The sequence below is a fragment of the Meleagris gallopavo genome, chromosome 2, assembly GCF_905368555.1.
Source record: "Meleagris gallopavo chromosome 2, MGAL_WU_HG_1.1, whole genome shotgun sequence".
Classification (NCBI taxonomy): domain Eukaryota; kingdom Metazoa; phylum Chordata; class Aves; order Galliformes; family Phasianidae; genus Meleagris; species Meleagris gallopavo.
Window position 1 is genome coordinate 102,261,004 of NC_139405.1, and position 263,753 is coordinate 102,524,756.

The window sequence follows — 263,753 nt, forward strand, 5'->3', positions numbered from 1 at the left end:
ACCTACAACATATTGTCTAAGAACAGGCTTTGGTACAGCTCTGGGTGTAGTTTAGATAATCTTTCATGTTATTCAGTAGTACATAAACCTATTTTTAATCCTTGATCTTCTTCTACTGATAATTTTTGGGTTGGAAGAGTGGTTCTGGCTATTTATCATTGAGTCATTCTTTCTTTCTGAAATATTTTCAGAAAAAGCATAGGATCAATTGAATCAATTATTATAACTAACTGAAAAAGAAAGGAATGACAAGTGATCTGCAGTGAGGCATATACGTATTGGGAAAGTTTATCTCAGGATGAAGTTTACTGCTAATAACAACAAGGAAACCAGTCTGAATGTCAACATGAAGCCTATTAGCACACCCTAGTCAGTATCACACAGCCACAGTCCTGGTGGAAGATTCTTCAAGCTGAGATAATATTTTTCTCCTAAAGTGGACTGTGCTTTGTTCGCATGACCTTGGACACATCCATAAAATCCCTACTTTAACAATATTTTAACCATATTGTGAGGGAAGATTGTGAAGTGCAGAGATATTATGATGATGGAAGTTGGATATTTTGTAAAATAATTGTTCTTTTGTTTGACTTTCAGTTTTTCTTCTCCACTAAATTATGCTACATTTATTCCTAGGGCATCACTTTGCTGAAGTCACTGGGAGTTTTGCTTGCATGGGCTCTAGATGACTATGTAGGATCTATGAGTGATGAGGGACTGTTTGGAAATTAGTTCTGAGATATTATGCTGACTATCATACAAACTCAAGGCTACATCTGACTCACTAGATTTGTGATTTATTTATTTGTTTATTTATTTGTCATAGTGCAATGCAATATTTACATTCAAGTCACAGCTCTTACTGTCACTCTGCTTTAAGTACATTGTATCACATTATGTTCTTTTGAGAAAATATTGTATGGTTGTTCAGATATTCAAGGTCTTAGTAATCAGCTACCTCAGTACAAACCATTAAAACATGTACTTTGTAGTGGAGGGATATGACATTGGTGAATTGTTTCCTTTTAAATCATTATCTGTCCATTACTGAGACAGTTTAATTATAGACTTATAAGGCTAAAAAATTGCTGAAGAACTGGAAAGAGTAACAGTCATAGTGAAGTGGATCTGAAACAAAATATTTGTGAGACGTATGAGGTCCAGAAAATATGCCTAACTGATCCTTGAGTTTCTCAACATTTTCTCAAAAAAGACAACTGTCAGCCTACCAACTACATTCTATAACCTGATGCTAGAAGGTTTAGCACACAGGGGATCGTCGTCTAGCCAGCTATGGGAAGCAGAAAACAGACTTCAGTCAGCCTCTATTCAATGCTGGTGAGATCCATCTGGAACTCTGGGAGACAAAGACATACTGGAGCAAATCCATCAAAGGACCACAACAATAAATAAAAGTTTAGAGCGTCTGGTAAAAAAGAGGAGGAAAAGAAAACAGACAAAGAAAGCTGGGACTCTTCAGCCTTGAGAAGACTCAAAGATGACCCTGTTGGTATGAAAAATACCAGAAGGCAGAGAAAAGGAAGTAAAGATGATGCAGAAAAGCTCAGTATTATCTACTGAAAGGACAAGAGGCTGTGTGCACAAACCAAACACAAGAAATTTTGTTTATGAATATGTAAAAATCTGACAGGCTTCCCAGAGAGGTTGTGGAGTTTCTATTCTTGAAGGTATTCAAACTTGATTGGCTACTGTCCTGGGTAGCCTGGTCTAGCTGAACCTGCTCTGAACAGAGAGCTTGGACTATGTGGTCTCCACAGATGCCTTCCAGCTCCAGTGATTCTGTAACTTTGTGATTATTAATGGCAAAGATTTATGCAGTATTGGTGTAGCAGCTTCCCAGTTGTGCCTGTGCTTCCTCTTCCTTCTCTCCTGTGTATGTCTATCTAATCACTACTTACAACATTAATAAAATCTACCAATAATCTAGCTAACAGCTTATAGAGCTTTGAGCTATGAATTCAGTTCCTATTTCTTAACAGATGTTAGGATTGATAGAAAAAAATTACTAGTACTTTTTTTGTTCAGCATAACAGGGATTTACCCAGTGACTGAAGTGGGATGTCCATTACCAGTGAGGAGAAAGTAATACTTCTATCCTTGCTTTCCCTGTCACAGAAGAACACCAATTTATGTCAATTGTGCTGGTGGCTTTTGTGATACAGATACCTGTCTATGCTATGCCAAAGAGATCAAGTCATTTTAATTAAATTTTCTCTAGGGGGAGCTTAGCAGAGCTGAATGTAATTACCCAACTAGGAATTTTGTAAGAACATCGAAATTAACATCCTCTGCTCTGGTTAAAACTACCGTTGGATGTTTAATGAAACAAAATTACTTCTATTTTAGGGACTTCTGTTTCACCTTTCATCTAAAACGTAGTACTTCATGCTTAGCTAAGAGTACTGATTTAGTAAAGAAAGTATTAACTAATGAACTACCAGCACCACTCCATTGATCTTTTTTGTTCCAATCCAGCACTTAAGAATCACAGAATCATGGAATCCTTAGAGTTGGAAAGGAACATTTAAAGGTCATCTAGTTCAATTCCCTGGCAATGAACAGGGACGTGCACAGATAGGTCAGGTTGCCCAGGGCATGATTCAACTTTACCTTGACATCTCCAGGGACATGGCATCAACCACATCTCTGGGCAACCTGTTTCAGTGCTTCACCACCCCCACCATAAAAAGCTTTTTCTTATATCCAGCCTAGATCTAACCTCTTTAAACTCGAAACCCTTCTTCTATAACCACAGACCCCACTAAAGAGTCTGCCCCCTTCTTTCCTGTAGCTCCCCTTTAGATACTGACAGGCCACTATCAGGTCACCTCACACCATTCTCTTCTCCAGGCTATACAGCCTCAGCTCTTTCAGCCTGTCCTTATCTTCTTGATTCATTCATGATAAGTGCTTCAAAGTAAAAGAGTCAAGCTTAATGAGATAAAGAAAGGAAGCTGAATTCCAACACAGTCAAAACAACTATAAGAGGTTCGTTTGTTCATTTGCTAGTTTTGGGAAAGCTGTGCTTCTTTAAAATCTTTTTGCTCCTCCCAGGAATTTTTTTCATACAAGTGGATGTGTTGCCAACTGAGTTGGCAGTTAGAATTTATGAAAGAAAATAAAATTTTTGCTTCCTCAATTGTAAAAGCCAGCATTTTTCAGTATATATTTGTCTATCTAGCTTGGGTTGCAGCAAAGGTTGCAACGTTACTAAAGAATATTATGTTTTTTTTCTGTATCTGCTGTTGTGAATATGAACCAAGCAAAGTACATGCCAGAGTAGTTTCATCTCCCACTGCCAATACAAGGTGTGCCTAGAGATCAGGAGAATGATGGACAATAGGAAGTTCAGCTGAGCAAAGGAGGAAAAAATGTTCATGTATATTAGGGAGGGAAAGAGGAGGAAGTTGAGCATCCTTTTTTTTCATTTGTTTATTCCAGAACTAGAAGTGAACTGTATTTAGGTTAAGGACAGGTCAAATGTTTCACATAACTGGAACAGAACCCCTTGTCAGCACTGTGTATGTAGAAGTAGGATAAGCTAATTATTGGCTTCACATGACACCCTGATTCTAAGAGACAATTCAAGAGTGTTGTTCAGAAAATTAAGTACTTTTCTGAAGACAGAGGTTGCACACTATCAAGAAACTCCAGATATAAGATAGGAAGACCTCCAGTTTTCTGCCCCTTCTCCTGCCTGTACAATATGAACATCCACAGGAGCATTCAGTATGATCCTTATTCTTGTTAATTTTTGTATGAGTCCTGATCTTTCCAGGGATCCAAAGATCCTCTACCATTAGCACATACTTTAAATGTTAAAGATAAATGCTTTACGGGAGTTCAACATTTTCAGTGTAATTGGGGAATAGATTTTAACCAATTTCTATTAATTCCTGTATCAACACTAGAAAAGGCAAATGAAAAATACACTTTTCAAATAATTCTTTTAAACTTAATTAGTTGTACCTGTACAGGCAAATATTGAAACTTTAATGAATTTTCTGACTCATTCCTCCTAGCTGCTAAGCAATTCAGAGCTAAGAGAGGAGAAAGATGTGGAAAATATGAGATACCATTTTTGAGCAATAGACTTACAAAATATGCCCACCAAAGATATTATCAATAAACAGAAGGTATTTTAATACTAACAAAACATTCAAAAGATGCAATTTATGTCACTGATGAGTAGCAGTACTCAATCTCTTTCTTCCTTCTCCAAGTTCTGTGCATATTGTCAATAGCTGAAGTCTTCGGTCCTTTATATTCAAATGAATGTCTCCCACCAAAATATTTATTCAAATAGGAACAGTAGTGATTTTCAGATTCTCACAGGCAGAGCGGAAACAGAAAGATAAATGACTTTCTCACATTACTTCAGTGTTACTGTTATCAGATATTGTGTGATGTTACCTCATTATCTCAGTACACAAATCCAAGCAATGCATAATTTCCAAACTAAAAGTAAAATAGCAAAACATTTCTCAAAATGTTTTCAGCATTTTTAGATTTAGATGAAGAGAAAAATTCACCTAGCCTTAGCTGATAAAAAAACCATTAGAATTCAGAACACATACATAGGTGAGAGGTACCTACGCAGACAAGCAGTCAAATTTTCTGTTGAAATGTGGTCCTTTTTGCGCAATGCAGGCCATGCAAAAGCAATAGATATTGAGTGTAAACAGCCAGAGAGGGATACTATTGCTGAGAGAGGAGTGGAATGGTATGCTCTACACTAATAAATATCTTCCTCCATGCTGGAAAATGCTAGTTTGCTAAAAGAAGACAAACACAGCAAAGCAAAGTTCCTCTTTACCTATTGCTTGCTCTCATAACCTAGACAAGCTTGGCATGTGCAATTAGGTTTTGTAAACTAGCACAAAAAGTGAAAGAACTCATATGCTGTAGAAATAAATCTATCCCAGTAAAACTTCCAAGCCCAAGATTTTTCTTCCCTTCAGCAAAGGAAATGTAGGTTCATACATTGAGAAGCTGAGGATGAAAAGGAGATAGAACAGTATAAAACTGAGAGATTTCTGAAGTAGAGAATGCTATATATATTTTTTTTTTCCTGCTGTAAGCAAAATAAATGAGATATGGGGAACATGAGAAAACATAAATAAAATGAGCAATTCTGTGATTTTTTTTTTCTGCACAAGTAGGTGCTTGATCTTCTAGACTTCTCAGGAATATACATAGTTAGGTCTTTGGTAGATGGTTGGGAAGGCTCAGTTATTTTGTATTTATACCTACATTTTTTGTTTCTACCAAGTTACTATTCCTAAAATCTGTAAGTCAGAGAAAGAAGTAAATGTCTTTGAAGACCCCAGAGGAAGAGCCTGTGTCCCTCAATTGGAATTAAAACTTAAACAAAATGTACATATAAGCCTACCAATATTCATCCTATAGATTTCTATCTTTTGTTGCTGTTATGCCCATTTGCTTTGTGTTTTTGTGTGTTTGTGTATGTATATTTATTTGCAGCTAAGATCCTAACCAGAAATATTAGATCAGAGATTATGTTTCAGCTTTCATGCTATCTCATGAAATTTGAGAGCTCCATTCCACAGTACCTCAGTCATGGGCAGTTCATGAGTAGCAGAGCCCAGCTCTTGGATGAACTTAACTGAAGCACACTGTTTGCAATACAGAAAACTGCACTCAAATACAGTACCTGCACTCAAAATAATCAAAACATAGAACACAAATCTATTCACATGCTTAGGATCTTTGTAAAAGTCTCACTCCAGAAGACAAAATTTTCTCCATCTAACTCCAGAAAAGGAAGATGAAAATGTGGAGAGATGTATTTACCAAATTCTCACCTCATAAATTAACTAGACACTACTGTTAAAGAAATTAGATTGTGAAAGACAAAACTGTTTTTCTTTTTTTGTCTCAAAGCTTGCTTTGTGAGGCCTTTCTGGTGATGAGATTCTAACTGACAACTACAAAATATCCAGGGGGCTGAGTGGTTGGTGTCACTGTGTTACAGTACCTCTGCTCATGATTGTGAAGGTAAGCAGAAGCTGACCAGCAACCTTTTTCAGGGGTGTGGCTTGAAGGAGCTGACCACTGCAAAAGGCAATAATGCTTGTGCATGGTAGTGAAGGTACCACTCCCTGCTGGCTAATCTGTTGGGCCAGGTATGTCACACAAACAGAGAGAAAAGAAGAAAAAAAACCAGAGAATTGGGGGATAAAAAGGCCCTCACTAAACTAAGGATTTTGGAGAAGAACTCCCAAAGAAACCCTTGACAGAGAATTCCCTGAGAGGAAAAACTTTTTGGAAGAACCCCCCCACCCCCGGGGCCTTCTTGCTGCAAAGCTTCCTGGCTTCCTTCCATTCTCTGCAATGACCAGACGAGTTCCTGAGAAGAATGGATGTGCTATGAACCTTGCTGGACCCACAATGGTGACTATCTCTCTCTTGCTTTCTATGAAGACTCCTTGCTTTTTATTTCCTATCTCTTTTCTTTCACCCAGCTTCCCTTCCCCATACCCTTAAGCAACTAGGATTTGTAATAAACTGGTCGGGCTAACATTTGACCCCTTGTGTCTTAATCTCGCCATCGGGTATACATATATTAAAAGAACCTCTTCTCCCTCCTATAAATTGGAACAGGACATTGGTATCCAAACTTGTCAGCCTCTGAAGCTAGATTAAATTATAAACATTTCACCCTCTGTTCTCCCATCAGGGACACAAGCACTGATACAGATAGCAAAGCATTACCCTAGAAAATGATGCTGATATGGCACTTGCATGGAGATTCAGAAGAATGCTGCTTTATGTTACATATATCAGTAGCTCTTGAACTCACTCCTAAACTTATGCTTCTATTTATAATCTATCTCTATCCTGATCCCTAATATATCTAGGGTTAAATGAATATAACACATTCACAGTGAAAACTTTTCTATTTTGCTTCAATAAGAACTGTCAAAAATGTTAAATGTTAAATGTCTTTTTTATTCTGAATTCTTTGAGGTTCTTTTAGCAGCACTTTTCTATTGTTTTGTTTTGTGTTTTTTTTTTTCCATAATCTAATACAGGTGTATCAGAAAAAATATAATCTTACTTTTTTTATGATTTTCCTGTCTCTCTTTCAAGAAAATAAAGTGCATTACACTCTAGATTTCTGCACTTGCAGTTTTTCTAGCATAACGAGATGGAGAAGATCAGACTAATTAGTGAAGTGGATTAGTTTAAGTGAATAACTTTAACCAAACCTCATCTCTCAAAACTTATTCATTAGTAGAGTCTAAGTTTGAAGCCTAATTTCCCGAATTCCTTCTGTAGATTTGTAAACAGGTAAGTACTTCTGGAAAGCTATTTCATACACTTAAGATGTGAAATACCTTTGTAAGCGCTCTCTAAATGCAGCCTAAGTGGCTAGCTTTTTCTTAGGTGACTAATGATGCATGGCCAATAATGCCTTTACTGTAATCTTCAGACATCCATCTGTTGCTTCCCTCCCACTTTTTTTTTTTTTTGCCTTTACTTGTTGCCATTGTTTTACAGCTATGCCAACTTCTAATCAGTAAAATAATTTTAAGTCTCAGTTCATGAGTACTTAGGCATCTAAACAGTATTACATTAGAAGAATTTTGCAATTCTCCCCGTAACATCACCTGCTCCCTCCCTCCCCTTCCCTCCCCTCCCCTCCCTCACCTCCTCTCCCCCTCCATGCCCCTCCCTCCCCTCCCCTCCCCTCCCCTCCCCCCCCTTTCCTCTCCTCTCCTCTCCTCTCCTCTCCTCTCCTCTCCTCTCCTCTCCTCTCCTCTCCTCTCCTCTCCTCTCCTCTCCTCTCCTCTCCTCTCCTCTCCTCTCCTCTCCTCTCCTCTCCTCTCCTCTCCTCTTCTCTTCTCTTCCTCATGAAGAACTCCATAAATCACAGAACATCAAATCCAGAATTTTAGAGAAAAGAACAACCAAACAATGAGAAGTATGTTTGTTAGTGCACAATTTATAATATATTAATTTTTAAAATATTTCAGCAAACATCCAGATACTGAAATAATTATGAATGACCTTTATTTCCCCTAGACACGCCTTCTCTAAACTATTGATCCTACTCAAGTAAGCTAAAAGTGTTTTACAAAATGGCCTCCCAGAATACATTGAATACTTTATATTGATCCTGTTGCGTGGGAAAATATCAAGAACAGTCTCTAAAATAATTTTGCAGTAGACTCCATAAGGACTGAGAATGCAATTAAGAAATCATGCATTCAAATTTGAAGATGTTAAAGATTTAAAAGAATCAAGATTTTTCAAAAGTAGATGATTTATCATGATTTGCACAGAAAATATGGTAGCTCATAATTAATTTTGATAAGGAGTAAAATTCTATGAAGGTTGGTTTTTTGAGTAATTTGACTTTTCTGAGGTTTCTGACATACAGAGCTCTGAAGTCTGTAATGAGGCAGGACCTAGGTCTAAAAAGCTATTGGCTCAAGTTTATTTATCTTCTTTCAAGTTCTGAAACTTCCATTTTTAACCTGATTCTTACTAAAATGAAACCTGTGGTATGTATGCCCCTTAGCTTTCAGTACTACTGAAAAGGATATCTATTGTATCAGACGGCAAAGAAGATCCAAATTCAAATATGTCTCAAACATTCTGTTTTACAAGTAACATTTAAAATGGTAATAGTTAATTCTTACATCTGACAGTCTTCATGGACTTTCGTTTTCCCCATAATCTCATACTTCAGAGTAATTCAATTTATCTTGTCTATTTTACTCAAACAACTGAAACAGATCTATGATAAATTAATGTGCTATAGATAATTTGGAATGCAGTGCAAGAATTCAATGCACACCAGCACTACTGTATTACCTAAGGATATAAGATTTTAATTTAAAAAGTTAAAGGTCCATAAATCACATTCTATCTACACTTGTCAATGTTTCTGACAACCTATTTTAACATCTAGAATTATTTCCTTCTTTATCACAGAAGAAAGATTTTAGTTTAACTCCACTTTACCCTAAAAAGTAAAGAGGAACTCTAAAGCAATCAGAAAAGAAAGAGAAGGAAGTTGAGGAAGAGAAGAGGAAAACAAAATACGGTCAAGGCACTCTTTGGTGAGATAGAAATGACTGATAAACAATAAGTGAGCAAGGAATGAGAGAAAAATCTTTCTGAAATATTTTGTATTAGCTTACATAGGGGAGTCTAAAACACATGAGAGACAGGACTGAGACTTCATGTGGGTCTGCAGAAGATAGCTGGTGGCATCCAGTGCATCCCTGAAAATCTAAGTTTTGGAAAGTTTTCTCTTTATTTCAAGGAGTAAACTGTTCACCGCAACAACTTCCAGGAGGATCTGCTCTGTGATCTTCCCAGGCAGAGAGGTGATGATCACTGGCCTATATTTCCCTGGGTCTTCCTCTCTTCTTTTCTTGAATATGGGAGTCACCAGTCACCATGGATTTTGCCTGACACAGAGAACATACATTATATCTACATTTATTCACTTTTTCACAGAATTTGTATGTTTACTAATTGTATATTTAATGGTCCTTTTTTTCAATGAAAGTAACATAACAAGTTAAAAGTTTTATGTTAAATCTAAAAACAAAGATAAAGGTGAACTACAAAAAAACCCACAGTATATATTTTAAAGCGTTAGAATTAAAATATGTTTTACAAATTAGTTCTATTACTTACATACATTATATATGTTATCTTATATGCAGCTTAAAACAATTACTTTTCACTCAACACATCCCAAGCAAGCAAAAGCTTGAACACCTATGCTATAAAGCCTCCTGCAAACATCATGTTGCCATGACTAACAGCAGCAGAATGTAACTAGTTCAGAGCTCTTTTGCAAATGTCTCCAATATATGATCGAGAAATATACAGTCTTGGTATAAATATAATCTAGCAAACTGCTACAAAGTATAGGAAAAAAATAGTTGAGGGAGTAGATTTTCAGATCAGGAAGCAAGAATTTTAGAGCTACTTAAGGCTAGAATCTGAGGAAGAGCAAAGGATGAAAGAAAAGCATTTCCACTACACTGTGTGATACTAACAGGAATTCCAGTCCTCAGTATATTTTTTATGTTGATTCACGAATCACTAAAATATACTGCTAATTAGTACCCAAATTTTAGCAAGCTTTCATGACAATGAGGGAAAATTTTCACAATGGTGTAATATTCCTGTCCTCTTCCTCTCTTATCACATCCTCTCTTTGCCACTTGCATGTCCACCCAGCCCAATACTAAGCCTTTTCCCAGGAGCACATATTAGATGTCAACCAGCCAGGGAATGCCTTTTTGTTTCAGGCCCAGCTGGAGGAATGTGCTTATTCCAGGCAGAAAGTATAAATTTATTTATTTTTTATACCATTTTGTTTCCATTTTGCATTAAACACTCCAACTGCAAGCTATTTTAAAGCCTACCATCTCCGAAAGCCAACCTTTCCTTCATAGCCTACCTGGGCTTATTTCTTGGCTTTGTCCCCAGCTTTGGGAATAATAAACAAAATGGCTACATGCTGCTCCTGCTCTATACTCCCACATTCCCCCACTTTGGTATCCTCTCATAAAGTAGCTTTTGCAGGCATGCCTTCCTTATACCACTTTCTTTTTTTTTCTGGGATTTTGGATATTAAAGAAATGTAAGCAAAGAGTAAAATGTCAGAAAATTAGAGGTTCTTCAGCACTGAGTGACTCCAAGCATGAATGTCTTCAAATGCAGTAAATGCTGGAAGCTAAGTAGCCAACTAACCAAAGATGCAAACACAATGAAATTAATATACCAAGACTGTAACAATACATATATCAAAATGAATGCCAAAGGCAATAACAATAACTAAATTAGTCATATTGTTAACCTATCATTTATATGAACTGCTGTTCATTATATTTTGTAAAGAATGTATAATTACAGCAAATGCATGATGGTAAGCACTTTTTCTTCCACAAAGGCTATCCTTTCTCTTGAATTATTTTCCACTGAATTCCTTTTATGATGTGATTTATCCCACCTTATTTCAGCTTTTTGAATCTGGGTAGCTAATTTTAAACAGATGAAGAGAAGGAAAGCTACTTTCAGCAAGTAGTATTTTTCCAGCAATTTATAGTTATGAATTGGTATTGATGCCATTATGCTGATAAAATTTCTTCAGAGATGCTGTATGAAATGAAATAAAGTTAATTTAATCTCACAAATATATAAATAAATAATTAAACTTTTCTACATTGCTACCTTTATTTTCTTTTTCTTTTTCTTTTTTTTTTTTTTTTTTCCCCTTTTGGGGTAAGGGGAAGAGGGTAAGAAAGTTGATTGTCTTACTGGAGTTGATGGTCTTCTTCCATGTATTTTTTTCTGAAGACGCTTATTATTTTCACTGAAGAGGACAAAAAGTTTGTTTCCTTTCTCAGGATCCAAGCCTATGTCCAAAGCAAAACTCTCCTTCATCAGCTCCTGTTTTAGAATGACAGAAAAATAATTGTCCCAAGGCATCTGACTTTTGTATAAAAAGAACCTCACTGATCTGCACTGGACACCTGACTTTTATATTGCTAACTTCAGCCCTACTGACTGAGATTCATAGTTGTCACCTCCAAGAAAGATTTCAGTTTAGCAAATGATCTGCATATTTCCTCTTGATATTATATATTTTTCCTCATCCTTAAGCAGAGAGTATTTTTTGTGAAGATTTGTCCTGTTAATTATTACAATTATTGTTCCCATCCTGACTCCCAGCATCGAGTTATAAAGTCAAATGCTCTACAGAATGGTTCACTGAGAAGGACTAAACACTCTCTTTTCATTTATTCAGTGTCAGTGAGCACCTTTTATCTATGCTATCACTGGTCAGAGATCATGTAGTTAAACATAAGTGACCTCATTCTCGGTGTAAAAGAAAACAGAGGTTAAATAAACACTCTCATCTTTGAACTGGCATCAGTGTTAGTTGTAGTCTATTACAAAAATAAATAAATAAATAAATAAATAAATAAATAAATAAATACAATAAATAAAAGTTATTGCTATGTAAAACATTTTGTAGTTATTTGATACCTAGTAATCTTAACCATTTTGGCAAAAAATGTTGCCTTCCTTTGCATTCCAGTACAATTACATGCATTTGAATTCCCCTAAACATTCTATGTCTTCACAGGCTAATTTATTCTTATGAACATCCCAGGGACGCTGAAGACATTTTCATGAACTTTGTTGACATAACTTGCTATCAACCCAGAGTATTAATGCAAATAGTTCCACCTGTTAGATATGCTAATAACATTTAATTTCAAAAGCACAATTAATATATGCAATGTTATTGTGGCTCTCTTTTGTAAGGCAGTAAATGCTAACCTGGGATTTATTAACTGCTGAAAGCAGTAGACATTCAATCAATATACTTCTGGCACGTGAATGTTTCAAGAGCATTATCAATCTTTTGGGTGAGATGTAAAACTTAAATCCTGAGCATCTGAGATAAGAAAAGATCCTGGGACAAGGTTTCATTGATTTTTGGTGGTTTGGGTTTTTTTCATTTCTTTTTTTGTTTGTTTGTTTCCATAACAGAGGGAATCAGCAAGGGAGCTGTATACATCAGTCACTCTTCGCATAGCAAAATACCACTGCCACATCAAAATACCATGGCCATATCTCTCAGGATCTTCCACTAGAATTAACAAGCTCCTGCCATTTAAAGTAGAGCAAGTCCTTTGTTAAGTGCAGCACTCTAGAAATTTAAAGTTATCTCTACTGGACAGTTATCAGGAAACATTTGGGTGTCCTGGCACTCCATCCACTGGAAGTCAATTGAACACTGTCACAGAGCTATCCAGATCAATCTATGCCCATGACAGGAGGGCAGTAGGCCCGTGGGCCCACTGGCCCCAGGAATGGAAAGGGAAAAAGGGAAGGGTAGGAAGATGGGAGATGGGCTCAAAAGAAAAACAGTGGCAACAATCTAAGGAGGAAAACTTATTTTACTAATTATGATATCAGAATACAAGATAACACAATATAATGCAATCTAATTGAAATTGAGACTAATAAATCAAATAAAATCGGAGAGAGAGAGTTTTCCAAAACCAAGCAAACCTGAAGGCACACGGCTTGGAAGCACACCCACACCCTCTGCTAGGCAGTGAGAGACAGCGAGATCCCATGACTTCCGTGACGTATCTTCCTCTGACCGTGAGAACCTCTGGGACATGTAGCTCTTCTTCTCTGCGCTCCACATGATGTGGAATAGCATTAGCAAAATTACAAAACCATGACAAACATAAACATTGGTTAGTAGATTATACTGTGTCAAGCCCAGTTTGGAAACCTGTGTTCTTCCAAAATTCCTGATGAGTATTAAACATCAAAAACTACAGGTTTTTCTCTTGAAAATTAAGACTAAGTAAAGTCTTGGGTTTTTTTGTTTGTTTGTTTTTGGGTTTTTTGTGTTTGTTTATTTGTTTTAATTAATAATTTTATTTGTGCAAAGCTAAACATTTCATCCAATAATATGGTTAAATCATTTCTGTTAGACATCTCTATCCCTGAGATAAATGGTATCATTGAAAATTTAAAAGCTCTGGTCTAGAGTAGTTGATGAGAATAACTCTCACACAATGCACTACAGCTAGAATATATCATATGTCCCACTCATAGCCCTATCAAATGCATATGTTTCACCTCGTGGAAGAGTTCAAAAGGGCACAACAGTATTTCATAGGTACCTGTGTTCTCCATGAGCATGTTTTACTGATCAGCTTTGAGTTCTTTTCTCTTTAAAAGGTAATTATCATTTTCAATTCCTTTGTCTATATAAAAGAAATTGTGAAAGGAAGCACACCTTTGATCTTCTGGCACAAGCTGGTGAAACTAGAATTCTTTTTCTTCATCAGCATAATGCCATCTGTCGCAGACAGAAAGGAGGAGATTAAAACTGAGGAAGAAGGAAGAGAAGAAAACCAACAGGAAAGATGTCCATTAATCCATGATAATGTCTATTCAAACTTCCATAATACTGGTGCAAAATATAGACTTCACAAACTAGTGTGTTCCTATAAAAAAAAGGAACTGCATCCATTTTTGTTGCCCTTAATAATACTGCATTCGATCCACATATACTTTTGAAGACTAAGAAGCTTTGAGGATATTGAAAAAAAATAAATAAATAAAATAAAAATCTAATAACTACACTGTCAACGTTTTACGGGCTGGTTCGATCCAGTTCCATGATTAGAAGGGCGGAGGGATCCGCGGATCTGCACCCCGGAAAAGGAAAATAGGGGACCCCGAAATAATTGAAAACAGCGGCAACAATCTGAGGTGAAACAAACTAATTTACTAAATATAGTATCAGCAGAATATAAGGAGAGAGAGAGAGTGTGTGTCTGGAAGGTGGATTGGCCTCACCAGAACGCTGAGATGAGAAGTGCAGTCCAGTTGAGCCGATGAAGAAGAGCAGGCAGAGAAACGCAGATGGAGAAGCACAGACGGAGAAGCGCAAGCGAAGAAGCGCAGGCAAAGAAGAGAACATCAGGTGACCATGCCGGGAGTTATATCTCCTTGCTGACCACAAAGTCCCCTGGGGAAATGTAGCTCTTCTTCTCCTCCGGACAGGCACCCGGAATTTGAGCATCAGCAGTCAAACCCCCAGTGCATTACATGATGTTATGATGTGGAATACTGATAACCAAAAATCATGAAACAATGACACTACACTTTTAAAAGCAGTGAACACTATGTTTTGTGTTTCTAGTATTTGATGGCATCATGTTGGTATGGAGGTACAAGCGTGATCCTGGCCAACATGAAGTCATTCGAGATTTGAAGCTTCAAAGCCTGCATATTCTCTGCAGACAGCTCTTTCCACCTGATTAAGGTGATAGTGCTAGGTGAAAAACACTCAGTGACTTTTCAAACATATATGTTCATATATTGCCAAGAAGCTTTCTAGCTCCTGTACGACTCCAGATAACAACACAAACAGAAAAAGAGGTAGAAAGAAAAAGCTAAACTGAAAAGATATTATAAAGTTGTACGAAATAGTAAGAATGGAAGGTCATACTGCAATAAACCTGTCAATACTGGATTAATCCCAAGAGTACCATTGCTGGTGTTACTTTGACACATTTCTGATCACTACACCGTTGCGTGTGAATGATTGAATGCTTAAGAATTCACTCTCTGAAAATCTTGAAGTTTCCTTTCCTTTTCTTCATGCTGTTATATCTAGATATGATTAAGGTTCTCTAAATGAGGTTTTGTTCGTAATTGGCTGTGATCTGTGCTTTAGAAAAGAGGTAGACAGTAGTGGAAAACACTGAGAGGAAAATAATCAATTATATTAGTGATTTATTATTTGATATTTGTCCTATGCTTGTGTTTATATCCTCTTTTCAGATTTTGCCACTTGAGTTTTTTCCAAGGACACAGCCCTTATTTAATTTTTTCTCCTTTAATTAGTTTTAAGCTGGCCTGCTTTACAGCCACAATGAGAAAAAAATGCAATTTTTTTCTTTTCCTTTTTTTTCCTGTTCTATGACACTCAAGACAAAATATCAAATCTCAGCACAGTCAGCTCAATGGGAGTTTTGCTATTTTTCTGTATCCAGATATCAACTGTTAGCAATGTGTTTCAGTTTTCTGCCTAGCACTCTGTATATTTGAGGTGAATTGCTCATTATATATACATATTATAATATTATAATATTATTCTGTGGACCTTTAGGAACAAACCCTTCAGGCTAAACCCAGGTACATATTTACTGCGTATTATTCAGTAGTTTTTAAGCCATAGGAAAAGTCGTAACCCTACCTAAGTTGCTGACATTCAGCATAGCTCATCTGTGTCTAATATATCTCTAAAATAACTTATTCCTGTAGCCTGACTCTTTCTCACACTCCTTTGTCACATTTTCTACCTATTTCATAAATATCTCAATAATGTTTATTATTTATTGTAGAAAAGTAAGAAAACACAGGCGTTACTAATTTCCATCTCACCTTTAGATGCATAAATGCCCTTAAAACTGTTCTAATTGATTTATGTCTGCTCAAAACTGAGAACTTCAAAAGGTTCCTTAATATTCATAGCCATGTGCACATCAATTGTTTTTAATGAAAAATCAGAGAAATGTGCTATGAGACACCTTAATACTTATTGTGGGCAGGATTTTATAAATATATATGTTCTACATCTGAGCTACTTGTCTGGGTATTCTTTAGTGTCAATAAAAAAAATTGCCTTTGGGGATCATGATTAAGCCCTCCTAAAGTTGATACCTGCTACGATTAAATGGATCATCTCTTAAAATATTTATCTTCCCATGAAATCTAAGAGAAGGCTGTAGCTGAAGACACCTGTGATGAAGATGTCAATATTACAAGAGGTGTTTCACAAACAACCTAAATGTGGGTTATGTGTGAACATGTGCATGTGTAGGTGCCTGTGTGTGATCTCATTATTTCAACTGAATGCTGGTGGGATGTAGACTCTATTTTCAATTCAGCTCTCCGGAATTACACATATATTCTTACACAACTTTAACTAATTAATTATTTCACATTCTTCCTGAAGAAGATGAAATAATAATCAAAAGTTCTGAGTGAGCTAATTCATACTACGTGCAAAATATTTTTAGATTTTGAACAGAAAGTTTAGAAGCTGTTCCAGCATCAACTTGTACTTTCCGTTTTCTGACTTCTGATTCAAGTGCCTCTGCCAAGCTCAGCATAGAAATAATTTTAAAAGCAACCAAACTTCCACTGAAGTGATTTAATCCTGGGCTTTAAGTAGTAACAATGTCTACAGAATGTGCTGTTTTGGATAAGGCTAAGTGTAAAGAGAGATGCATTAATGAAAGCAAAACAACTTTTCATCTTTGCTGTACAACAAAATATGCAGTAGACTTTCCTTTGTGTTTGATTATATACTTTTTGAGAAGATAAAGCCTTCTGGCAATACATCAAACCCTCCTGCTTCGTTTCAGTCTAACAACTCCAAACCAAGTACTTCTTTACAATTTCCCTCAACAGTGCTTTTTAGAATGTCCTTAGGTTTTCCTCCAGGCAATGGCAGCTACAGTATGTGCTGAAGGATTTGTCACTACAGATATTAATACACCATCAAATAGAAAAATTCTTTTTAACTCTGTGTCAAACGCAAAATTATCATCACTAATACAAGAACTTAACAGTGTTCTATTTTTTTCTAATCTAATGCATTTTCATTAATGTAGCTCTCATCAAACTTGAGGGAGACTGTAACAGAGAAACTGTGATGACCTTGGACTGATTCAGCATTGAGCATTTTCATTTGAATACATAATATTGTCTGGGAATACATATTCAAAAAAAATGATAATTTGAACTGTAGGAATAACTCTTCTCTTTTTTTCCTTTCTCTTTTTATACAATTATGTTGCCAGTCCTAACTGGTTTACTAATTCCTGAATTATGTCTGCCCATCTAAATCATGTTTTAACTGTGTGGATTTAGACAATAGTTAAAACACAAAGAATAATAACCAGAATTTCAATTACAGAACAGAAGATACTTCAGAATATTATGTCGTAACTACCCTTCTCTGTGTTCAGGTCTTCCAGTAACCTTACATAGATTAAACTTTTCTGAAATCAAGTATTTAATTAGGTTTCACATGAAGATCTCAAAATATTTGTAAAATAGAATGTAATTTTTCTTCCTCTTCCCTGCATGAAGGACAAATTAGAGGATCACAGAATCGCAGTACACTTAGGGTTGGAAGAGATTTTCCAAGGCCATCTGGCATAACCCCTGTTCAGCAAGGACACCTATAGCAATGTTCCCAACACCAAATCCAGGTGGTTTTTGTGTATCTCCAAGGAAGACACTTTACAAACCACTGTGGGCAATCTGTGCCAATGCTCTGTCACCTGCACAGCACAGAAGTGCTTCCTGATGGTCAGAGAGCACCTCCTGGGTTCCAGTTTGTGCCCATTGCTTCTTGTCCTGGCACTAGGCATTACTGAGCAGAGCCTGGTTCTGTTCTCTCCACACCTCCCTTCGGGATTTGGAGACACTGATGAAGTCCTTCTGAGCCCTTTCTTTTAGCTTTCTCAGCACTTTTCATAAAAGAGCTTCTCCAGACCCTCAAACCTCTTCCTCAGCCCTCCATTGGACTCCTTCCAGTATTCTGCATTTCTCACGTACCAGAGCATAGAACTGTACTCTATGTGGGGAGTCAATTTTGGGGGAAATTTGACTTTCTGGTGATACTTTGCCTACAATTTAGTCTTATTCACTTTTATATACTATCTGCTATAAAAGTTTTTTATATTTTATGTAATAAAGAGATTTAAGTGATTTGATCTTTTCTGTACTATGGACAAATCACAGATTGACCAACATCTGCCTGAACAAGAAAAAAAAAGTTTTTATATTACTGTGATCATTTTTTACCGTTGTTAATATTCATAACGTGAGCCTGATCTTGTCTCTGAAATGCAAAGTACTTTTGTTATTTTCATAAGGGAAACTGCTTGTATTCTGTCCTAACACTACATTCACAAGCAACCTGTAACAGCTAGGAAAATAAGTTTTCAGCTTTAACCCTGCTGGCTAAGAACAGAACAGGATCAGACTTTAAGATTCTGTATTCATTGTTAGAAGGCAGAATGTTCCCATCCTTATGAAACATCCACATCAGATGTCTATAAACCTCCAAAATCTTGTCCCTGTGCCAAGCCATGTAGTGTGTACCAAAAAGATGGCTATGTGCTGTGTGATGTCTGATACAACAGCATGGAAATTCTTACATCACATTTCTTCTAAAGACTTTGCTCCTCATCTCCAACACAATAGAGAAGACTAAATCTTAACAATGCTTATAAATATATAAAGAGTGGGAGTCAAGTCATGGAGCCAGACTCTTTTTATCAGTGCCTGGTGAAAGGCCAAGGGGCAGTAGGAAGAAAACAGAACATAGGAAATTCCATATGAACATGAGGAAGAATTTCTTTACTGTGAGGGTGACAGAGCACTGGAACAGGCTGCCTAGAGAAGATATAGATTCTCCTTCTCTGGAAATACTCAAAACTCGCCTGGATGCTTTCCAGTATAGCCTACTATAGGGAACCTGCTTTAGCAAGGTGTTGGACTGATGATTTCCAGAGGTCCCTTCTAATCCCAAATATTCTGTGATTCTTTCATTCTATGATTTCGGGCAAGCCATTTCATCTAATTCTCCAGAAGACAGAGATAATGGCAATGACATTCTTGTATAACAAACTCTGATGACTAAGAGCACAAAGCCTAGAACAAGAGGTTATCATTGTTATTAAACTTCATCAGAACTGAGCTATGAGGCCTTACTCAGACTGCTTAGTCTGAAAACTACCCTCTCTGAAATACCTTCTTAAACTTTATCCTGCACAGATAATCTTCACAGATTGTCTATTTGACAATGTATAGACACTGAGGGATGTGCTGGATGACCAACAGTATTGTCCATGGAACCTTGCTATAATTACACCTGAAAAATAATTTATTAGAAATCGGCCTTTTCTGGAACTAAGCAATTCCTTGAACATTTTACTTTTGGTTTCGAATGTATCATTTTAGTGAATTAGTTGGGAAGGTTAGAGTAAAATCCTCTTAAACTGCTTTAGAGTTCTGGAGAAGTGAATGTAGTACATTTTTTTCCCACCCTTTGAAATACGTTAAAAATACCAGATATCTCCAACACAGCTTCTGAGGAAAATAATGAAAAGGATCATTGTTAGAATTTTGTTAGTAAAAACTACGTAGATCTGTTTTGTATTACACTTATAAAGCAAAAAATGTGGTTATTGTTGCATAAGAGTTTAATACTACTTCCAGATATTTTTATACCAGATGTGATGAACATTCTTGTACTCAATCTGTATGAAAAGACTTAGACTCCAGTTAATATCCTGGACAGAAATCTTACAATTGAATTGGCCAGAGAACAAGAATATTTTCCTTAAAAGAACTTAAAATGATTTTTCTGTAATGTGTTTGAAGGAGCTCTATTGTGTTTGTTCTGAAAAAAATCGTCTTATTTTTCTGTATTTTTTTCCCTCTAAGGGTTTTTAAAAATGAAAAAAAAAATATTGAAAAGCTTATTCTAAATTGCTATTAAGCCAAAGCTCATTTTCCAAATTTATTTTATAAGATTAATGGTTAATAAAGTAAGGAATCCAAAAGTTTTATTTTCAAACAATGATCTTATTAGAAATAATTTTTACTGGAAAAATCTATTTTTACTGCAAAGGTTAGCACATGTTTCACTTTCATCAACCTGTATCACTCCTTCTTTTAATCTAAGGACTATGTATTTGGATGATTTGGATAAACACTTCAAAATTTGCACTGGATTTATGAAATATTGTCAATTCTATCTATAATTACAAACTTATTTTATGTTTCATTTATACAACAGCTTTAAGAAATAAAGAGGCATACTTACAAAATGTATTATTACTGACACAGCTGTTTACATGTGCAAGGTATGTAGTGATTTCTACATCTGAATAACTCTTTCAAGAATCAGTGCAAGTCCTGCTCATAAATTTTATGTATTGCTTAAATAAAGGAATGGAAAGGGAATAAAAGGAAAATACAATCTCCTTCTCACCATAAGTTACATTCTCTTATTTCCTTTGCTTTTCTTTAAGTAACAGTGCTACCACAGCAATCCACAAATGCACAGTTCTGCTAAGGGCACACACACTTCAATTTCACAGTTTCACTTGAACATATAAAATAACACTCTTCCATTTAATTCATGACAATCCTGACTCCCAGTCCCACAAAATCAGGAGCATAAAGAAATATAGATGAAGCTAAGATGTACAAATCAGCTAACCCAGCAAAACTCTCTTATCTTTTGGGAAGAAAGAAAGAAAGAAAGAAAGAAAAAAAAAAAAAAAAAAAAAAAAGCAGCAACACAAAGCCAAAATATTATTTGTTCTGTGTAAAAACTGGACAATTTCTTTGCAGCCATAATAGGTTTTTCTGTACTTGCAGTTGTTTTTCAACTTCAGTAAATACATCTTTTCCTGTTCCCATTAAGTAACGAATAATCTTGCAGTCACTGCACTGTAAGATACAACCTTACAGAAAGGGAAATAGGCCTGGTAGCATGTACATGGCATTTTGAAACTCTTTTCAGAATAATATACAGTTTGACTTAAGGGACAGAGATTTTGTCTAGGCTGGGCTTAAGGAACAGAATTTCATTACTTTGGCAACTGACTTGATTTCTCAGTGACTTCACAGATCAAATTTTATTAAGTTTATTTCTGCTTCCCCTTCTCACATTTTCTTTGTCTTATATATTTGTCCAGTCAAGTCTTATGGCCAGGGTCACCAACTAACTCTACATTTCCTCAGTATGGTTTTAATCTCAAATACTCTACAGATTATATATTTATCCTTGCAGTCAAATATTTTGTTGCATTTGGTCTTTCCGCAGCTATGCCTGAATGTTGAAAAGAAATACAACCCATAACTTCTTTAGATTAATTATCGTGTTCTTGTGCTTACTTAGTGCTAGAAAGGGTGAATACTTTATAAGTGCAAACACTTTGATCTAAGCGCACCTGTTCACTTGCTATAATATCTCATTTATGTCTCACGTAAGAATTTCCAGTTGTACCAAAACAGAGGTACTTGAGCAGGCTGCACAAGCAGCCTAGCGCCTAGAGAATTTACTCAAATTCCAGTGTGAAATATCCTGTCTTTTTAAATCTTACAATCTCTTTCTTCATAATGTCTACAAAGAGAATCAAACTAAAGGAGATTTATATTGGTTTAATGAGTGATTTTTTGGAAGGTACTCCAAAGAATAAGTGTTTAGATGTGATGGTAATGGGCAGCAGTTTTAAATCCTACTGCACGAGCATGAAGTTAGCAGAAATGTCAATATGAATGTCATGAAGCACAGTGCCACCAGTGTTCTCATTGAGGGAATGTAAAACGGAAATGAGTTTTTGAAAAAATGGTCATAAATAATAAAAAATGGTTGCCCTATAGCATTTTTTCATAAATTAACAAGGAGAATCTGAACATGGTATAAACTGCATTGAAGAAAACCTGTCCTGTCTTGAGGGATGGGAGTTTTGATCAGATTAGATCAAGTGTGTGAACAATTTTCAGGCGTGTAATTTATTTCCTGTTTTGAAAGAAATTTCTTAGCCTTGAAAGGTTTGTCAGGAACATTATCATGTTTTTAAGAGTGTTCAGGGATTTCAGCAGGAGGAAAGCAATACATTCCTAGCATATCGCTTCTAAACTATAATACCATATCATAAAATATTCAGGATCTTTGAGGGCTTATACTTATAGGAACCCATTCTCCTAGGACAGGGAACCAAATCTGCTGCATATAAAATAAAGCTATAGATAACCATGGTCATAACTGAGGGCAGAATCCATACTTCCTTGCATGATGTTCTTCTGGGGAACAAAAACTCAAGAAACTCTGCAGCATGTCAGCATTATTACTTGAATTTATGATCAAGTCACCACACTGCGGTGCAGCTTCCTTATATGCCATAAAAATATTTGTGGCACATCTACGGAGGACCTTTTTGAATCACAGAGGCCTTGATTCTGTCTATGAATACTACTACAGCAGTTGCTTCTCATTGCTTTGCTGAGAACTTTCAGGTAACTCTGTACTAGTCCCAGGTGCCTTCCCAGTCTATATCTGTTGCACACAATGCCTTAAATAATCTGCCTGCATTCTGCACAAAGAAGAATGTAAGCCTTGAAAGTCAGGTCACAGGCAACAAGGAAATCACTATGGGGAAAATAATTAACAAATATATATTTTTTTGATGCTCGGCAAACATGAACAATTACTCGTCAGTTCGGAGGCAAGGGACATCAGCCAGCTCTGTGCTAGACAATGACCAGATGCACAGCTTTGAGTGAATCACATTTGCTCTGTTTCCTTTTCTAGCTTTTCATTCATTGATTTTCGGTCAGTTCCAGCCTGCATAAATGAAATGCCAATCTGTGCTTTTTAAAAACATTTTAATGAATCATTTGTCCCCAGATGTGTTGAGGACAATATCTTTGTTGTTTTTTGTTGCTGAGCTGTTCCTAGACCCAAGTCTTGGGCTTTATTGCTTAGATAAGGACACCGATCCAGTGTCACTCATCACCCAACTGCACTGGGCTTTTTCCCCTGAGGTATCCAGTGAATTTGTGTTAAAGCAGGGAGACACAAATTAGAGTCATGAAGAATGTGCATTCTTGCACAAGAAGGCTTTGGTGTGAGTACATTTCAAATTTATTTATTAGCCAGGTGTATCTGAGTGGTAAGAGAAGGAGCTGGAGGCACTCAGTAGCTTCCAAATGATGAAGAGAACACCTCTCCATCTCTTCAAGGTACTTCCCTCATTTCACTGACTATATCAGGAAATCATTATTTTTTTTAATGCTTCTTCATATGCTTAAAATATAGATCACTCTTGGGTGACCAAGACTGGATACCATCACCATCAAGTCTTCATACTAAATGTTATTTCTCAGCATGAATCTGTACTAAACAAACAAAGAAATAAAGCAAGCTCCGATTTCATCAGTCCTGTAGCTGTTGCTGTAATACAAATAATCATAAATACAGGAGTAAGATTCTCAGAAAAGCCTGTGAAAATAGGTTTAACGTAGTAAAACTAAGGCAAATGTTGTCAAACAATGCAGATTTATAATCCTTGAGAAAAAAATGAATCATATTTTAGAATCATAGAATCATAGAATGGCCTGGATTGAAAAGGACCACAATGATCATCTAGTTTCAACCCCCTGCTATGTGCAGGGTCGCCAACCACCAGACCAGGCTGCCCAGAGCCACATCCAGCCTGGCCTTGAATGCCTCCAGGAATGGGGCATCCACAACCTCCTTGGGCAACCTGTTCCAGTGCATCACTATGTCTGTGTGAAAAAAAATGCTTCAGAATTAGGTAAGTAGAAGTGGTAGGAAAAAAAAAGAAGAAAAAAAAGAAAAAAGAAAAAAAGAAAGAAAAAAAAGTATAGATAAGAAAAACAGAGAATAAACAATTAATTTTACAGGATGACATTTGAAAATATGCAACTTTGCACACATTTCTCTCTGATAGATCCCTTCTATTGAAGAATATAAATCACAAATACCTTTTATATTAGTAAGTCAGCCAGAAATCTACCCCTTTATAACATAAATAGAAGAGTTAGACTAAATATTTTAAGGTATGGGCACATGGAAATGGAGATTTGTTTTGGAAGAAAATAGTAGACTGGCATATGGAGCAATGTACAGTGAAATATTTAACTACAGCATGCTATTTTTTTTTGAAAACACCATGTTAAATTGTAAAAGAAATAGAAAAAATTGACATAATTATTTATTGATAGTGTAAGAAACTCATTTGGAAGCCATCCACGTGCAAGAGAAGGTGGATGCACTGAAAAATGAGAAATGCTAATAATTCATAGTTAAATAGACAAGAAAGATAGGCATAAGAAGAAACCCAGAAATTCTGTAAGAAAGTTTATAGTTACTTTTTATCCCTGAGCTGGAAATTTTACAAGTTGTTTTGTACAGCTCTCTGCATCATATAAACATGACCATCTGGCAATGATAACCTGCTTTTCCTAAAAATCTCCATATTAGCTTAAGATGTAAGAGCACAAAATCTATTCATAACACAGCATCTCTTTACTATGAGAACGAAGCTATATACACATGTAGGTGCATGTACAGAGATAGACATCCATTACTATCGACCTTTTATATGTATATATGTTTGCTCTTATACAGGCATACTTATAAACAATTGTGTTATGTATCTTCCGAACCTTTAAAAAACTAATTCCTAGGGAGGGCACAAGGCTATCAGGAGAGATAAATAGGAAGTAAAATTGCACAAAGGAGACAGACGTCATTATTCCATTGATCTCACTGCCTGGGTCTGTCTTTCTATGCATTGCTAACTTCCTGGCAGGCTTTAGCCAGGTAGTGTAGGAAGTGCTAATGTGATCTGACTTGAGATCAATACTAACATGGTCTTAGATGTACTGTTTGTACTTGCCAGGTTACTAGTTTGGAGACAGTACTGGATTATGTTTTACAACTTTTTAGCACTTAACAAGCATTCTGGGCCTCTGAAACCAAACACAATTAAGTATCAGAATCCAGAGAATGGCTGGCGAACTTGATGATGGTGTGATAACACATGAACCTTTGACCTCTAGATGTGAGATGTGACCTCTAGACAGCTAAATTCTGCACATCTTTTTTTTTTTTTTTTTTTTTTTAACCCTTTATAGTCTTATGCAATCATGTAGGCTTGCCTTACCACCCTTATTGTAAAGAACTTCTTCCTTATATTCGAACTAAATCTCCCCTGACTTAGTTTGAGACCATTTCCTTTTGTCCCATCACAACAGACCCTGCTAAATGGTCTGTCCTCTTCCCTCTTACAGCCCATCTTTAGATATTAAAAGGCTGCTGTCAGGTCTCCTGGAGCCTTCTCCTCTCCACGCCGAAAAGCCTCAGCTCCCTCAGCCTGTCCTAGCCAGCTCAGGAAGACAACATGGGTTGGTATTGTGGTCATCTGTCATTCATGAGAACTATGGAAAAAGGCAGGTGTTCTGTCTCTAAAAGTCAACAGTTTCCTCAAAAAGTGCCAAATCCATCTGAAAAACAGAAGATTCTAAACCAGCATCCAATCATTTAGTGGCTTTAATATCCATTTACTGCAGAGATTAAGGAGTTACAGCTTCTATTACAGCTTCTATATACAGCTTCTACAGAATGTTATACAAACATCATGTTATGTTACAGTTTCAGTTAGTGTAGTTATATAGAGCCATTTAAACTCCCTGAAGCATTTCACATGTGAGATATAAACAAGTAGATTGCTCCAAAAGAAATACCTCCTGTTTACTTCCATGGAAACTACGACAGATACAAAGAGTACAATAACACTATTTGTCACAGCAGATTCTCAGCTAGAAAATGCTCTCTTTCAAAACAGTCACCACCATTAGCTATGCATTTTCACCAAAAAGGAGCACGAGCCTGCATGCCATGCTCATAAAAACTTGCACCAATGGAGGAGACCCAATGTTGCTGTTGTTGCTGCTGAGATGCACAACCTACCACTTCACTGTGCTCACATCCACTGCTTGGTCTCTGTCAACATTCAGAAAGTGTTGAATGTCAGTGGGTGCTATTTTTTCTGCATGGAGGTATTCAATTCCATGTCTTTGCTTCTTGCGCACTTCTATGTCATACATTACTTTCTCAGACTGTTCCTTTGCTGCCATCTGGCACACAGCAACAAAATGTAATGGGATAATGATGGTAATATTCAACATGTGCTGCCATACCAACATCCATGTCCGATGTTGTTGCATCATAATAAAACAGCAGGCATTACTTTTGGAGGAGCCCTCATATTATTTCATTTGCTAGCAAAATAAAGTGACCCATTCACCTGAATTACTTTTCTTACATCAAGTATGTTAATCTCAAAGACAAATTAAATAAAATAGCAGAGAAATTTATGGAAAAAAAGGACATCGAAAAGCATGATCCACAAAACATAAAGATAACTGTACCTTGCTTGTTTCCTTTGTTCTCCTTTGTATGGGAAAGATTAATCTCCAGGAAAAAAACTCCATCCAACTTCATGTTTTCTCTTTATGCATTTTTTTAATATGTATTTTTGAATCCTTTGATTTTTAAATTACTCCAGGTAGGACTATTTTATCAATTGAGACACTTGAGAAAATCTGACCTGGCCATTTTTCCTATTGATTTATCTGGAGAGTGAGTGTCTAAAGTGTGTTGACAGATCCTCCAGAGCCAGGTAGGTAATTTAGGATGCCTCCTTCCTAACTGAGATTCTGGTGAAATTTACCTTTGCAGTTGGCTTGAATAGATAGCTTTTGGGGGTGACAACCAGCAAAGAAGTCTTCATTGGCTATGCTGCTAGTAAAGTGGATATCAATTCACCGCCAAGGGACTTCTACCAAAGACAGAAACCTATTATATTCTGTGCTGTGACAAAAGACAGGGAATTTACTATCCAGAAAATGCAAAGAATTAGACTCACTAAAAGTACTATACAGACAAACAGACATGTGAAAGTTATTACCCACTGTTTGTTTGATACTACGTAATTACTTTTGCTTCCTCTGTTTCTTAGTCTGTTATGACTTTCTTCAATAAGTTTTTCCCTAATTCGTTCTTTTCTAAAGAGCTTGTTATTAGTGAGGTTAAGGAGTGAGCATGAAACATCAATGGTTCTGAGAGAATGTGGACTATCTGTACTGCTGTTTTTCTTCTAAATAAAGCAAAGAATGTGTTCAATTAAAAGAAGTCTGATTTTTTAATGTAAATAAGCAAACACTGTACATAATCCACATAGTTTCGGAGCTTGTGGATAACAAGTTTGCATAGCATAAGCAAGGCAGCTTTGTTTCTCTTTGGAGCTCAGGAAGGCGAAGGTCAGATAAATCAGAATATGGAACATTTGGTTCCTCATTGGCCTCCCTGGTGCTTTTTCCTCTCAGTGCATTTCATTTCTTGGCAAATGTCTGTGACGTATCAGTAAGTCATTTTAACACTTCTTCATGCCCTACTATTTCAGCTTTAAGATCATTAATAAAACAGCAGCTTGGAAAGGTGGCACAACAGGCATTCTAGTGTGCGAGCAGGTAGGGTGGCTGTCTGATTTTTCCCAGCTATTAGCATAGCCAGACCTCAACCTCATAAATAATCAGCACACAGTCTACAGAGAGTTTATTATGAAAAAAATATGCACAGTGTGCTTTTCTCTGACTGGATATGTGCTATTGAACCATCTATTAGAGCAACTTTACCCTGGAAATTCAGGCCTTATAATATTAAAGTTTTAAAATGAAACCCCCTCAGGCTAGCCCAGCATAAACAATTAGTTGCTCCCTGTTAAACTCCATATCCATAACAGTCCATTTTGAATGTTTCATAAGGTACACTAAGGGACATCATTAGTATGTGAATTTCTTTTACTAAGATCACAATGAGGGCTTTAGGAAGAGAACAGACATATCCAGGGAAGATTGGCAGACTGAACGTCACAAGCTGCTCGTGCTGAGTCGATTTAGAACCATGTGAAAGCATTTGAGCCATTTAACTCCATTTCTTTTGATCCTCAAATCTCTGCCTTCATATAATCTTATGAGTACAGTTTTCTAAACCCAATTTAATATCTTACCTTGATATTCCCTACTGGGTTGCTGGATTATTTCTTTAACTGTTTTGTCTTCTTTTACATTTCCTTTTTTAAACATTTTTTTTTATTATTATTATTCTAATATAAAAGTACTTGACATTTTTGCATTTTAACTTATCTTTTTCTGAAACGGTTCAGGGCCATCCACCATTCAATATTTTTCTTCATTTATCTTTATAGGGTAGTCTAATACAGCTTCTGATCAGCTTCATTGATTGCTGCATCCATGATGCTTTACTTGAAATAGCACGAAATTCACACCACCTCCTCATTGATTCCCTACACAGAATCCAACTCTGAAACTCAAAATCTAAGATTTTTTTTTCCTCCTTGTACACACAAAGAAATAATAAGAAATCTTTATGCACAAATAGACTCTGGATTTACTGAAATCGATAGCTGAAATTTTTACAATGCATTGGAAATAAGTTCTGGCAAGGGAAAAGCAAATTGAATTCTTGTTGCAATTAGACTGAATTAACATCACAGCAGAACAAATCATTTTGCTTTTGGTCTATCTTTGAGAAGCAAGGTTTGTATTGGAAACAGGAGAAGAATTCAAATATTAAAGGTTAACCAGTTTCCTAAATACACATCTTAAGTTGCAGAAGAAAAAGCAGCTAGTGATTTTTCAAAGAGCAGAACTACTCTGGAAGTAAAAACGATAGAATCATAGAATCATCATGGTTAGAGAAGACATTTAAGATCCCCAAGTCCAACCACTGACCCATCCCCATCATGTCCACTGACCACGTCTCTCAGTGCCACATCTCCACAGTTCTTGAACACCTTCAGAGACGATGATTCCCTCACCTCCCAGGGCAGCCTATCCCGGTGCAACACCACTCTTTCTTGGGGGTTGGACTCAGTGATATACTGAGGTCCTTTTCAATCCCTGCTATTCTGAGATTCTGAGAAGACGTTTTTCCTAATACACAACCTGAGCATCCCCTGGCACAATCTTACTCAGCATAGAATCAAGTAATTATCAAATCCATGTGTAATATTAGACTTCAATGTCAGAATCATATCACCAATTCAGACTGGCATGGCTCCACCCAAAGGATCCATTATTATTTATAGTACATTTTTCATAACAAGGGGAAATAACAAAGGGAACAAAGTAATTTCTTATCAGTAACTCTTCCTACTTTTTCAAAGAAATCAATGTATATGATGAAATCTGATGCAACTTAATAGTGCAACACATAGATGGAACTCTCCAATGAGGTACTGCAGAACAGAATGCAAAACACGGAGCCTCTATCAGATGTGTTTTTCTCTTGTGCCTATTCATCACTAACACCTATTTTAATGATTTGGGGTTTAACTGCACCATGAGCAGAACTGTAATAACAGTCTCAATAGTAATTTGCAGCCCTTTCTATTTTCAGCCTTTTCCTATTTAAGTTTTCTATGGACGCTCTTTTTTCAACGAAAGAGTGTCTTTATATGAATTTAGCTAAATTGGAAAGGAATCAACTTTAAGCTATATCAAAAATAGACCACTTAGACTGAAATAATAGTGTCAGCACATAGATTTAAACCAAAATAATGAAGAGTGTGAATAATAGCTGATATATTTATTTGGATTCCATTTCTTGTGCAGTGTTTTACAGCAGAAGCAGCAGATAAGGGTTATTTTTAAGATAACTACCCTGATTGAAGGAAGTAAAAAATAGAAAAGTTTTTTAAAAAATCCCTACGCTGCATTTTTTTTTACAGAGGGGCAGCTTAAATTTTTTCAGAGCCTGAACAGATCGCTGGATCAACATAGAAAATTGGCATTAGACAATAGAGGGCCTGAGGCTGTGAACTGGAAAAGGGAGGCTCCTTATGTGAAGCACCAGAGATGCAACACAAACTTACATGGAAGATATGAGGAATTTTTATAGACAATCTGTTTCTGTTAGGACCCCTTTACTCGTGTTGAAAAGTAACTGCAAAGTGTGTATATGTCCTAAGCTGTTCAATATTAAGAAAGAATTTAGTTTGATTATATTTGGGAAAATTGTTCTTCTGTTTGTACTTTGCCTCTGACTCTGATTTAATGAATCTGGGCCTGTGAAAACAGAAGCTTTTAGAACCGAACCTTGGTAAAACTAATGGAATAAAAGCTAAGATTGGGCATTAGTATGGCTATTGATCATGTTGGCTTTTATTTGCTCTCAATTTCAGGTAAGGATTACTTTTTGTTTTGTTTTGTTTAGCTTTGTTTTAATTTGAGAGCTCATTCAACTGTAGTTAGTGAGTGAATGCCTTTCAGGTTCTCTATTAATTATTTTCAATGTAGTAATTTCAAAAATAGCTTTGTGATCTAACCGTGTACTTTATAAATTATGCCACACAGCTCCCACATTATAGAAAATGTTGGGAACACCAGGATGCATATTTTTATTTCTCTGTGTGCATAGACAAATCCCACATTCTTCCCAAGGGAGTGCTTCAGCCAGGGCGATCACAATGTTAAATGAGGCCACAAATTCATAATTTATTACTCCAGCTTAAAGCTAATACTTCAGCATCCAGCATCAATATATGATCCTAGAAGTTAAAATTGTCTTTCAGTTGGTGAAGAGAAAGATTATGAAAAGCAGCTTTTTCTCTTTTACATTTATTACTTTGCCAAGTTTGATCATTATTTTCTTTTTAAGTTGAATGCTACTAACTGTAAAGTTAACAGACAGCATTGGTTTAAATCTCAACTAGTGCAGTATTGATAAAGTAAAGCTATCTGTAAACAGTGTTGCATTATTTATTTTACAAACATGAAAGTTGACACACAATGAACTGCTAGGATAAAATCCGCCTTTTAACTAATTGGCAGATGTCTGGTTCATTATTCTGAAAGTGATGTAAAATTGTTGGAATTTTTGTCCTCATTATTGATTATATTTCTTAAAAAAAAAAAAGTGTACTGAAGAGAAATTCTGGCATCATCCTTGCACTAAGAAAATTTTAATGTAGTATTAACATTTAAAATATTTTGCTGAAAATAAGTTAATTGAAGGTGAAGGAGAGCTGTAGAGAAAGATGGGAAACATTAGCTATAAGTAGCAGAAAATCAGCAGAGAGGCAGAATATAAAATAATACTCTATGACTTCCAAGATTTCTACTGCCCACTAATATGCATGAATGGCCTGAAACAGGGCACATGATAAAGAGCAGAATGTTCTCAGTGCTAAAATTCAAATTAAAGAGCACACTCGTGCTGAAGGTCTAAATGGCTTCAAGTCTTTCCAGCTCTAAAAGAAAAACTTTTTTTTTCGTAAGACCTATCCATGCAGAGATTTTTGCCTTTATTGTAAATTCAGAATAAGGAGAGGAGAAAAGTTAAAGCTGGAGGGGGAGGGGAGGGGGGGGAGAGGAGGGATGAAGAGATTATCTGCCAGTTGTAAAGTTAATAACTGCTTTCAAAAAAAGAGTTTCCTAACAACATATTTCCTTATAAGGCCAGGCAAAAACTACAGCTACTGAAGAGCAACACTTCATTGGGATATTGATAGGTGGTTGTAAGAAAAGAAAGAGGGATAATGAAGAAATTAAATCTACTTAAAAGCCAATATCAGGAAATGAAGGGATAAAATGCTTCCTTCAGGAACTGGAGCCTAAGACTGGAAGAAAGCACCTGGGTCATTGAAGAGAGTTTTGTGAAATCACATACATTCATTGCTTCATCCAACTTGGGACAGGCAATGGTTATAGCTCTAAATGAACTTATTTGTCTACGGTCTGCTGCCACAAGCAGAGAGATAGGTAACTGTAGTCAGTAATCTGAAATCATATACATCTTGGAGCCCAAAGATCCAAAAACATGCACTCCAAGCTCAATTCAAAACACTAAAACACATCTCAGCCCATTAGCAAAAAGATCATAGCAGTAAATAACAGAAAATCAGCAAAACAAAAGATAAGAAGAAGCAAGAGCATTGTTCAAATCCAATTCCTGCCCTAACCAATATCAGAAGAAACCCTTAGCTAAAACCCCAATACATCTTTGTAGTATTAGAATGAAACAAACAAACAAACAAACAAACAAACAAAAACAACAACACAAATCCAACTTGGTGACACAACCAAACAACTTGGTGACAAAGTTTTGGGAATCTGTTGTTCAGAGTATTTTAATAATGTCTGCAACAGAGAGAAGATTAGTGCTGATCATCATATATAATACAGTAAGGATATACATCCATATATATGTAAATATGTAGATCTATCTATCTATCTGCTTTATATATGTATATAGTAAACATATATAAAGGACAGTACATGATAAAGTAAATCAAATGATTTTTTTTTTCCTAGTTGTGGGGAAGCCATAGTATAATAAAGAGAGAAAAGGGAAAGAACAAGGTAAGCATTCAGCTTATCTGATATTTCTTTTTAAAGACCAAAACAGATGAGCATAAGTAAAACAGAAATAAATTTCCTGGAGAAAATTCCAGCATTCCAGTCCTTAAGGATTTGTGCTCATTTTTGCCCAAACAATGATGAAAGGTGAAATACAGAAATTCATAGCAAAATAAAATGTTCACTGTGAGGTATTTTATTTTGTGGTGAGACATTTGCTATGAGTCAGTTCAGGATCAAACATCATCACCTGTGACTCCGTGTAGCCCACTGGGAGCTGCGGTTCAAGAGTTTTTGCCTCATTTCTTGGATATGTTCCATTCAACCTTGTTCTGTTGTCAGCTAGGAGACAGTGGAGGTTTCCTAAATTGAAAAGAAACTTAGACCTGCCTGTCTGACTATGTGTTGTCTGTATCTCTATATATGACAGTTTTCAACTGTATCATTATGTTCTATCTAAATTAAAATGAGATGTCCACAAATGTGTTCCCACAAATGAGAGAAAACTATTTCAGTGATATCAGCTGAACAAGACTATCAGCCTTGCACTGCAATTTAATCTGTTTCATATTCTTAAACAATTTTTTTCTGAAGATATTTTACAATAATCACATTGTTGGACTCTTGTCACAGCTTAAACAATATTTCAGTTTTTCTGGCTTTTTTTTTTTTTTAATTGACAAAGTTTCAGTTATTTTTAAAATGCCATTAAATCCAACCAATGTTTTCTGAGTTGAGTTCATTCTCATTCTCAACTGCCCTTTCTTTATAAGATTGTCAATATTTTTAAAATGAAATCTGTCAATATATTTTTATTTATAATAAAAGCAGTTTCATTTTAAAATTAGTAAAACTTATCTGATATTTTTATTTTTTGACAGCTATGTTCACAAAAATAGTAATATGAATAGACAATTGATCACTTAATTCTTCAAAAGGCTAAGGAATGACAATAATATATGTCACCCAGTCACTTCCCATTTATTAATTTTAATGACAAAACCTCTGCAGAGGATGAAAAAGTGGAAACTTTTGATTAACTGTTAAACAAAGAGCTGCTAAAGGTCATTGTTTTCTAATAATTTCAACTCTCATTTTAATTTAAACCAATTTAACTGTTTTCTTACTGAAAACAGAAAATAGAACCTTTTTTTCAGGGCAATATCACAATAAAATCCTTAGAGACATACAAATAAACATTGTACTGGATCTGTTTGTGATGGAGTTAATTTTCTTCATAGAATGTCATATGGTGCCTTATTTTAAATAGGAGAGGAGAAGAGAGGAGAGGAGAGGAGAGGAGAGGAGAGGAGAGGAGAGGAGAGGAGAGGAGAGGAGAGGAGAGGAGAGGAGAGGAGAGGAGAGGAGAGGAGAGGAGAGGAGAGGAGAGGAGAGGAGAGGAGAGGAGAGGAGAGGAGAGGAGAGGAGAGGAAGGCAAATATATAAATAATAAGGACAATGTACAAATGCTTCTTGAACATAGACAGACATGAGGCACAAACCAGGCCTTCCAGGAAGCCTGTTCCAGTGCTTGATCATCACAGTAAAGAAATTTTTCTTGATGTCCAATCTGAACCTCCGACGTTTCTTATCATCCCCTAGAATTGTTCCCTGGGCAACACTGTCAGTGATTGCCTGCCAGCCAGATATAGCTCCATCCCTTGTGATCCTTTCAGCCCTATGGTTGAGATGGTTCATTACCTGGCACACTGTGTATCAACTTGTCCCAGAAAGACACTGTGAGGGATAGTATCAAAGGTCTTACTAAAGTCCAGAAAGGTTACATCCACCAACGTTCCTTCATTCACAGGATAGGCAACCTTATCATAGAAACAGGCTAGATTACTAAGTCAGGATTTCCCTTCCTTAACCCATGCTAACTATGCCTGATAATATCTTCCTTTCTCATTCTGCATTCCCAGAGTTGTTATGAAACATTACTTTCAATTTTTCCATTTTACATTGCCACTCTCTTCATGTGCTTAGATTTTCTTACATAATGATTATTTTTAGCAAACACACCTTTTATCTGTAAGAAGGTATGTCCAGAGAGGTGGTGAATGCCCCATCCATGGAGACATTCAAGATCAGTCTGGATGGCACTTCAATCAACGTGTTTGAACTGTAGGTGTCCCTGTACATTGCAAGAGAGTTGGACTAGATGACCTTTAAGGGTCTCTTCTAACTCAAATGATTCTATGATGGCGTGATCAGTTCTAACACAGAAATACTTGCAGAACCATCAGCTGCATGGAAGTATCCTGTATGCAGGCATCCATTATTTTACTCTCTAAATATAATATTAGACACTCAGTTTATCCTCCACATATCTGCATACATCCTCTAAGGTCTCACCATCTCTTATCCCTTATCTAATAACCAGCTGACAACTTCCACGTGTTCGAACTTTTATGAGCAAACAAATTTCATTTGCTAAAGAGCTAAAACATGCACATATAAAAACAACAAGACACATGCGCAGAAAAATACAACACTATATTTATTTGTCTGGCTTAAGGTATTTCACACGAACATCAGACATGGCATTTATTCAAGCTCCAGGGACGATGCTGACAAATTGGATCGCCAAGAGAGGCACTTAACTGGGATTTGGATTACTAAGATGAAATGTGGCCTTAGTGACAGCCCAGATTCCTACAATTCTTCAGAATTGTGTCAAAAAAGTAAAAAAAAAAAAAAAAAAAAAAAAAAAAAAAAAAGTAGATTAGATAGTTTTGTAAGCACATATGGAGACAGCTCCAGGACAGCATGAACAAACCTTTGCTTTAGGAGAGAATTTCTGCTTCAACTGGGACTTGACTTCACTGCAAATGTAACTCAAGTAAATATCCCTAAGGAACTTAGGAAAAAGAAGATTTTAGACTTAAAGCCTCATATTTCTTTACCATGATTTTAAAATGCCACATTCATCAAGCAGGGCACAGATTCTTGTTCAGTAATTTGGAAAGGGCAGTAATGCTTCATACAACCAATGCTGCTAATAAAATGCAGGGCATGGACATGTTTTTGTATCATTTTCACAATTCTGTATAGATGTGGTAGGTAAGACTTTATCTTCTATAAATATAAAATCAGATGTTAAATATTAAAGTTGTCAGCAGTTTTATGGCCTATTGTGGACAATTAAACTCTGATGCTGGTTTTTGTTCATTCAGTTTTCCTACCTTTATTTATTTGCATATGATAACACTGATTGATGACAACAAACCTGGATAAAAGGGCTCTAAGTGAAACTATGGTACTAAATTTGAATGTTTGCCCCTTTGTAAACAACATAGGCATTTGTTAATGGCATTAGGCTAAATCCCTTAGACTTAATCACAAACTGTTAGTGTGTTTCACGTGTTTTTCAGTGGGAAAAAAATGTTCTCTGCCATTTATTTATTTATTTATTTGTTGAAGGAAGGGGGAATGCCAGACTCACTTAAAATGGCTTTTTGTTATTTAAGTCAAAATAAATTCAAATACTTTGGGGGTTTTGCCATAACTGAATTTGGATGTGGTTTTTTTGTTTGTTTTTTTGTTTGTTTGATTTTATAGATCTGTTTTGTTTGTTTCTACTGGAGCTACCACAGGGACCTTGTGAGTCCTGTAATTTATATGCATCTCATCTCCATTCTCTTTTGTCTTTATTATTTCTATTTCTATTTCTTTTTTTTTTTTTTTTTTTTTTTTTAATGTATAGAAAAGTTCCCTTTCTGGTGCTTATAGACTGAAAAAAAGGAGTATTTCACTTCATTAGCATAGAATTCATGCTCACTCAGTTCAGACAAAATGTTTCATTTTGTCAACAATGGGTAACAAACATTTCATTATTAAATGTGTGTCTCGATATATAGGATGTCAGTGGCTGTTTTCTTGAAAAATAAACTTTTTTCCACAAATATCTCATGATATTGGAGAGAAGGAAGAACGGGTAACACACAGAAGTGAATGCGCTGTAAATTCAGGCCCACTCTTGCCTAGTAGCATGTTCATATAGCTCTGCCATCTGTTCTTGCATGAGGCGCTTTTGCATTGATATAATGACATCTATAAAGGTAATTGTTCTCCTATAACTACGTAATTTAAAAAAAAAAAAATCACACTATTAACCAATGTTGTTACGCTAATACAGAACCAATGACTGTTCATGGTCTACTGAAGCACAAGGCTAAATTTAGATGTGCTCTTTGGACACAGATGAGTCAAGATAAAATAACCTCACCTCCATCTTGTTCTTTCTGCTCTCCTACTTCCTCAGCAAAGACAAACATCTATCTGATCAGCTAGAAAAACTCCAGGAGCAGCTACTCCTCATCGAAATGTCAAAATCCCAGTGACACTGTGACATTAGTATCAACAGTGATTGCTGTTTTCTATCACTTTTACATAAACATGTTGAAAGCACAGTTTTTCTGGCAGGTCAAGAATGAGTGACAATGCATCTCTTACAGACAACAGTTAAAATATTTCCTGAAGGGATCTGTTTTATAGAAACTTCATTTTTGACTTTGCTCATACCTGGAAGGCTTTGACAAGAGTTTACTCTAGAAAATGTGTTCTTTTGTTTGGAATTTTTTTTCTCTTTTTTGTTGGTCTTTTCATTTTCTCTGAATGTTTGCTGCTCTTTTTCCTTATGTATTCTCTTTGACAGACTGCAGCTTGTTTTGGTTTGTGTTTTTTTTTTTTTTGGAGATTTTTTTTTATGCATTTTTTTAGTTTGTTTTCTTTCACCTTCCTATATTTTTCATCTCCCCATGCCTATAAGGAGAGAATGACCATAGTAAAGTTTGAGTCAAACATGCAACAGGTAAGGGAGTTCAGAATCATGTAAATCTTGCCTGCTCACCCATATTTTGAAGAGATGCTGAGGTAGTTGAAGCAGACACCTTCAGACGGAAATATTTTAAAAACATCCATTACTCAGATTGATAGATATGCCAAGTAGAAGACTGTGCAATGTTGATAAAATTATACTTTATATATATTTCTGTGATCTTAAATTCAGCTCACACTCTTTTGACACAATCTGACTTTTCAAAAATCAAAAATGTTCTTTACGTTTTTTTAACATCCAGTTCTTAAACATAGCTTCCTTTTGTAAATCTTTCTTTTCCTATGTCTTCTATGCCTTTGTAAGGATTTCATTAAAATAAATAAACATATATGCATCTTCAAAACAAAACAAAATGGAAAAAAAAAGCCATCTATTCATTTCCTTATTACAGCACTCAAGCTCTTTGTGGCACTGTGCCTAGTTTATATTACCAAGACTAGGTTTTTGCAAATGAAATTCTTTCAATTAGTGTTTCAGGAAGCAATTAAATTGTCTAAAATGTATTAATGAATACATTGAAATCTGGAAGAGTACTCTTTTTCTCATACTTCCATTATTAATGCACCATCTGTTTTGTTTTGTTCCCTCGCTAGTATACAGTTTCAGTAACCTTATGTCCACAGAAGACAGTATTCTCAAAAAGCAAAGCCAAGAAATTTAAGCTGATAATCAGTCTTAATTATACAGTATACATTCCAAATAATTTTACAGATACAATAATCAAGGATGATTTTTTTCCCACTCTTTTATTTAGATGTTCTATGCAGCAACAAAACTCTCTGAATAACTGTGGTTTTGATCTTTGCTTTCTTACAACAATAAAGACAATTAAATGTTTGGCTTCTGTATTAAGGTTATTGCTATAGCAGACAAAGAAGTTAACTTTTGTGAAAGGACAGGCAAAATAATGAGGAGTGGAGGCAGTAGAGCTTTCATTAGGAAACGAGTACATGCATCAGATGCATTTGGAGTATTATTTGTGTAGACTATTTGAAAGCTAATTGAGATAGTGCCATGTGCATCACCATCTGTAGTGAGCATCCATAAAACATCCGGAGGTGATATCTTAAAAAGACTTATGAAAAGTATTAATTTACTCAGGTTGCCAGATGTACTTCTTTCTGTGTTTTAAGGGAAGGGATCATCTAATTTGACCTTAACCCAATCTGAACCATCAAATCAGTTCCAAATGGGAGAGATGGATCACTCGTGGCTCTATTATGGGGTGAAACAAAGTGCAGAGTGAGATACAAAAAAAATATATCCCTGGAAAGTGAAGGAATATTCAAGTGGAGATGTGGGCATGATGATGATGGGTTGATGGCTGGACTAGATAATCTTAGGGATCTTTTCCAACTTTAATGATTCTACAACTCTATGCTATACTGGCTGTGGTTACAGAGAGGGACAGAGCAATTATGATTCCTTCATTACAGTATTGAATGGAAAATATTGAAGGCTCGGAAGCAACATTACTTTTTCCAGTCTGCAGCATCTCAACCTCCATCTCCATGTAGTTCTGGAGGTTCTTGAGTCGCATTTCCCTGCTCTATTAGGAGCACAAACATGCATAGAACTAGAAGCCTGCAAAATATGGTGAGAAATTTTTCTTTTACGATTAATTAGACTATGTTTATTCAATGTGGAATCTCCCTTATTATAAATTTACGTGAGCCTTGCAGGAGTTTCCACATGGAACATGAGGCATAGGATGATACCTCACTTTAAAAAAAACATGAAGGGGGCTGATGGTAAAAGACTTTGGGGATTGAGGTGAGGTTTCTCTGGAAGCAGCTAGATATTTATACATCTGGACAACTTCAGAGAACCAGCTTAAATGTACATTCAAGTCTTCATAAAAGTCAGGGGTGTTGTGCATCAGAAATGATTGGCAGTGAGTGCTATCACTTGTGCTGCACTGGCATATTTGGTTGTTTGGGTATGGAGTCAGCAGAGAAGCAGTGGGAGAAGGGTGAAGTTGTTTCTCATTTTCATGTGGTTAAGTTTTCTCTCAATTCCACATATGTAGTTTTAGTGCCTCTCTTACTAGATTTCTATGCAAGTAGAAATTAGTCCCATGGCTGTGTGACATAAGACAGGGAAATGGATTTTATATGGCAATAATTTTTTAGACATGTAACAGTTTACCATACTTTGCTGGTTAAAATGCCAGCTGAAAACAACCTCTCTTCCAAGGAATAAAGACAGCAAGATGTAGATTACATGTGAGTAGATAAAGGAATCAGCTATCAGTGTGAGGATTTCTTTTACATTGCAGATTTGTGAGTGAAACTACAGAGCACACATGTCCAACATCCTCATGCTCTACAAGCTGTCCTGTAGTGCCTACTATTTGATCATTTAAGAAATGATTATATTTTCTCCAGCTGATCTGCAGTTAAGTCCAAGTCCTCTGAGGAACTTATGCCCTGTTAATTGCATAGGAGTATGAAGAGAAAAAAAAAATTGCCTTTGTGTTCAATAAAAGGAGTCTCTTTATTACCAGAGCACGATGGGGAGATCTAGTATAAAGGAGATTTAGTCCTTAAATTTTAAACATTATATAAAAATTTAAATTAGTCTCTATTCTTCAGATTGTTGTCAGTATGGAAAGGTCAGACATGATGAATTGTTTGTTGCTGCTACAGATATAATGTACTGTACAGTTCTATTATTTGCTGTGGAAGAAAACATGATTTATTGGATAGTGTCAGAAAATATTTGCTTCAGGCCTGCAGTATATGAAAAATATAGCCTGTATTCAGCCATGATGCTTAAGGAAACTACTGTACAATACTCTGAGGCTAAAAAATGAGTTCTTTCCACTAGTTTAAAGCATTATTTAGTAATTCAGCAGGAATACTATGTCTTCAAAATAATATTTCTAGATACACATCAAATGCTCTAATTAATAAAAAATAAATCAAATAAACAAAATGTACTGAGTGACATTTCAAATGCTACTTCTGACCTTTACAGTTTCTTGAGGAGAAATTCTGTATGTTACAACTACAGTCATGTGAAGGAACCACCCTTAAGAAGGTAACAAAAAAAATGGTGGCTGTTAATAATAGAGACAAAAATGCATTTAGAACAGTGTTCTTATCTAAGTGTAGATATAATTTTTCTCTATTCCCAAATACAAATTAAAAAGCAGAGATAGGAAAAATATTTATAAATTGAAATAAATTAATTAACCTTTCCTGTAAATGTGCTGTTCCAGGAAATTGACTCTTTCTTGCAAATAAAAGTCACTGAAAATTTCATAACCTGTTCTGATCCTGAAGTTCATCATTTCATTTCATATTGCCAGGGTTTCAACAATGTCCAAACAGTGTTCTTTTTGAAAAGCAACATCTAAGTCCAGCCTGTATTATAGGACCTGTTGTGAGCAGTGGAATACGTGGCCATTTCAAAAATGGTTATTTTTTAATGAGATTCTTTCAAATAGGTTTCATTCTTCAGCTTATGCTGCCAAATTCATATTCGTGTATGAAAAAGAAGAATAAAGAGTTATAATTAGCTTTACATAGTTATTTTCAAAGAGTATCTGGTGCATCGTGTCTGCTCAACAGGAGGACCTCAAAGAGCATGGGGAGATGGTGTGAAAAGAAATATAAGGAACACAAGAAGCTGGGAAAACTTACACGTGCATGAACGCCCACCAAGAAAGGTGAAGAGAGATCTTTCCTAGAGAGTCTTTTGAGAATTATGACATCAAATTCTAAAGTACAAAAATGTGGCAAATTCATCTCAGCTGGTAGCTCTGTTAATGTCAGCAGAGTTACAGCAGGAATGAATTTGTTCCAATGAGAGCATCACAAGGAGTACACTACTGTTAGACTGCTACATTGGTTATTAACTCATTTTTCCTCTCAGTGCTAAAGAGTATAGCTAAGGCTTCACGGATCTATTTTTAAACTATGTAAAGTATTTGCCTCACAGATCAAAGCAATACGAAGCCAAACTTACCATAGTTCAGAGTGTTGGAAAATGGGCTAGACTAAAAGAAATGTCTTTGAAATATTCTATGGACACAGCATGAAACCTGGTTAAAGTTGTATAGCTTTCCATTTGAAAGGTCACGTTCAGAACTGGTCTGTAACTTTATGAGAGGGTTACTTTTCAAGCTGAAATTGTCCATAGTTAGTCTCAGTCAGGGACTTTTTCTTAAAACTGAGCATAGAAAGGGCAGTGATTTTAAAGTTTTCACTTCTGATTAATTGCCATTAGTGCACATTAGAGCAGAGCCCAAGCAGCTGGCATGTATCAGTATGATGAAGGTGAAAAACCTGGTTCAAGTAGATGAGAAATTTGTTTCCTTGAGGTGATTTCTGATTACACTTGGCATCGGATCTGGAGAAAGAGAGAATGGTGGCCAAATTTGTGAATCTTTTTTGTTTTTCAGAAGCTTTGTTTGGCATTCCAATTTCAGTCTCTCTTGTAGAGCCTCCTGAGCACTGGCATGTATACAGCACACAGAAAGAATAGTCTTGGGCTGGCTGGGGCAAAACAAGGTCCATCAATACTTTCTGTCTATTTTCAGGATCATGTATGCAAAATCTATGCATACAAAGGGGTCATTTTGGTTCTGCTTGGGTGGTACTGTATATCAAATATGCCAATTTTATTTAGAAACAGCCCCAGAGCTAACTGAGGAGCTAGCAGCTACCCTGATACCTGTTTGCCCTTAGCTCTGGAGAAGGCACATAGTAAAAAAGCACATCACTATGAGACTCACACAGATTGAACTAGATAATGAGACATCATTTGTTCAAAAGTTCATATATCCAAAACTAGAATGTAGGAAAATAACTATCTCCCTCATCAAATCCAATGAAGGATTTAATGGGAGTGTCTGTCTCTAGATTCTGTCCAAGCCTCCATCTTCACAGAGAACATCCTCCTTCCCTCCTAATCTTTCCCCTTCCGTAATGCTGTGAACAAAGCATGTATCTTTACTGTTCCCATGGCTGCCTTCTGGTTTTTCACATCACTTTTGCAATAGCTGGAAATACACGGGATTTGTATCCTTGCATGATGGCTCTGCCACTCAGACCACTCATCCATGGACATCTCCTTCATGACTTTACCCAGAATATAACCCATCCTAATCACCTTCCGGAACCCTCCTTCCTTCTCTACATAGTAAATGGAAACCCCCTAAAACAAAATCGCTTTTTTCCTTTTCCACTTATCTGTGTCCTGAATTACCTGAAAACAGAGCACTGGTTTTTGCTCCATTCATCAGAGAGGAAGAAGGGTTTCCTCATCAGATGGTTTCTTCCTCAGCATCACCCATTTCCTGGCACCTCTCAGACCTATTCCTCTCCTTGTTGTAGTCTTTTTGTATGCATTAAGATACAGCAGTAAACAAAGACTCAGCTTTGTCTGTTCAAATGCATTAATGACCAGCCAGTCAATACAACCTCATTCATTTATTAGAAACTGAGAAAAGCTTGTTACCTTTTGAGACTACTGCAGGTGGTGGGTTTGTTTGTTTTGTATATAAGAAGTTATCGATCAGAATATTTAGTCAAAAGTTAGAATGCTTATTGTGAACGTTTGCTGAGATTTGTGATTTTACTGGGCTAATCTAACAGAAAAATTATTAAAGTCAGGTCAATAATATGGATTGCTCCCTTAACATCTTGCTCCAAGAAATACAAATGAATTTATTTATATCCATTTGTAGTATAGATTTCTATATCCATTTCTAATATCCTAATGCCTATTCTTGCAGGAATTCAACTGATAGGTCTTTCCTTGTCATATTTGCTGTCATTAAATACGATAAATTATCTTGACATGCAATGCAATGTGTATATCCTATAAAACAGCTTAATAAAATCAGCATTTAAGTCTCTTTCAGAGCTTTAAAAACATTCAGAAAGCAAATCTATGGTAGGTTCTTGAATCAGGCTGGGAAATACACATTCATATTTCTCAGCAGTATATTCAGACACTTTTGTAATGTATCAAAAATGGATTTTCCTCCCCTATAACTTCCTAGTTTTCTATAGGATCATGGTTATCTATGTTAGACTTTCACACATGGTAAGTCATGAATTGCTTACATACCGTGTTTTGTTTCTGACTACAAAAAGGAATCCAGTGCTTCCTTTCCTAAAGTGCAATCATTTCTAACTAGCCTTGCTGCTTGCTTTTATATTACTGCTTAGTTATAAAACATTCCAAATGCATTAGGAAAACTTTGAAGGCTCATAAAATAAAAGATCATTTGCAGGGAGCACATATACAAAAGGTCACATCTGATACCTGCATACAATTGATGCTTTCCTGCCTACCAACAACCCCTCTTCTGAGCCATGGTGCTGAATTGATAAGCACACTTATCTTTCTCTGTGGTAAAAATGTGCTTTCCAGAATCAGTCAAGTACTACAAAAACTAGTGGGGTCTCCCCAGAGGCATGTCCTCATGTCTAGTTGTTCATATTTGTGTTTTTCAGCTGCCTCGCACAAGCATAACGTCCACATTCAAGCACATTCATCACTTCAGCATTAGGAGGCTTATCACTTGCTGACATAAGGTGATCCACTGACAGATGCTCTGGCATTTTCATCACCCTTGACACTATTTCCATTATATCTTGTATAGGTTCTCTGAAGGGAGATGACAAGCACATGTGGAGACAAATTCTTTGAAACACCAAGTAAGCCCTAGTCTTTCTTTTCAAAGAATATTGAATGTTTCTAGCTTATATGAAAAGGAGATCTGTTTTGTGAAGAATTATGGAGTTGGATTTTGTTTTTTTGGAAGTGGAGGAGATAGCAGTGGTAGTGAAACATCTTACCCGTGTAAGTCCAAAAATTAGAGTTGCTCTGGACTGTTTTAATTCTTCACCCTGTATTTATAACAGCTCACCAGCCTCAAAGAACCTTAAAAGAGACACACTGAATTTCACGCATGTATCTTGTTGTCATGTGATTGAACCAAGTAACACAGAGCTGAAGGATGGCATGTCCAAGATCCTACCTCCTATCAAAAAGCCCCTTTCAGTGATTCCATGGTATATTATATCACATCACTGATAAATGTACTTGCTGGTTCTTTGTCTCAGAGCGCTGGCAGCCATTCTGGAGTTGTCTTTAAGTGAAAATTCTGAAAAACAATACTGTAGCTTTAGAAAAGATACTGCTGCCAATCTACTTTGTAATAATCTTTCTTGTTCAAAGTTACCAAAAAAAAAAAAAAAAAAAAGAAAGGAAAGGAAAGAAAGGAAAGGAAATAAAATCCCACAAACTTGTTGTTTGTGCCTTTTTTGGTAACCTGAACAATTTACAGTATCCTTTTCTGTAGGGAGGGCATACAAAAACATATTTATTGCACTGTCTCTCTTAACCCAACCACAAGGCTTCAGGTTTAATATCTCAGCACTTCACAAGCCTCATGTTTACAGCAAATGTGAGGTAGTAAAATTGCACTTACGGATGGTTTTAGACGTGATTTTTTTTTTTTTTTTTTTTAAGTTGAAAGATTTCAGAAATTCTATGAAATTCTATTATATACATTAAAGAGTAGATATTTTTTTTCCTTTGTGCACAGGAGCAACAGTATTTATCTCCATAGAAATGATCACTGGAAATCAGAGTATAACACAACCCTATACACATTTTTCTGTGGTAGTCAATCTGCTCCTTGATTTTCCCACAATAACCATTTCTCATTCTACGCTGCTCTGAAAGGAAGGTTGTTTTTATGCTGGGCTTTGCTGTTGCCCCTCAGCATGAGGGTGCCTGGTGAATACAATCTTCAGGCAATATAGGATAGCAATGTCAACACCTGCGTGCTTGTCCAGTATATGAAAAAGTGCAGAGTGAAGAATGCTCATGAGCTGTGAGACAGGATAGCAGCTACCTGGATGGAAGTGAGAAATGTGCCTTTTCAAATTAGGTCAGAATCAAATGATTTGAAATGGTCCCCAGACTATTTTCACACTTGTAGGTGGTCACTGACAGTGTGTATGGGATGTCTGACAGCCTTTTAGTTCCGTTTGGGATACACATGAGCATTTTCTGCTGATATTGTTCCAAACTGTTGAATCTGGCAAAAAGAAAGTTCTGAGAGAAGACCTCAAAGGAAATACTTGTCTTTTTTACCTTAAAACAAACAAACAAAAAATCCTGTGGGTAAGCTTTTTTTACATGCACAATGTATGCAAAGGTATTTTAATCTATTTTTTTTGGCATGGGTTCATTGTTCATTCTCATTTGGACTTTGACTTTCTGAGTTTTCAGACTGTTACCATCCATTTTGAAAAACTGTGGAAATGAACACTGTTAGACAATTGATGAAGAGCATAACCAGCACTTGTGTATGCCCCTTCCCATCTCATTTCTCAAAGACTCCACAGGATAGGCAAGAGCCCAACTTCTGAAATTTAGATTTATCACCGAGATGCCTGATCAATAGATCTTTGATCTCAGTAGGACTCTCCCACTTGCAGCTGGACTAGGTGCAGATTTATTTAGAACAAAGCAGTCTGTGTGTGGCTGCTCCCAGATGACTTTCTGAGCACTGCACATTTGTAGAGCTAAGTTTACAGACTAGCTAGCTCAACAGTTTTTTTTTTTTCCTCCAAGACTATCTCATTGTATCAAGACACAAGATCAAGACAGTACAGATAGGCTGGATTACAAATTCTCCTCTACCTCTATTCCCTTAATTTCCTATTTTCTAGGCTAGCTGTACTTGTTCATTTGTTTGGCTCTGCATAGTCCTGCTCTAAGATTTGATTTGAACCAACAAAATACACATATTGAAAAGAATGTTCTGTAAGTAGGAATGATCACATAAACAAAATTCAGTAAATATTCCAGATAAAAATCTCTCTTTCTGATTATAACTCTCTGGTAGGCCTGAGAGGCATATATAAATTTTTAATATTCACAACAACAAAGAGCTTGTTCATGAATACCATTAACGCTGTTGCTCTCTGAATTTAGGAAAAAAGCAAATTCTAGTCTTTAGCGTAACCAAATTATACAAATCTAGTGAGCAGTGATATAAATAGCAGCAGTGATGTCTTCAAGCATCAACTGACATTTGCTAGACTTGACAAGTTCTAGTAATTGAACTTGAAGAACCTGTGGTTGACTTAGTGCTGTCTATGCCACTGTAAGCTACGATAGAAAGTAGCTTTGTGACTGTGATGAGGGGCAGGGGTGTCTAACACAAAAGAACTGAAATGGTTTTCATTAATTAATCTCAAATATCAGAGCAACAAAGACTTTAATCTTTGTTCTTTTTAAGGCCCATCTATTATTACTGGTTGTACTTCACATATTTCTCCAAATCTGTAGTGAAACGAAAAGACATAACTGGCTTTCTACTGATAGCAGTTTCTCTGCCCACTTACTGATAGCTGATGGGAACTGTTGGATCTCCAGTGCTTTATGGGACCTGAAAAGTTTACACAGCGCATGGATAGCTGCCCTGATGCTTGTTCATCCCTGGAGAACTTTTTCTGTAAACCTTTATAATTGTTTGCAAAGCCATAGTTTGAAGTATTTGCCACAAAGCAACATCTAAAGGACTCATTTGACTTTGTAATGTCTAATTTGTTCATGTTTTTATCAGAGGTAGCGAGGTTGACATGAGCACAGGGGCAGAATAAGACATAAATTAGGACAGTGACTTCTCATAATACTCCAAAATTTCGCTTACTCTTCCATTTTTTCTGACACATCACCCCTCCCAGATGCAATGAGAGTGAAGCACCAGTTATGTCTATCAGCAACAGTGTCTTAAAACCCTGTTAAATGTTCTCAGACAGGAAAGTTTTCAAGCTTTTAACTGCCAGAGCAGGGCAGGAAAGCTGTGTGACCTCCTTCTGTCTCCTCTGATACTAATTTCAGTCTGCTGATGATTGGCAAGCCACAAACCTGTTAGCAAGGTTTTTTTTTAGTTCTGGAATCTGAGACAGGGTTGTTTAATAGTGTTCAGATCTGAAAACAAAGTCCTTCAAAGTTCTGCGAGTGTTTAGCTTCAACATTCCTTTCAATCTTTTCCATCAGTGGACATTTTCAGAAACAGATGACACAACAGTGTTTCAAGAACAGTTAAGGGGTACTGAAGCCTGATTCTGAGCACAGGGCTGGAAGAGGTGATGTCTTCATATGTCTTCCACACTTTTTAGATTTGTGTTGGTAAGTGGACCTAAGGCATAAGGTTCTGGTGAAGATTCAAAATGTAATGATGCGTTGGGGTAAAGGTTAAGGAATAAATCAGGTCTTGTGTTCCCATCACATTGTGTAGAATCCTGCTAATGAATGGAAGCATTTAATCTAGGCCTGCTGGACCTAGATAAAACCTTTTTCTTCTTTTTTCATTCCCTAACCTATCAAATAAATAATCCTAAATGCTTCCTAGTATCTACATTTCTGTTCTCTCTAGTTCCTGGCCTGGTCTGAGCAGACAAAAATGATCTTTTTAGACGCTTGTCTCTGTATTAACATTTTCATGATGTGAAAGACTGAAAAAATATTATGATCAGACTCTCTCCCTGCTGTGGCTGCTGGCTGAAGAGGCTTATGTCCAATTTTCCATAGGACTCAAGAACGACATGTTCTCCAAGGGAATGCCACTACAATAGCATTCATAGGCCCACAGCTCAGGTTTTATATTCACAGAGTACAATACATGCTTAGAAATTTTTTCCCTTTTTGCATGGAGCCATTTAATAGGGCACTCAACACAGTTCTTCCTACATTCAGCAGCTGACATTTATCACAACGGTTTAAAAAGATGAACTGGAGACAGTAAGAGAGAGAAGAGAGAATTCCTCATAGATTTTACCGACTGGTTTTTAATTTTGTAGGGTGTCTGTGTGGAATGTCTGTCCACCATGCAAACAGATGCTTTAGAGGAATATAGTAATAAAAATCACTGTTAACATAATTCAGCTAAATCTCATTACTATGAGCGCTAAAAATAATGGTCTAACAAAAGACTAGATTACATTGATTTATGATTTGTCCTCACTTTACTAAACTCTCCTTTGAGAAAGCGCTCAGGCAGAGTTAAATTGCTTAAGTGTTTACCCAAAAGAAGAAACAACTGGAGGAGATAAAGTGGTTGTTTTCCTTCTGTACATTCTGTCTTTCTCTACTAAAGTTTTATAGTGATTATTCTAATTGGGACTGCTAACAGGAGAATGAAATGCCAGATGTTGTAGAGGGGGATAATGGAAAAGATTTTGTTAAAAAAGAAGTTTGTCAATTCATGCCTTTTGGAGGACAAATTATAATTTACCAAGAGAGTCTACAGTACAATGTTTGGCTGAACTAAAGATATAGAGAGATAACTGATTTTCTTTTTTCTTTTGCAATTCATTTTTAACTTGCAAAGGAGGGATGCAATAAACCTGTTGCTCAGCAAAACAAGACCTGCACTGGAGACACTGTGAGGAGTGAGCACTGAGCAGGATGTGCTGCCCATGTAGAGGGGAACATGCAAATACCTGTTCCCACACAGCTGGGGATATAATAGGAATGCCTGAGAGATAACAATGGCACCTTCCCTGTCATCACTGAGCAAAACCAGTTCAGGAAGCTCTCAACGAGTGTAAACATTTTCCTCATGTTTTCTTTTCCTTACTACTGAGACTGAGAATGCTGCATAACATCCCATAAAGCTTGTGAAGACATGATGAGTGTGGTAGTTTGTATTTCTTCCTGCTCTTTGTTTCCAAGGTGAGATGTTACCAAACTGGATGAACGGGGGCAGGGGTGTGAGGAGAGACAAGGAATAGCAGGAAGAGGGAAGAAGCAGTTTATACAGCAAATAAAAAGCCAAATAAAAGCTGTGCAGATGCAATAAATCTTCCAGTGGTATTACTCATGTTGCCAACATATCTGAGAGTAATACAGGGTTGCTGAGGGAAGAAGAGAAGTCCATTGGTTATATTTTCCACAATATCTCTTGGGAACAACTGGTCTGATACTGTGCCTCTTTCACTTATCTCTGTTGTGACAGCATTCTCAGTCTGAAAGCTGAAGACTAAAATGGTACAGACATCCCTACTGTGTCTAGTACAAAAAAAAAAAAAAAAAAAAAAACATGTTAAGTTATCAGATTCATGTATATCCTGAAGTTCTGGAAGTGAAATAAGTCCCTTCCCTGAGAATAGCTTTATTTTTGAAAACATGATACAGGACTCAGTGCAATTATCTGTGTATTAATCTTTGTATAGATATGACCATCCAAAACATCATTTAGAATATTTAGGATAAACCTGTACGTCATATATATTGAATTAAAATTTTATTTTGGTAATCAATCAATGGTGAGAATTGTGTAAGCTCCTCTAGAAAAAAAAAAGAGGTGAATGTCTCAGGACAACAGAATGTATATTTCCCTGCTATATTTCCATCTGAAATAATTAGCAGAATAATCTAATAGCATATCAGATGTTCTCGGATATTTGAAAGTCTACATGGGGTTAGCAGGTATAATGCACAATCTACAGTAAACATGTACCCTTCTGGAGACACTTAGACACACCATAGAACCATAGTCTTAGAATCACAAAATCGTTTGAGTTGGAAGGGACCCTTAAAGGAGACCTAGTTCAATCCCCCTGCAATGAACAGGGACACCTACAGCTAGATCAAGTGCTCCGAGCCTCATTCAGCCTGACCTTGGGTATCTCCAGGGATGGTGCACCCACCATATCTCTGGGCAGCATGTGCCAGTGCCTCACCACTCTGTATAAAAAAAACTTTTTCCTTATATCCCATCTAAATCTCCCTTGGATTTGTTTGAAACCATTTTCCTTTGTCCTATTCCAGCAGACCCTGCTAACAAGCCTGTCCTCTTCCTTCTTACAGCCCCCATTCAGATACTGGAAGGCTACTCTCAAGAGCTTTCTCTTTTCCAGGCTGAGCAGCCCCAGCACTCTCCTGTCCGCATAGGAGAGGTGTTCCATCCCTTGAATTATTTCTGTACGTGCTCCAACAGGTCCAATGTACTCCAACAGGTCCACAGGACATTGAAAATGATTGTAGGCAGCCATATATGTGCAAATAAATCCAATTTTTTTTGTTTTGTTTTAACTCATGTAAGGCAAAATAAATCACCTTTTGGGCTCCACTGACTATACTGACAAGGTGTTTGATTCTACTGTAGGCACTCATCTTCTTGGAGGTCCTAGGATACCCAACCTGATCCCCAGCTGCCTTTCATCTTATTTTAAATGTCTATGTGTGTTTAAAAATAACATGTGTGTAAAGAAATGAGACTTGATATCCATTGCTTTTGGAGCAGAGGAGGGTAATGTATTTTTATTAAATTTGGATTTGACTTTGTCAGTTCAGATGGAATTCAAATATTTGTCACACCCACAAAGGAGGATACCTCACTTCTAGCTTGCTCTATGAGTAAAATAAATGGCTGCCTTGCATCCTGTGTGAGGCAGAATCCTTCTTGTTATCTGATAGCATGGACACACAGGAAGAGGTTCTGGCTATCTGGACTACTGTCAGTTCAGCTAATAAATCTGATACAAAGCAAATGGTGGAGATTGAAGTATAGAAGTGCTTACAAATGCTGCTAGCCATGTCACAGTTTCCATTACAAAAATCCATTGCTACCAAGGATTTGAAAACATGCTTGTAACGATCCATTCTGCACAGCACAACTTAGCAAGTAAGTCTGAGAGAGACAGCAAATATTTTATTCATTTCCCTGTATTGAACTCAGAACAAGACATTTGATTTTCTTCTGACACAAGCTAGGCAAGAAGATGCAATATTTTCTTTTCTTTTTTTTTTTTTTTTTGGCAGATATTTTCAATTTAAAATTATGTATACTATTAGTTTTATTATTAATATTATCATTTATTTTTTAATGATCTGTGCAAATGTTTCAATTAGGAAATCTAATTCTCGTCACACCAAATGCCAGATAAAGACAGTGGTTGCCCTCCCCCAGAAGCTTATACATTCAGGTTCTATTCATGCAGACTTTCCACACAGACCAAATTATAGACATGGTTGGTGACAATGCCTATTATTAAAGATCCTCAACAGTTTCAATCTAAAAATTCTTCTTATTGTGGCTGAAAACTTTACCAGAATACAACAATGGTAAATGAAATGTTAAATTCATTTTAGCTGCTCTGGTTTAAATTCTTCCCAGGGAGTTTAAGCTAAGAGTAGGGGTGGATACCAAATATTCTGTGTACAAATAATGCTACTGACCTTTTTCCTTTTTTTTTTTTTTCTTTTTTCTCCAATGCTAATCTAGTGTTTTCCATTCAGCACTTATTCTTTTTTGCAGTGTCCATGGTATCAGAACTCCATCTTCTACAGTCTGAAAAGAAATCTACAGGTCAACAGTCAGCTTGGGGAACAAAATATATGTGTTCATTTCAGACTTACTGAAGCTTCCCCACAAATAACTCTGATGGCTCAGGGTACATTTGCAGGGAATGGGGGTGGAGTTCACTGAAATTACTGCAATTTTCCCTCTCAAGTCAGCCAGAGGAAATGGCTGCAGGGTCGCTGTCTCTTACAAGTCTTCAATGATTCTTCAGCTGCACAAACTAGAAAACACAAAGGACAGCAGCTGGACCACAGTAAAAGAGGAATAAGGCAGAGAGAGTAGACTGAGACAAAGACTCAGTCTGAGGAAACTATAATTCAAGGATTCAGCCTTGGAATAAGGGAGAAGGTTATAGGAACAGTGGAAAAAATATACAAGGGTAGATAATGTGATATAAAAGTAAAAAAGAGAAGAAAGAGAGATTGAAAGAGTAAGTGAAAGAGGGAAAGTAAAGCTGGCCAGACAGCATGACTAAGAAACCAGGATAGGTACAGGAGAGACAGGACTGGAGACTGCTGAGTTGGAGTTTTAAGGTAAATGTCATCCCCTCAGAAAGGTGACAAGGTACCATTGTGGAATCAATCACTCTAAAGTTAGAAATGCCAGAATTCAGGTTACTTGGGTGACAGAGAAAGATGCTAGTAAAAGCAAAATGTGTTTGAAAAGAAAATAATCATTCTTTTTTTGTTTTTATCATACAGAGCATCGAAAGTAATGCATTTCAGAAAATTATTTCAGGTTGCATTAGAATAGAATAGAATAGAATAGAATAGAATAGAATAGAATAGAATAGAATAGAATAGAATAGAATAGAATAGAATAGAAGTGGTGCCACTTCTTCCTCTATAGCAAGATCAAATAGTGTAGTTAACATTTTCAGAGTGCTCAGATTCTATAGAGATGTATGTGAAAAATAAATTAGAAAATTGATAATTCTGTTTTTAAAGAGCAGATTTGATGTTCCAAATTTATTTCATTGAATCCAGAACCTGAAAGCTTCTGAAAATATTGCTTGGAGCCTGATGGTATCTTTAGGAACCTAAATACCATGAAATTATCTGGCTAGATTTGAGCTTTCTTTGGTGGCATTGCTTAAACTCATGTTTGAGTTCTCAAATCAGATGATAGACATCAGCAGACATATCAAAGCAGGCAGTAGGAAATAAGACAAATAAGGGCATATGTGAAGATCCTAATGTGGCAATGCAAACTCACCCTCAGTGCCTTAGATAAGGAGGAGCTTTCAGTTTCTTCTGCTGCTGTGATGACAACCTCTGAGAAACCTAAAACAAAGTAAATACTTTAGAGATATGTAATATAGTTTGATACCAATATTGCTGAATAAGAAATTAACAGTCTGGGAACAAAGGCAAAGCCGCATATTTCATCCACTAATGGAGGTTCTTATTCTACACTCATTACCACAGCTGACTGACACAGAAAGGATTTCATCATCAATCAGTTGTTTGTGAATAATCTTCATCCTCGCTCCCCAGTTTGCTGAAGAATTACTTTGTTTGAAAGAAAAGAATTGGATTACTATTATTAATGAAAGAAAATTCATCTAAAAAAAATTGATGCCCCACTGTATTAGACATAAAGAACTCACATAAAGGCATTATCTTTCCACAGACTCTGAACTCCGTGACTTGGATAATGTGCAACAGATGACTAAACAAAGAAAAATGTACAAAAAGCAACAAGGATTTGAAGAAGGTTAAAAAATGCAGATGTGATTGTGTAGTATACAAATATCTGCTAACAACAAATACCTTCTAGAATTTTGCAATTTCCTAATAGATGCTTAATGTAGAGAGGGAGGAGGGGAATGATACAGTGAACATCCCAGTCAATCCTATTTGTCATTTTACATTGAAAAAAAAAAAGTTCATAAATTGATAATTCATTTCACACATTCTGGCGTAATTCATGTCTGATGCCAGATGGGATCAACTACAGTCTCTTCTCTGGCCTATCACCTGCCATCAGACTTTACCCATCTACTCATGCTCTGAGTTCAATAATGTCCTCTCAGCAAAAGCATTACTTCAGAAAAGATATATTGTCCTAATTTGAAGACTTCAAGACACATAGGCTTCACCAATTCCCTCAATAATTTTCCCAGTAGTTAACATTAAGGTTTATCTAATATCTAACCTGAAACTTTCAGTCCTTTGCTTCCAATTTTTTACCCATCTTCTGCTTTTCAGCTATTTTGAAATACTTGTTATTTTCCATCTATTGAAAATATTTCTATAAAATATTTCTCATCACAACAATTTTGTTCATCATTCTGATAAACTAAGTAGAAGAAAGATTTTCTTTCGCATTTTCTCTAATTCAGAAACAGTTATTTTGCAACTTCTTCCATTTTCAATATCCCTTTTGAACAAGAAGACATCTGGAAAAAGATTCCACTCCAATTTAAAATACCTACAGCTTGACTCACATTTGTAAATTGGATATTTACAACTGGAACTGTTTGTGATACCCACAGATATCTGAGACAGGATACACTTCTGTCAGAGGGCTTACAAAAATCCCATGACCTTTTCCACAGGATATTAGAGACTAGCAAGAAGCATCCCCTTGATAGGACAAAGCGAAATTGTTTCAAACTAAAAGTGGAGAAATGAGATTGGATATAAGGAAAAAGTTTTTTATAGTGATGGCGATGTGTCCCTGGAACAGATTGTCCAGAGAGGTGGTGGATGCCCCGTCCTTGGAGACGTTCAAGGTCACGTTGGATGAGCTCTGATCTGACACTGCAGGTGTCCCTGTTAATGGCAGGGGATTTGGACTAGATGACCTTTTTGAGTCCCTTCCAACTCAAACAATTCTATGATTCTATGATCCCAAATGGCAAGAGGCACTAGCCTTTGGGCAAATGAATCAAGATGTAAACTCCAGATTTAGTCACCTTAATTCATGTGTAGTTTAAACATACTATGTGTTTAAACTTTACAGTCAGTTAAAATCTGGTCAATGCTCTTGATGAGATAAATCACTCAGATTATTGACTGTATAGAACACAGTTTCTAATGAATAGCTTGTACACACAGTCTTTTATGGCTATTTGGTATCTTCATCGTTCTCCAGCTGCCATATCAAACAAGCATCAGTCTACTTAATCCTGTTATCAGCTTTGTGTGAAAGTTGTAGATGCTCTCAGACATCCAGTAGCCCTAGGAAAATATTTTTCATCAACAGATTGAGGCCTTTCCTTCTGAGTATGAAAACCAAGCTATAATCCAGTCTTGCTTACTTCTGTGCAGTCCTTGGACTGCTCCTTCTATACTCCAGAATTACTGATGCTCTTTGGGCTATAGCACTCCACTGAGTTGATCCCCAGTCTAATTGCTGGGGATCTTTAATTTCCTTCAGGACTACATCACTGTTTAACAATGAACAAAGTACTAGGTGAAATTTGCCCACATACTATGTTGGAGAAGAACTCACTCCCAGAGGAATAGAAAGGAGGAAAGAAGAATTTGCTTTTACCATAAGAAATTTTCTCCTCTGTGGTGGATCATATGCAGCTGACCTTGAAGAATGAATGTTCCTAAATCTGGCAATCACATTTACAGTCCCTGTAAAAGCCTCAGGGCTTTCTAGCATTGGAATCACCTGGAATTATCCCTGTACTTGACAGCACTTTGCTGTGTGCTGTTTAGGTTAAAGGGCAGTGTTGAACAGCAGCATGCTCTCTGACATTTGGAAGGCTGTTCACCTTCCACAGTATGCCTGTAACCCTCATTAATGTCAGTGGAAGGCAAGGATGCAAAACTGGACACATCAAAAAGGACTGCTGGGGCCAACCTTCAGAAGGAGGAGATATGAGAAGACAAGATTCACTCACACAGGCAGGAGGGACTTCAGGAGACAAATATTTGCTTATTTGCATGTTGATCTATTTTTCTGGAGCATAAGCCAGTAAAATGCCAGGCTAGTTTGATACCAAATACAACTGAGAATACCCAGCAGCTTGCAGAATTGAACCATTTGTGTTTTCTGAGTGTGTTTTTGCTACAAAAATATGACTGAAAATGTGAGCTTGTTTAGCTTGCTTGGCTTTTAGAAACCAATGAGTGTGGACAAAAATTGCAGTGCTTCTCTTATGTGCTAGGACCAACTTGCTGTTTAAACCTGGCAGATATTATTAAGCTTCTTCCATGACCCCAAATGCAAATATATACTTTACATACAGAAAACCAATGCTAGAAAGTGTTTAAAGAATACTGATATTCTAATCATGAAATGCTTAGTAGGGTTTTTGCCCCTTCAGTACATTCCAAAGTGTAAATGATTTAGCCTCTGTAGAATGACCCTTTATAAATCAAGCAGGCAAACATTTAAATCTCACACTTGTAGGTTCAGCAGACAGCTTCCTTTCTCTGCTGCTGTCAATGAGGCTGCTCCTGCTGTCACCACAGCAGCTGCTGCCATCACTATTTCTGCTTCTGCTGTTCTTGCTTTGACTATGCCCTGTGTTGCTGACTCTATGCCGTGTTCCTAACAGTGATAGATATGGCAACGAGATGATAGCAGCCACAAAAATACCTTCAGAAGGATCTCTGACAATGCAGGAGACAGAATCATGCAGCTCTCATCAGGACTGGGCTCCAGGAGGGGAGAGCAGGTCCTCTGGGTACATCTGACATTCTGGGTGATGAACTGAAAATCTGATTATTAAGAGCCACTGTGAGTTCCGTGTACGAAAAGAGTGAGACTTGTCCTGCCCTTTCAGAGGGTAAATAAGAGGAATTTATGATTCAAGCAATGCAACAGTTATCTTTTTATTAGTATATTCACATTTGGACTAGATGATCTTGGTGGTCTTTACCAATTTTAATGGTCTGTGATTCTAACAAGCATTTTCTATCTTCTATTTCAAAATATCTAACAGTTTATAATCAGATTAAGGTAGTCCCTGGCCAGATTAATGTGAAAATTTTATTGTGTTAATGCTGGGCAAAGAGTCCAGCTCACAATTGTTGTAATCAAACCTATGTGGTTACAGAAGTGGTAGCTAGATTGTTTCTCTGGCATGAAAGCTGAAGTAGAACAAGGTGTAGCCACAGGCAAACAAACAACAGACTATTGGAGTCAGCATATTTCCAGTCCTTCAGTCTTTCCTTTTCTTTTCTCTCTCTAAATTTTGTACAGCAGGAATTTGAGGATATTGGACTAAATTTCCTCCAGGATTTCCTGACATCTGGCAGCTTGGTTGGAGCATCAGCTCCAGGAATGTGCAAAATTCATGGCCTGTCTTGTGCATGCACACTGTAAATTTATGGAACATATGCAGGTAGGAAGCCTTTGACCTCTGATATAAGGTATTCTGCTCCTAATATTCAGCAAATCTGATGTGTTTAGAACATGTCAGATTTATAATATCTGCAAGATCATCAGTGCAGCGAATATGTAGTTGGCTCAGTGGATACTAAGAGCCCTCTGCATATTCCAAATATACACATATTTCTGCCTGGTAAATCCCATACAAAAATTTAACACTCTTTGATCAGGGCTTGTCAAATCATTTTCTAGTCACATTTTCCAGGACAAAGAATCCACAAATTCTCCCATTAACACTGTTCCCTTTTGCACTCCTAACTCAGCTTTTCAAAGTTGTTTCTGTAAGATTAAGGCAATTAAGACTGGGTACTGCATTGTCTAAAAGGGACTTGGAAGAAATCCTAATTCATACAAGTTAGGTGAGTTAATCAATAGCTAGGATTTTCCTTTCACAAGGAAATATGCAAAGCAGCACTGGTTTTCCATCTCAAATACAGTGAACTGAGCAGTTACGATAGACCTTTACTTGAATTAAGCTCCATGACCAAGCAGGATTGGCAGACTGTGTTCATCACTATGAGAAGGTACTGCTGGTATAGGAAGCCCAAAAGGCAAAAAAGAGTGGACACATCGTCTGTAGTCACAGGCTACAGAGACATTGGCATAAAGTGAAGCTTTAATTTCCTTCTTGTTTTCCCCTCTAAAATGTGTATGGATCCATTATCTCAACTGTGTTTAGAACCTAGGAAAGGCTACACATTATCATCCCAAGTCAGATTTGGCTGTCATGCTGTCTGACAGAATTTATTGCACTGGATTACTTCTGCTGCCTCCAGCTGGGTTTTACTGTGCAATGGGGTTGTATAGCACTAGGGTTACATCTGAAACAGAATATTTGGCACACCAACAGCCTTTTGCAGTGTCTGCAATTGTCTGTAGATCTGAGACCCACTAGCAAGAAGCTATTAGCACCTTTCAACAGAACAGTATTTCTACCTGTACAAAAAGAGGCCACATCAATTTATAGGCCTTCTACCACAATAAGAACCTCAATTGCTTGCAGATGTTATTCTTGACTGGGAATAATAGCCATTGAGTTAGCTGCAGAACATTAGAGATCTATTTAGCTGCTAGGAGGCCAATTTAGTAGCTCACAGATGGGTGTCCACAGCCATGTGAGATGCTGTAAGTGCTACTCACAGCTTCCATTTGTCACAGCAAAGGTCCTAAGGTTTCTACAAGTCCTGTGTGATACCTGCTAGCCCGATGTTAATGGCTGACATAGTGTAGGTCATTTCAAAAGACAGTGGATTCCTAAGTGTAGACAAAAGAGGCACATAAACATTTCCAAAATCATATGAGAAGATTTTAAACTTTATGTGTGAAAATTATCTATGTTCTTGATCTAAACACACAAACTGACTTATCTATTGCCATGTAGTACAATGTGGTCATACATAAACCTATGATAACGTTTGTCTGATTTCCTTCCATTTTTTCAAGGGTTTAGAAGTTTCTACTCCTACTTAAAATCCAACAGCCTCTGGACATAAACACCACCATGCACAGCCTTAAAGCTCTTTTTTGACAGAATTTACCCTCTACAGACTTAATGGAGCAGTATCTACATTCTCTGCAAGCTATCCCAGTATCTTGCAGCAGAGAAAATCAGAGTAACTTTCTGATCTCCCTTTAATCTGCAGTTAGCAGAATACTTTTTTCTTCTTGTTCTCTTCCAATTGGACAGGGGCACCTGCTGTCAAAATCCAGTAAATCTGTCAAGTTCCTAGAAAACAATCTATACCCATAAGAACTTCAGTATGGTTGTATAGCCTACTTATACACTCTCAGTGAGCTCCTGCTAGTTCTCATATAGACTCTAAAATGTCTTGCCATATCATCTGACCACCATAGAAATCACCTCAGCAGCTGCTGATTGTGAAGCCACACAGGGAAAAATTCGGCTCAGTTATTTTTGGCTACTTGAATTTATTCTTCTCAGTTAAGACCCTGCCTCTGTAGTCTACATGTTTAGTATACATAATTGTATCTCCAAAGGATAACTCATGCCACCTAACATTGATGTAGAAAGATGCTCCCTCTGGACAGCTTTCTCTTTCTCATTTGACTGTCTAGGAGTCTAGCCTAGACACCCTACTTTTATATGATAAAAGAGAAGAAATACACCTGGTCTGACAACTTTGAATGTTTGGCCCATGTGGTAAAGTTTGCCAGTCTATTGACATTCCAGACAGAACAATGATAATAGAGGTGTGATTTATCTTATTTCACTTTTGATAACTAACAGTCAAATCTAGTCGCTTTCTCTTGTCATCAAAAAGAGAAATGCCTGAATACCTGTCAGAAGGACAGCAGATCTTTGGGGCATCAGAGAAAAAATTTCCTCAAAGTATTTTTATAGTTTACCTATTACCTCTGTTATATATATCTGTATTAGCAATGTTACTAGCCTCTTTTTTTTTTTTTTTTTCCTCCCCCCTAGTGTATTTCCTTATCATAGGACCAAGTTCCCTATTTGTTACTAAAAGGTCCTGTTGTTTTGCTATGCTTCATTTGTTTATACCAACAATCAGTTTGGTTGTTGGATAAAATGCTTTTAGTACTAGAAGCAGGACTTTTCCTCTTGGAGAACAATGCCCAAGTAATGAGAACATTGATTAATTCAGTCATTTATATGTGTTGAGTTTCTAATTTAATTCACTTCTCTCAGCAGCATTGTGAGGCTAAACGTTCCTACATGCTAAGAAGTTACATGACCTAAAACTGACCAATCTCTAGTTTCAGAGGCTTTTTGTATATTAGTATGCAGTATATCCAAGCAAAGGAAAGCAACAGCTTCCAAATGAATGAGCAAGACGGAAGGTACAGTCACGTCATTTCTAAATGATATGTTGTTCACTGTCACCATTTCAGTAACAACAAGCTTGATTTGAAAACTAATGTCCTCAATTTCTCTTCAGTGAAAGTAAATCAATTTTTCCAAGTCTACTCCTAATTAATTGTTCTCAGGAGGAACTGGAACCCAATCTACTGTGAGGTTCGGTTTACTTTTCCTTCCTTCTTTTTATTTTTCTCCACTGTGTTCTTAGCTGTAATGCTGAAGAACTAAGCAACATACAAAATATATCAGTGTTGCTATTAACTGGCAATCACATTAGGAGTCTTAGACACTTCCAGCATGTTAGGAATAAAACTCCAGCCCTTGCTGTCCCTGATGTATTTTTTCCATATGTCATCTTCTGTCTGAATTTCAACTCATGGGGGATTTCTTACCGTAGCTGGTCAGCGCTGCCAACACTGAAGCATTTGGTCTTAAATATAATGTACTTGGACTGTAAAGAAATATGCAGGAGACAGATGGCAGCAGATGAGATTTTATTATTGTACAGCTTTTCCCTTTAGAGTAAATCCCAGGATACATACTGTTGAATTTACATTGCCAGTTGTGGTTAGAATGAAGGAATAACCACTAGACGGCACTTTAAAGAAGATAGCTTTCTGTTAAAAAATACATGGCACTTGCAGATGCTGACCCATACAGTGAAGAAAATGAGTTACAAACAGACAAATCAAAAGCTGAAACATCTTGCTAGTGGTGAAAGGAGGCTGAAAGGAGAGCAGACTCACATGCCTCCCATTACAGAGCAGACTGGAAAGTACTGTCATTGGTATTGATTTTCATTCTCTCCACAAATCAGGATTGTAGAAATGCATGCTGCTGTTTGTAGAGAGAGTGTGTCAGCAGAGAAAGGAAGGAACACACATGGGAACATCTGTTCTGGGAAACAGGTTGAAAATAACCATGTAATAGTACAACAGAAACATCTGCGTCACAGGCAGCCTACCATGAGCAGAACATCAGGAAGGTTAAGGACACAAACAAGTCTATGAACACTAGGTCAAAAAGCGGCTTACTGATGGTCAGAAAATGCTCCACAGATCCCTTTTTTCTTTGCAGCTAAATTATAATTTAAAAGAATACAGAAGGATATGGGGACTCATGTGACATGGGCAGATGCTACAAGAAGGGCTGCAATGCATATCAGATAGCCCAAGCAACAGATAAAGAAAGACGTTGAACAACACTCATAATTAAAATAATTAAGAGATCCATTTTAAGTATTGTCCATTACTCCTTTTTCTCAAAATAAGAAAAACATAAAATGTTAGTCAACACAAGGCACAACAGCTCTAATACATTTATTTTGCTATCTAATACTCAAAATGGAGTAATATAATATCTTTTCAAACAGAAATTTGCCAATGAAATCCTATTTGAAATATAGTGCAAAAAAAAGAAAAAAGAAAGTAGAACAAAAACAAAACAAAACAACTCTACAATCATCAAGCTTTCCCAGTGCAATTTTCATTTTAGCCGTCAGCAAGAAAGGACTTCTTCAGGCTTCAGCATGGTTCCTGGTGCTATCAGCATAATCTATTTTTGCTTAAAGAGAGAAAGGAAAGAATGTAGTTCATGGAAGTTTCAGAGGCTCTTGCAACAAATACGTCCATACCCCCATTTGCATTTACGTGGAGGAGCCAATGTGAATACATTATTTATGCGCACAGAAAAAAAAAGTACTTTAACATTATTTCTGAATTGCATATGTATCATTTTCCTTGGAAATATGCAAATACTGACTATGCAAATCCATCACTTTTCTGCACTTATCTTCAATACAGCCCACCCATTTCTCAAACTGTAGACAACTTGATGTTTGCAGTAAAATACAAAATGATTCTGGGACATTTCTAAAGCATATCAGGCCACAGGGAATTCCAGTACATTTGTTGCACTCATGAACTGATATTCAATTGGCTTTCCTTGTTCAACAGTGACATTTCTGCTACTTGCTATATGTTAAAATAATTTTGTAATGAATAAAGCCATTACTTCATAATTTGATTATGAAAAAAAGATAGTGGATCAATAAGAGAAGAAAAATAGTACATTGCCTTGTAAGAGCTGAACAAAAGTAGTGTTTCTTTCAGGCTGACAACTAGTCTTGATGGGGGCAGGCTATCTTTGATGAAGAGAATATAATGTGACATGGAAAAAGCAAAAGTAGACCCCAGCCATCCAAAGTGGTTGATAACACTATTGCAACAAAATCATCAGACACCATTATAGGCACAATAAAGGACTATTTTAGAAAATAGAATCAACATTTTGTCTGCTTGTTCTTCCAAAATGGGTTTACTTCCTTTCCTATTTCCTACAAGGTTAGACTGCCCTTAAATAGTACTGCAGTCATTGAACATCATTGCCAGCTATGTGTCAGAAATGGCTAGTAAGGAAGAAAAGATTTCCGTATGTGCTCATATCAGAGAACTCATCAAAAAATGGCTGTGAAAAAGCTGAAACATTTCTGGGTGAGAAAGAAATGGTCACCAGAAGCTTTGCCAGCAAGACTGCTGTCATTTTTTCACACTTCCTTTCATACAGATCACAATCTTCCTCCTCCACCTCCTCTTCTTCAGGACAGTAATTCTTGGATGAGTCCCAGATTGAACATCAGGGAAAGAAAAAGGACCAAATGTCTAAAGAAATCCTAAGGGTTTTGACCAAACATTAAGAAAAACAAATATCTTCTTAGAAACTGAGCTTTAATACTTCTTAACAAAAAAAAAAAAAAAAAAGATTATGCCTAAATTTCTTAATTTGTTTCTCTTTTTCTTTTCCTGTTGTCCACAAATTTACCAAACTGCTTTATGAGGAACTAAAATAAGTAATTCCAAAGAATTTGCATTCAAATACAGTGGAGGGAAGATAGTACCAAAAAAATGAAGATGTTCAGGAAAGGTAGAGGAAACATGGGTGAGTAAAGGTCAGTATTTCTCAGGCACTTTTTCAAAGCATGTTTTTTTCCACTGCACACAGAAAGAAATTAAAACACCAGTAGTAAAGGAGATTGAAACAAAAGAGAGGGAGAAGAGACAGATTTGTATATGTCTGTACTTAAGGTTATGGTTTAGTGGGCAATCTTGGTAACAGGTGGACAGCTGAACTAGATGATATTAAAGGTCTCTTCCAACCTTAATGACTCTGTGATTCTATGATATGAGGCAGATGAATGAAGCGAGAGCAACATATATGATATGAACATTTGGCAGATGAAACTACCTGAAGAGTTAAAAGATTCAAAAGCAATTACCAATTGATTAAAACAGCCAATAAAGTTGAAACCCATAACATCTAAACCAAGCTGACCAGTGATTGCTTGCAGGACCAAAGTCAATCAGATACTCCCCACATCTTCAAATGTGAAGAACAATAAGGATTCTCCCCGAGTGACCCAAAGGATGGATAAGCAATTGACTGGCAAGGAAATGAATGTGGCTTTACCGAAGTCAGACAAACTCAGATGGGAAATGTGGCATTAATTTTAAGCATATGGCATGAATGATAAACCACTGGAAAAAATTATTAAAGGAAGAGGTGGACTCACCATCTGTTGATACTCTCAAAAATAAGATTTCATATCTTTCTGGAAAATAAATATTTTATACAAGCACATGTTACTGAGCTCAAAACAGAAGCACCCGCAGGAAACTAAAAGTCTGTGAAAATATACGTCATCAGAAGAATTGAACTAATGGTCTCTCTGTCTTATAAATCTGTAAAGTTTTCCCAGGAGCAATTTTGGATTATTAAAATAGTATCAAGTGGCAGAGGAAAAATAAACTATTGATACAAAAATGCAGTGATACAAACTAGACGTTGTTTATGCGTGTATGTTTACATGTTTAAATAAAAGATAAATAACAACAAAAAAATTGAAACCCATATTTGAGGTTCTCTGCAAACTCAAAAAACTGTTCTGTGCTGTCATGCTCTCTACAGCAAAATGACTGTGATGCTGTCAATTAGGAGGTGATACTGTAAATTATGAAGTGACAGATTAAAATGAAGTAGTGTAATATATCCAAATCATATCTTCACATATTTCTGCTTGGATTAGGATTTAGTTTCTGATAGCTTGTATCCTTTGCTAATTAAAATCAAATATTCACAGATGGAAAGCTTCTTTATACACTTGACCTGTGTTACACTAGTTGAAATCAAGACTAACCCATTGCAGCTCCTAGTTAAAATCTGTTTTCCCTTTGTCACAGAATGCTACAACTTCTGTAACAACTCATGGCAGCAAACTGTCATCCTTCAAAAATAATACAGACTCTTCTCTCCAGTCACTATATTCTATGAAAGCTGTACTTCCTGGAAGCCAAACTGGGAGACAAAAATGAAGGCAAAAAACCCAAACCAAGTTATGCTTGTTTTTATTTTTCTTAACATCGCTCAAATTCATCACAGTCTCAATAGACAGGAGAAATTTTATCAAAGGCAGAAACCAGCATTAGAAATGTTTTATCTGAGCTCGACACCCTACTCCATTTAGAGACAGTAGAAAGAAATAAGCACTTCTAGGACGTGATTTTTTCTATTTTGTAGTCATTGTCTGAAATAGGGCAGACTAAATTGCATTTAATTTAGACAAAGTGAAGCATGGACTTTTAAAATTTGGTGAGATTCATCTCACTTTACTTGTCTCTTTCTGGAACAGAAGAGATCTGGAATAGTTCAGAAGTTCTAACCCTCTTGTATAAATATAGCGATATGACATGTTTCTGTGTGACACTGCATTTTTCACTTGGGTTGACTAACCTGGAGTACTCGCCTGGATTAAAGCACTGACATAAGATTTTTAGAGTTTTAACTCCAGTAAATATCTTGAGTTGCTGCCTAGATTTCACTAGAAACTTTTGACAGGATGCAACTGCCTGAGTGAAAAGACAGTTTAGTTACCTAGGGAGAATCAAGACATCTTCAGAAATGGGAGATATACACAACCCTCCAGATCAATGTCAAGGATACCCCACTGCATTCTGAATGGCTATGAACTGAATCCTAAATTCTGGTTGCCTCTTTAGTTACAGCCATTTTGCTTAAAGCAACCAAAATCAACACCTTTTGCTTTTTAAACTCGGAATTATTGAATCACAGAATGTTTTGGATTGGAAGGGACCTTAAGATAATCTAGTTCCAAACCCCCTGCTATAGACAGAGATATCTTCCATCAGATCTGGTTGCTCAAAGCCCCAGCAAACTGGACTTGAACAATTCCAGGTATCCACATCTTCTCTGAACAACATGTTTCTAGGGTTAGCATTAGTTAGATTCTGAAATAGGTAATCAAATGTCATCATATTTATTCAATTAAAAGCTTTGTATTTCACCCAATTTACTCCACTATCATGTCCTATCTTTACTGTGGTGAATATGGAAAATATTTTCAATGTACATCATTCTACTACCTTGTCATTTTTCCATATTTGTCATACACATATCTACTATAAAACAAAACAAAGTCTCCACTGTATTTCTGTCAATTTCTGTGGAAAGTTTGACTTAGATAGACCTGCCTAATTTAACCCAGTCTAATTTGTAAATGATTATTTTCATTTTACACCAATTTTTATTCTTGTTTATTGTAAAATATTAACATTTACAATTTTTTTAGATAGAACATTTATTTTATATTAAATTTAATTAATAGGAACTATTCACAGTCATTTGAAATGCACTCCACGTTGATTGAAATAATTAGTGTAGGGCTACTCAATATTTACTTAAGATATGAATCTAGAGGGATTTGATAAAATTAATTAGCAGGAACTAATTATAGTTAGGATATGAGTTAGAGTTTAATAAATATAATTACAGAGTACAAATGATGGATTCTTAATTAATAGATACTAGTTGCCAAACACTGAAGAGACATTATCATATTTCAGTCCAGGACATGCTATTCAGTACACCTTCAATTGCAGTGGAAATTGTGACATTTAAAGTGTTCAGAATGAGGGTGGTGAGGGAGTTAAAAACAGATAAACTAGCTTGTTTCAATTTTGTACCGAAAGCATCAGGTCAATTAAGAAAACTGCCTTCTAAAAATGAATATATTCCTGCTTGTAGTATATTAGCATATGGCACAATGGCTACAGGACAGAATTTTAGAGGTATTTAGGCATTTAATAGTGGCAAAAGGCTCCTGATGGGATTTTCATTATTAGTTTGCTGTTTTCGAATATTCAGCTTGGCACTTGTTCTCTTTTTTTATGTGTCTAACTTTCTCTAAAAACATAGCCTGCACTTTATACCTTGCTAGCCTACCTAAAAGTGAAATAATAATATTTCGCATCCTTAGAAAGGTGTTGTGGGTATAATTTCTTCAAAGACTGTGAAGTAATCAACTGCTATAGTATTAGAGGCTATATAAATATTATGATAAATTGATAGAAGAATTATTCTCTACTTTGACGCAGAAAGTTGATCACATTTTGAATTTACTTTCTGCAGTTGGATTCTCCATCCAGTTAAAGTTCATTGAAAAGCTTCTAAAGCTTTTAAAGCTTCTTAACATATGTCTACATAGCAATCAAGAAACATGACAGCTGCGTCTTAGTTATTTGACCTGCATGCTAGCACACTGTAGGAAGGATGAAAGAACAGATATTTCTATTGTTCAAAATTTGAAGGGCAGGCTTATAAAAATCACATGAGGAGATCCAAATAGTTTTTCCTACTTGGATTCCTAGAGAATCCAAGTAGTTTTCCTCCATTCGCCTCACCCTGAAATATTGCAACCAACTCTCAAATAAGAAGACATGACTACATGCTCTCAAGAGATTCATTCCAACTTAAATGATGTTGCAATTCTGTGAGCAACTATTACCTGATACAATTATAAGCTCAGTTGCACCTATTTCTTGGACAGACAGTACATTAGATTTCAGGCAACATTCTTTCCCCTTGTCTCCACCCCCAATTTACTCATTTCAGGAGGCAGCCATGTACTCTAAGTGTCAAGAGTTGGTAGCTACTCCTGTGGATTTGGGCTCTAACCCAGAAAATATTATGACTTAACCCAAGAAGTAAAATCTTCACTTCTAGCTAGGCTCCCAGATTCTCATAGACATATTTGATTGGTTGGAATAGGTTTTGAATACCATTCTATTTTGCCAATATAAATGTATGTCTAACAATTTGGCATTACTCTGCTGCCATCAGCTGAATACCTAACAGGTGTAGAAATGCAAAGGAATACCTTCCTTACAGCAGCTCTCTGAACCAGGAAATTATCCTTTTGCCAAGAATCCCATAGTGAAAGTTATTCAAGAAAAGAATGAGATCAGGCCAAAAAAGGGAGTGTATTGAATCATAATATCACCTAGACATGATTCACAAGTCAAGTTATCTCATATCTGCTGTTTAAAAGTGATTTGTATATAAGTTAAATTAATTAGATTCACTATTATTTAGATTTCATTTTCTTCTCTATTCTTTTAATTATCACTACAAAGAATGGAGAAGTCTTTAAAATTATCTTGTTGTAAAAATCCTTCATTTCCCCTCAAAATAATTCACTGTAAAATTACAAGAACAACATCAATATTTTATATTTGCCATAAGCATTAAATAATACTAAGTCCACTAATTTTATTATAGATGCTTTAATACTATTTATTACGTGTCGTTCATAATGGTAATAAGAATGCAAAATAATATTCTTCCATTTATTAGCACCGTAATGAATTACTGTTTGGCTCTTACCAAAGCCAAAATTCCTAAAATCGCTCCGAAGTCCAAATTACATGACATCAACAAGCAAAAGTGAGAGATGGCTTCCTCTCTCAAAACAGTATCTAACTAAGAACCAACACCATCTATAGTCCCTCAGATAAATGTGTTTAGTCTGACTGAAAGCTGCTCCTCCAGCAACAATTGTAGTAAGCAAATCCTTAGCCACCATGTCCTAATTTATACATTCAGAAATTGCTTCTTTAGGGGCAACAGCTTAGATTTCAACCCATAAAACAGAAAGAGTTACCTTAACATGTAAAGTTTCACCTCTTAATATTTTGATTGTAACCCCTGAGGGGCTGCAATTTGCAATTTTAGAAGATCAAGCCTGCTAAGCACACAGGAATTCAAAATAGTGTGTTGATTATTGACAGTGATGGGGGCAGGTGGGGACAATAGCAGGGATGAAGACTGAACTGAAAGAGGCTAGTTGTTAATAGAGACGTAGTCCAAGGTTAGAGGCTAATTTCCTCTGGGGGAATGGCCAGAAACTGAAGCATAGGAAGTTCTGCACAAATGTGTGCAAGAACTTCTTTATGGTGAGGATGATGGAGCGCCAGAACAGGCTGCCCAGGGGGGTTGTGGAGTCTCCTTCTCTGGAGATATTCAAGACCCGCCTGGACACCTACTTGTGCAACCTGGTGTAGGGAACCTACTTTGGCAGGGGGTTGGACTCGATGATCTCTGGAGGTCCCTTCCAACCCTACAATTCTGTGTTCTGTGATTCTGTGGTACTTTTTCTCTTAATAAGAATTATAATTTAAAAGTGGTTGAGATGTATGCATGCACAAAGGAGAGGAAACGAAACACCCGGCATTCAAGATGGATAGAGAGAAGAGCATATGATTTATTTACGTGTATTTTGTTTTGTTTTGTTGTTTCTTTTTTTTTTTCCTTTTAAATGAACTGTTACAGCAGCAAGGGAGAAAGAGATATCCTTCATATATTTGTACTGAAATGAATTTTAAATAGATAAAAATAGGCTGTGAATAGACGCCAAACCATGACTATGAACTGCAGCTCTTCCTCTGCATGCTTTCCTTTCTACAGCCTACCTTGAAGGCAACAGAAACAGACTTTCATGTAATTTCTACCTTGCTCCTTCACTCTAAGCTGTACTGACAGACACATCACTGCAAGTTTGCCTCTTTACCCAACAGTAGCACACACTTTAAAGGAAGCCTCTCAAGTCTGAAGAGTGAAAGTGCCTTCTCCACCCACTTGTCTATTTTCTCCTGTCATTATCATGCCATAGTGTATTGTTTTTTGGAATTGCCTCAACACAAAGTGATCTCACACCTAAGCGTATAGCAAAAAGACACTGTCACAGTGGGACAAACTTGTCAGATACCACATGGCTCATCTGTTTTGGTGAATTCTTGGTAGTGTGCATGTAGAACTCCTCTCTGTGGATCATACATATCCACTTGTGCAAAATTCACAGCATGTTTAAGCCAAATGCTGTAGCACTCAGTTGAAAACCAGGTCAGCCAGAAATGCAGGCAAGGAAAGCATGTGTAACTCACTGATTAAAGGCTCAACGCTTCCTAGTTTGTGCTTTGTCTACAGACTTTTATTTATAACCACTAGCAAATTACTCAACTGCTCCTTCCTTCCTATTCTGCACAAATGATTTCATGTTGCCATGTACAGTTGTAACCTATTCTGAAGAACAAGTTTACGAACATTCTGCAGCATAAACTCAACAAAGATGATCCTGTTTGAATTAATTATATTCAGTTTCTGCAAGAATTAATGCCATAGAACGATAGTGGCTCCACACAAATTTCAATTTGGAATCTTGTAAGAAGTGGTGCAGTCTCAGTTCAACAGCAGAAATGAGATACTGCAGGGAAAAAGCAACGGCTGTTTCTTATATCACTCTTGACCTTTTACTGAGAGCTGACCTGTCTGGAAAGGGGACTTGGGAATTCCTGCAAATAGGAGAGGCTGCCATTTCAGTACACAAATACAAGGGGATCACTCTGATCCCCTTCCTCAGATGCTACTTAGGAAAAATATCTCTGGGGCTACAGGTAGTTAAGAAGACTTAAATGGATGTCAAAGTTGTCTCTTCTATTATTTAGGAAAGGTCCATTTTGTAACATTACATGCCATGTCTGTGTTTCTGAACTAGTTAAAAAAATGAATGAATACACTACAGTTTCTGAAAGGAGTGGCTGCTCTGTCTAATTTCTCATTTGTTCTGACCATGCCTCTTTTTCTAACAAAAAACTTGACTTTGAATATTTTCCAGCCTGTGCTTCTAAGCCCAGGAGGGAGTTTGCAGCCATTACTTCCACAATCCCCCCCACGCATTTGCTGTCACAAACCCGCATTGATCAGTAGTTGCCTGAAATTTTATGTCTACTGTTGATGAAGACATCAAATCCTCCTGTCTATAACACTGTCACTTCTTTACAAGTACACTGCTAAACTGGTCATATCCACATTGAGATTAAGAGCTTAGTGGGAATGGACATTTCATCTGGAAAATAAGGATGGTCAGAGTTACAGTCAAAAATCTGTCCCCTACTTGGCAGTAGAGAAGACTAGGATATTTAAGGTGTAGCCACAAAAATGATGTGCAAAACTCTTTCCCAGTTCTTCATGACCAGCTACCTATTTCTGACTAGGCAGATTAAAGGTGGTTCTTTGTAAATGTGGAACAAAGTTTGAATTTTGTCTACATGAAAGGGTAGAAAGAGACAATAATTGCTCTCCTACTCAAAATCAGAATTCCCATACAAGTTACTAAAGTCATAAATGCAAGTTTTTGTAGGATTTTAAATCCTAATTCATCAGATCACAGTCTTTGACTACTACAAGGTATTCCAAATGTGTCCCAAGGAAAACTTGCTGTCTTTTGCCTGAATCCTGACTTCTTGGTGAAAGCAGCTGGCACAAATACGGTTAGAGATAGGGATTTTGCTGAGTATCCCCTTCACTGCAGCTGTTTCTGTTTCATCATTGAATAGCTGAGTTTGCCCCTTCCCGCAGATCTCTGATATATTGTAATGATCCAGTATCAGGAAGATTATTATAAGGACCCATCCATTTGTTGAAAATGCAGTCAGAAACAAGGGACTTCTCCTTCTCTATAGCAAAGATAGTTCAAGAAGAACCTACATACCATTCTTGTTGCCTTTTATTTTTTGTATTTGTTGAGGAAGCATTCTCATTTGAAAGGGCAGGAAGACCTTTTTTTTTTAGTGTAAAAGAAAGAAAAAGATATACTTATCTGGTGCAAGAGCATCAAATCCTCCAGTGTTTGCACATGAACAGAATCTCTTCTACTTTTCAAGTTTCTAAACCATTCTGAATTTGCTGCTTTAATCCTTGAACTCTTATCTTGAGAATGAGAGGCCATTGCCATTTATGAAGATCTCTTTTCTTTTTCCTCTCCCAGTAAAATGATATACTGGAAAATGTAATTAATATCTCCAGCTACTGACTGTCCCTTCTGTTATGGAAAATTCTCTGTGTTTAGATGCATTTAAAAATATTGAGATGGCTTTCTCAGTCTCTGTTAGGATATCCTTAATACGATGCATTTATTTACAATGGCAGTTGGAAACAAAAGCAGCTCTATTTTTGAATTCTTCAGATTTTGTTTTAAAAGTCTTACTCATTAGAGGCATTGTTTTCTCATGAATTTCTTTGGTTTCATAAGGAAAGTCTTTTTTCAGATATTTCTGTTGGGAAACAAAATGTATGATATTCAGGTTATGCGTAAGTATAGAAAATCCTCACCTGACAGCTGAAGTCAGCAACAGTGGATTCAACTGGAACAAATACAGAATCCTCAGGTAGGCCTGGGTAACCAAACATATCAAATGAACTGTCAAATTTATTGTAATATTCTTTGTAATTGTCTTTTTTTTCCCCTTTATGTTCTCTACTGCTGTAGAAAACAGCTGTGGAAAATCTCGCCTTCCTTTCTACTGTGTGCATCTGTGTGTTTTTCTCTTCTCTAGCTGCAGAAAGGTTTGCAAGTGTGGCAGAGGTGTGCAGTGCAGATTTTGGACAAAAAAGATAAGTAATAATATGCTCAATTTTGTAATATGATACCAAAGTTTCAGATTCATATTTCCTGGATGTTAATGTTGCCAGTATTGTACTTTCATTTATATTTTAATACCAACCTTGTCAACACAGTGCTTCAGTTGGTCTTCTGTTGAAAAATAAATAAATTATTATGGTTATGAACACAAACTTTAGTTATTTACTCACAAGTCTTTTGGGTCCATTATTTGGGGAAAATATAAAAGTGTGGGAATAGTTGTTTACCTTGTCAGTTAAAGGCCTCAGGTAAACATAACACATGAGGAAAACAAATAGCTAAATGAAGCAGCAAGTCAACACATGCACCAAGTCCATCTTAGTTTTCATTTTGCAGTTATCTTCATTATCACTATTCTGCTGTAACAGAGTTGCAGACGCTTAACTTAGAAGATGAAATCTGATTTAGTGCTCACGAAGAAGAGCTATGTTTTCATACATTAAGGAATTCTACTAAATTTTGAGCAGCAATATCAGCATCAATACCAGCCTATAGGTAATACATCCGAGGTGATATTCTCACTATAACAATAAATCCAGTTATCCACCTGTGTACTACAGGCTCAGTTCTACAGCCCAATTATGGGCATTCATCTGAGACACCCACAAATGGATAGGTACATCTGACAAAGAATGTGCAGGGGCAGAACTGTATCCTTTTGAAGCAGCAGTCAGCTGCCATAAGATACCATAATGCATCTCAAATAGTATAGACACCTATGTTTAGGAAACTGAATCAAGCTATCTTTCTATAAGATGCCATTATTGCTAATGGAGATGTAATCAATGAGATCTATAAAGACCAGAGAGCTGAAGGGATTCTATGGTCTGTATTGATTAGTTCTTCATTGATTGTAATAGGATCATAAACACCTACTGTAACAGTGAACATCTATGCTAGATAACTAAATTTAGATTTTTTAATCTTAAGTGGAGTTAAACACCAGAAAATCTTCATTTATTTTAAAGAGTAGGAGTAGAAACAAATGTTTCCTGAAAGTTGGAAGCAATTTCAAATTAAGTAGTCAATAAGAATATGTCACTGTGCAGCAAGAATGTGATTAGATTTTTAGCAGAGTTTAATGAAAGTAGGGAAGAACATAAGAACAGTCTCACTTGGTCGAGTCCAAAGTCCATACCACCCTATATCCTGTCTGACACAGTTCACATAAGCAAATGACAAGGGAAATACAAGAACAGGGTAAACTGGCTTTACCAGAATGCTCAGTATTGTTATATTCACTACTCCATTTTAAATATGCCTAATTATTTATAATATAAACACAAGACATGGGTATGAGCTTACATGACTTCTCAGTCAAATTTTGAAGCTCCTAGGTTTTGAAGAAGAGTCCCACTTCCCATTTGATTCTTGCTAGAGAGTTTCAAAATGATATGTTTTTACAGGAGTCAATGTTTTTCAGCCTTTTGTTTCAATAATTTATATGAAAATAATACATTATGATTCGCTAAAATGTGTACTACAAAATTCATCTTAAATACTACTGATTTGATTAGTAAAAAGGAATTGTGATTATGGGGGAAAGCTTGAGTTTTGTCCTGTCATTTCCTTCCAAGAACTGTGCTAATCTGCAAAATCAATCTCTTATTTTAAAATGTCTACTTTCCTCCCTCCTCCTCTCCTTCCTTTATGTTGAAAACTTTCAGAAAACAGTCTTGTCACATATTGACAGTGACGAGACGGGAAGCTGACCTATTCACCTCAATGAGCTGAGGACTTCAGAGACTAACTGCAATCAGTGAAGCCTGATCAAGTTATGGGAGGGATTATGTGTCTGTGCCTGTGGCAGCAGGGGCTGGAACCGATGATCAAAAAAGACCTTCCTGTCTTGCATTCTTTTTTTCTGTGAAATATATTTAAGCACAGGGCCTTTTCTACACTTTACTTTTTTTTCTTTTTTAATTGTCTCTTTTTCAACAGAAAAGTACAGGGCAGAGAAAATGTCCTGCTTCGTAAGACTTTTATAGATGCAAACTTCAAAGCCAAGTGAAACGAGATTAAAATGGGAGAGCCAAAACATTGTGTTTTTAGGTATTCTACTGCTACACTAATAAAGCAACATGCTTCCAGCACTGAAGCATCATACGATGATTCACTTCCATATTGTAGAATTCTCCTAGCCCACCAAATATGACAACTACTTGAAAGTAGCTAAAGCTAATTGTCCCTGTGCCACACTGACTCTTGCATGGTGTCTCAGAACTGTTAGGGGAAATATTGATTGCACAAGCTGAGAAATGTCAGATACTACTGTCGTCTTTTAATAACATAGAAAATGAAATTCCAAGACCTGACCCTTAGCCACAGGCCGTATTGGCTATACGGTCCGTATACACTATGCAAACAGAGATACACCCAAGTGTGACCTAGTCAACTAAGGCACCTATCAAATCTCAACACATTCTTGATCAATTATGAAACACAAGATCAGATATGGTCTTTCCCATGGATCCTAGATTCTTGTTACCAGGTGGTTTTCCACTAGAGACTGAGCAACAGTCATCTTGCAAACTTCACTGCTAGCTCAATCATCCCTGTGAGAATCGCAGTTAATGAAGGCAGAAGTATACATCATGTTTTCATTATTTTGTTTTTTTCTATTGTAAAATAAATATCAATTTATTGGTAAATATTACCATGGACTTTGAAACTAACTTCACTGTTTGAAACATTTTTGATTGTAAAGTCTTAAATAACATTGACAAAGCTTTATTCTGGATTGATTGTATTGCCATACTAAACTCTTCATTATGTGAGTTCTGAATGCTCACAAGAATCAATCATAATTACACATGGCCTAATACAGCTGAAATCAAAACAATGAATCGATTAATACTATAAAGTGCACTGCACCTAGCAATCTCTGTGAGGCAATCAACCAAAAATTAGATCTGTATATTATTAGCATTTTAGTTATTTAACTATTAAGAAATGTTAAGCAAATCTCCAGAGGTACATTCACATCAGCATAAGATGAAATGATTTCAGACTTACATGCCCCCTGATTCCAAGGAATTATAATCGAAACCACAAGGCCAGCTTGTCTTTTCATTAAAATTTAAAAATAAAATTTGTACATTTTAATCTACTAAACCACACTCTTTAAATTCTAGGTTTAATTCCACATAAACTGAATAATGAAAAAAAAAAAAATTAAAAGTTACACAACTTTTGTAAATGGAAAGGAACGATTCTACTTTATTTCACTCACTAATATGCAGTTTGGAAGTAAAGGAATCAAAAGTCTGTCAGAAGTGACATAAATATTTTAAAGAACACATAAATTTATATGTTTATATATAAATAAAATAAAAAAGCTTGTCCAGGATTCTGTTGGAAAACCTACGTTGAGATTCAGGTTCATCTAAAATCTGTAAGCAATAGAAAAAATGATGTAGGGATTTTGTACCTTCAGTGCTTTTCCTACTATTCCATGATTTCTTAGAGAAGCTGCTTGAATTCTCAGTCCTAAATCCTAACGCAAAGAAAGGCAGCAAGTGCTGTGCAACTTGAAGTAGCTGTGATCAGCTGCTGAGTTAACCATGTACCTGGTATTACAATATTACAGCACTAAAAGAAAAAAAGAAAAAAAAAAAAAAAAGAAAAAAAAAAAAGAAAAAGCAGTGTTATAGATAATCTAGGGAAGAAATTGGGGAAAGATTAAGGTCTCCAATTTTATTTCATCCTGGAAATGGACCCAGGTGCAGAACCTACTGACTCTTTGCCAATAATTGAACAATTCAAAAACACACATTATGTACAATTCTGCCCAATTCCTCATCCATCAGGTGTGCTCAGAGGGATATTTATCCCATTCCGGTGAGCTATTCATTTCTTCCATACTGCTGCGTAGACTATTTATATCGGGTCACTTTTCTTCCTTCTTCCACAAGAGTTCTTTTTCTTTTTCAAAATCTTTGTTCTGTGTAGTTCTGAGTTGTCTGCCAATGTTTTAGTGATGTCACTTTGTAATCTCAGGTAGAAGAAGGCCACCTGTACGATTCTCTTCCATTCTCTCTCAAGGTGTTGGTGTTCTCCACTATTCTCTTCTCCATGTAGCAGTTTAGGATCACCTCTCTCACGCTGGCTGCAAAGCTGCACAAAACACACACGACACCCTCATGGCAAACACCCCTCCTAGATGAAAAAGGCAGAAACAGAGAAACAGAGAAACAGAAACAGAGAGTGAAATGTGTTTCCTCAGCTCTCACCCAAGGAGATCATGTGAAGAAAGTAAATAATTTTAATTCATCTATGGAAGCTGCTTCTTTCCTTTTTCCTCTGATGAGACATAGAAGTTGCTCCATTTTGGTGTCAGATTTGTGATACACAGACCTTTCTTCAAGCAACGAGGCTAAAGCCAATATCTCATTTCACATAAGCTACTGAGCAGTCATCACATGGTAATGCTTTCCAGTCACTATGGGTGCAATGGCTGTAAGCTTTCATCTATAAATTCTTTTTCAGTTGCTCATTTCTGTCAAGCTGGTCTAATCTACTTACACCTGGCACATTAATTCTTATCTTTTCCCTGCAACATTGTAATTATATGTTATTTCCAGCAATAATTAATTCTCTCTCAGTAAGGCTTTTTATAGCTTGTAAGTCAAAGTGGGCTGCACCATACTAAATAATTAATTCAGACTGTGTTTTATGTCATGACATACACACAGCCCCCGGGTGTAATTGTTACAGAATTCTTTTAAGAAGAAAGTCCTTGGCTCCCAGGGGTTGTACAGACTAGAAAGTACAAATTATAATGGTTATTTCTCTCAGACCAATAGTAGGTGTGTTCATTCATTTCTACCAACAATCTATTTAAGGCAGCTATTTCCAGAAGATCTTGTTACTGTGTTAACCTACAAGAATGTGCAGCTGCAGAACATATGTATGACTCCATATTGCATATAAATCCCTTCAGAGAAGTCTGCAACAGATCACACACCTTTCTACAGTTGCATATAGCTCTTGTACACAATTAAGGGACATTCACATGACAAAAAAAAAAAAAAAAAAAAGGTAGGAAGGAAGGAAGGAAGGGGAAAAAAAAAAGGTGATACAAGACTATGGTTATGAGGTACTAACAAACTGTGCATAGAAAACTCAATCATTAAGCAAAAGTTGATTCCTAGATATGGTATCTCAGCTAGAGGAGGAGACGAGAAGAACCCAAACAGTAGACAAGAAGATGGATTAGGTTACAAATAATAGGAAAACTATAAATACTAATAATGATCTATAAAAATGCAAAGAATTAAAAAAAATAATAATTTTAACACCATATTCTTATCAGCAGAGGGTTACCAACTGGACAAGGTAGAAGAAGATTCAGGGTACAGCACTGTATTTAAAAAAAAAAAAAAAGAATAATTGCAATCTAAATAAATAGCAAATGTTCAATTTCATAAACATCCCATTCAAATACATAAATAGCTTAGACAAAACAAATATCGAACAAATTGACCTTAATCCTCTTTTCCTTTAGATAATATTTAATCCTATAGAAGTCCAAGTTTTCTCTGAAGGCTAATTGTGTGATGTGCAGTCACATTTTCTTTTTTTTTTATGAAAAAAAAAAGCTTTTATGAGGCTAAATGAATAATAGGCAGATATGATTTGCAAAGATAATCAATGGAATTGATTGTCCAGAGAACTTATGGATTCTCTTCTTTGATTACCTTCAAAAGACATTGGGATATGGTAGTGGGCACCCTGCTCTGCATGTCCTTCCTTGAGCTGTGGGTTGGATCAGATGAGCTCCTCTCAATCTTAAAAACTCTGTGATTCTGTAAATGAAAATATAATAAGATCTCCCTACAATAACATTTAAATTATTATTCAGCAATTGCTTCACTCTGTGTATGGCATGTACCTTCTAATTGTCTGAGGATTCAAATTAAGTGTTTTTGCTGGTTTTGAAGGTGGAAGAAGTTCATGCACTGTCCATCCCAAATCTCTACACTTTAGATAATGACAGTCAGTTGTTAATAGCGGCTGAAGCTTGAACCTCAGGAATGGAAAGGGACTGGTGCTTAGACTGGCTTTCCTTTTTTTCTCCAGAGAGGAGACAGAGATAGAGCACTATCTTCTGAACGGTCCAGAACTATTATATCTCTGGACCGCAGGACATCCGCTCACAGTGAAATATAAAGTGTAAAGGAGGATAAGACTGTTTCAGAATGCTTCAAAATATCTCAAACAGATTCGAATCTCATTAAATGCAGAAGAAATCAGCCAGTGGAAGTATGGAGACAAGGATGGATTCTGCAGTAATGAGACAAGGGCAGAAATGCTCAGTGAATGCAATCAATCATAATGGCAGGTTATCTTTAGGCTCCCTCCCAGGGAAAATATCTTGACTTCTCAAACTTCATAAAGCAGCATCCTGTCCTGCAGTTATCAAGGCAAGGTGTTCCTTTGCTATTCATATTTCCCACATAAAGTTCCATCCATCAGACATCTCTAAAAACCGTGAGCAGGCTAACAGACTGACAATTAACAATAACCTTCAGTAATATGACTGCAAGGAGGCCTGGAGCAGTCCTGCAAGCCCTCAATATGCAAAACATTATTTCTTTGTCCTTTAAAGATATGTTAGGTGGGCAAGGTTTAAGCAGTCTGAAAGTATCAGGCATTTCTGCAACATCTTGGTAAAGAAAAGTGCATGATACTTTTTTTTTCTGCTGAATCTGTCACAGACCTTGGTAGATAGGTTCTGCATTTGTGTCATCTCAGGAAAAAGGAAAAATACTGGAAATTTTGGTCCTTCCCATGTTGGATTTTTATTTTCCCAGCTGAACTAAAACATGGCCAAGAAGGGGAAAAATCTTTGAACATGAAGGAAAGAACACATACGTTTCACCTTCCAAATGAAGGGATTTTAAGAATTGGCAAAAAGCCTAAACTATGACAGTTTCTTGTCTAAATATGAAAATTTCCTGACAGCTCCATTATGCATAATTTTTTACATCCCACGAGGGTCCTGGAGCCTATAAAGAACACACTATCTGTCTCCCTTCCCTCAAAGGAGGAAGGTAAGTGCAGCTTCTCAAAAAGACTGTATCACAGCAAGCTTAATTTCCTTGCATTTTGCAAACTGTCTTACAAGGTCATTAGTGCTGTTATAGTTGTTTGTTCATTGTGTTATTTACACCATGGCATCTGGCCACATTAAAAGCATTAAAATAAAATATCTGTCCATAAGGTAGCTATAATTGTCATCTTCCTCTTAACCACCTCTACTTATCACACAGGAAGAAGAAAGCTGCTGCGTTTAACTTGGCCGTGTTGACTTGAGGGGACAAGCTGAGACTCATATCACTTTCTGAAAAGCAGTAAGCCTCTTCCATAACCAGCACCCACAAATGGAGTCCTGGAAATGCCATGTGTTCAGTAAAATTTTAAAGCTGAATAGTCCAATAAATACCAAAATATGCTTCATGAACTTTGTTCTGATGAAGGCAGGAAATAGCCTTTTGAGGCACAGATACACGTGACATAAAGTGAGCAGAGGAGAAGGGCTGAGTATTTACTACTCATACTGACATTGAGAAAACATGAAGGTCATGAGCACCAGTAATTATAATTTGAAGGAAATTTTTATGAATTATTAGATACTCAGGTTGTTTTAAAGATTCCCAAGCAGGTTCTCAAAATTTAGCAATTGTCAGATTTATTAATGTTTCTGAAACACAATAGTCATCCTATGCTAATTATGGAGAAGGAATGAAAATCTGCACACAAAAAAATGTGCTGCTGTAAGTAAAGATGCTATTAAAATTCACATATACAAGCTGGTCAAAATAAGGTTTATCTAGAAATGATAACACAAGCATTTACTAATTTTATGGGCTCATCCTCAAAACCCACATTTTTGCTGTCATAAGACTATCAGCTTTTGCTATTTTACATATTTAGATGTAAAACTGACCTTGTTTGAAACACATTTTCAAGGTCTTGCCTTCTGATCTAAAAATAAAATAGAGAAATTTCATCTACACTTTTAAAACAGTGGCATGGAGATGAAATGCAATTTCCTTAAATGTCAAGATTTCCAAATTTGATTGGGAATACATCACACATAGTTTTTGTTTCTGTCTTACCGTAAATATCTGATTTGTTAGTGATAAAGATTAGGAGAACTGAAGGTCATAAAATGCAATAATTTCCTGTTATTTAAAGTCTCCAAAGCAGAAAGAACTAAAGAACTCTGAAGAGTGCAGAATCTGCCCCTTTTCAGTGTTGATTTTGGCCCTTATCTATTGTCATGGATATTGTTTCCTGAAATGAAATTCTCTGATTTTGTATCAATCCCAGTAAAACTAAGTCTACATGATGGGGATGAGTTAAAATCCTATATTACCAATCAGTATTACTCATCTGGCTAAGTTCAAATGCCTACAATGCATATATTTGCACTGATGACGCCAGTGACATGCTTCCTTCACAGATTATGGAGAGAAGTTGCCGTATCTAGAGCTCAGCTAGTCTCATCCTAGTTTAGAAAAGCAGATCAAATAAAGAAAGCTCTGGATGTGTCTGTCTACTCTGTCAGCTATATAAGGAGTCTAGACAGCCACTTAGTTTGTAGACGTCTGCTTTGTAGGTATGCAGTGTTAACTGAAATAAATCTTACTTCTAAGTGGAATGTCTATCATTCCGGTATTTTTCACTGTACTAATTAGGATCTAGAATAACTTTATCCATCATGCTTGAAGTGGTCCATTTTATCTGCCATCGTCTGGATTAGTCCAAACTTTTCAACATGACTTTTTACTCTTAATGATTTGTCTGCATTGTTTCATTCTGCTTCCACAACTGATTTAATAGTTGTTTATGATGATATACAGGATAAATTTTGTGACTGTGATTATCTCAAAGAACATTGTTCGAAAAGACTTAGTCTTTTCCTATATTATCCTTAAACAAGAGAACATGGGTAAAGGTCTGTAGTAAATTTTCATGGTGTCAGGAATCACCATTTTGGATACAATAGGGCAAAACCTGCATCTATAAATAACTTTGTTTTCTGAACTTCATAAACAAAAGTAGTGAAAATAGTTGGAAGTTTTCCATTCAAAATTCAATTGTGTTATCTGCAGAGAAATATAAGAACATTTGCCTGGCTCTATCCAGAAATTGTTTCCACATGTGGATGTGTTCCTTACACTGCACTCAGTGCAAATGCAGGTGTCCAGGGTGCAGCAAACTTTAAAAAAGTTAAATAGAAAGTGCTGAAGAAAGGAGACATGAAGGCAAGTAGAAGAAGTGGTGAAGAAGATTAAATATTTAACTATCATGCACTGAATGGAAAAGAAATTCCACTGCATTTAGCGGATGGGTTTGGGTGCAGGTATTTTTCACAGCATTAGCAAAGACTTTGGAAGCATCCAAACCTGACTATGTTAATATATTGAAGGCCAAGGACTTAACCTAAGAAAGACAGTTTAAAAGTAGTTTAGGTATATCTACTAAAACTCCAGTCCTAGAGGCACCGACATCAGTGTAGGTATTCCCTTACTAATGCCTGATTTTCACCACTTTCCAGCCACAGGAGGAATAAAGGCCCAAGAGGCAGAGCAGCACACATTGTAAGCTGGGAGTAGAGATGTATTTGGAAATTCTGCCTCAGTTAATGGTGCCTTTTCCTGAATTGGTAATGCAGCTACCAGTCAAATGATATTATATGGTTGATATATCCAGATGTGACATGCCGTTGTAACATACCATCAGCCCAGGATATGGATGCTGTTTTCTGAAAATTGTGATTATAATCGCTCAAAACAAAAGGACTTTCTGAGGTTTTTTTTACTTCTTTTTAAAAGTTTTTAAACCTATTTACCAAGTGTCAGAGCCCATGAAATAGAATGATGTAGGGTGCTCAAGTTAAGATGCTGGAGCAGAAATACAAGAAAAACCTGGATAATTTCCCATTACCTGCTAGTATTGGATACTTGAAATCTGGCTGCTCTGTTTGAATCACAATAAAGTCATTTTTCCCCCTGTGAGAAGCAGCAGAATCTTAACCAGGTTCATTATTTTCATTTCTCTGTGGTTTTAGTCTTGATATTATTAACCAGTGCATTACCAGCATCTGATGTTTCCTACCAATCTGAAAGAAAAAATAAATGATTTAGTAAGATTTTCGCTGTTAAATCTTTAAAAATAAAAAAATAAAAAAAATAACCTTAAGACTTTTAAATCTTGCATCCTACTGCATATGTTGTTGTACTGTTTGCACTGCTGACTTCTATTATTATTGCTTTAATAGATGGGAATAGAAAGTTACCCCAGGGTAGTTGAGCATATTTTGCACAGAATAGCATTTAATTTAGGGTTCTATTTTCCCACTGTCCATCTTTATCCTCTAGAGGGAGTATCCATCTCCATAAGAAATCACACTGCTCATCTTCCTTTCCACTAAGTTTCTCAAAATACAGAAATGCCTTGCGATATATGCCCCCCTGGACCTTTTGAAGGCCTTTTCTTTGATAGCAAGGAGTTTCAGCCTCTCTTTAGCAGTTATACAAGAGGGGATAGGAAAGGAGCTCTCTTGCACGTGTCCATGCTGTATAGGTGTCTATACCCTTCTATCTCTTATCAAACAATTTTGGTCTCTGAAGAATACACTGACAGGAATGTGTTATCTAGCCCTGAGAGTACAATGACCTGGAGCTCTTTTCATCTTACTCCTTGAAGTCTACATAAAAGAATACAAGGTTATCAAGACTGGAAGGGCAGCAAGCCAGTCTGGACAGTCTGGGGAGATAGTTAAGACAGGAATATTTTAAAAACTTGATCTTTCTTACATACTTAGCTATAAATATGGAAGGATCCACATCAGCATCTCACAAGCTAAAAAAAAATCTGAGGGATATAGCTAAAAGGGAGCCTCAACCGTTTCCTTTTCTTGAGTTCGTGAATTCTATACAAGATCTCCAGATTCAACGTGTCAGATGCAAAGTGATTCAGCTCAATTTTTTTTTTTCAAATTATCATTCAGCTAGGGCTGAAGGAAATTCTACCTGACTAAGGGGACTCTCTTGTGACTTTATCTACTTCCAGGGCTATACAGATGCTGACAGATGTAAGAAGTTGAATTTGTTTCAACCTGACTGAAAATTATGATAAATATCCATGTTCTTCTAGGTGAGGTGTCACATTTCTGATATCTGTGCTTTTTCTCTTTCTTTCTTTCTTTCTTTCTTTCTTTCTTTCTTTCTTTCTTTCTTTGACCCTACATTTTTAAGATAATGCATGGTTCAAAGCAGTCTTTCCATCGATATCAATGACTTCTGTGCCTTGTGATGAGACTTGGGGACAAAGATAATTCTAGTTTTCAGTGCACAATTGACTTATTCCATGGGACTTGCTTTATCTACTTCCAGAGACTTTAAAGTGAGCTAAGTATAGTCACCTTTGACTCAATTTATAAGCACATTCAGAGAATAATTGGCTAACATATCTATCATAGAATTAAGATGTCTTGTTCAATGAAAGTGCATACGTCTAGTCACTAATATACAGAGGAGATCATAAGTGAAGATTTTTGACTTCTAAAACCAGTGTTTTTCCAAACTACTTATTCCCAATTCTTTTACTCCTTTTACTTTACGTGACTAATTGCTAATCACAATGAATACAACAACAAACAACAACCCACCATTGAAGGATAAAACAGGCAGAATGAACAACTCTAGTCAATGAAAAGGGAGCACACTCCCAAGGACAACTGTAGAAAAACTGCTAGATTGTTGTCCTTGGTCTGAAACTCACAAACACGACTTAAGACTCTCTCCTCTGAGCAGTTTGCAAACCAAAAGAGATGTTTGTGTACAGGGGTATTGGACTGACTATGGGATGAAGGGGAAGAGAACATTCAGATTGTTCAGAAATTTTTGTTGGTTCTTTAAGGTGCTATGGGAAGAGGTAAAATCTAGTGTGGGACATATAAGGGAAAGACAAAAGGTGGGCAAGTGAGGGATCACAGAATCACAGAATTGTAGGGGTTGGAAGGGACCTCTAGAGATCATCGAGACCAACCCCCCTGCCAAAGCAGGTTCCCTACACCAGGTCGCACAGGTAGACGTCCAGGCGAGACTTGAATATCTCCAGAGAAGGAGACTCCACAACCTCCCTGGGCAGCCTGTTCCAGTGCTCCGTCACCCTCACCGTGAAGAAGTTCTTACGCACATTTGTGCGAAACTTCCTATGCTGCAGCTTATGTCCGTTTCCCCTCGTCCTGTCTCCACATACCACTGAAAAGAGACTGGCCTCACCACTATGGCCGCCACACCTCAGATATTTATAAACCTGGATCAGGTCCCCTCTCAGTTTTCTTTTCTCAAGGCTAAACAGACCCAGTTTACTTAGCCTTTCTTCACAGGGGAGATGCTCCAGGCCTTTCACCATCTTTGTGGCTCTCCACTGGACTCTTTCCAACTCATCCCCCAGCCTGTATTGGTGCATGCAATTATTCCTCCCTAGGTGTAAGACCCTACACTTGCTTTTGTTGAACCTCATCCGGTTTCTTACTGCCCAGCTCTCCAGCCTGTCCAGGTCTCGTTGAATGCAGCACAGCCTTCAGGCGTGTCAGCCAATCCTCCCAACTTTGTATCATCAGCAAACTTGCTGAGGGTGGCCACTATCCCCTCATCAAGGTCAGTGATGAAGATGTTGAACAAGACCGGACCCAGCACAGACCCCTGGGGGACACCACTGGTTACAGGTCTCCAGCCAGACTCTGCACCACCAACGACGACCCTCTGCGCTCTGCCAGTCAGCCAGTTCTCAACCCACCTCACCGTCCACTCGTCTATCCCACACTTCCTCAGCTTTGTTATAAGGATGTCATGGGAGACAGTATCAAATGCTTTCTAAAATCAAGGTAGACTACATCTACCGCTCTTCCCCCATCCACCCAGCATGTGACAGCGTCATAGAAGGCCACCAGGTTGGTCGAGCATGACCTCCCCTTGGTGAACCCCTGCTGACTACTCCTGATAACCTCCTTTTCTCCCAGTTATCTGGAGATGGTATCCAGCACAAGCTGTTCCATCACCTCTCCAGAGACAGAGGTGAGGCTGACAGGCCTATAATTACCCTGATCTTCCTTCTTGCCCTTTTTGAAGACCAGAGTGACATTGGCTATCCTCCAGTCTTCAGGGACCTCCCCTGTTATCCAAAGCCTCTCAAAAATGATGGAGAGTGGTTCGGCAATGACCTCCGCCAGCTCCCTCAGCACACGTGGATGCACCCCATCAGGTCCCATGGACTTGTGGACCTTAGTACTGCCTAGGCGCTCACGCACGTCCTCTTTCCTGACTACAGGGAAGTCTCCCATTCCCCAGACCCTCTCACTAACCTCCACGGTGTGGGAATCCTGAGGGAGAGCCTTTTCACTGAAGACGGAAGTAAAGAAGGCATTCAGTATCTCTGCCTTCTCAGCATCCCCCGTTACCAGAACCCCCCCCTCACTTAGTAAGGGGCCCACATTCTCTCTAGTTTTCCTTTTGCTGTTAACATACTTGAAGAAGCCTTTTTTATTATCCTTTATCACTTTAGCTAGATTCAATTCCAGACGGGCTTTAGCCTTCCTCGTCGCATCCCTACAGGCCCTGACTACATTCCTATATTCTTCCCAAGTGGTCAGCCCCTTTTTCCACATTTCATGGACCTTCTTCTTTCCTTTGAGCTTGTTCATGAGCTCCTTGCTCATCCACACAGGTCTCCTGCCACCTTTTCCCGATTTCTTGCTCACAGGGATGCACCGATCCTGAGCTTGGAAGAAAAGCTGTTTAAATGCTGACCAGCTCTCAGAGGCCCAGAGGATCAAGGGACATAAGCATAGGAAAATACAGTGTAGATGGGCAGTTGGTTTTGGTACACTGTTCTGGCTGGGATCTTCTTTCGACCATCCCAAACTACATTGTATCTTCTTAAAGTCTACTTCTGTCTTCTGCTTTGGAGTGCTTTCTCTTTGAAGTACATGTAAATATGCGAGAACTGTTAGTTGTCAGCATAACCTAGAAACCTTGGGATCTTGAGGATTCAGACACAAGTCGAAGGAAGGGATTGAGGTTTGGGAACCATCTGCTGCATAGACTGAACATCTGAGGCTTGCTCCTGCTGGAACCTATGCTGTGCATGTTTATGTCTTGCCAGCAGACTTCAGACCTGATCAGCTGGATAAAAAGAGTATAAAGTAGTGCACCTCTGCTGCTCATGCACATGGGAGTACTGAGTATGATCTTGCAGATGCCAGTAGAGGCTCTGTTTCCTCTCTGTGCTGATGTGTGCTACTAACTGCACCAGGGGACATGGGAATGCAGCAGCCTTGTGACTATCAGGCCATGAAGGAAGGATCTCCTCAGCACAGTTACTTGATGGAGCTGCCTCTATCAACTCCACCTGGGCATCTAGACACACTCAGGCTGCCAAAGGATGTATATCTATGCAGATAAGCTGTGAGAAAACAGAAAGGATACTCGAGGACATTTCAAATGGTAGCAGATGCACAGATATGCTTAGGTGTTTGACAATGAGTCTGAACTCCATCCTAGCATTAGACAAAATTAATCCAAACCTTTGTCATCATGCGTATTAGTTGATTTCTTCATCTTTTTGTTCATCCACACTTGCATTACATCTTTGCAAGCCCAAAGGAGATGTTCTGATTTCCCCACATAAAAACAGATCACTGCTATTCTTCTTTCCCAAATGTCTGTTAACTTCATACTTCGCACAGGAGTGACTGTTTTTCAGAAAAGATACCTCTAGCCTTCTTGCTTTCTGCAGCTAGTGGAAATACCTTGGGAAGGCAATAATGACAAGATGCTGGCTCAGCATTCCAGGCAAGCAAAGCTATGCATGGCTCATTAACTTTTACAATAATTTGTTGTGCTACAACAATTTATTGTTTTTAACCTTTTAACTCTTAAATCTGTTTTGAAATCAGACTATATGAAAAAAAGAAAAAAGAAAAACATTAAGCAGCAGAGCTGCTGACTTCCATACTCCTCATCCAGCTATGACCTAGAAAGGAGCACCAGTACTTTCTTCATGAATCTCAGAACTAGAAAGTGCTAATCCCTGCACTGAGCAGTAAGAACTGTAAGCTGATCCTCCAAGGGATGAGCTACCAAAATCTCCTTCTGCTGTCTCTCTGCCTCACTCTCTGCCCATGTCCTTTTCTCATTATTTAGTGAACTATGATCTCCAGGTAGCAGAGAGAGGTGGTTTCCCACTGAGGGCTGTGAGCAAATAAAACGATACAAAACCCACTAATGTGGAGAACATTTATTGAGTTAGAGGTACTAGAAGGGTGATGCTGACAGAGGAGATCAAATGCTGTCCAGTTGCTTATTCTTAGTTTTAAATGATGCAATGATTCTTCTCTTGCTGGTCAGTGTTTGCATTTTTTCTTACTGTCCAAATGCCAGCAGCGTACATTAGAAGCTTGGGTTTTTTTTTCCTTTCTTTCCTCAAATCAAAGTAAATAAATATTTTGTTTGCATTTTTTAGCTACGGATATGCTTTTGATCCATTTTTAGACTTCCTCTGAACCCTTTCTTTCTCAGCACTATCCATTAGCCAAAGTTTAACATTCTGGAACTTCCATCCTGACTTGAAAGCCGTATGTTAAATTATGCAGCTGAATTCCATCAGTCAATTTCTCCTTTGCTGTAAACACAGCAGCTACATTTTTTATTGTCTGAACAAGTTCATCCCATATAACAGGCTGCGAAAACATCAGAGGAAAAAAAAAAAATGATCAACATAGGACAATGCTTAGCACATGGGCCTACATTTAAAAGAGAAAGACAAAAGGACCAAAAGGACTTTTTTGTGAATGTTTTTTCTTTATCAAAATAAAACGAAGAATTTTCTCTTTTGCATATCAAACAGGGCATAAATTGCCTTATTCAACATCTGAAAGACAAGAATCATTCAGAGTAAAAATGTTGTGAATAAAAAGCATGCAGAGCTGCCTGTAACATTATAGCACAGGTTATCTGACCTATCAAATTCATAAAATAAAAGCTAATGAAGTCATGGCAGAAAAAAATCAACCATTGCCCATCAAACAATTGCGGAGTCTTTACCTCTGCAGAAAATGATTGCAAATTGCATGTTAGTATTATATGGGTGATAGTTATGCATAGCTATGTGTTTTCATAATATACTAAAACTATTGCCATAGCAATTTTTTTTTTTTTTTTTTTTTTTGAGATTACATCTACATGATCTACCATTCATGTAATCTTAATGGTAGCTAAAGTGGGAATAAAATCTTTATGAAAACCACTATGGTTAGCTCACTTTAAGAAAGGAATTCAATCAGCAACCCCCTGGAATTACTTATGTTTTGACTAAGGTATTTGGCTCCTTTTATTGAACATTCCGCTTTCAGTGCATCCATCCCATGGATATAAAATGATGAATCTCCTTGGATTTTAAAGCAGCAGCACTTTATATCATTAATAAATATTCATTTTCCTGCTATCCCTCCAGTGATATTTCATCATCAATCATGGCTGAAATCACAGCTGTGAGAGCTGTTTATGCTTTACTGTTCTCCTTTACATGATTTGGCAGATACTTATGAAATTATTGGAGTGTGGAAGGAAAGAGGGGGTTAGAGAGGTGGGAAGAGGGAGAGGTTGGAAAAGGGAGATGCTTTTTTAAAAAAATCTTTGTGTCCGTACTTATTCCAGGAGCATTACTGTTTTGTTTTTCTTTCCAAAGTACACATAAATCACTTCATTGGTCTCAACTGTCCTGTGAAAATAAAAATGATCCCAAACTGTTCAAGAATTACTCAGGGACTATTCAGTGTTCAATATGTCAGAGAAGCAAAGACAGACGCTCAGGAAGAGGAAGATTACAATCAATGAAGAAAAATCAATAGCGTGTAGAAGTTATCCTGCTGCCAGCATTGTCAGGAAAAGGCTTCTCCTTTCCCCAGTCTCATTACATGTAGAAGATTATTAGAATCTGAGCAGTCAAAGTGAAACCATAATCATCTCCCCTCTGCTTCCTTATGTTCTTAGTTTAAATCAACATTTCACTGTGACTTAATAAACAAAAAAACCTGCTTTCCAACCAGTGTAGCATTTTATATCTTTGCCTTACTTGACTCTATAAATGAAAAGGGATGAGATTAAAAATACCTTAAAGAACAGGCTGGAGAAGCCTGAAAAATAACTGGAGTCTATGGCTACACTATTTTCTGTTTGCTTGTTGTTGTTTTTTATTTTCCATCCCCTTGTTTTTCTGTGTCTCTGATGAAAACATGCACCCTGGTTGCTAGGCTTGTTAATGAGATGGTCATTTCTTGATTCTCCCCTAAAAAATCAATTAACCAGCCAACGAAATCACTGGATTTTATAGGGAAAAAAAAAAATAAAAAATATTGAGGATGCATGATTTATTGTATCAATTGATAGAAATAACTCCTTAGCTAACAACAATATCTTCCTTATCTTGATTCAAAAAAGTGTCCCTGTTTTGGAAAGCAATTTAACATATGCACAGAAAGTAATTGAAGGCATGATAAATGTCTTTTTAAATGTCTTCCTGAATTTGGACACATATGAATAGAAAAATTATATTCATCTATAAAATAGAATAGTTTATGCCTTATTATATTGTAGATTTCAATAAAATATATGCATACAGAGTGACATATAGCAGACATCCTGCATTAAAAAAAAAATATCTTCCAAAGTGTATGTCAAGATTAATCGCATAACCCTTCACTTTGCAAGACCTTCTAAATTATGGTGACAACTGTTAGAAAACACAGATGTCCAAACTCATAAACTTTGCATTTATAAGAGTTAGGACTGCTTGTCTGTGCAGGTGTTTTCTCCATTTATCAAAATGCCAAACTTATGTACAGAATAAGACTTTTTTTGGGGGGGGGAGGGGCGACACAATATCTGATAGCACTGTTTTGTAATACAGTTCTATCATCACTGTCATCATGGTGCGTCAGATGCTGGTGGAAGACTGCAGATGAGATAAATGGGGTTGAAAAGTTAAGCATTGATTTCTTGTTTCTGTTGCACTGTTTGAGTGCTCGAGTTTGTTTTTCCCAGATTTGGCATATTAATTCCTATCAGATATTACTTATGTTAGAATTGTTAAAGATTAATTCATCAGAATCATCTATTCCGCCATTTTCTTGATTAGTAGTGTGATTGTTTTTGGAATATCCATCATTACTATAAGAAGCACTCACAAGTACCTTTGAAGCCCCGCTCTTGCCCTGAAGAATGTGGCTTGAAACATCTTTCTTCATAAATCCCACCAGGAATCCAAAAGAGAACATTCCCAAAGGGACAGTCCACAATAGTATAGTTCTCAAGGCATGTTGAGTTCCAGTGAGAGTGCCCGATGCTTGTCCTAGAGTTAACAAGAGCACAAGGTGAATGCTGAACCTGGAACACATGATGCTCAGTTCAGCTTCTACTGCAGTGAAATAAAATCAATTCTTTCCAGGGAGGAAATCATAAATAACACTAAATTTCACTTTTCTATATGATCTTTCAAGTTATATGTGGAGCAGTTTGTCACTTTTGAGAGCTCTGGTAGCCGAAAAGTTAATTTTTCAGAAGTGGAAATCACCAGCAGTTCTTGAAGTAATTTACTGGGATCTGGAAGTGAGTGATTTATCTCACCAGGCAAAGGTATTCTTTAAGTTCAAAGAGAAAATTTCAAACATAGAACTTTAGGCCCAAACATTAGTTTTCATTTTCAAAAACAAAACCCCTGAAATACAACACCATAATAAATAAGCTTAATCAACATTCTTAATAAATAAAAATGAATAAGCTTAGTTCTTTCCCACATTACCAGAAACTATAAACAATTACTATATGTAAAATACCAAAAATAAAATCCCAGTCTAGGTTTACATAGTGACAGTTCTATTTTAGTTCCATCTAGCCTATTGCCATCAGAGCATGCATTTAGATAATATTTCTACCACTTTTTATACCCCTTATCACATGAATGAAAACGAATAGGTAGAAAACTTCTATGTTTTTGTTTAGAAGTCTATTTTATAATTGAATTCTGTTTGTAGTTCCAAGTGAGATGTTTTACCCATATCTTTAGTGATTTTAAGGTCAGCATATGGACATTGCTTCAATTACAGTTACTACTGCATTTACTAAGGAGGATCTGTACTGAATTTAGTAAGATTAATCTAAATCATACTGTTGTTTGTCACTTAATTAAAGATTCTGTACATGAAAATCTAAGATCCACTTCTGAAAAGACAAATGCATACATGTAGGATCTATTCACATCTTCCAATATTATTAAAAGTACATACAATTCTTTATCCAATGATAGATTTGAAAGAACATTTAAAAGCACTGATATGTAATGTACAGGATTCTCCAGAGAAATTCAAGTATCTGCTCCAACTGAAGTCTGTGGAAGTGAAATAGTTCCACAATTTTTAAAATTCTTTGAGACACCTATCCAAATCAATGAATCCTTCAAAGGGGTAACCCTCCAAAAGGTACCGCGGATTTATCTGGAGAAAAGGCAGTGCATGCTCCCAAGTGCAAATAAATAGTATTCCTTACTTTCAAATACTCCTTTGTCACTTCTTTCTTCATCATAACACGTCCACTTGTCTATTTTTAAATTCCATTAAAATATATCAGTTATGAGTCAAGCATAGGGAAAATGTTTTCCCTTCAGTTTACTGTATATTCACACTAAAAGTATGAAATATTTCTCATATGCTCTTTGCATAATTGCTCTTTATAATCAAGTGTTGTAGTTGAAAAGTCCCTGTTCATTAGTAGCAAGTATTTTACACACATACTCATGCACACACATACACACACCTCATTTAAGCATATTAGCAATAAAGTTAATTCAACTAAATATCTGCAAGCTGTACAGGATTTAAACCAAACTGAGAATGTGTGTTTCTTGAAATTATGCAATGACAGTAGATTTTAGAACCATCGCCTGAGTATTGTTTTTGTGAATACAATTTTGAAAGAATGTATAAGTCACATCTTTCGTGAGAACAATTGCTTTTTATTGCTTTTGACTTAAATATAATAAAGAAAGAAGTAGAATACCGTGGTAGGGAGAATTCCTATTCTAAGAAAACAATTTGCCAGTTTTTTTAGACTTGATTTTGGTTTTATTGTCAGAATGGACAATAATAGTTAAATGAACTCCTTGTGACATGTCTGAATGCCATAAATATTGACAAGTTATGTTAGTTCTAACCTAGAAAAATGATTCATAAAGTACATTTAAATTATTATTGTGCATGCATTATTTAAGCAATGATATTTAAAATCTAGCAACACTCATTCTGAACTTTAACATTGTAGTGTCAAGTTTTTTTTTTTAAATCAATCCCAGTATGAAAGCATGGCATGCAAACATTTCCAAATAATGTGGCTGTTTAAATTTCAGTCCAAGCATTGCTGCATGACCTTCATCTACAATATATCTGAATTCAGATACAGTCTTGGAAGCTATTGCTCACTGGTGCTTTTATTGAGAGAAAAACTTTCTTTTTCATAGTTTTTTCATTTATTTTACAGAACAAGGAATTTCCTGTTCTGAAACCTTTGGAGAATGATCTTGAATTAGATTAGGTATGATCAACTGCCGAGAAGAAAACATTTGGATGACACCCTCTTGTTCTTTGCCACTTAGCAGGTAGGTGGCCATGTCTTCATCCAGCTGCCATTCTTCATCTATCATTCTTTAGACAAATACCAAGCCTGCAAGTCTCCAATAACTAATGCATCCAATGTGAAGCCTTTTGGCCATTTGCTATATAAAACAAATATAGCAGGAAAAAAAAATAAAAAAAAATGAATGACTTCAAGGCTGATATTGCTCTTGATAACAGAAGGAAGACTTCCTGTATTGTGAGTGCTCTTGATAATAGAAATACTTTCTCTATTGAAAGATATATAATTTTTTTTTCTAATTCTTTGTAATATTACTTCCTTCATATTAATTTATTTTTTGCTTATCTTATTCATCTTTTGACAGTTGCTTCATTATAGGTTCTGTATTATGTCAGGAAAATAGTTTCATTGGCATATGACATGAGGAATATCTATCATTGTAAGCGCTCAAATGATTTTCCTTTATGACAATGATATCTCATGATTCATTCTAATAATTATACAACTGTAGAAAGAGAACCTGATAAACTCATCAGGACATTAAGATACAATTGCTCATGACCCTTGTTCTTTTTCTGAAAGGAATACTGCAGTGCATGGATTTCTATCAGTATATTGTTTAATTCACAAACTCCTTCAATGTGTTAATAATGCACCATGGTGAAATATGCTCACTGCTGTTAGATATGGAACAGCACAAATATTGTTCTCCCAGGGTTCTTCAATGAAGTCTTTAATACTACAAACTATCACAGAATCATAGAATGGCTTGGGTTAGAACGGACTATCTAGATCATCTAGTTCCAGCCCCCCTGCTACAGGCAGGGACACATCCCACTAGATGAGGCTGGTCAAAGCGCCACCCAGCCTGGCCTCAAATTCCTCCAGGGTGGTAACTGGTGTTAGTTTCTAAAATGCATGTTAAAATGTTCTACTGTGCTACAGATTGCTGAATTTGAAGGTTTCTTTCTTAATACTGAAGTCTATATTCCTCCAAATGTTTTAATGTTATTATTATCATTATTAATAATAATAATAAATAATAATTATCAATTAATTAGTTATTATTATTATTTCCATGTTTTTCTTTATTGATGCATGAATGAGCCATATGAAAATTAAGCTGTTGTAGTAATATTGAGATTCCAGTCAGAGTTTCCTTCTAGGTTTCAAAGAAATCTACATGATGTTACAGAATTATTTCTTGATTTTGGCCCAAAGGTCTTTAGAGTAAACTCTGCTCATATCTCAATATGAGTGAAGGTATAGCAGCTTAACAAAGTGCAGCTTTCTTACTATTTTCTAATGAATTTAATTTTCAGTTTTAGACTACAGCCAAGAACTTATATGTTGGACCATATTTGCAACAACTAAATAGCTTAAGGAAATTGTGTTATGGATGTTAAAATTAATTATCTACATCTGTTCATATTTCCACCAATATCACCCAGTATCACTCCTATTACAACTTTGTCAATGTGTCTCTCCACTGGAAGCAATCCATGGTATCACAGGAAGAATGATATTTTCTTTGTTTATTACTCATTCATACTATCATTATGGTAAATATTTATCACAAAACATAGCAAAATTTTATGTAAAACCTAACTTCTTTAAAAAATGGCTTATCATCTCACCACCAAGATCGAGGCATCTTTTTCTGTCCCTATACTTCCAGCACTTTTTTTTCATAAAAAAATTCATAAAAAGCAGATACATCTCTAATGCCAGTTAATAATATTTCTATAATCCAAATATATTGCAGGGAAAAATAATATGCATTTCTTACATATCAGTATCCTTTTCTACTGTCTATAATACCAACGGACAATTTTGTATATTCTGCTATATTGTACTTCTCTCTTCCATTTCATGAGAGGGTTTTCCAAGATGTGGTTTCCATTTTTCTGTTTTTAGAGCACTGCATCTGTGGTGGTATGTAGATATTTATGGAAATAATATAGCTAAAAAGAGTGAGCAAAATGACTTTTTTAGGCTATTCAACGTTGGCAATTTTAAATTTAATAGGTCAAGTTATTGCTTTTTCGAGTAACGGCCAAGCACCAGCCTACCCCCATACTACTGGCAGAGGTGAAAATAAAAGGACATGAAATCTTGTAAAAATTAGTTTTTGCAACCCAGGGGGAACTTTGTTTCAGCTCTCAGGATTCTCCTAAGAGAAGATGAAGCAGCAGACTCAATGCATTTGAAAAGGAATAGCTTAATGTAACTGTTAGTATTGTTTCACACTGTAAGTCAGCGTACTGAAATAACAGTTAAAATAATAGTGAGCACAGATGGAACACCGGTATGAGTGACCCAGTGATTTGGAAAAATCAGGTCATATGGCTTGGTAATATATAAAGTAGGATTAAACTTCCCAGGAGTAAATATAAGACAGTGATCTTTAAAAAGAAAAGAGCCATTTAAACAAGAAACAAGAACTGAATAAAAAGCTCTGTTGTGGGCAGTTAATGAAGAGATTCCAAAAATGGGATCTGCAATCAGGAAATTTGTGATACAGGAAAATGGTGGACTGCAAAGAACAAAGCCCGAAATTGTTTAGTTTACTTGTCTGGTTTATTTGCTGTTTCTACAGGCCATGTACTTCACTGTCTCATAAAATCCTCTCATACACTTAAATAAACTGTACTTTATTGTCCTGCAACAGACACTTGGGTTGATGCTATTACTCCAAATGAAATCAATGGCAGAGCTACCCTCAGCTCAATGGGAAAAGAACCTATCGCACTCCCATAAAACACAGCAAAAGAATTAGCAGTGAGTCTGATCAATGCCTTTTCAAATGAGAACTCAGTGTAGCACTCAATAGGTTTCCTGACTCGAGCAGTTTCCTAAATGCAGTTTCTTTTTCACTCACAGAAGTAACATCTGAGCAATTCCGTGCTGTCTTACCCATACAAGGCCTTATCATTATACTTTTTTTTTAACATTTATATTTTTTCCTCATGTGAAGAGACGTATCTTTTACCATTAAAAGATTCTGAGAAATTAAATAGAAAATAATCTTCATTGACAAGGTGAAATTTTTGCCACAAGGACCTAATTCCAAATAAATCCTCTTGTAGTGTGCTGAAGAGAAGCTGATCTCATGATCAGTGGGCAAAAACAAAAATGACACTCAGGATTAAAAAATTCCTGGTATTCTATAGTAATTCTTGCTACCCCAGAGGAAAAAAAGCAATATCAATACAGAGAAGTAATAGGACCCAATAGAAGAACATACTGAAATTCTGAAAGCTGATTTCATCTATCAGTAGAAGGCACTAAGGGATTTCATATTACCAAGACTGAACTACTTTTCTTATGTTTATTTACTGCATGCCATGATATGGAGCACATGGATATCTTCAGATCACCGCTTGTCATCATATCATTCAAAATAAATGAACATTTTATTTAGAATTTAGAATTTAAATTACTTAGAAAATTTATTGAATAATGAACTTATGAGAAAAAACTTCTATAGTGAGCTCTATATAAAATCAGAGAGAGAAATGGCTTCTTTTAGTCCAGAAAATACAATTATTCATCCATGTTAATTTAATGTTAAGCATTAAATTCAAAGGTAGTTCTGTTGTGAATAATATGTATAAAGAGTGCTTCCTTTTATTTTTCAATTTATATAGTTATTTAACAATTAATAATTTTTTTGGAAGTTACATAATGCTTCAGAGGGGAGTTTTGTCAAACATTATTTTCCTTAAATTTCTGAACCTCCAGAAGTACCTTCTGCTTCCATTTCCTATCTTTTTCAACCTTCTTTCCAAATAGTTAAGAATCTAAACAAAATAATCTGACTTTGATTATTCCATATAGTAGATGTCAGGGGGAAATTTTTCATTGAGAGTATGGTGAGGCACTGGCACAGGATGTCCAGAGAAGCTGTGGATACCTGGGCAGCCTGATCTAGCAGTTGGCAAACCTGCCTGCAAAAGGGAGTTGGAACTAGATGATCTTTGAGGTCTCTTCCAACTCTAGCAACCCTATGATTCTGTGATTTTATGATTTGATTTATGGAGTTTTAATAACCTGACTGGAAACATGGAAATGGTGTACAAGGAGCCGGTGATGGTATACTTTTCTGCTAAGTATTTACACCTGTAGCTGTTACCTATCATTATTACAGTAACTCACATTTAACTGCATACTCAGACACACTCACTCAGAGCATGGACAGCCTTTTGGGAACTAACATTTCTATATTTTCTAATTCCTGAAATCTCATTTGTTTACTGAGGCACTTTAAATGACCATTTAATGAATCTTTTAGATCATATTATGCATACTAGTACTCATATGTAGATAACAGTGCTAAGCTATCCGAGAAGCATAATTTCACTAATTCACTCTTCTTTCAACAAGGACAGAATCTATTCAGCATTATTAAAATTGTGTATTAATAAAAATATTGGAGAATGATAAATTTCAAAAATCAATATCTTCCTACCTGAAGATATTATTCTACCAAAGCATATTATTCCCACAGAAGTCAGTAAAATTCTTTGAATTTCATCTTGAGAAAATCAATGAATAAATTTGAAAAAGCTTGGTTTAATGAAAGTTCAATCCAGTAAAAATACTGACTTTTATGTCCCAAGAATTTAAAGTTAGAAGAACTTTTTTTTTCAAATAAACTTTTAATATTTTGTTTTTTTCAAGTGTGTTGAGAAAAGCAAGCAATTTCAAATTTTCTTTCAAAAGATAATTCCACTGTTCAAAAATATTCCGTAGTTCAAACGAAGTGAGGTTGATAAGCTTATATAAGTTAATGGCTTACTGTAAAAGTGAAGTTTAACTTAAAACTGCAATATCATCCCTTTGCATTAGAATTACCTTATCAAAAAAGTAGCAAATCTGTAGATATGACTTCTTATGGACAGTATGGAGTGACAGATTTTATATTTTCTTCCTTTAGCCAGTTTTATACTTACTTCAGCACTTAAAAGCTTATCTTTTCAGCTTTAGTGGAGTTACTTCTGAATTGCAGACATATGAAGTGACAGAAAAATCAAGCTTGTCCTCTGAGAAAATGATAAGAATTACTGAGAGACTAGGTGTGGTTTATTGCCCATCATTGCAGTCCCACAACCGAATTCAGAAACAAGAATATCTACAGTTAACTCAAGTGCCTTCACACTTGTATTCTTTTCTGCTGATATGATTTACCAGATTAATTTCATTTCCACAGTGGAATCATCTAGATCAAATGGAAACAGAGGTGGGCTCAAGATATCAATCAGATCTTTTCTCATACCCAGTCAGTTGCAAGTGTCATGGCATAATCAAACCAAGTGTCACCACAGAGCAATTTGAGCTGCAAGCTTTACCCACAGCACTAACAAGACAGCAATCATGAAGAAAAAAAGTAAAAAAAAAGAAAAAACAGCTTCCTTCAGGCATGCAGATGATGGACATGGACTGCAGGACTTGCTTTTGTTAGACCCGATTCCACTCTGAATAAACTCAACAGCTGGCAGCATGTCAATGTTTTGTTTGTTTTTCTGTCCCTGCTTGGAAAGCTCTGTCATACAGCAATTCTAATCCTAAGAAGTCTAGAGCAGAGGATGATGCTCTGTGGGTTTATTTGCATGTCAGTACCCCAAAATTCCCAAGCAATTCATCCTTCTCAGAGTAGCAGTGCTGTGTCTGATCTGGAAGCAACCCAAAAGTTACAGTATTTTCTCTTTTTATAGGAGATGATTCATCATAGCTGTCCAGTTGTTTTTTCAACTAGAACTGAAATTCATTATGTGATTTTGTAGCCCACAGCTCTTTGTAAGGGGACATCGATATATTGAATAGTTAAACACTGAGGAACATTGATGTATTTGGTCCTTTGTATCTTGGTTTTACTAATATAGGTGACTATTTAAACTCATGGGGCCTGAAAAGTCCCACTTGCACATTCTATGCCCAAAAACTACCAAAAAAAAGAAACAATGGAAGTGATATAACTGTACAAAAATGCCATTGTAGCAACAGTAATGCCTTTCTGCTCCTGTCCAAGCCAAAGACAGAAACAAATGCAGTTGGAGCCAAGTCCAAGACTGGAGAGGAAAGAGCTGGAGCACACATTCTATGGCTGAGCCAACCAAAGTTACATCATTTGTTCCAGTAGGCAAAAAAAGAAAATCCTTTTTCAGAAAAAGTATTCAACACTAATTTGAAATCTGGAGAAAAGGGAAATATAAGACTTTTGTTATGATTTTTTATTTTTATACAGCTCTACAAACACAGGCAAACAATGATGTCAGCATAATACTAATATATATTTATGTCAATAAAACATTGCATCTAACTCAAAACTTTTATTTTAATTCAGAATTTTGAAAATGTTTTTTACCCTGAGTTTTTAATCATATTAAAAATTTAAATATATTGACTTCTCATCATATTTTAAGAGAAAAAAAATGTGCTGGAATTGTCAGATATCTAAGCAAATGGAAATTCTGCACGTCAAACTAACAGATAACTGCTCCCTGATGGTAAGGCAGGAAACAGAACACTCACTACGGAACAGATACTCAAATAATGAAGCTGTGGAGCAATAAAACTCTTTGTTTGTTTGTTTGTTTGTTTGTTTGTTCTTTATTGAGACACGACCAAAGAGTGTTTTCAAAAACAGTGTTAGAAAAAAAATTAGGATATAGCTATTGATAAGTATTGTTGTCTTTGGGCAGGATTAATTATGCCATTGCCCTTGTGACAGGGGTGTATCCCCAGGGTCTTGGTCTCAAGTTTGAGACTGTGTATTTTGCCTACCTAAATTTTCAGTTTGAATGGATATCATTTTAAGCATTACCATTCATGGTAAAGTATCTGGTAAATAGTACAGCTTTTTTCTTTTCTTGAAAGCAGTGCTCACTCTTTCTCTGGAGTGTTACCAGCTGACCTTGAGAGGTGGTAGGCAGTGGAGCTCAGAGGGAATAACAAGCACTGAACTCATCCCAAAAGGTTCAAATTTGCAGGATCAGTCCCCTGAAGCAATTATTATCTTTGCACCAGTGAAGGCTGCATGTCATCATACACAGAGGAAGTGAAACAATTCTTGTTAACACAGAACTTCTACATATAACAGTTACAGGAAAATAATGCAGAGCACTGTGTGAGTCCTCTATCCTTAGATCCTTAGGGCCATGTAACCAGCATAACAAATAAGCAATTTAAATAACAGCCTTTTCTGGATACTCAGACAATAGATACACCTAGCAAATAGAAGTTGCATGAGCAAAATGTTCTGCCCACAGAACTGTATACACATCAGTAATCCATGACATGGAACACTGTACCACTCACTTGGAATTAGTCTGCAAAAATATAAATCAGATGTCACTGCTCAGCATTGCACACTTTCTTTTATATTTCGGTCTTCTTATCTCCTACAAAAGAACACACACAAACACTTTAGAATGCATCTACACATACACAAAATCTTCTATTTTTTACACTTCTAAAAGTTTCCTCAATTTGAAAATCTTGTAAAATCCTTTCTTTGGAGAAAACACAGCAAAAAGGTACAATACTTATAAAGGTCTCTTTGAAGCATTTTTCGCTCTCAATTGCAGGCACCTGAAAGATACTGCATGGATTGAACGAGGGGAGGAATGGACATTTTTCTTTCTTCTTTGTTGGCTAAATGAGGAATTCAGCCATCATGAGGAAACACTGACCTCATACGACAGATTTACCCATCCACATAGATCTACAGGTGCCACATCCCCTTTAACATCCATTAGTATGGTTCAGGCAAATCTGTGTCTGCAAGTAATGCCACGGCTCTACATGTGCTGTAGCATGAGGTCACAAAAAAAAACCCACATTTTTCTTAAGTAACTTTTCTAAGAACTGCTTGCTAAGATTGACAGTGCTCAGTAATTTTTCTACAACCCTTTTCTGTCTGTCCTTTTGAAGGTTGCACCACATGTCCTAATATCTTTTCAGAAGACCTACCAAAGTAGACTTTTGAAGCAGTGAAGGTCTATATTTCACCTTTCTTCCACAGAAACTGCCTCAAGCTGTTGATTGTTGCCCCTGGCTAGAAAAGCTGAGAGGATCCTACAAACAAATCTGTGAGAACGAATGAACAGAAACCAAATTCACTGACCACGTTTTGCTCTGTCATATAGAAGGCTTCTCTACCTGCATGTGAGATGACTAAAGACTTGACATTTTCTAGTTCCTACAGGAAAAGAATGGATTTTATCTTAACTGGTGGTGGATGCCCTGTAGATGGATGACCTACTGCTTGTCACACTGAACTGTATGATAATAAGAAACTATTTGGAAGAAGAAACCCACTGAACAGATGGCAAACCCTCAATTAAAAAAAATAAATACTGAATAAGATGAAAAAGTAAATTTATAAACTTACTTGACTTCCAGAAAGTTTAAAAAAAACTGGCATTTTTATTCATAAACAAACCAAGATTTTGTAATTTTGAGGTGACTATAAATTTTGAACAGAATTAAATAGTACACGCTAATGTAAATATGAAAGATTTATTTCTAAAGGATATTAAAAAATGGAAAATAAAATAAGAAAAACAAATTACGCTATAGATATTGATTTAAAAGGGATATATCTTGTTTAGAAGATTTTAGAAATGTAATTAAAACTTCAGTGATTTTATAAATAGAGGTTTTTTTACCCTCAAAATATTATTTATAATTAATTCATTGAAATTGATATGAAACTAGTTATACATGACTCTTATAAAGGCAGATAGTGTTACTTGCATAGTGTTCATATTTCCTTTTGTTCATTTTAGAAATTATTTAATGAATAGTTAAAAATCTACAGAGAATAAAACATATGGCATGATAAGAACAAAGTTTAGCAGTTTATACTTGTGCGCTTATTGATCTTACTGATCTGATCAAATCTTCTCCTTAATGTCACTTCTTATTTCCGGTAGATGAATGATTAGGAGGAAAAATGAAGATGGAAGTTGAAGAGCAGGACTACTTGGATGACTTGAATAGCAAAGATGCAGGAGAAGAGCCAGGGAACATCTGTAATCCAAGATAGTATTCAACGCTGAATTGACAACTTTCACCTTCTTGTAGTTACAAAAGTTTTTGTATTGCTACAGATGCAATAAAACAGAGCCTCTACAGACAATCTCAAGGAATATGGAGAGTTAGAAAATTAATGTGGAGGGACTAGAACAAAAGAATAAGCCAATGCTATTGAAACAAGCTGTTAAAAAAAAAAAAATGCATTTTGCCAAATAAAAATGTTTGCATTACGCAATAAAGAAACAATCCTTCATGTGCAGATGTGTGAGGTTAATTGCTTTATTACAATATATAGATACACACTGTGCTATGACAGCCTATGTGTAGACTCAGCCACACAGCAGGACTAATTAAGAAGGCAGATCAAGACCAACACTAGCAAAAATTAAAATGAAAATGTTGTCTTTTTTCCATCCTCCTTTTCTTACAGCCAATGGGAAGAGGATAATTCACAGTGTGCTCCACATTAGCCCATATATGCATGCTAAGAGATAATTCACTTCCATTACTGCATGGTGGGTGTGCGTCCATGGCTACAAAGTCAAGATTTGAGTGCTCACATTAATCATATAATTCTCATCCCACAGTTCTGTGGAAATGTATAATCAAGATTTCATTCATAAGGTGAAATCCATCCTGTAGATAAACCTGAAATATAGATCATACAATTCATGGATCCTATTCATACTTTCAGAACTTTAAGTAAATGCATTATTTAAAAATCTATTATTTGAATATTCTGTAATTAACAAGCAATTTGAGGACTTGACTTCGTATTTTTTTCAGTATGGAGTTCGTGCAGGAGGGAATATATGTGAAAATGGAGGAAAGTTTATTCATTTGAAAATAATGTATCTAAGATTCATTTCACCTAACTTTAAAAGTATGTAAAAATTAAACATCTAGGGTGAGATTTATTTCTTCGTATCAGCTAGATAGCAAAAAGTAGATAAAACCATTTTTTTTCTTAAAAATGCCTATGACATTTGATGGATGCTGGAGTGACCAGTTCAGATGAATGTCCAGCACTGGACATGGCTGAAGTTATGTGGCTACAAGTGTAACATTGCCTGTATTACCAGTGAATTCAAATATCCTCATATTTTGGACTTCATTATCTTGCAAATAGTATTTCTGTCCATGAGCCATTGAAGGATCTTAGGTATAAAGTCTTGACAGTAAGTTTTCAAACAGAGGTCAGTTCTCTTGTTTAAACAGGAATTTCCACAGACATCTGAATCCTGCAGTACTGAGACATCTGCACTGTGCTGGCAGATATGATACAGGGCTTGTAGGAGATCTGTGCACACCTGGAATGGCAGCTGGATGTCACAGAGAGGATCGTTGGGCATCTCAAATGTCACTGAGTGCCTATGACTAAGGAAGTGCATTGATCTCTGAGAGTTAGAAGAGGTGACTCTCCTCACACATTTATAAGATAAAAATTGTCAGTAATGCAATGTTGATTTCAAGTTTGCATGCTCACTGCTGATATTTCAAAGTCATGCAATTCCAAAGTCTTTGTTAAAGTTCCTTTAAGGAACTGAAACCTGAATTTCACATGCATGTCTATCAACAAACTTTTTCTTCTTTATAATTAAATAAAACCCAGCAAAATATTACCAACTCTAGTTATAATTTGCTTTATTTTTCTCATGTTATCTTGAAAAAAATAACCTTCATAATGGCTAAGTCCCAGATAATACATCTAAGTAGCAAATTTGTTCTTTGAAAAAAAACTTCTTCTTTATGTCGAGTCCAGTCCAGGTTTTCTTAAGTTTAGGAGTTAATATTCAGTTGGCTCCACGTGGATCAGCAAGAAGGACATGCAAGGCTAGATGTGCTTCACACTGTACATCTCTTTTCCAAGATACCTTCCTGCATGCTGCCATTTCACTGTTCTGGGCTGCTTTTCTCTCCCATCTCCTAGCAGATCATTTGCTGCAGGCTCTGTTTTTTTTTCCAGCCAGTCCCCGGGTAGCAGACAATCTTTGAAACTACTTTGGACTTTAGAACCTCTTCCTGACCATATCCAATATTAGAGATAATTTCAAAAGTTAGAATACACTACAAAAAGTCTGGGAAGATTTCTGAAGGGATTGGGAGCTCAAGTTGTGTTCTCCTCTGTCCTCTCAGTTGGTGACTGCGATCCACATAAAAGGAGGAGGGTGGACATTCTGAATGAATGGTTTTGCGAATGGTATCATACACAGGGCTTTGGGTACGGTGGCTTGGCATGCAGCCTTGAGAAAGCAGGAATGCTAATGGCGGATAGAAGCTGACTGACTAGAAGGGACACAAATATTCTTGGAAACAAGCTGGCTGGGCTGGTTAGCAGGGCTTTAAACTAGATATGATGGGGGAAGGGGATGTACTAGGTGACAGAGAAGCACGTGGGAATGCTGCCATTTTGGGAGGAGGTAAGAGAAAACCCCGGATTTGTCCTTGAGATCCTAGGGAGGGCTTCTCTGAGAAGGCAACGAGGTCAATAACTAAGCTGAAGTGCGTCTATACCAATGCACACAACATGGGCAATAAAGAGGAGGAACTAGAAACCATGGCACAATTGGGAAAGTATGATTTAATTGCTATCATGGAAACAAGGTGGGATGAATCCCATGATTGGAATACCCTGATTGAGGACAACAGGCTTTTCAGAAGGGATAGACAGGGTAGGAGGGATGGTGGAGTTGCCTCTATGTTAGGAAGTGGATAGATTGTGAAGAGCTGTGTCTGAGAAACAGCCATAGTCAGGTCAAGAGCTTGTGGGTAAAAATCAAGGATTGGTCCAGTAAAGGGCATCTAGTGGTTGCAGTCAAAATAGGCCACCTAAACAGGAGAAGACTGTTGACAAGGCCTTTTTGTTTCAGCTGCAGGAGGTGTCATGACGGGCTCTTGTCCTGATGGGGGATTTCAACCACCCGGATATCTGCTGGGACAGCGGTGTGGCGGGTAGTAGACAATCCAAGAGATTCCTGAAGTCTGTCAAGGACAACTTCCTGGTGCACATAATAGATGGACCAACCCGAGGTGAAGCCTTACTGGACGTGGTGCTCACTAATGTAGAGGAAAGTGTTAGAGAGGTTAAGATTGGAGGCAGCCTGGGCTGTAGTGGCCATGCCTTGGTGGAGTTTGTGATCTTGAAGAATGCGGGCCAGGCAAAAAGCAGAGCTAGGACCCTTTGCACTGGGAGAGCAAACTTCCAGGTGCTCACGGAACTGATGAGTGGGATCCCCTGCGAAACTGTCTTTAAGGGCATGGGCACAGAACAAATCTGACAGCTCTTTAAGAACACCCTTCTGATAGCGCAACAGCTCTCCATTCCCCAGCAGAAGAAGTCGAGCAGGAGAGGCAAGCAACCAACAAGGCTGTGCAAGGACCTGCAGCTTAAACTGAGAGAAAAGAGGGAATTGTACAGAAAGTGGAAGCAGAGTTGTGTATCCTGGGAGGAATACAGGGCTGTTGTCCGTGTGTGTAGAGATAGGATTAGGAAAGACAAGGCATAGATGGAACTGAACTTGGTGAAGAATGTGAAAGATAACAAGAAGGGGTTCTACAGGTACATAGGCAGGAAGAGACAGGCCAAGGAGAGTATTCCCCCTCTGATGAAAGGCAATGGTGAGCTGGCTTCCTCAGTCACAGAAAAAGCTGAGGTACTCAATGAATGCTTTACCTCAGTCTTCACGGGTGGTCAGGCTTCTCATGTCTACCAGGACCATGAGCCTCTAGATGAGGGTAAATGAAGTGGTTTATGTCCCTCTGTAATGCTGGAACAAGTCTGAGTCCTCCTCGTGAAACTGAACGTGTATAAGTCCATGGGGCCAGATGATATCCATACTTGGGTTCTGAAAGAGATAACAGCTGTGATTGCCGAGCCACTCTTCATTATATTTGAAAAATCATGTCTGTCTGGTGAAGTCCCCAGTGACTGAAAAAAGGGAAACGCTGCTTCCATTTTTAAAAAAGGGAAAAAGGAAGACCTGGGGAACTACAGGTTTGTGAGGCTCACATCTGTGCCTGAGAAAATCATGGACAAGCTGCAGAAGTGGGCCCATGAAAACCTAATGAGGTTCAATAAGGCTAAGTGCAGGGTGCTGAACTTGGGTCAGGGCAATCCCAGGTATTTATACAAATCTCCTTGTGAGCAGCCCTGTGGAGAAGGACTTGGGGATCCTGGTAGATGAGAAGCTGTACATGAGCTAACAGTACGCACTTGCAACCCGAAAGGCCAACTGTGTTCTGAAGAGGGAGATAATTGTTCCCCCCTACTCAGCTGTTGTGAGGCCCCATCTGCAGTACTGCATCCAGGCCTGGGGCCCTCAGTACAGGAAGGATGTGGAGCTCTTGGAGCGGGTCCAGAGGAGGGCCATTAAGATAATCAGAGGGCTGGACCACCTCTCCTATGAGGAAAGGTTGAGGGAACTGGAATTATTTAGCTTGGAGAAGAGAAGGCTCCTGGGAGATCTCATGGGGGCCTTCCAGTACTTGAAGGGAGCATATAAACAGGAGGGGGAATGGCTACGAGGGTGGATAGTGGTAGGACAAGGGGGAATGGTCTTAAACTGAGACAGAGGAGGTTTAGGTTAGATACTAGGAGGAAGTTTTTCACACAGAAGGTTGTGACACACTGGAACAGGTTGCCCAAGGAAGCTGTGGATGCCCTATCCCTGGAAGCATTCAAGGCCAGGCTGGATGTGGCTCTGGGCAGCCTGGTCTGGTGGTTGGCGACCCTGCAAATAGCAGGGGGGCTGAAACTAGATGATCATTGTGGTCCTTTTCAAGCCAAGCCATTCTATGATTCTATGATTCTATAAATCATATAAAAAAAAAAAAAAGATATGGATTCAAAACCCTGAAAAGTTACTCTGAAATGAAGAAGAAAATATGCAGAAAAATATATTGTTGAATAGGTACAGTTCTGTTGACCTGAAGGCTCTGGAGCTTTATCAATAACCTTCATTAAAAAATTTAACATCTGCAGTTAATTTTTAGCTGATTACTATGTGACTCTGAAATGTAGGACTTACACCAAGCTAAAACCTGTAGTCACAGCAGGATGAAAATTCCCCCAAGTGCCTTTTGCTTTAAGCTAGTCCCCCTCATCTCCCATTGATTGATAGCTGAGGGCTTTCAACAATCTAAAGAAAGAGTTCAAAAGCTTTAAAATGTTCAGACCTTTTTCAAGGTAAAATGTCACATGTATTTATCATTAAAAAAGGAAATTTTATCTTTTAGTGAGATCAACAGCCTAACATCTTGAACTAAAAAAGTACGGGGGAAAAAAAAAGAAAAAAAGAAAAAAGAAAAAAAGAAAAAAGCCAACCCTGCAACAAAAGAAAAACTGGGAACAGTCATGGGCTAATTGTAAGTTAACATCTACATAAATTTCAGTGCATGTATTGCAGAAATATTTTTCTTGTATTAAGAAGTAGAATCATAGAATCATAGAATCACAAGGTCGGAAACGACCTGTAAAATCATCTAGTCCAACCATCTTCTCATTACCACTGGTACCACAAGCTACTAAACCATATCAAGTAGATGTCACCTCTGTGTATAGATCAGCACAACCTATGCAGCTGATCTAGTAGAGAAACTCTACTCTTTGTCCCAAAACCATTGCAAAATTCTCAGATTATTCATCCCTTTTATCTGATTGTTAGAAATATTTCTGCAAATAATCCTTTGCCTTTGGTCAGTGTTTCTAATCCAAGGGAAAAAAAAACATTTTCTTGAAATATTCGTGTTTGTGTGAATGTACAGATCAGTAATATTATCTGATGGAGACTTGTAGATAAAAAAGATTTCAGGTACATTACAGACAAATGACTAGAGATTTTATGTCTCAGAGATGTCATCGTTTTTAATCCAGGCACAAAAAATGTCAGAACAGTAGAGGTTTCAGGGAGCGATATTCTACAAAATGTCAGGTGCTTACCAAAGAAGTTCCAGGTTTCTTCCCACATTACATAGTCCTCAATACATACAAAATACATAATGTCATTTTGATTCTGTTTTGTTCACAGTTCACCCATTTCAAACACTCTTACTAGAAATTTAGCTTATTAATGTGTTCTCTCAGTGTGATATACAGTGTTTGCTAACCCCAGTTCTGAAAAAGCATAGTAACCAAGACTGTTTTGGTGAGAATGATGATCCAATTAGAATTTTGCTTGAGGAAAGACAGAAAGTCTGAAAAAATTAGCTCCTTAGCAAACTTCCACTGAGACAAAAGCAGTGGATGAAATATTAGCATTCAAACAAACTTGCAGTGAATGCAAATTCCATAGCAGCAAATATAATGGGACAAAACATTCCTACTGCACTAAAGGAGGTGAATTTTTCTTGAACACAATGACATTTATGCTACTAAAGTTTTCGCGCCAAAACAGAATATCAGATTTGCTCCATTGGAGGAGTTCCAGAAAGCTTTCAGGATTCAGACGCAATAAACTGAACACACTTGAGCCAAGATATGGAAGTGAGAGTTCCTCAAAAACAATTAGGAGTATCTCTGCCAAATGCCTGAAGCTTGGGTTTTGGGAAGAAGGGATGGAGAAGCAAAAGTAGCAATTTCCATATGCCAGTGCTTATCTTGCTCTGCTGTGTGCAAACAAGGAAGAGCCACTGTGTATGTGCATGATAGCAGATGAAATTTTCATACACCTCAGTCTGGGATCAAGCAGAAGGCCAGAAGGTAGGCATTAGGGTTAGTTCTCTTTTGGGCCCCCTCAGTTCAAGAAAATTGTTAAGAAATTGGAGACGGTCAATGCAGGGCTGAAAAATGATCAGGACTTTATGGCACCTGGAAGGAGAGGTTAATGGAAATCAGCTTATTTAATCTTGTGAAGAGAATGGCAAGGCTAATAAATGTAATGTCTTCTGAATCCCTTTCTGAATCCTGAATCATATTTCCAGAAGATTACACAAGAGAGGACTCAACATTAATCAGATGCTACCCTGGGTATATAGCCCATGGCCTAAGCCATTACTTGACCACTTTTTTGAAATAAATATTTTTAACTAGAAAGACTTCAAGCTTTAGTTTCAAGCAGAAAAAAACATGATCTTTTGGAATGCCATTAGTTTTCACCTACTTTTGTTCTGCCTCCCTTTCCTCTTTTTATAGCTAGACTCCACATTATATCAGTATATCAGTGACAAACTATAATTTTTTCATTGATGTAAATTTCATTTTTGTGTGTATTTGTGTATGTTTTGTCCCAGCAGATGTAGATAGATTGTGTGGTAAGCACAGGGCTGATCATTTACTCAAGAACATTATTCCTTATTTTGCTTTGCTTACGCACACAGTTTTTGCTTTCCCTGTTAAGCTGTCTTTACGTGTACCCATTAGTTTTCTCACTTTTACCCATTTACCCTTTCAATTCTCTCCTCCAGCCCATCGTGAGGGAACTGAGCAAGCAACTTTGTGGTTAAACCTCAGAATTCAGTAATGCACAATACAGCGATATACTCAGTATTCCTTGATTTTATTGCACAATGTAGAGACAGTATTTGAGACTGACACTCAACGATTTCTGAGGTTTTCTCTTTTAAGCAGCAATAAAATAAAGGTACTGACTGCAAGACAGATATAACAGCACTTTCTTTAACTGGTTCAGTGTACAACAACAGTTTATTACCAGCACGTGTATATTTCTGTTGTGGTATATTTTGTAAAGAAACATCTGTGGGAAAGTGCTCTTCAGATACGTTCACCAAAAATCTGTGATATCTGTGTGCATAATCTGAAACCCAGTTGCCAGCCTCTGGTGAATATCAGTTTAGGAATCATTAATAATTAGCGTTAATGCTTACCATATATTTGACAAAATATGTGTGGCTGGATATTTGATGAAAGATTGATTAATCTTTTAGAGAAAATGTGTGATATGGCATCTTTTATTGTGGTTCAGAGCATTTCAAAGCTTCACTAACATTATACACCTTCATTTTATGATCCAACTGTGAACTGATACAATCAAACAAATGCACTGCACTCTTTGTTTTATTTACAATCCAAATACAGCGAACTCTTCAAGGATTTGATTTGTAAATTATTCATCTTCTCATTGAACCCAAAAATCTTTCCTGTTGAGTCTGGAAATGGAAGGGGAAAAGTTCATCTTCCAGCTAAATAATTGGAAATTTTTCCAACTAAAATTTCAGAAACCCTACTGTCAGTAGCAGCCCTCAGCGTTGGATAACTGAGATCCCTGTGCCCAGGAAGTACTACATTTTTTATCAGGCTTTATTCAGCCATTGGAAAAAAAGTAAAAATCCTGCTCCCCTGAATGAAGGAGACAATGAGTTTAAGTAAAGCATCCATTATGGCTCTTAAAGTGAAGGCAGCAAAAAGCAGGCACAATGCTGTTCCTCAGGAGACTGAGAAGATAAACCCACAGAAATAGCTAATGTATATTTGGTGAAGATAAGTGCCTGTCTGTGAAAGAAAGGTGAGAAAAGCAGAGTGATTTGTAGTAGGGTATCATCCAGAGAATTTGTCTATTATATGTTAAAGGGAGAAGGCACAGAGTTGCTTAGCTTTTTTCTGTTGTTTCTGGAAAGATAAAAATTAGTCCAGTGAACCAGCCTCACCCATCACTAAGAGCAGGAATAATTTTAACCACCTGAAAGTTAAATGACTAATTTAAACTTGTGATTTGTTTCATTTCCAGATTAATAAATCTGGAGAGGTAGCACTCGTAGAGTTATATGTTTATTCCTGATATGTGCCAAAGCAGGATGAATGTCCACTGGAGAACCACGTCTACCTCCTTTAACCAAAGGGAGAGCAGAAGAGCAGTTTAGATGGCATAATTTTAGATGATGCTTATGAACCTGAGAACACAAGTTCAGCATCAGCAGAGTACTGTGAACAGTATCTGGTCTTCAAATCGACCAACAGCAAATTGTAGAGAAAACATAACAAACTTGCCGTACGTCTACCCCAAATCCTCCCTACCTCTAGTGACTTGTAGCACAGGGAATTTATGACTCAGAGACAAGTAATCCAAGTTGGATTACTTTTATATGTAGGTGTGCAAGTCAAACACCACTGTGGGTTCACACAAGGGAAAACACAACTTTTCTCGTAGGAAAGATAGAAACTAAATTTGTCTTGCTCATTTCTGTGCCTCTGTGATATTAAATACTTATGAGCTTGTGTTTAGCCTGACTGCAATTTACTCCTTTTCACAGATCTAAAGGCAAATCATCCAGTAATGTAAAACTACAGGTGCAAATAATTTATTCTTACTTTTTTCCTGATAAGACAAAACTGCACTGTGCCTCATTTTCTCTCTTAGAATATTCTTTCTCATCATTCTGCACTAGATAGTTTAATCTCTGAATAAGCACCTAACCTCTGTCATATTTTCTTTTCAGCAAATCACTTGGGTCTCTGTTCAGATTTCCACTATCAAAATCATCTTAAATTGAATTTAAGCACATTGGATGTAGATGGAAATTCTGCTCACTTGGTGTCAAAGACAACCTGGCTGTAGTGCCACTTCCCATCAGTCTTAGATTATGTTTTCCAAGACATCTAAACCTCAACTCTTATCCCCAGTGTGAGTGGTTGTGATGCCTACATCGTAACAGCTCACCAGAAGCTGCTAAGCACCCAAACTCCACCTCACTCTGCACAAATTGTCTTTAATACACATAAAGAGCACTAAGTTAAGCTCAGGCAAGCAGAGGATCTTCCATTTAATTTTCTGATTACTGAAGCATTCATCAAAGAAACACTGAGTGCTAAACTGTAGTCCTTTCTCATCCTTTATGGGCCCTTATCTCCCAAGAACAATCTCAAGCACAGGTTTTTCGGCTTGTTGAAAACAGGTCATGAGAAAGAAAGGAATGCAAGAAAAAGAAGCAACTATGTAGACAGCAATTCTGTAAAGCCAAGGAGGCCTAGCTGACATTTTTCATTTATAGTATGGCAACATTTAACTTGGGCAGCTATGATTTATGGATCCCTTCTTTCTATCTGAAGGTAATATGTTATTATTCAAACCACAAAGAAACTTAATCTTTTTCCAGGACTCACTAAATTTTATCCCTACAGAACGAAAGATTTTCCTTGCTACTTGCCCTCTGGTACAATATATCTAGATATTCAAACTTACGGATAAGCAAAAGAACATTGTACTAACAATATGTAAAAGATACAGTGGCAAGTACCAAGCATAACATAGCATTTATAAGATTGATTATTCAACCTATTTCTGATTTTAATGTATCTTATTGATTATCTGTTTTTAGATTAGCTAAATTCTGATCTCATTCACTGTATAAGATAAAGCAAGTATAGATAGAGAGGAGAACCACTGGTTGAAGAACAACTTCAGTAGCTGTAGTGGAGCTAGATTCTTCTAGGGTGGTATTAATCTGCTCATAAAATAATGACCCAGGATTATAAAAAAGTTTGTGCGCTACTATGCATGTAATGTTCCATGTGCAGCTCTGGTATACCAAAAACAAAAACTGATGATATTTTATATACTATATTATCAGAAGATGAACCCGAATTTTGTGGATGGTCCATCTAAGAGTCAAACATACAGATTTCCAATATATCTTTTCCATCAAGTATTTCCAATACTCTTCTACATCAAAAGAGGAATAATAACGTATGGAAGTAATTCTAAAATGTTTCATAAGCTCTGGATAGGGCTTAAAGTGTTTGATGAAAGCAAACAATTGTGCAGAATCTTACATGACAAACTTATGAACATTTCAGTTTCCCAAGCAAAGAAGTATGAAAAGTTGCTGATATTCAAATATCAAAAGACGTGCGGAGAACTATCTACACCAGCCACCATGATCTGACTGTACACAGCATTCTGAAGTTAATCCACCTAGAGCTGTTTATCTTGCTGGCAATTTATCATGGAAATTCAACCTATTGACTATAATAAGTAATTGATGAAGATTAATGAATAGAATTAGATTAGTGAATTCATTGATTTTAAAACTATATTTATGAATCCTCCTGAGGTTCACAATTTTCTTACTGACAAGAAATGGTATGAAGGAAGTCTACCAAATATTGTACATTTACTCTCTGAATATAATAAAGAAAGGACTTCATTAGTGACTTGAGAACTGTAGGTTGGGTTTTTTTCTTCAGGAGGAAAATTCTTCATTTTTTTCCTTAATTATTAAATATATCTGTATGTATTCTGTCACTGAATATCTCTGTATAGAAAGCCAGATATACAGACAACATACAGGCAGATATATAGATCCCTTTGTGTAAAAGACAATATCAATAAAATTTCCTCTGGCAGACAATAATGTGAGAAAAGGCATGTCAAAACTAACCTCTCCAGCCCTTGAAATCTTTATAAGATAACTGATGTACTGATTATTTTTTAGTTCACTGTCCACAGTTATCTACATTTTGGCTTGAATTTCTTCTCCACCTGTTTGTTATATCCTCACATTGCCCATAGATTCATGACTAGAGTAGCTACTTCAGAAGCAGAATGTTTCGCTGTCATTTTGAGAAAGGTATTTTCCTCTGTTTGCTTTTCAGAAGCTACTGAAATTCAACAAATAAAGACAGTAGCTCTTCTATTTCATTGTTTTGCATATAGTTTTATGTCACTTTTCTCACTGAAATTCCAAATAATGCAGTAAGCAACATGGCCGTGCACATTTTTTTGTCTTTTCATCCTATCCTTGAGGAGAAATGTGCAAATGACTTGTTTGGGTAAGGTTTTCTTATGAAATTCTGGAAATATGTATGTTCCTGTGCATTTGTATTAGAAAGTCTCGTAACAGATATTGATGAGTTCATGATCCCTACTTCCCAGGGGAAGGCTTTTTTTCCATTTGTTTGTTCTCATATATTTTTCCGTCACTGGAATTAGAAGGCTGAATTTATACATTATTATGATCCATTGTTCTGGAAGATTAAACATCATATGTAATGATTCCTGTCCACAACTTTAATGTAGTCTTAAAATATTCACAAAGTCACTTGAATATGAGAGCTAAAACCTGCTCTTAAATTGAACTGAATAATATGCACATTTGTGTGGAGGGTAGTCCAAGCTGATGAGAAGATGAAATGCAGCATTGGTAGCTGGGCAGTCTCTTCAATGTTGGAGGCTCTGTGTCCTGTTATATCAACTTGTTATAGTCAGGATAAAAAGTAACTAAAGATGTGAACAGTAAATAACAGGTACCACCACAGAACAGACACTGGAGACCTAGAAACTGAGAATAAAACATTTTGCTTGTTCTAGGATAGATACTAGCTAGAGCATGCAGAGATTGGGGGCAGATTAATGAACTGATGAATTGTTGGAAGTATCTGCAAACAAAAATCCACAAAAGGCAAAGAAGATATAAACTGTCCTGAGTTTTCAGTATTTTTTACCCACTGAAGTATTTTAAGCATGAGGTTTATTTGGAGGTAGGACCATGGTTACAGTGAAGGACGTGTAAATATATTCATCAGCTGCATATTAATACACACTTTCAGACATTTCATTCAACAGCTAACTGCTTAACTAGGGGCTAGCAAGGACAATATATATCATTATAGGACTTTCAGATTAGTCATATTAATATCCAACCTTGGTAAACTTTGGCAACCCTGCCCATGGCAGGGGGTTTGAAACTAGATGATCATTGTGGTCCTTTTCTATCCAGGCCATTCTACGATTCTATAAACCAAGGTTATATACTGGGACACACACACACCTGCAGTGCATTGTAAGCTACAGCTTTTGATTTCTTCTCTACTCCCAGGGGAATAGACCTGGAAGAGATCTAGATAATTGCATCCTGCCAATCTAATCTTGCAACCTCATCACATAATCCTGTTATCAAGTTCTTCCGAAAATGGTTTCTCGCTTCAACTACTTTTATGAGATGGCTGATCGCAAATCACACTGGTGGTTAGGAACACTTTAATATCTAGCTTAATTTGCTGATGGCAAGTTTGTACATTTCTGTTGTTATGGCAGTATCAGTACGTATATAGACCTTTCACTTTTTAATGTCTACCCTAACCCTGTATTTAACAATCAATGTCTTTATCTTTGTTTTCAATTTGGACACATGCCTTTTCTTGCTTTCTCAGCTGTTCGTTACTGTCACTCAGTCATCACTCCCTCTCCAACAAAACTTCCTTGTATCTGAACCCCTAAGAAAGTTCCTTGATTGATTCACTGGCACAGATACTCCGTTTCCAAAATAAACCTTTCATATTAATGACCCCAGACCCTCAAAAATTTAGCTATCATCTTCTGCTTTTAAGACATTAAGGCATCACAGTATATGAAATCAGAATATGGATTCATTGTATACTACCAACATCTGGGACTTCTTCATGTGCACCAATAGTAAAGAGGACCTTTTCATCAATGGTTAACTTGTGGTCATCTAAACTTTGTCTTTTTTACTCCAGCAGGTGTCCCTAGCTCCAATCTTTTCTGGTGAAATGGGAGATTAATGCACTGTGTGGAGAAAGTGGAGCGAGCTGCTAATCAGAGGAAAGCCTCAAGGCAACTGCCAACTGCTGCCTCCTCCAAGTTGCTCCTCTGATTACTTATCTCCTAACGTGTTCACCTCCTGCATATGCACAATGATTGAAACTAATGCGACAGGCAGAATTTGGCCCATTTTACTGCAGCATTAGGTTCTGTAGCAGACATTAGCACACGCTGTCTACATTCTCTAAGGTGATTACCTAGGTTTGGTTTGATTTGGAGCAAGGTTGGCTTTTTTTTTTTTTACCTCACTGGCCTAAAGCCCACTCATAGCATGGCAGTGGGTATCCTTGGTTTGCTCCTATTGCAGCAGAGCTTGCTGATAGTACTTTCCTTGAAAGTGCTTTTCCATAGCAATCAGGTCCATGCTGTGAATATAATGTTCCCTGTTTACTATCCTTACCAATATACTAATCGGGATTTTCCACCTCTGCATTCTTAGCATAACTGAAAAAATTTGAATTTCAAACAACTATTAGACTGCATTTTTTAAGTAACATGAAGAAAACATTTTACTCTTTTTTTTTTTTTTTTTTCCCCCAGACAATAATGTCCTAGTATAGGTCAGTGTTGAAAGCTAAGTATAAATGGAAAAATATGCTTTTGTAATATTTCTCTGCCTAAATAGCATTACTGGAATCCAAACAGTAATAACCTAAGAAATCAATCAGGAATTTTTATAAAAAATGATTCTCATAAAAATTCTTCACAAAGCATAAGCCTGCTGTATTCCTTTCCTTTTCAGTCTTAACAGTTATTACATTTTCAGGCGACGAAATTTGGGCAATTCACTTGGAAAAAATTCAGTCATTTAAAAAAAGAACAACTAAATCTGTACCACCTCAAAATGTGCATAGATGCAGTAACTTTCCCTGTCCGTATACTCTACCTTTTAATGAAGAAATCACGAAGTTTACAGAAAAATAAACTAAAAAGAGAGTTAATGGCATCAATGTCAAACTTGATGAAAACAAAGCATTATTCTGTTGGACATGACCTGTAACATACATCATTACGCAGTCTCACTTTGGATTTCAAACAAAGGAAAATGCAAAAATATTCTATATTATCTGTGATTAAGATAATTTTGATATACAGAACTAATACTTCCTTTTCCCACATCTGCAGTTTCTCAAATAACCCTTGCCTCACTCTTTTCTCTCCAACTGGAGAGAAGTCTTTTTTTCTGGCTCATTCACTTTGTTCAGCATGATATCAAATGTTAATCTAATAAGGTCAAGAGTCAGTTCAAGACCTAAATACCAAAAAGGAAAAAAAAATAAAATAAACCTGAAGGGAACATGGATCTAGGCACAGAAGACAGAAGAGAGATCAAATGGACAGCTGCACAACTGCAAAGAAACATTCTGACAGTTAGGAAAAAAAAAGAAGTTAGAAAAATTTAGAAAGAAGAAACAAACAAAAAAAAATAATAGATAAATATGAAGATGTAAAAGCAAGCCAGTTATAAAATTTTCTGACATCATACTGTGATTCTTAGAGCCTCTTTACTCTAGGTACTGATAATCTGCAGTTGATAACAGATTACAGATCTTTTTCTATTATCTAACTTTTACTGATTTTGTATTGATGAATTTGGCTTAAGGTAAACTACAGAATATACAGTAATAGAATCCTTTGAGTTGGAAGGAACCCTTAAACATCATGAGGTCCAACTCCCATATAACGAATACAGACAATATATATTAATATGGCATATTTTCTGTCAATTTCTTTTGTTCAATTGACAGAAAATGGCCTCTCAACCAAGCATCCATTGGAATGGAAATTACATTTTCAAAGACACTGTGTTTTGTTTACGCAAGTGATTTCTGCATCAGAGTACCAGTTGCCAAAATTATAAAAAAAAAAACAAAAACAAAACAAACAAAAAAAAAACTAAGGACTTCTTTTTTAAATTAATCTTTTAAAAAAGAGGGGAATACAATTTTAAATCTTAATTTTATTTCAATGATGTATGAGGACAAACTAGTTCAAGGAAATCATTCTCTACCCTATCCTACAAAACACAGACATAATGTTCTCAACACTAATAATATTTGGTATTTTTTTTAATGAACCACAGCACTAAGAAATGAGGCAATATGTGAAAATATCATCTTTCATTTTCATACATTGTCTAACATTCCAAGCTTTAATCCTGCCAAATAAAACTAGAAAATATGAAGCTACACAGATAGGATCTCCATAGATTTTATGTTTTAATATTTTGTTTGGGTTTTTTTTTTTTTCTGATTGGTTGGTTGGTTTGGTTTTAATCTTACCATTCTTTGAAAGTGACTTCATAACTACAGGGATTTACCTTCTGATTTGGTGTTTGTGTTTTGCCAGTGAATAGCATTGAAATGAGGAAGTTCAGAAAGGAAGCAAACTTCTCAATTATATTATTTCTAAATGTAATAAGCATTTAGAGTGAATGATAAGTGAGAGAGGGTAAGTGAGGAAATGCTTAGATTGGATGTCAGGAGAAAGCTCTTTAGAGAGAGTGGTCAGGTGCTGAAACAGACTGCCCTGTGAGGCTGTGGATGCTCCTTCCCTGGAGGTGTTCAAGACCAGATTGGAGGGGGCAACCTGGTCTAGTATCAGACCTGGAGGTTGATGGTCCTGCGTGTGGCAGGGACGTTTGGAACTTGATGATCCCTGGGGTCCCTTCCAACCCAGACCATTCTATAATTCTATTATTCTATGATTCTGTGATTCTTTACACAGGGAAATTTTCATCAAAGGTCATAAACACAATAATTTAGGCCATCTAAAGATCTTTTCAACATAACCATGTGGAGCATAGAAGAATGAGTTCAGTGAGCACGGAGATCTGAGGATATAGCCAGGAAAGGAGAACATGAAGGATGAAAAATTCCTCTTTTTATTTTCCTCTCAATCAGCATCTTGTCCCACTAGTTTCAAGAGATATGGTACTCAAGTAGAGCAGCAGTGGAGGAATGATGCCATTGTGTACACCTGGGACAGATGCTTTAGCTCTTATCCTTTTTTAATCAGTGCTGTTATGAAGATACCAGGTGTGCTTCTGTTTCCATAGGAGTAGAGCAATTACCAGCAGCTGTTTCAAGAACAAGGAGACAAAGATTTGTTTATTGGTGTTAGTCCATAGGTGTTACAATAACTTATTGGATGTGGTATTTTTTTCCTGTAGAAACATATAGCCAAAGTGGAGAATAAACTTAACATTTCCTTAATGAGCAACAGACTTTCTGAAACAGAAGCACTGCATGTCAAGTGCTCTCAAGAAATGATTCCTTTCCTTCAGTCTACATCACAAATAGCCCACCTCAGTTGATGGTCATTCCCTCATGACGCTTATACAAAAAGAAAGGAAATAAATCTCAGTGGCAAAACTTCAGAAGAAGTTCATGTTAAGAAAGACCAAATGGGACAAAGCTGTATTTTAACTAAAATATTTTGACTAACCTTCATTCAACCTTAGTACATTTCAGAGCCATTTCCACTATAGTTCTCTGACCCACAGTCGAACTTCATCCTTAATCTTGGCTCAAATAAATGGATCTTCTCCAAGGAAAGAGTTGGTTTCTATTCAAGTTTGCTTAGTAAACTTTTTAAAGATACTGCTTCTTTCTAATTTATTTCTAAGCTTTCCACGATATTTTCAGATAATCCTAGTGAAAAGAAACAAGAGACAGAAGGACTTGAGTAGAAATCCAGCTGGCTCAATCAGAACCCCTGTGTTCAGTGGAAGAGCCTGTGAGATTTTTTTCTTCAGTCACTGAGGCTCTTTTGAAGAACATTTTCAAATTCTAAAATCTGAGACAATTTCCAGATATCTCATTGAAAGGAAAAGTTTTACTGGGCTAATACTGGAAATATCTCTTAGAAGTAATCACCATCTGTTCCACCTGCATTAACAGTCCTGAATAGACAGATGGAAGATAAAGAACACATAAAGCTTCCTGTTTCTTTATTATTATTATTTTGATCTGACAGAGGAAACAGATGAAGAATAGGTCAGAAGATACTTTGAAATAAGATGAGAAATAAGGTCATCTTTTAGCCTTTGGCCAAAAGCAAGTCTTTAAAGTCAGTTCATAATTGCACTGGCAACCAGTGTAGACTCTTGTGTATGTCAATACCAATGAGCGATTGTCAATATCTCTGATCAGCAACATTTTGCATCATTTGTAACTTGTATACTGAGTCTAAAGGGAGACTTCTAAGTAAATCATTACAGCACATTGTAAATGCAGGAATCAGTTTCTCTTAAAATGCTTTAGTAACACTTCATTAATTATATCGAACCTGCAGCCCAAAATTCTTCTTGCTTATATTCATCACTTACCACGACCAGTTGTCTATACATTGTCTAAGACACTTCTCAGGCTGAATATGCAAATTATACCCCATGGATTTTTGCAAAGGGCTAGAAAGCCACAGTTCTCACTGACATCAACAGTTCAGACACCTGAATGTGGCATCTGACAGAAAAAGGAACCAAGAACGGTATATTTGCAAAAACTTTGGTTAATAAAGGTAGCTACTTTGTCTTTGCAGTCATTTCCCACTCACTGACTCAAAATCTCATGTATTTACTATTCACAATTACTCACTAAGCAATTCTTTGTCTGCATCTTATTTTCAATGAGTTTTTTTGAGTGAGCAGGAGCTGATCTGCTCTGTTCAGATGGCGCCAGCAGATTGCATGGCACCATACCTTTGTTCAATTAGAGTGAGGTTACTGATCTTTGGTTACTTGAGGTTATGGTATCCCATTTGCTTCTGCTGCAAATGCTTGAAAAGTGCTTAAAAACACAAATGAGCAGATTGACAGATTTGACTCTGGAAGAAAATAGGACCAAAAATGCATAGAAAGCAGCTCTTCACTTATAGTATCTTTCTAAATACTCACTCAAAAGTTAGCCCTTCTGTACGAATCCTGCAGTTATTACATTTTGTTTCCTGCAGCCATCCCAGCTAAGTTAGTGTAAAGAGATTAGGAAAGAAATACAGCTAACTGGTGTGGCAATTTTCAACCAGAACTGCCTTGTTTCCAGCAGCAGTTTTCTTCTAGGCATCAAAGAAGACTTCCAACTGGACCCAGTCCCATCTCCCCATCTCCCCTATCTTTGAGTCTGAGTATCCCTCTCTGGTGAGCCAGTTAGCTCTCTCCACATTGGAGCAAGAGCATGGGCAAACCTTCCAGCAGCATGCTGGGGACTGTCAGGGGATCTAAAATGGATACAGAATCTATCTCCCATGAGAACATCGCAGCATCAGAATTTCCTCAGGCCTGGATCCATTGCAGCTGAAACAAGGCAGCAGGAACGGATTCTAGAATGAAACAGTGGGAGGAGCAGGAGGACTCACTGAGCAGCAGCCACAAGGAATAGCTTCCAGGATCAGAGTCTAATTATCTAAAATAAAATGACAGAACACATTATCATTTTCATTACACAGGCCTCATATATTATTCTTCCTACAGTAGTATGAGTAGAGCTTTCAAACCACTTTTCTTTTAATCTCCATTCTTTTTTCTTCATCACATTTGCCTGTGTTTTCCTAATACCTTTACCAGCATTAGTCACAACTGGCAGGAGCCCATAGAGAGCTTTAGAGAACATTATTTTTTGCCCTCTGTGCATACATTAGTGTTGCCCTTTAAAGACGCAGCCCTTTGTCCTTGTAATGAAGAATAAAACTCATTTCCAAGCATCCCAATAAGATTATCTCAAATAATAGCAATTCAATTAGCTCAGGCAGTTTGAAGTCTCACTTAGACTCCCAGGTGATCTCCCCCATCTTTTAATATACTGCTTTAAAATACTTCCAAATACCTGTCTAGTGTTTAGAGACAAACATGTTTCTGAGTATGCAGGTAATATCCAGCCCCTTAGTATCTGATGCATTTAAAGGAAGAAATGGAAACAAGGAATATTTCCATTCTAATTTTTCATGCTTTGCCTCAAATCTTGGGAACAACTCAGTTTGTTCCTTTTTCGTCTTAACAAAAGATTTTGAGCCTATCTGCACTAAGCTAGGCATTTAAAAGCATGTTCAGTTTGACAGTGAATCACAGAGCCCTTTCCTCCTCCAGGTCTCACTGTCCCCTTGCCATTGTCAGTGCTTTTTCTCCCTTCACTCCTTAATGCAGGACTTCTATTGAAATGAGCTATAATTACATAGGTGGCTGTCCTATCCTGTATGGCCTTCAGGCATCTTTCCTGGCTACCACAGATATCTTCTTTAGTTCCCACTGCTAACTTCCCTTCAGAAACTGTTTTCTCTAGCTAGCTTTAAATATAACTAACTTCTTTCATGCTCTAAATACTCAAAAACTGCTGTTCTTGCCTCCAGCTCCCAACTTTATTTTCTTTTACGCTTCTGTATCTTCTTGGAGAATTGTACTCATTTCAAAAATCATGAATTTCAATTTACCATATAGTTAATCCTTCTCTTAACCACACTCACCTTAGTAAAAAAAAACAGAGTATTAGGCCATGTCATCACTCACTTGTGAGAGGATTGAGGAAAGAATTTGTTGAACTTGAAGTCAGGATTTTAATACATGTCAAAAAAGCACAAACTTTTCCTGTCTCGCAGCCCTAGGCAAAAGGAGATTTAAAGGAGGCACAAAAAGCAATGATGTGTTTTGTATTGCGTGTCTCTTTTTCAATTTGACTATGTAATTTGAAAGCATGATCAGTATTGAGAGAACATTGAAAACATGAGCAACCTACTACAATGGTATTGTTTTCTAGCGATGGTATTTTCATCATTCATAAGACAGCTAAATCTAACAATATATGAAATAATCCTTGTTGATGTCTTTGTTCATTGGAGGGAGTTGGACTATATGACCTCTAAGGGTCCCTTCCAACTCAAATTATTCAGTGATTCTGTGAAATCCTAAAAAGCTTCTAATTTCCCACAGTGAAATCTTGATTAATTGGAAGTACCTTCTGCAACCCTAATGAGCAAATGAGAAAAATCTTAATTAAATATATGTGAAGGAATTTCAAATTGTCTAAACATTTTTCATTTGTCACTCTAACTTGGAAATATGTACATCTGATACTGAAACCAAGAATAGACTATTTCAATCATAATAATTAAAAAAGATAATTTTTTTTTCAGATAGTTAATAATTATAGTAGTAGTAATAGTAAGGAAGATACTTACTGTTGGAGGATGTTATGAAGGAGAACGTTAGGAGGATGTCACTAAGGAGGGTATTGGAAGCCTAAAACCAGGTGCTATCTGTGATAATAAACTGCACTAAAACCCAATGGCAAATAATCGCACTTACATCCTTGGAACCTGAGAGAAATAATGAAGAAAAGTTGTTCAGATTCAGCAAGATTTAGAGGTCTGGATGATCAAACGTGTGGGGATGAAAGCACTTCGCTTTGAAATAATTATTCTTGAACCAAGGGGAAGATTTGCAGGATTTTGAAAAAAAAATATGGCTCAATTTTTCAGTTCATGACTTGCAATGTGTTTGGGACTAATGGAGAACAGGAAACCTTCCACATGACAACCATAATACATTTACATTATGTATTATACTTAGTGGTCTTATTACCAAAGAAGAATGCCAAACAAAAGTGCTGACGGTCAGCTCCCAACTGAAATGCTGTATTCAGTACTGATTAAAGATGGAAATACTACAGAAGAGTACAGGAAAAGTTGGTGTTTAGTCTAAAATATTCTTAGTTATCTCTATGGTTGATGGGAAGCAGCAGGGAGAAGGAAAATCTGAGGTAGTACAGCAGATCACAAAAGCTGAAAGAGCTCTTATACAAAGTCATAGAATACATGGTCATAATTGCACAGGCAAGACAGAATACTATATTAAAATGCCAATGAAAGTTATACACTTACAACAGGAAGAAAATAGTCCATTTTGACTTTTCTGTCTATCTGTATATTTTTATTCTCTGCCTTCTTAATAAAATATGAATTAAATTCTAGGACTAAAACCTACAGATTTCTACCAATTGTTGTCATATCAGTGTATAAACAGAAAATGGCATAGCACAGTATTTTCTTGAATTTGTCTAATTGACTATATATTGACTTTATACAGGCAATGAATCAGAGCTCTGATATAGCTATGTTGTTGAAAACCTGCATATCTGTGCTTAAATCAAGAGGATGATATCCTTTACCACTTTCATTTCAGAGATGATTTCCTTTCTCTGTGTAATCTGGCTGCTTACGATGCTGGCATGCCAAAATACATGTGGCATAATGTTGTGAGACATGGCCAAGGGGGATTGTTTTCTGCTCACAGCAGGTATGACACAACAGTGGCCGCTACCTTGCTCCTGCTGTTTATGCTTGCTGTGATCCCACTACATACAGCCCTTGCACCTGATGAAATTCACTTTGATTCAGTCATCCATCTTCAATCTCACAAACCTATCCAATGTCGAAAGCTACTTTGTAAATTGATGACGAGCTCTCAGAGAACTATGGCTCTTCATCATCTTCATTATCAGACCTTTAGGTCTGCAACCATATGTTCAGAAAAACAGCTGGTATTGCTTTGTCAGTTATACTGAGAGCAACACAGACTTGCAGAGAATGCTTTTCATTTATAAACCCTAATTTCTTATGCTGGACACCTCAATATCATGCTGTGATTTCTTCTGTATTTATAGCAAATAGATCTAGAATCTGCTACTTGTTTTTTCTCATAATATTTTTCAACTCAAAATACTGTTTTTAATTAGATCAACCTCAGTTCTTTCATTGCTTGCTAATAACATCATTTGAACAACATAGTTCTGCTGGACCTTGAGATAACCACTACCAATTTATTGTTACAACCTCGTTCTGACTTATTTATGCACAACCTCACAAATCATTCACTCAGACTCTAATTAGTTCATATACAATCATTCAAACGCATTCAGGTTAGCTGTATTTTGTAGGTAGGTGATGGAATGATCTGGTTTCACCAGCCAACTTGTTTCTCATTACACAGGCTCAATAAATGAGCTGTCTGTGCACATGTAAATAGGAAATCAGATGATACCAGTAACTGACACTCAGAAATACATAGGGTCTGAAACAACCAGTAAAACTTAGTTATGAGCCAAAATATGGTTTCTATTTTTTGTTAGGCATATCCTACTGTGTGAAGCAAGTGATTGCATGACAGGGATGGGTATCCAAGGATACAATAGCTGTCCCTTGGAAGAGGTGAGTAAAGGTACAAGATACAGGATTGAGCGTCAGCTGGCATAGGACTCTCTACAGCATGACGTCAGTGGTGGGAAATGTGCTTTCTGATACACTTACTGCTTTCCATATCTTGTCACTATGCATCCCTCAATCCCAGGCCCCACATATCCCATGCACTTCACCAACAGAATTCCAGTGAAGAAGAAAAGCAGCGATGCCAATACGTGAGGACGTCTGGGAAGACAAGTCTCATCTTTCTCTTTGACTCCTGTGACTTGAAAAGGTCTGAGTTTCCTTCATACAGTGGAAAATTCAAGTAAGCTTATTCTCAATGTTATTTAATTTACCTCTAATTGAATATGAAATTGCATATGTGAAAAATATATTAGTTATATTTCTTGGGTATGTGATTGACTTAAGCTGGTCACCTGTCACGACAATTTTTCACTAGGAATGCTGTACAACTAGAGATGTGGTTACAGCTAATTTTTCATCTTGATGACCAAGTCAAAGCTTCAAAAATCTATATTTTACCAAAATTAAACATTTCCTGTTGCCTTGCCAAATCAAAACAGCCTAAAGAAATATTTGAAAGAAACATTCTGTTTGCATCAGTAGCTATGAAGAACTCTTTTTATTTCCCCTCAATTTCAAGATCTCTTTGTGCCTCATTCCTCATCCAAGTGATAGACATGCTAATTTTCTATTAGGTTTTCATTCTACCTGCATCATTTCAATGTTATGGATATATTTACATCAGAAAATTGACGAGAGCATGGTCCATTCTCTGACTCTGAGATCAAAAGTTGCAATGTGATCCCATCATACAGATGAACTATGCAAACTGCCAAAGCCCTTACTGAGGATAGGCCCTGGGATAATTCCTGAAGTGGGTTCAGACAGTGTCAGGGAGAGTACAGGTTGTTGACAACTTTTTTTTCAGGGGAGCACGTTAACAGTACAGTTCACTTGGAGATTATAGGATGCTATCTTACATCTTTAATTTGAGAATTTGAAGGTAAACTATGCGAATACATAATCTGAAGTTCACATGATACTTAGTTATAAGTAGAACGAAAAGAAGAAAAGATAAAATACTTATACACTGAGCAAATATAAAATACTTGGATTTATTTAGAGCTAACTATGATTCGTCTTAGGGGGATGCCCCTTTGAAAATCATACCTTTCAATATATAACCCTCTCAAGCATTTAAAGAAGGTATTCCTCTGTAATGTTTTCTCCCTGAAATATTTTCTACCATTGCTGAAAACTGGATCCATCTTAAAAAGCAACTCCAGGTACTTGCTATATAGGTGGGAAAGGATCTTCAATCTTGTTCTTAATTACAGTGACTCAAATTGATTTGACCTGAACTTTTCCTGCCTTTCAAGTAGAGCAAGATCCACAGGCAAGCTCCTCAGCTTTTGATCTAACATGCTGGCTGACAAATAAGTAATTGTAAGGAGCTGATTTATTGTCCAGCCAGACACAGCTGGATGTAAAATATGTATTTTAAATGTAAGAAACAATTTCCATTTCTTTTACTCGTAAAATCCAATAAATTAATCCAAGCACTTACAAATAATTGACATTTCACAATGGAAAGATTTTATTTTATTTTATTTTTTTACCACTTACAGATGTGCTCCTTTTAAAACCAAATGTTTTAAAGAACAAATTTTGGTGAATTTCAAGGCTACAAATATACCTCAGGGTTCTGCTGTCAACAAAATAAGCCATAAAAATAAAAAGCAAGAGTATTTTATGATGTTACTAGGACCCCAAAATATAGGCTTGTATTTTTATCTTATATAATGCATGGATCCTACTACAAATTACAAGCTGCTATCTTCTCAGTTCCTTCCTGTAACTTTCTCACTTTCCAGTCCCTTAATTCTTCTGAAATTTCACCAGGGTGAGAAAGAAGAATAATGAAGGGATTCTGGATGCTAATAACTTTGGCTGAGCTTCTTACCACTAGGAAATTCCTTGTTCACATGAAGAATGAAAATTATTAGCAACCGCTAATTACAAGAAGAAAAAGCTCAGCTGAAGGATCAGATCAGCTCTAGAATAGGTTACTCAACAATTTTATATAATCTTCTTCACTGAAGACCTTTAATAACATCTTTAAGCATCTAAAGAAACACAAGTTCAAAACTATTTAAATCTACTTGATCTTGAATATGATGTGAAAATATGGCCCTGTGTTTTAGGATTGTAACATGTAAATATTTATCCTAACCTCATTATCAGTTGATAGATGCTCAAATGACAAATCTCCAACTAAAAATCTTAACAAATCCCTTCAGTAAGGCAGTAAAGAACTTACTGCATTGATACTTGTAAACAGAATGGGTAAGGTACAATTCTTTAACACTAAGGTCAGCAGGCATGGCAAGGTACAGCTCATCTTTGTGCAGCCAAACTTTACACCCAATGACAGAGGATGCAAACTTTAGAATGGATGATGATACAAAAGGTCACAGGCCTATGTCTGGTTTTGTTGAACTTACCAATAAATACATAACTTTTTGATTTTCCTATCCTACCTAAAATTAGAGTCAGAGCTCTAGCAAAAAAGAAGAAATTGGAAAACTTGCATCTTTACTCCATAGCAACAAGATATGTAAAGTTCAAGCATAAGTGAGGTAAGGAAAAACGTCTGTTATGGCTGTGGATCATACCTACTTGTCTGGAGTGGATATACAAAAAAAAGATATTTGATTTTTTCAAAATTTGTAAGGCTCTAATAGCGGCCTTCGAAGCTGCACATAATTTCCCTTGTATAAATACTTAAATTCCTTAAAATAAATAGAAAGCAAATGACAAGGTGTTGCACTTATGTCAGGGCAATCTCAGATATGTGTACAAAGGAGAAGAACTCAATGAGAACAGTGCTGCAGAGAAGGATTTGGGGGTCCTTGTGGACAAAAAGCTGGACATGAGCCAGCAGTGGGCACTTGCAGCCCGGAAAGCCAACTGAATCCTGGGCTGTATCAGCAGAGAGCTAGCCAGCAGGGCAGGAAAGGGATTGTTCCCCTCTCTTCTGCCCTTGTGAGGCCCATCTGGAATCCAGGTCTGGGACTCCAGCACAAGAAAGATGAGAAGCTGTCAGAGTGTGTGCAGAAGAGGGCCATGAGGATGATAAGAGGACTGAAGAACCTCTGCTTGAGGACAGGCTGAGAGAGCTGGGCTTGTGCAGCTTGGATAAGTCAAGGGAATCAAGAGGGAGACTGACTTTTTACATGGTCTGATAGTAATAGGACAAGTGGGGGATGAATTTAAATAGAAAGAAAGTAGATTTAAATTATATGTTAAGTGAAATATTTTTTATTCAGAGGGTAGTGAGAGGCTGCAGCAGGCTACCCAGAGAGTGTGATATCCCATGTCTGCAGGTGTTCAAGGCCAGGTTGGATAGGATCCTGAGCAGCTTGGTCAGGTGGGTAATAATTCCCCCTGTGGCTGGAGGGTTGAAACTGAATGAACTTCAAGGTCCTTCCCAAATCAAGCCATTCTATGATTCTATGACTCTTAAAAGCCTGAAGATGTCCACTCTCCTATTTCACATTTTTCTATGTTACACATAGATTTTGGTGCTAGTTTTACAGAAGCCCAGACACAGAGGCAAAACTGTCTGCTTTTGTTGGTCTGAATAACGTAAGTGGTAGAAAAATAATCCTTTTACAGCATTTCCTTATTCTGTGATTTTCATTTCCTGATGACAGTTTGTTTTACAGCAGTCAATGAAGGCTGTAGTTAAATGCATTATCACCTTCTGATTGTACAGAGAAGCAGAGATGCCACTGCCCAAAAAGCACTTATTACCTAAATCTACAGGGCAGGCAAAGGCCTATAATTAGCATTTCTATTTTCACATGAGTAAAACAGTTTATTCCCCAAGTTCAAAGAGGAAGTCCACAATGAACTAGGAATGAAGCGCAAATCTCTTGAGCCTCAGTTCAGTGTCTTCACAAAAATGCCTTGTCCCCACAGAGAGAAAACTGACAAAACCTTTGAGAATATTACTAGCACATCTGAAATCTTTTAGTCCTGACTTCATTACTTCTCTCCTAGTCCCTGCAATGTATTCTACTGATATATTGGTAGTGCTTAGGGAACTCATGGAGCCAAGACTATATTAATGGTTACAGAAACATGCTCAATTTACCATTTACTTGTCTGTACTTCACCGTGCTGTTTGCTGATTGTCATAAACCTAAGTATAGGATCTTAACTGGCTTAAATCATCCCAGATCCAACAATTTATGTGGTGCTATACAACCACTGAGGATGTGCCTGCCATATCTTAAGTCAAAGTGCTGATCCTTGATTTCCCTTGGCACCACTGATGAACAAATAAGAAATAATAATAATAATAATACACCCAGATCATCTGTTAATTCCATGGAGATTTTATCATTTAATTTAATAAATCTTTATGCTGAGCAATGCCATATGAATATCAACTGGATAAGCAAGGAATTGTGTCTAAAGGGATTCAAGAGTGGAAACGATGCACAGTGGTACCCTTGCTATTATTAGCAAAGTGATCAGGATTTAAAAGTGTTTTGCCATGTCAACTATCAAAGAGAGAAATCAGAAAGATAAAAGTTACAGAGAGTTAAACTCTGCCTGTTGCCTTCAGCATGTTTTTGTTTAGTTCCATTCATCTCAACATTTGATTTTTAATAGTTCTCTCATTATGAGTGAAAAATAAAAAGGACTATTAAAGAACAACTTGTGTACAGGTAAAAGAGTTGCTGGCACTTTGCACCATCCAGAACAAAGTGCTATCTGCCAATTTGACTTGCTTTTATTTCATGTTCAATTACACACACAGACACAAAAACAAAAACAGCAACAAAAAAAAAAAAAAAAAAGACACAGGAGAAAGAGAAGCCCAACTTTACCTTTCCTATTTATTTTCTTTCTTAATGCACTTAAAAAATGTGATAACCCGAGCTTACAGCAGAGGCAAAAGCAGCCCCTTAAGCCCTAAGGAGCAGAGATATATTTTTAACTTTCTCCAGGAATATTGTATGAGTACTACCCACTGCAACAAAACATGAATTTAATAAATCCCAATACCATCACTGGAAACAAAGTTGTTTAATTTAAAATCTAGGCAGTGTCCCTAAATTTAGCAAAGAAGGATGGTCTGGAGAAATAAATAAGAAACATAAACAAGTGTAGAAACCACAAGCCAAATCCTCAGCCAGAGAACTCAAAATTCCATAACGCTGCAAAGCTTTAAATTACTGGAAACCTAGGCCAAATTTTGGACTTATGGAAGAGTTTACTTCCATTCCACATTTTGTTTGAAAATAGGGAATAAAAATAGCCTGATGAGACATTAAAGCCAGTAAAGATAGTCCAGTAGGAAAATCTATTGATTCACAAAACCTAATTTCAGGAGATAGAAGGCACTAAAACAATTTCTCTTGCAATTTTTGGACAGTTTCTTCAACTTAAATAGGATACAATCTTAGTTCTTTTTATAGTATCAAGCTTTATGAAAAACCATCCACAACCCATGGCTGAATGAGATACTAACTCCTAACCAATGGCTAATACCAGGCAGTCATCTTTACTGCCTCCAGTCCAGTTGTCAAGAGGATCTGTGAATTCTTTTCTACTCTTTTCCTTTCTCTCTTTCTGAGGAGGATCTTATCGTGAAATATTTTTTTAGTGTCTAGGTTCTCAGAGACTGTTGAAATTGTTTTCACAAATTGAACTGACCCCAGACTTTGGATTTTTTCTGTTTTTTAATACTCCAGTCCATTAATGGTTTTTAGGCTAATCCAACTTTTGTGTTCCTCCTAACTTATCTATGTATGAACCTTGCCTTAGATTGCTTCTTTGTGGTAGTAAGTACTCATTCCATTCCAGAAAGTTACATAAATTACTTTTTTAAAACTTCAGTGAAACAATACTGTGGTTTTCTAACACTCACAGTGCCCCATTGAGTGTTCCATATTTCTTCTCCAGTAGCTTCCATTCTTCCAATTTGTTGTCTTTCATTGATGCAGAGTTGCTACAATTTGAATCATTTTTCTGATTGATTTATGCATGGTAATGGGAGTAGATACTCTCGCAGCAGAGGCCTGTGTTAAGTCCAGGGCAGAGTTAATACAATACACGACCACATTTCTGCTGTCACTTCTCTAGAACCATAAGGAATTATCAAATATTTTTGTAGCATTTTGTTATATTAATCTCACCAAAACTTTCAGACATCTCAAAGTCAGTCTTCTAGTCTAAACTGGTCATGAGGTCTCTGCCTATATTCAAACACATCTTCAGCTATCTGTACTTTTTTATCTTATATGCTTAAATTAAGATAAGTTGAATCACCTGCAGACCACTGACTTTAGAAGACACTTACGACTGCCTTCACCCATTCCTAACCTTTGAATGACTAGAATCAAGCGAGATGAACATGATCCCTGATATGGTATGAATTAGTTTTTGGCTAGTATGCAGAGCATACTCTGTGGCCCTCTCTCATCATATGGAAAATTAGGATGCCCGTACTTTTTTAGCCAGGTACTTATCAGGTATAAGGTAGGGATTTATGTTAGCCTCAAAAAAGGTGCATAACTATAGAATTTCTGAATGATTTTTCTTCTGGACTTTTTGGTGCTGTTGCAGTTATCTTGAAGACATGGTTTGTTATTTCTCCTCATCAGTCTGCCCTTTAACACATCTTTCAGCCTTCTGAGGATACAGCCACAGAGTGCAATGTACGGTCTAGCACACGTACAGGAGGAGTGCTGGGTCATCCCAGGCCATTACAGTCTGCGTCTCAGCACAGCTAATTAGTCCTTCTGTGACTAGAGCACCATGTCACAGCAACTTTAGTGCTGATATTCTCACTAGCTCATTCTGATGTAGCTTTAGTGTCCCCGCATGGTAATACATAGTGTCACGTAGACCCCTTGTCAACGCTCCTACCTAATAGGATCTAATTGATCCAGCAGGTCAAAAGAAAGCCTTACAGCTGGTTCTGAAATATCAGAAATGTGATTTCCCAAACATAAAGTCCACATTTCAGTTTTGTGAGCCAACTTCACATCTGTCTTGGGCCTCACACATTTAACAGCAGGATAAATCAGCAGAATAGTATTGCATTTTCATTTTAAGCTAGCAAGGTACAATACTGAATCCACAATGCAATGTAGTTGTGTGCAAAATGCTTAGATAATGAAAATCCTCACCGGGGACACGCAAGGGGTCAATAGTTTTAGCAGAGAAAACTGCTATACTACCCTGAAGTTGCAGTACAGGTTTCAAAGCAATATTGCCTGGAATTTATTCAGGCCTTATGGTAAAACTTATTATTTCTTTCTAAATTCTCTGAAGTGGCTTAATATATTTTGATATGTGCTTTCTTTGCATAGACCGATGCCTTTGCTACTACTGTAATAGATTATTTTTATCATCAGCAACAACAACAATTACAAGAAAGGCAAATGAAAAGGTATTTGTCTGAATTACCTTTCAAATTTTTGAACAAACAATTTATCAGTGAACCATTTCAGATATCCTCCAAACAACACAGCTTTTTACAAGTTCAGACTTCCAATTAAGATCATGCTAGGAATGCAATCAAGGATCTCAGCATTCAGAAGTTAATTATCTCCTCAGGCTAAGTCATAAACATACTTGTTTTGTTTTTGTCCACTTCATCTAATGATATAATGTATTTGGAAGATACAAATTTTGTCAGTTGTTATCAAGAGGGCCTATGGTGAGGCTGTGGGAGCTTTTGTCAGTACTGAAATGCAGCAAAAGCTAAACTGTTTCTGTGAATTAACAACACTGGGTACTATCTGTCCACAATTACCCACAGACTGCCACACCACATAAAGCTCAAAGGTTGTTACAGATCTTCTCTGCATGTTGAGCCAACTTATTCATCCCCAAAATTGGCTGGAGTTGAGCCATGTATACACACATGCTCAATATACGTGCTCTAAGAGAGGTGATTTAGATTGACCTCATAGAAAACTGAACAAGGCTGAAGATGAATAACTAAATAATTATATCCATCCCAGATCAATGACTATCTGATTTCCAAGGGCCAAAAAACTTTCTGGCTTTTCAAAAGCAATAGCTACATTTGAAACTTTTAACTTATTCCAGCTCAAAGTTGAATTAACTGCCCCAGATTCTTCTAATTGCCATGTGGTTCTTCCTATACCCACCTGGGAAAGAGTGTGATTTGGATAGCTCACATATATAATCTAACCTGCTGCCAAAAAGACAACGGTTGAGAGCAATGTATCTATTGTCAACATTTCTAGGTTTTAGTTGCATTTACATATAAGAGTCATTATGGACTAACGTAGGCATCACCTTCTAAATTCACTGGAGTTTCTGAGAGTTCATTTCAACTATAATATATAGGTATAAGATGCAGTTGTCAGGAGAGATATTTAGCCTTCCAGTTTCCACTTTCTGAAGGTGCACATAAACTCTATTTTGTTACTTGTTATATCCATGCTTTCGGCTCAGTACTGGTCTGAGTCAGGACAAAAGATCATACTCTCTCACAATCTGCATAAAAAATCTTCAAAAAAAGCTAAGCAGTCATCTCAATATAAAATGTGGAAAATTCTGAAGGTGGAGACCAAGACTTGAGGTGTACTACCCAATCTCTAGGCGCTGGAATATACCACATGCTATCAAGCTAAGACTGAATATGCTCTACACTAGTGACAGATGTGCAATGAGTAAATCAGTAATACCACATCCAAACAGCAGAAACTGACCTCCATTCTTCCAGAGCACAGAGAGAGTTATCTGAATTTTAGCCACAATTTGTTTTGCACCACGCTATTCACAACAACATAGACTACTCATAGGAGATAACACACTCATGAATCTGCTCTTTGTGTTGCAGGCATATGATATCTGTCTTGAATATCATAGAAAGTAACTCATTTCACCAGAGGGACAGATAATATGGAATAAACTGTGCTCAGGAGTATTAGTAACTAACACAGCACAGACTGCAATGGCATCTGAAAAAGCTTCAGGTGAAACAGCACACTCACAACATCTAAGTAGTGGATATTATCCCAGTTATCAGCATCCATAAAGGAGCAAACCAACTACAAATAAATATTTATAATTATTTTCTGCTAACAACTCTGAAAGCACTGCTCTGAAAGCAGAACTACTTTCTCACCATTGCAGATGATATCATTCACTGTGGCATAACTTAATGTGGATTGTACTTGTTACTCTTTTGCATGGCAAGGTTTCTGTGGGAGAAAAACATTCCTTATGAAGAAATAGTGTGAACTCACATTTCACAGTCACCATTTCATATGCTCTTTGTGGTCTAGCACTTTATATCCATCAGAGATTCTATCCTGAAAATCTGTCAGAAAAGATCCCACTTGTTTTTGTAACTTGAGACTACTATATAGAACTATTCAGCATCAGTAAATAAAATACAACTTCTTTCAGACTTTTCAGTGGTCAGCTATACTGAGATCCACCTTATTTAACTACTCTTTCCAGAAAAATATTGAGGCAGTCCAGATCTAGAAAATGGACATATTTTCTGTCCCAGGCCTAAAAATTAAATACTCAGGTTTTTTTGTGGAACCATCTGTCTTGAGGCAAATGTCTATTTTCTACACAAGAGAGAGTTAAGCTCCTGGATTAGGAGCCTCAACAAACAGCATCTTAGACCTGACGTAATGGGGAAGTGCCAAGCAAAAGCATGTCTGAAACTCTTTCTGTAACTTAAATATAAAGATGGAGTCTGCTGTAAGACACCTCTGTGATATAAAGTAGACTGTTCTCACTTGTCTGAAAAGGAGTTGGGAACTAAGTTCACAAAGGAACACCTTTTGCTTGGTAGTTGGGGCTTATTGGTAAGAAACACTTTCGATTGAAGTGGGAGGACTGAACATTAGAGGTGTTCTGAACTGTCCACCTCTAAAGTTCAAGAAAGTTGTGTGGGAAATATTCAGGGAAACCTACTCCTCATCTATGGTAGGAAGAAGGTAAGAAAACAAACTTCTAGGATTAGAAGGGAAGAATGAAAAACAGAAAACTGTCTTCTATTGTCAAAAGGATACTTAGACATTTTATCAATAAATTTTAGCAATAACCCAGAAAGCAAACATTTGAATCTTCAGATTCTAACTTTCCTGAAGATGTCACAGACAATTGGTCTACTACATCAAGGCATGTTATAATGCCACCTCCACAGCCTCAGATGGGTAGGGTAGTCCAAATGAAAATTAGCATAAGGATATACCTTTTCTGCATCCTAAAAATCTGAGGAAGAAACTCCTAGTAGGACCACCCTAAGAACTTCAATGAGGGATTACATAGCATATTTTCGTAAACCTAGATGTTTACATTTTACATAGAAACTATTTTCTTTGTTGTTCTGATCCTTAATCTAGTGCACTTAAATGAGTACACATTACCTTGTAGTTAAAAGTCCTATTCTAGTGCCACTAGAAAACTCTTTCATTTTCTCTCAAATTTACTGCCAGAAAATTCCCATTTGGACTGCAATTTCATTGATAAAATTGCTAAACTCTTTCACAATAAACTGTAGTCCAAATCTCTTGCAATTCCTTCCTCTTTTCATGGAGGAGAGGAAAATCTCATTCATACCTGTTCTTGTTCACCACAGCATGTCAAAAGCCAGAGGGAAAGAGGCTATGGATCTTAAAATGTGAGTCAAAACACTTTCAATCCGAAGGGCAAGATCTGCTTCAGTAACAGACTTGTCTGTGAGACCTGAGAAGAGAATAAATAACCCCAGTGTGTAAGCGCAGATTTTATTTTGGGCTGGAATATATTTGGGTGTTTACTCTGGCTGTCTCAGGGAAGAATTTATGAAGAATGCTGGAATTCTGTAAAATTGCAAGAGCAGCTTTCATGTTTGCAGCGTTAAGCTGCCAACAAGCAGAAGCAATATAAACAATTGCACTGGTCTCTGAAATCCTTTATTCTTTTTCTGTGCTCTCAGTGATGTCCCAAGGATGCTCCAAAAACCTTTCACTTGCAGCACTGGGAAATTTACAATCATTCAACCACTTGAGTTAAAGAAGAGTATCTCTTAGCTGATAGAAAACCTAACTTTCCTGTTGCTTTTTTCTACAAGACAACAAGCCCATTACAGACTGCACAGTACTTTAACAAAGCACTTGATTCTGCACATTGTAACTCAAACAACAAAATAATGTATATTTAGAAAATACTCAAAGATACAGAAACACATATATATGTGCCTGGCACACTAGGACAGATATCACAAATTATTTATACTGTTTTTAATGTATTCTTCACAGATAGATTTTGTCAATGAACCAGAAGAAAATATCATTGTGAAAAATTGTATAAGAAGATGAAAAGTAACTGATAATAGTAGCAGGTCATCAGTATTGAGTCAATAGTGTCATACATCTGATGTACAATTTGGACATTATATCTGATGTGCATAACCCATTTGGGCTCACAAAATGAGAACTGCACATGTGACCTGCAGGACACACCTTGAAAGAGCAGCAATTGCCAAAGGTCATGACTAGTATATGGAGATAAAAAAGTAGAAACAATGCTGATCAAAGATGTACCAGCATCTGCTAACTGCTCTGTTCTGTCCAAAATTATCTTCCAAAACCTGAAAATGTATTATTCTAATGAGAATCTTAAAAAATACAGTCTGCACTGTAAAGCAATTGGAATTTGATGTAAGAAGATAAAAGATATGTGCCTATCCTTTTAATGTTCTATTTTTTAAAACAAGAGAAAATCCAGAGTCTGTAGACTGAAGCCAGAAATAATTAATGAAAAGTGGGTTGCACATCTTAAATAATAGGAGAATGAAAAACTGGAACAATTTACCAATTTTCCATAATCAGGAATCAAGAAAACGAGAAATATTTTCAGAAGTTATGAATTTGGTATTAGTTATTCTTTTCTAATAAAAAAATCTGTGCATTTTTGCAGCTGATGTAATGTAGGTGATCAGAAAGGTCTCTCTTCTTTTAGAACTGATTGATGCATTACTTGGAGGCTGGATCATAAGTTGCTTGGGTCTTAAATAAATTCCCTCTGATCACAGAACAGTATTAACATAAGGCAAAATACAGATAGATTTGGATTTATTTATATTAGCCTTAATAAGTCACAGGCACCAATGTCTGTTTTCCCATTCATCTGATGGTAAACATCAGATGTTCAAAGCCATGTCAGTTTTAGGCATCCAGATTCCATTGACTTTCAGCTTACACTGTACGTGTTGCCCACAGACTTCATCAACACAAAACGAACTTCTGACCAGACCACAGCTGTTCTTTTCAAGAGTTAACTTCAGCAAATTGGTTACATAATTAGAGCTACAAGTTGCCTCATTACAAACAACCTATGAAAACTTTAATCCTCATTCATCCGAAGAATCAAAGTGAGAAAGCTCTAAATCTTGTCTGAAATGGCAGATTAGAACAAACCTTGACAGTGTTAAATGGAGAGAGGGAACTATTTTGGAAGACTTGTAAGATAAATTGATCATGCATGACTCCATTTCTGCCTTAGGGGCAATGTTGATGAACATTGAAAATGCTGCTATACAGGAAAGAGAAATAGATATTTCTCTGCTTTAATTTATTCTAGGCTTCCTATAATTAGAAAAAATTATTGTTGTGTTATATTCATTCATCTCATTAGGCAATTTAAGAATAAACTCATCCTTTCTGAAGAGAATTGTATTTTTCTGACGGTGGTAAAATTTCTCAGGCTCCATTGTAAGAATTAAACCAAGTGTTTATAATCTTTGTTCTCAAAGCAGTTAATAGTCTGTTAACAAACTATGCCATAACCATAAATAAAATGCAGTCGTGGGTCTTCAGGCTCTTTCAGTCTGCACTCTTTATGCAAAATATATGGCTTTATGAATTAACAATTGCTTAGCAGCATACATACTTTTTGCTCCTATATATCCTGCCTAACAACTAGAAAGGTGAAAAAATGAGCCTTACTGCCCAAATCTGTTACTGAGGATGCCACCACTATTTCAGGAATGGTTGATTCAGGAGAGAAAAGAGAGAAAATAATTCTCTCAGATACAGAAGCTGGCCCTTAAGCTGATACATAAATATATAGATATATATTTTATTCTCTCCCTCCATCATGTAACTCAGAATTCAGTTCCCATGGTCTTAGAAGCTCACTTATTGTAAATCAGTTACAACAGTCTATAAACTAAGTCAAACTAAACTAGAATTATGATTTACGATACATAGTAGATGGATTGTTTTAAAATAATTTGGGGCAAAAGTCCTGCCGTGCTGCACTGTCTAAGACAATAAACAACTGATCATTCAAGGGGTGGGAGAGCTCCAAGAAGGTAAGAACCAGAAGCCCTTCCTCAGGTTAAATGTGCCCTTTGTCACAGCATTAAGAGAACAATGATCTGTTTTTTTGTGGTCCTGTGCGGACCCAGGAGTTGGATTCAATGATCCTTATAGGTCTCTTCCAACTCAGGACATTCTGTGATTCTATGACTCTATGAACTTTGTCTAGATGAGTAATATCCTCTACCCTTCTTATTTACTATCCACTAATGAAATGCCTCTAAATTTCTCTGTTTGCACAGATTGGGTACTTTCTTGATCTGCTGGCTTGTCTGCTTTACTGTAAAGAAGGATCAGACAATTTTCCAAATCTTTAAATGTTTCCTACAACCCATGAAAACAGAGTGTTGTTTTCTTATTATTTGTTTTTGGGCTTTTTATTCTGAATAAACAGAAAAACTAGGATTACGTTTCAGTTGAACTGTAAAGTACATTTTCATAATCCAGGGGCAGGAAAAAAATGCAGTACAGGCAGCATTTGATGGATATTTGGTATCCAAGTCATCATTGTACGTCTGTCTTGCAATCAGAGCCCAAGCAGACTGTTCTCCTGAGTGTGAATCCCTTACATAGTCCTGTTTGGCTCACGTGTCATCACAAGCCAGAATCGAGACACAAGGTTGGGGATAAAGAGTGTTTAGATAGATATGAAAAAATGTGCTTCTCAGATGTTATGAAGCACAGTCTTTTTTTTTTCTTTTTCTTCTTTTTCTTTTTTTCTTTTTTTTAAAGGATGAGCCAGAATAAGATCAGATTAGTGTACTGTTATGATCCCCCTATCTTTTATTCTCTTGCTCTGATGAGAGTGCAAAGCCAGGCTGATGACTGTATCAAAAGCAGGAGCCCTTTGTCTTATAGCAAATCTTCCTTTATTTTTCTATCTCTTTGTTCTTGTGTGTGAGTACGCACGTTAGAAGTTACTTTTCCTTGTTGGCTGTTCCAAAGGAAATGGTATGTACTGTACAAAGCATATTTCAAAATGGTTCTAAGTATTCATTACACACAAAATTCCTGATGGAAAGCAATGTGGATGTTGCTAATATCTTTGCTCTCTTGCTTGGAGAATAATTCAGATTTTGGTCAAAATCAGCTAGTCATCGTAAGCTTCTTTTGGAGTTCAGAGAAATAAATATTTCCCATTTTTTAAGAGAATTGAACCAACCTCCAGAGATGTTGATTTCCCTACAGTAACAATAAAATGTATCTGACCCAGCTCAGACAACTAACTTTTTGGCATAGGAAAGCAAAATCTGGTTTTAATTGTACTCCATTAATACACTTTGACTATGTATTACTACTCTTTATACAGAGTCTCATGCCTGTAATTGAATTATGAAATGGCTAATGTCCCGTAGGCTACCTGCGCTCAGTCAGGCTGCAAGTCACACTTGGCCAAATACAAATGCCTGCTCAACCATCTCCACTTGAACATCTTTTGCAAAGGGCTTGAACAAAAATTCCTGTTCAGAAGAGTGTGTGAAGATATATGTGCAGATGCAAACATCAAAGATCACTATCCAGAGAGCGTTTGCCCCAAGGCAATAGAGGTACATAAAAAAGTATTAGATGGACTAAACTGTGAGTAATTTCACAATTACTTTTGAAACAAAGGAATGACACATTGAAAAATACATGAAAGTCTGTAGCAAGTAGAGCTATCTTGGAGTAAGAGAAGCAGCAGTTTCAGTCTTGCCTAGTGCCACCAGAAGTTCCTCCATGGCATTACTACCCTTCCTGGTCCAGTCCTAAAACCCTCCCCTGAGATACCACAGACATGGCACCCATCCAGCAAGATAGCTAGGGAATCAAAAGGAGAACTCTAGATGTTTGTACATGTTTGAGGCTTGATTTTTTTTAATTTTTAAGTTTTTGGGGGGTGGAGGTATAGGGGGAGGATATACTTTGAAGTTTCTTTGCAGTTTCTTTTATTCTTTGCTAACTTTCTGTTTTCTCCTCTCTTTTTTGTTCATTCTGTATTATTTTCTTTAGTCAGAGTCACTATGAAAAATCATGACTAAGACTAAGGTTTTACCTTTGAGTTATATTATATTGCATCAATTTTTGATGAAAGGATATTTCCAGACATAGTAATTTGTATCAAAACAGTGAGAAGGTTTACAATGGAAGACAATTTCCAAATCTAGCTGAGAGTTTTAATCTCACAAAGAGGCATAAAATAAAACAGGTGTTGGAAGCTGGCAGTAGGAAATTCAAAGTGGAAATGTGTGCTCAGCTTAATGACTTGAGTAAATAACTGTCCAATCACATACCGTCACAGGCCTCTTCTCCGTGGAAGCCTTAAAAAAATAAATAAATCAGTATTTCTCTATGAGACATAGCTAGTTCATATTCAAGTTACTGGGCTCAATGCAGAAACTGTGAAGTGAAATTAACAGTGCTCTTTTTTTCAGGCTGGCCAAATAAATGGCCAACGTGAGTCTTTTTATCACCTATGAAACCTCATAGCTGGTTTAAAATGGAAAATGGGGATTGAGTCAGGTTCAGGGGGAGTGTTTAGTTAACATGAAAATGTTTTGCTTTTCATTCTTCTTTTAGCATGATTATATCTTTTTTCCTGTATAATTTCACTCTAAAATCAGATTTATTTAATATATAAATGTTTTAATTGCAGTGTGAAAATTTTGATTTGAACTCCTGGATTCTGTGCTTCACATTCTGTTATTCCATTTCAGAAAACTCTAAAAGAATCTTATTTTTAGTAACTACATTGTCAACTCCTGTTTTCCAGTGACAGAAGTAGTCTTTGTCCCAAGGTCAGTGCCAACGAAGGGCCAAGAGAGTGAGTTTAGCATTTTTTTTATTTTTATTTTTTAAAGAAAATCCATGACTAGTTTCTATCTTGATTTCATTTGATCTTTAATTAGCAAATCCTTACATGTTAGTCAGCAGGAAAACAAGCTGTTGCACTCTACTGCATAGCTGTTCATGTGTTCAACGAAAGTTTAGCAAATGTGGTGAGCATGAGTGCAGTGTGAAATAGGGACAGCCTAAGGACATAAGTGGAGAAGCCTGATGAGGCAAGGAAAATATAGCTCAAGCAGAATAAAATTCCAGCAGTAATGTAAAAGGAAAGTTTTTGTTTTGTTGTGTTCTTTTTAGAACTACCTGATTTTCAGCCTGTGGCTAAACATGTATAACTTCACAGGACAGCTGCCTGATGCTTTGTTTCTGAAATAAGACTTCACAACTTAAGAGAAAGAGATTTCGTACAACAGTCAGAATCATAGAATTATAGAATGGCTTGGGTTGAAAGGGCCTTTAAGGACTACCCTGCCATGGAAAGGGTTGCCAATCACTAGATCGGCACCAGATCATGTTGACCAAGTTCCTATCTTGCCCGGCCTCGGGCAGCTCCAGGGATCGGTCATCCATACCTTTTCTACACAGCCTGTGCCAATGCCTCACCACTCTCTGAGTGACAAATTTCCATCTAACATCTAAACTAAATTTTCATTATTTCAGTTTACAACCATTCTGCCTCATCTTTTCACTATCTGATCATGCAAAAAGTGAATTTTCCTCCTGTTTATAAGTTCCCTTCAGGTAGTGTGAGGCCCTTAACAAGGTCTCCTGGGAGACTTTTCTTCTCCAGGCTGAACAATCATAGAATCTTACAATCATAGAAACACTAAGGTTGAAAAAGAACTCGAAGATGATTCAGTCCAACCATCCACCTATCACTAATATTTCCCCACTAAACTATGTCCCATAGCACAGTATCTAAATATTTCTCGAACACCTCCAGGGACGGTTATTCAATCATCTCCCCAGGCAGTCTCCCCAGGCAGCATCTTACCACGTTTTCAGAGAAAAGAGGGTCAACCTAAATCTTCCCAGCTTAAGGCCATTCCCTCTAGTCCCATTGATAGTTATGTGGGAGAAGAGGCCAATCCCCACTTTGCTACAAGCTCCTTTCAGGTAGTTGTAGAGAGCAAGAATGTCTCCCTTGAGACTCTTCTCCACAGTAATCAATATCAGTTTCCTTGGCCACTCCTCATAAAATTTGTGCTCCAGACTCCTCATCAGCTTCATTGTTCTTCTCTGGATATGCCTGGGGGCTTCAATGTCCTTGTTGTATTAAGGGGCCCAAAACTGAACGCAGAACCAAAGGTACAGCCTCACCAGCGCTGACTGCAGAGGGATGTTCATTTCCCTACTCCTACTGCCAACAGTATTTCTGATACAAGCCAGCATGCCATTGGCCTTCTTGGCCATCTGGGCACATTGCAGTCTCATGTTCAGTTGAGCATCAACCAACACCTCAGATCTGTTTCTTTCACACAGTCATTCAAGACTGTAGCACTGCCTGGGGTTGTTGTGGCCAAAGTGCAGGACCCAACACCTGATCTTGGTGAACTTCATCCCATTGGCCTCAGCCCAAGCCCAGCTCCCTTAGCCTGTCCTCAGAGAAGAGGTGTTTCAGCCCTCTGATCATCCTTGTGGCCCTCCTCTGTACCCACTCCAACAGCTCCACATCTTTTCTGTACTGGGGCCCCCAGGCCTGGGCACAGGACTCCTCTGGCTGTGACCACCTGAACAATTCCTTATAAATCTAATTCTCTAGCCCTCAAATTAATATCTCTCCAATTTAGAGATAAGGATACGTTGCAGGACTATGTCAAAGGCCTTGCACATGTCTAGGAAGATGACATCAGATGACATCAGTTATCCTGATTCATCAGTGCCATTACTCCATCATTAAAGGCCACAAGATTGGTGAAGCCATACTGGCTATCATGGATCACTTCCTCATCTCACACATGCTTTAACAGAGCCTCCTGGGAAGATGATCTTTTCCATGATCTTTCCATGCACAGAGGTAAGGGGCACTGATCTGTCATTCACCAGGTCTTCCTTTCTCCCTTTCTTAACAATGGGAGCATTATTTCTTTTTCTTCAGTCACCCACGGACTTCATCTGGCAGCCATGACTTTTCAAACATGATGGAGTTGACTGTAAGTAATTGTTTACTAGAAATAAATAAAATATTAGCTTCAGGTATAAACCATTACTAAACCAGGAGGAGATTTTGTGAGTGTGTGTGTGCATGCCTGTTACTATGTGGCTTTGTAATATTTTTTTGCATCTTTCAGACATTCACTTCTATTTATTTTCTTTTTCTTCCTTGAATTTACCTTTCTTCTCTTTTCTTTTTGTGCTTAAAATGTTGTGATCCTTAATATCAGACATAGCATTATAGGTGTTTAATTTAAATTTTTCTTTAAATCCTTAAAAAAAAACTGTGATAGAGTGAGAATATGCATGCGAGACTGAATGCAGAATAGCGGGGGATGTGACAACTTAGATAATTAATTAGTCCTTTTCATGTCAACAGGGGGGTGCACATATTTTGATTTTGTGCATATATTCTCATTCACGCTTTTTTTTTCTTTTTTTTTTTCTTTTTTCTTTTATTTTTGATGCCTAGGATTGTGAAGCCTTTATTTTCACCCTGGATTCAATAAACTGTCTGGTCTCATTACATGGATCTGAATGACGTGCGTTAGCACCCTGCTTATTAACCACTCTTCATCTGCAGCAGGTCTGTGTTAGACACCTGTCTCAATTTTCCTATCACATGCCTTCTGTGCGGCACTGTCATAAGAACAGCAGACAGACATTAACGCATACTTTCCAGGGGTCTCTACTATGGGAAATAAATGTAGACAAAAGTCAACACATTGGCTTTTATTCTCTTCTTTCTTTCCACTGTGATTAAAAATACCCATGAATCTTCTAAATCAAAGATTCACTTTTGAGGCCATTTATAGCAACTTTGAAAATTCTGTGAAGTTGATCAACCACTGGAATTATTCTGGATGCAAATTCTTGGACTATGTAACATCTCAGCAGGCAACAGAACTGACTTACTACATTGCAATTGTGATTGCTGTCATCGTTACCTCTGCTTAAAAAAAACTTTTGTTTAGTTGTTTAAACTGTTTGTTTAAGTCGTGATGATTAGAGCAGAATGATTTTATGAACAAGTAAAAGGAAAATACAGTTTAATGACTGGATGTGAATCTGGGTCTTGGGAGACCTGGATACGGTTTCTGGCTGTAGCAGGGCAAGATTGTGTTAATTTATTTTTTGTCATCTTGATGTAGCTTTTTTAAAGAAGAAAGACACAGGATATTATTTGCTTTATCTTAAAATAAGATCCCATCACCTTCAGTGTTCCTTGTCTTGTTACTCCACAGAGATTTGACTAAATCACATGATTAATAACCTTTTTTTAATGATCTCATTTCCCCATTTTCCACTTCAGCTTCTACCCTTAGGACTTACATGTCATTCCCATCCCCCATCTGTCTCCATAACCTCTTTTCTACCTTTTCTTAGTCTTATCCAACAAGAGTTTAAATCCTCACTCCTATTCTTTATGGAAACAAATTTAATAAATATCAATGCATTGTGAGGAACAAAATCATACTTCTTTTTTTTTTTCCTGATGCCTTCCGTTACATTTCATTTCTTTGCATTCTTGGATTTCAGTTACTAACTTTTAGAGGATCATGGCTTTGTCTTCCAATGGCCCTGTGTAAATCAAAAGCAGTGAGACAAAGCCACTGAGCTCTTGAAGCCTCCGCCTACCTGCCCCTCACCCCACCAGACATACAAGTATTTTTTGTATTGTTTAATACCTCCTTGCCTTTGCATGACTTTCACCTGCAGCTATTCTTTCCAAGCTCTCTCAAAATCCATGTCTCACCCCATTTGTTTTCCTAACATATAAGCTAAAAATTTATGCATTTATTTGTATTTATTTTTCTCTCAGGATGCTTCAAAGAAAATACCAAAAGACTCAACCTCTTACCAAAAGTTATTCAAATCTTCACACTGGTTCTTCACAAGATTTCCAGAATTACCCTCACTTTCCACTACAGAGCATGTAAAGGATGGAGAGAGCAAGTTTCAGGGTCATATCTCCTTTTCCTCCTTTTCTTCCATCTGATAATTGAAAGGATGTCTGAGTGACATGTACTGTTAGAAGTCGTCCTGCCTGTGCAAATCATTTTTAGTGGACTTAAATGATTTTTATTCCCACAGCTATGCTATAAAGTAGATAAGGAGTGTGTCCATTTCAGAGAGGATATACTGAGGAACAAATCAGACTTACTGACTTGTCCAGTATTATACAGTTTGTGGATGTGCTAAGAATAGAGTATATCTCCTCAGAGCCCTACTCTAGTTCTCTAGAGTATCATCCAGATTATTGGCTCAACTCTCCATCAGCTGAAGCAGTGATTCACCTAACAGGAGTCATTCCTTCATGTAGTCCTGTTTTTCCAACCATTTATAAATGTAACAAGCTGAATATAGATTTTTTTTTTTTTTTTTTTAGTGTAAAAAGAAAATACTTTGGTGTAGGTTGATTTTAAATTCCACGGAGTCCACAAAACTTTTAGGCTACCACAGTTGTGAGGTATTTATAACATGGTATTGATGTTGTGAAGTACTTCACCTCCACCCCTGTCTGCCTTGAGACATCTTGTTTTTAGAGGGAAGTGAATACAAGTTCAAGGTTACAGGAGAACATTTCCCTGGCTTGTCAACTCCTCCTCTTTCAGCTTGACTGGAGAGCTTCTTCATGCTCTCATACTTTATTCCTGTGATCAGACTGCAGGAGGCAAATGAGGGTTGTGGCATTTGTGGTTTATTTTAGAGGTGGTTTATTCTCTGGAGGGAAAAAAGAAAGAAAGAAAGAAAGAAAGAAAGAAAGAAAGAAAAAGAAAAAGAAAGAAAGAAAGAAAGAAAGAAAGAAAGAAAGAAAGAAAGAAAGAAAGAAAGAAAGAAAGAAAGAAAGAAAGAAAGAAAGAAAGAAAGAAAGAAAGAAAGAAAGAAAGAAAGAAAGAAAGAAAGAAAGAAATTTTCACATGGAATAGAGATCTCGTCTGCATCCTGCTGAGTTGCTTTAAAGGTAGGTTTCCTATTCACCCTTTCCTCCTCTTCTGGCAGCTTTCTACTTAGGTTTGACAAGTGACATTATTAGTGTTGATGGCCAAGCCTTGAACTCGCTATGTTGATTGCCTGAATGTTTCTGTTTCTCAGTGTAATGAAAGAACAATCAGTGCCTCTGTGATATCCTCATGTGGCACTAACTGCTATTAGAATTTATTATCATTTGTTTGTAAGTATTTATTACATGTTCTGACAAGAATCTTTACAGCTCCAACAGAGACTGAAGCACTGTACTTTGAGGCTTTGCATAGATGCACAGGAACATGCTAAGAACTTACAATCTCTATAAATGAATAAGAATGGAGAAAAAGAAAGTGAAGTAGAAAACTGCCTTTGCTAGCAGCCATTTCAGCAGCTACCATGCAGCGCTTCAGTCCCTACTGAGGGACATTTGATCACACTTCCTGTCTAATTACAGCAGTCAGAATTTACTGTTCTTCATTCTGGTGTTTCAGCTAGAAACATAATAACAAGTAGCTCTGAAAAACAAAGGCTTTCTGAATACCAAAAATCACAAAAAGGCAAAAGCAGGAGGAGGAAAGGAATGAGTAATTGTTCTGCATGCAAGGTGCCTTCCCACCTCTTATCTATAAACAGTACCCCCACCAAGAGTAAAATATATGTTTTCTTACAAGAAGAAATACTGAGATCAATTTGCTTTTTCTTTCTATAGAAAACTTTTGTCTCCAAAGACATCAGTGAGAAAACTAACAAGAGCATTTTGGGAGAATAACTATTTGATGCCACGAGGACACTCAGGTTGAAATTCAGTTGTCTAAACTGGCATCTATGGTTCTTGTTAGACCTTGTGGGATGGCATCTGAGACAACTGCACCAGGCTGGCTGACGTTATGTGGGACCTAGGGAGCTCTGTGCCCTCATGGCGAAACAGGTAGAGGCTATGTGGTATGTCATTAGGAGTGGTGGGGAAAAAAAAAAAAAAGAAAAAGGAGAGAAAGGAAAAGGAATATGAAAATGAAAAGAAAAAAAAAAAAAAAAGTGCCTGAACTTTGTGTTTAAAAGTCAAATAAAATTAAAATTAAAGGGAAAAATAAAACAAAAAAAAACATTATTGGATGTGGATACTCAGTATCATCTCTGGAGCACACCTGGATATAAGACAGCATCATGAGTGTCAACAGAAACCTTCTCTCAGTATTCTGAGGGGATAGATGGCTTTACGTCATTTATCAGCGAGGCAGAAAAGACCTGAAAGTCTCCCATCTTCCTTGAGCATTTCCACACCTTCTGAGTCTGGAAGTGTACATACAGAGATAGGACCAGAAGCGTCTTTAAGCATTTACCCTAAAAGATTTGGTCTGTCTTTTGAACTGTCTTTCATTCCCGTGTTTGGATGGAGTGGGAGAAAAATATTCTCTCCTTTTAAGACTCTGAACATGTTTTTCTTGCTCTAAAACCTACCAGTTTTAAAAGAAAAATGTTGGGGATGGGGGGGGGAAGACAAAAAAGAAAATACAATACAGCAAGGCACAAAACAAGGACATGATAAAGCAAACAGGAAAAGTTTTTTCTTTTTCGCTCAGCCTAACAAATAGTAGGAGATGAATTTGTGCCAGGTAATGTGTTCCATGCCTCTAAGTTAATTAGCAGTAAATGCGTATTTAGTTAGTGGGAGGGGTAGAAATCAAGAAACTTGTTATTTCTGTTTCTCAGTTCCTGTGCATTTAAATTCACAAGTATGCTTCTAGAGGAAGCTGCCTCTCCAGCAGAAAGGTCTGTACTGATCAAGGGAGCTGCCTGTTTCAGATACACTTAAGAAGGTATCTGTTGCCAAGGGGCCTCAGAGTTGTAACTGTTCGCTGTTCTCATTTTCTCTTCTGCCAATTATCCAAACACTTTTCCCATTCACTTCATAATAATGATAATAATACCTTCATTAAATAATCTCAAGGCGATTTCTACTATAAAACAAATTGGGGTTATTTCACCCTATTGACAAGAAGCAGAAGGGGTCATTTAGCCTTTGGCTGAAGCTAAATGCCCAAGCAATCACCAGTTTCTCTACTGTGAAAAACACAGGGAAAAATGTGCTGCTACTACCATTGCAATGAAGCCAGTTCCTTGAATATCTGTCACCTTTTATGTGCCTGAAGGAACCAAAGATTCTTCTAGACCAATGGGCATCATCCTTTGTTAACTTTGCATTGTTTGTGCCTTTGGCCAAGCCATGAGGATGAGGGACCTGAAATACCTTGGTGTTGCAAGGACAAAGCATCATGAAGAGGATTTGATTGTTCCTTTTCATCACTTCTCAGCAGCAGAGCTACAGATCATTTTCTGAGCACAGCATCAACCTGTCCTTAATGCATCACTGAATTCATCAAAGTCTTCTTTTGTGAGAATCCTTTAATATTCCTGAAGTCTGAACTTGTGATGCTGTGATTGAAGGTGGCTGAAGCAACAATGAACCTTTGCTGCCAATGGGAAAGACATCACCAGTAACTGCTGTATCAAATTCCAGGTAGATTGGTGCAGTGCAGAAATAACCCACTCTAAGCCAGCAATCACACACAGCTTGCTGCTATTCATGACAGTGCTGTAAGATATGCAAAATATACTTCTACCTTGTGATTGTAGATGAGTTCCAAATGCAAAGTCTTGCAAAAAAATGCACACAGAAACTAAAACTGGAGTCACTGGTCTAAACTTGTCACTAGTAATGACACCATCATTCTATTTTTATGCCAGACTAGGTGTTTACAGCATTATAAGAGTAACTTTATGCAACATTCTCAGTCTTTTTCTCTGATACCCTTATTAACTGCAGCCATAACAAACTGAAGGTATAGGACAAAGAATTTTTGCAAAGAGAGTTATATCTTTTATTAAACCAACTAAAACAGTTTGGGAAAAAATAGTCACATTTTTGGAAGCGGAGTGTGTGCTCCTGACACCTCCTCTATTTTCCCCAGTGAATAAAACCTGTTACCTAACCCTGAAAATCCAGGACTAAGATCACAAAATAACTACACTATCAGAGACATCCACTTCTCAGTGTCCTAACAATGTTCAGAACATGGTCCATAGTAATAAGCCAATGAGTCCTTGAGAAAAAAAAAGGCACATTTTAATTTGTGCCTCAAATTTGTGCTGCAGATTGCTAGACATATGGAGCTCATTAAAGGCTTTCAAAGATAACAGAGCCATTGTCATTGGACTCTTGTTTCAAGTGCATATGGTTGCTTATGTACATGACAGTAGCAAAACACGCAGTTTATCTCACAGTCTCTTCCAGTACCTGAACAGTTGAAATTATCACACACAGAGGTACTTGACAGTTCTCCAATTGTGCCTTTCTACCAAAACACTTGGGTCAAAGATCAAGAGAAGATGGTTATGGTCACTAGTTTTGACAGAACTCAGGGGACTGAGAACACAGGATGTACTGAGTCCTGAGTACTCAAGGGAAATGCATCATGTGTAAGAAACTTATCATCTAAGGGAAAAATGGGACAGTGAACTTAGGACTACCGTAGAACACACGTTTAAAACATCATGAGTTCTTCTTAATCTGCCCTGCATAGAGAGTTGGTCTTCAAAAATATTTTGCTTTTAGAAAGAAAAAAAAATAAATAAAGAAAAAAAAGAGTCTGAAAAATATTTATAAATGCACAGATACAATGAGTTAATCTCAAAGGCCTTTATAAATAAGTTTATATTGCTACAGTTCCCCATGAATGTTTAGAATTCAACCACCCTGAGTAAAACTAAAATGGGCACTATGAAGATATATAGGGAATGACAGATAAGACACACATTTATTATTCTGTCCTTACCATTGTTAATCTTGATACATGACACTAACTCTTAATTTTGACACTAAAAATGCTATCATGATGATTCAATGAATTATACATCAGAAAGGCTTTCCCTTTTCTTCCTTCCTTTCTTTATGCTTTTGTCTTTCTTTCTCTTCCTTCCTTTCCATCTTTCTTTCTTTCCTTTTTCACTCCCTCTTTTTAGATTGTTGTTGCTTTTAATTTCCAGAAGATCTTGACCAATAAATCTGAAAGGAACAGGGTGTGGGAAGTAAAATTAAACCAATCTAGCAGAGAAAATCATAACAGGAATCATTGGATGGGAGTTAAAGCCAGACAAATTCAAATGAGAAATAAAGCACTGTGAGTGCAGTTAGCCACTGGAACAGGCTATGACGGGTACCAGATTTACATATTTTGTTTCCTTTATGGAAAATATGTTTTAGAAAGTGTTTTACACTGATAGCTGATTCAGTAGTGAAATACTTGGTCAAAATGAACCTAATGCTTTAGAGGTCAGATCAAGGCCTCTGACAGTCTTCATATATGTGAAGAAGCTCTAACAGTTCTTCTATAGCCCTTCTTTTTCTATGCATTAAGTTTTCTCTGGATTGGTGAAATTTTGCTCTGATTTCATTAGTCAGTCATTGGTAGGTGCCAAAATAGTATCAGAAAGCATGATGCAGACATATATTCAGTCCAAGCAAGCTCCCAGCCCATTGTCTATACCCAAAGCTTTACCCATCCAGTGGAGTTTATTTCTCCACTGGGTTTCCTCTATTTCTGTGTCCAGGAACTCAAACCTCCAAAGAAGGCAGGCAGACACGTTTATCATCTAAGACCTCACTATATAGCATTCTGCGAGTCATAAAATCGTTAGATGAATGAAAACCCACACTCTTCCTATTCAGAAGCTGGAAGAGAAATTGGCTGCATTACAAGAGTGTAATTAATGAGCAGACATAAATAAATGTGTTCTGTTAGCATCATGCTTAGATAGCATTATGTTGCTTTCTTCTGTTCTGGTCTACAAGGGCCAGTAGTAGAAATATTTTCTCATTAAATCTAACGAGTACATACGAACTTTGGATTAGGGGGATGGGTATTTGTTGCACATGGGGCATTTTTCAGGCATGATTATGAGAATTCCATTCTGAAGAGAAGGCTAATGTTCTTCCATTTCACAACAAGAGAAAGAGGTGCAATTCAGATCAGACCACAAAAGAAGCTCTAAGCATCTTGTTCATTCTTTGCACAAATACCAACTCAAAATCATGTTCTCACATCCAATAGGAGATGCAGTCCATAGACAGAGGAGAAAAGGGGAAAAGATGCATTCCAAGCCCTCTGAGGCAAAGACTGCAATAAACTGTAGTTAGGGGAAACATAACTTACCTGAAATCACAAACATTGCCAAAGAGATCCATGCCAGTGCATAGTATCTGTATATGCCATATACTGCTCTACTTACTGTATCACCAGTAAAATTTTTACCCTACATCTGGCTTTCTTCATTAGCTTTCCTGCCCACATCTGTTTCATCATTACAACTCACTTGCCTTTTCTTTCCAGATAAATTACCACATCAGTTGATAACCCATGAATAGCTATCAGATGATAAGCATTTACAGCTTGAAATAGGTCTAATGTAAATAGCTCTATAGCAGTACTAACTGCAGCTTAGTGGTAAACACAAATAGAGAAAATACAGGTTAGTTTAGCTTCTAATATCTGATTGGTGCATTACCTGTGCCTGTCACTGCATGATCCACCTCCTACTCAGCATCTGAATTTTCTGAGCAATTTTTCCATAAATAATTTTGTACACCTGAATCTTCTGCCATGCCCACTTCTTGCAGCTGCAGTGGCCCTATTATTAACTATCTTGGATCTGACTTAAGTCTCATCAGCAGGAGCCGCTGAATTATCACTGGCAGGTGCCATGAATGGTAAGCATGATTCTAACCATCACAAGGATAGCAATAGTTCTTCTAGTGAAGAAACCCCTCTGGCAATGACACTACACACAGTAGAAGCTCTGATTATGTCTTGGACATACATATATCACTATGGAACAGTTTTATTAAGACTGCAGTGCAGCAGCTGCTGTGACAGGAAAGGAACTGATGATTAAGTGAGTCTTGGCGTTAACTCAAGGACTAGCCAAGACAAAAGGGTCACCCCCATTCTCATAGACAAAGATGACACCAGGAGACATGGTCAAATAAGAACAGTGTAAATCACAGCATGGCAATAGTTGCTTCCATTGCCAATTAGTGCTTTACACCCAGCACTTCAAGGAGCAAGAGAAATATAGTAGGATGGCTGCATGCATACCAGAAAATAGGCTAGAAGTAACACTGAATGACAGTGCAGAGCTCATGGGTGCCTCTGAGTTGCTGCAGAACCCAAAAGGTTTTTGGAAAACATAATAATCATCTTCCATCTTCCATATGTGAGGATGGATCTTTCTTGACACCACACAATTCATACTTAGCTCCCTCACATGTTATTCTGCCTATACAGAAAAGCATAGTGAATGAGGCTGAATCGCATGCCTCTCCATTTTGTGGCTGAGGATGTCTCAAGCATAGTTGGTATGGAGCAGTGTTTATGCTGAGACAGACCATGACACATCAAGTAGTCTCTAATTTGCCCTGAACACCTGTTGACCAGAACCCCAGTCACTTCTGTGGTGCTTAGTGAGTGCTCCTAGATCAGTTCAAGATTAAGTCTTTTTCTACTCCCTTTCAATCACTACTTTCCTAATATAACTAACTGCTTTGCTTCCTGTTTTTTAGGAAAATAATTCTTTTCCCCTATCTCAAAGGATCTGCCTAAAATATGTATTAGTTTTCAACTATGGAAAAAGTGATTTCCCCTTCCCTCTTTTGCTGCTAAACTATGGTCTGAAAAATACATTTAATTCTCTGATTTGTACAACTCAATTACTCCCTTTGGGATCTTAGATTGTGCACGATTGCCTATAAAATATTTTCCCTTTGCTTTGGAAAAGATATTTTCCCCATTTGGGCTCTTAAACACTTGTTCTAGGAACAGGTAGATGCTGTCATTCAAAAGTCCATTGTTTGTGGCCCATCTGTGACCTTATTTTTACCTCCTCCCCCCCAGCACAGCAGATCAGCAGGCAGTTACACAAGAAAGCTGTTTTGGTGAGCTGCAAATCTGCCGAAAGAATTGTTTTCACAGGATTTCAGCCTATGACAAAGGAAGCATCAGCTTTTTATGACTTAGTAATGGTAGAGTCTCCAGGAGTGGAGAAATTCAGCATTAATATGAGAAAAAGGAACTTTCTATTCCAGCAGCTGGATGGGCAGATCCCGTGGTTTTCTCTCAATTCTGACTCCCACGCTAATTAATACAAACCAGCACCCCACAGGATCTCCATAAATCCCTACCTGAATGGATAATCTGCTGCACAGCAACAACAGACAATTTCAAATTAACCCTTCAGTCTCAGAGGGAAGACATACACATAACAAAAAACACAGAATCATAGAATCGTGGAATTATTTAAGCTGGAAGGAACACTTAAAAGTCATCGTCCAATTCCCCTGCAGAGAACAAGGACAGCTGCAGCTTGATCAGGAGCTCAGAGCCCTGTCCAGCCAGACTTTGAATTTCTCCAGGAAATGGATGAGACAACCTGTTCCAACAGCTCACTACTCTTATTGTAAAAACACTTCTTCCATGTATCCAGTCTAAATCTCCCCTCTTTTAGTTTGAAACCATTTCTACTTGTCCTGTCATAGCAGACTCTCTAAAGAATCTATTATTTACTTTCTTATTAGGTCCCTTTAGATACTGAAATATACATACCAGCATTTATCCCCAAAACAATGAGTGGATCTGACACTACTAGTTAGGCACAACTTTCTGGCAAAATGAATAACCAAATAAGTGAAATAAATTGTGAGATTAAGTGGTAGATTCTACATCAGATATAGGTAAGCCAAGACATTATGAAAGCAAGTTGGGAGGGAATCTTGATCTGCCTGAGGGGAGAAAGGCACTACAGAGGGACCTGGATAGACTGCATCCAGGGGCCAAGGCATGAGTTAGAATAGGGCCAAGATCTGGGTTTTTTTACCACAACAACCCCAGGCAACCCTACAGGTTTGGGGAGGAGTAGCTGGAAAGCTGCCTGATGGAAAGGGACCTTGGTGTACATATTGAGACAGTCGGCTCAATATGGGCCAGCAGTGTGCCCAGGTGGCCAAGAGGGCCAGTGACATCCTGGTTTGTATCAGGAATGGTGTGGTGAGCAGGACTAGGTAAGTCATCCTGCCCCTGTACTCGGCATTGGTGAGGCCTCATCTCGAATACTGTGTTCAGTTTTGGGCACCTCAGTACAGAAGGAACAGTAAGGTGCTGGAGCAGGTCCAAAGAAGGGCAACAGGGCTTGTGAAGGGCTTGAAGAATATGCCCTGCGAGGAGAGACTGAAGGAAATGGGGCTATTTAGTCTGGGGAAAAGGAGGCTGAGGGGAGATATTATTGCTCTCTTCCAGTATCTGAAAGGTGCTTACACAGGATTGGTCTCTTCTCACTGGTGACAGGTGACAGGATGAGGGGAATTAGTCTCATGTTGCACCAGGGTAAGTTTAGGTTGGATATCAGGAAACACTTCTTTACAGAAAGGGTTGTTAAGCACTGGAATAGGCTCCCCAGAGAGATGGTTGAGTCACCATCCCTGGATGTGTTTAAAAACTGTTTGGATGTGGTGCTCAGGGACGTGATTTAGCAGAGGGTTGTTGGAGTTAGGGTAGGATGGTTAGGTTGTGGTTGGACTCTACGATCTTTAAGGTCTTTTCCAAACTGAGCAATTCTATTACTCTATGAAAGCTAAACCTTAGTCCAATACTGATTATTGGCATCCCTGCAGGGTCAATAAGGCCAAATCCTGTGTGCTGTACTTTGCAGAAGGTTGAGCTAGGTGGTCGCAATGATCTCTCACAGCTTTGAAATCTCTTTTTCTATGAGTATAAGAAAAGAGATTTGCTATTTTTTAAAACTATTTTCAATAATTAATTCCAGTTTGTGTCTATCAAAAGAACATAAAGACACTCTGAGGGAATAATGAAGGGGAAGGGAAATTAAAGGGCTTTTATCACGAAATTCTTGTTTTTCTGATGTGTTTTTAGAGAAATCTCAGCAGTTATTCATAAATGCAGATCAGCCAGTACATCCTCTCTGGAGTCTTCTACAGGCAATATAATTTAAAAGAATAAAAAATAATAAAGCTCGAAAGACATTCTTATTATGTGTTTATGTTTTTGCTGACTTGCTGGGATAGTTCTGAATGCGGCCCATCAAGTTTAGTTGGGTGTGAGCTTGCCTACCCAAAAAGAATTGCAGGAGTAGAAAGGGACCTCAAGTGATCATTGAGTCCAGCTGGACTCCAATATCTCAGCAGTCTCTTCTCCTTGCCCCTGGTGCCATGAAGAGGAGGAAGAAAAGCCAAAAAAGTCACACATACAAAAAAAAAAATCTAATATTTAATATTTTAAACACATTAGTTGGTTAACATAGAGTGCCTTGAAAACAATAGTGCCACTACTAATAATAAAATTTATTCTAATTTCTAGGTGATCAAATGTCTCCAAACACTTAATTCGATGTTTATGTCTCTACGGCAATGGGCATGTCAAAAAAAATCTCACAAGGATCAAATCCTTAATGAATCAAACTAAATTACTCCAGGAATTAATTTGGCTGAGATAAAACTAGCCACGCTGGGATATTCAAAAAGATCTGTCAAAAATTGTGATGCTAAGATCTTATTTAAGCACACTAATATAAGGATGAAAACTAAATATATTTCTTTATTCGCAGTCAGGATTTTTGTGTTTCATTTAAAAATAAAAATAAAAATAGCTGCTTTTGTAAAATGTATGCATTTTAATGTATACAGCAGAAACGAAATTTCAAAGAGTTATATCAACAGTTAAGACTGAAAATCGGCCCTCAAAACTGGACAAAAAGCATGCATCTTATGCATTCGGTAACATTTATACTTAGGTTTACACCCAGTTCATTTGCAACAACTGCTTGCAATTAAAGTTTCTGGCCATTATGGACACTTATGAACGCTTTTGAAAAAGAAACAAGACGGTTGTTCCTCTTCAGTGCAAATAAAAAAGGAGTAGATGGCCGTACCATCCAGTAGAAAAGGTGAAAAAGCCCTTTTCCAGAAGCTTCTTTAACACCTAGCAGGTTCTCCACACTTGTCTCAATCTTCTTTAAGCAAGATTTCAATCATTTTATCCAATAATGTTCTCAGTTGTCTCCTAGACACCAATGTTTATCCACACCACACATCTTCATAACCTCTGTATATCCATCCTCTGTCTCAGAACTGTCTCCAGTCCCTCACTGGCCACTTTCTGAGCAGTTCCATGATTTCCCACTCCTTGGCTGCAGTGTGCGCTGTTTGCAGTTTGGAGTGTGTCTATATTCATTCAGTAAGTAACATACTTCATTCAATGCATGATACAATATATGTCCACTACAGCAGATGATGTTCTTTTGCTATACAATTAGGTATATGCTTGTTCCTGAGACTAAAAGTGTACTCTAGGACTTCACTGCATTGACTCAGCAACCTGCTCTAGCTAATTTCGTGGTTACTTTTGTTTTTGCTATTTGCTTTTTATATAAACAATGTTTTTTGGGGGGACATTGTTTTAAATGCAGATTACTGAACAGTTCCGCTTTAAAGTGTTTGAAGACAAACCTTCCTTTCCATTCAATATAATAAAGACTCAACATTCTATCAAGAATTTCCTTCCTATCTATCAGTGCACCAAGGGCGCCAAAATGGGATTCTGAATTTCGTATGGAAATGCTTTCCTAGGCATCCTCAGCTTTAGCCTACAGATGTTTCCCATAAAATACAGAACAAATCCAAAATTTCTTAACATCTCTGGATAAATGCATTCAACATGATATATCCAAGTCATCAGTGCTAGGCACCTGTTTTTTTAACTAACTTTTCCAACTGTTACTATATCAGAAGTATTGTGCCTACAGTTTTAAGACCAGAGCAGTTCAGGTAGCTGTTTAGGGCTAGCAATAAAAGAACTGTGCCACTAACAAACTTGGTTTGCTATCATTGGAAGCAAAGTGGATGCTGTCATCAGTCTGGCCCATGCTGGTGACATTGTGCTTTCTGATTCCTAATCCTGGACAACCAAGAGAGTTGTATCTATTGCGTTATGAACACATACTCACTCTAAAATCAGAAAGGAACATCATTAATATTAATATTCCCGATGCAAATGTAGTAATAGTGTTACCAAAAAAGATTATCACTATTTCATCCTGCTGGTAGATGTCACACAAAAGAAAATACATGAGTAACTATTCACTGTAGCTTGAGCTTCCATGCTTTGTTATTCACCCGGGGATTTCTTAAGCAAGGAGTTATTAATTCTGTCCTTTGGAAAAACCAAAGATGTTAGGAGTAATTCTCACATTAAGCACATGGATTAGCAGCCAACAGTGGAGCAGAGCCAGTTGAGCATCCTTGAATCTCCACAGCAACATAATTTATCCTAGACAAACTGTACTCAGAATAAGTGATTTTACAAGTCAGTTTTTAGGAAAAAAAATATTTCTGGTAGCACAATTTAAGAGCACAAATTTGTTTATACATTGTCTACTGGTCAACAAACAGATAACACAGCTGTTATGCCTTTAACAGAACAGTTCTGTTTCTCTGCACAACCATTTAAGCATCCACTACCAGTGATAGGATTTCCAGAGTATCTTCGATGAATTGGATAGATTAGGGAATATATCTTTTTTGAAACTCCTATAGAGGAGGCAGTGATAGATTTTTGGATTTGTTCATCACCTCTTCTTTAGCATCACTAGATGCTGGACTCACCTATATCAATAGCTGTTATATCCAAACTATCATAACCAAGGAGCCCATGATCCGTGGAAAATAAAAAAGAAATCAAATCTCCTCATATGGGATTTGCTCTGAACAACTTTTGATTTTGCTGAGAGAAATAATTTGCATCAAAAATGTGCTACAAAGCAACCTGCAGACACAAGTTAAGGAGAGAGTATTCTGAGACCATCAAGCGAAAGTCTCATTTCATGGTCTTAAACCAGAAGTCAGCAACATGTGGCCCTTGAGCCATATGCACCTCTTAAGCTATTCAAGTAAGGTTTCTATGCCAGGACTGAGTCATATCTCGGGAAAGGGAGTAATGGACCATGCTGGCATAGTGACTGCGGGTATAAAGAGAATCTCCTGCTAATAGCAAGTATCAAGCCAGAAGGGGCTAATGAAACTGATATCACTGGGTGACCTTGAAACACTATGCACATAGCCCCACCAATTCTCAAAATAGGACCCATGATGAGCCATTGTCATCTCCCGTCTGTGAATTGCTCTTCAATCATCTCTCCCATGGATTCACCATGTGTCCTATGGTTTAAAGCCATATGAAAACGCACAGGAATGGCCACCCCGTGCTGCCCTGCAAACAGTATTTGATATATTTACTGGAGAATAGGTTTGAAAAATCTATTTGTAATGAAGATAGATAATTATCTAAAATGCAAAAGCAAAAAAAGATAAAAATCCTTCTGTACTTCCTAGTGCTGGAGTTTTAGAGCATAATCCTTGATTACTTTATATATTTGTTAACTGGCATCAAATCATGATCCGTTGGTAAATGCTTTTAATTTTAATTTCAAAAAGAATGTAACTTTTTATGGCTGCTGAAACTGTATTTTTAAATCACTGTGAATGTTCCTTAAATAAAAAAAAAAATCAGCAGTGATAGGGAAAGAGTGGTACACAGAGACTTAGTCAGATTTTGACATTTATCATCACAAGCAGCGCTACTGAAGAATTGTATCCATCATGACTTAACTCTCTTTCATTAAAACAAACCTCATGAGAGACATAACCACGTGCACTGTGAATAAGGACGCAATTGATGGGGAATACTTCATAAACAGGTGGAAAGACAAGGAGTTGTACAGAAGGCTTCACCTCTCTCTCCATTTCGGTGCAGAAGACAGTTAAGTGCATGTTTAAAATTGTGACACTTTTAAGATATCCTACAACACTGCTCTTATGAATATTCTTTGACACCAAATTTTTGTTTGTTTCGAAGCTCTAGAAAGTTTGTTTTCCAAGAATATTCAAGGGAATATATTTTAACAGAGTTGAAAGGTAATATTTTGACTTTCAGTTTGGAAGCAGAATTATGTTTTTGTTCTTCATATAAATTTTATTGTGATGTCATATTGCAAGTCCTGTAAAAAATGGAGAGTGAGAAGAGGAACATATAGTAAACTTAATGAGGAAAGAATCATAGAATCATAGAATGGTTTGGGTTGGAAAGGACCTTTAAGATCATGTAGTTCCACCCCTGCTATAGGCAGGGACACCTCCCTGTAGACCAGGTTGCTCACAGCCCCATCCAGCCTGGCCTGGAGTGCTTCCAGAAAGGGGATATTCACAACCTCTCTGGGCAATCTGTTCCAGTGAATCACTACCCTCACAGTAAAGAATTTCTTCTTAGTATCTAGTCTAAATTTGCCGTCTTCCAGTTTAGAGTAATTTCCCCTAGTTCTGTCGCTGCATGCCCTTATAAAAGTCCGTCCCCAGTTTTCCTGTAGGCCCCCTTCTGGTACTGGAAGATCAGTATAAGGTGTCCTCTGAGGTTTTTCTTCTCAAGGCTGCAGAGCCCCAGCTCTCTCAACCTGTCTCAATAAGGGAGCTGTTCCAGCTCTCTAATCATCAGTGAATGGCTTGATCAACCTTAAAAACTGTGTTTTTTTCCCCACGGTCTCACTTTTGGAAAGTCTTCATGATTACTGGGCTTTGAAGTTCTTTTACAAAACATTCAGGAGTTTTCCAATAGTTCAGAAATCCAACACACCTACCAGCTCTGGAGTCCAGCTACCAGGCACACCCAGCTACAACCATTAGCAATGTTAGCCTTGCAAAACTTCTTTTTTCTTGATTCTGATACTATTTCCTCTCTATTATATAAAGATGGAATTGTCCTGTAGTTTCCTCACCTTGAGCCACGCAGAGTCCTTTCTTAGGCATTAACTGCAGTACTGATGCTCTGCAGCCTTGCAGTAAAGGATTGTGATTTCAGGACTTACAAACTGATGGTAATTTCAGTCAGTGCAATAATTTCAATAACCCATTTATCCTCCAAAAAAAAAAAAAGTGAAATAGAATTTGGCTTTAAAGTAGATTTTTTGAAATTTGAGATGCTTTCCTCATGATAACAAAATTGAACAAAAAATCCAAATGCAGGCTTCACAAAAAAAACTGCACAGCATCAGGGACACATTTCCCAGAAAAATGTGCTTGTAATTTGTCTTTTGTGCAGCAGGGAGTTGCCACTGTCACGCTGTGGCCTCAGGTGTTCGTGTGGTTCTATGCATGCAGTTGCTTTTTGAGCTGTTGATCAAAATGTTTACATCGTGATGGCCCTCAATTTCTCTACTGAGGAATTTATTAAACACAAGATTCAGTGAGGCCTTGATCCTCAAGTAAAGAGTGTACAGGCAAGATACTGCGGCCGCATAGACCCCTACCCATTTCCTGACCTTGTATGAAGTAGTGCTACACTGAGGATAGCCCTTCATGAGGTTATGCATACACATCACAGTTGTTCTCTGTTGCCCTACTAAATACCTATTATCATCTGCTTCTTTCTTTAACTGGAAGAGTGACTCTGAAAATGTTACAGTGAAGAGCAAAAGGCACCAGGAACATGGTATTCATATGTTCTTTCTAAAGAAAACCCACATATCTACAAATATGGTATGAAGTCCTATGGGACCTAATAAAGATAACAGGAGTTTGCCAAAATTCCACCCAGGGAAAGATAATACACACTTACACAGAATGAAGTTCCAGACCTGCTGTTTGCAGTGTCCTTCATTCAGCTCTATAATTTTTAAGTGAATCAGCCTAAAATTTGGGAGGTCATTCGAAATTTCTAGCTGTGTTATTACTCCAGAAATGTTATATTGTGTATGATACGTTTGTATCACTAGATAGCTTGCGTAGACCAACCTGCTCCAGTTCTCATTGATTTTAATAACACTGTGCCATTTTATATTAGCTGAGCAACTAAGCCAGAGGCTGTGATTTTTCTCACATTTTTTTTCTTCTTCTTAATAAACAACAGAAAAAATAATATCCTAGTTCTTTGCACAGAACAGGAAAGCAGAGGGCTGTTAAGCATATTTGCTACAGAACAACCAAAGACCATGTGAAAAAAAAAGTGTAGCTGTTCCTGACACATTTAGTAATGACATATTTTATCGTAGCAGACATAGTATCATTTAAACATTGAAAAGCTATGATAATATTTGTACTATGCTCAAGGTGCAGTAAGAGGCGATAAAATCATGATTAAAATGCAATAAAAACATAATTAAAAACACTCTTAATAAAATTCAAACAAATAAAACTCATCACCAAAAGGGAAGGGGTGAAAAAAAATAAGCTGAGGCTGGAACAGGTGATAATTGGAGGTCTCTCAGAGATGGGTATGTTCAAGAGAAAGAAAAACAAAGAAACCCACCTCGTCTCTGAAGAAGAGAAACAAAAATCCCACATATTGAGCTCTCTTGACTAAAATGGGTAGAGGCAGAGTAAAATAAGATAATTAAGAGCAGTGCTGCAGGGGGCACAGATGCAAATGCAGTGAGTGCAGCAGTCCATCACTGATCTGCAGTGAGCACCCACAGTCCCCAAGACATTCCTTATATGTAATTGTCCATGAACCCTGCTGATTGGAGGGGTCTGATTTTGTTTACCATCAGCTGCAAGGGAAATGTTGAATGCTCATACATGAATATATTTGCACTGCACATAGCTATGAGAGTAATGAGGCATGATAACATATCTCCGGGTCCTCCAGAGTTTTCCAGGTGCTTTCAGGGTAACAGCCAAATCATGGGTTTCCATTCCAACCACAGTACTAAAATCCTCTGCTTCTGAAATCCTCAGCAGAATCCAGCTCCTACAACACCCTTCTTTTTCTCTTACAATGAGCAGCTTTGTCCCATGGAAAACTGCTCTGAAGATTGACACAAAAATCATTTTTGAAGTCCCTCAGTGTTATCTGTGCTCCATCCTTCTCCTGCATCCCGTTGTTTTTCACTCCTTCACTACTGCATGCGATAATACATAATTGTTTGCATTTTCAAAGCCCTCTTGTCTTTTGGCCGTCACCTTCGAGTGACAAAATGTCATTTTTGATCAGTCCATCATGTTGGTCTCCACCATTCACTGGGGCTAGATTTTAAGCACACTTGTTCATTCTTTTCATGTGTAGGAGGAATTCACTATGAGTAGATCTGTTTCATTACCTTCCTTTAAATCTATGCTTATAACTCTACTTTGATATGATCCCTGTGAAAACCTTAGCAATAATTAACTTCCTGATATGCCAAACTCCCCCTATGACAGTAACCTATATTTTGTATTATTTTTTTCTGTTCACTCATCCTTCACCTTTCTCATCTCATACATGGCTTGAAAGCTTTGAGAACACAGATTTAATTTTCTTCTTTGTTTGTACAGCTCATAGTACAGTAACTGCTAGGTCTTCGTCTAGTCCAAGTCTTGATCCTCCAGGTATTATTGTAGCAGAAATCATAATAACAGCCACAATATAAAAAATAAAGAAAACCTACCTGGAGGTCAAAATTTAACCAAAATGTTTGAAACTGCTTCTGGTGCCCTGTGCTCAAACCTGTGTGCAAAAGACATAGCTTAAGGAAGGTAACTGCAAAACAATTAGGATGTAGCCACAACCTGCAGCCACTGGGTAAATCTACCCTTTAAGTGTGTGATGACAAACAACCATCTGTGAAGAAGAAACAACCCAAACTGACTGGTGAGATCAATCAGAGACAGAAAGAAGCATGACATCTTCTACCATTCTTATTTATGCATATTAAGTAAATAATCTGTGACTGGAAGGTTGGGTATGCTGTCCATATCATTTACACTATTCAACTGTTCATAAAAACCTGAAAAATCAACTGAATAACAGAAAGGACTTACAATATGCTAAATCTCCTAAACACAATGAACTGCAAAGCCATAATCGAAAGTATTCACTGATGTAATGAATTCAGTGTTAGTGAAAAAACCCACACATTAGTGAGTTTTGAAATTTTCTGTGGGATACACCCTGGCAGTCAGTGAGCAGGGTATCCTTCTATAGATTCATCCTAAAATGTGGCTATCCTCTTGTTCTGATATATGCTTATACTTGTGTTTTCTTACAGCACGGAGTGTTTTACATGAATGTTTCAAGGTCAGAGCTTCAGCACGATTTCTTATTTACTCTTCTACCTACTGTGGCATTACTGAGAAGATTGGATGATGCCTGTGAAGACAACTCCAGTAGTTTACTTTCTATGAAGTCAGTAAAAAAGACGAGCCATTCTAGCTTTGATCTGTATTTGAACAATTTCATACAGCTCTCTCACTCATAACATCCCTGTTTATCCTCAGTACACACTGGAGAGCGTGAAGCTAGATCCATAGATTAAACATGCTATCCATCAGCTGCCTGTAGCTGCAGATAATTATTTCAACTGCCATTTAAAAAAAAAGAATCAGAATGGTGCCAAATTGAAAAATCTGTTCCTCACTTCTCCTGGTGCATGAGGTCCCTTGTTGGGTTATTGAAATTGCTAGGCTGTTCTCGTAGCCAAGGAAAAGAGAGAAGACAGATGGAGCCATGCATTTTTGTAAAAACTCTTAAGAACTGTCCTCGTGACAACCCTTTCTCTGTCTCCAAGGCAGTGGTTGAATCTTGTTATGTGTCCTGCTCTATAGTAAAGATATTCTGAGCAATGCCTGACAATTCTGGCATGTTTTCTGTGGGGATTTACTTGTACTGCATCATTAAAGAAAGATATTTTTTATATGATCAACTCAATGTTGCCCCCTCCCCTCTTCTTCAGAAAACAAAAGCATCTAAATATTTATATACACATATACATACATGCATATATGTTCTACTTGAATAAATGTTAACATCCTAATGGAAGATAAAAGCAAGAATTTGAAAACGGATGCCTGCATTTTAATTGTTGTGGTAATGTATTTAAATTGTGCATGGGCTAAAAACCCTGAGGCAATGCAGATCCCTTTCTAATATGTCCTGGGTGTTAGAAATGCAATGCACTTAATTTCACACAGAAACAAATCCCATTCAGAAGACCTACACAAGAAGCAAGGCTGCTGTGCCTCTGTGTTCTAAATCATCCAAATATTTTCTTTTGCTTTGCCTCTGTTCAAAAGAAAAAAAAAGTGCCCAGTATAAAACATTTCAGCACTGCCCTTCTTGTTTTCTAGTTCATTTATTCTACTCTACTTTCCTGACTTCCTACTAACCTATTATTCTGTCTGCTCCCCTGTGTCTCAAAATCTTATTTTCCTCTGTATATGACATTGATAATTTTGTAAATATTTTGTATGTATATGAATGTGTGTATGGGGAGGAAGTGGAAAAAAGTCTTTCACACATATCCAGTCTTCATGTCTAGATAGGTAACACACAAATGCATAAACAGAGCTTTTGAGTCGATGCAAATGATGGATAAGCATACTTTGCATTTCTATAACATCTCCCATTGAGTGCTTTACAAATATCAGTGAATTCATAACACCAATGAATGGCAGAGAAGTGTAAATATCCTTACTGAGAGACAGGAGAACTTGTACAAGATGGCTATATTTTAAGAGGTATTGAACATGCGCAGCTGTCTTCAACGTCAAGACAAAAATGGAAGATGTTCATCACTTTGGCAAAAAGGACTCAAATCCTTGGCCCCTTCTATCTGAGATTTAAGTGTCTAATTTTCTCCAGCTCAGGTGCAATATAGCCTCGAAGTAGAAACCTCTGAAAAAGTTATTTGCCTATGTTTTATAGAAGATAGGATGAGATGATCATAAAAGTGATCAAAACTTAATATCTATGAACTTTGAAGATAGTGGCTTAGGTGATATTTCCACAGTAAATCTTCAGTAAGATCAGGAATAGAACTCAGGTTCTCTGATCAACGCTATTTTTTGTGCTTCTATCACAGATGTGTGATTGTCCTTTTCAACTAGGTCAAAAACTCCAAAAATAATAAAACATATAGGAACTGATAAAGCAAGTAGATGTGTTACCTTGTCAACACTATCCACATTAAGGCTTACAAAGTTTCTATCGTAGTATATGATATAATTCAAAAATAAAGTCACAAACTCTATCTTGCCTTCAAGGTAGATCATCTCCAGCAAAATGTCCTTTATTTTTTACCAGTTTACTGTGCTATGGCACAACACAAAGCCCTGCTTTCAAGAGAGGTTGGACACAATTGATTATACAAGTGTATTAGAACACATTGTCTCTGGAAATCAAATTTACTTGAGTAAGTTCTAAATGTGAATTTTTCTTCTTTTGCCTGTTATTTTGCAGAGAGCTGAAAGAAACAAAACTAATCCAAAACAAAACAAAACACTTCTTATGTGTTTGTTTCACTTGTATTTCAGAAAAAAAATTTAGTGTTCAGTCTACTATTATGTTGTTTTTTCATGTGGAATGTAAGCTTCAAATACAGACCACTGTTTAATAAAATGATCATCACTCAATGCTAAAGATGTTAAAGGAAGAGCATATTATGGTGAAATAATTATATATATATAATTATATAATATATGTTTGTTATTCATTCATGAGAAAGACACACACAAAAAAAGATCATCAACCACGGGAAAAACAGTTGTGCTCTTCCCTTTAACTAGGTAGACCTATGGTCATTTGGTAAGGAATGCTTTATGCTTTCTCCTTTATTTTGATTTATAAGCAAGTCATTGTTCAATCTAATTGTGTCCAATTTATCTCAGGAACACATTGCATCTTGGCATTTCACCACTTTTAACTGCATAGAAAAATTGATACTAATAAAGGGCCTTTTTTCCCTCCTTCCCACCCTGCCTACAAGTAAGTCTATGAAATCAGATCGTTCCATGTACATCAGTGAATCAATAAGAGCAATAAATCAATATAGCTTATTAAATGTTACAACATTCTGGACTATTACCTAGATTCATCCAGCAGAGCTCTTATCACCTTAGGTGTTTATATAATAAGACATTTGTGGAATCCCCACAAAAGCAGAATTCCAATAACTCATTTTAAAGGCTATTAATAATCAAGAATTAGGAAGTTTAAGCGCAGTTAATGACCTAGCTGGTAGAAAACGTAACACACTGTCATAGGCAGTCTAGACAATTTCCTAAGGACTCCTTAATGACAGAAAATACAACAACACAGGAAGAAGTGGAAAGCAAAGGAAAATGGAGTTCCTTCTTCTAGTGAGACATCACCAGCTTTTTTGTTTCCATCTACATACACGTAAATTTTTTTGTTGATGGTGCTTTTTCCCAGCCGAGGATGGTCATCTTCTCAGAGGTTACTTGTCCCTACTATAGTGGGATCCATGCAGACCTAGGGCACCTTTGTTCTCTCTCATTTGTTGGTGTAAGAGATTCTTCTAGATGAATATTATCCCCCCCCAAAAAAAAATGAACAGGCTGTGAGGCTTGCATTTCACCACAGCTGTGGTGATCCTCCTGTTCCCTCTCTCCTCATCCACTAGGACATCAGATCACACTGGGGGAAGTAGCACCTCTCCCTCAGTTCACATGCTCAAAGCAGAAGCCCATTTCAGGATGCACACTGAAGAAGTGCCCAGAAAGTGTTGGCTCAACACCTGAGGAAAATGAATATCCTGGTGCCTTGCATTTTGGCAATGGTGGATAGTCACCCCATCTAGTTGCTGAGCTTGAGTTCAAAAAGGGAGAACATCCAGCTGTGCTCTCTTATCTCTATCGATGGGAAATTTGATATACTTTTGTGAATTCCTTAATATTTATAATCCATTCACTGAAGATTTACTGGGTGGGATTTGCCTGCTGTGGGAGGTGAAAGAGAGACGGAGGAAATGATTCAGTATACTCTCAGCATCATAACCTTTCAGACTAGGATGCAGTTGAATTTCTGAACGACCTATTTATCAGTAAGGTGTCAGTAGGAATTGATGAATCCTTAAAAGCCACAGTTAAGCAGCATGCAGCATAAGGATGGAGAGCAGAAGAAGCTGTGTGCATTGTGCTTTTAGGAGGAAAGCATGCTACTAGCAGTAGTCATCCTTTTTAATTCAGATAACACCTGTGAGGAATATTTAAATCACATTTAGTGTGAGATTAAAAAAAGAAAAATTTTTGACTTAATAAGAAGGCACCATGAGAGACCATGGTGAGAACAGACCAAAATAGACTTGTGACACAAAACCCTTTTTGAAGCATCGCTCTATACAGTGGTATATTATCAACAGAGCAGATGAATAACTAAAATCCAATCTTGCTGGTTCCATTGAAAATCTGGATTCATTTTGTTACATTAAAGACTATTATTATAGCAGCAAAGATCTAATTTTTACCTCACTATTAAAATTCATTGTAATAATTACTATGGCACCATCAATGATAATGAATGTTGTCTGCGTGTGTTCACTCATGCACGCCCAAAGTGATATGCAATTTTTAACACACATTGCAGTCCAACCCCTTGATCCCTCCTGCAGAGCACTGAATAACTATCAGCTTTTGCTTCTCAGTACTCCTTGCATTAGAGACAGAGATGACTTGAATTTGCTCACAGTTTATCCTGAATGCAGTAAGGATAGTGTATATTGTATAGACCCCACAGCTATGAGCTTACTGAATCCACCAAATTAAAATGTTTAAAAAAAAAGAAAAAAAAACTCCACGAGGAAAACAGTGTAAATGTACAGAGAATTGAGTCTTGTTATCAATGTCTTACTTCATGTGTCATCTCAAAATGAATGTGCAATCTGCTGTAGTATGTAAGCACGGGGTGTAAAGAGAATTTACAGTATATAGAATGAGGTTTAAAGTTGTTATCAATAAGTGTTCCATCTGAAATAGCATTTTGTAACAGTAGCTACAACAGTGTATATATCAGACATATACACATAAAAATGCATACATATGTCATAAATGTACACACGCACACAGAGATATAGGCAGAAAATCACACCAGCAACATTTGAATTCTCTCTTTTTCCTGAGCTCCTTCTGTAACATGAGTGATTTTCCTATGCTTATTATTAATGAGCTTGATCCTGTGATTACTGCAGTTACATGCAGAGCTCTGAGAACATGGGAAAACTTGCTTGGCAAGCAGGCTTCCAAAATGGAATCAGCTCTCCAGATTGAATGAACTCCATGGGACCAGGGTTGTGAGCATCACTGGAGAAATGCAGGGGGGAGAACTGCAGCTAGCAAAAAGGAAAAGAAACTACTCACCAAGGAAAAGAAGATAAAAATCAGAGCAATTAGAAGAAAAACAAACATGTTTTGTCTTAATTCTGTTGTTGGCTTTCTCCTTGGTAGACCCCCTGCCCCTGTCCTTATTCATGCCAGTTGTGTGTGGCAGGAGAGCTACAGATGGAGCTGTAATAGCACACATGCAGTGTTATCTGCTTAAAAGGAGAGAACAGCCCACAGGGTAGTATTGTTCTCACAGGGTAGAAGGAGATACTTGTGAGGTAATTATTGAAATAAATACAAAATTCACAAGTTCCTTGCAGGAATATTTCATTGTTCAGTGCGTTATAAAGCACAACTACAGATAGTTGGTATAAGTTGCTTATACAGAATCTGGAGGGGCAATAGCAGGTAATGACAAACGCCGTGGATTTAAAACAAAAGTTGCAACAGAAGACAATGAAAAATACACTGATAGAGCAGGAAACTCATCATAAACTTCCAATATCTTGGCAATTGGGCCTGAGTCTGCCATCTGACCTTTCTGCCTTCTTTGTTTTTCCTGGTTTGAAGTCATTATCATGCTCAGAAATAAATTTATTAAAAAAAAAAAAAAAAAAAGGAGACAGAGAAGAAAAGCAAATTGCAAATTATTGTTTGAGAATCATCAAAAGAGATAGATACAGATCAGTACAAAGGTCATACTCCAGTGATGGCCAAACCCAAGCCAGGGCACTAAGCCACCTTTTAAGACCTCTGAGAAATGTTACAAATACATGGAGGCCACAGATCACAGGTAGAAAACAATTCTTTCTCTCTGACTGTGTATGAATCCATGTGACGTGGCTAGCTATGCTCAGTATGGCATAGATTAGAGATTCTCCTTTTTATACTTGTATACATTTTTGCTTTTATGCTTTTTATGATTTTTCTTTAACATCATGTAAAGCATGGAACTAAAGTATTAACTCTTTAATTCCCCGTGCTTTACATGATGTTATGATGTGGAATACCAATAAGAAAAATCATAAAACCATGACACATTCTCAAGCTAAAGCATTGTATATTCAATCAACTTCTGTGGCTTTCCTTTAGTCTAATTTGTATTTTATTGCTTTCTGGATCATCAGTTGTTGCTTGTAAATTCTTCCATTTTGTTTGTTAGCTCACTCACATGTGTGCTATATTTTAATACAGGGCCCAAGGGTAAGGTCATTTTTCAGTCATCCTTGTTGAACATATGAACTGAAGAATGTCTGCAGAACAGAGATGGACAAACTCTGATGAATGACAAAAGCTTGAGAAAAAAGGATTCTCTTATCTCTATAAAGCGAATCAGTGCAGACAAGATTTAGGGAAGACTCTGATATGTATGTAGCCTGGAACATCATGTGGAAAACTTGCAGTATCTTGTAATAACAAAAGATGTCTCAAGAGATGACAACTGTCCAATAGCAAACACTTTCAGTTCATGACTTCTGTTCCAGAGTGTCTGATAAGTGAAATCATGTGACTACTCCCACCAGAAATGCGCTAGCAGAGAAGAAAAAGTTGTCTTCCACATGGATCATCTCCAGAGCAAGTGATAGGCTCCAAGCAATGTCTCCAGAGGATGTACTTGCTGAGTATAGTTGACGGAAATACATCAACTTGCATTTCTCTTCAAATACAAGGGGTAAAGAGGTGAGGCAGTTATAACCAAAATAAAGGCAGACAGTCCTTGGTAAATGGAGTGATAGGAAGCACATTCTCTAGTGGTGGTTAAGTTTTATTCTGAAAATATGTTTCATCTTTGACACAGTATTCTATTTGTGTGGTAAAGGGAAGATGGTCTGTGAAAATCTTATGGCATTATCTAAGGGTTTCTTCCCAATAGGCTATTTTCTTCAAAAACTTTCTGCTTATCACGATCTCGTCTATTATGAAAGTACATATTTCTTCTTCAGAGCAATTTTAAGGGCCTCAGAAATAAAGGAAAAAGATTCTGCTGAGAATTTCTTCTTTTACAGGTTTCAGATGTTCTGCACAATGGAAGTTTAGTGACTCCACATCCTTAGCTTATTTGGGGCAATGCAGAGGGGAATAACACCATGACTACTTTTTCTCTTGCACTTATCTGTGCTGAAACTGTGGAGAATTTGCCCCTCACAAGTAAAGCAGTAAGTAAAATAAGGGGATTGTCCTGACTGTACCCCACTGGATATGCCTATTCTTTCCTCACTCAAGGGAGTTTAATCCACAAGAATATCAGTGCCTATGCTTATGAGATCATCTGCTAATCATTTAATTTCTTTGATTCCCTTAAACACAGAAGTCTTATTTGCTTGATTTTGTATGAGATTACCAGACATTTATAAACTTATTAGGCATTTAGATTATGACCATCAACATGCAGATTAATTTCAAGATGAACTCTTGAAAGGTGTAACTAAGCATATAGAGATACAAATCTTTCTGAGGAGTACTCGAAAAGAAATTTGCTGAGAATTTTGATATAAATAAAACAGCCTTAGACAAGATTACTTTCTTCTCACAGTAACTATTTTTGCTGCACTTTTAAAATGAATCACTCAAGAAAAATACTCTTCTTGAAAGATAATCTGCTTTGAATTGTCTTCCATTAACCAAGGAGTAAGAGAACAAGCAGCTGCTGTGACCGCAATAGCTCAGTGCCTTGGCTCTGAAATAAGTGCCACCAACCCACCTCTGCCAGTTCTACCGCACTCCCCAGAATCCTATCAGGAACAGAAGTCTTGTGGTTTCCAATGATTTTTATGTGAGAAGAGATACACACAAATTTATAGTGTTCCACAGCAAATCATTTGTTCAATAAGATATAAAGAACAATCATACACACAGCATTCAGAAAATGATTATGTTAAAGGCTAAAAAGTTTCATTTTTTTCTGAAAGGCCAACTATTCAAATATATATGTTTCACCCACCTTGCAATAATTCTCTCAGCTGGAGAAAATAATCACAGAATTACAGAATCATAGATTCTGTGAGCATGATGTCTCTTTTAGTTGAAGTAAGAAGGCCTCATCCGAAGGCTTCCCTTGATCAGGAAGCCTGTAGTAGACCCTGACCATCAGATGTCCTCCATTGGTTTGGTCCCCAATTTTAACACAGAAGCTCTCAACCTGGTCATGGCTGTTTCTCAGAGGCAATCTATACATTTCTTAACATAGAGGTCAACTCCCCTACCCCTCCTGTCTTGTTTATCCCTTCTAAAAAGCTTGTAGCCCTCAACCATAGCTTTCCAGTTTTCCAGTTGTGAGATTTCATTTTAAAATTTCTTTTGTTTTTTTCTTTACCAAGAAAACAGAACGTAAGTATCAGTCATTAATGTGCTGATAACTACCATCTAGAAGACCTTAATACTAGGAGTTGCTGAATCCAGCTATCACATCTCCATCCCCCAATGTCCAGGCAGAGTCAAGACTCAGCATGTATTCCCAGTAGGCACACACATATAATCACATTTATTTGAAGCATTTATACATATACATGCAACCAGACACCCACATCAGTACATACAGACACATTCAGTGTTCACAGAAGAAACATCAATGGCCTCAGCCTAGCCAAGCAGGATGAAGGCCTTTTAGTGGAAATTTATATATTTTTATATATATATATATTTATATATATATTTAAAGATGTATTTATTTATCTGTATGAAAAAACATGTGTGCACAGTGAGCCCCTCCAGCAGTCAGGCTCACACACTCAGTCTACACAGTTTCTGCTACTGGATTCCAGTCTCCCCTGTTGCATACACCTGAATATGAACCCAGATGCTATAACCCTAGTCCAGTTGCTAGTATAGAGCCCTTCGAATATACTAACACACACACAAGCATGCATTATGGGTCTCTCCAGTGAAAGAATTTAGACACATTCTGCATCTCAAGATTTGGTCTCGGATCCTTGCTTTCTCCTGTTGCCTCCTGTACAAGACATGTGCATTCACACACATGCACATACAAGTACATACATACAACTCTCAAGGCCAAGAGTCTCCAGCAGCCGATCAAGACTCCTCTCATCCTTCCAACAGTTCCTGTGGTCTCAACATTAGAGGCCTCTCCCTGGCTCCAAGGCCACTTCAGCTACTCACTGGCTGGTCTGGCTTGATATTTGCTAGTGTCTACACACTGATGAGAGTATCCCTGCTCACTCCAGATGCTGACATTTAAATTCATGCACTCCAATTTCCCTGCATGCCCATTTGTTGGCACCACAGATACATGGACTCTCAGCTTATGTTCTGACTCCAGTTGCTGACACTGAGACTCCCATACACACATATAAACACAGAACAGAGCCCTTATATAGGAGAAGGATTAGAAATGTAATTTAATGAGGAGAATGGACAAATGATACTGACACAAGACATGTCCAAAGACAAATTTGTGAAAATTTGTAAAATACTCATTTGTGGAAATGGGCCCTTTATAGGCTTATGTCTACTGTGATAAGTCTGGGAGCCACCCGAGCAGCATGTTATTAGGCCTATCTCCTATTGCCTCTTGGCTCCTCTGAGCGTATGTGATGATCTTTTTGTCACATAAGCTAAAAAAATATCATGCTATTACATAACTCCCTTTGATTAAATAAGCAATATGGTACGAATAACACTTGAGTAACATCAATATTACTTGGTAGTAGTTAAATGGTAAAGGCTTAGGTATCGCTTAGGAGCAACTTCTGCTGATAATGACTTCTGTGTGATATTCTATCTGCATGCACAGCAACACACTGTAGCAATGAACATCTGGATCACAACATGAGGATGGGCAACATTCCAGTACTACCCAAGAACCTGTTAGCCTAATGTTGAAGGAAACTAACATTACTCAACACTGTGTAACGAAGAAGTTTATTTTTCTAAACACTCTTTGACTTTCTCAGTTTATTCCAAAATCCAAAATACACTGCTTCAAGCATAGAGTTTTTTAAAAAAATCGTCTGAAACAGCATTTCAACTTCCTACTGCAAGTAGGAAATCTGAAAATCAACAGAGGATCACATGGTCTATGAACTTTTACTTCCTCTATTTTTTGGATTTGGTATATCATAAAAGTTCCTGTAATGTGCTTTTAGCACTTTTTCCATGCATGCAATCACTTAGATGATCTCAACACTCATACATTTATACATACATAAATAAATGAGAGCACTATGAATACACAAAACTTTTTTTGCAGACAGAACTATCCTTAATGGTTTCTGTGAGGCTTCTACAGGGCTTCATGACTTTATCATGAATCTAATGCTGAGTTGTTCTGAAAACAGTTTCTCACTTAGTTATGGCCAGTAGAAAGTCTGACTGCTAAATAGATCTCTTTTACTACAACACAGGCAGTGTTCTACTGCATCATAGGTCTAGCTATTGTAAAAATATGCTATTGAATTTATTCCCAGTGACCATTCCAGCAGAAGAAAAATGTATTTCTTAGAGAAGTGTCATTGATAAGTAGCAGCAGATGACAGCAAATCTACTGATTACACAGCCAATCATGCTTAATTACAGGGCTTACTAGATGAGATGAATTCTTAGGTGATGTGGGATGTCATACCTTCTACAACCTCCATGAGACTGTTAAGTAACAGTGAACAGCAAAGCTGACTGGAAATACCAAAATGTGGTTGGTCACCATTCAATTGATGAACTTACAGGAAACAGATTACGGTACATGTGTTTATTTATTTATTTTGGCATACAATATGTGATGCATAATACTTATTAGAAAAGAAACTCCAGCTTCTATAATTTTCTAATTCAGACATTATCTCAGACTTACAAAAAGAGATTAAAATCATGATTATTCTCTTTTGGAAAATACATTTTTAATGATTTTAAACCAATCCTTTAAGGTATGAGGGGGTACTTCTCAATTTACTAAGGTACTTTGTGCTATTACAAATTTTGTTTTCTCTACAAATAATACATTTAAACTTCTAGCTAGGATTTTAAGTCTGTGTCTAGCTCAGTATCCTAATTCATATAGTGGTCAATGGTGTATACACTAGAGAAGTATTAAAATTCACAGCTGGACTTTCTGTAAGAAAGCTCCTCCTCTTCCAAGAAGTTATCTTCCATCCCCTTTCTTTTTCCTCTTGAAAGCAATTCATAAATGTTTTTCTCTGCTACTATTCTCATTAATCACATAGATGCTTAATAATAAAAAACTGTAATTACCCTTTACTGCATCATAATTATTAGAGCACTAACTGACAGATTCATTCTTAATGAATGCTAGAAATTGGAAAAGGTTTAAAGAGATCATGGGTATTGTTCAGATATCACAGTTATAAACACTGTAAAAGGACCTAAAATGTTATAGTATAAAGAGCCCTTATTATAACCGCAAAAATTTCACCCTGATTAGAGCTTGTAGTACTGACTTCTACAATTTAATTTATCATACTTAGCTGAAAGGGTGATATAAATGGAAGTTTTTTAGAACTCATATTTTCTCAGAAGTAGCTCTGTATAGCCATTTATTATTATGTAAACACAGACTCAACTGTTCTAATTAGTGATGACAATACCTGCAAAGGTTCAATTTTTGTAAGAATCTAGAATCAGGTGTTAAATCTAATACTCAAAGTTTCAAATTGGAAAGAAACGTGATGTGAAAGATTTCTGGTGGTGGGATTTTTCACACTTCTTCTGTACATGTCCAAAATAAACATTAAACCAGCTTTTCTTATAGTATTTTGGCACTACCAGCTTTGATCACAGGCAGAATTCCCTAATGTCTCAGGCTGGACGTTCAGAAATCCTACTTTTCTGAAAGAGTGGTCAGGCACTGGAATGGGCTGCCCAGGGAGGTGGTGGAGTCACCGACCCTGGAGGTGTTCAAGGAACATTTGGATTCTGTGTTGAGGGACATGGTTTAGTGAGTACTATTGGTGATAGGTGGATGGTTGGACTGGATGATCTTGAAGGTCTTTTCCAACCTAGGTGATTCTGTGATTATGTGACTGTGAAAATATTGAAACTAAAACTTAATTTTTAAAGCAGTACAGAACTTTAAATAATATTTGGCTCTAGCAATATAATGGATTTTTTTTTCCTTTCTTCTCTCCATTTATCTCTTTCTTTTCTTTCTTGTTTTCTCTCTTGCTTTCTTTTTCTCACCTCTCTGAAGGTCTTCATTCAACAGACTTTTAAAATCTTGCAGTAAAGTCCTTTTACTGCAAAACAATTCTCCAAGATGTATAAGCAACTGTCAAAGATTAAATATGTGAATGATCACATTGACACTAAAGGAATATTCACAGTATCACAGAATTGTAGAGGTTGGAAGGGACTTCCAGAGATCATCTAGTCTAACCCTTCTGCTGAATCAGATTCCCTGCAGTAGGTTACACAGGAAAGCATTCGGACAGGTAGTGGTACCTCCAGAGAAGGAGACTCCACAGCCACTCTGGGCAGCCTGTCCCAGTGCTCTGTCATATTCAAAGTAAAGTTCTTTCTCAGCATTGTATGAACTGTGTTCCAGTTTGTTCTCAGTACCCCTTTTCCTTTCACTGGACAATATTGAAAAGATACTGGCCCAATCCACTTGACCCCGACCCTTTAGATATTTTTAAGTACAGATAATATTCCCTCTCAGGCTTCTTTTTTCCAGACTGAAGAGTCCCAGGTCTCTCAGCCTTTCTTCGCATGGGAGATGCACAAGACATTTTATCATCATTGTGGCCCTCTACTGGACTCTCTCTATGAGATTCGTGTCTCTTTTGAAATGGGGAGCCTAGAACAGAACACAGCACTCCAGGTGTGGCCTCATCGGGCAGAGGAGATGGGGAGCATAATCTCCCTTGACCTGCTAGCAACATTCTTCCTAATGCGCCCAAGGATACTATTGGTCTTCTATAACGCAAGGGCACACTGCTGGCTTTGAATCTTTAAAGAATAGAATGCACCATACTAAACAGGACCATAGTTTGACTCTGCAATGAATTGCATTAATCTTTTTAAACTATTACTCCAGTTGCAAATATCTGCATTATGTTCTAGTGTCACTTGACTGGTATAGCACTTGCTGGTATAGCACTTTTTTGCCCTACATACCTTTTTGATCATTCTTCTGCATGAAGTTTGGATGAATTTTATTTTTTGGTCCCACTTTTTTAGAAGAGGGGATTAGGTTCGTATAAGCACACTCTTAGAGTTTACTGAGCCCATGTAAATACTCAGGAAATTTTGTATGAAATGTCTTCACTTGCTTTAAGGCAAAATTTGCAAGTCTACCTAGAATAATTGCATGGACTGAAACAGTTTGATTTTCCCTAGAGCAGCACAGGAGGCATTCACACAATCTTCTCTGCCAGAACATTGGTGGAGGCAATAACTTCTAGAAAGAGGGCAGCTGAGGACAGAGATTTCTAACAGCCTGTACATTTGGATCTGGGAAAGGATATCTGTCCACATTCCATACTTCTTTTAACTAAAATGACAAGACTACCTCAGAGCAATGCAGTAAGAATGTATTCAGAAGATGACATTCTGTAATGCTGTGAAACCCACATGGTTGCCTAAGATAGGTGACTGATATTAAAGATACTCTCCAAAATTATCAACTTTTAAATGTGTAACACAAGAAGTCCAGATATGGTCTCAACTTCAGTAAATAAAATTTAAACAATATTATATTATAAATATATGGTAATTTTTTTGACACTAAGTTTCTCAATAGAGTATTGAGACTTGTGGAAAAAGTACCAGACTGACAGCCCTGGAAATGTATGTCCACAAAAAAAAAAAAAAAAAAAAAAAAAAAAAAAAAAAAAAAAAGTGCTGCACAGGGAGCAAGAGTAAAAGCTTCAACAGCAATGTTCCTAAGCTCTGATCTGAAGGGACTGCCATCAGTCCATTACAGTCCTTGCCGGGTGACATGGGTGCCAATTAGTACGTGCAATAATGATTTTTCTGATATGGATTCCTCACTTCTAGAAACTGGGAGCACAAAACTTATTTCCAGTAGTCCATCGAAGAGCCATCAGAAGGTTACAACCTTTCACAGAGTTAGACTGACATTGTACAGACAATGCAGAAATAAAAGACTATCTCAGTATTACCAATCCCAGAGCAATACAGCTTCCCATCCACTGTATTTCTAGTTCAATTCCCCTTGTAATTAATTTTAACTACTTACAAATACTGTGAAGAGGTAAGGAAGGTCAAAGAATGGTAGAGATTTAAAATCTTTCACCTCCATTTTACTGTACTTTTGTGATTGAAAGATATTTTTCTAATAGCTTTACGTTGGGCAATAACATGAAACTAGTTGATAACTTTAATCCAGTTCTTAATCAAATGGCCATTCTTCCCAAAAAGACATTATCAACATGTAATTTTCTCCTTGGTATGCAAGCCAGGGAAACTATATCTTCAAGAAGGACAGATTAGGCAGAAGCCTCAGACAACTGGACTGCAAATGTGTCAAGACCCATACACTGATAGGAATCATAGGAAGTGTTGTACTCTTTCTAGGTACACTTTACTGAACTTTTTAGTTTAAAAAGATGAATTTGATTTCCTGCTATTATGCTCAAAAACTTCTCGTGAAAAAAATGGTCTTCTAGCTGCATAAGTATATATGTAAATTTACATATGTACATATGTGTATGTTTTACAGGTATATGAGATAGAGAGAGATTGATTGCCCTATGTATCATTCATATATGTACATATATAAACCTGATAGCAAGTTAGTGATTTTATACATGTCTTACCCATTGGTTTTAGGAATACAACAATTCACCATTCCTTATCAGGAATATAGCTCCAATACTACGGTGATAGGCAGCATAAAATCTTGAAACAACTTTGAGGGTATTTTTGTTTGTTTGTTTTAAACATGCTCACTTCACAAAAACATACACTGAGTAATAGTGAAAAATACTGTATGTTTTTCTTTTCTTAATCTTTCCCTACTGACTTTCAGCTGGACAATATATGTATACATATATATATGCATTAGCAAATAAGCTGTACTACATGATACCATTTAGCATTTACATTTTCAGGTTGCTTTTTTTTCCCAGAATATAACCAATTACTGTATGAAGAATGTCTCTTCATTGCTGTACATCACTTTTCAGATGTCTCAAGCAACTGAAGCATCAGAAATGCACTCACCTAAATAAAAGTTTTCTAGGTCAGAGAGATTTAGGAACATAAATACAAGCAGTTGAAAAGAATAAAGGTGTTCATGCCCAGAAATTTGGAAATAGATGTGGAAAGAGCACATTTTCAAACAACTCAGTCTGTCAGACAATTTCTGGAAGTCAGACAATTACCATTTGATTGTACAATAGAGCCCATAGCTGAATGAGTATATTCATTAGAACAATTTCGCTGCTGCCCTGGCATGCAACTTGATTCTGAGATTCTCATAGCCAATAGGACAAATACTGTTAAATTACACTCCACTCAAAGAAGCTATGCCGTCAAAGCTTTTTTTTTTTTTTTTTTTTTTGCAACAAACACACACAAATAAGATCAAAATGTATTTGTGCTTGTTGAAAAACACACTCTTCCTTCTTTTGACCAAATATACCCATTAGCAAAGAATGAATAAGCTCGGCATTCAGGTTTGCAATCATTGTGGAATGTACCCTTCTCAGTATTAGCTCCTGGCTTATAATCAAACCCCCACACAATATTTTTGTGCCCAGGAAGATCATCAAAAAGGAGTTTTGCTTATGTGGGCTCAAATGCCAATCTAAGGTCAAAATATAAGACCACAGGTCTACCAGATAAGAATTGAAGTAAGGAGTAAAAAGCCTGGTTTGTGAGGCCAAACCCACAGCTCTGTCTCCTGCAGATCTATCTGAATCCTGACACCTCAGCAATTTAGATTTGGGCTGGTATCAGTGACCACACATGCCCTAATCTACTCTGTTGGACTCTATTATTCTATCAAAGACTGATTTTCCTTCGTTTTAGAGAATGAATCACACTGCCCGTCAGATTTCCACCCCCAATCAATCTGAGTTGTAAGGAAATGGGATGTTTAATATTTATACCTCTATTACTTCATAGGGGGTTAAGGGAACCAAAATCAGAAGAATATCACAGCACTCATTTCAAAAAACATTTCTTGCACAGAATTGATCGTTAAAATAGGTTGACCTTTTAAAGAAGCAGACACATTAATAATGGGCTAGACTACAGGGCATCTTTTCCCAGTGCCTTGAGTGTCTATACGCTATAAAGCAAAAGATATGCACCACTAATGGTTCTCCAGCTGCCACAGAACAATATGCACAAAATAGCTGACCACCAGCCTTCTTTTCAGAGGAGAAAAAGAAAAACGTTTCCCAGCAAAATGCCTCTACATGCTCCTGAAGATCAGTTGGCCCAGAACCAGAAGTGACAGCCAGCTTCATTCTTAGCATAGTTCTCTGTCTTTACTGGCATTTTCCAAGCAGCTGTAATCTAGGCACTTGTTTTAATATTTATACAAATTATGACGAAGACATAGAAGTCTTGTGCAATTTGTGTGCAGCTAAAGAGGACATTTTCATGTGCATTGACTACATCGACTACTTGCATCATTACAACAGGAATATCACACCAGAGACAAAAAGGACCCTACAAAGCTTCCCATCTGACTTTAAATTTACATATATGGATTTATGCATCTATAGTAGCATCAGTATTCACTATAGTATCAGGATTTCTGGATATTCCAGTAATTTAAAAAAGAAAGCAAATAAATAAAAAGATACCACTGAAATTTTCAGTGATTATTTAAATATTTACAATTCTCTAGAGGCAAGGCTTTTTAAGATTAAGCCCCAACATTTTTCAAATTTGAAGAGTTGACTCAAAAGCTTCTGATCTTCTTACTATGTTTTCATTTTTAGGGGAGGGAATGTTTTTTTGTTTGTTTATTTTTAAAATGGCACAATTTTAATCTGGATAAACCAATGCATAACATTTTTACTTTTTCCCTTGGGAAAAGTAACAGACTGCAAAGAGCTGGTTTCAAGGCAGGATTTTATTCTGCTATGTATTTCGTCAAGCTAGTTTCTTCCTGAAGGATGGACTGACTGCACTACTCACCTCTAGGCACATAACTTTGGAGAACCTGTGTCAGGTGGACAAATAATAGAGCTATTAAGGGCAAGCTTCGAAATGCATTTGATTTATGCAAACAAATTGAGTCTGGTGACTGCAGCTTTTCTCACTTCGCTTGCTGCTAGCACACCAATATGCAAAGGAACACAGTGCAATGTTTTGGGTACAGGATAGACAATCTGAAATGTGTCCCCATATGTACTAGAAGATCTTTGCAGATGTCTGTATCTTTTCTATTTACATGACAGATTGTAGAGACTCTTAAGAAGCTGTTACTCTTATTTTCATGTATTCTTTGCAACTTTCTTTCTTTTTTTTTTCTTTTGTATTTTATTCTCTGCTTTTAAAATCCTATGTTTACATTATCGGCTTTTCAAAGTATACCTGTGCTCTGCCTTGAGAAGATACAACATCCTCCACAGGTTGCTGTTTACATTGAGTAGGGTTAATCAAACCGAGCAGCTTTTTTCTGTGGACTGTCTTACTGTAATGTCTTATTTTTACAGATGGATTACCATTTCACAGAACCTCTCTGAACAAGGGATGTATTATTCCCATTTTGGATTAGAGAAGTCAACTTGGGATTGCTTCCCTGAGTTACCTGGAAAGTGTGCAGCTGAAAGAGTATTTCATCTCAGTGTTCCTGCAGGCCTTTCCACATGAACATTCCTTCTACCTAAGCATTAATTGGTTTCTTGATCCCATTTTCCCTCCTAATCCCATTCTCCCTCAAACGAGGAGATCAGCTACATGTAAAAGAAAGCAAGGTATAATAGTTACAAATGTCTAGAATGGCTCAGTTTTGCTGTATTTGTCTGTATAGTGCTTCTTCTGTCTTGCCCGTTTGGGCAAATGTTGCTTTGTGTGCTCCCACATTTTCTGTTTAATGATATTGCCCATGCATCTTTCACTTCTGATACAAGATCCTGCAAAAAAAAAAAAAAAAAAAAAAGAGTATTTTTCAACTTGAATGGAATTGTTTTGCCCAATCTAAAGTTGCACTTTACTGCTCAGTGTTCCTTGCCTGCCAAAGGAAAAGAAATTTAAAAATATGTTTTCATTTGCAAACATTTAAGACTCTGGAAAAAAACAAAACCATTTGCAGGCTGTGGTGTGTGTGTGTTGGGGAGAGGAGATAGGGAGATATCTATGTTTCACAATGTTTTAAATGTCCTTTTTTTTGAAAGTGTTCAGCAAATTTAACTCTAAGATATTTTTTTCAGTAAATGAACATCACAATAATGTTGCCCATCCCTGTCATTTCTAGCCTCTCTATTCTGCTTAGCTTTCAAATCCAAATCCAAATTGCATTTTTCTCCCAGTAGCCATCCCTTAGGAGGACTCTCCTAATGCTTTCCTTTTAGACTTCCTTAATGCACAACATGCAGGCCCTGCTCTGCCTTCTCCTCTCCACTTAGGCAATCTTCAGTAATGCCCCAAATAAAAAGCGGAAAGAGAGCATAAGGTTAAACTTTAAATTAATAGATCAAAGGGTAAGAATCCTAATTCTGAAATAAACTGACTACAGAAAAGGATTAAAACACAGAGAGAGGATTATAGTACAATAATTGCTACAGAAGACTGTGAGTGAACTGGATAGAATACAGAGGGTAGGCTTTATTCTGTATTTCCAAGACAGAAAAATGAAAAGTGGATCTGAAAGATAATTAAAAATCCAAGTGGACTTAAGTAGGAGAGGAAGCTGAAATCTCACAAGAAGATGCTGCAATGAATTCCCTGCTGTGCATGCTCAGGACCCATATCAGCTTCCTTCAGGGGAAATATCTACCCTTGCTTCACGTTCTAGGGAGGAAGACAATCATCAAAAGAGAACTAATTTCAGTTTTGCTACCATCTGCCACAAAATCTCCAGAGGAAATCTAGTCTCTGAGATATAAAAGAGGAGAGGACATGGAGAAGTACGTCCAACAAGTTGCCTATTCAGCTGCTGACAACTCAGCAACATAAAAGTCCACTGCAACATCTTCTGAAAGTAACATGCATCTCCACACATTCTGGGAGGAGGACAAACACTTGGGATATAAACATGAACATGGCATAATGGAAGGCATTTGTAGGCAGTCTATAAAGCCAAATCAAGTGGTGTATTAATAATGAAAAAGCTGGTAATGGATTCCAAAAGACTGGAGATGTGGGGATAGTCTTGAAACGTAACCAATATTAATTGCTGCAAAGCTTATTTATGTGTTTACACTACATAAGAGAAGCTTCTGCCAGAAATTTCCCTAGGTGAAAACTAGAATGTGCAAATTATACAGCTTTTTGAAAAACATATGAATGCAGGACTTCCTCTATCTGAATAACTTGAATCTATCTGAGGAACAGAGAACTCGGTGGGCCTCAGGAAAAACAGGACTGAGTATCTACTGAGCAGTTTCATAGGAAAATAATACACTGAGGTAAGAGATGTTTATACACTGACACCAACAAGGCCATAAGCTTGATCTAGGTTATCGATGCAATATTGCCAGGTTACAACATTGCAGTATTATACATTTTATACCACTGTGACTCAATAGGAAGCACAGGCAAAGTTGGATCCACACAGGAGAGAAGGCTTCTTGTTTTTTTCTTCAGTTGGTAAGATATCTAATTGAGATTTTCACAGGCCTTCATCACAAATAAAATAAAATAAAATAAAAAGTTCGATCTTTTTTTTCTAAGCAGTCTTCTGCTCTCTTGCTGTTTATTCCTAACAGAAACTGTAATCCCCTGGCATGTTTGAATCTACTCACCATGGGAATGATGATGATGTTTCAAGCAGAGTTATCACTTCAGCTGATGCAGGAACTGCTGAAAAGATATATGCAATATTGTGCTTTTATGTAAACGTTGTTGGCAGTGAAAAAGAAGGAATAGTAACACCACTAATATGCGTATACAATACAAGGAAACTTTCTAGCAACTTATGCAGCTTTATAAGGGGGAAGCATTGTATCATACACTAATTTTCAAGCCTCATATTATTTAATCAGTAACCGTAATTTTCATTCATATAATGTGTATATAAAAAGCATGATTTCCCATTTCTTATCATCTTTAATAAATGGAAAAAACGTTTGCTTGCCCCCAAAGAGTAATCAACACTGTGTTAATAAGCTCAGGCCTGGGAACACTTTTTCAATAAGAAAAACATTACACATTATAAAATCAATAACGCTGCCTGACAAATGAGGCTGTGCATAAATTTTTGACATGAAATCATAGACTGAAGTCTAAATTTAAATTTGGCAATGCTTTCAAAGTCTCACGCTTTATGATAGCTATTCTGGAGAGTGAGCTGTACTGAAACTAATCACATAATTTAAAGGATACATTTGCTCTAGCACCGCAATAAAAATACATTACATCATGATAAAAGCCATCCTGATTCAACCTGCACTGGAAATCTGTGTGCATGGGGATAGGATGAACTCCATGTGGGACTACTAGGCTGCTGTTTATAAACCATATAAATAAAACATTTAGCACTGTTCTTGCAGCCTTCATTTTTGCAGTGCTCCATAAATATTAACTAATTAATCCTCAGGACAGCTGGGATATAGCTAAGAATTTGATCTGCGTGAGGAATTGGCAGAAAATAAACAATTTGACAAATGCAGTGTTTTTCTCTGTTTATAACTTATCTAGTGACAAACCCTGCTTATCATGAATTTGCCTGCCATTGAAAATGGGCTGGGAAACCCTTAATGCAAAATCGATTTTGCTCTGTGGGTGTCTCACTGAACTTGCTGTGAATTTGCTGTCACACAATCCAGGTGCCTGCCGATCCCTCACAGGTAAGGCCACAGGCAGACTATGGCCATCAATGAGATACCTCCAGAAACCAGAGTACCTCCAAGTACCTCCAGAGTCCAGAGCTCTGCAGGCTCAGAGATGCACCCAAGACCATAAACCTTGCTGGATTGTCTCAGCTGTGTACATATCAAGTTTCTGCAGGCTGCAGAGTGTCTCCGGGAATGAGACATCCACCATCTCTCTGGGCAACGTGTGCCAGTGCTTCACTACTCTTCTTGTAAAAATTATTTTCCTTATAGCCAGTCTAAATCTCCTCTTACTTAGTTTGAAACCATTCCCCTTGGTCCAATCACCACAGACCCTGTTGGAGTCTGTCCTCTTTTTTCTTACAGCCCTCCTTTAGATACTGAAAGGCCACTCTTAGTCCTTCTCAGAGCCTTCTCTTCTCCAGGGTGAACATAATCTGCATCAACACAGCAGCAACAGTGTTCACCAGCTGGGAGCTGGACAGTTCAGCTCATTCATTCTCTTTTATTTAGGAAGAGGAATGGAGATAGTATTAGTGTAATTTTTTTTTTTCATGTTGTTTTACTTCTTCAGCACACTACAGACATAGCAGACACAGGGAGAAGAGACTAGTCTGGGGACCTTGCTTGCAGAGTACAATCACAAAGCCATGGTGGATTGGCTTTGGTTCAAAGTTAGAGACATGCTCTATAGGAGCATATAAAAGTTAGAAGCAACACTACAGAATTTTCACCAAACTCCAGCATCCATACAATTTCCAGTATTTCATTCCTCTAAATGCCACACAACTGAAAGGACTAGATTTCTAAAGGGAAGGCTATCAGTCAGTGACATGGTAGGATGAAAACAGAACTCCTAATCCAACAAATAACAGCTAAATTAACTTTCACTGAAAACTCAAAATACAGGAAACACGAAAGGAAGATCAGAAGTACCTCATAAAGCAATATTTATGCAAGAAGATGCTAAAACTCTAGAGCTCTTTAACCAGCTACTGTAGAGATCTGTGAAATGAAAAATGAGGTGAAGAAAGTGAATTAGGAATGATTAGTCACTGTTGCTCAGAAAACAATAAGAAGGCACCCAGTGGAACTATCAGACAGAAAAACTGAGGATTTCACTCTCACAGGAAGTTATGGAATCCAGTGTTAACAAATGCATGCCTGTTCACTGTATTGATGGCTGTTAAACATGATAATCCCAACACAACATCAGTTTAGCAAGCCTCTAGATAACTGATTAATAGAACACAACTTTACAAAAGTGTATACTTCATTCTTTATACTTTTATTCTGACTGTAGGTGTAATGATAGAAAGACCTTTGTTATGACAGTATGACATCTCTGAGGACATGGCCTATCTAGAGAGAACAGTGCATCGTAAGAGCACACATCCACAAAACAAAACAAAAGAAAACAAAAAAAAAAACAATCTCCTTTAAAATGTTAAATGTTGTATAGAAACTTACTATGTAACAGCTAATCTTAATATCTCCACAATTCTGCATGGATAAAAAAGAAACTTTTATTACTACAAATTCAAACCAAAGTATAGGTGCTAATTTAGATCTAAGTGATCTTAAACATATAAAAGTAAATATTGCTTCTCTACTTCAGTAAGCAAATCACCCCCAGCTACTTTCACTCAGCAGAGTTTGGATAATTTCAAACAACTTTGCAGCACCTGAATGAACTTTGTCAGCCTCATTGCTCTGTAGCAGGTAATAGATATTTGAATCTGACAGTCTCTACCATTCTCAGTCAGGAATATTCTTTCTTTTGCCCTAAAATAGCTGATTAAAGCAGTATTTCTACCTACTGTTTCTCAGGTGAACTGAGTCAGCAGTCAAAAATACAGGATGGGAAACAGGGTGGAGAAAACAGATCCCAGCCTGGGATTTTGATCTGAAAATTGATAAATATTAATTATTTCCAAGTAATTTAAGAAGCCAAAGAATTTTTTGGATTGTAAAACTGCTGGGACATGTGCAATTATCTATCCATTCACATAACACCTGCTGTTTTTGGGTGGGTTGTTTTTCTGTCTTTGGCCTCTGAACACAATTATCATACTTAAACAGAATTTATGAAATTTTACTAATTTCTATAAAAGCTTGAAATCTGACACTCCCTGTTGTTCTGCAATTTGTGTTGAAGAACTGCTTCATGCGGCAAAATTTAGCTGAACTGTACAAAAAGATAAAGACAGGTTTCAAAACTAGTCTGTAAAGATCAAATGTGAATTAGTCACAAGAAGGGGTAGGAAATAGATAGTAAATACAAGAGAGAAATCAATTCAGAGAATTCCAATACACAAATGAAAGGAAGTGAAATTCTGACCACTAGCTTATGACAGGTTTTCCCAAAAGGAGTTGAAAACTCATTGCAAAAATAAACTGCCAGAATCCTCTTAGGGGAAATATGCCTAAAATAAACATCAGACTGCTAGATGGCACAGAGTGAGATGTAAAAGCAGAAGGTCCATGGATCTTAATAGCAGCTGCTTCTGAGGAATTAAAAAAAGGGACCCATTAAAGTGTAGTCTAAAGTTATCATCTGGAGAATGGTCTGTTTGCTGTGGAAAGAAGTGCCTTGAAACAAAGCTGGAAGCTATGATGAAACTTTTCTTGGGGCTGGCAGGCAATGCTTAAATGAGGAAGGAAATGTATGGTATATCAGAATTGTAGAAACATAGAATCACAAGGTTGGAAAGGATCATCTAGTGCAACTGTCTTCCCATCACCATTGCTACCACAAGCACTAAATCATATCTCGCAGCTCCTCATCCGATGCCTCTTGAACACTGCCAGGGACAGCGACTCCACCACTTCCCTGGGCAGCCATTCCAGTGCCTCACCACTCTCTGAGAAAAAGTTTTTCCTTATGTCTAATCTAAACTTTCTCTGGTACAGCTTGTGGCCATTTCCTCGAGTCCTGTTTGTTGCCTTAGAGAAGAGGCCAAACCTCTCCTCATCACAATCTTCTTTCAGGAAGTTGTAGAGTGCAATGAGATCTCCCCTGAGCCTCCTCTTCTCCAGACTAAACAATCCCAGCTCCCTCAGCCGCTCCTTATAAGTCTTGCGCTCCAGACTCCTCAACAGTTTCGTTGCCCTTCTCTGGACACGTTCCAGGGCTTCAATGTCTTTCTCATAGCAAGAGGCCATCTGGGCACACTTCTGACTTATGTTCAGCTGTGCATCAACCAACACCTCCAGGTCCCTTTCCTCTTCACATTCATCCAGCCACTCAGCCCCAAGCTTATAACGCTGCTTGGGGTTGTTGCGGCCAAACTGCAGGACCCGGCACTTGGCCTTGTTGAACCTCATCCCATTCACCTCATCCCAGCGATCCAGCTTATCTAGATCCTTCTGAAGGGCTTCCGTACCCTCAGGCAGATCAACACCTCCCAAGTTGGTGTCATCTGTAAACTTACTGAGGGTACACTCAATCCCCTCATTTAGGTCGTCAATAAAGATATTAAACAAGATGGGCCCCAGTACCGACCCCTGGGGGATGCCACTTGAAACAGGTCGCCAGCTGGATTTAGCTCCATTAACCACTACGTGTTGGGTACGGCCCTCTACCCATTTCCTTACCTAAAGAAGGGTATACCTGTCCAGACCATGGGAAGCCAGTTTTCCCAGACAATGCTGTGAGAGACAGTGTCAAAGGCTTTGCTGAAGTCTAGGTAGACTACATCAACAGCCTTCCCTCGTCTACCAGTCTGGTCACCCAGTCATAGGAGGAGATGAGGTTGGTCAAGTACGACCTGCCTTTCATGAACCTGTGATTTGTCCTACTTTTGTTTGGAGTATGAAGAAAGAAAAGGGCTTTTCTAATCTTTAAATTATTCGTATACTTATTTTTACATGACAGTACAGGAGTAGTTGTTTCATTTTAAATTCACAACTCACTTTGAATTAACTTGCCATTGTAGATAAATCCTAAGAAAAAAAACTGATTAAATGCCAAAGTAATAAAAATATTCTAAAGCCAATTGATTAATTCAGGTCTGTAGATGCAGATTTCCTAGATACTGTTTTTTTAAAAGGTTTATATACGATGTATTAAATTGTGCAGTAATGTCTGTTAAGATCAGGAATTACATATATCCTGATTCAGTTCTCTGCCATACTACATAAATACTAATTTGTTCTTCACGACAGATGGTGTGTTAGTTTATAAAATGCTTGTGAAGGGCTGCAGAGGCTACAGGTAAGACCTTGGCTAAAAATGAAGAAATGTAGTGAGTAGAAGCCAAGATGTCCTGATGGAGACTAGCAAATAACACATACTTTGGGAAGGATTTGCTGATCAAGGATGGTTTTGTTGGATCTCATGATAAAAAATTAGGAGGTGAGGGGGTCAGAAAAGAGAGAAAACCTATTACTGATTTTACCTCTGCAGTATCTCCTGAGGAAGGTTTTGTGAACAACAATTTTAGATACTGGGATTCCAGCCTAGAAATGGTTTTTAAGCAAGAGTGTTGTTAGAAAGGAGGTACAGAGTTACCATGACTACATTCTTATTTACTTCCTGTGGATATGTGTTAGAAAACATTCCCATCCTGGGTAAGAAATTGGCATCCCTGTCCTGGTTAAGTCATTCAACCAAAAGTGGTTCTGCACTGTTTCTCTTTAATTTTGGTACACATTTTTAAAAGCAATAACAATTAACTGCTGGAACAGCAACACAATATTCTCTTGATTATATACTCAAGAAACATACTAAATCCCTTTGCTAGCCTGTTCATTTATAGAAACCTTACAGCTTTTTCATGGGTGATGTTCCCCAAGGTGCACTCCAATCTCAATAAGGATGATCAGCATTCTTTGCAATTAAAAGTTTACAGTAAAAGCAGACTCTTATTAAATTACCTGTTACAGATTAAGAAGGGAAGGCAAATGCTTTATCTGTAAGGCAGTCCACATTTTTAACTAAATTCTTCGATCTATCAAATAATATTGTCTCTTCATTCTTTTTTCACTCAGATAGTTTGACTATCTGTAGAACTTCACAGATGATTGTAGAAATTATTTGTGTTCAGCTCATCAAACATTTGCAACCTCACTGGAAAACTGAAGTATGATCTTCACTGGTAAATTCTACTTTGATCTTCATATCATCTGTAAAATTCAACAGCGATAATCTTATATACCTTTCTAGATACTGAGAAAGTGTTAAATTCTATGTGGCCGAGAACCTAGTATACTAAAAATGTTTATCCATTTATCCGTATGAGATGACAGTGCATTTACAATAATATCTTCTCATCCATCAGGAGGAAGAAAGGTTATAAGCCATTTAATTAATGTGTACCATGTGCATTTTATGTCTTTTTAGTTCCTTAATCAAAGTGACTACCAAGTCAAATAACTTGCAAAGTATAAAGTATAAATACTTTTACTTTAAAAAGTAGCTTGCAATCTGAAAAAAAAGATATCGGGTTAGTTTGACAGGATCTATTTTTTATAAACTCATGTTGATTGGCATTAATTCCATCTTTCAGCTCTTTATTATCTAAGCTTTATATCAGATGTTCCCTTATTTCACCAAGGATCAATGTCAGATTGACAAGCCTACAATTACTTGGGTTGTCCCGTTTAACATTTTTAAATATTGCCACAATATTAGTTTTCTATTGGTCTCATTTAAATGTCTTCACTTCTTCATATGCGTATCTGTCTGTCTCAATATCTTGCTTCCATCACAGTGATCTGACATTCTAATAGATAATGCAAAAATCAGAAAATCATATTGATAATGACAGCACAAGATCAAAAGAAAGAGATGTCTTAAATTAAAAAAAAAAAAAAGTCATATCTCTCTGAACCAACTCCATCCTCTCTACCAGTGCTCACCCTTCCTACAACAAGAAAAGACTGAGAAAAGAAGTACTCCTTGTAAGGTGGCCAGGCAGTAGCCTCTGAGGGGAAGCTGAGTAAAACAACAAAAGTACCACAGACGGTTCTGAGTCGTATTGATTAATGCACTACTGGAAGGCACCCAGTGAGGAGGAAGGCATACAAACCCAGCTAGAATAGAAAAATCTGGCTCTGGCTGATTTCTATGACAGGAGACAAAGTACTTGGTATTTAGAGGAAAGGTAGAAAGTTGCAGCTATGTATGAAAGAGAAAAATACCTAGATTCATGTGGCCTACATTTCAACCATGGCCTGGCCCCTGCTGCTTTCCACTGACTGTGTACTTCTGAAGGTCTACAGACAGACAATAGGAATGGGGACATGGATAGAATTTAAGCTACATTAATTTTTATCAGTGTGTGGAAGAATTACGCCAAAGAATGAAAAATACCTTTTTTAAATTTTATTTTCTTGTGAAGAGAGTGGTCAGTGACTGTCAAGAGTGCCCAGGGGGCTGTGTGATCTCCAGTCATAACTTCTCAGGAAACAATCCCGAGAAATCTGATCTAATTTTGAAGTGCCCTGTGTTTTGAATAGGAGGTTGGGTTAGAGGACTTCCTGAAGACTTTACCAACCTAAATTTTTCTGTGGTTTTATTTTTAGTTTTATTATAGAAGAGTACAGAAGTGTGATCATTAGGACATTATGATAGAAACATGTTATTAACACAGAGACACAAAATTATAAGGGCAGGCATATTTAAGTTTTTGGTGATATAATTATTAATCTTTTCTAAAGAAATCTGGAAAGAGCCGATGGTTCTGAGCCAATATGGTTCAGAAGTAGCAAATCCATCAAATCTATACCAGCTTGTTCTTGATGTAACAGCCCAGGAACAGTCCAGACAACCAGAGAGAAATGATCTTCAGCTACACTTTGTGAAGATGAAGCAGTTGAAGACATTAAGAAGTTTATAAGACACATAAATATACATTTCTTGTTTTTAAGACATTTGAAATATTTTCAAATTCTTAATGCTACAGAGCAAAAGTTAAATCCTAAATGAATAGCCTAAATAAAATAAAATCAATCCTAGAGAGAACATTTCTGTAATTTTGTAGGAGTTTCTTTCTGAGCATACCAAGAAACGACTATAATCCACTATCAGAAACAGAATACAAAATTAAACTGCTTTAATACCATATGTCAAACTTTGCAATTCTAAATATCCAGTCTCAGAGAAATACCAGTTATTAGTCAATATCTTAATAGTGCCTAGAAAATGAAAATGTTCTGTATTATACATATTAAAATGGCATGTTAAGTTCATCACAATTTTCTTCCATTTACCACAATAAATGGTGTTTTCAAATTACAGTGCAAATTCTCCTCAGCTGTAGCTGACACTCTTTAGAATATACATCTCTTTAAGATTATGTTATAAATTTCCAGAGAGGAAATTTATTTTTGATGTAAAAAATGAATAATTTTATAGGCATAAGGCATTAATTTCTTACTTTTTTTTACTAGTTCTACTATTTTGCATTTTAAAATTAAAATATGGAAAATTGATTTGCTAAAGAGCATGATTTTGTTGTTCTTTTCAAAACTATACTTCAGAAAATACTTACCAAGCTCTATGCACTCAAAATTTGCACTTTCTAAAGATTTTCCAAGGTTCACATTCCTTAATACAAGATGAACTGGATTAACTCATGATAAAAATGTAAAGGGAAAAAATAAAAATAAAAATAAAAAAATAAAAATAAAGGATACAGAAGGCGACAATCAAGTTGGAACATTTGCTCTGGCATAGCAGGTTTCTTAGAGAAAGAAACACAAGGAGGGACTTCTTTTTTACTCAATCATAGTTAGAGATTTTAAAGTTAATTGCAATCAGAAGGCAAATCAGAAGATACCAAGCACTCCTCAGCATATGATAATCTAGCAGAAAACACATTCATTCTTACAGAATTTGTCATAAAATTCAGTGGCAACAAGACAATCAACGTATCTAACTTGTTGCATTTGGTCTTGAAAACAACATCAAAATATAGGCTTTGATGTTGTACTGATTTTATTTGGAGTATTTTGATATGGATCCAGTTATTCTAAGCTACTTCTGTTGAATCAAGGCTGCTCACCATGACATCAAAGTTGGCAGACTTAATCTATCACTGAAGTCCTTCAACTTGGCTCTCAGTAATTGGGACAAAACAACCCAGGTAATCCTCATTTAACATCAAAGCTGTAGACATAGTTACCTCCTACATAAATGAAACAATAGAAACTGATTTCTCCACTGATTGTGAAGTTTCCAAGGTATTTGTTGTACTCCTGTTGGTTTTATTTTATTTAAAACTTAAATTAAAAATGATCTATTAGTTCTAATTGTTGTTAGCAGAGTATTTTTCTTTAGTTTCATTATAATGAGCATAATAATAGAAAAGTGATGTCTTCCAGAGAAATTTTAACTTAAAAAAAATCATGCTTTGAAGTTACTGGAGAAAAGACTTGGGATCTTGTAGAAAATCTAGAAAGCACAAGATGTCTGAAGACAAATAGATGGAAAGAAGTATGGAAATAAAAATGTGTCAACATAAGTAACTTTCAGAACTGGTAAAACATTATCAGGTTGCTGGATGGGGTTAATCAAAATCTCTAGAGGAAAAGTTATAGACAAACATCTAGTTTTCTGCTGTACTAAGTACTTTTTGAAGTACCTAAGGATTATACTCAGGATGTGCTAAGCAAAGAATGGATGTTGTCCAAATTGTACCCATTTTATCTCTGCTCATTTCTCAGTATTTGGACTGTGGCAATTTCTTCCAAATGTTTGACTTTACAAGCTAAACGGTAGTCTTACAGAATAGTTTGGATTATTCTTCTATAGTATAAAATACGATAACAAGATATGCCTTTAAAGACTCCAATTTATCATTGTTACAGTTCCTCAGAGAGAAAAATGATATCATAAAAATAAACAAATAAGGACAGAAAAGAATCATTGAAAAGAAAGAAGAAAAAAAAAATAAAAAAAGACCCATAAAATTCTCAGTGTAGATACATTATGCTCTAAAAGGTTTTAATCTGTCTTGTAGGTCAGTATGATGAAGCATGCACTACAAAGTCCACTAACAGCATTTAGTGGCTGAGATGAGTCAGACTTAACAGGTGTCACATCAACTTCACATCCTCAAAATAAGGTAAGATAAACACATATGAATGTTTGCAGAATGCAATCTTTATTATCATGGATACAAATGACCTCTCTCTTGACTTTTCATACATATTCTGCAGCCTTCGAACATGTAGTAAAACTTCTTTAATTCATCTTTCATTCATACTGTGCAGATATTTGAGTCCCAATATCTCATATACTATGTTGAATGTGTATTGTGCACTTCCAATATCTTGAGAGTAGAAATATAATAAGTAACAGTTTGAGGAGGAAAAAAAAACAAAAACAAAAAAAAACCACCATCCTCAAATCCCATCATATGATACGTAAGAACAAATTTCAAATCAAGCCCTACCTAATTAATTAATTATTTCTCTATACAAATTAAGCTCCGACGGGAAAGAAAGGCAACATTTTCCTCATATTCTGTATTTTCTCCTCCATAATGTGTTACATCAGGTAGCCTGAAAATTTATCCAGGGCACCGCATACTTTTTCTGTGTACAGTTCCCAGTATTTTAGAGAAATACTGGTGTGTTTTACACCTTAATTTGTCTCAGTTTGCATTTCCTTAACTAATCCTAGCATTCACACTTGTATTTATTATAAATCAGTTTATATATCCCTAGTTAATATTTGCTTAGGGCTTATGTTGATTTCACAATACATGCAATTTTCTGGCTCCATCTTTATCTTCAAGGATTAGATTGAATTGAGCAGCCCTGTAGTAATTTAGTTTTATCTTGTGCCTTACAGTTTTATGTTCTTGTAATAACACTTCCCTACTCTATTTTATTTAATTAAATATATCTTATTTCACAATGACAACATTTTTATTTTTGAGTTTATTTGCTAAACAGCTGCCATTGTGGCAAGATTCTGTGGTGAAAGAACACTTATTTTAAAGAAATTTAGAATAGAAATTGCCAAGTGTAGAGGGAGGAAGGGATTTGAACTTGGCATAAGAGTTCTCCATGATTAAATTTGAATTGCTTTGGCTTCTCTGTCTGGGCTCTGCAGTTAAATAATTACATTCGTATTCTTTTTTTTTTTTTTTTTTTTTTTTTTTTTTTTTTTTTGTCTTGATAGAAGAAGTGCTTTCTGAAAACAAATGTGGGTTTGCCAAGTTATACTGAAAGATTTGTGATCATTTTTGTCTTTGGCTTCACTTACACTAAAATAGCAGGTAAATGCTAATTATTTTTGCAACTCCGTCATTTTAGCACTACACAGTTAATTTTGATGCTGATGAGGGCAAAGCTAATTGACAGCATATCCATAATAAAAAGCAATGGGTCTGAACATAAGGCTTCAGCGTTTCCCCACCTCTTTTAGCTTAAATAGGAAAACTGTTTTGATAAAACCAAATGTTGTGCAGGTGCTTTGAGTCCCTGCAGAGGATGTTAAATGGGTTTGATCCTAAATTGACTAGTATGCGCAAAGTGGATGTATTTACTCACAGCTCTGGCAGCTTCTTTGGTAAATAGTCTAGCACATTACAGAGTAAGCATGTCTAGCTTTGAGCCTTTTTTTTTGACCCGCAGCTGTGTGTGCTTATCTACATTCTTAACGGAAACCACAAATAAAAAGGATATTAAATTTCTACAAGAGTAGCTTGCTTTCGTCTCATCACTTTTCTTTGTCGAGTACCTTTTCTCTTGGGTAGCTTCTTCTGATGTTGTGCTCAATAAGGGGCTCTGTGCTCTGTTGAACAAAAGGCTTCTAATGGCTGGGAAACTTTTCACACTATGTCCTCCTGCTTGACCTCCTGACAAACAGTGTGTCACATTATTCTGTTGCGCACCGCATACATCAGGCACTCTGATTTTGCCCTCACATTCACACAGCTGACTTTCATAGAGAATAATTTTCCTTCTGATCTGAGCACTAAGTGTCTACACTTGAATGTCCAGAAGAAATGGAATGTCCAGATAGAAAGATTTTAGAAAAGAGTAAGTTTAGAAAATATTCCCTCTATTTCTTTAATCGGAAGATCAAAACAACATATTTCTTTGTGAAAAAGGAAATGAGCTAATTTGATCATAGTATGCCAGTACTGAGGATTAGCAAAGATTTATTCAACAAATTGAGTTAAAAAAAAATTCCAACTCATTAGTGGTATCTGAAAACAGATAAAACAGATAGTAAGATCCATAAATAAGTCCTAACTCTTTTTTTTTTTTTTTTTTAATACACAACTCATGCAACACAAAGTTACTGAGTTCAATAAAACAGATGTGGAATGACATTTTCATAAATTGTCTTCATGACATTTGATCATTTTGTCTACTGAAGTTACTTCTTCTTGTTCTCAGTGCTTTAAGGGCCCTGTCATCCAACTAGTTGTATCCTTTTTTTTTTTTTTTTTTTTTTTTAATTAGACAAATCCTCTCCCAAATACACACAGGACTCAGAGGTCACTGAGAGCAATCACGCTCAACATATTGACCTACAGCTTCCAATTTGCTGTCAACAGGACCTGATCCTCTGAGTTTCTGCTGTGCTACAGTTTGAGGACAAATGCACTGGTCCACTCCCCAGTCATAGATAAAGTCAAAAAATTAGACTACTTCACAAAAATATCCTTTATCTGTTTGTTTTTATAATCCTTACCTAACAATATGCAGAAGTTCAAAGCAAATGCTTACAGAGATATCTTCTGAGCTATATCCCTACAATCTTTGCATCAGTTACAGAACAGAAGGCTATTCCTCTTTTACCAAAAGGCTATTCCTCTTTTACCAGAAGGCTATTCCTCTTTTACCAGAAGGCTATTCCTCTTTTATCAGAAAAAAAATCTTTTTACAAGGTGTCATTATAGGAAATATGCAAATAATTTTGTTAATTACAAGTATGCTAAGTGCTGGAATATACTTTAATCAAATTTATCTGCTACTACATGAAGAGGGTATAGTGGTACAAGTCAGAACACAAGACGCAGGTGATACAGTTTTTGTCGAAGAGGCAATGCTGATACTGTAAGGATGCATATAATGCATTCCCTTATAAAACAGAAAAAGAGTGAAATCAGGACGCTAAATTTTTTTTAAAGCCAAATTGCAGCTCCTCTGGGAGATTTTCAACACCCAGGAAATTGCCCTCCAGGGAGCAGAGCAGAGCTGGCAGATCTTTAAGGAATCTTTCCTTAGGGCACGAGAGCTCTCCATCCCCAAGTGTAGACAGTCAGGAAAAGAAAGCAAGACTCTATAATGGAACCAGAACTTGCTGGTCAAACTGGAGAGCAGTAAGAAAATGCACAGGCAGTGGAAGCAGGGGCTAGTATCCTTGGAGGAGTATAGGAATGCTGCAAGGCTATGTAGGGATGGTATCAGGAAGGCTAAGGCCCAATGGGACCTATGCTTGGCAAGCTGTGGGATGAAAGAATTGAACACAGTCCTGTTAAAAAAATGACTTGGGGGTATGGGTCGATGGCAGCTGGCCATGGGCCAGCAATATGCCATTGCAGCCCAGAAAGCCAACCATACCCTGGGCTGCACCAAAAGAAGCATGGTCAGCAGGTTGAGGGATGCATCTGAACTGCATTCAGATGTAGAGTCCTTAGTACATGAGAGATGTGGACCTGTGGAAGCATATCCAGAAGAGGGCCAAAATACAGTCCAAGGGATGAAACATCTCTATGAGAATAGGCCAAGAGAGCTGAGACTGTTAAGCCCAGATAAAAGAAGTTTTGGAAGAGACCTGAGAGCTGCCTTTCAGTAGATAAAATGGGGGTGTAACAAAGAGGAGAGACTCTCTAGCAGAGTCTGTGGTAATAGGACAAAGGGAAAATGTTTCAAACAAAATAAGAAGTGATTTAGACTGGATACAAGGAAAAAGATTTTTACAATAAGGGTAGTGAAACACTGCACATGCTGCCCAGAGAGATGGTGGATGCCTTGTTCCTCGAGACACTCAAGATGAGTCACGATGGACAGAGCTCTGAGCATTTTATCAAGCTGTAGATGTCCCTTTTCTGCAGAGGAGTTGGACTAGATGACCCCTAAATGTCCTTTCCAACACAAATGATTTTATGATTCTGATTTTTTCATGGTAAACTTACGTGTCTGCTGATATGGCCTTGTTAAGAATAAAAGATTTGTGAGCAGAGTATGCATACTTTTGGGTTCCCATTCTTTCAAAGCAATGCCTAGCAGCAGTGTAATCACAATATTATGTCTAATAATCATATGCAGTCATTCCCAATCACACTGGCTACATGTAGAAGCAGTTACAGACTTTTGGAAATGTGGGAAAATGTCAAACCATATTAGGCTGTCTAGAAAGAAGAAGGAAGAGGTTCACAGCTTGATGAGGAAGATTAAACCTTGCTGAACCATGCTGAACACCTGAAAATATCAAATAACAAAAGATAAATGGAGAAAAGCCTGAAGAAGTTATGAAATGTAAGAAAGAATAATGTTCAGTGGAATAATAAATGATATGAAATGGCAAAGAAAGTGAAGATAAATTATCTATAACTACTAAAACCTCATGACCTACAACAAGCTGCCAGTATGGCTTTGCTAACTGGGAACCTAGAATATTGTGTTCACTTTTTAATACTCAATTCTAAACTCGATGAAGACAGACAAGAGGGATTTGGGAGGTACAGTCTAATTCTTGAAATAAATTTATTGACAACTTGTGGCATACAAGTTCAGTGGGGAGGATCAGATGGTCCTTTACTCAGTAGTGGTCCACCATGAGGTCAGTGAAGAGCCAATGTGTAAGTAGGAAACTACAGCTGTTTATTTCAGATGTTACATTTATTGCTAACACTTGTGATAGAGAAGGATCATATCTCTGTAAGCCTTAAATACTGGGAAGTCTGAGCCAGCCAGCCAATTCTCAAATAAGGTGTCATAATACATGTACAAGTCCAGTTGTGATTATCTAGAATGGACAGTTTATGTTCAGCCCTTTGCAGAAAAGAAGCAATTTCCTTATGGGTCATGGGTGAATTCTACTTTACATTGCATTAAGTATCTATCCATTGCCTGGACACCAGGAGACATGATATGGACACATACAAAATCTATGCAAAATGCCATATAACTTCAGAGTTTGGGGCTTTAGAGGAAGGAATGGAATGAATACAAAGCATTGCCTGGCTTAGGATTGCTGTACAGACCATGTTCCCTGGGATCCGCATCAATCATAGGAAAGTGGAGAACGCAAATAGTACAGGATATTCCACTTGTACTTATGGTCTCTTGCAGGATGGAAATGGAATACCACCCAAGACACAACATCCACTTATTCTAAGATCTTTTAAATTGCTATCAGTTTTATATCATTATCAGTCTATGAGAAATTTAGACCCTAGATAAAAACTTAGGGTGAAGATACCTCGCTGATAGAGGAAAGGGTCATCTATAGCTATTTGAAAAGCATAAAAAACATGAAACAAAGAATGAACAGAGGAAAATAATGGAAGCGATACCAGACTTTTAATTTAGACTACATTCTTCACATTAAGAAAGAGAAAACTAAGCTAACCATCAGGGAACACTTCCTGCTTATAAGACACTTTAAAGTGACTCCAAAGGAAACATTTGGGATGTTAAAAAGCAGTTTGAAGACAGATGAAAGAAATATATTGCACTGAACAACCCAGCAGTTGCAGGACAGTGAACTGGATGACCTAATAGCTATTTTCTTTTCCTTACATCTGTGATTCTGTGATTCTAAATATATATCCAGAAACAAAACAAAACAAAACAAAACAAAAATCAAAAAAAAAAAAAAGCAATAAGACAGTAGATGCATTGAAGAACATAAGTGGAAAGTTAGTGACAGATGAGGTTGATTCTGCCTCAGGACTAAATGAATTCCTCATCTCATTATTCATAGGGGGAGAAAAAGAGGAAAAGAAAGTGGAAGGTAGCATCTCCGGGACTGAGAGACATTCTCCTGGAGGGGAAAGTAAAATGTTAAAAGCCTTTGCTATTGCACTGGAGAAGATAATAAGGCAATTAGGACTGTTACATTTGACAAAGCACCAGGCTCAGATGAATTTTATCCCAGAATCCTGAAGTAAGTAGCAAAGGAAATTGGAAAGCCTTCAGCAAAGGTTTTTGACAGGCCACAGAGGAGCACAGTTGTACCCAAGGATTAAAGGGGTACTAAAGTTATTCCCAGATACAAGGAAGAAACAAGGGGAAGATTCAGGGGACAAACTCTCTAAGTCTCGTTTCAGTTGAGAGAAAGATATTGGAAATAGTGATAAGAGACCATGCTGAAGCCATTTTAATGTATAATTTCATGCAAATAACAAGGAAATAATGAAAAGTCTGCACATAAAAGATGTTATTGGAGAAGTAGATTGCAGTGAAAAGATTGATCCCATTCTTATAGTTTTTCAAGGTAGTATAAAAAGGAAGAGAAACTCCTGAATAAATTATGATGTGAATTAGTTTAAGTAATTATTTTCAACTCACCTGAACATTTCCTTAAAGGTTGCCAAAGCAGAGCTGGTTTAGGAGTGCAACATTACAGAAAAACATACAACTAAGAGGGAGAAATGCAGAAACGCATCCTAGTAGTTAAAGTGCGAAAAGTTCATTCACTGTAGTTACATTACAATCCTGTTTAAATAGATCAACCCATAAAAGATCTAAACTGAGCTACGTACCACTACCAACGCAGTCAGGCGACACCAAGCTCAACTCAGGCTGCAAAGCCTGACTGACACCTGGGTAAATACTTCAGCATGATCCTGCCCACAATCAACTTTATCACAACTGCATTACCACAACCAGGATTAACTAGTTTAAAGCGAGCTAAAGTGAGCCTGTAAAAGCAGTGATATCTGTAGACATATTCCTAGACAGCCAGACCTTAGTCTTTTCAATTTGGTGAATCCTCCTTTGAAGCTTAAAAAAAACCCCATCCCTACTTAAATCCCTTTATGTCTGCAGATGTAAAGTTGCAAAGAAGAAATCATGAGAACTGCATTCCAAAAAACATAAATAGGGCATTAAGACTGGATCCTGAGCCTATCAGCTCTAGTCACTGTTGTGACTGCATCCATATTCCTTCAGGAAACTATTTTTTCTTTGTTTTCATCCTGTAACACTATCATTTGTCTCTCATTCTTTTCCTCACCAACCTCCAGTTTGCCCTTCAGGAATCCCCTGGAAACCTAGATTTAAACCCTAACTGAATCTGTAACCATGTTATTATAACAAAGTCATAAAAATTCAGACCTCTGGGAAGCCAAATCCATTATTCTTTTGTTACGGGGTGTTACAACCTTCTGTATATGGAACACATTATTTCTTCTCTTGCTAAGGTTTCATGTTTAAGTCACCAATTAGCAGTCAGTGTTTTAACAACTGGAAAGAGCAATTATAAGAAAATAGTCTTTAAATTAGCTTAAAGTATTCAGAAAAATAAACACACAAAAAAAAACAAAAACATCTAGAGTGACATCTATCTAGAATGACAACTTGGTCTGCTGGAGGCAATAGGATTTGTATCTTTCCAAAACACTTAGGATGTTAGTAAGTCAAGTACAAATGGACAAAGATTTCTTCTGCTGCCTTTCTTACATTCCAATCTCCTTTGACCTCACAAAAAATGTTTAACTACCCAAAATGGGCATATCCCATTCCTGCAGTTTAAAATGTCAAGATTTTATGTATGGGATGACTTCATGTTCACTTTGCCTATTTTAAATACCACCACAACATGAAAAGTTGTGGAGAAGTCAGAGGTATTTTTATTAAAAAATTGTATCTCCCACATAGTCTGATCAGCATTTTTTCCCCCTTCACAACTACTGAAGGGCTTTTTAGTTCAGCTTCCTATTCTTTCCTCCTCCCCTCTCTCAGTTTTTCTGTTTGGTTGTCAGGGTGTTCTTTGTTTCCTTTCTTCATTTTCAAGTAGCTGCCAGACTTTTTAGTAGAGGGCTGACACTAAGGTTTGCAAAAAGCAATTTCATTTTGTTTATATGACTGTAAACACCTGTTCCAGATGGACAATTTAGGGGATTGTTTGGGATTTGGCTTCTGTGGCACTTTGCCCTGAACACAGCAGAATATTTCCAAGAACAGTCTGAGCTATATCTTTTCATCCAGTACACACAAAAGGCTACCTCCTGAAGGTAAAGCCAAAGTCTACAGAGTCCCATTGGTGTGACTAAAAACATCATTTGTCCCAGAGCTTTCTTCATATTCACAGGGAAAGACCCTGTCTGTGGGTGCGTAGATGCCACTTTTAGTGACACCACATGAAGTTCTGTAGAAAGGAAGGAAAGTAAAGGAAAGAGAAGGGAAGGGAAAAGAAGGAATGAGGGGAAGGGGGGAGGAGGAAGGGGGAGAAGGGTGGGAAGGAGGAAGGAGGAAGAAAGGAAGGAAGGAAGGAGAGGAAGAGAGAAAGAGAAAAATAAGAGAAGCAAAGAGAGAGACAGAGTCATTCCCTAGTGTTCTTGTGAGCTTTCAACTTTATAAGTACAACCTGTGCAGGAGGATTAAAAAGATATGATGTGTAGCGTGCAGAGGGATGACTAGGGGGCATGAAACCATCTGCAAATGTTTGAAAGATGTTTGCATTCCCCTTAGGTGTGAAAGAAATTGCTTCCTATTTATGAGAGAATTTTCGTAGAAATAGTGGGTCAAAGTTAAAAAAGTGAAACTTAAAATACATTTCAGGGAAATCTGACGGTAAAATTATCTTAATTTTTAAAGTCATCACAAAATCAGAAAGAGTTGGCAATGCAGTATGGAAAACTTATTTCCCCCCTAACCTTATTAATCCAGACGATCCAGTCATATATCACGTGAGAAGAGAGTTAGGAACCTCAGAAGAGTGGATTTGGGGTTCTATTTTCTCTTGAAATGGCGCAGTTTGAAATGAGTATCCCAGAAGCCCCAGACAGCTCTACATCTCTCCTTCAGTTGATGACCTTCTAGACTTACAACTCATGTATTTTTGTCTGTTCAAGCCATCAGTATTGGAAGAGCAGATGCTTTGGGAGTTCACTACTCTAGAGAGATCAACAAAAGAAATTGTGTGACTGCATGTAATGAGAAAAGTACAATAAATGAATAGATAAATAGCAAAGGAGTGAAAGAAAAAAAACACCTAGGAGATAAATAAAAAACTAATAAAAGTAACAAGACAGTGAAAGATGCCCAAATCATCACGCTAAATGTTGTTTGTATAGGTATCAGACTAACAGTGGGTTATATGTACTGATGGCAATCGTAGTTCATAAAGAGTGGGAGACATTTTTCAGGTCAAGGTGTTTGAGCACACAGCTGGGCATACATGTGAGACCTTTAAGTTAAATAGCTAGCTTTTCTGCTATCATGAAAAAGAAACAAATATCCTCCACCTCTACTGAAATAAAATGTTTCCACACTTATTGGTTTGTGTTTCTGTTGTGCCCACATGGCAGAGTGGCTGGAGAACCCACCCACAGACTAGCACCACCCACCTGTAAACTCTTACATCCAGCACAGCTACAGCCCATACATTTGCTTCTATGTAGTTGGCTATGTGCACACAAACTGTGACACCACCAGTGCATGCTGTAAAAGATGTGCATTGTGCCACTATTAACCTGGATCCAGTAATCACAGTACGTGTATTCATAAAATCATAGAATCATAGAATGAGCTGGGTTGAAAAGGACGACAATGATCATCTAGTTTCAAGCCCCTGCTATGTGCAGGGTCGCCAACCACCAGACCAGGCTGCCCAGAGCCACATCCAGTCTGGCCTTGAATGCCTCCAGGGATGGGGCATCCACAGCCTCCTTGGGCAACCTGTTCCAGTGCGTCACCACCACATAGATAATTTTCAAGATACTCACGTATCAACTATCAGTAAAGTTGGCACTCATGGGAGCGCTGTCAGGCTCAGAGAACATTGGAAGACTCTCCAAATGTTTTCTTCTCCATGCTGCCACAAGTGGGAGGCAGCTTGTTCTCCCAGTTATCACACGTTTTGCCTGAAGTTGACAGGTAAATGCAAACATCTTCTAGAGTTAAAATGACATGCATTGATGTTTTGGGAAGAGAAAACACAAACAGATATCCTTTATCACCAGATCATAGCCTTCTTGAAGTGTCAGAATGAACTTTTTAAGGCCTCCATACCCATGGATTTGAGGTTTGAAATTATGTCATCCATCTCTCAAAAGCTATCAGGAAACATATGGGAATGACAGCTACATAGATTTCCATGGTAGTCAAGTTGGCCATATTTCATTCCACTCACTGCCATCACTATTGTCTCCAAAGCCATGGAACAAAAAACTTTGTCCAAGTGTATCAAAGTTCTGAAAACTCCTGGATCACACTAGCGTTCAGGGAAGATGAATTTCAGCCTGTATCTACCGGTCTTACAGCACCTTCATTTCTGGAACTATATCCTACTTTGTAAATATTGTCTCTATCTTTCCACAACAATAAATAGATATATATTCTTGACAATGTCTATTTGCGTACTGGTGGATGGTGCCTACCCTCTGCTCCCACTGACAATACAACTGTGTTCTGATCAATAGAACCCATGTAAAGACTCAAGTTGAGCTTTTAAATTTGGAAGAATAAAGATCAAATATGCTTTTGTGGCAGCTGAAAGTCAGAGACCCAGCAAGAATAGGTGAGATGCTGACATATCATCTCCATTTGCTGTGCACCTCATAGCTTGATCATGGACTCAGGGCAGCCTGAGTTGAATGGACAAGACAGGGCATTATCTGGATGTATTCAAAGAGACCATCCATGAGGAAACTATCTGTCATCCACAACTAGAGACACAGGAAACCTCAAGATCACAGCTAGAATTTCAGGTGAACATTTCTAGTGTGTATGAGAAAGAGAGGAAAAAAAGAAAGAAAAAGAATTCTCATGTTTCCAGGACCTAACTCAGTCAGTAATACAAATCCAAGAACAACAACAAAAAAAAGAATTTAAAAATAACAATATATATATATCTTTAACAGTCTTTTTTATCCTTAAATGGGAGCTGCAAAAAAGGAGTTAGTTGAGTATATAGTGTCATAATTGAAAGTGGCAAAAGAGAGTATTTAAAGACAATACATTAGAAGCTCAAGATAAACAAATAGAAGGAGGAAGAGAAGAGAGAAGGGGAGAAAGAGAGAGTAAGAGAAAGAAAAGGACCTCCTTACACCTCCTAAAGGAATTAAAAAAAAAAAAAAAAAAAAAAAAAACACAGCATGGTTAAACAGTAGAAGAGTTTATTGGAAGTGAAAATCCTTCAGAAAAAAAAAATGGAATTTGTATTCACCAAAGAAAAATAGAAAAGTATATAAGCCTTGGGAAGCTGAATATGAAATTGTAATAAGCCAAGCAGAAAAGATTTTGAGAACGACTTGTTAAAGGCATAGAATCTAATAATAAAATACATCAGAAGCAGAAAGCTTGCTATTGAGTTAGAGCAACCAAGAAGTGATCAGTGGGCATAAAATACCATTCAGAAAGCACATGGTCTCTGCAGAACAACTAAGTGAATACAACAGATGATTTGTATGGGAAGTAAGCCTGAGGAACTGTCTCAGATTGACTGGGCAATAACAGGGGTTTCAGGATAAATGAATAAATTCAAATGTTAATGATTTATTAGGATCGTAAATGTAAGACTGATCAATTTGCAGTACAGAAGTATCCTATTGCTTAAATTGCTTTATAGCAAAGAAACTGGAGGTAGCAAACCTATTAGCAGTCTCTTTAATATGTGTTGTGGAGTGATCAGGTGAACTACCTGTCAGTAAAATCTATTACAGATTTTTACAAAAATTGAAAAGCAAAAATAAAATAAAATAAAATAAAAACATTATAGCAGTGAATATGAAGTCCCTGGGAAATGTCAGTATGATTTCTGGGGAGAGAAACTGTGCTTCAGAAAGAGTTCTCTGTGGATGTCAAAAGAATGTGGAAAATGTGATCCAATCTATGCACCACTCTTAGATTTGCAAGAAGTCATTAGCATGATCCTTCATAAAAGCCTCTTAAAGAAACTGAGCTGTCTGGGTAAGAAGGAAGGTCCTCTTATGAATTAATACCCAGCATAAGATAGGAAACAAAGGGTAGGAATAAACAGTTAGTTTTCACAATGGAGGGAGATTACTAGAGAACTTCTGCTACTGAATATATTCAAAAATAATCATGATAAAGAAGGTAAATAGGTAAAGAAGGCTGTGGATGACACAAAATTATGCAGGATATTTAAATCTGAAGCAGACTGAGTACTTGCAGAAGGAATTCCTGGCACTGAGTGTGAATAGGCAGTAAAATGTTCCGTGTTGATAACTACATATTATGGGGAAAAAATAACTCTACGTAGACAATGATGGGATGTAAATAAGCTATTAACACTCTTAAAATGATCTTAGAGTTACTGTGGGTAGTTGTCTGAAAATATCAACTGCTCTCTGCGCAGCCAAAAAGGCAATAGCATTGCAAGGAATTACTAGGAAGTGAAACAATAAGAGAAATTATTTTAATGCTACTATGTAAATGCATGCTGTGCTGTTACCTTGAATGCTGCTTACCTTGAATGCTGCATACAGTTTCTGTCATCCCAAGTTAAGAAAGATCATAACAGGATTTAAAAATATGTATATTAGCAAAGTCTAAAAGAAGCCTGATGTCCTGAAGTATGGAGGTAGAAGTATGGACTTTCTCTTCCATGAGAATAGACTGAGTTAACTTTGGAAATGAGAGGATTATTGAGTGGCTAAACAGGGTGACATACAAACTGCAGAGGTAATTTGTACCATTTAAATAGCTAAACAACAAGTTTAAGCAAGAAGAGTTGCTTTTTTTCTGCATGGATTGCAAATAGACTACCCTCCATGCCACAAGATGAGATTGAGAAGCAATTAATATGAACACATTTTTAAAATAGGTTTCAAAAATGATATCACTAATGACAGTGGTCTAAAAGCAAAACCTACTAACAATCCTATTTCCCTATATCCCCAGGAGATATTTCAAGGAACAGATCGTTTTACATTGGAGCTGTGTTCCTATGGTCAACCCTGAGCTGCCACTACAGGGTAATTCTGGAAATAAGAAAACTAACCTAAAGGACCATTGGGCTGAGACTGAATCACTCTTACATAGAAGAGACAGAAAATGCTTTCCCCACAGGTGGGCTGCAATGTTCTGGTTTAGACACTGCAGGAAATTAGAAATTTTAGGTTGAAAGCCTGTTAAGAAAAAGGTGTGGGCTCCAGCTGTCCTAGTACAGGATCAAGCACATCCACCTGGGCCACCCAGTACATCACTGCACTATTTAGCCTCCTCTGCAGACAAGTGGAGATTAATGTCCTCCTAAACCTGGACTACATCTAAAGATTGGAAAGTGGTGTTCGGATGCAGATTTCATTTGCACATTCATGCTGTGTTCCCAGCTCCCTCCTTACCACCTCTTCCTATTCCTCCATTTATTCCTCAGCTCCTTTTGATTCTCAGCTTCCAATCCAGCATCCTTCAATGCACCGAAAATAGTCCCTTCTTGAGCTGAATGAGCCTATACAAATTGTAGAATGGTTTGGGTTGGAAGGGACCCTAAAGACCACTCAGTTCCAACGCTTTGCGGTGGGCAGGGCTGCCACCCTCCAGATCAGGCTGCCCAGGGCTGCATCCAACCTGGCATTTAAAAGCTCCAGGAATGGGGCACCCACAGCTTCTCTGGGCAGCCTGTGCCAGACCCTCATCACCCTCTCAGTGAAAAAAATCCCCCTGACATCTAAAGTAAATCTCTCCTCTTTTTGTTTAAAACTGTTCCCCTTGTCCTATCACTATCTACCCATATAAAACATTGATTTCCTCCTGTTTGTAAGTTCTCTTTAAGTATTGGAAGGCCTCAATATATAAATATATATGCACATAAAAAAGATATAATGATGCCAAACAGGTTTACACCACAATATCTGAGCAAGAGGAGAGTCAGTACTGAAATCACAGGAAACCAAATTAACAAGTGTTTTACCGTAATGTCTCTGGCTCTACTTTACATTTAAACAGATCAGAATTTTCATTTGCACAAAATCCTCTCTCCAAGCCAGACAGCAGCATGATCATAAAGATGTAGATGTGCAGTGCCTAAACATTCCCTTTTAAGATTTCATCTGTTCTTAACCTGTTAGACCTGCTGCAAGAGTGGTAGATAAATCTGCACCACAGACAAAATATGCATACAGCTTCCCAGCAAAGCCAGCAGTCTCTGGATACAAATAAGCAGTGCTAAAACATAACAACAAAAAAGCAGGGAGTGTGGATTTGCCTTTACATGCTCCTGCAAGACTGCATGCAGGCACAGCTACTGTTTTGTGAGAACAGCTTTCATATACATTATAAGATCTGAGATCTCTGGGGATAAGTTACACCTCATTACATTTTCAATACCATGATCCCTCTGAGACACTACCTTACAGTGTCTTGAATAGCCCTAGTGTTTAAGTTCAACAGTGTTGCCTGGTAGGCCACTTCACACATTGATGTTTTTTGAATAGAAAAGTGTTTCCTCACATCTCCTCCAAATGTATTTTTTTTTTCGTTTTAATTTCCATTTTTACTCCCTTTCCTCTATTATCTGTGCATGGCTGAAAATAATAACTTGGCTTGTCATACACTGCACTTCCCCCTCACTCTCCCTAATTCTAGGCTACTGTAGATTTACAGTATTTTTTATCTTGCATTCATATCATAGTTCATTTCTCAGTAGTAATAGAATTGGTTTCCTCATCCCTGTTTTGAAGTATTACAAAAATCTTATACTGCAGTGGCCAAAACCACAAAATAATAGCTCAGCAGTGAACACACTGGAATCATAGTATTTCACTCAAGCATTTTCCTTTTTTCTCTACCATCTCTGACCCTTCAAGCTGAAATAAGCTTCTTTCCTATGGATGTAATTTAAAAACAAATAAAACTTTTATATTAGGAAAAATAGTTTTGCACAGATATATATATAAAAAAAAAAACTGTCTAGCATCTACTAATGTGCATTTATATTGTAATTTTATGATAACATCTGGCATCTATGTGGTGCTTTGGAGTCTGTACAGACCATACAAGGTGTATAAGAGCTTATTTTCCATTCTGTTGAAAGTTACGATTGATATGAAGTACCATACCTTTAATAAGCGATCTCAGGAGCAAGAAGAAATACTCTGAGCTCCCTGCTCCATCTCCTTCCCATCCCGTGTGCACACTCAGATAGCACAACATGCCGGCTGTTCTCCATCCCTACAGATGTCGATGCACTGTCTGGAAGGATGGCAAGTTTCTCCTTGAACATAGCCTTGAAAGGATAGTATATTTGTAGCCTAAGAAGATGGAACTTTCATTCATAGCCTTGTCTTTCAGCAGAGCTGTGGCACATCTACAGAATAACTGCGCTGAGGTCTTTAAAAGTCACCACTGCCAGGATACCTTCTGACATGTGTAAAAGGCTCCTGTGCTTTGATCACTGCCTGTTATGCTAATATTATCACATTCTGTTGCCTTCTCCCTTATCTGTTTGTTCTATCCGTCTTGTTCCTCAACTCACAGATAAAATCATAAGCTCTTTGGGGGAAAGATCTCATCTTTCACATGAACATTGACTAGGATTACAGAGCCCAAAATATTTGATTTGGATCATTGGTGAGTAAGAGAATGTAAATGACATGAGCAATCGATAGAGCTGGATTTAGTTAAAGAGGAAATGTTTCTCCCTTAAACTGGAAAGAATATCTGGGCAGTAGTCTGGATGGATTAATCAAAAAAAAAAAAAAAAAAGTTTTGGACCATGCTGCAACTAGAAGTTAATTTAGAAAATGGTTCCAACTCCTACTGTTTTCTGAAAATGTCAATATGATTCATTTTAATGTTCTCTAAATGCTTTGCTTTTTCAGGTCAGATTAGCAACAGGCTTTAGATGCCTTTCACAAGGGCAGTAAGAACTGGATAAAGAAGTCTTATAGCTCTACTGTACAATTAAGGCACTCTTTTAAACCACCTCCCAGACTGAATCATTGAACTTTCCTGCCTACCCTCTTCATGATTAAGTGCTAGTCAACACTGAGATTGGGATTTTCTTGATCTCTCCAATTCTATTTATTGTAAAGTATTTATTCAGTGAAGCAAGGAATTGAGTGATTCTTCCCTTTCCACCGTTCCCTTTCCCATATAATCAATTCATTGAATATTTTAACTTTCAGATCAATGCAATGCAAACATAAAAATGTATTTTGGGATGGGGGTTGTTTTAAGCACCGTAACAAAATAAAATTATCACTTTGCTGCAGAATATTGATTATGTTTTAAATGAAGCAATATCCCCCTCAAAGTTAGAATCGTACCTGAAGAGCCATTAAGCCATAACTGAATATATATACACATATATATTCATCCAGAACAGGTGTGAGATAGTGATATTATAGATGGTAGACCAAGTGGAATAGATGAGGTTTTAATCAATGATTTGAATGCAGAGAGAGCATTAATATGGGGATTGAGTTTCTTCTGGGATAGCAGAAAATGAAGTGTGCCTAAAACTTGCTAAACCTTCTTGCTCCACTGCCAGTCAGCTTCAAGACATTCACTTAGAAAGCTAAAAATATATATTTTTAAGTTGTGTTTGGACTTAAAAAAATGATCTCAAGGCCATACCTATAATATGCTTCATAATTTGTTTGCTACATAACATGACAGTTGCATGTTTCAATGAAATTGCAGATGCACAGTAGGTCTCGTCTCTTCTCCAGAAGTCCTGTAAACACAATACATTCAAGAAATGATTTGCTTCTTTAGGTCCAGAGTTAGAAAGATGACTCTGTCAGTGGAGCAAGTGTGAGGCTGCTATTAACCTTAATCTGAGGGTAGTAGAATGCATTTTCATTCTTCTTTATAAAGTGGTGTATTGGAACAGTTTAAAAGGAAAAACGAAGTGAGGAATGGTTTACAAGGAGATGGTTTTTTTGGCTGGCATTTTAAATATATCAACCAACTGCAGTAGATGGGAAGAAAAAAAAAAGCAGCCAAGTTCTAAAACACACTAAACTTTTTCAGTTTTGAAGCTCAAACACCAGCCTTCCAGCTAAACATGGGAAAAGAGCGAATGCTTTAACTCAATTTTATTTATCAGTTAAAACCATTGAGACAAAAAAACAGTTGCTACCTGTGGAGCAGGAACAGGACACTTGATAACTGCTGAATATAATGAAGTTAAATTCAGAACAGTGGTTCTGAACACGTATTTGGCTTGAAGGTTGTAGCTAATAAACAATATTTTTCCTGCACAACTTCACTTGGTTATGTACTCAAATAATCATGCCTACAATGACAGTGTTGTTGTAACTCAGATAATGAACAGGACCTAGATATCACACATCAAGCTCAGAAGAGAAGTTTTCCTCTGTACAGTGAAGGAAGCATTTCACACATAACACAGTTTAGCATTTCCAGATTCAGTCAAGCCTTTTTGGAAAATTCTAGAAACATAATGAAGAGCCTTCTCTCCTCATACATTGTAAAGTATATATTGCTAATTATATCCTTCTTACAGAATTCTAGATAGAACTGTAATAATATCTTTATTTCATTCCAACCCATAGAAATCTGATTTTCTCTCTCAAAAATATTAGAACTTGGACTTTTAAGTAAGATTGCATGAAGGCATAAAAATTGGTACTGGTAGTAATGGCAGTTGTGATTTCATTTCTCAGGAGCTTCTGTGGTCATGTTGCACTACATATTGGCTAGGATATATAATATTCTATCACCCACTCCTCTTGAAACCGTTTCCTCTTCTGTAAAAGAATTTGGGATCCTTGGACCAACATACAAGCAGGCAACTCTACAGTCCAATAATACATACTTTGCTGTCTTTCCTTTATTAGTGCAAAAATATTTAACAGAAATAGAATTGGTCCTATATGAATAAAGCCCTCACTACAGTTGTAATTAGAAAATTGGAATGTTGCAATTCTAGATTGTATGTGGTCTCTCTGCATCATGAACCATTTCCATGGCAAAAAGTTTAAATCTCCAGTATTAGCATGTAGATGGAGATACCTATGTTCTGAATAGTTGGATTCATTCCTCCATCTCATTTTACATAAGCCACTGAACTGTTCTCATTTTAACATATTCAGTCACTGATGTTCTCCAGGGAAAAGTTTTCAGTCCCATTAGCTACACAAGTCCCATTGGAAACCAATATCCTTGAAGAAATCACTCCATCATACCTCAGCTGTGCAACTCCAAGAGCATCTGCAGATCCCATCCTAGCTTGTGATAAAAATCCAGTGATTACCTTTAAAGGCTTATTTCAAGTTGATGACTGATATCAATGATTTTCCAAGTGAAAAGTTGTTAGTTCTCCTGCTGGGGATAACTCACTTGCTGTTCCTCTGCTTCTTCATTTTCCCCATCCCAATTAAATAACCAACCTGGTGCAAAAAGCAATTTTGATTCTTTTTTTCCACTGACTAAATGAAAATGGGTTTAATTAGAGCAACCACTGCATGCCATACATAGAGCAGGCACATCAGCAATAGCTTGATGTATTAACATTTCAGAAATCTCTAAAAGTAGGCAAAAATGCTGCCCTTCACTACTACAATTATTATTTAATAGCTTACTTCATCAAATGCCATGTAAAGGGTGAGAAAATCATATATTGCACTGTGAGGGATTAGTGTTTGTCAGTCATAAAAATAGACCTAAATCCCACAATTCAGATGAAGAACCAACTCACATGACCCTGCTCAGAGTTGGAAATGAAGCCATTGTATAAACTGCAACGTAAATTTACACTTTATCTCTCAGTATAAATCTCATTGTTCTTTGTAAGTAACATTACCTTTACTTTTAAGAGGGAATAGTTCCTACAGCAAGTTCATGAAAACAGTTCAGAGCTTTTCAAAATTGTCAGCTTAAACCCAAAAGCATATACCATCAGGTGTATTACTTGAGGAAAACATCATACAATGCCATCATAAAGCTTTCAGGTGCAAGGCATATGAAGGATGCTTTCATAGAGCCATCCTGAGTTTTTCTTCTCCATTTTCAATAGCATGAATCGATGGTTAGATCATGCAGAACCAGTTCAGGTATCTGTACATCTATCAGATAACCATGCCAGTCACACCACAAGCCAACCTCAACCTTAAGGGGGACATCAGACCTGAACTGGAAACTTGTAAATCCCAAGATACTTCTGAATACTTCTAAATCCTGAACAATATATTGGTTTCTTCTGGAATCAGATGAAATTCTGTGGGCTCTAAAAGCCTGATATCTTCCCGTAGCATAGCTAAAAGGGTGCTGCTTGGCTCTAGCTGCCTCAGAAGACTGATGTGGGTGATTAACACCAAGAGGTATTCATGAAACAGGCAACAGCTGCAGAGATAGAGACAGAGCTCAGCATGGAGCAGGCGTGGGAGAGGAAGTGTATTTAAACTAAGCTGCTGAGTCTTCTGAGAGCTGTTTCTTCTTTTCTAGAAACTGCTACCACTGCTGAGTGAATTCATCAACTGAATGAATAATGGTAGAAACCCTGAGAGGCGGAGGTACAACTGAGCCCAAACTACTTCCCATAAAGCTCTATTCAGTGACTGTTTGTCTCATTTATTACTACATAAAATATCCTTCATAGGAAAGTGACTGACAATTATACTTTCTCCATATATCTTTGTACTCTGTGTAATCTTGACAAAAATAGGTAGCCTGTATCTTCAGCCTTCTTTCAAAACCACCTCCTTTCTTTTTTTCAATTACTTAGTGAAAGAAAACATCGTTCTCCTAAATTTTTCACATTACTCTTTCTAAAGGGAGCCATTTCTTATTTTTTCATTCATCATTGGAAATTATGTCAACCTCAACTGGAGAATAAATCCACAGCCACAGTATTGCCGAAGCCAGAAGTTTCAGTTTGCCAGAAAATGGGGAGATGGACCACATCAGAAGCTGAACTGCCTTCTGTTGTCATAGAAATCAGGTGAAAATGATCTCATTTCTTGATCTTGCTGCAGGAACAGGGAGAATCTGGCAGTGGGTTTCCAGGACTCTGTGGTGAGGGCTAGGCCAGTCCATCACAATTCTCTCACTGAAACTGGTTTTATGATACGTCCCGTTACCTGAATTTTTAAATCTCTGAGGTGGCACAGTCAGCAGACAGATATTTTGTTCTCAAAATAGGAAACACACTATTTTCTATCTTACAATATGTTTCTCTTTTCTTTCCATTGCTGCTTGTGACCTTCTGCATTTCCACAGTGCTCTCTGTTTTGAACTTAGTTTTCCTGTGGCTTTTGCCTGTCTCTGATCTCCTCGTTTTAGAGTCTATGTTGTCTACATCGCTTGATTTTATACGTTTTCTTTTGCTTTCATTGAGAACAGAAGGTAAGGTGATGTACTAGACAAGTCACTGCACTGAGGTTTAGAAGACTTGCATTAAATCTGGCTCAGGTCCTGAACTATACTAAGTTATTTCATCTCCCTGATGTCTCCTTGTCTGTTCAACTGGAACTGTAAACTGCTCTGAGCAGGGACACACATCTGTTGCTTATGTTTGTACAATCATTAGGAAAAAGCTCTCAACTGCACTTGCTGTCAGCTAATACCATTGATGTGCAGTCCAATGACACCCAGACAAGCAAGGCTTTGCCTGCACATTAGCCATTCATTTCTTCACACAATGCACATCAAAAGGATATTACACCTTTTTAAGATTGCAACATGACCCAACTCCTCCCTCCGTTTACTTTTTGTTTCTGAACATGTCTGCATCTCCCCAGGTGGCTGTGCAGAAAGTAAGATAGGCATCAAATTTAATCAAAAGTGACTGCAAACTTCAAAATTATAAACAAAAAAACTTCATATTAACAACTAGTAAACAAATTCCTCACTGCAGATATCTACAAGCAGTAATGTATGCTTTTTTTCAGGGTGACCACTGAGAATGAGCTGATATGAGCTGATAGCAGCTATTGAAGCCATGACTCTGATTAGCCCAGCACTTCACATAAGCTAGCAGCACACGCAGCCCCTTGGCAAGGTTTATTAGCTAGGACTTGACCCAATGCTTTATTCACATGGGTTCTAGCCAGCTAGGAAGGATTTGTTTGTTTCCTCCTGCAAAATATCATATAAATAAATTTCTAGTCATTCAGTACTGCAAAGGAAGTTCATCTCGGCCCCTGGTCTTTTAGTATAGCAGTACCTCAGTTTCAAGCAACAAAATGGTGGGTATCTTGAAATGCAAAGGAGAAAAAAAAAGAATACTTCCAATTAAATTATGCAAATGTGATAGGAAGTTAAATATTTAGATTTTTAAGAATATCTTCAAAATATCTCCCCTGAGAATAGCAGAGTCTGAACTACAGGGCCTAGTAAATATATTAATTTTACAGAAGATTCCTAGGATTGAATGCAGCACACATTTAAATGGGCCGTGACAAGTAATTCAAGAGTTTCAGTGTACCATATGACGTATTTTATTTTTTTATTACAACTGACATGTCAACAGATTTGAGAAAAACATTTTTTTGTAAGCACAGCTGCTATCAATTTGGATAATGATAGTCCATCACCATTTTTTGTGTGTACAAACAAAGGGAGTGAATGTTCATGCAAAAGAGGGAGTCTGTATAATTCCCATTCATAAAACATTTGCAGACTGTACAGGGTCAAGACAAAATTATTATTTGAGCTACTGGCCTCGGCAGTACAGATGCAGAAATAGAATACTTTTCTGGTCTTGGTAAATCTAATTTCTGTGAACTCTGTCCTCATGATATCATATACAAATAATAAATAGACACCCTCACAGTTCCTATCACAGTAAAAGCATATCTTGTCAGTGTAATCATTCACTGTATATTTCCACTGCTCTACCTTTTTTTTTTTTTTTCCCCTCTCCATTTCTGACTTTCTCAGTCTACTCTCCCAAGATCAATGGTGTTCCTGTACGATCGTTGCTAGTGGTTGCTTGCTAAAAAAAGTAGTTGCATAAGCTAATTTTCTTTCCTTCCTTTTTCATTACTCTGCAGTGAAGGTTTAAGATTCGTTGTCTATATCCTTAGTTTTAAGGCTAATGGTAAGAAAATGTGAATATTGATGACACTTTCTCATTAGCACAAATCTGGGTTTCCCCTGGCTCACTTCAACTACTTAAGCATTATTTTAAAAGGTAATTGTTTATTTATGCAATTGCTTTGTGAAACTTCCGACTGCTTGTAACCATCATAGATTAGAATTTTTAAATGAAATACTGATCTCCTCCTTTGCTTTTTAACGTGCAGAAGACATGCAACAGTATGTTAACCAAGAATAAGGAAGTCATTTTTTGTTACATTAAAAACAATTAATTTGGGCCATTAATTTAGATAAATTTTATAAAATGATACTAAAAATTAAAGTTTTGTGTTATATAAAGTTCCCAGTCTTCCTGTAGTCAGATTAACTCACTCTGACCTTGCTGCCACATCTTCTAAGATGAGAACTGCAGGTGAAGGAAAATCTCTTCCCTTTCAAGTTCCAAGTTTTCTCATTTTCACCCAAAAACTATTATTTCAGCACATTCAGTATAGAGGGGAAAAAAAAAAAAAAAGAATTGTGCATAAGGGAGGACAAATTCATCTTACATACAAACTGAGTTACATTCATTATGTTTGTAACTCAGTTCTCTAGTCTTTCTTATTTTCTAAATTAAAATGTTTCCACCCATTTATTTTTTCCTTAGAGCACCTCTTTTCACAGAAGTTACAGATGAAGTTACCTGAAAAACACCTACTTTTAACCATGCTGCACACAGTGTTTGTGCAACAAACTCACAGAAGTCTGTTGTGTCTTTCCTGCATGGAAAAAATAGTCTATGACATTTAAAATAATGCTACTGCTTCTAATGAGGCATAACTCAGCCTACAACAAGCATCTAGGGACATAAATATACAGAAGTGGAAGAGATCTTTAAAGTTCTGAAGTACCTTCCTCTTCAGGTGACCATGTCATATAATCTCATTAAAAATGTAATAAATTCCATTATAAAATTATTTCACTTTTTTATTCTCATAGCTCCTGTGGGAAGAGTACTTCAGTACTTCATGTCTCTGGTGGTTAAAATCTTTCTGTTAATATCCAGACTAAATTTAACTAGGCCCCGTGAGAACTTATTTGTCTTTTAAACAACTTTGGGCTTTAGTTTTAGTTTATTTTTAGTGTGGATGTAGCCTTTATTTTGAACAACTATAAAGCAGAAAAAAATTCCAGATAGAGCTTCATTATGGTATTTTTAATGTTGATACACTTTCCTGCAGTATTTGGAAATGTTCTCCTAATCCATACAGTAAATACTTTCATGTTTTTGATGGATTCATCATTCATTTTTGCTCCCTCAGTTATTCTAAAATCAACTTGTACTCCCAGACCCTAATTTTCTTTTAGCTGTTCTTGCTCATGAGTGTCCAGTTTTTGCAAAAAATTCATGCTACCACTTCCAGCAGACTTCGGTTTACATCAAACACTCATAATCAGCCCATTTCTAGCACAGAAAAGGTCTCAGACAACATTAGCTATGATATTAAATAAGATGTATCTGGGAACTTGTCTTCAAGAAACTCCAAATGCAGTTTCTCTTGAGACCAACACATTCACCCTCAGAACAACCAACTGCTATCTTCCCCTTTACTTGACTACCTAAAAACTACTTCAATCTCTTTCATTCAATTTAACTAATAATTTTCAAGCACTGATTTTATCCAAGCATATTTTAACTGTCTGTAATTTGTTTCTGCATCATCTGGATAAAATATATACAGAGAAAGGATAGACAATAATTGGGTTGGACATTAAGAAAAACTTATTATCAGAAAGAATGTTGGACACTGAAATGAGCTGGCCAGGGAGGTGATGGTGTCATCGTCCCTGGAGGTGTTCAAGAAATGTGAAGATGTGGCACTGAGGGGACTTGATTAGTGGGCAGTACTGACAGTAAATGGATTGTTGAACTAGATGACTTTCAGGTCTTTTCCAACCCTAATGATTCTACAAATTATCTCCTAATATACATCTGATTTCTGGATGTGTAATGTTAAGTAAGGTGAAATTGATCCTGTTGTCTGAAATAGTGTTACCCACTCAGACGTTAAACATTCAGAATATATCCTTGTTGTCTATAAAACTATACATCCACTACAGTAAGATCTTCTTATGACAGTGTTATTGCCATGGAATGAAAAAAGTATACTGAATTATTCAAGGGCATATAAATTCCTGTCATTGATAGTTTAACAAAGGAAAAACAAATTTGTAAATTTTGTGGTATTAAAGAAGGTAACAAAAAAAATTAGGGTACTGTAATGTTTTTGCAAAAATCATTTCACATTGACTCATTTTATCCATAAAATTGATCACAACAATATTATGTTTTGCTTTAAAAAAAATACTGGGGAATGATGCTAAAGGAAAACATGCAAAGTATTGTTTAGAGAGACACTAAAATTACAGAATCACACAGGTTGGAAAGGACCTCTGAATCCATCTAGTCCAACTCCTCTGCCAAACAGGGACAGCCAAAGCAGGATGCCCAGGACCATTTCCAGGTGACTTTTGGAGATCTCCAAAGAGGGATACTCAGCAACCTTTCTCAACAACCTTTTCCAGATCTCCAATTGCAAAAATTGTATCTAAGCAAAAATATTTGAAATCTTACGATCACTTAAACACTTATGCACTCAATCAAATTATTGTGACAATCAAGTTATTATGAATTATATATGCTTGTCTGTAAAACAAGACCTGTCCATGTAAAAGCTCTTAGTCAATGGTAAAATATATTTTTTCCTCAGCTTGATCCAAATGTGCAAGAAAACAACAGGAAATCTTCTTCCTTCAAGAGACAGATCTCAGCATTCATATCTTTGTAACAGACTTCATATCTAATGAACCACGTTGTATTATCTAACACAGAAACACCAGCTGTGATCCAAGTTTAACCTTTTTCTTGAAGTCTTCTTTCTGAAGGAATGGTTTCTTTAACATCTGAAAGAAATCATAGAAGAGTAGTTATTGAATATGAGCCAGAACAAAAAAGTTTAAGAGCTAATTGTGGCCTCTTAAATTCCATTTATTCAGATAAAGAGATAATCTTGTCTTTAAAGATACTGTGATGAATTAATTTCCACTGACATTAAGACCTGCCCAAACTCAGTGGTACAGATCCAGGAACATAAGCATTGGTTGTTTAGGTAGATAAATGTGGAATTTGTGACCTACTTTAAGCATACAGAAATCAAAATGCTGATCTACATTCTGTGCATTATTGGAAACAGAATCCCAAAGGTATTAATCCCAGAAAAAAATTCCACTGCTACCTCTGATATTAAAATTAATATGATTACTGCTTTTAGTACAACAAGAAATACCTGAGAACCTAACCATAAGCATTAGTATTTGATTTTTCAGATTGTTTAACACTCACAATGTTTTGGCAGCTAACACTCTTAGAAATATTGCATAGGCATTGATCATTGGCTAGCACATGAGAGAATTTTTTGGTAGGCAGTATGAACAAGACTGCACAAAGTTTGGCTTCTTTTGCTCAATGCCACCTGTCCCCTGCAGACTTTCTATCTTCAGATATTTCCACATGACCTCATGCTTCAAACTAGGACAGGCAACACTCATTTTCCCACCATGAAAACATTACTCTGATGGTTTGCAACACAGTCCTTATATTATTTTAGACACATTTAAGCAGTAGTAGCTCTAATGTTTTTTACTCAGTTGGATCTCAATGGAAAATATTGCACAGGACAGTGGAAGGGAGAGAGAAAGTGTGTACAGCACAAAGGAGGGTTAAGAGAAAAGATACAGAAAAAAGAACAGTATATGTTATCCATTATTTCTTCAAAATAATACTAGGGATAAGACTAGATGTTATGGAAAACAAACAAACAAACAAATCTCCATCCATTATCTTGCAATGGTCCTTGTATCTTTCTTCTAGACACCACCTTTCACACCTACACTGAGATGCTGTATACCTGCCCTGCAAAATTATGGAAAGCTAGCAATAACTACAAAAGCTACATAATCACACAAGAACTCTGTAGCACATTTACTGGACTTGTTTTCGCAGGAAAATAAATCTGCTTCAATCAATGTCATCAGAAAAATGAGTGCTGAAGTACAGTCACACAAAGAAGTCTTACTTCTCACATCTTGAGCAAAATTCAGAAAAAAAGGTTGTCAGAAACTTCTAACATGCTCCTAAAATGGTTTTTCATGATAAGCTCAAATTGCCCCATGACCATTTCTTCAAGCTTAAAGGTAACCTAGGAAATGCCTTCTGAGATTTACTGTACAGGTATATTATGTCTTCCATATAGTATATACTTCCCATATGCCACAGCTTATGTATGTTGTGGATCTTACCAAAGGAGATTAAATTCATTGGTTTGAATTTCCTTCTACTTCAGTGATTAGGTGCCAAAATTTCAACCATAAGGCCGAAGAGTTCATGATGGATTCTTAGGCTGTATCTATAACATTGACCAAAATCAGTCCAGTGACTGTTCTCTTCTTTTAGATACATTGGCACAGATTAAAGAACTGTTCCCTCTGATCCCATTATGGTGCCCCAGCAGCTGTAGAGTAGAGAGAGACTCTAGCTGAGGACTAGATAAGAGCACTCTCTTTTTGGCTCCCCTTTTGTGTGTGATATTAACAGTCTCCCTCCTTCCACTCTCTCAAGAACTGGAGTCACCCCTGATTTCAGCCTCCTGTTCCATGAGATAAACTACAGCAACTCTGGGAATATGCCAGTGGCTTCCTAGACAGAAAGTTCAAGTAAGCTTGGAAATGATTGATTAAGCCAATGATGAAAAGAGCATGAGGAAAGGCCAGAAGAGGCGTACTGGAAGGTTTTACCAGTGTAGTTATAGAGCAAAATGGAGCATATAAAGTGAAAGGAATAAAGCTGGAAATATACAGACCTCATTTATAAAGGCGCCGTGATAGATTTGTGTGTGTGTGACCTACTGTGCTGCAGGCACATCTCACACACAGCTTTCTTAGCAGCGGGTTGCATCACCAGCGAACTGGCTGAGCTGCACCATTCAGGCTGCTGCCCACGCCTGTACTCACGCATTTATTATCTGCTCCACTTAGGTAGCGTAGAGAAGTCCAGCTAAAACCAGTTTTTATTAAATATCTTCACAGCTTGAAACTCTTTTTCCTTAAACTCTCTTTTTTATCTCCAGCATCCAGAGAGATTTTATTTATTTATTTATTTTACAGCAGAAGACATCAGCAGTGATTCAGGTTGTGCTACTGTGACTGTCCCAGTTACAATGACTGACCATAGCACAGCTCCTTCTGTGATATTTGCTCCTTCTGTAAAGCTCCCCAAAAAAAGTAATGCAATCTAATGGGAGGTGTTATGTTTCTGTGATACATTTTCAAACAAACATAGAAGACCTTTGTAAAGCAGAGACCAGATAGGCCTCACTGGTACAAACCTCAGATAGCTTCATCATCATCATTCATTTGTACTAAAGTTTAGGAAGGGTGTCTTTTTGAAACACTGCACAAGCAGCTAGTTTTTGAAATATTCACTGTATATAAAACCTAGAACTGAGAATTTATCTTTAAACTATAATGAGAATAAGGCACAAATGAAAATCAGCATCCTAACCTGGACTCCTCCTCTAAATGCTGTAATGTGAGACTGTTGAAATGATGGCTAAATGATTTGGAGTTATATCGTATGCTCTGTGTTTATACTTTTTCAGCATCCTTGAACATCTGTATTAGGTGCTTTTTATTGGTTATAATAAGTTTGATATCTAGGAGTTCATTTGGAGGCTGTTTCTAACATATATGAACCATTCTGAAAAACAAAAATGTGTCTTCAGAAACATATTTTAAAAAGCCATCTAGTGTTAATACAGCTATTAAACATAGGGAACACTCAGTTCTGTGGAGATCATCATGTACTAGGACAAACAAAAGCAACACAGAAAACAATAGAATCACTGATTGCAAATTTAGCCTTAGGAAGGTCAGCAGCATAAAAACAAAACTAGTTTCATTCCAGAAAGTGTACCCAGCGTTATTGGTTTTGGATCATGTAGCTATAAGGGTTTTTTGCTATTGATTTTTGTCTCAGCTTTTACTGTAGACCAGGAGTCAGATGGCTAACCTGCTACGCAAGACTATAACTGCCCTATACATCAGTCCCATTCAGGGCACATTTTCCTAGACATAAAGACTGTTGACTATAGATCTTGTTTTCTGCTCTTCTATGGTATGAGGCCACCCCACAGAGCTCTAGGCTGGAGCACTCTTGGCTATTCTTTGGGATAATTTCCAAATTTCAATTTCTTTTTATATTAACCATCTTCCCTTCATCTGGCTCTAGTGCTTATACTCCAATGTGGCCTTTATGGGCTTTGCAGCACCTAGGGCAATACAGCTTTTCTTTTTGGCAGCAAGCAATAGCCATGGACTCTTTGCCTGCCTTTACTTCTGCATGTCATATTAGTATAAGCTAGTGTAATTGACTGTAGCTGGCATATGTTGCCAATTTTGTTCATCTGGCACAGTGAAGGGACTTCCTGAAGAAAAGCGAATTTTTCCACAGTGTTTTCAAGTCTGCCCATGTAAACTTATAATTGCCTGGAACCTGTATGTTGGAGCAAGGCTCTGACCAACAGGCAAGCCGATCTCACACTGTTTTAACAGATGTAGATGAGCAGATAGTGCCAAGTGAGTGTATTTGCATCAGATGTGTTAACTGAAGGCATAATTTTCAGCTGAAAAGGCTACTTACATTTTAGATACCTTTAGGCTCAGAATTGCTTTTCTTCCTTTCAGTGGATTTTTTTTTTAACTCAACACTTCTGTAAACTTTGAGCTCAGTGATGTCTTGAAGTGGAACAGAGCATTATCACAGTAAAGTGCCTTGTCCCTTTAAAATAAATATGCCTTCACTCTTTTCCCTCTTTTAATTCACCATCTGAAACTAACCAAGACAATCTTCTGCATGCCTGCCGAGCTTCATCTGACGAGGTCAGCAGACTTGTTCTCTGCATTTTTTTCTGCACAACGGGGGTACTCACAATACATTGCAAACCCCCAGTAAGGGTGATACTACATGGATTCTTAAAAAAATAAAGCATGTGTGCCAGTTTGGCTTGAATTCTTTGAACACATTGCTGGATTGTTAATGCAGGGGAAAGGGATGGTTGTATAATGTCTGCATCTCACAACTGTTCCTGGTGCCACATGACACTACAGAGAGATTTCTTTACGAAGTCAGAGAGCCTATTACAAAGGGTAAATGCACTGAATTGGATTAAAAACTGGCTTGTAAAGAGGAAATGGTTTGTGCTGGAAAAGAGCGGACAATTCAGGATGACGAACAGTAATGACAGGGTTGCTGCAGCAAAGCTCAGTATTAATAACACTGACAATGATGCATATTAATAATAATACTTTGTGCTTCCATAGTACTTTGTTTGTTCAAAGTACTTCACAAATATCTAATTAACCATTATCTAATTAAGAAAGACTTTGAAAGGGGTTGGGGGGGCGTGTATGACAATATTTAATAAGTGCCTTTGTTTGATAGTGGCACAAAATAGGAGGAGGGCAGCAGCCACAAAGGCACAGAGCATACGCATTCAAAATATTTTGGATAGATGAGGTTTATGGTCTGATAATTGGCTTATGCATTTCAGCATAGAGAAGTATAAAGTAATGAGAGAAGGGAGGATCAAAACTATCCACAGAGACTATAACCTAAAATGAAGCACAATGCAAACCCAGAATAGACTTGGACGTGATAATGGATAATGCAGTAAATCCCTCTCTACAGTGTTTGGCAGAAGCAGAAAAGGCCTTGGGATTTACATTGTATGTATAATCAGTGTCTTTTTCTGTTAAATAGGGCAGTAATGAGAGTACATTAGGAATAGTGTGCACTTCTGGTCTTCTTAAGCCAAATTCCCTACAAAATGTACCTGTCACAGAGCCCTTTTAAAGTCATCAGAATTACAGTGACTGTAATTTGGCCTCGTATTGTTAGCGTTGATCTTACTGCCAAAGAAATTCAAAACCTAACTGAGATGTCATTTAGTTATAGATCAAACCCATGAGCAGAGAAACAGGTCAGCATCTGTTGAAACTGGTGTCAGTATTCTATCCATCTGTTTGGAAGAGTTAAAGGAGCTCCATCACCTCACACCTCTGTATCCAGAGCAAATGCAGAATTTTCTTCTTCTGCAAGATTATGGTGAGGAGAAAGTGTTAAAAAGGGACATGATCATACAATGGAGCCAGCAAAATACACAACCAAACATGACAGGTGATTCATGAATACCAAGTAAATTGGTATTCAAAGTCATAGTCAACCAAATGATACTTAAGTTTGGAAGATTAAATAACTATCTTCATCATTTTCAGCCCCACCACCACATTCAATCAAATTCCTCTGAATATTGCAAGAACACTTGGTATTTGGAGGAGACAGCATATCTAATGAGTATCAGCTGAATCAACTCTACTTATTATAGAAAGGACATTGCTGATAATGAAAATGCACAGCAAAGGCCACACAAAATGATTAAGGGTCTGAGTGCATAAGTTATGAAGGAAGATTGTCTTATAGAAGAGCAAAAGAGTCTATCTTAGAAGTGTATATGACTCCGACGGGATCAGATAGACACCAGCAAGCTGATTAGAATAGTAATTAATTTCTTTATAATACTGATGTTTATGTTAAACATGTGGAGGTGAAGTGGCTTTCATAAGAAGTGCGAGCAGGATTTATTGGCAGAGATGTTTGTGGAAAAGAAATCCATTAAAAGAAAAAAAAACTATTGAAAACAAGGAAAAATTCCTTCAATTTAGAAGAGTAGTTCCACTAGAAATGATTATGTTTTCTTCACTGTTGGAGGAAAAGGATCCCATTTCTGAGTGAAAAATGTACAATGTTCCAGTTTACCTGTTTTTCTCTCAAACTATCTCGTACTTATGCAGGTTAATTCACACTTCTAGTCATATACGCAGTTAAAATAATTATACCATACAGAAACAGTGGTACTTGCTGGCTCTACCCGCAGCTGAGGTACTAAAAAAAAAAAGTTTTTTTTATTTGAACTTGTATATTTAATCTTTATGAACATCCAAAGCAAAAAAAAAAACCAAGAATCCAAATGTCATTACAGAGTTAATTTTTTTTTTATTAAAAATCTCTAACAAGAAGATAAGAAAAAATATTAATTAAAAGTCAGCAAATTTGAATCCTTTACACCCCTCTTTCATAGTGAATGGATAGATTAAAGAAAAAAAATTCATGCAAGCTTTTTAGGAAAAAAAAAAAGTCAGGTAAATGAATTTGGGACTGTCATAGAAAATTTGATAATATGGTTTCTAAATGATTCATTTGGTAATGTGTGAAGTATGAATTGAGTCTCTAACCCAAGTGTGTGTCCACAAATTTGACATGCACCTGGCATCAAAGGACATCCTGACAGAACAACTTAAAGGTTCTCATCTAGAAGAATAAAATTAAATTAAATTAAAAAATAGCAATTACCACACTGAGAAATTCAGAGGGAGAAAAAAAAATACATTAACTTTTTCACTAGACAAGATCTTAGAAAAATATGACAACTCATACTGTCTTCCATGCAGGCAATGTCATTTATCAAATCCAGGTAAAATGATAGCGAAGCCAAGAATTCAGGCTTGCCTTTAACTTTGTGTTATTTTATTAGACCTCATCCATTTTACATTGTTATTGAACCATATCAAAAGCAAATTTAGCATTAAAATTGCTTTTTGCACAACACAAAGGAAAGGAAGAATTTGGACTGAATGGTTCAGGTCTGGAGTCTGATATTAAAAATAAAACTACCACAGAATATTTTAATGCATTTAATTGTAAAGATGTCTTTCTTGCTACAGCAGCCATAAAGCAGCACAGGCATTATATACTGTACTACAGTATATTATGGCTGTTGTGCTTCAAGGCCAGGCCTTGTGTGAGGTCAGGGCAGCCTGTTCTAGTGGGGTTTTAGTTCCAAACCCATGGGCAGGCATTGGGCAATGATTGTTGGGGTCCCTTCCAGCCCTAGCCATTCCATGATTCTATGATTCTATGATTATCTTTTTAACTGTTTGAACACATAACTGAACTGAAATAGTCAAGTTTTTATCCTAGAATTAGTGCTCAAATTCTTTAAAATACAGACGTACTCTTCTGTGTCTGTACTAGGATATAGGTATGATGTGTTTGTCTCCTTAAGTACATGGATACACATAAGCTTTCACTTACTTAATAAATACTTTTTCCTCCATTTTCTCCCTTCTTTCAGTAAAACAAGTCAACTTCTAAACAAAAAATACAAAAAAAAATTGGTTAAACAAGTAGGTAGGCCATTAATCTTAAGATTCAACTACACCTCTAAGGGTTTTCTTAAATTTCCCAAAGGAATCTTTAGATGTCATATTTTTTAGAGAGACAGAAAATGCTCCAAGCAGGACAGTAAGAAATAAGGTAGTTGTACTCAACTTGTGTCAGGAGAGACTTTCTAACATGTCAACAGCTATACAACTTCATTGAATCATTACTGTAACGAGGTACATATGCACAAAACAATATTCAGATTCCTGACCACTTACTGATTGAGAAAGACTAAGAAAATTGAAACATTTGCTGCTATTTTTGAACTGAAGAATAGAACTCAGGGTTAACAGAAGCATCATTCAAATATAGAGCAATAGGCTGCTGCTAGTCCTATGCTTTTTTAAATAAAACCATTAAGAAATTTTATGTCTGTGTCCATTTGTGTACTAACATGTGGTCTTCTTATTTGTCTTTCATCATTTTCTGTACATCATTCTTCTTTTAAAGTGGAATAAAAATGTTGAAATTTTTCAGGCTAGAAAACATCTCTTGAAGATCTGGATTTATGCATTTAAACGTGTCATGTTCTAAGGGGATTTTAATTTACTTTCATCGTATGATCCCTTTTCACTCCTTGCATGCATACTGCATTCCTACTATCTGCTAGAAGGTAAAGAATGAGAGAAAAGGGAAAGAGAATTTGGCCTGAGGGAGAAAAAAAATTATAGTTTATATCTGAAATGAAAACAAGTCAAAGTGACAGATTCTGAGGTTGTCATGGAGGCCAGGAGCTTCGGAGAAGGATGCTTTCACATTAGTAGTGTCCAGAATTTGCTCCCCATTACCTTTTGGATTTTATAGAATCAGCATTTGTTTTCATAATGCACACTGAAATAGGTGATTTGGCTGAAATTAAGAGACACTTTCAGAAGTTTGACTCCTCTGTCTCACATCATTGTGTTAGTGTCCCTCTGGCTTTCTGATGAATCCGAACAACTAGTTCCTTTGTTTATAAAATGCTACATGTGCCAAAAGATGCACTTGTTTTGTTTTAATGTGACAAAGAGCAAATGACAGTGCTCTGGGGAATTCCGAAGAAATGAAAAACAAGCACAAAATGCTAATGTGTTTCTCCTTTGCCTTTCCAGTTTAGAGAATCCCACACAGATAGTCTAACTGCTATTGTGTTGTAAATAATTTTGACATAATTATAAACTCATATCTGGAGATTCTCTCATACAACTAGCACATCACCTAGGTACTGAATATCTCCAACTACAGAGATTTCCCAGTACGTCTGGACATCCTGCTTTAATATTTGACCACCAGTATGAAAATGATATTATTTGTAAGTCAACCTGCGTGTCATTATATCTTCTAGCCTTCAATCTCCACCATCCCAACTTAGCTTTTTTTTCTTCAGGTTAAGCAAATCAGCTTAATCAGCCTTACTTATCTGTTCTGTTTCATAGCCTCCTAATCATCCTGATGGCCTTTCACCAAATATTTTCTGGTTTGTTTATTCCTCTTTTGTTGGGTGCCCAAAACTGGTCACAGTTCTTACTCATGTTTCATGTGGTAAAATGACAGGAAGGGAGTAAATATTTTGCAGACAATGACACCGTGGCTGTACTGGGCACCTTGACTTCCTTCTCGTGAATATATCTCTGGAGATCTATACTTTCTGATAGAAGGAAAAGCTAAAGATAAAATCCTGTTTATTGATGTGAGAAGAGTTATCCTCCCTCTTTAGTTTTAGCTCCTGATATCAACGACCTGTTATTTTTGTCAGAAGAGTAGAACAGCTGAGTAATTTAAGTTTTATCACCTAAATTAAGTGAAGAAATAATATATTACCTAAACTGGACCATTTAGCTAGCTGACCACAGAGAGTATTAACAGACTGAAATGTAAATACTCCATACTCAGAGATGCAGTTTCACTGTTCAACATGGGAGATAGAAAACTATAGAGCACTGTTTAGTGACCTACAAACACTTCTTGTTTTTATCAGGCAGTCCTACATGATAGATTTACTGCACTGTACAAAACCTAAGTTGAATAAATAAAATACAAAGTAAGCACTTTCTATATCACAAGTTACTTGTTGATTAAACTTTCCAAAAGATAACATTGTGTCTCAATTGAGTACCAAATAACTAAAAGTCCTCTTCCATGATATTTTGTTGATGTTCAATAGTTTCTCATCACTAGGATGTGTAAGGTCAGAGCCCCACTGCTGCATAACTGTAAATCTTCTAAAACATCACTTGCTTTAGTTTTCTATTAGTGACTAGGCTCTACGGTCTCTATATTGTGTTCATTTTAACAGTCCATAGTTTCAACTATCACTAGTAGCTAAATGCACTTTCCATGCTTCCACACACTGGCTTCATCCCAGCACTGTATTCCAGTGGCTTGCTCTGTGTGTGTACATGTGGGCAGAGGGGAAGGCAGGGAGTGAAAATTGGACAGCTTTAGCACACCATTAGAGCATCCAAGCCTGAAGTCACAGTGTTTAACGCTTGGAATGGGATGGTCAAGCAAAATGCTATCACTTTCATCTGGAATCTGGGAATAAAGCCAACTGAGATAAAAAGGGAGAAAAAACTGACTAATCTGACAGCTGTGGTGAAGCGTAGTGATACCAAATGCCAAGCAGACCAAGAATTTAAATACAATACTGCAAATGGAACATGCTTATACTCTACACTGGTGCATACAAACAGCTGGACAGAGGCTATGTAAAAAGGAGCGATACATAGATATTTCAGCGATGGCATCAGCAAGATGAGTCTCACATTCTGTTGAGAATGCCGGTGAGAATCACAGAATCACAGAACTGCAGAGGTTGGAAGGGACTGCAAGAAATCATCAAGTCCAACCCTTCAGTGTCACTTCATGTTATGATTTGAAGTTTTTTCTCAGTTATGAACATTTGAAAGGAATGCCTTCTATCCCCAGCAAGGGCAACAAGGTCAAAGGACATACTTGGAAACCTAAAGGGAATCCTTCAGATTTCTTGATCAACCATTCCCTACAACAGTTGTGCAAGACAGAGTTATATTGTCACAGAATCACAGAATCACAGAATTGTAGGGGTTGGAAGGGACCTCTAGAGATCATCGAGACCAACCCCCCTGCCAAAGCAGGTTCCCTACACCAGGTCGCACAGGTAGGCGTCCAGGCGAGACTTGAATATCTCCAGAGAAGGAGACTCCAAAACCTCCCTGGGCAGCCTGTTCCAGTGCTCCGTCACCCTCACCGTGAAGAAGTTCTTACGCACATTCGTGCGAAACTTCCTATGCTGCAGCTTATGTCCGTTTCCCCTCGTCCTGTCTCCACGTACCACTGAAAAGAGACTGGCCTCACCACTATGGCTGCCACACCTCAGATATTTATAAACCTGGATCAGGTCCCCTCTCAGTCTTCTTTTCTCAAGGCTAAACAGACCCAGTTCACTTAGCCTTTCTTCATAGGGGAGATGCTCCAGGCCCTTCACCATCTTTGTGGCCCTCCGCTGGACTCTTTCCAAGAGATCCCTGTCTTTTTTGTACTGGGGAGCCCAGAACTGGACACAGTACTCCAGATGAGGCCTTACCAGGGCAGAGTAGAGGGGGAGGATCACCTCCCTCGACCTGCTGGACACGCTCTTCTTAATGCACCCCAGAATGCCATTGGCCTTTTTGGCCACGAGGGCACACTGCTGGCTCATGGCCAACCTGTCGTCCACCAGGACGCCCAGGTCCCTCTCTGCAGAGCTCCTCTCCAGAAGCTCATCCCCCAGCCTGTATTGGTGCATGCAATTATTCCTCCCTAGGTGTAAGACCCTACACTTGCTTTTGTTGAACCTCATCTGGTTTCTTACTGCCCAGCTCTCCAGCCTGTCCAGGTCTCGCTGAATGGCAGCACAGCCTTCAGGCGTGTCAGCCAATCCTCCCAACTTGTGTTTAGCTTATAGTTTTTTTACTTGAAAGATTTTCTCAAACATGATTGTCTATGATTCTATGATTTTGTGATTTGAAGGCTCTTTTATACAGTTGAACAACTTCAAGGCTAAAGCAACATTATATAAAAAAAAATCTTATTGTATCATCTCGCAATGTTATTAGATAAAGGCACTGCCAAAAGGCAATCAACACCAGCTTTGATGGAAGAGATGAGTTTGTGACAGTGCAAGGTAGTAAAACAGGCCATATCCATATAAGGCTGGGGATTTGGAGAAGACAATCTGGCATTCAGTTGCCCTGGTAATGAATGAAGTGAAAAAAAATTAAGGGAAAAAAGAAAATATGTAAGTCCCCTTCAGAGTTCAACCCATGACAAGTCTGGTATTTTGCTTAAGACAACAGTCTGAGGGCTCATAATACAGTTTCTTCAGCAGAAATGAACTTTGTAGATTTTATTTTCAAAGGAATGATTTTTTTCTGGAATTTCCCCAGATTTTTCTTTTTCTTTAAAGGAGTCGTAGTGCTATTCCATTTTAATCCTGATTCAGCAAGCACGTGAGACCGAAACCAATCAGATATCTTACCTTGAAAGTTCCTTTAATTGCAAAGGAGGTTTGTGAACATGATCATGCCTACCACAAGGAAATCGGTACATTTCCAACCATTTTCAGATTATCAATTTACCAACTTACCGTCCTATGTAGAAATTTACATGTCTCCCTGTAGTGACCTTTCATCTTTTCTCTGTTTGCATTGTCAAATAAACTTTCTTTCCATCCAATCTATTTTCTATTATATTGTATGATATTCCCCAAAAAGACTTGAATCTGTGTCTTCATTTGAATCTCCCTGCTTGTAATTTCTATCCTTTCAGTGACTCTTTGAGGTCTGTTCTGATTCCTCCATGACATTGGCAGTATCACCTCTGACTGATCTATCACTCTGAAGCTTGTTGTTCACCATACTATTATAAGTTTTAACATTTTTCTCTAGAGCATCCCAATACCTTCCACTTTCTGACTGAATATCCCTCTTAATATCATCTCATTTAGAAGGCCTTCTGCCAGTTTTCAGTTCATATGGTAATTTCTTGAAAAAGACAGTATTAATTAACTTTCCTTTGTTTCGTTATTGTTGTGATTTATTTTGAAATAGAACTGTAACAAAAAAAAATTGGATCTGACCCTGCTTTGACTCTACTGCATCTTCATCAATTTCATGGAAATATCATGAGTATGAAAAGAATAGTAAAACATAAAGAAAAGATTGAAAACTGAATTAACAATAAATATTAGCTAGGAAGCTAAATTTCACCAGAAGTGGGTCCATTTCTGAGCTGGCTGGAACTGATGTTGTTTGATATGAGATTAGTCCCTTCTACCAGAGATCTCCTTTGCAGCTCCCTCACTACCAGAATGTTCCACACAAACCTAGTACAATTTATCATTATAAAGTTGATAATATTTTAAATGACATCAAAGTATTAACTGGGGAACAGGAGGATTTTAGTGCATTTCCATGACACTCCAGAACTTCAAAAGATAATCTTCCTACTACAGACTGTAGAAAAAGTCAGAATTCATTTTATTAAAAGAGTTGTAAAATATTATGTGTTGTTGGGTGCCTTTTCCTTTACACATTTTTCACTGGAAACCCATAAGAGCCCCTCTTGATCAACCCCACTTAAGAACAGATCTGAGCCCATCACTGACGTCTGTGGCACCTCTGTGAAAGAATAACTAAGAAAATCATCAAATGTTGGGAGGAGAGAAAGCTCTGATGCTGTGTAAGCAGTGTTCAACTGATGTGTTATCAACACTATTTCAGCCACAAATCTAAAGCATAGCACCACCCCAGCCAGACATCTTATGATATTCAGCCCTTAACCTTTATTCTTTCCATCCTTCTCAAGACCAACATTGTCTGCTACATCTTAGTATCCTCTGGCCAATCCAAACAAGCTGATTTCCTAAGATAGGACTGGAATGCAGAAATCTGAGTCCTCGATATTAAGTTTTGAACGATGCAAAGCATACTTCCAACAGAAAACACCAAAGGATAAGAAGTTACTCAAGAGTTTGTATTAAAGTTTCAAGGGATGTCATTTCACTGGCACTGAAATATTTTTCATTGTAAAGTTGCTGAGAAAAAGATTGTCTCCTTTTCTTGGCTGTACTACATATGAAAATATTACAGTGACCTTTAGGAAAAGTAAATATATATGATCAGGACTTTTTGCTCAGGATTTTGCTCAGATTTACACTAAAAAACTTCAAAAATTTACCAAAACTCATATCCCAGCTAAAATAAACTGCTGTAAAACCAAAATAAAAACAAAATAAATAAAAAATCCTTAAATAAAAACCACAGATATTTGGGAATAATTAATCAGAACAGCATAGGCACAGTATATTAGAATGTTTTAATGTAAGATATTGGAGTATTATAGAATAGAATCACAGAATATTTAAGGTTGGAAAAGACCCCTAAGATAATCTACCCCAACCATCAACCCATCACCACCACACCAACTGAATCATCTCCCCCTGTGAGATATCTGCCCACTTCTTCAAAACCTTCAAGAACAGTGATTCCCTTACTTCCCTGGACAGCCTATTGTCACATTATGGCAATAACAGATACTTTCCGTACCCTTAAAATATTTTAAAAAATATATCAAATCTGAATATTTTTCTTATCTGCAGGCTGATTACAAGTTCATTAAAAATAGACAAATGTCATATTCAAGAATATTAGTTTGTAATACAAAAACCATTTCCTTCTGTGCCTATGAGGCAAATTGTGGAAAACACAATTTGATTTGATGAGGAAACTTTCCATTGCTCATTCCACCCTTAGGACAAATTCAGTTTCTCTGTTTCAGTCACTGACACCTTAATGTTTTTATTAAATAGCTCACTGCTTATAGATACACCATCAGACTTCCACAAACTAAACATAATTCTCGCTTACTTAAGTTTGACTGAGTTTTACTGTGGTTTTAGTTTTTCTATGTTTGGGTGCAATGCCCTGTGAAAAATATGCTTCGGAATTTTCTACTTAAAAATGTGTAAATCTGGGTTAGCATTTGGGATTGAGGAATGTACTGTTTGCAGATATTTGATATTCGGGAACTTCACTCTCCACTCAAATGACGTGTGCCAATGAATTTCATTATTTGGATTGCTTAACATAAGAATGTTTAATGGAGTTATACAGTATTTGGACTGTAACCAGTTATCTATCAGATGGATTACTGATTTAAATTTTATAACTTTCTTCTTCTCAGAATATGATTCATTTAATCATAAACCTAGTATAATTTTTTTTTATTCTGGACCCAGTTCAGAAAAAAATATGGAAAAACAGATTTAAGCGTGCAAATGTTTCCACAGACTCCTAGCTAAGCATAGATTTAAGTAGTCTGCTGTCACAGAGCCTAAGTAAATCTTGATTCCTGATCTAAAATTTGCTTTTCATAAACATCTGTGAGCTTCAATGCATACAATTGTTAAAGAATAAAAAGTTCAGCTACAAAAGTTACCAACAAAGGGAAAACCTGTTTGAAATTCACCGATATGTTTGCTAATCATTTTTTCAGTATTTGTCCACGTTTGTTCAAATGCCTGGGCTGTGGTTTTTCATCTATTTCAGGAATATTTTAAGCAAGCTATGCAAAAATCTTCCTTTGTGCTGGCTTGTCATACTGCAGGAAGGCTGAAAATGTTTCTTTTTTTCTTCTTCTTTTTTTTTTTTTCTGTATGCCTTCATGTAGAATGTGGAAAGCTTAAATCACTTAAACTTCCTCCAAGGAGTCTCTGTTTTACAAAGAGTTCATTCAGATGTAGCTTATATTTCGGGTGTGCTGTGAGCTAAGATGCCTTTATTCATATAAATGCCACTGCTTTACTAGACCTGGAAAATCTTTAGCTGTTTATACTTCTTTTAACATAAGTAGCTAGAAGCTTTCCATCCCAACATTATTTAATGAGCTATTCTGTGTCTTTGGCTTCTTAGACTACAAGCACCTCCAATATTAATTGGGGAGAAATGGCATTCATATGGAAGCTTATATGACAATCAAAAAGCTTAATGATCTATGTTTTGAAAATACTCAGTCCTGGCTTCAGATTAAAATAACAGTATTAAATTATTTTGGTTTTCAAAGACAGAATAACATAATCTCAATATTCCAACAAAGCATAAACACAGTAAAGATTGTAGTGATTGCTCCACCTTTCAACTCCAGGGCTATATCTGAAGACAGATAACGTGACCTCCCTCTTGAAAGAGAAATTAAATCCAGCAGAAAACCAAATTCACAAATGTGAAATACTTTTGTTGTTGAACAGGAAAAGTCTTCCCTTTTAAAATGTATGAATTGGCGTAAGCAACATCTGATTTTCTTTCTGTTTGTTAGAGAGCCAATAAATAGAACAAAGCATTCCTAGCTACTATAAGTTAATATCAGTACTGTCCAATTCTAACAATTAACTTTGCTTTTTTTTTTCTTTTCACAGAATCACCAAGGTTGGAAAAGACTTTCAAGATCATCCTTTCAAGATCATCCAGTCCAACCATGCACCTATCACCAATAGTACTCACTAAACCATATCCCTCAACACAAAATCCAAGCATTCCTTGAATACCTCCAGGGTCGGTGACTCCAACACCTCCCTGGACAGCCGATTCCAGTGCCTGACCACTCTTTCAGAAAAGTAGTATTTCCTAACCTCCAGCCTAAATCTCCCCTGGCGCAGCTTGAAGCCATTCTTTCTTCGTTCTATCACTAGTTACACAAGAGAAGAGGCCGACCCCCAGCTCACTACAACCTCCCTTCAGGTAGTTATAGGGAGCAGTAAGATCTCCCCTGAGCCTCCTCTTCTCCAGACTGAACAATCCCAGCTCCTTCAGCCACTCCTCATAAGCCCTGTGCTCCAAACCCCTCACCAGATTTTCTGCCCTTCTTTGAACCCGCTCCATGGCCTCAATGTCTTTCTTGCAGTGAGGAGCCCAAAACTGGACACAGTACTGGAGGCGCAGACTCACCAGAGCTGAATACAGGGGGACAATCACTTCCCTGTTCCTGCTGGCAACACCGTTCCTGATGCAAGCCAGGATGCCATTGGCCTTCTTGGCCACCCGGGCACACTGCTGGCTCATATTCAGCTGAGCATCAATCAATACCCCCAGGTCCATTTCCTCTACACAGTCTTCCAGCCACTCTGCTCCAAGCCTGTAGCATTGCCTGGGGTTGTTGTGGCCAAAGTGCAGAACCCGGTACTTGGCCTTGTTGAACCTCACCCCACTGGCTTCAGCCCAGCTCTCCAGCCTGTCCAGATCCCTCTGTAGGGCCTCGCTACCCCCAGGCAGATTGACACTTCCAGCCAACTTGGTGTCATCCACAAACTTACTGAGGGTGCACTCAATGCCCTCATCCAGGTCATCAATGAAGATATTGAAGAGGACAGGCCCCAGCACTGACCCCTGGGGAGTACCACTTGTGACTGGTCGCCAGTTGGATTTAGCTCCGTTCACCACCACTCTCTGGGCCCGGCCTTCCAGCCAGTTCCTTATCCAGCCAAGAGTATACCTGTCCAAGCCACGGGCTGCCAGCTTCTACAAGAGAATGCTGTGGGAGACAGTGTCAAAAGCCTTGCTGAAGTCCAGGTAGACTACATCAACAGCCTTTCCCTTGTCTACCAGACAGTCACTAGATCATACAAGGAGATCAGGTTGGTCAAGCAGGACCTGCCCTTTGTGAACCCGTGCTGGTTAGGCCTGATCCTCTGGTTGTCCCACACATGCAGCATGATCTACCTCAAGACAATCCACTCCATAACCTTTCCTAGTACCGAGGTGAGGATAACAGGCCTCTTGATTTACAGTGTGAAGTTTTACAGTTCACGTGTACCGTTAATAAAATAAACCAAGATAGAATACTCCAGAAAGCCATCACAGAAACTAGGGAGGCTTTAGAAGCTACAATCTTAGCTTGTTCTTGTTCTTATAGGCAACAAGGAAAATAAGATGAATGTTTTCTCCTTAAACCATTCATTGTTTTATGCACTCCTGTCACCTTTTTTCCTTCAGAACAGTCTCTGAATTTGTAATTTTTTCACATATAAGAGCATATCCCACATTCTAATCAATTTGTTTCTGATCTTCTTTTATTTCTGCTAGTTTTGTTGTTTATTATTTTTGTTTTCTTTTCATTTTCACTAATATGCCTGGGGAAAGACAGTATGCAAGTTTATAGAAGGGGAAAGAGAGTATGCAAGTTTATAGAATCATACAATGGTTTGGGTTGGAAGGGACCTTGAAGATCATCCAGTCCCAACCCCCAGGCATGAGCAGGGTTGCCACCCACCAGCTCAGGCTGCCCATGGCCCCATCCAATGACCTTGAATGCCTCCATTGTTGGGGCATCCACAACATCTCGGGGCAGCCCGTGCCAGTGCCTCAGCACTCTCTCATTAAAAAATTTCCCCAATTTCCCTAACCTAAATCTCCCCTCTTTTAGTATAAAAACATTCCCATTTGTTCTATCACTATCAGACCATGGAACAAGTTGAGAAGATAGGATAAAATTAGGGCAGACATGCTTTACAAAATGTTATAACATTATCTTCAGAATTGTTATATCCCAGTCCTACTACACAGTGTTTTCCTTTGGCTACTCCTGCACTCAAGAGATCTCTGGGTGCTGCCTACAGGGTAGAAAGAGTTTCCTAGCATAGAGCTCCCCTTCTGTTCTAACTGCAGTAATTTTAGTCAATTACTGCTCTCTTATCTTCCTACGCTCTTTGTTTTCACCAGTGAACAGTGATGCTTGTCCAACATGGTCACTTCATTGTGGATTTGTCCCACACCTCACTGCAGCTCAGTTTCAGTGACCAGGGAAGCAACAACGCTCTTTTGAGTAGGAAGAGAAAGGAGGCAAAAAGTATGTTAGAGGGAAGTGGAGGGAGAAAGCAGTGGTGTAGTTTTGGAGATGATGGGAGTCTAATGGTACTTAGAGAAACCACAGTAACAGGAAAGTTTTCTGCAGTACAAGCTGTGATTAGAATATAGAAATTACAGGAGGGCTTATTTGTTTTGGGAGTTAGAGTTTATTTTTAACCCATAATTACATCAGATCATTCTCTTTTTCTATTGGAGTTGCAATTTAATTTGCCTTTGTACTACTGAAAGAAACATTTCTGAACACTGAATACTTCATAATCCTTCATTCCTCTCCAGTGAAATAATTGAATCACTTTCAAGTGTTATCATCTTGCACAGTACATCCTTTCTCTAGCTCATTAATAACTGATGCATCAAATTATGCAGAACATTGTGTTTTTCATCAGGTACTTCTATATTGAAAGGTAAGGATTAGGCTTTACCTTTTTCAAATATTTTTGTTGCCTAAAAGTAAAATATGTAGTCAAAACTGGTCAACAAGACTTCCGTGAGAGAGAAGGTTACTGTGAAGCATTTCCATAACGTAAGTTATCTCATCCAGGGTAAGAAGATTCATTGCTGGTTTTATGTCTCTTTACCAGTTTCTGATATCTAAGTGCAACTCACTTCTCATGTATTAGGGGTACTTAATTTCCTTGAGAGGCTCCTTCAAGAGATTTCAGAAAGGGCTTACTGAAAGTCCAAATTAGTTATAAGAACTGCTTTCTTGTATCCAATTAAAATACTTGGAAGTTAGAGAGTGTGGTTTTCTTGTATGGCAGCCATATATTTTCAGCTTTACCATTTTATCCAAGGTGTTCTGTAAAGGAAATAAATCTCCATTTATAATTTGAATTTTTTTCATACTGAAGCAAATCCAAAATCTACAATTTTTAGCAGCTTTTTTTTTTTTTTTTAAAGGCAATTATATTTTCTACCATCAAACTCCTCAGGTGTGGCTGATTAACTTAATGAAGGATTACATTTATTTTGACAGCACCTTCTTTAAATTCCTTCAGCATGTCATCCAGTCCTGATAACTTGTCATCATCTAGCACCTCTCCAAAACTTTAACCACTGCTACTTCCTCCCCGTATTGACTCCAAAAGTTATTTTAGGGTACATATTTTTTTCCATCATCCTTAGTGAGAAAGACAGTTTGAAAGGAATAATTAAATTTCTTGACATTGCTACCATACTCAAACATTTAATTTATGATAGTGGGTATTGCAGGGTTGTGGAAGGGGAAAGGAAACAGAAATCCAGATTCATTTTGTTTAAGAATATGAAGATATAATGGAAATGTAAAACCATGTTTATAGCACTGAAGAAAATGGTTCAAGAGACTAAAAGTTGGCAAGACCAATTTCCTCCACACCTGTTTGTGGGATCCAAATGGTACTCATATCCACAAAATTATAGCAATTATTTTGTGTTTTTTTCATTTCAAAGAACTGAAAATAACATGTGATGTGTGTAACTGCCCAGAGTAGTGCTTGCAAGCATATTAGGGTGCTTGGATTTGCAAATGTTGTGTGGACAGAGTTGAAAGGCTCTGCTTGGTGTGGTAGGCAAAACTGGATGTTCAAATCACTGTCATACGCTGTTATTATGAAAGATGACAGTAAATCACATCTGCAGGTATTTGATATGGTTCTGCACCACATCTTTATCTCTGAATTGGAGAGATGTGGGTTTGAAGGCTAGAGTATTAGGTGTTCTTGCAGCCTGGAAGGCCAGCAGTATCCTGGACTGCATCAACAGAGGGGTGGCACCAAGGAAAGGGATTCACTGCCATTGTGAGGCCCCATCTGGAGTACTGTGTTCAGTCCTGCAGTCCCCAGTACAGAAGGGATGTTGAACCGTTGGAGCAGAGGAGGGGTCATGAGGATGATCAGTGGGCTGGAGCACCTCTTCTATGAAGAAAGGTTGAAGGAACTGGGCTTGTTTACCTAAGAGAAGGCTCCAGAGAGATTTTGTTGCTTTCCAGTACTTGAAAGGAGCTTATAAGCAGGACTGGATCAACTTTTTACATAATCTGACAATCCCTTTAAAAGAGGGGATGTTTAGATTAGATGTTAGGAAGAAAATTTTTACCAGAGGGTAGTGAGGTGCTGGAACAGGTTACTGAGAGTGTCCCATTCCTGGCCAGGTTGGATGGGATCCTGGGCAGCCTGATCTGGTGGTTGGCAACCCTAACCTTGGCAGGAGGGTTGGAATGGGATGATCTTTAAAGTGTCCTCCAACATAAGCCATAAAAAAAAAAACAAACAAGCCCCCCCCCCACACACACACACACACAAAAAAGGGAACCCCACAACAAAATGCCAATTTCCTTTTTTTCTGACAGATAGTGAAGTTCAATATAGGCTTTTTATTCATGCCATTACCACGAGTTATCAATTAAATTCAAGACTATACAAAGAGAATCTCACATTTTCATCTACCGTCATTTTTTTTCAATATATTTCTAATTCACATTTCAGCATTCCCATGTCGTTTTTCATTATATTTTTCTAATTCATTTTACTGACATCTTGGATTTCAAAGAGGAGGAGCTATGCTTTGAAAGAGAAATTAATAGTTTAATTTGATGCTTCCAGTTTGGGATTTAGCCACAAGACCATACATGCATTTACTATTTTCATAGATAAGAGCAGAATGCTTCAAACCAACTTTCCTCACATTTTTCAAACACATGCTGAATTACACTCATTGATTTAGAGCTGAATGTCCAAAAGAAACATTTCTGATTTTAAGAAAGAGTTAAACTGTCAGGTTAAAATACAGCCTCTACAGAGTCAGAGTAAATTAAAAGATACTACAACCATCCTAGGAAGTTAAGTAGATTTGAAGAGAGAAGAAAATACAGTTTTATAAAGCTTCATCAGCTCTCAGGTTTTTCTTCTTTCCCCTTTTTCTTTTTTAATCCTTCCAATAAAGGAGATCCTCTAACTGTAGTAAGAGATTTATCACAGATGACAAAATTGTGAAAGGGGGTCATAATTTCTCACACTTCATTCTCGCTCCTTCCTCTTATTCCAAGCATAAAATTTCCAGACAAGTTTTGTAATGACCTAGCAGGTTGTGATGGTTGTGCAGCTCCAGGTATTGTCACAACTCAGACCCAGAATGTACTCATAGCTTTCTACCAAGAGTTATAACATCTGTTGAGTGACTTATTTCGAATTGCAGTCTGCCATTGCTGTATGTGTTTTTATAATAATGCTTTATAAATACATTACTGCTTCAGCATCTGATAACTGAGCCATTCCCCATAGGTGCATTATGGAAAATATTTCATGTTTAAATTATAGTGAAATATTGTCCCTTCTTATCTCCCAGATACATTATTCCCACAAATACTGTAAATGCTGTAGCAAAAGGTTTATCTGTTCTAATTAGCATGTATGGGGAATGAAAACCTGCATAATTGCATTCTGTTCCTCCTGAGCATTTTACTATGTGTCCACTGGAGAAAAAAAAATCTTTAGCCTGGAAATTATCAAGAATGGTGATCAGTTCATATTATTAGAGATTAAAAGTAGGGATGAGAAGAGCTGATTAGCCAAGGTGATGTACAGTGAAATACAGAACATGGTATCTGCAGTTCATGGATTCAAAACTAGCATATGTTAGTGGAATCTAAATCACAGCTTTCAAGACCAAAAAACATCTTTTGATCAAATACCATAATTTACCCAAAAATTATCTGTTTATTCCTATGCTATTAATACCTTTTTGTTGGATAAAATGTATGTCTCAGAAATGCATGAAGACATCTAGTGGATCAGATACCAAGAGAACTCAGCCTTGGCAGAAATCAATTTTAGTTAAGAACAGATAACAATTTTTCTTTTTTTAAGAATCATTAAACATGTAATAAGAGACATTGTTTTTACATTGCTGAATTTTCACAGTACAATCCAGGCTGCTTTCTTGAGGGCATTTTATCATATCCTCACCTCTTTTTTATGGATCTTTTCAGTGTTGTTCTAGTTTTTTCAACATTCTGTTAAAAAACAAAGATATCAGCCACATGTAATATTCCAATATTAATATTCATGTGCTCAACAAAAACCCTGTCCCCACTATGAACCATTACTTCACAGAGTTATGTTAGTCCTTTTTACAACCATATGTTATTACGTACTTGTGCTGACATCTGTAGGGAATTATTCAGGGAATTATTACTGTACATTTTTGTTCAAAAACCTTTTTTTTTTTTTCAGGAGACATAGGTTAGCTATGGCTAACACTCCAAGAATGTCGTCTAAATTATTTAAAATTCATCAAATCTACCAAGTACTACTAATATCATCAGACTTGTAATTGAAGTCCAACTGAATTCACCAGTTTCCCCTAACTGGACAACAGCTGGCTAACTCCCCAAACAATCCTGGATGCTGAAATTTTTTTTCATACACACATGCCCTTTTCTTGTGTTTATTGTTCCAGTATAACAGTTTTCACAGTGGTATGTCAGTTTTCTCCAATTCACTTGTTCTCCATATCATATTTCTGCAGTAGATTGTCCTCCACCTTAAATCCATAAAACCAATCCAAAATTGGTTTTATAATAAATCATATATTTATGATATTACTGATTGTTATGATGTAGGCCTATATTTATCACTTGTATGACACTAATGCATAGCCTAACCAGGAATCAGTGCATTTCTGTGCTGGATGACTGCCACATATTTAATAAAAAATGTAATTCCCTGCCCCAGAGAGATTACTTTCTAAACATAGAAAATAGGTGGAAAAAACAAAAGTAGACAAGGCAATAGTGAAACAATCATTTTTCATCTTGCAAAATTGTAACTGTTACACTACATAGCAATTTAAACCTGTTTTCCCAAGTACCAAAGGCAATCTATTTTCTTGTTTGTTCTAGTAACAATCTTTTTTTCCCTTTAGTTAAAAATATTTATGTCAATCTTATTTCCTTTGATTTAAGCATTTTTAAATACTTTCACTAAAGTATGAAGAGCCGTTGAGCTCCTTTTTTAAAATATTAAATATAACAATAATCATTCTTTGGCATTATTGTAATCCACTAGATCTCCTTATGGAGGATAACGAATGCATGCTAACTCAGGACCATCAGAAAGATACTAAGAGCTACATCACTGTTCCTTACAAAACACAAAAGAAGCATCAATATGTAACCAAGCAGTTTCCTAAGAAAATTACTACATTTCAGAAACCAGAACTTAAAACTCTCATTGGGATCATTTCAGGAGACAAGGACTCATTATGCTTATCAGTTAGTATTCATACAGCTACATTTTGGTCCCTTTAGTTGATTTTAGACTCCAGTAAAAATAAAAGTTATCTTTATTCAAAGAAAAGACAAAGCAGTTGAATCAGGAAATTTGATAGTGTTGGGTCTAATTCGTAACTAGGAAAAAGCAAACAAAAAATCCATGAACTTCTCCGGAACTTCAATATGTCTTCATGACAATGACTGTACTATGTGACACTGAGGATGAAATAAACTGGTATAGAGTCTAGAAATGGAACAGAAAAACAAAGAGCACTTGATTGGATGGGTGTGAAGAATTCTATTTTCACAGAATCACATGCAGAATCACAGAATGGATTGGAAGTGATCTCTGGAGATCCTCTAGTCCAAACCCCTGCTAATGAAGGTTCCCTACAGCAGGTTGCACAGGTAGGCATCCAAACATGTCGTAGAAAGAGACTCCACAACCTCTCTGGGCAGCTTGTTCTCACTTTGGCAGTGAAGAAGTTCTTCCTTATATTAGTGTGGAACTTCCTGTGTTCCAGTTTTTGCCAATTGCCCCTTCTTTATTAATATTTACTATCAAAAAAAGCCCACCTCCTTTGACTCAACCCTCACACTTTAGATATTTATAAACAGTTTCATTTTCTTTGTTTGCTTTTTACAAAGATCAATTTTGCCATTCAAACATAATATAGCACCAGTACTGAGGTCATCTCAGCGATAAGGACATTGTAGACACTCTGTCTTGTAGATGTTTTCTCTTCTGCACCTACTCTGAGACACTGTACACCATTCAGGAGGGAGCTCCGAAAAATTTGTCTTATCCTCTACAAACCAATATAGATCTGTTGTACAGCCACAGAATCCTGTAGAAATTTCTATGTTCTTCCATATTTCATGGATCAGACCAGAAAAAAAAATATTCCAACAAAAGATATTTTTAAAAATATAGGAGTTTAAGTTATTCCATTTTTGTGTGATTCCAAAGATACTCTATCCAATCACGAGATACATGCTAAGTTCTGCAACAACACTCTTTTACTAATCATATCCAAAGGGCATAGACAACAATTCTGCTGGATTTCAAAATTAAACCTCTGGGATCTAACTTTGCTATCTTTCTCCTTGAGAAGTCCTTATTGCTTTCAGTCCATCATCATGTCCAATACCCAAGACGAGTAATTAAAATCATGAAATGACTCAAAACTAAGGTACAAGTTATACCCTTGAGGTCCAGCAAACCACTTGCTGTTGTAGCTGTCTCCCATCTTGCCAAAATATTTGTTTTCCAAAAGGCAGAATTTTTTGGATGTGTACTCAACAGCACTTATAAGGCAGTCCCACTGGTATCGAGCTGGCACCACAATAACAAGTGTAGAAATACTCTGGGAATCCAGAACAGGACCATAATAGGACCATAAAATAATCTTATCCCAGAACATTACGGAACTGAGAAAAGCTCCAGGTAGTACTAAGAAAAGTGTACTTACACTTACAAATAGAAGACCTGAACCTACTCTCCTCCCTCTGGTTTAAAAAAAAAAAAAAAAAAAAAAAAAAAGGAATCACAGAGATTTTTAATGTATCACTAAACATTTTCTAATCACAAGGGTTTTTTTTAATTATAAAAATAATTTAAACCTTATTTTTCATTACCATTCTATGAATAACAGAGTTATTGATTTAGCAACACTTCCTTACACTGAAGAGTCACTTACTGGTAAAATAGTCCCTGCTATTTTAGTGAGAGTGCTTATGAAATGATGGACTCCTTAATGTAAGGCTTACAGAACTGGGGCCCATGTCAAATGAAACTGATAATGGAGAAAACTCCTACTAACCTGATAATGCAATGACAGCCTGAGTCATAGTGAGGGCAGCTTAGGATGGGAAATTATCCAGGAGTTCATGCAGCACTGACTTTGCGTGCAGCATAGCATCTGATATGTCCAAAGCAATCACTGCTATTTTCTGTCTAAAAGCAACAAAAAAACCTGCTCTTGGAAATGGCACATGCAAATTTCAGGAAGTGACTTACCTGCTTATTTGCATCAGTGGATAAAGAGTAGTTTTGCCTGCAGGCTATAAAACCATATATTTGTATCACACCTAGGATCCTATCACTTTCCACCTACTGACAGACTGGCATGGAGTAAGGTGTCCTTGAGTAGACACTGGAAATTTCCAAGGAAAAAGAAAGTTGTAGAATGGCCTTTGCTTTGCTTCTCCTCCTTTACTTTATACAAGCACCGATCAATGGATTCATTGCCTGCTATAATTCCCTGTAGTCATTACTTTACAGGTGAGTACTTTATGGCTTTGTAAAGGGCTCTGGAATGTTTGATTATGTCAAAGGTGTTATTGAAGTTCAGATCGTAGTTGTATCCCAAATAGGATGAGATTACCACTGGGATTTATACCATTACTTTCACTAATTATTTACAACGTGGTGCCAATCACACTGTAGATACAGTTGGAGCAAAAGAAGAGATGACTCTGTATAGGTGAACACAAACTCCATTAGGAAATAAGCTGTCCAAATCAGTGCATGGTATTGACCTCCAGTGGCAGAAGAAGTGATAAACAGAAAAAGGAAATCCAACACCAAAGGTATTAGACAGCACCTCATCTGGAAAGGTTAACTTTCAGCATGCAAATTTCTCTGTTGTCCTCTGACCTAAGTTCTCTTTTCCATGGCAGTGGTGTGCAAGGAATGGGACAAACTATTCCAGAGCCATGGCATTAAAGACTGACTAGGGAATGCCTTAAGAATTACTTTGTAAATGTCTGCCTATGGGAAGAAATACAGCAATTGTGGGTGGAAGTCTCATGTTTAAGGAGAAGGGCAGAAATCTCAATGCCTCCCAGCTAAAGTAGCAAGAAAAGGGAAATGAGACATGATTATTCCCCACAGGACTCAAGTTCTTATCCCTGTAGAGTCTTCAGTCAGAGGAGAAAAGCTCATACTACACAGTAATAGTTTTCCAACGTGTCTGTAAGCGGGCTGGGTCCCTGGGGATTACAACTGCCACAGCATTCTTAGATCCAGCCCCAGTGACAGAGACAGGGGAAAGCAGTAAAATTTTCTTTTTAGTGGCAGATACTACAATGATGTAAGAACTCCTTTCCCTCAGAGGGCTCACATTAGCATTTTCTCTCACTCCTGCAAGTAAATCATGCTACTTAGTCACAGTCTATAGCAAGACACAAACATCCCCTTTCTGAGCTCTCAGACCCTCATCTTCACCTTTCTTTTCAGATGAGAGCATGCAAACTTAATCAAGTCAGTCACAAACTCCAACTCACTTTCTCAGTGTACCTTGCCTGTCTTCTGCTGGGCCCACACAACTCCACTTTAAGATACTACAAGCTTCTGCTTCTGTTCTAAAGGAGGGAGTATGTATTCAGAGACACCCTCAGCAGTAGTGCCATCACTGGGGAACTGATTCACAAAGTGACATAACAACTATTGCATCGATACTGCATTATTTAATAGTCAAGCACTGTACTCTTAGACACACCAGAGCTTAAGAAATACCTTAATCTTTCCCTTCATTATTTAGCAAATAATCATATGATATTTGGTAACTCATCATTTGCAGAAAACAAATCCCTCCAGTGGAGGGAAAGAAGGAATTTTACTGTGTTTATTCTGCATATTGCCTAACCTCTGCTTCTGATTGTGAGAACATGTTTCAAGGGATTAGTTACTGGATTTAGAAGAATTATGGTTTCAGTGTTCTGACTGAAGAAAAGCAAAATCTTCTAGTCTTCTAAAAATTAAAGGGTAATATTGAATGCATAAGGAAGGACTTCTGTGCCAAAATGTAACTGCAGAGGGTATAGGAGATTACAGTATTTGTGAAAAGAACAGGATGTAAAGAATAGAAGTGAAATACATCAAACTTTTGATAATATTTTCCAAAGTTAAATATTCCCTACTTTCTTATCAGCTTATCTCTTCCCATGCTTTGGGCAGAATATCTTAATTTGCATCCTATATTAGGGAACAATATAATGGAAGACTGCACAGTTTCGGGCTGGAACCTGTATGGTCAAGAACCACAGGTTAAGATTAAATAAAACAAACATGGCATTGAAGAGGAATGTGTTCTTAAGATTTGCTGTAGCTCAGCAACAATGAAATGCAGAGGCAGAGAGAAGCATCCTAATGGTTTTTCAGGAAAGACAATACTTTGACCAGTTATTTCTGTTTTGGTCATCAGAACTGAGTACTGTTTGTAATTTGACTAGTGAAGATCTACTTGGGAATCTGGGAGTGTGCCTACTGCTATAAATTATAACTATGTACTAATGAACAGAAGAGTGACACTACTTCCAGAGCTCAGTCAAGGCAAAATCATAGACAACATAGGACACAGAGGATGTAGACATGAAGAAAGCAACAGGAGGACAAAGGAAGTTATTTTACTTTATTTTCCTTTATCTACCAGCCAGGTTCTGAACGATGTGAGGGTTTGCTTTCAAGAGAGCACTGTGATAAGAGAGGCAGAGCTTGGGGAAAAGAGAACAACTTTGATAAATTAGTGCCTATTAGTCAAAATAAGCATTGATTTGAAAAACTGTACTTCACTATCAAGCCCTACAAAATCCATGTATCAATTTTCTTCCAAGATCATCTGACCCTAAATTGATCCAATTATTTTTAGAGTTGAGAATCTCAAAAAAGTTTACGCTTTCATGACTTAGAAATTCAGAAACCAATTCAGGAAAAATAATCCCACGGGTCAGAGAAACAGAAGAGATAGATAGGTAGAAGAGTGAATGGGACATAAACAAAACAGCCTGTTGAACTATTCGAATCAAAGTTATGTAACTACTGTAGAGTTAGCAGAATTCTAGAATCATAGAATCATAGAAACACAAGTTTAGAAACAACCTGCAAGATCATCTAGTCCAGCCTAGGTTAATTTATAAAATAAATAACTAAAAAAATGAATTAATGCATTTATTAATTAAAACCAAACAACTCAAATTTGGAATCTATGTTGGGAAGATTTTTTTTTCTTCTTCTGTGATTTTTGCTTTTGGTATACTTATTGATGCTGAAATACTACTGTTATTAAAGTAATCTCTCACAGAAAAGCTGAATTAAAAAAAATTAGAAATGAAAATTATGAAAACAAATAATCCAAAGTATCAGTAGCTGAATCCTAGATTTAACCAAAAGTGCTGGGTTGCATTGCTATTTCCCAAGTACCAGTGGCAGCAATTTGTGTTTATTTGTTTGACTGAACAGAATTAACAGCAAATCACCAGTATCTACAAGAGAATCAAATATCAAAGATTCATCTCTTCCTTCATTAGCCAGACATGGGCTATGTCTACACAGTGTTTTCATGGCAGAAGGCAGCTCACTCTACCCACCCTCTGAGCCAGCTCCAGTTTGGGAGCCAGAAGGCATATTTATCACACAGTCAAGCTTGAGATAATGTGCCCTGCCTCCCTGAAGGTCTTATCAGCCCGAGCACATCCCACCTCAAACATGGCTGCACCACCACATCCAGCTACCTCTGAGCACAAGCAGAGAACATCCACATCCTCCTGCAAAATGCCGTGCAGATATTCTCACAGATGAATTTAGTGAGGCCCTTGTGCAGCAAGATAACAAGCATTAGGTAACTAACAGAAATCTCAGCCAGAGTCTGATTTATAAGCACAAATTTATGCCATGTGGATGGATGAATTGCAAGATTTTGTGGTGCCAGTCATGCTGGACTCTCTTACTTGCTTGGAGAAAGAGGAGTTTGCCTGAAGCTAGCAGAATAGCTAAAGGAAAAAGTTTGGCTGGCACAGTGCTAGGATGTATAAATGTTATCTAGCTAGCTGCTCAGTGTTTGTACAGATCTGAGAGGAATAATCTGAGAGGAGCCAAAAAACAAGACTGCAATCTTGACACCATTGCATATAAGATATTTCCATGACTGGCAACATTGTGTTACTCTCAAATGCTGCAAATAACAGGCTGAAGGAATCCATAACTCCAGTGAATCATGTCAGTATCATTTGCTTCTCTGCTCAAATCGGGTGGACAGCACACAGGGGTTGCAACAGGTCAAATACATATTCCAGACAGTCTTATAAAGCTATGCTTTAAAAGGATAAGCATTTCATAGTCAAAAAGCTGTTTCTATGCCAGTTTTGGAACACTGAGTAACCAACATGAAGAGGTGGAGGTGATTGTGAATTATCATTATAATTCAGTTTAAGAACTTGGAATGCTTATAGGTTACCAGAGAAAAATTACTGATGGGCATGCATTTGCACCCCACCTCCCTAAACTGCTCTCTTGAGGTTGTCAAAAAAAAAAAAGTATATTTTTTTATAAGTGAATTTGACTTAAGGGACATTTGCTTGAGAATGGGTTGATTTTTTTACAAAAACAGAATAGGGGAGCTACATGCCATAATATAGGTGTCTAAACATCAGTAGCATTAAGCCTAAGCTAGCTACAAGGGAGATATAAGATGGTCCAGTGGGAAGTTCATCCCATACTAAAATAAATGTCTAACATAAATCAGTTAAATGTCCCCATGGAAGTGCTTATTTCTCTCCATAAAAAAAAATCCCAGAGTGGCTAGATGAAATTTAAGTGTCTAGTTCTGAGATATCAAAAGACAGAAGAGATCTACTCTACACATGGTTCTTTAAAATAATTCCACAGGTTCAGAAATACAAGGTACTGACAATGAAGGCTCATAATCTAAGAAATGAACCATGTCCAGTTCAAAAATATTGCAAAGTCCCAAGAAAATTAGTCAAATTAATTTAATAATAGCATAAGAAGAATTTCAGGAAATGAGATTGTTTATATATATGAGGAAGAAGAGTCATCTTGAGTCAACTGTAAGTCTTGGTTCAGGAGATGTAGACTGAATCATTGACATACAGAAGCAAAGAAGTGTTATGTACCATTTCCATTTAGCACTATTTCTAAAAACATTAGATAACATCTGCTTAAAAAAAAAAAAAAAAAAAAAAAAAAAAAAAAAAAAGCCTTTTGGATTAATACATAACTTCTATCCAAACTTTTTTTTTTTTTTAATTAAGAATGTTCTTAGTCACTTATTTTAATTTTTAACAGATCTTAGAAAGCTAGGATATTGAAGTGGCTTGGAAGACTGCCAAAGTAATTCCAATATTTAATAAGGGTAAAAGAGATAACCCAGGGAACCGTAGAGAGATTAGGCTTACGTGTATCCCAGAAAAATAATGGAACAGTTAAATCAGGATTCTATCAACAGTAAGGGGCTAAACATACAATTAATGCCAGTCAATGAAGTTTTGTAGAAAGTAAATCTCGTCAAATAAGAATATTTTTTTAATGATGAGATAACAGGTCCTGTTGATAAAGGTGGCTGTGTTGGCACAGATATTTTCATTTTCAACAAGCATTTGACTTAGAGCCACAAACCACTTTGGTTTAAAAGCAAACTTAAATCATGCAGAATTAACAGAGTGTGCATGAGCCTAAATAAAAATATCTAACGACAGGCAGTAACTAAGAAATCAGTGAGCACATCTGCTTCTACAGGGTTCCCCCCAAACAGTCATTGCTCTCTATACACACAGGGCAATGAACTGGAAAGAGCATATGCACAAAGCATAGCAGAACAGTAAATAACAAAGACTGGGGTCTGCTGAAGAATTGTCTGAAATGTCTGCTTAAACACTTTTACTCCAACAAAACAAGTTTAAAGACACCTAAATGGAAAACAATACATCTAGGGACTAGGAATGCAGATTATAGGTACAGGATAAGAGACTCTTTCTTGAAAACTAGTAGCTCACAAAAAGAAATAGTTGCTTTAGATAATCATCTCAAAATAAGCTGTCAAAGTACTGTTCTGACTAAATGGCTAGTATGATCTTTGGCTGTATAAAAGGTGACTATGAAATAGAAATAGGGAGGTATTACTGGTGCTATACTAGGATAAAACTGCCACTTAAATGTAGATCTGGACTTGGTTCTTCAAGGAGAATGTGAAATTCACATAGAAAGTTAAAATAAATAAAGAAATAAATAACGAAAACAAGAAGAAAGAAAAAAAAAAGAAGCCAAAGACTGAAGGAAAAATCTAAAGATGTAAGACTTAAAAAAAAAAAAAAATTAAAAAAAAGAAAGTTGAAAGCTGACTTGACCCATCATATAAAAACCGAGGCATGAAAAAAAAAAAAAAAAATCCAGCAGGATAGTTTTTCAAACCTGCTGACAATGCCATAACAAGACATAATGACTGAAAGCTGAAATTAGGAAATTTAACCTTGAGATAAGACACAGCATGGAAAATTAAATTTTATGAGAAGAGGTGGCGACTCACCGTTAGTCTGAGTTGTTAAGATGGGCTTAGATAACTTTCAGAAATGATGCTGTAATTCAGTTTTTCAGAGAAATTAGATCACTAGCATGAGAAGGGATTTGGATTAGATGGTCATGGGCTGCCCTTCTAGCCTTGAAATCTGTCAAATAATGAATATCATCTTCTCTACCCTCATTACTTCTATGCCACAGAATAATCAGAATTACCTGCATTACTCAGTATAATCATTACATGGGTAGATACACACTAGGACAATGACAGTATTCAGATATCATACTTCAGGGTGTCAGCCAGCTGTCCTATGGGATCTGCAAACATTTATTTAAGTAATGCCACACTGGTCAGATGTAATTTGTTTTCACTGAGTGGAGAGAGAAGTCTGATTTTGTGTGTGTGTTTATCAGAAAAATCATTACCTTTCTTTGTACAGCTTGACTAACTACAAGTCACCCATTTCCTTTACTCATTTTCTTATCTTCTAAGACATTCAACTCTTCCTGCAACTCAGTGCTTTTTGATCACTAGCTAAATCCTTAGATGTGAAAGTTTCCTTTTTTATTTAAACATGCCTAAATGTCCTCTCCTGGCATAACCAATTGCTTTTCTCATCCAAGACAAGTGCATACATGACTGTTACATTGCAAAACATATATCTTAGACCATTTTCATATAGAAATAAAAATATAATAAGCTTATTTTTCTGAAATTCTGAAAATGAAAATTCCAGAGCAGGGATTTTGTCCTTGCATCAATCACCACTAGTCATAGAGAACATTCAGGCTGGATTCCAGTAGGCATCACTACGGTTTGCAGGTTGTGCCTACAGAGATACCTGTGCAGAAGTGTTGTTGTCCATGTGTTCACACAGGTGCATTGTGGTTAGAATATCATTTAAATTAGCAGAAAAGAGATGCCACCCGTCATCTCTCAGTTTGCTCTACAAGACTAATAGGCAGTACAACATTTTTTTAAGTACTCTAGTAAGCAGACATGACTCTAAATACACACAGCAGGCAGAAGCATTGGGTAGAAAGGTGCCATTTTCAGCCATTCTTCAGAGAAGTACCATCTGTTACAACATATGCAAGTGCAGTTATACATCCGGTTACAGGAGGTGAAGAGGGTAATTTTCTACCTGATAAGCTTGATTTCTGTTTGATAATCTCCTTTCTTCAAGACTCAGCCATTGCCATCAGAGACAATCTACTGAGGAAGATGAAAATGTCACCATTACTGTGCTACATTTTTCTGTCTCCCCCTAAAGGCAAGGGGGCACTCTGTGCTGCAATAATAGGCTGTCGTCAAATGTGATTTTTTACGTGTAAATCAGAAAGTCTCTAATAACTGGACAAATTTTAGTGAAAGAGGCATTCAAAATGGGACTAGCATAAGCAAAAAATTAAAATTGTTACATAAAATGTATGCATAAAAAATTAAGGAGCCCAAGATTTCTGATTCCTTTATTTGAATATTTGGAAAGATATATTATTGTTAACATTTTTTTCCTAGCTGAGAAATTAACACAAACAGAAACACAAAAAATAAGATATGACAAAAGGAGAGGGGAAGGGAAGGGAAGGGAAGGGAAGGCTGAAAAATATCCTCCAAGAATTATTTCCTCACTGATTACAGAAGCAGACAATTGATGCCCAAACAATCAAAGAAGGTTGTATTGTCAGCATGTTAATCATAACGTTTCTTAGCAACCATATTTTATTTACAAGTAACAACACTTCTTCAGAAGCTGCCACATTTAATGACAAGTAGCTGGGGGGAAGGGCTGCAAAATGTGTGTGCAGCTAACATCTTTGATGATAAGCAGTTTATGAAGAGGACAGAGTAGTTCTTTTGCTGATAATCAAGTGCTGACTGTGGTAGAAACCCTCTGGAACAGGAAGAAGCAGGTAATGGGCTAGCACAAAACATAGCTGTGCTCATCTTTGGCACCTGCTCAGATTTGTGCTTTAGCACATGGGAGCTTGTGGGTCCCTCTCCCTTTGTCTCTAGAAATCTTGATGCTATGAATTTCTCACAAATTCAGAGACACCTTAAAAGCTCCTGAGACAGCCAAGTTTTGTGATGGCAAGGTTCACACTTTGCCCATGAAGTTCCTGCAGTTTCCAGAGCTCTGCTCCCAGTACCTTCTTTTCAGTTGTAGACAGGGTAACTGTTGCATCCTCCAAGGTCTCATGTCACTGCCAGTGGCAACCATTACTGCTCACATCTATCACGCTTTTAAATATAAGAGATTGTGTCTGACAAAGTAAATTTGGGTTTGAATCATTTTTCTTCAGCAATGCTTTTGGAAACTCAAATATTTTCTTCATTTTGGGGCCCCTCATACAAGAAGGACATTGATTTTCTCAAGCATATGCAGAGAAGAGCTAAAAAGTTGATGAAGAGTGTAGAAAACAAGAGTTATGAGGTGCAGCAGAGTGTAGAAAACTGGGTTTGTTTGGATGGAGAAGAGACAGTTGAAGGGAGATACAATGGCTCTCTACAACTACCTGAAAGGAGGTAGCAGTGGGGAGAGTGACAGTTTCTTTTTTGATGTAACAAGTGATAGAACGCAAAGAGTCTCAAGTTGCACCAATAAAGGTTTAAACTGGATATCAGGAAGATCTTCTTTGCAAAGAGGGTGGTCAAGCACTGGATCAGGCTGTCCAGGAAAGTGGTGAAGTTGCCATGCCTGGAGGTATGTAAGAGACATGTGGACATGGGACTAGGGGATATGGTTGAGTGGTGAGACTCAGGAGGTCAGGTTTATAGTTGGAGTGATCATCTTCACAATCTTTTCCAACTTATGTGATTCTGAAATTCTATGAAATATTCATCATCCTCCCATTAAATACCAATACGCCGAGAGATTTAAGAGGTAGTTTATAGACAAAAGACCAGCAGCCAGATACAGACAAAGAAATACAAAATAGTTCTTTGCACACTGTGAAGGAAACACACATCAAAATTGCACTGAATGGGACAATAAAGGTACCAAAGGGATTCCTTGAACTTTTTTTAGCTGTGATGAGCTGTAGTGACAGAAAGGAGTTTTGCTCCTACACTGTATCATTCTGTAAAAGTCATCTCTTGAATAGCTCTCAACGTTTCCTTTTTGGGCTTAAGCAAGAGTCATTTCAAACAGTTCCATCCAGCTGACTGCATTCTTTCAAGTGTCATCAGCCTGAATCCACTATTGGTGCTTGGCAGCTGCAGGATGCATAAAATGTATTTGCCACTTTTCAGCAGTTCTCCCAAACACACACATTTTTCTATTTGTGAATCTAGAATCACCTAAATAATCACATCATTTTCATGTATTCCAATATCCTGTCTGAATTTGTGACCATTATAAGACACTTCAGAAAAAAAAGCTTAAAGATAAAAATAACCTACTTGCATGAAAACCTCATACTAAGATCTTATACTAATCCTTTGGAGCTATAGTTAACTTCAGTTACTTTAAGCATGATTTTTTATTTTCCTTCCAGAAATGTTACTAGTATGAATCTGTACTGTAAACATTCTTCTCATTCATTAAATTGTAGAACAATTCTGAAATTTTTCTTCATTCCAGGAATTCCATGCACAAAAGTTGCATTACTTGGCCATTTCCTTACTTCATTCATTTTGAATTAAACATCTTTACATTACACCAAATATCTTCTTAATCTTGAGAAATGAAGAAGAGCAAGCAGGTTGAAGAACTGCATGATAGTGTATACCAGTAATACATCCATGGACTGTTTATGGATTGTATGAAATACGTTACTATGAAGATATTTTGCATAATTGACTTGAATGAAGAGCTGCCTGGGCATCACTACAGAAAGTCTTACAGACAGTAAAATAGTAGAGCAGAAGTGGAGTCCTAATTGCTTTTCTGATTCCTTTGCAGACTTTCAGAGATACACCACATTTACTAAAAATAAGCTTGAGAGAAGAGTAGACTGTAGCCGGTTGTCTGAACTTGTCTCTTTTTTCAGAGGCTCTGTCCTTTCATCAGGGAATAAAAATAGAAGCAGCAATAAAATTTAGGGATGAGGCCAAATCAGAACAATAGATCATAATGCTAGGAACTCCATCCCATCCTGAAAATAATTTCCAGGAATACAAACAGCTCATTCAAACCCACATAAAATCTCTGTGGTTATGGCCTGTCTTAATAAACATGCTACACATACTTTCAAGCTTTCAGCTAGAGTTGGAAAAGGGATTCCATTTTTAAGCATAAGCATTTGTGATTCTGAGAATTCATTCTTGCAAATCATTTGAACTTATGGGAACTATCAGAATGATTTGAGATTATCCCCCTCATTTCCTAGAATGCTGTGGAGAAACAGCAAAGAAAAGGGTGGATAACAGCAGAAGATTTCTTAGGAATCTAAGAGGCCTTCTGTAGTCACAGTCCCATGATGGAGTCTCTCGTCTCTTCACTCTCTCCCTGACTGCTGCTGGTGGCTCTTTGTGATTCCACATGGTGCAACACATGTCCATGTCCACCTTACTTCATCATTAACTGGGGTAAAGAGTTCCAAATGTTAGCTGCAGATCCTCATCATTTTCAAAGAGTGCAGGTAAGCAGCAGTCTCTGCAATTTGTTATACACAAAGAATTGTAAATCTGCCCTTCCTTCACACCATCAAAGTCAAATAACAAGCTCATTTCACCCTCTCCATTACAAATCTAAGGACTAATTTAGAATGAAGTTTATGATACAGATGCCAGCCACTCATGTTTTGACGATCCTTCTTGGCCACAGGTACTCCTGCACTTATCATACAGTATTTATTCCAGAGCAATAGCAACACCTGGCAAGCATTATTGCTTCCTCACTAATACTTTATTTTGCTGTGTTAATGATATTGCTATGGTGAAATAATCAACTGAAAAACAAAACACGTTTCAAAGCACTGATATTTCTATTGCCAGTGACATTCAAAAAAGCATATTGAACAATCTTGACTGAATGCTTTAATAAAATTGAGCATCAGGAAGCTTTGAAGTCTTCTAAGCATACAGCAAAATCAGTTATTTACTATTGCAGCATGAAAAGAGAGTTCCACCAATATGATGTACAGACATCAGGAAGAAAGGCTTCGTTTGCAGCTTGCTTGTTTTTCTTTAAATCTGTCCTAAAGGAAGATTCATGAGTTTTTATGATAGACCACAAGTCAAATTTATTCCTAATACTTTTGCTTTGAAGATCACTTGGGAACAGGAGTTCTTGCATTGACTGCAGCCATGGTTGTGGTTAATATTTTACCATCTTTACAAAAATGGTTGAGTCATCATGACCACAAATGATAAGAAGTCTCATAAATACTTCAGTGGCATTTTATTGTACACTGACTTTTAAAAATATCACTTCTGATTTGAACATGAGCAACTAATGCTTTAATAAAAATAATTTATCTTTTTTTTTTTAAGGTGATTGAATATTTCTGGAAAATAACCTAACTGCAGAAGTCCTAAGCATTTGAAGTTCATAGTAATCTCAGTAGAAGCCACAGTTCAGACTTTGGGAGAAACAGAACATTTACGTAGATGCCACATCACTTTTTTCATTGACCGCTGACCAACAAAAGGCAGATATTTTTAATTCTTGTTATTATCGACTAAGATCACTTATCACTGTTAGAGAAAATCACTTCTACTGTCCTCATGCTGCCTGGACCTTCCAAAGGAGAAAACACAGACAAACAGATCCCTCTTACATCTTTCTCTTTCTTTACCATAATTAGATAAACAGCAACAACAACAACAACAACAACAACAACAAAAAGCGTAAGCAGAGAAAGAATTATTAGAAGGAACTTGAAAGGTTTACCTAACTCATTCTTTTTACTGTAACTACAACTATAACTATCATCTTCCAGAACTATGATATTCCTGTTTGATTAACTCGCTTTTTAATAATTTTAACTGTTAACTTTGTACAACATTCTTAAGCAGCCACGATGCCCACTAACCCGAACCATTAGAGAACTATTCATTCTAACATAAATTATTATTATTATTTATAAATTATTTTTCATTATTCTAAAATAAATACATCTTCTTTTTGAGCAATTATTTCATATCTGATTATACATATCTATTGAGATCATTATCCTACTCCTTTTTTTTTTACCTCTTTTACAAATTCAGACACTTTTATAAATTCTCCCGACCATTATAAGAATTCTAAGATGACCAAATTCCATCCTTTATAAACTTCCCAAACTCTATTCGAAGCCTTCCTCTGTACACTCTCCAACTGGTGCGCATCTCAAAAACCATATCATTATAAATGATGATTACGTTACAAATTTTGTGATATATACTGATTACGTTACAAACTTTGTGATATATACTGATGCCTATAAAACACAATGCAATTAGCATGGTACTTTTGATCTACATTTAATTTGTGACACAGTGTAACCTCTAAGTACTTCTCCACGAGACTTTTTCCTATCTTATTTCAGCTTTTGTCATGGCTTTTGCTCAACAGTTTATCCCTGCCTAAGTGCAAACGATATATTTATTTAATTAAATCCTATGTTGTTTTAAAGACTATTTTTCTGAACTGCTGTGATCATTTTGAATTAATTCTTATCTTTCAATCCATTTGCTGCCTCTTTCAGATTCATGTCATTTGCACATCTAATAAGAATATTCTAACCACCTGTTGCTCAATTATAATGAAAACATTCAATATACTATGCCTAGGACAGATCCTTGTGAAACCATCCTCAATTCATCTTAGCAGTTTGACAGTGAAGTGCAAGCAACTGTTCTGTATAGAGAATCCCCAGACACATTTGTCCTCACTTTACAATAACCCTGACTTGCTCATGTGTTGTGAGATAATGTAGGAGTCTGAACAAAGCCTAACTGTACAGTGTCTATACCCTTAAGGCTTGCTACTTCTCTTAGAAAGATTTTCGATTGATCTGATATGATATAAACCTGACAAATGAGTTAACACTCACTGCATTTGCTGCCTACTCATTTACTACTTAGTCATCTAGCGTTCTTTCAGGTACTCTACAAAAAGACAGTTCAATTTTTTGGTTTAGTAAGTTCCCACAATAAGAATTGGCCCATCATTCAACAACCTTTTTGCCATTTTTTTTCAAGTCCTATAGTTGCACTTTTCCACTCTTCCAGAAGTTGATTCACTTCTACACATTCTCAAATGCATTGAGGCACTGTTGAGATTGCTTCACAAACCAAGAAAGTATTTTGTAAGAGCTAGAGAATCAGAAATACCTAGCTGTGCTCAAAGCAGATCTTTTGTTCTTCCTCCCCTTTGTCCTTGATGTGAATTGTAACAGCTGTTTGAGCACCACTGACTACCTAACATGCTACACAGTCAATGTGTCATATAGTCCTTGCAGTTTTCTCTTGGGAGAGGCAATAGATGATCAAGCTAAGTTCTCCATAAAAATTCTGAAGTTAGCACATAGATGTAGAAATCCTATCTCATCTCTTTCGGTTTCCAAGGTATCATGATAGACCCAAACTAGACTTCAATCGTAATTTACAACTCATAGAAGATATCTACAGAAGTAAAAAAAAAATTTTCCCTGCACTCTTCCTTTTGCTCAGAATGTGAAATAACAAATGTACTTAGGTGAAGTCTTATAGTGGAAGTGGAAAAATTAAGTATATGCAAACAAATTAATTGAAAAACTAAGTTAAAAATATAGTCTGAATCTAGGAACCACTATATTAGGGATTTTCCACTTAATTTTCATTTATGCATGAGTAATTATTTCCAGTATATAGTCATTTTTCAGACAATATCATCCTTATTTGCTATGCAAGAAAAAAATACCTTCAAAATCTCCACTAAATCTGGTGGCAGTGAAGACAAAAGACTTCACCTGCTAATCCAGCCTAAAAAGTTGGCATACAATTCTATCACCGTTAATAGACTCTTGTGAAATGCAGCCAAATAAGTTGTAGATTCTGAAGACTTCCTGAGACATTCCTGAAACACGAAGTATTTATAAATAAGTAAATAAATGGACACAGAAGCCTTAAAACTAAGTATGTGTGGATTTGTCATCTAGAAAATAAATATTTACAAAAATTTGAATGAAAATGCATCAATTATAGTACTCAGGTGCCTATATCAGGAAAGCAATAGAAAAAAAAACCTTCATAATTTGTTCAGTCAAGGTGTTTTGGGAAAATCTTACACTCTTCTGGTACTTAAGTTTCTGTGTCTGGGTAGTTATTTTGTACACCTGAAGATGGAATTTACATCAATCTGAAAATTGGGTTGTTTATCTGAGAAATAGGAGAGCTAATACCAGTTGTATCTCCGCTCCCACTGCAAGTAGATATCTCTTATCAGCAACGAGAGCATCTCCTAGTCAAATGCATGCTCTCAGCTCACTACTGAGATGGAACAACAGGTTGTATGACATGGAGAACAGACAAGGAACCTGATTGTGAGCCAGCACTGATAGCACTTGGCAGAGCTGAGTTTTGGATGCTCTTTCTCTGACTTATATTTGCATTATAACTCTGTAAAGAGGAGTACACTTATTACAGACATCCGCCTCTTTCTTCTGTATTTCATATTTGTTGATTTAGGTGTTCCAGTGTTCCCGTTGCTGGCTATAACCATCCTAATCTTTTTCTTATTCAATGGAGGACACACTACTGCCTTGGTGAATGAAAGAAAAGACAGAGAGAGAGATGGAAAAATGGAGAAAGAGAGAAGAAGCAACCAGATGAGATCACGAGCTCAAGCACTATTTTGACTCAGAAGGGTCAAAGTGTCAGTGCTGTCTCTGATACAGCCTTTGCCAATTAATTGTCCCTTTAAAAATGCCTTGCAATCATTCGGGACAGTCAAATGAGAAATTTGAAAGTAGAAAACTTGCTATTTGAAATGGAATGAGGCTGCTTAATGAGTGTTAAACTGTTTTCACCTTAGCAAGATACCATCAGATGGTATTAGAGACAGAGGATGGCCCCAAACCTAGACCCTAATGTACTCCAGAGAGACCTTGTCTCTTGAAAGTTCAAAACATCTAAACCCTTTCTTCACCCCAATTCTAGATAATTTATGTAGATTTCTATGATACAGTACTATGATGCCTGCCTAAAAATCAGAATTTTTTTTGTGACAGTGGAACAAAACTACAAGAAATGTACCAGAAGTATCTGTTGTACTTTTATTTATACGAAACACGCAATTAACTCTTCTGGTAAAAGAAGAGGGTGAAGAAAATCTGACAGATTTTCTTTCTTGCTGTCTCTCATTCTAGGGGTTTAATACAGTTAAACGTACTTTGTAACAGGAAGAAATCTCTCCTTTTTCAGTTATGCAAGTTAATAACTTTGAATGATGGGAGGTTCTTTACACTCTACAACTGAAATTACACGAAAAGGTCATTCTATGTATAACAAAACATGGTAGTGGCTGGCAAAAATTTGAAAATCACATCTGCAGCAATCTTTTAAGGAATATGCACAGGTATTTGCTTTGGCAGCAGATATGCTCTTTCATACCTTGCATTTTCCTTGTCTGATGCTCATCCTTTGAGCCAAATCAGTAGCTGAGGAATAACATTCGTAAAGTTCCAAAAGTAGCATAAGTATCTATTCAGTCCCCTCAAAGGAACTGATAAAGAATTTGGAACTTCAGGATGTTTTTAAAAATGGTTTTACTTGCTTTTTCTTATCTGTTGGGTTTGAGTTTTTTCTAATTAAGATCTCGAGTTTTCCATAATGGAAGACTATAACCAATCAGCAAAAGTATTATCATATGAATTTTACCTCTGTAATTTAATTGAGTCAATTCGTTTCTTTTTCTAACGGGCCAAGTAGCTGTAACTTCAGGTGCAGTCAATCACATCTTCAGGAACATTAAACAGAGCAAGTAATAAATGAGAAGCACCAGAATAAATTAGATAAAAATCCTAAACAAAGGCTGAAAAGGAAACCAAGTCTCACTTACCAGCAAAATCTGATCTGCTATATACACGGCAATTTGAGACATGAGAAGAATTCATGAGTCAGCCATTCAGGAAATCATTCTGTGATTCTATTGAGTTATTCTCACACGAGATGTCATGAAGAAGAAATTGGTCTGCGGAAGGCAATTCCAGAAAACCAAACACATTTTAAAACATTTCCAGCCAACCCATCAATTCTTCCCTAGAGAAATGAGGAATAGCTGTTCAAGGGAAAGTTGCTGATGGTATGCTGGTCAGATGGCTGAGTGCCTCCTCATCACATACCCCAGTGGAGAATGTCAACAGCCTGTTGCTGTGGTCACTTCACTACTACGGTAGCTTCCATGCAACTCCCTCAAATATCTTCCTTCACAGTCCAGTCACAGGCTGCCAAGGCTGGGCCATCTTGGGTTGACGTGTTTCTTGCATGTTTCTTTCCCTGGCATGTAAAATAAAAGAATGCATTTTGTCATCCATAATTGCCATTCCTACAACCAAGCTTTTGCACATAAATATATATGAAATAGAATGCTCAAAAAGCTATTTTGGAATTTAACTGACTGAGGAACACAGTGTCTCAAGAAATTGTTACTGAGATACTGGAGGCTTCTACTGATGGCAACCTGCCCTAGGTCCAACACAGGAACTGGACAATGTTGTTTTCTTGTGTCCAGCTACAGAAAATAAATCAGTCTCAGTGCCTGTCAGTAAGACTTTTCTGACCGAATGTTTAAACTATTCCCTTTCTTACCAGAAAAGGGAACAGGATGCAGTTCACCAGGCCAGTTTACTTGTATATTTTGAGATGAGATTAACGCATCCCAAGAGTGTTCATTTCTTTCTACCAACTAAACAGAGATCTCAACGTAACTAATTCAGATATACATATCACCACCAAACACTTCAAAATAATTGAGATGAATCCATGTCCAACCAAAACCAGGACTGCAATTAAAGACAGTGAGACAGGGGTTGTTTTGCAGTCCTGGCAAGATGCCACTCAATTATTCTCTGTTCCTTAGAAGAAAAGAGAGCGCAGTGAAGAAGTTTAGAGTGTTGACAACACATCAGGCCACAGATGTAATTTTCTTGCATAGAGTTTTCAATTTAGCATCATCCACACAAGAAAATAAAAGATATGTGCGTGTATGCATATAAAAAATTAAATATAATCAAAATAATAATAATGAAAAATAAATGAAGATATTCCTTGATCTAAATTTTAGAAACCTGCTTTGAGGGAATATTTAGTAGTTTCTGGAAAATATAAAAATTTAGATTTGACTGAAGATGAACAGTAACAGAGTAAAATAACAGCTTTAATTAATCACGGAGTGCTTGTCTTTCTGACAGCTGAAGAATCAGAAAGCTGCAAAGAACCAAAGTGAAACAACATCAATCATCCAGCTACAATAAATAATTTAATAAAAAGATCACTGGGTAACTACAAGGTCTAAAGAGGTAAAGTAGAAAGGATAACAAAGAGAAATAAGAGCATCAGACAGAATATGTACAGCTGACCCTATTTATATTAATATCACATTATAACACTGGTGATCTCCTCCTCATCTATTTCCATGCAAACTGAACTGCCATATTCATTCAACAGGAGACGAGCTGAAAGCAGAATAGAATGGGTTTGAAACAACATTAAAGTATTATTTTTATTGTGATTTGCATGCAGTTAATCACTTTCATCAGCAAACAGACAAAAAGAAAAAGATTGATTTAGTTGTCGTCATGCAGAACCACAGGCAGGTCCAGCACCCAGCTTGATGCTCATCACACAGAATTTGCAATCAGCCAAAGCCAACAATGAGGAGTACAGATAAAATTAAGGGTTAACAAATGCTGAGTGATAAACAGCGAGGAACAACTCCACATCACCAGCAGTGAGTCACAGTAGATAGTTTTCTGAAAACTACAGTTTGATGTTCAGCAATGGTCAGAATGATAAGCAGACCATTAAAGATTAACTACATTGGGAAGAGAATAAAATGGAAAACAACATTATGGTGTTGTAGAAGTCGACTGAATGGATAAGAAACCTTTGCATAAACAACTGTAAGCATTGTTAGGGCAAAACTGGGTGTCTTGAGCTTCCTATCTGATACAACAGACATTTCTTGTGCTTTTGCTTTCTCTGAGTCTATTTAGATAGAATGTGTACTTAAAGAGGGTAAAATGAGGATGTTTTATTTCATATCTAATGGCTAATTGTACATCCTAATGGAAATTTGAATGAAAAATCAGGATATTATTCTTTTTCTCCTTTCACTAGATTTAAATATATATATATATATATTTTTTTTTTTTAGAAGATCCTCACACATCATTTTGTTTCTTTTCCTTCTTATTGAGCAGAGAGTTTTAAATCCAAGTGTGACAGAAAAACTCCCATCACTTTCCTGAAACACTGCAGGACAAGGACACTATCAACAGCACTTCAGCAAGACAGAGGAGTAGCAGGACTAACTTCCATCAAGAAGTTGCCAGGAAGATTCTGTTACATAGGGTTTTTACCCCTATGGAGAGGTTTCACAGTAACACACTGAAATTATCCAACAGTATGGTGTTCTGCAATTCTGTAGTCAGCTAGCGGCTCTCTCCACATGAGCTCTTCACTAGGAGTTCAAACGTTCAGCTACCAGAGAGCTTTCAGCAGGCTGCAACATCTGCTGCTCTCAGTTTTCTGCTCCAAGTCTGCAGGTGAGCTGGCATCTGGTCTGGCTTGGTGGATAGGAAGGGATGGCTGTGAAGGAGGAATCCTTCTACTCCAGCTGGTTTCTCCATTGGTAATGTCAACAGAGCCCTCAGATCCGCAGCGACCTTTCTGAAATTAGTCTTATGGGCCTCATCATTAATTGAAGCCTTTTCCATCAACTCCAAGCTATTCAGTTCATGGGTGACGGGTTGTTTGTTGTTTTTTGTTTTTGTTTTCTTTAGCCCATGGTTTAGCCTTTTTATTTAAACACTGTGTGTGATGTCAAACACTTCCCAGCTTCTCTGGATAACACCAAGCAGTGACCCCCAAGTGGCAAGGTCGAGGGCTGCAGAGCTCATCCAGGGAGCAGAGTGTGCACTGAGGTAACTGGGGAGGTACGCAACTGTGGGCACCAGCACTGTAACTGAGAGGCTCCAGGAGATCCAAAAGCACGAGCTTCGGGCAAGGATTTGAACAGGATGTCACTACAAATGGGAGAGATCACACGTCAGTCAAAAGCCATGTTAAGAGATTTTCCAAGCTAATTGTAATTTCATTTCTGCTAATTATAGCTCCTCAAATCACAGGGTACAACACCTCTGCCTACTGCCTCTCCAGCTCAGGCATCCCTGGCTCAGCAACCAGTGCACAGACTCACTTTTTTGCCTGCACATACATCAAACAATGTGGTCCATTAATCATTTTAACTACTTTTCATTCCACAAACAACATAATAAAATCCTAGAAATGAAAGATGAAAATGGGCACTGAAGGCATCCAACCCTTCCCCATGCCAGCACAGGGTTCCTTCACCGGGAATATTTCCCCACTATGTATTTTTACTTATATTTTGATCTTTCAGGTTTATTGTAGAATCATAGGGTGGCTTAAGTTGGAAGCAACCTTAAAGATCATGTAGCTGCTACCCACTGGCTCAGGCTTCCAGGGCCCCATCTAACCTGATCTTGAGCACCTCCAGAAATGGGGCACTCACAGCTTCTTTGGGCAGACTGCGCCAAGGCCTCACTGCCCTCTGAGTAAAGAATTTTTTCCAAACATCTACCCTAAATTTCCTCTCTTTTTGGGGAATTTATTGGATTTAGGCCAACAAGTCTTCTGCCAGCTCTTCTTATTTGTAAATGATGGGATGATAAATGATAGATTTTGGTTCTGAAACCAGTTTCTTTTTCTTCTGGTGGACTTCTTCTGATAGTCTTGTCAGGGTTTCTTCCAAGCCTACTTCCATGAGTTGGCAATGATGAACAGTAAGCCATCTCATTGGTATTCTCATGCAACATTAGGCATGCAATAGTTCAGTGGCTCATTTTCTCCACACGAGCTTCAAACTGCCCTCTGCACTGCATGGGAGTAGCGAAGTTCTCAAGACAAAAACTTATTTCATTTTCTCACCATACAACCCTTTCCAAAGCAGAGAGTCTACTGTCACTGATGCTCAAAC

At 37.0% G+C, this 263,753-nt stretch overlaps 1 pseudogene; it reads left to right on the forward strand.

Annotated features, from left to right (window-relative positions):
* The first annotated feature begins 104,489 nt into the window (after positions 1–104,489).
* Positions 104,490–235,018, forward strand: LOC146545106 (uncharacterized; annotated as a pseudogene).
* Positions 235,019–263,753: the final 28,735 nt, after the last annotated feature.